Raw genomic sequence first — 247,467 nt, forward strand, 5'->3', positions numbered from 1 at the left:
AGGCTCCGAATCCAATGGCAATATCCGTTTTGCTCTGTGAATTAATGGATAGCTAACCCTAACCCTAATTGGAATTTCCCCAATGGGATTTTCCCATGTATTTTGCCAGGAAACGGACATAAGCCCGGCTCAAAAGGCGTGACCCCTCCTAACCATACCGACAGGCTCCGAATCCAATGACGATGTCCGTTTTGCTCTGTGAATTCATGGATAGCTAACCCTAACCCTAAGTGGAATTTTTCCGATTGGGATTTTCCCATGTATTTTGCCAGGAAACGTACATAAGGCCGGCTCAAAAGGCGTGTCCCCTCCTAACCATACCGACAGGCTCCGAATCCAATGGCAATATCCGTTTTCTTCTGTGAATTCATGGATAGCTAACCCTAACGCTAAGTGAAATTTTTCCAATTGGGATTTTCCCATGTATTTTGCCAGGAAACGTACATAAGGCCATCTCAAAAGGCGTGACCACTCCTAACCATACCGACAGGCTCCGAATCCAATGGCAATATCGGTTTTGCTCTGCGAATTCATGGATAGCTAACCCTAAGTGAAATTTTCCCCAATGGGATTTTCCCATGTATTTTGCCAGGAAATGTACAATATGCCAGCTCAAAAGGTGTGACCCCTCCTAACCATACCGACAGGCTCCGAATCCAATGGCAATATCCGTTTTCTTCTGTGAATTCATGGATAGCTAACCCTAACCCTAAGTGAAATTTTTCCGATTGGGATTTTCCCATGTATTTTGCCAGGAAACGTACATAAGGCCATCTCAAAAGGCGTGACCCCTCCTAACCATACCGACAGGCTCCGAATCCAATGGCAATATCGGTTTTGCTCTGCGAATTCATGGATAGCTAACCCTAACCCTAAGTGGAATTTTTCCTATTTGGATTTTCCCCTTGTATTTTGCCAGGAAACGTACATAAGGCCGGCTCAAAAGGCGTGCCCCCTCCTAACCATACCAACAGGCTCCGAATCCAATGATGATGTCCGTTTTCCTCTGCAAATTCATGGATAGCTAACCCTAACCCTAAGTGAAATTTTTCCGATTGGGAATTTCCCATGTATTTTGCCAGGAAATGTACATAAGGACAGCTCAAAAGGTGTGACCCCTCCTAACCATACCGACAGGCTCCGAATCCAATGGCAATATCCGTTTTGCTCTGTGAATTCATGGATAGCTAACCCTAACCCTAAGTGAAATTTTCCCCAATTGGATTTTCCCATGTATTTTGCCTGGAAATGTACATAAGGCCAGCTCAAAAGGCCTGACCCCTCCTAACCATACCGACAGGCTCCGAATCCAATGACGATGTCCGTTTTGCTCTGTGAATTCATGGATAGCTAACCCTAACCCTAAGTGGAATTTTCCCCAATGGACTTTTCCCATGTATTTTGCCAGGAAACGTACATAAGGCCAGCTCAAAAGGTGTGACCCCTCCTAACCATACCGACAGGCTCCGAATCCAATGGCAATATCCGTTTTGCTCTGTGAATTAATGGATAGCTAACCCTAAACCTAATTGGAATTTCCCCAATGGGATTTTCCCATGTATTTTGCCAGGAAACGGACATAAGCCCGGCTCAAAAGGCGTGCCCCCTCCTAATCATACCAACGGGCTCCGAATCCAATGGCAATATCCATTTTGCTCTCCAAATTCATGGATAGCTAATGCTAACCCTAAGTGGAATTTTTCCTATTGGGATTTTCCCATGCATTCTGCCAGGAAATGTACATAAGGCCGGCTCAAAAGGCGTGTCCCCTCCTAACCATACCGACAGACTCCGAATCCAATGGCAATATCCGTTTTGCTCTGTGAATTCATGGATAGCTAACCCTAACCCTAAGTGGAATTTTTCCAATTGGGATTTTCCCATGTATTTTGCCAGGAAATGTACATATGGCCGGCTCAAAAGGCGTGACCCCTCCTAACCATACCGACAGGCTCCGAATCTAATGGCAATATCCATTTTGCTCTGTGAATTGATGGATAGCTAACCCTAACCCTAAGTGGAATTTTTCCTATTGGGATTTTCCCATGTATTTTGCCAGGAAACGTACATAAGGCCGGCTCAAAAGGCGTGCCCCCTCCTAACCATACCAACGGGCTCCGAATCCAATGACGATGTCCGTTTTGCTCTGCGAATTCATGGATAGCTAACCCTAACCCTAAGTGGAATTTTTCCTATTGGGATTTTCCCATGTATTTTGCCAGACAACGTACATAAGGCCGGCTCAAAAGGCGTGCCCCCTCCTAACCATACCAACAGGCTCCGAATCCAATGATTATGTCCGTTTTCCTCTGCGAATTCATGGATAGCTAACCCTAACCCTAAGTGGAATTTTTCCGATTGGGATTTTCCCATGTATTTTGCCAGGAAACGGACATAAGGCCAGCTCAAAAGGCTTGACCCCTCCTAACCATACCGATAGGCTCCGAATTCAATGGCAATATCCGTTTGGCTCTGTGAATTCATGGATAGTAACCCTAACCCTAAGTGAAATTTTCCCCAATGGGATTTTCCCATGTATTTTGCCAGGAAATGTACAATATGCCAGCTCAAAAGGTGTGACCCCTCCTAACCATACCGACAGGCTCCGAATCCAATGGCAATATCGGTTTTGCTCTGCGAATTCATGGATAGCTAACCCTAACCCTAAGTTAAATTTTCCCCAATGGGATTTTCCCATGTATTTTAACAGGAAATGTACATAAGGCCAGCTCAAATGGCGTGCCCCCTCCTAACCATACCGACAGGCTCCGAATCCAATGACGATGTCCGTTTTGCTCTGCGAATTCATGGATAGCTAACCCTAACCCTAAGTGGAATTTTTCCTATTGGGATTTTCCCATGTATTCTGCCAGGAAATGTACATAAGGCCGGCTCAAAAGGCGTGCCCCCTCCTAACTATACCAACAGGCTCCGAATCCAATGACGATGTCCGTTTTGCTCTGCGAATTCATGGATAGCTAACCCTAACCCTAAGTTAAATTTTCCCCAATGGGATTTTCCCATGTATTTTGCCAGGAAATGTACATAAGGCCAGCTCAAATGGCGTGACCCCTCCTAACCATACCGACAGGCTCCGAATCCAATGGCAATATCCGTTTTGCTCTGTGATTCATGTATAGCTAACCCTAACCCTAAGTGAAATTTTTCCCAATGGGATTTTCCCATGTAGTTTGCCAGGAAATGTACATAAGGCCGGCTCAAAAGGCGTGACCCCTCCTAACCATACCAACGGGCTCCGAATCCAATGGCGATGTCCGTTTTCCTTTGCGAATTCATGGATAGCTAACCCTAACCCTAAGTGGAATTTTTCCGATTGGGATTTTCCCATGTATTTTGCCAGGAAACGTACATAAGGCTGGCTCAAAAGGCGTGCCCCCTCCTAACCATACCAATGGGCTTCGAATCCAATGACGATGTCCGTTTTGCTCTGCGACTTCATGGATAGGTAACCCTAAGCCTAAGTGAAATTTTCCCCAATGGGATTTTCCCATGTATTCTGCCAGGAAATGTACATAAGGCCGGCTCAAAAGGCGTGCCCCCTCCTAACCATACCAATGGGCTTCGAATCCAATGACGATGTCCGTTTTCCTTTGCGAATTCATGGATAGCTAACCCTAACCCTAAGTGGAATTTTTCCGATTGGGATTTTCCCATGTATCCTGCCAGGAAATGTACATAAGCCCGGCTCAAAAGGTGTGACCCCTCCTAACCATACCGGCAGGCTCCGAATCCAATGGCAATATCCGTTTTGCTCTGCGAATTCATGAATAGCTAACCCTAACCCTAATTGGAATTTTTCCGATTGGGATTTTCCCATGTATTTTGCCAGGAAACGTACATAAGGCCGGCTCAAAAGGCGCGATCCCTCCTAACCATACCAACAGGCTCCGAATCCAATGACGATGTCTCTTTTGCTCTGTGAATTCATGGATAGATAACCCTAACCCTAAGTGGAATTTTTCCGATTGGGATTTTCCCATGTATTTTGCCAGGAAACGTACATAAGGCTGGCTCAAAAGGCGTGCCCCCTCCTAACCATACCAATGGGCTTCGAATCCAATGACGATGTCCGTTTTGCTCTGCGAATTCATGGATAGCTAACCCTAACCCTAAGTGAAATTCCTCCGATTGGGATTTTCCCATGTATTTTTCCAGGAAACGTACATAAGGCCAACTCAAAAGGCGTGAGCCCTCCTAAAAATACCGACAGGCTCCGAATCCAATGGCAATATCCGTTTTGCTCTGCGAATTCATGGATAGGTAACCCTAAGCCTAAGTGAAATTTTCCCCAATGGGATTTTCCCATGTATTCTGCCAGGAAATGTACATAAGGCTGGCTCAAAAGGCGTGCCCCCTCCTAACCATACCAACAGGCTCCGAATCCAATGACGGTGTCCGTTTTGCTCTGCGAATTCATGGATAGCTAACCCTAACCCTAAGTTAAATTTTCCCCAATGGGATTTCCCCATGTATTTTGCAAGGAAATGTACATAAGGCCAGCTCAAAAGGCATGACCCCTCCTAACCATACCGACAGGCTCCGAATCCAATGGCAATATCCGTTTTGCTCTGCGAATTCATGAATAGCTAATCCTAACCCTAAGTAGAATTTTTCCTGTTGGGATTTTCCCATGTATTTTGACAGGAAATGTACATAAGGCCAGCTCAAATGGCGTGACCCCTCGTAACCATACCGACAAGCTCCGAATCCAATGGCAATATCCGTTTTGCTCTGTGATTCATGTATAGCTAACCCTAACCCTAAGTGAAATTTTCCCCAATGGGATTTCCCCATGTATTTTGCCAGGAAATGTACATAAGGCTGGGTCAAAAGGCGTGGCCCCTCCTAACCATACCGACAGGCTCGGAATCCAATGGCAATATCCGTTTTGCTCTTCGAATTCATGGATAGCTAACCCTAACCCTAAGTGAAATTTTCCCCAATGGGATTTTCCCATGTATTTTGCCAGGAAACGGACATAAGGCCATCTCAAAAGGCTTGACCGCTCCTAACCATACCGACAGCCTCCGAATCCAATGGCAATATCCGTTTTGCTCAGCTAACCCTAACCCTAAGTGGAATTTTCCCCAATGGGATTTTCACATGTATTTTGCCAGGAAATGTACGTAAGGCCAGCTCAAAAGGCGTGACCCCTCCTAACCATACTGACAGGCTCCGAATCCAATGGCAATATCCGTTTTGCTCTGTGATTCATGGATAGCTAACCCTAACCCTAAGTGGAATTTTCCCCAATGGGATTTTCACATGTATTTTGCCAGGAAATGTACATAAGGCCAGCTCAAAAGGCGTGACCCCTCCTAACCATACCGACAGGCTCCGAATCCAATGGCAATATCCATTTTGTTCTGTGAATTCATGGATACCTAACCCTAACCCTAAGTGGAATTTTTCCGATTGGGATTTTCCCATGTATTTTGCCAGGAAACGTACATAAGGCCGGCTCAAAAGGCGTGCCCCCTCCTAACCATACCAACAGGCTCCGAATCCAATGACGATGTCTGTTTTGCTCTGCGAATTCATGGATAGCTAACCCTAACCCTAAGTGGAATTTTTCCGATTGGGATTTTCCCATGTATTTTGCCAGGAAACGTACATAAGGCTGGCTCAAAAGGCGTGCCCCCTCCTAACCATACCAACGGGCTCCGAATCCAATGGCGATGTCCGTTTTGCTCTGTGAATTCATGGATAGCTAACCCTAACCCTAAGTGGAATTTTTCCGATTGGGATTTTCCCATGTATTCTGCCAGGAAATGTACATAAGCCCGGCTCAAAAGGCGTGACCCCTCCTAACCATACCGGCAGGCTCCGAATCCAATGGCAATATCCGTTTTGCTCTGCGAATTCATGAATAGCTAATCCTAACCCTAAGTAGAATTTTTCCTGTTGGGATTTTCCCATGTATTTTGCCAGGAAACGGAGATAAGGCCGGCTCAAAAGGCGTGACCCCTCCTAACCATACCGACAGGCTCTGAATCCAATGGCAATATCCGTTTTGCTCTGTGATTCCTGTATAGCTAACCCTAACCCTAAGTGAAATTTTCCCCAATGGGATTTTCCCATGTATTTTGCCAGGAAATGTACATAAGGCCGGCTCAAAAGGCGTGGCCCCTCCTAACCATACCGACAGGCTCGGAATCCAATGGCAATATCCGTTTTGCTTTGTGAATTCATGGATAGCTAACCCTAACCCTAAGTGGAATTTTCCCCAATGGGATTTTCCCATGTATTTTGCCAGGAAATGTACATAAGGCCAGCTCAAAAGGCGTGAACCCCTCCTAACCATACCGACAGGCTCGGAATCCAATGGCAATATCCGTTTTGCTCTGTGAATTCATGGATAGCTAACCCTAACCCTAAGTGGAATTTTCCCCAATGGGATTTTCCCATGTATTTTGCCAGGAAATGTACATAAGCCCGGCTCAAAAGGCGTGACCCCTCCTAACCATACCGACAGGCTCCGAATCCAATGGCAATATCCATTTTGCTCTGTGAATTCATGGATAGCTAACCCTAACCCTAATTGGAATTTTTCCGATTGGGATTTTCCCATGTATATTGCCAGGAAACGTACATAAGGCCGGCTCAAAAGGCGCGATCCCTCCTAACCATACCAACAGGCTCCGAATCCAATGACGATGTCTGTTTTGCTCTGTGAATTCATGGATAGCTAACCCTAACCCTAAGTGGAATTTTTCCGATTGGGATTTTCCCATGTATTTTGCCAGGAAACGTACATAAGGCTGGCTCAAAAGGCGTGCCCCCTCCTAACCATACCAATGGGCTTCGAATCCAATGACGATGTCCGTTTTGCTCTGCGAATTCATGGATAGCTAACCCTAACCCTAAGTGAAATTCCTCCGATTGGGATTTTCCCATGTATTTTTCCAGGAAATGTACATAAGGCCAACTCAAAAGGCGTGACCCCTCCTAACCATACCGACAGGCTCCGAATCCAATGGCAATATCCGTTTTGCTCTGCGAATTCATGGATAGGTAACCCTAAGCCTAAGTGAAATTTTCCCCAATGGGATTTTCCCATGTATTCTGCCAGGAAATGTACATAAGGCTGGCTCAAAAGGCGTGCCCCCTCCTAACCATACCAAAAGGCTCCGAATCCAATGACGATGTCCGTTTTGCTCTATGAATTCATGAATAGCTAATCCTAACCCTAAGTAGAATTTTTCCTGTTGGGATTTTCCCATGTATTTTGCCAGGAAACGGAGATAAGGCCGGCTCAAAAGGCGTGACCCCTCCTAACCATACCGACAGGCTCTGAATCCAATGGCAATATCCGTTTTGCTCTGTGCTTCATGTATAGCTAACCCTAACCCTAAGTGAAATTTTCCCCAATGGGATTTTCCCATGTATTTTGCCAGGAAATGTACATAAGGCCGGCTCAAAAGGCGTGACCCCTCCTAACCATACCGACAGGCTCCGAATCCAATGGCAATATCCATTTTGCTCTGTGAATTCATGGATAGCTAACCCTAACACTAATTGGAATTTTTCCGATTGGGATTTTCCCATGTATATTGCCAGGAAACGTACATAAGGCCGGCTCAAAAGGCGCGATCCCTCCTAACCATACCAACAGGCTCCGAATCCAATGACGATGTCTGTTTTGCTCTGTGAATTCATGGATAGCTAACCCTAACCCTAAGTGGAATTTTTCCGATTGGGATTTTCCCATGTATTTTGCCAGGAAACGTACATAAGGCTGGCTCAAAAGGCGTGCCCCCTCCTAACCATACCAATGGGCTTCGAATCCAATGACGATGTCCGTTTTGCTCTGCGAATTCATGGATAGCTAACCCTAACCCTAAGTGAAATTCCTCCGATTGGGATTTTCCCATGTATTTTTCTAGGAAATGTACATAAGGCCAACTCAAAAGGCGTGACCCCTCCTAACCATACCGACAGGATCCGAATCCAATGGCAATATCCGTTTTGCTCTGCGAATTCATGGATAGGTAACCCTAAGCCTAAGTGAAATTTTCCCCAATGGGATTTTCCCATGTATTCTGCCAGGAAATGTACATAAGGCCGGCTCAAAAGGCGTGCCCCCTCCTAACCATACCAAAAGGCTCCGAATCCAATGACGATGTCCGTTTTGCTCTGCGAATTCATGGATAGCTAACCCTAACCCTAAGTTAAATTTTCCCCAATGGGATTTCCCCATGTATTTTGCCAGGAAATGTACATAAGGCCAGCTCAAAAGGCGTGACCCCTCCTAACCATACCGACAGGCTCCGAATCCAATGGCAATATCCGTTTTGCTCTGTGATTCATTTATAGCTAACCCTAACCCTAAGTGGAATTTTTCCTATTGGGATTTTCCCATGTATTTTGCCAGGAAATGTACATAAGGCCAGCTCAAAAGGCGTGACCCCTCCTAACCATACCGACAGGCTCCGAATCCAATAGCAATATCCGTTTTGCTCTGCGAATTCATGAATAGCTAATCCTAACCCTAAGTAGAATTTTCCCCAATGGGATATTCCCATGTATTTTGCCAGGAAACGGACATAAGGCCATCTCAAAAGGCTTGACCCCTCCTAACCATACCGACAGGCTCCGAATCCAATGGCAATATCCGTTTTGCTCTGTGCTTCATGTATAGGTAACCCTAACCCTAAGTGAAATTTTCCCCAATGGGATTTTCCCATGTATTTTGCCAGGAAATGTACATAAGGCCGGCTCAAAAGACGTGACCCCTCCTAACCATACCAACGGGCTCCGAATCCAATGGCGATGTCCGTTTTGCTCTGTGAATTCATGGATAGCTAACCCTAACCCTAAGTGGAATTTTTCCGATTGGGATTTTCCCATGTATTCTGCCAGGAAATGTACATAAGCCCGGCTCAAAAGGCGTGACCCCTCCTAACCATACCGGCAGGCTCCGAATCCAATGGCAATATCCGTTTTGCTCTGCGAATTCATGAATAGCTAATCCTAACCCTAAGTAGAATTTTTCCTGTTGGGATTTTCCCATGTATTTTGCCAGGAAACGGAGATAAGGCCGGCTCAAAAGGCGTGACCCCTCCTAACCATACCGACAGGCTCTGAATCCAATGGCAATATCCGTTTTGCTCTGTGATTCCTGTATAGCTAACCCTAACCCTAAGTGAAATTTTCCCCAATGGGATTTTCCCATGTATTTTGCCAGGAAATGTACATAAGGCCGGCTCAAAAGGCGTGGCCCCTCCTAACCATACCGACAGGCTCGGAATCCAATGGCAATATCCGTTTTGCTTTGTGAATTCATGGATAGCTAACCCTAACCCTAAGTGGAATTTTCCCCAATGGGATTTTCCCATGTATTTTGCCAGGAAATGTACATAAGGCCAGCTCAAAAGGCGTGAACCCCTCCTAACCATACCGACAGGCTCGGAATCCAATGGCAATATCCGTTTTGCTCTGTGAATTCATGGATAGCTAACCCTAACCCTAATTGGAATTTTTCCGATTGGGATTTTCCCATGTATATTGCCAGGAAACGTACATAAGGCCGGCTCAAAAGGCGCGATCCCTCCTAACCATACCAACAGGCTCCGAATCCAATGACGATGTCTGTTTTGCTCTGTGAATTCATGGATAGCTAACCCTAACCCTAAGTGGAATTTTTCCGATTGGGATTTTCCCATGTATTTTGCCAGGAAACGTACATAAGGCTGGCTCAAAAGGCGTGCCCCCTCCTAACCATACCAATGGGCTTCGAATCCAATGACGATGTCCGTTTTGCTCTGCGAATTCATGGATAGCTAACCCTAACCCTAAGTGAAAGTCCTCCGATTGGGATTTTCCCATGTATTTTTCCAGGAAATGTACATAAGGCCAACTCAAAAGGCGTGACCCCTCCTAACCATACCGACAGGCTCCGAATCCAATGGCAATATCCGTTTTGCTCTGCGAATTCATGGATAGGTAACCCTAAGCCTAAGTGAAATTTTCCCCAATGGGATTTTCCCATGTATTCTGCCAGGAAATGTACATAAGGCCGGCTCAAAAGGCGTGCCCCCTCCTAACCATACCAAAAGGCTCCGAATCCAATGACGATGTCCGTTTTGCTCTGCGAATTCATGGATAGCTAACCCTAACCCTAAGTTAAATTTTCCCCAATGGGATTTCCCCATGTATTTTGCCAGGAAATGTACATAAGGCCAGCTCAAAAGGCGTGACCCCTCCTAACCATACCGACAGGCTCCGAATCCAATGGCAATATCCGTTTTGCTCTGTGATTCATTTATAGCTAACCCTAACCCTAAGTGAAATTTTCCCCAATGGGATTTTCCCATGTATTTTGCCAGGAAACGGACATAAGGCCATCTCAAAAGGCTTGACCCCTCCTAACCATACCGACAGGCTCCGAATCCAATGGCAATATCCGTTTTGCTCTGTGCTTCATGTATAGCTAACCCTAACCCTAAGTGAAATTTTCCCCAATGGGATTTTCCCATGTATTTTGCCAGGAAATGTACATAAGCCCGGCTCAAAAGGCGTGACCCCTCCTAACCATACCGGCAGGCTCCGAATCCAATGGCAATATCCATTTTGCTCTGTGAATTCATGGATAGCTAACCCTAACCCTAAGTGGAATTTTTCCTATTGGGATTTTCCCATGTGTTTTGCCAGGAAATGTACATAAGGCCAGCTCAAAAGGCGTGACCCCTCCTAACCATACCGACAGGCTCCGAATCCAATAGCAATATCCGTTTTGCTCTGCGAATTCATGAATAGCTAATCCTAACCCTAAGTAGAATTTTCCCCAATGGGATTTTCCCATGTATTTTGCCAGGAAACGGACATAAGGCCATCTCAAAAGGCTTGACCCCTCCTAACCATACCGACAGGCTCCGAATCCAATGGCAATATCCGTTTTGCTCTGTGCTTCATGTATAGCTAACCCTAACCCTAAGTGAAATTTTCCCCAATGGGATTTTCCCATGTATTTTGCCAGGAAATGTACATAAGGCCGGCTCAAAAGGCGTGGCCCCTCCTAACCATACCGACAGGCTCGGAATCCAATGGCAATATCCGTTTTGCTTTGTGAATTCATGGATAGCTAACCCTAACCCTAAGTGGAATTTTCCCCAATGGGATTTTCCCATGTATTTTGCCAGGAAATGTACATAAGGCCAGCTCAAAAGGCGTGAACCCCTCCTAACCATACCGACAGGCTCGGAATCCAATGGCAATATCCGTTTTGCTCTGTGAATTCATGGATAGCTAACCCTAACCCTAAGTGGAATTTTCCCCAATGGGATTTTCCCATGTATTTTGCCAGGAAATGTACATAAGGCCGGCTCAAAAGGCGTGACCCCTCCTAACCATACCGACAGGCTCCGAATCCAATGGCAATATCCATTTTGCTCTGTGAATTCATGGATAGCTAACCCTAACCCTAATTGGAATTTTTCCGATTGGGATTTTCCCATGTATATTGCCAGGAAATGTACATAAGGCTGGCTCAAAAGGCGTGCCCCCTCCTAACCATACCAAAAGGCTCCGAATCCAATGACGATGTCCGTTTTGCTCTGCGAATTCATGAATAGCTAATCCTAACCCTAAGTAGAATTTTTCCTGTTGGGATTTTCCCATGTATTTTGCCAGGAAACGGAGATAAGGCCGGCTCAAAAGGCGTGACCCCTCCTAACCATACCGACAGGCTCTGAATCCAATGGCAATATCCGTTTTGCTCTGTGCTTCATGTATAGCTAACCCTAACCCTAAGTGAAATTTTCCCCAATGGGATTTTCCCATGTATTTTGCCAGGAAATGTACATAAGGCCGGCTCAAAAGGCGTGACCCCTCCTAACCATACCGACAGGCTCCGAATCCAATAGCAATATCCATTTTGCTCTGTGAATTCATGGATAGCTAACCCTAACCCTAATTGGAATTTTTCCGATTGGGATTTTCCCATGTATATTGCCAGGAAACGTACATAAGGCCGGCTCAAAAGGCGCGATCCCTCCTAACCATACCAACAGGCTCCGAATCCAATGACGATGTCTGTTTTGCTCTGTGAATTCATGGATAGCTAACCCTAACCCTAAGTGGAATTTTTCCGATTGGGATTTTCCCATGTATTTTGCCAGGAAACGTACATAAGGCTGGCTCAAAAGGCGTGCCCCCTCCTAACCATACCAATGGGCTTCGAATCCAATGACGATGTCCGTTTTGCTCTGCGAATTCATGGATAGCTAACCCTAACCCTAAGTGAAATTCCTCCGATTGGGATTTTCCCATGTATTTTTCCAGGAAATGTACATAAGGCCAACTCCAAAGGCGTGACCCCTCCTAACCATACAGACAGGCTCCGAATCCAATGGCAATATCCGTTTTGCTCTGCGAATTCATGGATAGGTAACCCTAAGCCTAAGTGAAATTTTCCCCAATGGGATTTTCCCATGTATTCTGCCAGGAAATGTACATAAGGCCGGCTCAAAAGGCGTGCCCCCTCCTAACCATACCAAAAGGCTCCGAATCCAATGGCAATATCCGTTTTGCTCTGTGCTTCATGTATAGCTAACCCTAACCCTAAGTGAAATTTTCCCCAATGGGATTTTCCCATGTATTTTGCCAGGAAATGTACATAAGCCCGGCTCAAAAGGCGTGACCCCTCCTAACCATACCGGCAGGCTCCGAATCCAATGGCAATATCCATTTTGCTCTGTGAATTCATGGATAGCTAACCCTAACCCTAAGTGGAATTTTTCCTATTGGGATTTTCCCATGTATTTTGCCAGGAAATGTACATAAGGCCAGCTCAAAAGGCGTGACCCCTCCTAACCATACCGACAGGCTCCGAATCCAATAGCAATATCCGTTTTGCTCTGCGAATTCATGAATAGCTAATCCTAACCCTAAGTAGAATTTTCCCCAATGGGATTTTCCCATGTATTTTGCCAGGAAACGGACATAAGGCCATCTCAAAAGGCTTGACCCCTCCTAACCATACCGACAGGCTCCGAATCCAATGGCAATATCCGTTTTGCTCTGTGCTTCATGTATAGCTAACCCTAACCCTAAGTGAAATTTTCCCCAATGGGATTTTCCCATGTATTTTGCCAGGAAATGTACATAAGGCCGGCTCAAAAGGCGTGGCCCCTCCTAACCATACCGACAGGCTCGGAATCCAATGGCAATATCCGTTTTGCTTTGTGAATTCATGGATAGCTAACCCTAACCCTAAGTGGAATTTTCCCCAATGGGATTTTCCCATGTATTTTGCCAGGAAATGTACATAAGGCCAGCTCAAAAGGCGTGAACCCCTCCTAACCATACCGACAGGCTCGGAATCCAATGGCAATATCCGTTTTGCTCTGTGAATTCATGGATAGCTAACCCTAACCCTAAGTGGAATTTTCCCCAATGGGATTTTCCCATGTATTTTGCCAGGAAATGTACATAAGGCCGGCTCAAAAGGCGTGACCCCTCCTAACCATACCGACAGGCTCCGAATCCAATGGCAATATCCATTTTGCTCTGTGAATTCATGGATAGCTAACCCTAACCCTAATTGGAATTTTTCCGATTGGGATTTTCCCATGTATATTGCCAGGAAATGTACATAAGGCTGGCTCAAAAGGCGTGCCCCCTCCTAACCATACCAAAAGGCTCCGAATCCAATGACGATGTCCGTTTTGCTCTGCGAATTCATGAATAGCTAATCCTAACCCTAAGTAGAATTTTTCCTGTTGGGATTTTCCCATGTATTTTGCCAGGAAACGGAGATAAGGCCGGCTCAAAAGGCGTGACCCCTCCTAACCATACCGACAGGCTCTGAATCCAATGGCAATATCCGTTTTGCTCTGTGCTTCATGTATAGCTAACCCTAACCCTAAGTGAAATTTTCCCCAATGGGATTTTCCCATGTATTTTGCCAGAAAATGTACATAAGGCCGGCTCAAAAGGCGTGACCCCTCCTAACCATACCGACAGGCTCCGAATCCAATAGCAATATCCATTTTGCTCTGTGAATTCATGGATAGCTAACCCTAACCCTAATTGGAATTTTTCCGATTGGGATTTTCCCATGTATATTGCCAGGAAACGTACATAAGGCCGGCTCAAAAGGCGCGATCCCTCCTAACCATACCAACAGGCTCCGAATCCAATGACGATGTCTGTTTTCCTCTGTGAATTCATGGATAGCTAACCCTAACCCTAAGTGGAATTTTTCCGATTGGGATTTTCCCATGTATTTTGCCAGGAAACGTACATAAGGCTGGCTCAAAAGGCGTGCCCCCTCCTAACCATACCAATGGGCTTCGAATCCAATGACGATGTCCGTTTTGCTCTGCGAATTCATGGATAGCTAACCCTAACCCTAAGTGAAATTCCTCCGATTGGGATTTTCCCATGTATTTTTCCAGGAAATGTACATAAGGCCAACTCCAAAGGCGTGACCCCTCCTAACCATACAGACAGGCTCCGAATCCAATGGCAATATCCGTTTTGCTCTGCGAATTCATGGATAGGTAACCCTAAGCCTAAGTGAAATTTTCCCCAATGGGATTTTCCCATGTATTCTGCCAGGAAATGTACATAAGGCCGGCTCAAAAGGCGTGCCCCCTCCTAACCATACCAAAAGGCTCCGAATCCAATGGCAATATCCGTTTTGCTCTGTGCTTCATGTATAGCTAACCCTAACCCTAAGTGAAATTTTCCCCAATGGGATTTTCCCATGTATTTTGCCAGGAAATGTACATAAGCCCGGCTCAAAAGGCGTGACCCCTCCTAACCATACCGGCAGGCTCCGAATCCAATGGCAATATCCATTTTGCTCTGTGAATTCATGGATAGCTAACCCTAACCCTAAGTGGAATTTTTCCTATTGGGATTTTCCCATGTATTTTGCCAGGAAATGTACATAAGGCCAGCTCAAAAGGCGTGACCCCTCCTAACCATACCGACAGGCTCCGAATCCAATAGCAATATCCGTTTTGCTCTGCGAATTCATGAATAGCTAATCCTAACCCTAAGTAGAATTTTCCCCAATGGGATTTTCCCATGTATTTTGCCAGGAAACGGACATAAGGCCATCTCAAAAGGCTTGACCCCTCCTAACCATACCGACAGGCTCCGAATCCAATGGCAATATCCGTTTTGCTCTGTGCTTCATGTATAGCTAACCCTAACCCTAAGTGAAATTTTCCCCAATGGGATTTTCCCATGTATTTTGCCAGGAAATGTACATAAGGCCGGCTCAAAAGGCGTGGCCCCTCCTAACCATACCGACAGGCTCGGAATCCAATGGCAATATCCGTTTTGCTTTGTGAATTCATGGATAGCTAACCCTAACCCTAAGTGGAATTTTCCCCAATGGGATTTTCCCATGTATTTTGCCAGGAAATGTACATAAGGCCAGCTCAAAAGGCGTGAACCCCTCCTAACCATACCGACAGGCTCGGAATCCAATGGCAATATCCGTTTTGCTCTGTGAATTCATGGATAGCTAACCCTAACCCTAAGTGGAATTTTCCCCAATGGGATTTTCCCATGTATTTTGCCAGGAAATGTACATAAGGCCGGCTCAAAAGGCGTGACCCCTCCTAACCATACCGACAGGCTCCGAATCCAATGGCAATATCCATTTTGCTCTGTGAATTCATGGATAGCTAACCCTAACCCTAATTGGAATTTTTCCGATTGGGATTTTCCCATGTATATTGCCAGGAAATGTACATAAGGCTGGCTCAAAAGGCGTGCCCCCTCCTAACCATACCAAAAGGCTCCGAATCCAATGACGATGTCCGTTTTGCTCTGCGAATTCATGAATAGCTAATCCTAACCCTAAGTAGAATTTTTCCTGTTGGGATTTTCCCATGTATTTTGCCAGGAAACGGAGATAAGGCCGGCTCAAAAGGCGTGACCCCTCCTAACCATACCGACAGGCTCTGAATCCAATGGCAATATCCGTTTTGCTCTGTGCTTCATGTATAGCTAACCCTAACCCTAAGTGAAATTTTCCCCAATGGGATTTTCCCATGTATTTTGCCAGGAAATGTACATAAGGCCGGCTCAAAAGGCGTGACCCCTCCTAACCATACCGACAGGCTCCGAATCCAATAGCAATATCCATTTTGCTCTGTGAATTCATGGATAGCTAACCCTAACCCTAATTGGAATTTTTCCGATTGGGATTTTCCCATGTATATTGCCAGGAAACGTACATAAGGCCGGCTCAAAAGGCGCGATCCCTCCTAACCATACCAACAGGCTCCGAATCCAATGACGATGTCTGTTTTGCTCTGTGAATTCATGGATAGCTAACCCTAACCCTAAGTGGAATTTTTCCGATTGGGATTTTCCCATGTATTTTGCCAGGAAACGTACATAAGGCTGGCTCAAAAGGCGTGCCCCCTCCTAACCATACCAATGGGCTTCGAATCCAATGACGATGTCCGTTTTGCTCTGCGAATTCATGGATAGCTAACCCTAACCCTAAGTGAAATTCCTCCGATTGGGATTTTCCCATGTATTTTTCCAGGAAATGTACATAAGGCCAACTCCAAAGGCGTGACCCCTCCTAACCATACAGACAGGCTCCGAATCCAATGGCAATATCCGTTTTGCTCTGCGAATTCATGGATAGGTAACCCTAAGCCTAAGTGAAATTTTCCCCAATGGGATTTTCCCATGTATTCTGCCAGGAAATGTACATAAGGCCGGCTCAAAAGGCGTGCCCCCTCCTAACCATACCAAAAGGCTCCGAATCCAATGACGATGTCCGTTTTGCTCTGCGAATTCATGGATAGCTAACCCTAACCCTAAGTTAAATTTTCCCCAATGGGATTTCCCCATGTATTTTGCCAGGAAATGTACATAAGGCCAGCTCAAAAGGCGTGACCCCTCCTAACCATACCGACAGGCTCCGAATCCAATGGCAATATCCGTTTTGCTCTGTGATTCATTTATAGCTAACCCTAACCCTAAGTGGAATTTTTCCTATTGGGATTTTCCCATGTATTTTGCCAGGAAATGTACATAAGGCCAGCTCAAAAGGCGTGACCCCTCCTAACCATACCGACAGGCTCCGAATCCAATAGCAATATCCGTTTTGCTCTGCGAATTCATGAATAGCTAATCCTAACCCTAAGTAGAATTTTCCCCAATGGGATTTTCCCATGTATTTTGCCAGGAAACGGACATAAGGCCATCTCAAAAGGCTTGACCCCTCCTAACCATACCGACAGGCTCCGAATCCAATGGCAATATCCGTTTTGCTCTGTGCTTCATGTATAGGTAACCCTAACCCTAAGTGAAATTTTCCCCAATGGGATTTTCCCATGTATTTTGCCAGGAAATGTACATAAGGCCGGCTCAAAAGGCGTGACCCCTCCTAACCATACCAACGGGCTCCGAATCCAATGGCGATGTCCGTTTTCCTCTGCGAATTCATGGATAGCTAACCCTAACCCTAAGTGGAATTTTTCCGATTGGGATTTTCCCATGAATTTTGCCAGGAAACGGAGATAAGGCCGGCTCAAAAGGCTTGACCCCTCCTAACCATACCGACAGGCTCTGAATCCAATGGCAATATCCGTTTTGCTCTGTGCTTCATGTATAGCTAACCCTAACCCTAAGTGAAATTTTCCCCAATGGGATTTTCCCATGTATTTTGCCAGGAAATGTACATAAGGCCGGCTCAAAAGACGTGACCCCTCCTAACCATACCAACGGGCTCCGAATCCAATGGCGATGTCCGTTTTGCTCTGTGAATTCATGGATAGCTAACCCTAACCCTAAGTGGAATTTTTCCGATTGGGATTTTCCCATGTATTCTGCCAGGAAATGTACATAAGCCCGGCTCAAAAGGCGTGACCCCTCCTAACCATACCGGCAGGCTCCGAATCCAATGGCAATATCCGTTTTGCTCTGCGAATTCATGAATAGCTAATCCTAACCCTAAGTAGAATTTTTCCTGTTGGGATTTTCCCATGTATTTTGCCAGGAAACGGAGATAAGGCCGGCTCAAAAGGCGTGACCCCTCCTAACCATACCGACAGGCTCTGAATCCAATGGCAATATCCGTTTTGCTCTGTGATTCCTGTATAGCTAACCCTAACCCTAAGTGAAATTTTCCCCAATGGGATTTTCCCATGTATTTTGCCAGGAAATGTACATAAGGCCGGCTCAAAAGGCGTGGCCCCTCCTAACCATACCGACAGGCTCGGAATCCAATGGCAATATCCGTTTTGCTTTGTGAATTCATGGATAGCTAACCCTAACCCTAAGTGGAATTTTCCCCAATGGGATTTTCCCATGTATTTTGCCAGGAAATGTACATAAGGCCAGCTCAAAAGGCGTGAACCCCTCCTAACCATACCGACAGGCTCGGAATCCAATGGCAATATCCGTTTTGCTCTGTGAATTCATGGATAGCTAACCCTAACCCTAAGTGGAATTTTCCCCAATGGGATTTTCCCATGTATTTTGCCAGGAAATGTACATAAGCCCGGCTCAAAAGGCGTGACCCCTCCTAACCATACCGACAGGCTCCGAATCCAATGGCAATATCCATTTTGCTCTGTGAATTCATGGATAGCTAACCCTAACCCTAATTGGAATTTTTCCGATTGGGATTTTCCCATGTATATTGCCAGGAAACGTACATAAGGCCGGCTCAAAAGGCGCGACCCCTCCTAACCATACCAATGGGCTTCGAATCCAATGACGATGTCCGTTTTGCTCTGCGAATTCATGGATAGCTAACCCTAACCCTAAGTGAAATTCCTCCGATTGGGATTTTCCCATGTATTTTTCCAGGAAATGTACATAAGGCCAACTCAAAAGGCGTGACCCCTCCTAACCATACCGACAGGCTCCGAATCCAATGGCAATATCCGTTTTGCTCTGCGAATTCATGGATAGGTAACCCTAAGCCTAAGTGAAATTTTCCCCAATGGGATTTTCCCATGTATTCTGCCAGGAAATGTACATAAGGCTGGCTCAAAAGGCGTGCCCCCTCCTAACCATACCAAAAGGCTCCGAATCCAATGACGATGTCCGTTTTGCTCTATGAATTCATGAATAGCTAATCCTAACCCTAAGTAGAATTTTTCCTGTTGGGATTTTCCCATGTATTTTGCCAGGAAACGGAGATAAGGCCGGCTCAAAAGGCGTGACCCCTCCTAACCATACCGACAGGCTCTGAATCCAATGGCAATATCCGTTTTGCTCTGTGCTTCATGTATAGCTAACCCTAACCCTAAGTGAAATTTTCCCCAATGGGATTTTCCCATGTATTTTGCCAGGAAATGTACATAAGGCCGGCTCAAAAGGCGTGACCCCTCCTAACCATACCGACAGGCTCCGAATCCAATGGCAATATCCATTTTGCTCTGTGAATTCATGGATAGCTAACCCTAACCCTAATTGGAATTTTTCCGATTGGGATTTTCCCATGTATATTGCCAGGAAACGTACATAAGGCCAGCTCAAAAGGCGCGATCCCTCCTAACCATACCAACAGGCTCCGAATCCAATGACGATGTCTGTTTTGCTCTGTGAATTCATGGATAGCTAACCCTAACCCTAAGTGGAATTTTTCCGATTGGGATTTTCCCATGTATTTTGCCAGGAAACGTACATAAGGCTGGCTCAAAAGGCGTGCCCCCTCCTAACCATACCAATGGGCTTCGAATCCAATGACGATGTCCGTTTTGCTCTGCGAATTCATGGATAGCTAACCCTAACCCTAAGTGAAATTCCTCCGATTGGGATTTTCCCATGTATTTTTCCAGGAAATGTACATAAGGCCAACTCAAAAGGCGTGACCCCTCCTAACCATACCGACAGGATCCGAATCCAATGGCAATATCCGTTTTGCTCTGCGAATTCATGGATAGGTAACCCTAAGCCTAAGTGAAATTTTCCCCAATGGGATTTTCCCATGTATTCTGCCAGGAAATGTACATAAGGCCGGCTCAAAAGGCGTGCCCCCTCCTAACCATACCAAAAGGCTCCGAATCCAATGACGATGTCCGTTTTGCTCTGCGAATTCATGGATAGCTAACCCTAACCCTAAGTTAAATTTTCCCCAATGGGATTTCCCCATGTATTTTGCCAGGAAATGTACATAAGGCCAGCTCAAAAGGCGTGACCCCTCCTAACCATACCGACAGGCTCCGAATCCAATGGCAATATCCGTTTTGCTCTGTGATTCATTTATAGCTAACCCTAACCCTAAGTGGAATTTTTCCTATTGGGATTTTCCCATGTATTTTGCCAGGAAATGTACATAAGGCCAGCTCAAAAGGCGTGACCCCTCCTAACCATACCGACAGGCTCCGAATCCAATAGCAATATCCGTTTTGCTCTGCGAATTCATGAATAGCTAATCCTAACCCTAAGTAGAATTTTCCCCAATGGGATTTTCCCATGTATTTTGCCAGGAAACGGACATAAGGCCATCTCAAAAGGCTTGACCCCTCCTAACCATACCGACAGGCTCCGAATCCAATGGCAATATCCGTTTTGCTCTGTGCTTCATGTATAGGTAACCCTAACCCTATGTGAAATTTTCCCCAATGGGATTTTCCCATGTATTTTGCCAGGAAATGTACATAAGGCCGGCTCAAAAGACGTGACCCCTCCTAACCATACCAACGGGCTCCGAATCCAATGGCGATGTCCGTTTTGCTCTGTGAATTCATGGATAGCTAACCCTAACCCTAAGTGGAATTTTTCCGATTGGGATTTTCCCATGTATTCTGCCAGGAAATGTACATAAGCCCGGCTCAAAAGGCGTGACCCCTCCTAACCATACCGGCAGGCTCCGAATCCAATGGCAATATCCGTTTTGCTCTGCGAATTCATGAATAGCTAATCCTAACCCTAAGTAGAATTTTTCCTGTTGGGATTTTCCCATGTATTTTGCCAGGAAACGGAGATAAGGCCGGCTCAAAAGGCGTGACCCCTCCTAACCATACCGACAGGCTCTGAATCCAATGGCAATATCCGTTTTGCTCTGTGATTCCTGTATAGCTAACCCTAACCCTAAGTGAAATTTTCCCCAATGGGATTTTCCCATGTATTTTGCCAGGAAATGTACATAAGGCCGGCTCAAAAGGCGTGGCCCCTCCTAACCATACCGACAGGCTCGGAATCCAATGGCAATATCCGTTTTGCTTTGTGAATTCATGGATAGCTAACCCTAACCCTAAGTGGAATTTTCCCCAATGGGATTTTCCCATGTATTTTGCCAGGAAATGTACATAAGGCCAGCTCAAAAGGCGTGAACCCCTCCTAACCATACCGACAGGCTCGGAATCCAATGGCAATATCCGTTTTGCTCTGTGAATTCATGGATAGCTAACCCTAACCCTAATTGGAATTTTTCCGATTGGGATTTTCCCATGTATATTGCCAGGAAACGTACATAAGGCCGGCTCAAAAGGCGCGATCCCTCCTAACCATACCAACAGGCTCCGAATCCAATGACGATGTCTGTTTTGCTCTGTGAATTCATGGATAGCTAACCCTAACCCTAAGTGGAATTTTTCCGATTGGGATTTTCCCATGTATTTTGCCAGGAAACGTACATAAGGCTGGCTCAAAAGGCGTGCCCCCTCCTAACCATACCAATGGGCTTCGAATCCAATGACGATGTCCGTTTTGCTCTGCGAATTCATGGATAGCTAACCCTAACCCTAAGTGAAAGTCCTCCGATTGGGATTTTCCCATGTATTTTTCCAGGAAATGTACATAAGGCCAACTCAAAAGGCGTGACCCCTCCTAACCATACCGACAGGCTCCGAATCCAATGGCAATATCCGTTTTGCTCTGCGAATTCATGGATAGGTAACCCTAAGCCTAAGTGAAATTTTCCCCAATGGGATTTTCCCATGTATTCTGCCAGGAAATGTACATAAGGCCGGCTCAAAAGGCGTGCCCCCTCCTAACCATACCAAAAGGCTCCGAATCCAATGACGATGTCCGTTTTGCTCTGCGAATTCATGGATAGCTAACCCTAACCCTAAGTTAAATTTTCCCCAATGGGATTTCCCCATGTATTTTGCCAGGAAATGTACATAAGGCCAGCTCAAAAGGCGTGACCCCTCCTAACCATACCGACAGGCTCCGAATCCAATGGCAATATCCGTTTTGCTCTGTGATTCATTTATAGCTAACCCTAACCCTAAGTGAAATTTTCCCCAATGGGATTTTCCCATGTATTTTGCCAGGAAACGGACATAAGGCCATCTCAAAAGGCTTGACCCCTCCTAACCATACCGACAGGCTCCGAATCCAATGGCAATATCCGTTTTGCTCTGTGCTTCATGTATAGCTAACCCTAACCCTAAGTGAAATTTTCCCCAATGGGATTTTCCCATGTATTTTGCCAGGAAATGTACATAAGCCCGGCTCAAAAGGCGTGACCCCTCCTAACCATACCGGCAGGCTCCGAATCCAATGGCAATATCCATTTTGCTCTGTGAATTCATGGATAGCTAACCCTAACCCTAAGTGGAATTTTTCCTATTGGGATTTTCCCATGTATTTTGCCAGGAAATGTACATAAGGCCAGCTCAAAAGGCGTGACCCCTCCTAACCATACCGACAGGCTCCGAATCCAATAGCAATATCCGTTTTGCTCTGCGAATTCATGAATAGCTAATCCTAACCCTAAGTAGAATTTTCCCCAATGGGATTTTCCCATGTATTTTGCCAGGAAACGGACATAAGGCCATCTCAAAAGGCTTGACCCCTCCTAACCATACCGACAGGCTCCGAATCCAATGGCAATATCCGTTTTGCTCTGTGCTTCATGTATAGGTAACCCTAACCCTAAGTGAAATTTTCCCCAATGGGATTTTCCCATGTATTTTGCCAGGAAATGTACATAAGGCCGGCTCAAAAGGCGTGACCCCTCCTAACCATACCAACGGGCTCCGAATCCAATGGCGATGTCCGTTTTCCTCTGCGAATTCATGGATAGCTAACCCTAACCCTAAGTGGAATTTTTCCGATTGGGATTTTCCCATGTATTCTGCCAGGAAATGTACATAAGCCCGGCTCAAAAGGGGTGACCCCTCCTAACCATACCGGCAGGCTCCGAATCCAATGGCAATATCCGTTTTGCTCTGCGAATTCATGAATAGCTAATCCTAACCCTAAGTAGAATTTTTCCTGTTGGGATTTTCCCATGTATTTTGCCAGGAAACGGAGATAAGGCCGGCTCAAAAGGCGTGACCCCTCCTAACCATACCGACAGGCTCTGAATCCAATGGCAATATCCGTTTTGCTCTGTGCTTCATGTATAGCTAACCCTAACCCTAAGTGAAATTTTCCCCAATGGGATTTTCCCATGTATTTTTCCAGGAAATGTACATAAGGCCGGCTCAAAAGGCGTGACCCCTCCTAACCATACCAACGGGCTCCGAATCCAATGGCGATGTCCGTTTTCCTCTGCGAATTCATGGATAGCTAACCCTAACCCTAAGTGGAATTTTTCCGATTGGGATTTTCCCATGTATTCTGCCAGGAAATGTACATAAGCCCGGCTCAAAAGGCGTGACCCCTCCTAACCATACCGGCAGGCTCCGAATCCAATGGCAATATCCGTTTTGCTCTGCGAATTCATGAATAGCTAATCCTAACCCTAAGTAGAATTTTTCCTGTTGGGATTTTCCCATGTATTTTGCCAGGAAACGGAGATAAGGCCGGCTCAAAAGGTGTGACCCCTCCTAACCATACCGACAGGCTCTGAATCCAATGGCAATATCCGTTTTGCTCTGTGATTCCTGTATAGCTAACCCTAACCCTAAGTGAAATTTTCCCCAATGGGATTTTCCCATGTATTTTGCCAGGAAATGTACATAAGGCCGGCTCAAAAGGCGTGGCCCCTCCTAACCATACCGACAGGCTCGGAATCCAATGGCAATATCCGTTTTGCTTTGTGAATTCATGGATAGCTAACCCTAACCCTAAGTGGAATTTTCCCCAATGGGATTTTCCCATGTATTTTGCCAGGAAATGTACATAAGGCCAGCTCAGAAGGCGTGAACCCCTCCTAACCATACCGACAGGCTCGGAATCCAATGGCAATATCCGTTTTGCTCTGTGAATTCATGGATAGCTAACCCTAACCCTAAGTGGAATTTTCCCCAATGGGATTTTCCCATGTATTTTGCCAGGAAATGTACATAAGCCCGGCTCAAAAGGCGTGACCCCTCCTAACCATACCGACAGGCTCCGAATCCAATGGCAATATCCATTTTGCTCTGTGAATTCATGGATAGCTAACCCTAACCCTAAGTGGAATTTTTCCTATTGGGATTTTCCCATGTATTTTGCCAGGAAATGTACATAAGGCCAGCTCAAAAGGCGTGACCCCTCCTAACCATACCGACAGGCTCCGAATCCAATAGCAATATCCGTTTTGCTCTGCGAATTCATGAATAGCTAATCCTAACCCTAAGTAGAATTTTCCCCAATGGGATTTTCCCATGTATTTTGCCAGGAAACGGACATAAGGCCATCTCAAAAGGCTTGACCCCTCCTAACCATACCGACAGGCTCCGAATCCAATGGCAATATCCGTTTTGCTCTGTGCTTCATGTATAGGTAACCCTAACCCTAAGTGAAATTTTCCCCAATGGGATTTTCCCATGTATTTTGCCAGGAAATGTACATAAGGCCGGCTCAAAAGGCGTGACCCCTCCTAACCATACCAACGGGCTCCGAATCCAATGGCGATGTCCGTTTTCCTCTGCGAATTCATGGATAGCTAACCCTAACCCTAAGTGGAATTTTTCCGATTGGGATTTTCCCATGTATTCTGCCAGGAAATGTACATAAGCCCGGCTCAAAAGGCGTGACCCCTCCTAACCATACCGGCAGGCTCCGAATCCAATGGCAATATCCGTTTTGCTCTGCGAATTCATGAATAGCTAATCCTAACCCTAAGTAGAATTTTTCCTGTTGGGATTTTCCCATGTATTTTGCCAGGAAACGGAGATAAGGCCGGCTCAAAAGGCGTGACCCCTCCTAACCATACCGACAGGCTCTGAATCCAATGGCAATATCCGTTTTGCTCTGTGCTTCATGTATAGCTAACCCTAACCCTAAGTGAAATTTTCCCCAATGGGATTTTCCCATGTATTTTTCCAGGAAATGTACATAAGGCCTGCTCAAAAGGCGTGACCCCTCCTAACCATACCAACGGGCTCCGAATCCAATGGCGATGTCCGTTTTCCTCTGCGAATTCATGGATAGCTAACCCTAACCCTAAGTGGAATTTTTCCGATTGGGATTTTCCCATGTATTCTGCCAGGAAATGTACATAAGCCCGGCTCAAAAGGCGTGACCCCTCCTAACCATACCGGCAGGCTCCGAATCCAATGGCAATATCCATTTTGCTCTGCGAATTCATGAATAGCTAATCCTAACCCTAAGTAGAATTTTTCCTGTTGGGATTTTCCCATGTATTTTGCCAGGAAACGGAGATAAGGCCGGCTCAAAAGGTGTGACCCCTCCTAACCATACCGACAGGCTCTGAATCCAATGGCAATATCCGTTTTGCTCTGTGATTCCTGTATAGCTAACCCTAACCCTAAGTGAAATTTTCCCCAATGGGATTTTCCCATGTATTTTGCCAGGAAATGTACATAAGGCCGGCTCAAAAGGCGTGGCCCCTCCTAACCATACCGACAGGCTCGGAATCCAATGGCAATATCCGTTTTGCTTTGTGAATTCATGGATAGCTAACCCTAACCCTAAGTGGAATTTTCCCCAATGGGATTTTCCCATGTATTTTGCCAGGAAATGTACATAAGGCCAGCTCAGAAGGCGTGAACCCCTCCTAACCATACCGACAGGCTCGGAATCCAATGGCAATATCCGTTTTGCTCTGTGAATTCATGGATAGCTAACCCTAACCCTAAGTGGAATTTTCCCCAATGGGATTTTCCCATGTATTTTGCCAGGAAATGTACATAAGCCCGGCTCAAAAGGCGTGACCCCTCCTAACCATACCGACAGGCTCCGAATCCAATGGCAATATCCATTTTGCTCTGTGAATTCATGGATAGCTAACCCTAACCCTAAGTGGAATTTTTCCTATTGGGATTTTCCCATGTATTTTGCCAGGAAATGTACATAAGGCCAGCTCAAAAGGCGTGACCCCTCCTAACCATACCGACAGGCTCCGAATCCAATAGCAATATCCGTTTTGCTCTGCGAATTCATGAATAGCTAATCCTAACCCTAAGTAGAATTTTCCCCAATGGGATTTTCCCATGTATTTTTCCAGGAAATGTACATAAGGCCGGCTCAAAAGGCGTGCCCCCTCCTAACCATACCAACAGGCTCCGAATCCAATGGCAATATCCGTTTTGCTCTGTGAATTCATGGATAGCTAACCCTAACCCTAAGTGGATTTTTCCCCAATGGGATTTTCCCATGTATTTTGCCAGGAAATGTACATAAGGCCAGCTCAAAAGGCGTGACCCCTCCTAACCATACCGACAGGCTCCGAATCCAATGGCAATATCCGTTTTGCTCTGTGAATTCATGGATAGCTAACCCTAACCCTAAGTGGAATTTTCCCCAATGGGATTTTCCCATGTATTTTGCCAGGAAATGTACATAAGGCCAGCTCAAAAGGCGTGACCCCTCCTAACCATACCGACAGGCTCGGAATCCAATGGCAATATCCGTTTTGCTCTGTGAATTCATGGATAGCTAACCCTAACCCTAAGTGGAATTTTCCCCAATGGGATTTTCCCATGTATTTTGCCAGGAAATGTTCATAAGGCCAGCTCAGAAGGCGTGAACCCCTCCTAACCATACCGACAGGCTCGGAATCCAATGGCAATATCCGTTTTGCTCTGTGAATTCATGGATAGCTAACCCTAACCCTAAGTTAAATTTTCCCCAATGGGATTTTCCCATGTATTTTTCCAGGAAATGTACATAAGGCCGGCTCAAAAGGCGTGACCCCTCCTAACCATACCAACGGGCTCCGAATCCAATGGCGATGTCCGTTTTCCTCTGCGAATTCATGGATAGCTAACCCTAACCCTAAGTGGAATTTTTCCGATTGGGATTTTCCCATGTATTCTGCCAGGAAATGTACATAAGCCCGGCTCAAAAGGCGTGACCCCTCCTAACCATACCGGCAGGCTCCGAATCCAATGGCAATATCCGTTTTGCTCTGCGAATTCATGAATAGCTAATCCTAACCCTAAGTAGAATTTTTCCTGTTGGGATTTTCCCATGTATTTTGCCAGGAAACGGAGATAAGGCCGGCTCAAAAGGTGTGACCCCTCCTAACCATACCGACAGGCTCTGAATCCAATGGCAATATCCGTTTTGCTCTGTGATTCCTGTATAGCTAACCCTAACCCTAAGTGAAATTTTCCCCAATGGGATTTTCCCATGTATTTTGCCAGGAAATGTACATAAGGCCGGCTCAAAAGGCGTGGCCCCTCCTAACCATACCGACAGGCTCGGAATCCAATGGCAATATCCGTTTTGCTTTGTGAATTCATGGATAGCTAACCCTAACCCTAAGTGGAATTTTCCCCAATGGGATTTTCCCATGTATTTTGCCAGGAAATGTACATAAGGCCAGCTCAGAAGGCGTGAACCCCTCCTAACCATACCGACAGGCTCGGAATCCAATGGCAATATCCGTTTTGCTCTGTGAATTCATGGATAGCTAACCCTAACCCTAAGTGGAATTTTCCCCAATGGGATTTTCCCATGTATTTTGCCAGGAAATGTACATAAGCCCGGCTCAAAAGGCGTGACCCCTCCTAACCATACCGACAGGCTCCGAATCCAATGGCAATATCCATTTTGCTCTGTGAATTCATGGATAGCTAACCCTAACCCTAAGTGGAATTTTTCCTATTGGGATTTTCCCATGTATTTTGCCAGGAAATGTACATAAGGCCAGCTCAAAAGGCGTGACCCCTCCTAACCATACCGACAGGATCCGAATCCAATAGCAATATCCGTTTTGCTCTGCGAATTCATGAATAGCTAATCCTAACCCTAAGTAGAATTTTCCCCAATGGGATTTTCCCATGTATTTTTCCAGGAAATGTACATAAGGCCGGCTCAAAAGGCGTGCCCCCTCCTAACCATACCAACAGGCTCCGAATCCAATGGCAATATCCGTTTTGCTCTGTGAATTCATGGATAGATAACCCTAACCCTAAGTGGATTTTTCCCCAATGGGATTTTCCCATGTATTTTGCCAGGAAATGTACATAAGGCCAGCTCAAAAGGCGTGACCCCTCCTAACCATACCGACAGGCTCCGAATCCAATGGCAATATCCGTTTTGCTCTGTGAATTCATGGATAGCTAACCCTAACCCTAAGTGGAATTTTCCCCAATGGGATTTTCCCATGTATTTTGCCAGGAAATGTACATAAGGCCAGCTCAAAAGGCGTGACCCCTCCTAACCATACCGACAGGCTCGGAATCCAATGGCAATATCCGTTTTGCTCTGTGAATTCATGGATAGCTAACCCTAACCCTAAGTGGAATTTTCCCCAATGGGATTTTCCCATGTATTTTGCCAGGAAATGTTCATAAGGCCAGCTCAGAAGGCGTGAACCCCTCCTAACCATACCGACAGGCTCGGAATCCAATGGCAATATCCGTTTTGCTCTGTGAATTCATGGATAGCTAACCCTAACCCTAAGTTAAATTTTCCCCAATGGGATTTCCCCATGTATTTTGCCAGGAAATGTACATAAGGCCAGCTCAAAAGGCGTGACCCCTCCTAACCATACCGACAGGCTCCGAATCCAATGGCAATATCCGTTTTGCTCTGTGATTCATTTATAGCTAACCCTAACCCTAAGTGGAATTTTTCCTATTGGGATTTTCCCATGTATTTTGCCAGGAAATGTACATAAGGCCAGCTCAAAAGGCGTGACCCCTCCTAACCATACCGACAGGCTCCGAATCCAATAGCAATATCCGTTTTGCTCTGCGAATTCATGAATAGCTAATCCTAACCCTAAGTAGAATTTTCCCCAATGGGATTTTCCCATGTATTTTGCCAGGAAACGGACATAAGGCCATCTCAAAAGGCTTGACCCCTCCTAACCATACCGACAGGCTCCGAATCCAATGGCAATATCCGTTTTGCTCTGTGCTTCATGTATAGGTAACCCTAACCCTAAGTGAAATTTTCCCCAATGGGATTTTCCCATGTATTTTGCCAGGAAATGTACATAAGGCCGGCTCAAAAGACGTGACCCCTCCTAACCATACCAACGGGCTCCGAATCCAATGGCGATGTCCGTTTTGCTCTGTGAATTCATGGATAGCTAACCCTAACCCTAAGTGGAATTTTTCCGATTGGGATTTTCCCATGTATTCTGCCAGGAAATGTACATAAGCCCGGCTCAAAAGGCGTGACCCCTCCTAACCATACCGGCAGGCTCCGAATCCAATGGCAATATCCGTTTTGCTCTGCGAATTCATGAATAGCTAATCCTAACCCTAAGTAGAATTTTTCCTGTTGGGATTTTCCCATGTATTTTGCCAGGAAACGGAGATAAGGCCGGCTCAAAAGGCGTGACCCCTCCTAACCATACCGACAGGCTCTGAATCCAATGGCAATATCCGTTTTGCTCTGTGATTCCTGTATAGCTAACCCTAACCCTAAGTGAAATTTTCCCCAATGGGATTTTCCCATGTATTTTGCCAGGAAATGTACATAAGGCCGGCTCAAAAGGCGTGGCCCCTCCTAACCATACCGACAGGCTCGGAATCCAATGGCAATATCCGTTTTGCTTTGTGAATTCATGGATAGCTAACCCTAACCCTAAGTGGAATTTTCCCCAATGGGATTTTCCCATGTATTTTGCCAGGAAATGTACATAAAGCCAGCTCAAAAGGCGTGAACCCCTCCTAACCATACCGACAGGCTCGGAATCCAATGGCAATATCCGTTTTGCTCTGTGAATTCATGGATAGCTAACCCTAACCCTAATTGGAATTTTTCCGATTGGGATTTTCCCATGTATATTGCCAGGAAACGTACATAAGGCCGGCTCAAAAGGCGCGATCCCTCCTAACCATACCAACAGGCTCCGAATCCAATGACGATGTCTGTTTTGCTCTGTGAATTCATGGATAGCTAACCCTAACCCTAAGTGGAATTTTTCCGATTGGGATTTTCCCATGTATTTTGCCAGAAAACGTACATAAGGCTGGCTCAAAAGGCGTGCCCCCTCCTAACCATACCAATGGGCTTCGAATCCAATGACGATGTCCGTTTTGCTCTGCGAATTCATGGATAGCTAACCCTAACCCTAAGTGAAAGTCCTCCGATTGGGATTTTCCCATGTATTTTTCCAGGAAATGTACATAAGGCCAACTCAAAAGGCGTGACCCCTCCTAACCATACCGACAGGCTCCGAATCCAATGGCAATATCCGTTTTGCTCTGCGAATTCATGGATAGGTAACCCTAAGCCTAAGTGAAATTTTCCCCAATGGGATTTTCCCATGTATTCTGCCAGGAAATGTACATAAGGCCGGCTCAAAAGGCGTGCCCCCTCCTAACCATACCAAAAGGCTCCGAATCCAATGACGATGTCCGTTTTGCTCTGCGAATTCATGGATAGCTAACCCTAACCCTAAGTTAAATTTTCCCCAATGGGATTTCCCCATGTATTTTGCCAGGAAATGTACATAAGGCCAGCTCAAAAGGCGTGACCCCTCCTAACCATACCGACAGGCTCCGAATCCAATGGCAATATCCGTTTTGCTCTGTGATTCATTTATAGCTAACCCTAACCCTAAGTGAAATTTTCCCCAATGGGATTTTCCCATGTATTTTGCCAGGAAACGGACATAAGGCCATCTCAAAAGGCTTGACCCCTCCTAACCATACCGACAGGCTCCGAATCCAATGGCAATATCCGTTTTGCTCTGTGCTTCATGTATAGCTAACCCTAACCCTAAGTGAAATTTTCCCCAATGGGATTTTCCCATGTATTTTGCCAGGAAATGTACATAAGCCCGGCTCAAAAGGCGTGACCCCTCCTAACCATACCGGCAGGCTCCGAATCCAATGGCAATATCCATTTTGCTCTGTGAATTCATGGATAGCTAACCCTAACCCTAAGTGGAATTTTTCCTATTGGGATTTTCCCATGTATTTTGCCAGGAAATGTACATAAGGCCAGCTCAAAAGGCGTGACCCCTCCTAACCATACCGACAGGCTCCGAATCCAATAGCAATATCCGTTTTGCTCTGCGAATTCATGAATAGCTAATCCTAACCCTAAGTAGAATTTTCCCCAATGGGATTTTCCCATGTATTTTGCCAGGAAACGGACATAAGGCCATCTCAAAAGGCTTGACCCCTCCTAACCATACCGACAGGCTCCGAATCCAATGGCAATATCCGTTTTGCTCTGTGCTTCATGTATAGGTAACCCTAACCCTAAGTGAAATTTTCCCCAATGGGATTTTCCCATGTATTTTGCCAGGAAATGTACATAAGGCCGGCTCAAAAGGCGTGACCCCTCCTAACCATACCAACGGGCTCCGAATCCAATGGCGATGTCCGTTTTCCTCTGCGAATTCATGGATAGCTAACCCTAACCCTAAGTGGAATTTTTCCGATTGGGATTTTCCCATGTATTCTGCCAGGAAATGTACATAAGCCCGGCTCAAAAGGGGTGACCCCTCCTAACCATACCGGCAGGCTCCGAATCCAATGGCAATATCCGTTTTGCTCTGCGAATTCATGAATAGCTAATCCTAACCCTAAGTAGAATTTTTCCTGTTGGGATTTTCCCATGTATTTTGCCAGGAAACGGAGATAAGGCCGGCTCAAAAGGCGTGACCCCTCCTAACCATACCGACAGGCTCTGAATCCAATGGCAATATCCGTTTTGCTCTGTGCTTCATGTATAGCTAACCCTAACCCTAAGTGAAATTTTCCCCAATGGGATTTTCCCATGTATTTTTCCAGGAAATGTACATAAGGCCGGCTCAAAAGGCGTGACCCCTCCTAACCATACCAACGGGCTCCGAATCCAATGGCGATGTCCGTTTTCCTCTGCGAATTCATGGATAGCTAACCCTAACCCTAAGTGGAATTTTTCCGATTGGGATTTTCCCATGTATTCTGCCAGGAAATGTACATAAGCCCGGCTCAAAAGGCGTGACCCCTCCTAACCATACCGGCAGGCTCCGAATCCAATGGCAATATCCGTTTTGCTCTGCGAATTCATGAATAGCTAATCCTAACCCTAAGTAGAATTTTTCCTGTTGGGATTTTCCCATGTATTTTGCCAGGAAACGGAGATAAGGCCGGCTCAAAAGGTGTGACCCCTCCTAACCATACCGACAGGCTCTGAATCCAATGGCAATATCCGTTTTGCTCTGTGATTCCTGTATAGCTAACCCTAACCCTAAGTGAAATTTTCCCCAATGGGATTTTCCCATGTATTTTGCCAGGAAATGTACATAAGGCCGGCTCAAAAGGCGTGGCCCCTCCTAACCATACCGACAGGCTCGGAATCCAATGGCAATATCCGTTTTGCTTTGTGAATTCATGGATAGCTAACCCTAACCCTAAGTGGAATTTTCCCCAATGGGATTTTCCCATGTATTTTGCCAGGAAATGTACATAAGGCCAGCTCAGAAGGCGTGAACCCCTCCTAACCATACCGACAGGCTCGGAATCCAATGGCAATATCCGTTTTGCTCTGTGAATTCATGGATAGCTAACCCTAACCCTAAGTGGAATTTTCCCCAATGGGATTTTCCCATGTATTTTGCCAGGAAATGTACATAAGCCCGGCTCAAAAGGCGTGACCCCTCCTAACCATACCGACAGGCTCCGAATCCAATGGCAATATCCATTTTGCTCTGTGAATTCATGGATAGCTAACCCTAACCCTAAGTGGAATTTTTCCTATTGGGATTTTCCCATGTATTTTGCCAGGAAATGTACATAAGGCCAGCTCAAAAGGCGTGACCCCTCCTAACCATACCGACAGGCTCCGAATCCAATAGCAATATCCGTTTTGCTCTGCGAATTCATGAATAGCTAATCCTAACCCTAAGTAGAATTTTCCCCAATGGGATTTTCCCATGTATTTTGCCAGGAAACGGACATAAGGCCATCTCAAAAGGCTTGACCCCTCCTAACCATACCGACAGGCTCCGAATCCAATGGCAATATCCGTTTTGCTCTGTGCTTCATGTATAGGTAACCCTAACCCTAAGTGAAATTTTCCCCAATGGGATTTTCCCATGTATTTTGCCAGGAAATGTACATAAGGCCGGCTCAAAAGGCGTGACCCCTCCTAACCATACCAACGGGCTCCGAATCCAATGGCGATGTCCGTTTTCCTCTGCGAATTCATGGATAGCTAACCCTAACCCTAAGTGGAATTTTTCCGATTGGGATTTTCCCATGTATTCTGCCAGGAAATGTACATAAGCCCGGCTCAAAAGGCGTGACCCCTCCTAACCATACCGGCAGGCTCCGAATCCAATGGCAATATCCGTTTTGCTCTGCGAATTCATGAATAGCTAATCCTAACCCTAAGTAGAATTTTTCCTGTTGGGATTTTCCCATGTATTTTGCCAGGAAACGGAGATAAGGCCGGCTCAAAAGGCGTGACCCCTCCTAACCATACCGACAGGCTCTGAATCCAATGGCAATATCCGTTTTGCTCTGTGCTTCATGTATAGCTAACCCTAACCCTAAGTGAAATTTTCCCCAATGGGATTTTCCCATGTATTTTTCCAGGAAATGTACATAAGGCCGGCTCAAAAGGCGTGACCCCTCCTAACCATACCAACGGGCTCCGAATCCAATGGCGATGTCCGTTTTCCTCTGCGAATTCATGGATAGCTAACCCTAACCCTAAGTGGAATTTTTCCGATTGGGATTTTCCCATGTATTCTGCCAGGAAATGTACATAAGCCCGGCTCAAAAGGCGTGACCCCTCCTAACCATACCGGCAGGCTCCGAATCCAATGGCAATATCCGTTTTGCTCTGCGAATTCATGAATAGCTAATCCTAACCCTAAGTAGAATTTTTCCTGTTGGGATTTTCCCATGTATTTTGCCAGGAAACGGAGATAAGGCCGGCTCAAAAGGTGTGACCCCTCCTAACCATACCGACAGGCTCTGAATCCAATGGCAATATCCGTTTTGCTCTGTGATTCCTGTATAGCTAACCCTAACCCTAAGTGAAATTTTCCCCAATGGGATTTTCCCATGTATTTTGCCAGGAAATGTACATAAGGCCGGCTCAAAAGGCGTGGCCCCTCCTAACCATACCGACAGGCTCGGAATCCAATGGCAATATCCGTTTTGCTTTGTGAATTCATGGATAGCTAACCCTAACCCTAAGTGGAATTTTCCCCAATGGGATTTTCCCATGTATTTTGCCAGGAAATGTACATAAGGCCAGATCAGAAGGCGTGAACCCCTCCTAACCATACCGACAGGCTCGGAATCCAATGGCAATATCCGTTTTGCTCTGTGAATTCATGGATAGCTAACCCTAACCCTAAGTGGAATTTTCCCCAATGGGATTTTCCCATGTATTTTGCCAGGAAATGTACATAAGCCCGGCTCAAAAGGCGTGACCCCTCCTAACCATACCGACAGGCTCCGAATCCAATGGCAATATCCATTTTGCTCTGTGAATTCATGGATAGCTAACCCTAACCCTAAGTGGAATTTTTCCTATTGGGATTTTCCCATGTATTTTGCCAGGAAATGTACATAAGGCCAGCTCAAAAGGCGTGACCCCTCCTAACCATACCGACAGGATCCGAATCCAATAGCAATATCCGTTTTGCTCTGCGAATTCATGAATAGCTAATCCTAACCCTAAGTAGAATTTTCCCCAATGGGATTTTCCCATGTATTTTTCCAGGAAATGTACATAAGGCCGGCTCAAAAGGCGTGCCCCCTCCTAACCATACCAACAGGCTCCGAATCCAATGGCAATATCCGTTTTGCTCTGTGAATTCATGGATAGCTAACCCTAACCCTAAGTGGATTTTTCCCCAATGGGATTTTCCCATGTATTTTGCTAGGAAATGTACATAAGGCCAGCTCAAAAGGCGTGACCCCTCCTAACCATACCGACAGGCTCCGAATCCAATGGCAATATCCGTTTTGCTCTGTGAATTCATGGATAGCTAACCCTAACCCTAAGTGGAATTTTCCCCAATGGGATTTTCCCATGTATTTTGCCAGGAAATGTACATAAGGCCAGCTCAAAAGGCGTGACCCCTCCTAACCATACCGACAGGCTCGGAATCCAATGGCAATATCCGTTTTGCTCTGTGAATTCATGGATAGCTAACCCTAACCCTAAGTGGAATTTTCCCCAATGGGATTTTCCCATGTATTTTGCCAGGAAATGTTCATAAGGCCAGCTCAAAAGGCGTGACCCCTCCTAACCATACCGACAGGCTCCGAATCCAATGGCAATATCCGTTTTGCTCTGTGAATTCATGGATAGCTAACCCTAACCCTAAGTGGAATTTTCCCCAATGGGATTTTCCTATGTATTTTGCCAGGAAATGTACATAAGGCCGGCTCAAAAGGCGTGACCCCTCCTAACCATACCGACAGGCTCCGAATCCAATGGCAATATCCGTTTTGCTCTGTGAATTCATGGATAGCTAACCCTAACCTCCCTAAGGTTCAAGGGAGACTATGTGAGCTAGAAAGAGGAAATGGAACATTTCAGAGAAAACATAAAGGTGTTGATTAGAAATGTCAGGACTGGTATATTTGTAGAACCAATCCTAGAACCAGTTATCATCTTGAGCAGCTTAACTTTATTGAATACAGTACTGTATCACAGAAAAAGAAAGCCTATAATTTAATTTTTGTGGTCTAAGACACCCATAAATTGCATTTAAAAACAACAACCCTGAGCTTAGTTTAAAATGGCCCTCAGGATTACTGTGCCGCTGAAGTTTAGAGTTGTCAGCGTTTCCAGACAATCCTCTAATTTTCAGGTTAGTGATTTAACCAAACTATGTGGTTTGGATAGAAATGTAAATGATAGAAGACCAGCTGCAGGTTTCATGCTTGGGTTCTCTTAAACAATTAACGCCTTATGTAATTCTTCTTTCTTTAATACTGAATTTCAAACATCTTCTTTGTTTTTAGGCATTACCTGAAAACGAGTCTTTTCCATAAGCCACGTACCAAAGGAAGCCCATGCTCCTGGAAGTGTAATTTCTACTTGAGCCCTAGGTACGTTAGAGGAGCTTAAACAAATTGGGGCAGGATTGGTGATAACAGTAAATTATGTTCCACAATAAACTACACTATCAATTAAAACTACTCTTCTGCTGCCAGTGTGAGACATCTGTGATGCCTTCCAAGAATTTAAGAACTGAATTCCTGATGCATAGTTGGATGGGATCCTATATAACCGTAGAACAATTTACAATTACCCAAACCTACTAAAAACATATGAAACCTGAAACAAAACATAAACAAAACGAGGAAGCAAATTCTAAATAAAAACTAGCACTTGAAGATCATGGGCAATTTAGATTTTTATATATAGCTGTTAACATTCAAGATCAGGGGAAAGGTGAAATCTCAAACTTGAAATATTCCTTTTCCTCATGATACTCCTGTTTATCGTGATACAACACTGTTTATCGTGCTGATACCTCTGTTTACCATGATGTGTGTTTATCAGCTACATTTAAGGAGACTGTATCATTCTGATTCAATAGTAATAGCTGCACATAAAAGATCAAAATTTCCCAGATATTTTATCAGGTGGGGAGTTATGAAATGAATTCATGATCTTTATACAGAGTACAATATAGCAAGACATGAGTTGTGGTTTCAAAAGCCCCTCATCTATAGGGGCACAATCTCAGCTCATATGGGACTTTTTTGTATTAGCCCCCCAGAACTGCTGTGGGAAGGGAGTTAGTGCCCTCCAAAGTTTAGAAACCATTACCGTGTTTCCCCGGAAATAAGACAGTGTCTTATTTTCTTTTGACCCCCCCCCCGGAAATAAGCGCTTGGTCTTATTTTTGGGGAGGTCTTATTATTTTTGAGGTGCAGGAGGCGGCGAGCATGGTCACCTCATGGCTGCTGCTGTATTGCAATATTTTCAGGGAGGGTTTAGTTTGGGGGGAGGGCATACTTTAGCGCATGCGCTCAAAAGCCTGATTGGGCTTATTATCTGGGGAGGTCTTATTTTCTGGGAAATAAGCATCTTGCTGGTTTATGGAGGGGGTTATCTATCCAATTCTTGTGACATCCTCATCATCTTATTCTGCCTTCTACCCCTGAGAACAGTGTCACAATTAAAACCAGCCAAATTAACACCTTTACTTTCTAAATAAGATTGAAAACATGCTGTTCCTTGGATATTTGTGTATTTCAGCTTATTAATACAGCTTGCCCAGTATCAGAGGCTTCACTATCGAATTGGAATATAAGTAAAATAATATCAATCACATAGTCAATTTAAAAGTAATGCAAGTATGTAGCCCAGTTCACATCAGAGGTGGTATTCAGCAAGTTCTGACCAGTTCTGGAGAACCGGTAGCGGACATTCTGAGTAGTTTGGAGAACCGGTAAAGACCACCTCTGACTCGCCCCGCCTCCATCTATCTCTGCCTCCCGACTTCCATCTGATTGGGAGGCAATGAGGATTTTGCAGTAACCTTCCCCTGGAATGGGGTGGGAATGGAGATTTTACAGTATCCTTCCCCTGGAGTGGGGGTGGAAATGGAGATGTTACAATAGCCTTCCCCTGTCATGCCCACCAAGCCACACCCACCAACCAATGCCATGCCCACCAAGCCACGCCCACAGAACCAGTAGTAAAAATTTGAATTCCACCACTGGTTCACATCATATATTACATTTTTTTAAAATTCTGGTCTTCCTCCACAAATTTCAGATTAGCATATGCATTCTTTCATCCATTTCCCCTTTTATCCTCATAACAACATAGTGAGCAAGTACTGTAGATTTGAATATGGCTTGGATTAGACCCTAATCATTGAACTTGACTTTGATTGATCTTAACTGAAGAATTAGCCTTTCACAAACTTAAATTGTGCAGATGGATAGGGACTAGAATTCACTGTTCTATCTAGGATTTACAATCCAGGATATTTTTAGGTCCCAGGTAAGTAAGCCTGCTCTGAACACATCATCATAGTAGCTCTCTTGGGAGGCTTGAATGTTTCAGCAATACTTCTTTTCAATTGATCAGAAGTTGCATTTTAATATTTATTTTTCCTCATATACTTTCTGCATTTTAATTTTAGTTTTATTTCAGTTTAAATATTGACTCTTTCTTTTCTGAATGATGACTTAGGTCAAAAAGCCACACAAGAACCAGGCATCCAGTAAATTAATTTTCAACATTACTGCAAGCCCACACTTGGAAAATCTTTATTTGGCCAAGTTAACGATATTTAGCTAATATTTTTTTTAATGCACTTTTCAGAATGAGTTAGAAGAGAGCACAGACAAGAAAAAAAAGTCATGCTGTTTCCTGTTTATCAAATATCTCTTCTAACGATATTTGTATTGGATCAATAAACTGGAACCACCGTTGAAAACAGTACTTATTTTCAGGAACCCCCACAGTATGCTAAGGTAATTTGTCAAAAGAAGCCAATTTTTTTTTCATAACCCATAGCATCTATGAGGCTCTTACAAAATTGTGGATCGTGATGACTGTATTGACGTACAATTTCCTTATTTCAACATCTGTTTCAACATTGTTTCATTTCAGTAATTTGTGTTAATACACAAATTCTTTGTGTGTCCAATCACAATTGGCCAATAAAAATTATCTATTTATATCTATCATCTATCTATCTATCTATCTATCTATCTATCTATCTATCTATCTATCTATCTATCTATCATCTATCATTATCTTTGACAAGGCCCTTCATCAGCGATCCTCCAGAAGCAAGAAACTATATTGGCATCAAAAGAAGTACCCTTTAAGAGATTAGCAGTTGGTTAAGAAATTGGGCAAGGTAAATAGTTAATACAGGAAAAAGTAAATAGTGGAATTCTCTATATTGAGTTTTATTCATTCTTTTTTTTCTTCCATTAATTCATGTCCAATTCTAGGAGTCTGCAATTTTCTTGGCAAGGTATTTCTAAAGTGGTTTGCCATTGTGTCCTTCCTGGGGCTAAGAGAAAGTCCAAAATCATCCAGCTGACTTTGTGCCTAAAATGAGATTAAAACTCACAGTCTTCTAGTCTGATGCTTTACTACTACACCAAATTTGCTTTTTAAAATGTACTACTCAACTAGAAATGAAAGAGAGGGAAGAACATACAGAAATTTGAATTGAATAACTCAGTCTTCCAGTTAACCCAAAGGTGCTTTTTCAAAAGGCCACTGGACTTTGTTTTTTCCTTGAAGACTTTTCACTTCTCATCCAAGATGCTTCTTCAGTTCTTAATATCTATGGAGATTCTCAGTCATCCAGGTCATGGTTGGTCCAAAGGTGCTTTTCCAAGAGGCAAATGGACTTTTTGTTTTTCCTTGAAGACATTTTGCTTCTCATCCAAGCACTGAAGCTTCTTGAATGAGAAGTTAAATGACTTGAATGAGAAGTTAAAAGACAAAGTCCAGTGACCTTTTGAAAAAGCATCTTTGGGACAACCATAACCTGGATGATTGAGAATCTCCATAGATATCTTCCAGTTAACTTTGAAGCAGACCATGGAAACCTTCAGATAGCTCTTATAATGAATAACAACATACGTCATTAAGTAGGCAATTATGAACATTAATTAGAATTGAACCTTATCATGGCTGTAAGCCACAACTGGGCACAATTAAGGTTTAGAAAAATGTTCTTTTGTGCTGTGCGCTACAGTAGCCATTGAATTATGAAGGAGATGCAGCCTTGATTGAAAGAGCTGAAGTAAAGCTGGGATAGTAGATAGTAAAAGTTGTTAAATGAATAAAAGCCAACTGTTTAAAAATGGAGTTGGGTAACATTGTGGGTTATTAATTGGGGAATCAAGAATCACATTTTCTTAAAAGAAGGGCTACAATTGGGTTTTCCAGGGGATCTTACAACTGTAGTTGTTAACATAACACATCTGTGGTTGGGTGGAACTGTCGAGTCAGTCCATTTCCTGGTTCTGATTTTGTGGAAAGATAGTACAGATCGCCCAGGGTGATCACTTGGGCAAGTCTGATCCTGCATGTCATCCTTTCCTTTTAAGATAGTCTCTATATCATTGCCACTAATTGTTTTGGTTTTGTTTAATTTTATCTGGCAACTCTTAATTAGTTCACTCTGTTGAGGTGGTGGTATTCCTGCATCTGCAATACACATCAGTAAAGGTCAGTACAAGCATACAAAGGCATGGAAGGAAGTAGACAGCTTCCAAATGTCAGCCTGGGGCACTGACTTGGTTTGATTTATTCACAATGACCTGCCTTGCTTGAGTGACCAGGTTAATTGCAGCCCAGTGTATTACCCTCCATATTATCCAAGCAGGCCTCATGATATGCAGAGTTTTTATGACTACAGAGCAAAATAAATGGGAAGGGACTTGGCATGGGGTCCTTTTGACACGATGAAAAATTTGAAATAGTGGTCAGATTGTTATATTTCACAGCAAGCCCACAATTTTCTTTGGACTTACATAAAATATGTGCTTTGTGAACTTTGACCTCTTTGCTCAATTTGTAAAGTATTCAATGGGCCTTGTTCCCATCTACTGCTTGTTTACTTTTGTAATTTCTATGTTTTGGAAATAAAGAATGGATCTTGTGTTTTTCCACTGCCAATGGCGGTAGAGTGACCTATGCTACTTAAAACCTTACATGGAACTAATGGTTTAAGTAAAGTTCCATAGCTCAGTATTAAATAAATAAAAATCCTTCACATAGAAAATGCTAAGTCAGGCATAATTGTTTTAGCCAAACTTTCTGCCTGCTAAATTAATAAACTAGTCTATGTAGAAATATTTTTTTAGAATTTAAAATGACATGAATTTTTACCAACAGTGTAAAATGATATGAACAAATCACAGATGCAACCTATTTATTCAGTGGATGGAAGAAAAGAATATTTGAAGCAGAATGTTAGTTTTAATTGTCAAATTAGAAAGAAATATTAATATAAGTGTAGAATAGTGGCTAAGCTGGAGGAATGAATCAAATCTCTATTTAGTCCTGAAACAAAAAGCTGTACAACAGAGGATGTACTACAGCTATTAAATACTCTGCTTTTCTTATTGTTCATAGCTACTAGTCTACAAGTTGGGACATGCCAGAAATTGGGGCCAGGCTTAGTTTTCTGCTGCACACCACTTCCTCTTGGCTGCAGTCTCCCGACCTTCATCTCAATCTTGCACTGCAAACAATATTTCCAGAAACAAATAGAAGTAAATTAAGATACCATTGCATTGGAAAAAGAAATAGAACTGTATTCCACGTGTAGTTTTATATCACATGTCTCAAAAACCCTGAACTTTCTCTCTGTTTGCTTCCTTTACCTCCCAGGGTTTTTATGAAGTTAAGGAGAAGGTCATGGTATTAAATCGTATTTAAGAAGAATGATATTACTAAAACAATGTTCTGAAAAGATAAATACTAGGGCACATGAAGAAAAAAGAATCTTCTTTACAGTTAATAATTGTTGAGAATTGGGGTTCCGTAGTTAGAGATTTTTCTGTAGCTATGGGAGGAACTAGATAGATTCGGAGATAAATAGTCTCTGGGGATAATCACAAGTGGATGATTTACACAGCTGATAACTCAAAATAGAAAATACAGGATGTAAGTGTTTCACTTTTTAGGAGTGACTGGTAAATAATGCCATGGTTTCAAGGAAAATAGAGATGCAGCTTTATTCATGTTAAATTATTAAGACCAAGATGCTAAAACATATGAAGGATGGTTGCAAGAACTGGGCATGGCTAGTCTAATGAAGAGAAGGACCAGGGGTAACATGCTAGCAGTATTCCATTATCTGAGGGACTGTCTCAGAGAGGAGAGGTACAGCCTATTTTCCAAAGCACCGGAAGGCCAGACAAAGAACAATGGATGGAAATTGATCCAGGAGAGATTCAACCTAGAAATAAGGGGAAATTTTATGACAGGGAGAACAATTAACCAGTGGAACCGCTTGCCTTCAGAGGTTGTGGGTGCTTCATCACTGGAGGATTTCAAGAAGAGACTGGGCAGCCACTTTTCAGAAATGGTGTAGGGTCTCCTGCCTGAGCAGGATGTTGGACTAGATCAGTGTTTCCCAACCTTAGCAACTTGAAGATGTCTAGACTTCAACTCCCAGAATTCCCCAGCCAGCGAATGCTGGCTGGGGAATTCTGGGAGTTGAAGTCCAGACATCTTCAAGTTGCCAAGGTTGGGAAACACTGGACTAGATGACCTACAAGATTCCTTCCAACTCTGTTATTCTGTAAGGATTATATAGCATTTTAAACTATGTTTTGCTTAATTAAATCACATTACACGCTAAGCCAAAACAAACAAACAAAAAAGTCTATTATGGCTTAATGTGTTGTATGAACCAATTCTGAAATTAAGGATGGGTTTCTTCTGAAGCATGGAATGCACATTTTGTCTTGAGAAAACACAAGGCTAGTTTAAAACTTGCAAACAAATGTATTTGTGCCCCCACTGATTTGAAATACCACTTTGCCTTCAACTCCAAAGCACTGCACAATCCTATAAATTAATTCTTCTCTATGCTGCTTTGAAAAGATACGTTGCTTTTATTACTTAACTAGGACTTCTCCAAATGTAATGCATCTCCATGTAATACTTCAACTTTTTATTTGCTTTTATGGAAAAGCAAAGCAACCATTGATTCCAGCTCAGAAAAAAGCCAGTTAAATTGATTGATGGTTGGTTTCTTTTTATAAAGTTTGCAAAAATTATCATTAAAGCAGAGCAAAATTTGGAATGAATCCATCCACTCAGATTTTCTTCGAAAGCTAAAAGAAAAGAAATATCTGAGTTAGACTCAAGTTTTTTTCCCCTGACACTGTGACAGTTCTCAGTTCATAATTAGTTCAGAAAAAAATGTACGAATAGTTCAGAGGTGTGAAGATGTTCACCTTTTAAAGCAATAGGAAATTGGAAGATATTATGCATTAAGGCCTGAGAAAGTTTTCAGAGGCCTGGATGTAAACATGGCTTGTTTCATTTATATGTAACTTACCCTCTCCAACTTTTTTGTGAAAACCAGACACAGAAATCTACAAGTGAAGAAAACCAGGTGGGGATTTTTTATTTTATTTTTTGCTTTATGTTCCTTTTCTGTTCAAAACCTTTCTCTTCTAAATGTTTCCAGAAGTTTTCTCTTAACAAAATAAAGCAATTCAGGTTATTTTTCTTTGCATATACAATACAATAGCAGAGTTGGAAGGGACCTTGGAGGTCTTCTAATCCAACCCCCTGCCTAGGCAGGAAACCCTATACCGTTTCAGACAGATGGCTATCCAACATCTTCTTAAAGACTTCCAGTGTTGGGGCATTCACAACTTCTGGAGGCAAGCCGATCCACTGATTAATTGTTCTAACTGTCAGGAAATTTCTCCTCAGTTCTAAGTTGCTTCTCTCCTTGATTCGTTTCCATCCATTGCTTTGAGGAAGAAGTAAATCAATAAATAATGATTAAAAAAAGAATGTCATTCTCTCTTCCAGTACTGTTTTTAAATTTAAATTTCCATATAAATATAGAATGTGCACTGTATGTAATCCATAGTTCGCCTCAGAGGAATTAAACATTGCTGGAGTCCAGTAAACTAAGAATTGTAGGAATCCATCATCTAAGGCTACATTTAAATGTGCTGCTACTGCTAAATATGTATGGACCCTAAGATATGTTTGGTTGGTTGGTTGGCTTGGATGCAGAAACGAGATTAGGTTGTTGGATGGATTGGATTAACCAATCTTTGTTTCTTGACACAAGGCCTTCTCTACAAGAGTTTACCTCTGGGTTCACTAGGTTTTCTGTAGGTTTCCTTAGATTCTCTGCAAATCTTTTTGAGATTTGTATAAAAAAGGGGCTAACCAGTCCAGCTCTGTAATTTGTAAAGGAGAGAATTGCTTCAAGGTTACTTAACAGGGAAGTGAAACATTTTTACAAAGAACATCCAGGTGGAGGGTATTAAAGTAATCTAAATATATTTTAGAAAGTTTTAAATATGTGCATTGAACATACTCATTAATCCATTTTCTGTTGCTTTAGTCTGGCCAGCATAATTCCTAAATTGCTGTTTTTTAAATGGTTGCTTGATTTCTTAAGCCAAGTATTCTTTATCTAAGCCATTGTATCTTTGATCTTTCCAGAGCTGCAAAAGAGTAGGAATTTTTATTACTATTATTATTTGCTATGAATATTCTGCTGTTTGAATTGCCTGAGTTCCACTTGACTTGGGGTGGATATGATGACAGAATGTTTCAGTTTACTCTGGGCTTCATTGATGGAATTGGAATAGAGTTACATTCATGCTTCTCCTCTCCTTTATTTTTCTTCCTAGCTATTCCTACACACCTTTGCCTTCCCTTTTCTCAGTTCCTACATTCTGATTGAAGTCTAAAACACTTACTTGTTCCATCCAAAACAAGGATCTGTGGTTTAATGTTAGTTTACAAGCTAGCAACCTAAGCAACATTATAAGCCACATTAAATAATGATGAAACAGAAAGGTGAAATGGATCAATATTCAGCCTCAGCATATTAGTAATCAGGAATTGAGCATATGAACCATCCTATGGATTACACTGGAAGTATAATTTGACATTTTCACCGTGGAATACAATACAATAGCAGAGTTGGAAGGGACCTTGGAGGTCTTCTAGTCCAACCCCCTGCCTAGGCAGGAAACCCTATACCGTTTCAGACAAATGGCTATCCAACATCTTCTTAAAGACTTCCAGTGTTGGGGTATTCACAACTTCTGGAGGCAAGCCGTTCCACTGATTAATTGTTCTAACTGTCAGGAAATTTCTCTTCAGTTCTAAGTTGCTACTCTCCTTAATTAGTTTTCACCCATTGCTTCTTGTTCTGCCCTCAGATGCTTTGGAGAATAGTTTGACTCCCTCTTCTTTGTGGCAACCCCTGAGATATTGTAACACTGCTATCATGTCTCCCCTAGTCCTTTTTTTCATTAAACTAGACATAACCAGTTCCTGCAACTGTTCCTCATGTTTTAGCCTCCAGTCCCCTAATCATCTTTGTTGCTCTTCTCTGCACTCTTTCTAGAGTCTCCACATCTTTTCTACATCGTGGTGACCAAAACTGAATGCAGTATTCCAAGGGTGGCCTTACCAAGGCCTTATATTAACACTTCACGTGATCTTGATTCTATCCCTCTGTTTATGTAGTCTAGAACTGTGTTAGCTTTTTTGGCAGCTGCTGCACACTGCTGGCTCATATTTAAATGGTTGTCCACTAGGATTCCAAGATCCCTCTCACAGTTACTACTATTGAGCAAGGTACCACCTATACTGTACCTGTGCATTTCGTTTTTCCTGCCTAAATGTAGAAGCTTCTTTAGCCAACCATCGTCCAGTCTCCAACCTTCGCTTTATAGCAAAGGTTGTCGAGAGTGTGATAGCACATCAGCTTCCCCAGTACCTGGATGAAGCTGTCTACCTGGATCCATTTCAGTCGGGTTTCAGGCCCGGGTACAGCACGGAGACGGCATTGTAGTTAAAATCCCCCATTACTATTGTGGTGTGCTTCCTACATACCTTAGTTAGCTGACTAGCAAAAAGTTCATCTACTCCCTCTGCTTGGTTGGGTGGCCTGTAGTATAGACCTATGGCAATGTCGTTTCCCCCCCCCTTAATATTGACCCAAATGCATTCAAGATAGTTCTCATCAATGTTGTGCTCTATTTCTGTAGAGATGTAATTATTTCTTATATATAGTGCAACTCCACCTCCTCTTTTATTTGGTCTATTTCTTTTAAATAATTTAAATCCTTCTAGCTGTATTGTGGGTTTCATCCCATCAAGTTTCTGTAATGGCAACAATATCATATCTGCCCTCTTTTACTTGAATTTCTAATTCACCCTGTTTATTCCTCATTCTTTGTTCATTGGTGTATAGACATTTGAGTTCATTTTGATTGACCCTGTGTTTACTGTCTACATAACCTGTGTTATGGCTGACTGCCCCTATTTTCTTGCCACTTGTATGATTCGTGCACATGGTATGGCACTCACTATTAAATGCTTGGTTTTGCTTGACAGCAGGACTGATAATCTTACCAGCACAAACATCTATGTTACATGCACTGATAACCCTATGAATTTTAGATTGCTGGGGACAGAGATGTTCTGTATCAATTAATTCTCTGTCCCCGCTGTTCAGTTTAAATGTTTATCCAGAAAATCTGTGAATTTAATGCCAAGTAACTTAGTCCCTTTCTTGGATGGGTGCAAACCATCTCTTTTTACAGTTTTTCATTGGACCAGCTGCAGGCATCATGACTAATAAAACCAAAGCCTTCCCTTTTACACCACTTCTTTAGCCACACATTAAAATCTGCTACACACTGGCCTTCCCTTTTTGTTCCTTATATACTGGTATAACCTCTGAGAAGATAAGCCTACAACCTATACTACTAAGTTCATACCCCAAGCTCTGGAAATCATTCTGCACAGAAAGTACATCTTTTTGGGACAGATCATTTGTGCCAAGATGTAAAATAGCATCAACATCACAGTCCTTACTTGCATTCTTGACTATCTTAAGAATACGCCTCTTGTCTCTGCTGGCAGTAGCACGCGGCAGACACCTGACCTCTTTAGAAACCTCCAGATCCTTTCCTAAATTTACATCCATTACAATTGAATTACCAACCAGAAGGTGACTTCTCTTTTTGGATATCTTGCTCTTCTTGTGCGACTGATGTGTGATACCTGATTCACACTTTTGCCTTTCTGAAGTAAGTTCTTCGTTTTGGACCACGGTCCCCTGCTTATTTGAGTCATCATTATCACAACTACCTTGACCTGTCACTTTAGTGTCCCCGTTAAGGTCAGCTAGGGCACTATATCTGTCATGCTGGGAAACAGCAAAGCTTTGTGTTTATGGTTCACAGCTCTCACCATGGCAGATCCCACAGTTGTCCAGACTGCTCTTCTCTTGCGGGATCTTTGCGGTAGAGGGGGCTGGTAGTGTGCCATCTCCATAGAATGGAATGGCCGAATTGGGCACCTAATTTCTGCTTGGAGAGCACAGATTAGAGATTCAAGATAGGTAATGTGTCTGTGTAGTCTAGTAATTTGTTTACAAAGGGTATAGTATCCAAATTTGAAAGGAGTACTGCGAAAGACAGGTGCAAAACAACTATTACATTGAACTAAGCCGGTCATTTTGAAATAAAATAAAATCACAGTCTCAAGCGCACTAACCCAGAATGTATTATTGCTATTTTTGGTTTATAGATATATGATTCTACTAGCCACTACTGTAGTCCTATGGATCTCTTTGTCTCCCCTCTCGCAGCCAGGAGCTCCACTCCCCAGCCTCAGGAGAGTTCAAATGAAACGAGACAATTTTACTCTACTGTAGTCCTATGGATCTCTTTGACTCCCCTCTCGCAGGAGCTCCACCCCAACCCACCCTGCTTCAGGAAAGTTCAAATGAAATGAGGAAAGTATGCAAGCACAGCTGTCTACTGTTTGCACTGCAAGAACAGAACAATGTCATATCTAGCCACCTTTCCTCATCATTTTAAATCCAGACCTTTATAACTGACTGAATCCATGGATATTTCTACTACTAATTGTTTTCCTGCTTTTGAACAAGTGCAGCAAAGGGATATATAACTGTTCAGGACATAATGCCTGAGAAATGTTGTCTTTATGAGAGAAAAAGTCAATTGCAGAAGGCTGCAAGAATGCTATATACAGTGATGGCTAACCTTTTTGTTGTTGCGTGCCAAAAAGGTGAGTGTGCGCATGTGATAGCACGCATGCATGCCGGCACCCATAATGCAAAGTGCCCTCCCACATGCGCATGCACGCACATTTTTCCCCACGCTTCCCCCCTCCCATACATGCCGTACTGCTCGCCTCCAAGCTGACCTTGGTATTTCCTTCAGGGGGCTGGGGGAGGCCACTTTCGCCCTCCCCAGGTTCCAGGAAAGCCTCTGGAACCATGGGAGGGCCAAAAACCGGGCCCAACGGAAGGCCCGTTGTGCTCGTTTTTCGGCCTCCCCAGGCTCCGGAGGCTTTCCTGAAGCCTGGGGAGGGCGAAAATGGTCTCCTCCAGAAGGCTGAAAATGCGTGCTGGAGCTGACGGCTCGTGTGCCCGGCAGATATGGCTCTGTGTGCCACCTGTGGCACGCATGCCATGGGTTCGCCATCATGGCTATATAACAAGGAGGGCATGTGGAAGAGCCTAAGAACCATTTCAGAAATGCTCTCAACACTATCCTTCTTTCTGCTGTTATGTGATTTAAGAAATATATATTTATTTTATTTTATTAATTTTTATCTTCCCCCCTTTATTATTTATTTATAAATAACTCAAGGCAGTGAACATATCTAATATTTCTTCCTCCTCCTGTTTTCCTCCCAACAACACAACGCTGTGAGGTAGGTTGGGGCTCAGACAGAGTGACTGGCCCAAAGTCTCCCAGCCAACTTTCCTGCCTAATGCAGTTCCTAGGTCAGCACCTTAACCATTAGATCAAACTATCTCTTTTAATTGTCTCAGGTATGCTTGAATTTTCTTATTAATCTTATTTGTCACTCAGGTTTGTGGGTTAGTTTGTTTTTTTAACATACTGTGAGCCTAGCAAACACTGCAATTTCCACATGAGATTAATTATCATGGCTAAAGCTGCAGGCCACAAATAGATACTTAACTGATCTCAGTGCTGGATATATAACTGAGAATCGCAGGTGGCAAAATTCCTTTTTCTTGTTACTCATGGAGCCTCCACGTAGACTAGAAAAATGCATGTATTTTTATTTTAATAGAATAACTACTAATATCAACATTAATCATGGATTTATCTAGAATTGTATTGCCCAACTTCTTAAAATCTTCCTCTTTAAAAGTTTTACATTCAAATGCTTGGAAAAGTAAAGAAAAGTTCATAAAAGAAATCTCTTTGGTTCTTCATACCTGAGAATTGCTTAAAATATACAGGTGAAACTCGAAAAATTAGAGTATCGTGCAAAAGTTCATTTATTTCAGTAATGCAACTTAAAAGGTGAAACTAATATATGAGATAAGACTCATTACATGCAAAGCAAGATAGTTCAAGCCTTGATTTGTCATAATTGTGATGATTATGGCTTACAGCTCATGAAAACCCCAAATCCACGAGCTCAGAAAATTAGAATATTACCGTACATGCAATCAATAAAACAAGGATTGTACATAGAACAATATTGGACCTCTGAAAAGTATAAGCATGCATATGTAGTCAGTACTTGGTTTGGGCACCTTTTGCAGCAATTACTGCCTCAATGTGGCGTGGCATGGAAGCTATCAGCCTGTGCCACTGCTGAGGTGTTATGGAAGACCCGGATGTTTCAATAGCGGCCTTCTGTGTTCACTATTTATATAGAGAGAGAATTTAGCCACAACTTAGGATTTTTCCGACTCACTTAAGCACTTCAATTTATTAGATGCAAAGTTGAAGTATTAGCACTCTAGAAATAGAGAAGGTTTTTTTTTACCATATTCTTCATCCAAACTGTATTTTTTTTCTGTATTCTTGTTTCACCCAACTCTCCAACCATAACAGAAATAGACATATCCAGGAAGACATCAGAAGTGGATCTCAACCTAAAGAAGACTTTTGTTTGACGTCTAGGCATATATATGAGCATGAAACTGAAATTATTTTGAAGACCTTTAATAACTTATGAAAATAAGCATTAAAACTGATTGTGAAACTGTAAGCTTAATCACTTCTGTAATGGCTCTTTTCATATTGCATATGCTATATGTAAACAGATAATTATATTGGCATCTTTTGACCCTCACTCAAGATAATACAAAGGCAAGCATATTTCTTAGTTTTATTCAAGGCCAGTCCCATCACATTACAGGAAATGTAGCCCAGATATTTAAACTGTGGGTCAAATAGTTGAACATGCAGTGCATCTTACAGCTCTTCATTTGGGGCTTTAAAATAGAGACATATTTTAGAAGCATTATGGCCAGGATATTTATGGTGAATACATCCTTCCTATTCAAAATTAAGGAAGAACTCAAGGAGTTGAGCAATGGCAAAAACAAACATCAGTTAAATATGAACAAAATCAGCAAAAGAATAGTAAAAAAAAGAGCAAAAGTTAAATTAAAAATCAATGGCATATGAAAATAAGCAAAACCTAAACTGGTTTAGGTAAAATGGGCAACTTTTTCAGGTACTGAATACCATTGGAGGATCTTGCATAAAGGCAATCCTTCTAGTGTACAGAATCTTTCGAAGTCGTCATATCTGAGAAAAATTCAATGTCCTCACCTTTGAGATCTTGTCATTTGCATCTTGAAACTTTGAAAATTTTGGAATTCTTATATAATGATCTTTGAGGTCAATGGCCAGCATTTTGGTTTATAGATTAGATTGATCTCCATTGTCTTTCAGTAAAAAATATATATCAATGTTGTAGGTTGCTTGGTGTTCCAGTGAAGCAACAATGAGCTTCTTAAAGCAACTGCGACTGCAAATAAATCCTCCTTTATCTAACAGACACACCTGAGGTAGGCATTGATATACACAAAACCTGTCCATTGTTTTTGTAGTAACTAACCAGATCCAAAACTAACTGTTGCCTAAGTAGTCAGGGGTACTTTTGTCTACTCAGAATTACATTTGTTAGGCTATTTCCAATTCCAAATATTGAGCAAGATTTTATTCATTCATTGAGTCAGTCAGTCAATTGGCCAATCAACTTAAATGAATGTTCATCTAACCACAATTTTTTTTAAAACAAAAACAACGAAGCATGAAAACAGAAATACAAGTCGAATACTGTTGATGAGTGTTTCTCAACCTTGACAACTTTAAGATGTGTGGACTTCAACTCCCAAAACTCCCCAGCCATCATATGCTGGTTGGAGAATTTTGGGAATTTCACATGTCTTAAAAGTTGCCAAGGTTGAAAAGCACTACTGTAGATAATTGATAGCTAGGATTTTTAAAAAATCCATAGAAAGACAATGCAAATATTTCAAGAAAACTATTTTTCCAGATTCCAATAGACACTTTGATTCCCAAACCCAGTCAAAGAACCACGTCTTCAGAGCCTTCCAAAAAACCAAGAGGATCAGGACCTATCTGATCTACAGAAAGATGAGGTTCCACGGGGAAGATACAGCAACAGGAATCTGAGGAACCTAAGGAAAGAGTAAACCATGTATTTCATAAGCATATTTGGCGTTAGAACTACTTTTGGACATTTTTCTTCTGCGCTATTTGTTGTGGTTTTACTTTTCCATTTGCTATTGTACTTGAGTAATTGAAATAGTAATACTTGTATGCAAAGAAGTAATAATTATAAACCCAATTTTTAAGAATTACAGCAATATATTTTCTTATAGTTTTGTTGGCAATATGTACTCTGGAGTACATGTCTTTGTGTCAAGATATCAGAGTGGTATTCCATAAAGGAGTGATGATCTTCCCATTACAGGGCCTTGTTATCCTGGCTGGTATCCGACAGAACAGACAACAAGACCGTAAGATGTTATCTGCCAACGGAAGTTATATCAGGTTGAAATGAATATGTTGATCTTGGCTGCATCCCTGTTCTTTAATGGTCCCCAAGTTGTCCTTTTACCCTAGCCTTTATTGGCTTTTAGCATCTCTAACGAAACATTTTCTGTTTTTCAAAGTTTTATTAATTTTATTCAAAATTATGTCCAATCTACAACTATCCCATTTTATATCAATCATTTAGGATATTTAAATCCATGGTTCAATAAAAAAGGTGTCCTGATTAAATTCCAGGTAATGCATAGATTTAAGAAGGCATGTTTAACCAATAATTTCTGCTTCCATAAAATACTTTATGAGAAGAAAAGGAGATAAAGAAACCTATTAAAGAAAAAAAAGAACAAATATGCCAAGGAATGCTTGGCAGAGAGTCAACAGACAAACAAAAATCATAGATTATTTTGGCTTCTGATATAAAAAATCTGAAGTTTTCACAAGGACAGAAAAAATATTAATTCAACCCCCTCCCCTAATGCCTGGTATAGGCATTTTCAAAGTGTATTTTGACCCATTTAAGATTATTTCTCAAATATTCTGGTATTAAAGGACCCTATTCTAGAATGGCTAACAGTAACCTATGCAGAAGTACAAAAACTAATTGTTTTTGTACTTCTGCATAATAACAAAATAATAACAATAAAACTCCTAGTGCAGATATAATTCCTCCAGAATTCTTAAAGATAAGTCTTCGCCCCTATAATTAGAATTCTTCCACAATAATTCCTAAAAACTGGGTCAATTCAATTACACTAAAAAAGTACTTCTAGAAATAAAAAAAATGCTAGTTTACAGGAACATATTTTTGTCCTTGTAGCAATTAAATTATTCAAGGCCAAAGCCCTAGGGTTGATGTTTATGAATCTCAGATACCAGAAACCAGAAGAGCAGTTTCCTGGCGCACACATGTGCACCGGAAGCTGAGCTTCCAGTTTCTGGCATATGCATGTGCACCAGTCACCTGGTCTTCCGGTCTCTGGCACATGCACATGCAAAGACCAGCTGCCAGTGCGCATTTATGTGCTGAAAACCAGACGCTTAGTTTCCCGGTGTGCACATGCACACTAGGGAGCTGCTCTTTCTGTTTCCGGCACTGCCACGCACCTGAAAACCAAGTGGCCAGCGCGCATGTATGCGCTGGAACCTGGAAGAATAACAGGCGAAGATGGCGTGCTCTGAGAGCTGGCTCTGCATGCCACTTCCGACACATGTGCCATAGGTTCACCATCACGGATATAGATGGTCAATATCAAACATACTTTCTTTAGACTTTAAAAAAGCTTAGGTAGAACTTAAGTAGAGAAGTCACTGGGCTCGTCAACTGGAAGTTTGGCAATTCAAGACCCAAGCACCTGATGAGGTAAGCTCCCATTCTTGAGAGCATGCAAATGCAACTAGAAAAGTAGGTACCACTTCAGTGGGAATTTAACAGTGTTCCATGTACCTTAGCATATAGTCATGCTGGCCTCATGACCATGGAAGCATCTTTGGACAATGGTGGCTCCCTTGGGTAGGAAACAGAGATGAACACATCCTCCTAGATTCAGACATGACTGGTCAGGAGAAAACTTTCCTTTTTTATATAGGACTTAGACACCCAGGAAGTCAACGCCAAACTCCCTTGGTCGCTCCCCAGGGTATACAGGATCTTTCATAAGATCCTATATACCCTATAGCAAAGAGTCTTCTCAATAGTTCATGTAAGTACTTTTTTACTCGGGTGACAGCTAGTCAATATGTCAGCTTCCATATAAATGTTGAGTGTGAATTTCCTCAAACGTAGAAGTTTGTGTCACACAACCTTTTAGTGGCCTTATATTCTCATTGGTGATCAGAAGTAATGCATCTCTTCCTGGGCCTAACAGACTCCACTCATTATGAGATTATCCGTACTAAACGATAAATACTGGGTCTTTTGAGTGCAGTCACAAAAACTTTATTTATAGCCTTAGCTTGTAGAAATTGTTTGGTGCCTCCAATCAATTGCTAATTTTATAGTGTTTTTCCTCATATATATGTATGTCTTGCTATGTCTGAATGTATTGGTGTGCATTGGTGTGTATTTTAAATTTTGTGACTTTTGGATAGTTAGGATGGATGGATGGATGCCTGTCTGCCTCATTTTGGGCCTTAGATGTTTTTTAAACTTATGTTGATTGAACTGTATTCCACTATTATATATTTTTCTTTTTATTATTGTTGACTAAGCAATATTGAAACATTAGAAGTATGTAGAATTGGGTTTCCTGAAGCAGATGTTCAACACATGCTTCAGTATGCTAAATTTAATCTTTGTAATTTAGAAAAACAGTGGTAAACGGTATTGGAAACATCAAACAGGGAGTCAGATAAATGTGAAAAGATGTTTTACTGAGTTATCCTTCTCGTTCTTGAGCAAGGATTTTCTGTGTCAGTGAAGCTCTATAATTAGCTTGCCAGAGCTGTGTCATCTCTCAACCACAGGGATAGAATCAAATTTCATTTTTACGTCTTATATTTTACTGAAAGGTCATAAAGTAATAACGAGAGATAGATTGCATGATAAGCCAACTTGTTTCTGTTTCTTTCATCTGTGGTGTAATTAACTCTACATAAATGCCTGGGTTTGTATGGTTTTCCTACAAAGGAATGAATATACAGTACATACTCTTTCCCTATTATCTGTGCATAAAAGACACTTACAGGTTTTTCCTTTCCTGCTTGTTAGGTTGACCCTTTTGCATCAAGGGAGGGAGACATCAATGTTTGTTTTCAGTCTTGGTGGGCAGATTGAACCTATCCTCCTCAATGACCATTAAAGTTCCTGGGTTACTAGCAAATTATTATATAGGAAGCATGGAAGTAATGCTTTGTTTATAGAAGTGTTATTACCAATCCAGGCATCCAAGTGTTATTACCAATCCAGGCAAGAAAACCTACCTATTTAAAAATGTTATTTTCTGAGGCTACCATCTAGTCTACATAATAGGAATAAGTTTTCATTACTATTGCTTCAGATAAACATCCTTTTTATATTATAAAAGTGGAAATCTGTATCTAAAAGTTAAATAGAATTTGTTTGGTCTAGTGGTTAAGACACCATGACTTCTTGTACTGCTTTAGGCATGAAAGCTGGATGGGTAACTTTGGGCCACTTACTCTCTCTCAGTCTAACCCACCTCAAAGGGTTGTTGTTACAGGGAAAATAAGAGGTGGAAGGCGTGTTAGGTATGTTTCCTGCCTTGAATTATTTGTAAAAATAATAAAGGTGGGATATAAATAAATAAATCAAATTTTACTTGAGACAGATTAAATGATATTTTGGTAGGATTGTGCATTGAGTGCTCTTGAACAGGGTTACCTGATGGGTAAGGATTGCCTTCCTAAATGATTATTAGCATATTTAATATACAGACTTGTAATCTGCATTGCTCAATGTCATTTTAAGTGAAAATACTGGATTCCAGTTTTTTAGGAAGCTTGAGAGAAACCAAAAAGTGAACATCTCAAATACACCCTATATAATTCTGTAGCTTAATTTCAACTTTCTTTTTTATATTTGGAAGCCGGGTTTTTTTTCCATGAAAGATAACTTTTCATGATAATATCTAATTACCATGATACAGAACAGGCCACTTGGGGGGGGGGGGGAAGAGATGGAGAGGAATCAACAATGTAGCTCACAATTAATAAAACCAAATTACAGGAATATTAGCCCAGTTTTTAATCATTGAACTGAAAGCTCTTTTCACAATTTTCTCAATAAATTGGTGCAAGGAAATAAAATGGGAATAGTTACTGTTTCGGATGAGGGGAGGAGAAAGAGGCCCCGATTTATTGAAAACAGCTGTGCTACTCCCCAAAAAACAGTTTTTCTTAGTGTATGCATATTATTAGATATATTACTAGTAGTAGTATATATTAGAGGGGTTGTATAATTTTGTGTGTGTGTGTGTGTGTTTGTTTTCGTAGATTTTCACGGGTGTAGGTATGCTGGTTTTGTTGTATTCGGGTCTTTTCCCGTGTAGGATTGAGATTGTCTTGGCAACGTTTCGGCAAAATCTCACTTGCCATCTTCAGGCTTGGGCTTAAAAGACCACAGCCTGAAGATGGCGAGTGCGATCTCGCTGAAACGTTGCAAAGACAATCTCAATCCTACATGGGAGAAGACCCGAATACAACAAAACCAGCATATACATATATATATATACACACATACATACATACACATATACATACATACATACTGTGTGTGTGTGTGTGTGTGTCTGTCTGTCTGTCTGTCTGTCTGTCTGTCTATCTATCTATCTATCTATCTATCTATCTATCTATCTATCTATCTATCTATCTATCTATCTATCACCTCTAAGCCTACAGTCCTATCATTCCTTTCCATATGATAATTTAGCATCAATATATTCCCCAAATGAGTGACTTATGAGCCCGGAAAGGTTTTTAAAGTTAGCAGGTGAACCAAAAGAAAGAAAAGAGTAGATAAGAATTATCACCAAAAGGGTGGATGCTTGTTGCTTAAAAGCAAAGTAGCAAGATTCAAATATCTCCAGGATTAGACAAAACCACTAGAGGGTATTGTAGCTTTTTCATTCTTTCCAGCCAAAGAGTTGTCTGATATTGAAGTACACATTCTGAGCATTGCCCAGAGCAGCTGGCAAGAGCGTCTCTCAGCAGAGATAAGCAGACCAAGCAGCTTTTCCCGCAGTTGGGTGACCAGGCCTTGAGCAATATATAATGTGAATATATTGGTAGGCAACATTCAGCACTCCATTTACGGCATGATGTAAAGGGTTACTTCTTTCCTTTTAATTATGTAATAACAAAAATTGTGCCTTTATATATTGTTTATACAAAGCGCGCATCAAATGTACATGAATCAAATGCATTTGCAAAGTTTTGAAATGTGACAACACTTTTCTGTGTTCGATTTTTGATTTTGCACAAAATATGCATACCGGGGGCAATGCAGAAACAAGTATTAAAGGCATGATAAGAACTATGCATTAAATGAACCATTTTAGGAGTAATGTGCCCAAAATGCAACTTCTTGAGACAGAATTTAGAAACTTGGTGTGGATCAGGAAAATGAGTAACTGAGTGAAAATCGATGAATTGAATCTCTATCTAGTTGTAATAGGAAATAGCATGAAGGTAGGTTATCTTCCTTTTACTGCCATACATATTCTTCCCATAATTATTGTTTTAAAGGGAAGGGGAAATATGATGAAACTAATAACTTTGCGGGGGGAATGTTCCAATTACAATAAAGTCTAAAAGGATGGTGTTGGAGCACATGCTTTGCATACATTTGATCCAGATTTAATCCCTGTCATATTTAATTAGCAGTGAGAAAGACCTCTATTCAAAGTCCTAGAGAGTTACTTGGCTGAAATGATTAACAGATGTTTCTGTGGAGATGTCTTGAGCAGTACAAATTGCTCTGGGAAAGGAAAGGCCAGTGATAAAAAAAAAATCCTTCTTAAACCAGACAAGACTATTGATTCATATTCACAAAGAAAATGAACATCGTTTAAGAATTCCATCCATATAATTAACAGTTTTAAGGAATCTGTTGCGCTTCTCCTTTCACATCCCCATCACTGGTTGGGGAGAAGATTTATAAAGAGAAATATGCATGTTCTATATGTATGCGTCTCACCAAGACGCACACACCATAGTTCTGCAGATCAGTTTTGTGTGGTTGTGAGGCTTTGACCTTTATGGGGATGTGGTGATTGGTTTGATTGAGGATGTGATTAGATGACATTTGCAAATTACCACATGTTAAAAAACCATAGCTCACCAGGTTAATTGTGATCACAATATAAGTCTGTGCATTAATGGAAGTAATTACAGGGCTGACAGAGACTCACCTCCTGGAATGGGGGAATTTGTTCCATAAGGCAAAAAGGATTGTGTGAATCTTCCTTGGGAATTATGGAGTAATGATTTTTCTTCCTATGTACCTTTGCATTTTGTAAAATTTGATGTTGTTTGGACTTAGGATAAATGCTAGTAGCATGTGTTATTTTATAGACGTTGAGATTTACTCTTCAAAATAATAAAAATAAACTTTATTTCATCTATGAGAGACACTGAATAGTTTTAGGAGATTTATTCCCTCTTTTGTGTGAATATATATTTACTGTCCTTGGGGGTATATTTAACTGAAATTCTTTGAAGCTGAAGAGTTGAAAGCACCAGCTAAACAGATCTTATTACTATTAAAATTACTGTTTAACTGTAATTATATATTGTTTTGCTCTTACTGTATATCACTGTATTTTGTTGTTGTTATACATTGATTTTGCTGTTGCTTCTGTAAACTATAGAGTTTCTTTGAAGTAGTTTATAAATGCATAGCAAATACCTATTTCTTTTTTTAATATTTTTTTTAATTTTTATTTTCAAAACAAACACAACACAAAGAATCCTCCTTCTTTACATACTGTAGAAAGTGTATCAGTTGGTTACAAAAGACTTTCGTGCATCTCTTCCACAGTCATCAACCATAATTCATATTAACTCAAGTATTTTAACTCAGATATTTATACATATTACCATCATCATACCTCCATTTTCATTTGACTATAATTGTTTAAACGTCCTTCATCATAAAATATACCAAGATTTAAAACATAACCACATACTGGCATTTCATTTGCTATTTCTAAAATCCTCCAATAACACTGAATCCTTATGGCCTATTCTAGCTAAACATCCATAATATTTAGTAGCAAAAATTTTTAATCCTCCTTTCCAAATCACTGTTTACAATTTACATCCAGTTTCCTTATGTTGCACCCATACACATATATACGTTGTTATCATTATCCCTCCTTTATTTGACTGTATCCTGTATCATAGCATTTCCCCCTCTAATAATCTAAATTTAACTAAATGTAACTTAGTTCTTTTTTATTAGTCTTTATATATAACCAAAAAGATTTCTAATCTTCCTTTCATGGGTACCATTCAATATTCATATCCAATTATTACTTATAATAACAATACATATGTATACATTATTATCATTATCAATTATTTATTTAACTATATCTATTGTCACTAAATTTCACTAAGTTTAACTAGTTTTAAATTATACACTTTCATCTATCAACCTTATCTTTTCAGTAGCAAAACAGTCTCATGTCTTCTGCCATTTGTGGTATCAGTCCTCTAATCATCTCCTTAATCAAATTTGTATGGACTTCTCTTTGCAACTCATTGCTTATTAAGTCTCTCATGTAATTTCGATGCCCTTCTTCTGTTTCCTTAATCAAGTCATTTTCCTCTTTGGTTTTTAGGACTCTAACCTCCACTTTTTCCACTTGATAAACCTCTCCAACTTCTTCATCATATTTTACTGTTAGATGCTCTAGGTTTTCCAACTTCTTCTCCGTCCTCTCAAATGTGTTTGATAATTTCTGAATTTCTAACAATATCTTTTGCAGGAAAAAAAACAGTTTTTGTTGCCGGCTTGAAGAACTTCTCTTGGATCGATCAGGGACTTTGCGATGTCCCTGAGATCAGCAAGACGTATTCTTCCTGTTCATTGTCTCTGCGGGACGGTTTAGGTCTGATTGGACCACCCAGCGGCAAAAGTATCGGCTGTGGTCTCGGAGCATCGAGACCGCATGTCTGTATCGTCGCGATGTTGGCTCCTCCTCCAGCAAATACCTATTTCTAAAGAAAAACTTAATTTAATATGATGATAATTAGATTATCATTGTATAATTATTTTTATAAAAGTAAATTTTACAGCATTGATCTTAGTGAAAATTATGGGTATATGGTAGCATATTACCTCAAAGAAGTGGCAAAACTGAAATTTTGCTTCTTAAATTCGTATGTTTGAAGCAGCATGTACTCTGGTATAAGAGGAAGGGAGGGAGGGAGGAATGGAGGGAGTGGGAGAGAGAGAGAGAGAGATATTGACAATATTTCATAATTAGGCTATGACTGTCTAGAATCCTTCTTTCTTACATTTCCAGAAAGTGATGATGGGATATAACCCATGGCAACATAGGCAGCAAACAGATTTGATACATAAATATGTAAAAATATAAATACCAATAACAGAAGCAGTGTGTTCTCAATTGTCATATTCTCCAAAGCTCCTTCCTATTCAGGGATTTGAGTCCGATCCCTAATATCCTGAGAAGAGACTGGAAGCATTTAGCAACTAGTGCAACATACAATTAAAATCAGTAAACAAAGGTTTCTTGATTACATGTTTGACAGTAGATTAGCTAATGCATTGTCTATTTGCTGCCTTCTTATTTCATCTTTGAGAGCCAGAGGTGTTTAGAAAGCAGAGATGCATCAAGAACAGCTATTGTAATGTTTGACAGACATTGATACAATTAAGATGCCTAATGCACATAAGAAGCAGATTAGAGTTGGAAGAACTGCTTAATGTGAAACTTGTTTATACTGGAACGAGGTCTTATTTTCATCAATAATTCTTGCCTGCCAGAAAGCAGACTGCAGTCACTGGGCCAGAAGTGGTTGAGAAAGTAGATTTGTAAAAATATCCCTGGTTTTCAATCAATTGCACAGCCGGTGATCATTTTCACAGTATGAGTTCTTTCAATCTTATTTTCCCTTCCATGGTATTTTTTGTTTTGTTTTATTTATCGTTTCTCTTTCTTAACTGTACACATTTGTCTTTAGAAGTGTATTGTGGAATACACGTAAATGAATGCAATATCTGCATTCTCATTAACAAAACTCCAGCATTCTAATACTAGATTTTACCTTACTCTACAACAATGATTCTCAACCTTGGCAACTTTGAGATGTGTGGACTTCAGCTCCCAGAATTCCCCATCTCAATGCTGGCTAGGAAATTCTGGGAGCTAACTTCATGCCAAGGCTGAGAAACACTGCTATGAAACTTTATTTTAATTAAATCAATGACATTTGCTCTTGGGTGGCAGAGGAAAAGCATAAAAAAACTAGAAACCTAAATACTATCATAAAACAAAAGGCTTCCCACTATTTTTATTCATTTCTATTCAGTATGCGCTCTTATCCTATGAAATTTAATAGGATTTTCATTCTAAATGTGGAGGCATGGACCTGTATCTTTAGTAACAATGCTAAGATGATACAAGAAAAGAGGAACTTGATAAGTTGGCGTTTGCACTATGAAGTTGTATATATTTATTCTGTAGCACATGGGATTGCTTTGGAATAATGGAAAATTGTAGTTGCTGTAGGAAACTGGCTTTGCTCCAGGGCAACAGAATCGCTTTTGAAAAATCATACTATGCTTCCATTTTCTATACACCAAAGTTGAGCAGGAATTCTTCCCTAGTGATCTTTATCTTCACTTTGTTAGCTTTCTTCTCTGTTTATCAGGAATATGATGGAGCCATATTGTTAATTATTTATTCGTATTGTTAATAGTCATCTGACAATTGTGAGCCACAACAAAGGACTTGGATCAAGGTGACAAGTCATTTCTCTCTAATTCTCTCTCTAATGCTTCCTGCCAAATCTTCCCAGCATCCTCAGTTTGCACATGTGGTATTTTACAGTGCCAATCTATGATCTTCAGGCATCAAGGATATTGAAGAGGAGAGAAAAAAAGCATGAGGTTCCTGTATCAAAATGCAAACTTGTGGGTCTCTGAGGTAAATCTCCTTGACCAACTCTTTTACTTTATCAGCATGCAGACTTGCTGGAAAAAAGTAGCAGCAGGAAACACAAGCGCAAGACTGGTGTTTCCTGACATTATTCAATATTTATTTATTTATATCTATTTATTTATGGAAATAATTATTTTACCTTCCTGATTATGTGCAGTCGTCTTCTTCCTAGCGTTATTCCTGCATGCCAGGGTTCACTTATTCCCGCTACGGCTTGGTCCTTTCCTGTGCAGTGAAGAAAAATATAATCTATGGTCAGTTATCTGGTCTGTCTATGATAAATAACATTAATGTGATGAGATTTTACATGGTGAGCTCTAATGTCTTTATTTTACTCCCTCCCTCCTTATTAAACGTGCAGGGAATAATTTCATTAGCTGAATGTAGTTGCCTTTTTAAATATTGTACATTGCACCTCTTCTTTTGATAGTATTTAGAAATTAAAAGAGAGCACACAATTTTTATCACATAAAAGAAATAAATAGCAGATTATGAGCTTTAAATTAAGCTGACATTTAGAGTAAAACAATATCTTCCATTTAAAAGAACTTGGTTCTTGGCCCTGAAGAAATAATACAACCCTAGCCATGGAAAAATGGTGGGTGGGTGCAGCTAATGTCTCTGAAAGTCAAAGAACAAAACTATTGAAACTTTAAAAACAAACCAAACCATGGCTTTGTATAACAGTGTCTTCTGTGCAGGCAACTCCTGAGTCCTATATTTGTACATGAGACTAGATTAAGGTAATCAAGGGCTGATCACTTCTTATTCAGGCTTATTCGGAAATGGAATCAATTAGTCTGCGTGGGTATGGTTGCCACAAGATTTATGGCTTAGCATGAGATGTGAACAAAGTCATTGTCTGAGTTCCCACATCACAGTAAGCCATAGTTCAAAAAGCTCTTAGACCAACGCTGTAGGGGGCTCAGCTCAGTATGTGAATACTGTGTGTGTGTTGTTACAATATATTCCTTTACATCTTTTGGTAATATAGTGTGTATGTGCGTATGCGTATTTATATTCATTTAGATTTTTTTTATCCAATGTACACAAAGAACTGTGAAATATCAGCCCAGCTTAAAATACTGATTGATTAATTCTACATTAGGATATTTGAGAGGAAAGTATGCTTAAATCTTGGCTCCAACGTAGAATATATGATGGAACTTACTTCAGAGAGATACAATAGCATCTGCTTGTACATTTATTGACTCTTATTTAATTAATTTCAAGTATCTTGTCTTTTAAGATACAAATCCTTCTTAAGTAACATCATTAATAATAAATATAATTATATATTATTTTTAAAACAATGACATACTTTTGAAATTCCCTCCCCAAAAGCAGTTTTTGCTAATGTCAAGTGAGAGTTGAGGAAGACAAATTTGCAATAAATTTTTAGGATTATCTTTATTTGTTGCCCTCCATTCTTCCCTTTATATTCTGAATGCAAAGAAACCTGACTGATGCCTCAAGACAAAAGTCTCAATATTTTTATTAATAACTTTTAAATACCCTACCGGTTATCCTTTGGGTGCAATTCAAGATGCTAGTTGTTTCAGGACATAGCACCTGGTTGACTTCAACAAGTGTAGTATAACTATACTCCATCTAGATTTATCCCTCTAAATTTAGGATGGGGGCAACTTCCTCCAATCCACTTGAGTTGGATTTTAGTCTCCACAATTTCAATATAGGCGTTGATCAATCTGGGCAGGATGCACAGGAGTTGGAGCCAACACATCTGGGAAACATCAGATTGGGAAGGGAAAGGTTGGTCTTTGTGTAGAAAAAATATTTCAGAAAATGAATGGCACTACAGGGAGTCCTTGACTTAAGACCACAATTGAACCCAACATTTCTGTTGTTAAGCGAGACATTTCTTAAATGAATTTTGTCCCATTTGATGACCTTTCTTGTTAAGTGAATCCCTGCAGTTGTTAAGTTAGTAACACAGTTGTTAAGTGAATCTGGCTTCCCCATTGACTTTGCTTGTCAGAGGTCGCAAAAGGTGATCACATGATCCTGGGACACTGCAACTGTCATAAATACAAGTCAGTTTCCTAGCATCTGAATTTTGATCACATGACCATGCTGCAACAGTTGTAAGCCTGAAAAATGGTCCTCAGTCACTTTTTTCAGTGCCATTATAATTTTGAATGGTTGTACATTGAAGACTACCCGTGTTCCAGCATTTTAGGTACACAAATCTTGGATGTCATAAACAACAAGGCACAATTCTGCTATTTAAATTAATACTGAGTTGATAAATGTAATTGCCTAGGGATGTTAAAAACAACAGTTATCTTTTTTTCAGCGAACCACAATGTGGACAGATGAGCAAAAGAAGAACCATGCATTGTGATACTTTACACAGTATGGGCTGTTGGCGTGAGCTCCGAGCTTGGCAATTTGTTTGCAAACGTTTCATCGCCATTCGAGGAGACGTTAGTGCGCTTTTAATTGTGCTCATCTGTCAGACCACTGGCCTTTAAATACCTTTTTATGTGATGCAAATTAGTGTGGATGTTGTTTGTTTGGCTACGTCTGAGTCATGGTCTGATTTCGGACCATTTGATTGGCTGGTTGTTGTGCTCTAACAGACAAGCACAACTCAAAGTACACTGACGATGTCTCCTTGAATGGTGACGAAACATTTGCCACCAAATTGCCAAGCTCAGAGCTCAAACCAACAGCCTAACTACCAACCCGAGCCACTTATATTCAAATATATTTCATATTTTACAGTATGTAATGGGCATAATTTGCATTGTAATGTCATGGCACACTTCGTTGTCATTTTGAGAAAATCTTGGCTTGCTGCAGATAGGCCTGGACCACATAAAAGTCACAATATTCCAAAATCATCTAACAGTGAATTAAAGAATTGCCCTTGTCCGCATTAGCCAAATGCATACCATCATGTAACTTTTCATTTTGCAATGGTCGAAATTCTTCACATATTTCCAACCTAAGCATTCCTGCAGAATGCTAAACAATATTTCATTAATTTGGCTTGAAATCTTTCACAGATAGATAGATAGATGATGATAGATAGATAGATAGATAGATAGATAGATAGATAGATAGATAGATAGATAGATAGATAGATAGATAGATAGATAGATGATAGATAGATGATAGATAGATGATAGATAGATAGATAGATAGATAGATAGATAGATAGATAGATAGATAGATAGATGATAGATAGATGATAGATAGATGATAGATAGATAGATAGATAGATAGATAGATAGATAGATAGATAGATAGATAGATAAACAAATAAACAAATAAACAAACAAATAACAACTAATTAATAAATAATAAATAATAATGATAAATAAATATAAATAAATAAATAAATCCTGTCTTATTAATACTCTCTTGAAAGTCCAAATTCCTCTAATACACTTTGATTTAATAGGCAACGTCCTTAACAGCTTATTAAATTGAAATATTATTTTTTCAATTTTTATATTAAACTAGCTGTACCCGGCCACGCGTTGCTGTGGCCCAGTCTGGTTAAATGGAAAAGAAAGAAAAGAGAAAGCGCAAGTCCCCCAGCAGAGGCAGCCCCCGCATGGAAGTGAACCACGGTGGCCCCTGCAAGAGCCGCCACGGAGGATGCTCCCATGGCCCCGGCCTGGCCGAGCTGAGGAGGAGGAGGCCGCCGCCCCCAACCCGGCTTCCCTCAGTGGTGGCGGCGAGAGGAGGTGGCCGGCATCCCCTGAGGAGCAGGAGGAGGAGGAAGGAGCCGCCCCTGGCGATGTGGACGTGAGGCAGCCCCCACTGGCCACGGCCCCATCCAGAGATGCCATCGCCACTGCAGTCACCGCCTCACAGGGCACCCAGCGGCCACTCCAGCCCTGTTGCGCCTCAGGCTGACACCGCCGCCGCCCTGTCGGAGCCGCCTTGGCGACGCCGTAGCTGGCTCCCTGTGAGGGGGGTGGAGAGCACTTGCAGCTGGCTGGGCTGAGGAGACACTCCGCCTCCATCTCCTCTGGAGCTCCACTGGGCTGGGCGGGAGGAGGCTGGCTTAAGGGTGGGAGGAGGCGGCCGAGGGATGGGGCAGGCACCGCCCCGCCGCAGACAGGAAAGGCCTGGCGGGAGGGGAGGAGAGAGAGGGGAGGGGGAGGCCGAAAGTCTTCGGCTCCCCTTGGTGAAAATGGCGAAGCTCGTCGGAGGTGGGGCGGAAAGGGGAAAGGGTGCAGCCGCAGCCCAGCCACACATATAAAGGGACCGTTGGGACGAAGCTGGAAAGAGGCCGAACTGTTCCAAATATACTATACTCAAGAAATGAACGCTATAGTATAGCGTGTGTTGCTTTTACGTCCAGCAGATGGTGCTGGTTTTCAAAAAAGCATGTTTTTACAAAAAAGCATGTTTTTACCTGTCACAGGTGTGACATCTATATAATATACGTATATAAAAACATGCGCGTAGTCGAATGCAACATTGTGTCACAATTTCAAAGCAATCGGTGAAGAACTTTAGGAGATTTGAGATTTTGAACAAACAAACATTACATTTTTATTTATATAGATTTGCTCTTCGGCTAAGTGGCCCTATTGAAAAATGTGTACACCTTACATATGCTCAAAATTAATTGTAAAAAAAATACAATTTGAAAATTGTATTGGGAAAATATGAAATGTTTTCAAAATCAGCATCAAGGGCTTGAATTTATCCTGTGAAATAAAACTTTCCATGTGTCAGCAATAGTTTTCTTGTCTATTAAAAAGTGAAATTCATTACCATAAGAAGCATTTGCTCATAGATTCTGGCATCTCACTAAATACTCATGTGCGAAAAGGAAAGAAAGCACATTCCTTTGAACATTGGACTTTATTTTTGAGCTCTACAAAGGAAACTGCAAAATAAACAGCAGATTACCAGATGGTCTGATGTATCAACAATAATAAAAATTTCTAAGCTCAAGGTTATAAGATATTAGGATGTGATTATCTGCTATAATGGCCTAACTCTGAAGTTACTGCTTTAATAAAGAAAGACAGCACTGTTTATAATTACAGTGTACAAACTCAGAAACTGATGGGCATGTAATGCATACACTGAAAGCTTTAATTTTCTGCATTAAAGGATGCATTTTACACCATTCCTCATCTGAAAATATAGCTTACAAATAACATAAGTGAAACAATCCCTTCTTGCAGAAATTACAGATTTAAAAACATAGAACAAAACAGGATTAGAAAGAATAGGGAAAGTGTCGAATCAGAGCCAAGTGGTTTTCAGTACCACAATCAGCAGATTAAAGAGATGGATCTGCCCCAGAGGTGGGTTGCTCCCGGTTCAGCCCAGATTGGGCGAACCGGAAGTGGCAGCAGTGGGAGGCTCCGCCCATCCACTTGCATATGTGCAGAAGCGTGTGTGCACACGAGAGCACGAATGAACCGGTAGCGCCATAATTTGCAACCCACCTCCGATCTGCCTATGAACAAGCTATTATATTCCATTACTCATGTGGCCTTGGCACAGTGAGTGACGAGAGATTTTACAACTATATATTTCTGTTTACCCAAAGAACAGGAGTAGGTTTGTCAAACTGGACATAGTATAACTGCATCAATTCTATATTGAAAATCTAGCACTAGTTACAAGCTTTTTCGCAGCCTCAATTTTGAGAGGCTTGATTTAAGTTTCAACATCCTAAATCCTTTTAAATTGGTTATCTGCAGAGTAAAGCATTTCTGTTATTATGGATAATAATTTCTCAGGATAATTTTTCAGTTATCAAAGCTACAAAGGGACTGCCCTCCAGAGTTTGGAAGCAACACCAATAGCATTTAAAAAAAAAGACTCTTGCCTTATTTGCGTAGCTGTCATTAGTCTCTGTATTCTTTGTCCATACAAAGAGTATCAAAAAGAGCACTAAGGAGCTGCCCTTGAAGAGCATCCGGAATCTCCAGTTGATACAAAATGCAGCGGCCTGAATGGTTTTGTGCACACCTTGCTGTGCACATGTCTCACCTCGCCTGCAGGAGCTGCATTGGTTGCCAATTGACTTCTGGGTGCCATTCAAGGTGCTGGTTGTCACCTTTAAAGCCCTTCATGACTTAGGGCTAGATTATCTGAGGGACCATCTCTTGCTAGTCACATCTACTTAACCCACCAGAGCGAGGAGTCAAGAATTGTTGTGGGCCCCATCCCTTAGGGCAGTGATGGCTAACCTTTTTCTAAAGGTGTGCCAAAATCGCACATGCGTGCTATTGCATGCACGCGCATTTCTACCCTTGTGCATATACACACAACCGCTACTGCCTGCATGTGCGTGCACGCTCCCCCTGCACATGCGCCCCTATGGGGGGGAGTTTTCACCCTCCCCAGGCTCTGGAGGCTTTCCTGAAGCCTGAGGAGGGTGAAAATGGCCTCCCCCAGAGGGTCGGGGGAGGGTGAAAAGTGGTCAATGGCCCAAACGAAAGTTCGGGAACAAACTTCTGGTTTGCCCATTGGACCTGTTTTTCACCACCACCACCCAGCCTCAGGAAAGCCTCCAGAGCCTGGGGAGGGTGAAAAACAGGTCCAACGGGCCAACTGGAAGTTCGTTCCCAAACTTCTGGTTGGGCCATTGGGCCGCTTTTTGCTCTCCCCAGGCTTCAGGAAAGCCTCCAGCGCCTGGAGAAGGTGAAAAGCGGCCCAACCAGAAGTTCAAGAACGAACTTTGGCTCCCTCTCTCTGCAACATCATTCCCCCAGAGATTAGAATGGCCCCCACTCTGACACTCTTCCAGAAGGCCCTGAAGACCTGGTTCTGCCAGCGGGCCTAGGGAACCCAGAGCGGGAAGGAGCCCTTAAATGGCTTGCGTGATGTGTTGTTGCCTGGGTGGGGGGTTATTTTATTATATATGATTCTCTCTTTTATTAGTTTTATTGTTTCTATATGATGTTTTTATATTCTTATAAGCTGACTTGAGTCACCATGTGTGAATAGGCAGCTAAATAAATAAATAAAAAGCAATCTTATTATAAGTATAACTTAATCTTTTTTTCATGTTTTAAATTATTGCTAATAATTTAAATGTTCACTACTCGAACATTTCATTATCCTATTGATTTCTGGTGGTTGTTTTTTTAATTCTTCTATACTGTTGTGGTTTTCACAAAAGTGAAATTCTCTGAATAAATAGAAGAAAGTTCTAATCTCATACACTGACTGTGTGGCAAATCAGAGATGTTTGATCAGTGGACTACCAGTGAAGAGTGAGTCTAAACAGTATAAATGAGGACTTTTATCCATTTGAGAAACAAAGACAACTTCAGAGCATTATCAAAAGGGAAAACTCCCCGGAAGCCTCACCCCGAATCAAATATATGATTTGTGCTAACAAGTGTGTGTTGAATCCTGAAAATCAATCATTGGTAGCTTTATCTTCACCGGTTGAGAAATAAATAAAACCTTGAGTTTTAAACTGGTTGAATGAAAATAGAACCAATGACTGAAGCTGCACTGACTCTGATTCCTGTCTTTGAAGCCCAGAGAACCAAAATGATTTCTTAAGATGGTCTTAAGATATCTCAAGATATCACCTTCATTCCAAAATATCACTTCAAGATATCACCTTGAATCATTCCAAAAATAAGCTCATTAAAGACAGCAGCTGCAGTCAAATCTGCAATCAAAATATATAAAATGTACCAAAAGTCAGACTCCCTAAGCCAATAGATGATGTAAGGGAGACCTTCCCATTATAATTCACATTAGATGAAATATTACTGTGTATTCATAGGTCATGAGTTAAAGGAATCAGGAAGTATTTAGAACAAACTGGCAGCCAATTTGAACGTTTAAAGTAATGTATTTAATAAATCGTGTGTCAGGCTTGGAAGCCTGAGGGTATAGGGACTTTCAAGCCTGCCACATATTCAAACATAGTAACTATGGGAACGTGGGAGAAGGGATGGTATGAAGCTTGGGAAATGTGTAGCCAAAATAACATTCCTTCTCAGAAAATCAAGGTCGCCTTGTCCCTGTACCTGGACGGATGTGGATGGGAGGAATTTTCATTTATGGCAATGACTGATTGGACCAAGTGATGGACTTGTGGGTGTTGGGGCAGGGTCTTGAACTTACAACTGGGGGGGGGGGAAACCTGGAGGCTTTCAGATTCAGGTTTTCTCAATTGTGCCAACATGGCTCTTCTAATAAATTGGTGTTTTGAGGAATCTCTTGCCTCGCATTCTTACTTTATTGAGGATGCTATTTGAAACCCAGATATCGTGTTATACGGGACTACGGGACTAGCTCTTATTTCAAGATGTTACGAATAAAATATATGTGAAATTGATCACCATTTTGCAGTGCTTAACAAGAAGTGATTTAGTGTAATTACTAAAGGGAGTATTTGGCAAGTTTCTCTGCATGCTAACCATGACCCGTTCAATAATTACAATGTGAGTAGAAGTGGGATCCTCCTTTAATTTCCTAAGTGTTAAGAAGGATGGGTGTTTGTTTTTGTAACTTCATCGCTGGTACTGAACAACATGTTCAAAATCTTAAATTTGCTTTGGTTAAGTGGGTAAATTAACTTACTTAATATAAAATTACATAAATAACAACTTAGTGGATAGGATTAATTAGTGTCTCCTTTGTCATAGACCAGAACAGTCCATTTGTAGATATGGTTCATAGTTTTTTGGTTTTGGTAGGGGAGAAGGAAGGTGACAGTGATGAGTTTGACGACACAAAGGGGGCAGGACTCCTATTTAAGTCCTATTAAGGTGAATGATGGCCTGATTTTGTAGACACTGGGTTTTAGAGTTTAAATGTAAAATATAACATATAGGAATTTCAGGGATTCTTTGAACAATGTTTGTGGTTGACTGTCTCAGAATGGTAGGAAAAGTCCACTACAGATTGTTAGGACTTGCACTGCCAACATGTGGGTGGTGTGTTTGGAAGTGGTTCCAGGGATTGCAAAAGAAAAAAGGGAATTCAGAGCTAGAATTTGCCTAATCCTGCTCAAAACCATGTCCATACAAGCAACCCCTATAATAATCAAGTGCACGGACAAACACATCACAAAGCCAGGGTGGGAGTCGGGAAGAGATAAAGTACAAAATTTGCTGTGGGCCATGTTCATTATATCTTTGTTTAAACATTGACTCACGGCTAAAAGAGACAGAAGGCACCGTGTGAAGTAGCACTGGGAAATTAGACTCCATGGAAAATGAAATTGTGTAACTTGCTATTGTTTACATGCCTCAATTCATCCTCTCGCTGTTTTGTGCTTTTCTCCCCTTTGTAGACCTTGTGATGAACAGCATCCAGAAGTCAAAGCCGACCTTTATGTGAACAATCTGGCAGAAGCCGTTGATATAATTCTCAAGTATTTGCCTAAATAAAAATACTGCAGGAGTCCATTCTAGGCAGATGTTAATGTAAGGTCTTTGGCATAGCTGCACATTTCTAGCAATGTTCAAGCCTTCCTCCATTGTTTATGGACTAATTGGGAAGCTATTTACAGTCCCACATAGATGCCTTCAGCAGTCTAGTTTAATTTGCCATTGTATCCAGTTAAAGTGATATACTGTATTAACCACACACACACAAAAACAAAAGCAAAGTTCAATGCATCCCTGTTACTCTGCTCTAGGAATCATTTGAATCTTGTTTGTTCGATTTGGGGATCCTGTAACACATAACTGAATAAACCTTTGTGCCATGTGGACTGTTTTTTGTGTTGGCCACTTTTTATCATTGTCTTATTTCTTGCAAAAAAGAACCCTACAGCAGGGGTGTCAAACTCAATTTCATTGAGGGCCACATCAAGGTTGTGTTTGATTTCAGAGGGTCAGGGTGCGTGTGGCCAGGGTAAGCATAGCCAGCTCAGCATCACTCATGTCGGGGGCGCCTATGCTGGACCAAACACTCTGCAAGTGAAAACAGGCTCCCGAGTTCCATGTTTGGTTGCCTCCTGTAACCCTCTGCCAGTGAAAACGGAGCTCGGGAGGGCCGCATGTAGCCCTCCCAACCTCCATTTTCACTTGCAGAGGCACCACAAGCCTCCCCCAGGTTGGATGTGGCCCGTGGACCCCTGTGCTACAGAAAGCAATCTCTGCAGATCCTAAAGAGTTTGGTGCAGAATTACCTCAGCAGACACAAGTAAGATCACGTCTTTGGATATTTTTTCATTTTTATTGTCTCCACCCATTCAGTAGGAAAAAGGAAAGGATGATGGTAAGGAATATAGACAGATGTTTATACAACAGTCAGAGTGTTGATCAGCATCCATACTTCAGCTGGCCCAAATGTTTCCTTCTCCTTCCTCTGGGGAGGGACGGATCTTCCAAGTTTTCAATAGAAGCTGGTTTTCCAGTGTTCTGGGGGTGGCATCCTGTAGCATCAAAACAAAACTTTCCACACTCCCAGTCCCTGAAGCAATTTTGCTTTCTTTTAATCTGTTTTAACAAGAAGATGAATGAATTGCATAAACATAATTCAGAACATGTAGCTGGTTTTAAGATGCATGCAGCCTTCCTTCAAATATTAAAAGAGGAACCGCAGATTCTGAACCAGCGTTTGAATCACTGGTAAGCGTACATCTGTTACTTTAATTTCAAAGCTGGATTGAAAGATCCACGTACAGCGGGTGCTATCTTTTTATTACTTTTATACATTACAATTCTCCTTTGAAACTTGAACATTCTTACAGGTAGTCCTTGACTTAACAACTGTTCATTTAGTGACCATTCAAAGTTGCATCGGCACTGAAAAAAATGTCTTACGACTGTTTTTTTTTACAGCAATCTGGACTGCCCCTGGGTAGTTTCAAAAAATACTTGACCTTCAGTTATTGTGACCTCCTGATGAAACCCAAATTAAATAAGAGCTCATCAGTTTGATATTTTGTGTACAGGTAATCCCTGGGTTACGAGCATTCCCTTAGCCGAAGTTACATGATAAGCACCCCCTAGTGTTTGTGAGCAAACCCTTTGCAGCAACATGGCAGTTGTTTGCCCTTACAAACAATCACAGAGGCTCTGCAACATTCACCCTGCATTTTGCCAGCCAAAATGGAGCACCGGAGTGGCGGGCCTACCCCTCTGAAACTCCATTTTAGTAGGCAAATTGCCTGTTGAGGCCTGCGCAGGCCGAAACAGAGCATTGAAGGGGCAGGCCTGCCCCTCTGAAGCTCCGTTTTGGCCAGCAAAGTGTGGGCAAGCCCTGCACAGGCCAAAATGGAGCTATAGAGGGCCACCTGGCTGAGAGGCTGGAGAGGGGACAGCTTGCTAGATCTTCACACGGTAAATGACTTTTGGAGTTGGAGTGAGCAATTGGAGTGAGCAATTGTGGGGAGCATGAGGTATTTCAGCAGGTCGGGGAGACCTTAAGCAGGTGGCCTGTTCCATCACTAGCGCCCCCCCCCCATGCTCTTTCCCACTCTGAACTATCTCATGTGGACTTAACGGACCACGCATTTGATTAGTGAATGCGTAAGCAAAAGGAAGGAGAGATACGAGATTCACTCCCACGAATCCTCAGGTTATGAATGGAATAGGCAGGCTGCACTACATTTGTAACTAGAGGTCTACCTGTATATGCCATTCTGTGGATGCAAGTTCTTTGACTTCCATCCTGAGAAATATGTACCTCTCTGCTCATTTTCATATCTTGCAAGTAACATCGGCTCCCGTGGCTGGGCTGTTTTTGTCTAATCACATCGTTTTACTCATGATTTTTTCTTTAAATAGGCTTGCATAGAGAGAACACCTTTCTGTTAGTCAGCTGCCAAGAAAGAGCTGGTGTTGGGTTTCTTGTGTTTCCAGCCATTGGTATTGCACAAAGTCAGCTTGAAATACAGAATAAAGAATGAAATTGTCTGAGAATTGTTGCATTGAATTAAAAGAATTGTAACTTTTAATTTTTAATCGCCCCCCAAGATGGTGGCGTGCTTAGACGCTGCGGCTTTGAGCTCCTGGTGTCACAGTAGAGAGGCAAAAACTCGTCTATACCCGCAGGGAGTTATTAAAGATTGGATCTTCTAGTCGACTAGATATTACCAGTGACTTCTAGCAGTCTCATAATATACCGAGTGACATAGTAAGACTGCCAGGCTCTCCATAGATCGTTATTGGGCCTAGGAGGCGGCGAAGAGAGCGGAAGCAGAAGTGGGGATGCAGAGCTGGTTTGCTAGTTCGGTTACGGAAGCAGCCTCACAGACCAGCATTACCAAGCATTTTTCTAACCAACTCTAGATCCTTTGTCCACAAAACTGATGAACTAGAGCTATGGATGGCAGCGAATAAGCTCATTCGGGACTGCTGTGTGATGATCATCACAGAGACCTGGCTTCATCCACTTGTACCGGATGCGTCAGTGGAGCTAACTAACCGCACCACACACTGCTTTGACAGAAACAGCAACTCTGGTAAAAGCAAAGGTGGAGGACTTTGTATTTACACACATAATTACTGGTGTATTAACAGTAGAGTTGCTTATATTCACTGTTCTGCAGATGTGGAATTCTTAACTCATTTGTTGGCCATTTTATTTACCTAGAGAGATTTCTGTTATAGTTATCACAGCTGTCTATATTCCACCTGATGCAAATGTTAGCGCAGCACTATCTAAGTTACATGATGCCATCGAGAGGCAACAGCAAACTTACCCTGTGTTGTATTCCTCAACTTACGACCGGGGATTCCCTGTCTGACAGCCAGCAACAGCCAAGCTGCGCCTGATTGGCTAAGACGCGGCTTGGCTGAAGAGCGGGCTGTTTCTCTCTCCTCATTGGTTTCCCTGCTTGACAGCTCCGTATAAATAGCTGTCAAGCAGGGGAATGAGGCTTCTCTCCTGTATGTTGCTTGTTACAAGCCTGTTCAATTAAAGCCTTTTAATTCTCCTCACAGCTTCTGTCTACTTCCTCACCTATTTAACACTGGCGACGAGGATGGGATCAAGCGGCCGCTGACCCACCACACTGACCACCTCATCGATAGGCGAGACTAGACAACAATTTTAATTTTTTTTTCCTCCCCTTGTGTTCCAATCTCTGAGGCGCTGGGATGGCATCAATGCTTCCGTTCGCACCGTTTGGGACTGCCGGAGAGTCCTGGGACGCCTTTCTTGAGAGGTTCGAATGTTTCCTCATTGCGAACGGCAACAGAAACATTCCTGCCGATGAAAAAGGCAGCTTCTTCCTGAGTTGCTGTGGGCCTGCAATGTTCGGTGCCGCCAGAGCCCTGGCGGCCCCTCAGCCGGTACATTCTGACTGGGACATGCTCACCCGCAAGCTTCAGCACCACTACGCTCCGACCCCATCCTGGGCGCTTTTATCGTGGCTGGGGATTTTAATCAAGCCAGTCTATAGTCTGTTCTCCCTAAGTTTGTGCAGTATGTGCAGTGTACCACCAGAGGTAAGAATACTCTAGACCATATGTACTCAAACTTAAGACAGGCATATAGAGCAATCCCCCTTTCCCATCTGGGTACGTCTGACCACATCTCTCTGCTACTGTGCCCAAACTATATCCCCCTTAGGAAAAGGATACGACCAGTCTTGAAAACTGTCAAAATCTGGCTGGGGGGAGCACTCTGCCAGTTGCAGGACTGCTTTGAGACTACTAAGTGGAGTATATTTGAACTGTACTCGCTGTATACATATGACCGCATATCCTCTGATCCATCCAACATCATAATAAAGTTTGCAGATGACACAACAGTGCTGGGTCTCATAACTGGAGGGGACGAATCAGCATACAGGAAAGAAATCCGGAAAGTATCCGCATGGTGCTCAAGAAACAACTTACATCTAAATACTAGTAAGACAAAGGAGATGGTGCTAGATTTCCAGAAGCATAGGAACCTGCCCCACTGTATACCGAAGGGGGCTGTGTGGAGAGGGTTTCCTCTTTTAAATTCTTAGGAGTGCTTATTAGTCAAGATCTCACCTAGAAAAATAATACGTCTCTGGTGATTGGAAAGGCCCAACAGAGACTTCATTTCCTTAGAGTCCTATGAAAAAAATCTGGTGGACCAACGGCTGATGACCTCTTTCTATTGGTCCACCATAGAAAGTGTCATCACATATTGTATTACAGTATGGTATGTTGGTTTAACAGCTGCGGACAGGAAGGCACTACAGAGAGTGATCAATTAGGCACAAGAAACCATTGTTTGCCCTCTGACACCACTGGATGACATCGCCAGATCTCGCTGCTTTAGCAGAGTAAGGAAGATACTCAGAGATGATTCACACCCTGGTCAGTGTCTCTTTGCACTTCTACCATCAGGAATCAAGTATAGCCAGCCGAACAAACAGGTTTAGAGATAGTTTCTATCCTTGGGCTGTGAGACTTTTAAATACAACCACAATCACTCCATGCACATGCTAGGTTCCCCCCCCCCCCGTTTGTTATAATTTTGCACCAGTGAGGTTAAAACCAATTTTGTTGTATTTAAGTACAATGACAATAAAGATTATACTTACTAACTGTATCCTTTCTCTCTCTCTCTTTGAGGGCACTACTTGGCATTGAGCAATTTAAGACTGAAAAGAAAAGTGACTTGAAGTATTCGTATAGACACATTACATAATGTCACACAACACACAAGTGCGTTTTCAGGAAGAACATTCAGATACAGATTAGGATTGGAACACCCATCTTTCCCAATCAGTTTAATTCTAGGATTGCAATTCCAATATGTGATGTTGAAATGGGTTTATGAATGTTTAGCTGTGGATTTTTAATGTATGCCACCCAGAGCGCTGTGTGACAGTTGGGTGGCTATATAAATTTGTGCATAAACAAACTAATTAATAAAATAGTATCTCAAGAAAAGGGAAAAGAAACACTAGTTGTAGTGATATGGCTGGTGTCATACTCATTGGAAATGGCCAAATGTTATTCAGTGGGGTTTAAATCAAGTAATCGAAGTCATGGAGTGTATTTGTAATCATACTCACTTTAGATGCCTAAACTGTAGAAACTACAACCAATTTCTGCAGGTAGTCCTCAACTTATGACTGCAATTGAGCCCAAAATTTATGTTGCTCAGTGTTTTCCTGTTTTACGATTTTTCTTTCCACATTTGTTAAGAGAATCACTGCAGTTGTTAAGTTAGTAACACAGTTAAGTGAAGTGTGGCTTATCCATTGACTTTGCTTGTCAGGTTACAAAAGGTGAACAAATGACCCTTGGATACTGCAACTGTCATAAATGTGAACCACTTGTCAAGCATCAAAATATAAATCACATGACCATGGAGCTGCCGCAGCGGTCATATGTATGAAAAATGGTTATAAGTCACTTTTCAGTGCTGTTGTAACTTTGGGCACTAAATGTCCTTGTAAGTCAAGGACCACCTGTATGTGAGATCACCTGTGCATCCTTTTGTTCAGTTTTGAGACTTCTAAATTTCCCTAAGATATTTCCCCCGACATGGGAGAAAATGAATTTCTTGCCTCAGGGTCAGGCACAAAGGCATATCCATCTACTTAAAGCCACCTCTCCTTCAGATCAAGTCCTTCACAATTAAAAATAAAGCCCCTCTTAACACCATCTAATTACATGAATTGTTCTGTCAAATTTAATTATAACCTGGTTGAGAATCATACCCAATATACAATTGCTTCTCATCAAACTGGCATTCAAGATCCCAGACTTCATGATGGCATGCGTTTTGCAGTGACAATCTTTCTTTGCTGGGTATGGATTGACATTTCCATTTATAATATTCCATAAAGGAAGGAATTAAGACATTAATGAATGTTAATTATTACTTGGAATTGCACTTAAAGGCTTCCAAATTCTTCATCAAAAGTATCTCTGCAAATATAGAAATAATGAGATAGACTTGCAATAGTTGGGGGCTTGAAGAAGAGATGGGCAGAGCAGAGAAAATGTACTTTTGTAGAGTTTTCTATATTGTTATAACTTAACAAAACATCTAAGTCTCATTGATGATGGCTGGCTGGCGAATGCTGGGATTGAAGTCGACAGGTCTTAAAGTTTCCAAGGTCGAGCACCCCTACTCTACACAAATATCTTTGCAAAATTGTTCAGCTTGCGCTATCAATACTAAGCTGTTGCAACCAGATCTCTTTCCTGCATAAATATATTCTTTTTTGGATCTGTTAGCACAGAAACATTTTTGATTTGGTGCCACACCGTAACAGTATTTAGAAGGTTTACCTAGAATTCAAAACTCTCCAGAGTCATAAAAGTTGGAAAAAAGTGGATATGATCAGAGTTGGTTTTATGCTTCATTGATAGATACGACTAGATGTTGGCCAAATTGGAAGAGAAAGCATTAGCCATACATGTGTTACTATAAATGATATACTAATTCCTGTGCGGAAGTGTTTTATAACATTTATCTGTGACTAAGCTGAATCTTAGCTTTAACAGATCTGATGACTACCACATATATTCATATATGTTTATGTGCTATTGAAAGGACATTTTTGATTTGAAACATTGCATTGTATGAAACACGTGGGTACACTGATAGTTAACGCCAAAACAATTTGTAAATATTCACTATTCCTTTCAGCGCACAATGTTAACAGATGCTAATGAAAAAAAAGAATCTGATTAGTCATTATCAAATCCTTTTTTGGCAACTGTTTACTCAATATGAGAGGTCACTCTAACATCTGCATATTTTCATATTTATGTTCCTTAAATTGTTTTCTCATAGGGATTTTCATGGTTCAAGGCTTCTTAAACATGTTTTTTAATCTTATTTTACCAAAAATATTTTTATTCTGTATTTTTTCCTCCAAAACACTCCTTTTTCCAAGGAATAACATTAACTCCGTGGGAGAAAAACATTTATTTTTACATTTATTTTAAAGGCATATGTGGGGTGGCAACAGATTTTCTGAGTCAAAACTCCGCTGAAAGACTTGAGCTGGGGAATCAATTGATGGCTTTGATGCCACACAAAATTGGCTTGGAAAATATTATGTCTGAGATACACACTGTAGGCGATAGTATTTGCTAGCAGCAACTAGAGGTCCTGGGTGCTGCAATATGCTAAGTAAAATAACTGAACTGTTGGTAAGATGGAAATCCTCTGATCCTACCAAAATTTCTTCTAGAGCCCATCCTGTCAGATTTCTGGAGAATCAGACTTAGGAGAACTGTCTCTTTCTATTCTCTTGATAAAGGGATCACCATGATTAAGTGGACTGACAAATCACATAAGCAAGGTTGCATTTAGGAAAAATCCTTCTGAAAAACTTGATGGACAAGTTATATTAACTGAAAGCCCATAGTGAATTCAGAGGTTACCACTGCTTGTGTTGCATAAACTGATAAACTGAGAGGTGTTTGATAAGCTAATTATACAGGCTGTTAGGGATGTAACCCTAGGCTTGGCTTGGCAATGTATATAAGCTATGATTATTTTACTGTTACTTTAAATGTTAGAGAGATGTAATTGGTTTGTTACCTCAAGCAGCTATAAGAGGGAACCAGAATGGCTGTTAGATCTCTGCTTTTTTAAGAAGCTGATCAGGTGTATTTTGAGGTATCGTTTGCTACTGTTTAGTTATACTTTGTGTGTTAGACTCACTATATTGATAACTGAATTACTGAACCGTGTATGACTTGGACTGTTAACCGGACTCTGAATATCTCTATATTTCTACACAGTAAACTACTATATTTTTATACTATTCAGTATCTCTGTATGCTGGTTTGTGCGTGTTATTCCATATCACTCTCAATACGCTTCTCTGCATACTCGCTCTCCTAACGGGGAGCTTAATTACTTAACACAAGCAACTATACTCAACTGTGTTAAAGAAAATATTGCAGATTCAGCTACAGGTAGTCCTCAACTTACAAGAGTTCATTTAGTGACCATTCAAAGTTACAACAGCACTGAAAAAAATGAACATTTTTACACGGGTAACCGTTGCAGCATTTTCGTGGTCACGTAATCAAAATTCACATGCTTGGTAACTGACTTGTATTTATGACGGTTGCCGTGTCCTGGGGCCCTGATTTATTTTGCAACCTTTTGACAGGCAAAGTGAATGGAGGAGACAGATTCACTTAACAACCATTTTACTAACTTCACAACTGTGGCAAGAAAGATCATAAAGTGGGGCAAGATTCACTGAACATGTCTCACTTAGCAACAGAAATTTTGGGCTCAATTGTGGTTGTAAGTCAAGGACCACCGGGTTTTTCCATCTTGCTGGCAACTGCTGTGTAAATCTTTACATTTTCTGGACTTTATCTTAAGTTACTCTTCTCCAACCTTGTGTTCTCCAGCTGAGTTGGATTCAGAATGCAAATGCATCAGGTCATATGATGCTCCCGTACTCTAAAATTACTCTGAGATATAGCTGTCATACACTCTAATGCTGGTAGTATCATGCTAGGAGGAGGAAAATCACCAGCAGTGGTAACTAGATGTGCATCTGAGCCAAGACGGTTTACATGTTTAGAACAGGCATAAACATTTGGGAAAGTTTTCTTCCAAAAATGTGGAGATTCCACATAAATGAAAGCATATTTTATTCTGGTCAGAAGGTAGGGACACTGCAAAAGACATGATTATCCAATTTTTGCTTGGTCTCAAGATCTTTTTGTTCCATCTTTTACTAATTATGTTTCAAGGGAACGTAACTTCTGGGTAACTGAACTTATTGCATTGTCCCATGGTGACTCAACTCCAGTGGACAAGAGGACAACAATTGGATTGATCTACCATGTTTTTGGAGTTTAAGATGCACCTCCCCCCCCCAAGAACATGGAAATGTTGGTGCGTCTTATATACTGAATACAGCCATTTTTGGCCTCCTGAAGCCCCCCTGCATCCCATTTTTGTGAAAAATTGGTGAAAAATGGGCCGTTTTTCACAAAAACTCAGGCATTTCCCCCTTCCTCCAGCCCTGCTGAAGCCTGCAGAGTGCTTCTGAGGGCTGGGGGAAGCGAAAAAGCCTCTATTTTTGCAAAAAAATGGTCCATTTTTTGCAAAAATTGGGGCATTTTCCTCTTCCCCCAGCCCTGCTGAAGTCTGCAGAATGCTCCTGGGGGCGGGGGAGGACAAATTTTTTTTTTCTTACTTACCTTTTTGAAATCTTTGTGCGTCTTATATACCAATGCGTCTTATAGTCTGAAAAATACAGTAATTTGCCTAGGAGAATCTGCTAATAATGGAAGGAATGAAGCAAAAAATGGAGACAACACCCCCCCCCTCCAGTTCCCTTCCACTATTTGATTGGTTGACTGTACCTTTGACTCAATGTTAACTTCTAGTCACTGCCTGGACAAATCCCTGCAATTTTCTGGCCAAGATTTCAAAGGTGATTTGTCATTGCCTGTTTCCTAGGCCCAAGAGAAGGATTGGTCCAGGGTCACCCAGCGGCTTTGTGCCTAAGGCAGGATTAGGACTGGCCTAGCACTTTAACTACTACATGTACTTCTTAACTTAAGACCACAATTGGGACAGGAACATTTGTAACTAATTGATGTGGTTGTTAAGCGAGTCATCTCTTATGACCTTTTCGCTGCAGTTATTAAACAAATCATGGGGTCATTAAGCAAATCCAGCTTCCTCCATAGACTTTGCTTGTTGGAAGCTCCCTGGGATGGTGGCGATCACATGACCTGGAGTGTTGCAACTGCCATGCTACTTGCCAAGCAATCAAATTATGATCATGGACCACAAGCACCCTGCAATAGTGTGAGAACTGGTCATAAGTCACTTTTTTACTGCTGTTATAACTTTAAACTGTTGTTAAATGAATGGTCTATCTGAACTACCAGTACTACTGAACTGGCTTTCTTCCTTACTCATTTTAATGGTTTAAATTGTTACTATATACCAGGGGTGTCAAACTCACATAGTCACATTGTCGTCCTATGACATATCGTGATTTCCCCCCTTTGCTAAAAAGGGTGTGTGCATGACCAGCGTGTGACGCATCCAGCCTGTGGCCACGTGTTTGACACCCCCATTATATACAGCAAATGCTTTACTGTAATTCTAACATTATACTAGTATTCTGCCATCGTGATGCTTCTTTTGGCAGTTCTGAACATTTTTCTGCACAGTAATAGTTAAGTTTAAAAAGAATATGCTTCATTTCATTACAGGTAGTCTTTGACTTACGACCATAATTGAGTCCAAAATTTATGTTGCTGAGAAATTTGTTAAGTGAGTTTTTGGCTCATTTTGCGACTTTTGTTGTCACATTTATTAACTGAATCACAGCAGTTGTGAAATTAGTAACACGGTTGCTAAACAAACCTGATTTCCCCATTAACTTTGCTTGCCAGAAGGTTGCAAAAAGTGATCACAACACTACAACCGTCATAAAAGTGAGTCAAGCATCCGAATGTAAATTATGTGACCATGGAGGTGCTGCAATGGTCATAAGTGTGAAAAATGGTCATAAGTCACTTTTTTCAGTGTCATAACTTCAAACAGTCGCTAAACAAACTGTTGTAAATGTAGGACAACCTGTATAATTTTATGGAGGACTGGCTGGAATCTCCTTGTGTTTTGAGCTAACATGACCAATTTTAAAATATGCTAAATAATGAATATATTCAGAATACAGATATAGTCCTACAACTGGAGGGGCATAATGAAAGTGTTCCTACTTTTTCAGCAGCTGAATATATTTAACAATAACATAATGCAAGAAAAAAAATAGAGCTGAGTAGCAGTTACAGAATCAGAAAGCTTTATTTACACAGAGTAACAAGTAAATTCCTGAGACTGCGCTGCTCTATAGTGCAATAAAGTCATTTGAGAGAGTACAAATCAGCAGTTTTCTTAATTTTTCATGTCAGGGAACAGTCTTCACCAACATTAGATTTTGAACAAACACCAACTACAGAGCTGACTTTGTATATATGTCAATATGTTTGCATCTGTGCAATTACCATGAACAAAAAGACACATGCATACATGTGTACGTGTACACACCCACACACTCTTGGAACTAAACATCGCTAGACTTCATGGATTTTCAAAGGCTTTTTGGCCATCCTCATGTTCTGATTCATTCGTTCTTAGACACTGAAAAAATAAAATGCTGAAAAAGACTGCTATCATTCTAAAAATATTCTCTAGTCCTGTTTCAACAAGGAGTATCTAAAATGTATTTATTATACAATTATTATTGGGCCAAAGAAACTATGCTACTTGTGAAAAGTTACAGGAAGATCCAGAAATACGTTCTATTTCACCTAATTTTTTTTTTCAGTGTGTCGTTAAATATAACGTTTCATGAAAACCAGTTCTTAGTAGCAATGACTGTACATCTACAATACATTCCCTATAAGAACATTCATCAGTGCGAATAGGACAAAACCCTTCCATAAAAGTTGCATTTAAAAACTTTTTTTTTTTAAAGGGAAAATGATTGACATTTATTGCTGTTGTCATTACATTTCCACAGTACAGATTGATCCGTGTGCCAACTAAGATGTTGTCCGTCTCCCTGCTGATTTGAATGTACTGCTTAGCAAATAAAAATATTTGTTGCGATGGTAGTTAAATGTTCACCAAAAAAAAAAAGTCAATATACCTGATCAAAACCTGCTATAGACCTAGTTCCAGTAAACTAAACAATCCGGCAGGAGCATAGGATCCCCAGTAGAGGAATCCAAAGGATTTTTTTTTTCAGTGGATATGACCAAGCATAGCATCATTATTTTTTTTTGAACAGCACCCCTGTATGTTCTCATCAAAAGTATTTCCCGTAAACATAAATTTATATTTCAGATGTCTACATTTTGTGTGAATGTACATATATGCACATACGTCTCCTCTATATATACACCCATACATACCTATACACACATCCTTACATCCCATAACATTTTGTTTCTATTTTAAAAAAAAGTAAGGCTTTAAAAACTCAATTTCAATACATAAATCATACAACACCAAACCCAATGCAATCCAATGAAACGCCACCTGGGATTAATCTTAGGCAAACGCTATATTGTTAAGTATGCAGATGTGTTCACTGTAAGGCCATTTGCTAGTGAAGCATCGTTGCTAAGGCAAAGAAAGTTTGCAGCTATATAAACTAAGCTACAGCTAGGCGAGTTGGGTAGTGATCCTCCGGGGAAGAGGGGGACGGACACTTTCCTACTCTGTGTACTTAGCTTCTCATAGCTTGCAGCCCTTTTTGTTTTTAGAAAGCCCTTATGCATGAAAACCCCAAATAAGAAAAGGCTGCCTCTACAGCACTAAAGGCAAAGCAAACTGTCATTCATCAAGATGTATGTTAAGTAAAAGCTGATACACTATCTCAAAAAGCATAAGGTTAATGGCATAAGATGTACTCTCTGTTGGCAAGCTCACATAAAAATGCTATGATTAGCAATCATTAATTCCAAGTGAAAATGTGATAGCAAAGAACATGCTATATTTGTGCATAGCAGACGGGTAACCATTTCTCTGAGGATAGGACGTGTTTATATATATATATATATATATATATATATATATATATATATATATATATATATATATATATATATATATATATATATATATATATATATATATATATATATATATATATATATATATATATATATATATATGTATGATGTATGATGTATGTATGTATATATATATATATATATATATATATATATATATATATACACAACTACAATCATGATATGGATCTGATCCAAAAATTGCAATTATTTTAACAGTACCACAGCTAAATGCAGCGTGTTGTATTTGCACAGTGCTTTTTCTCCAAAGAAAAAAACAGGAACAGCTATGCTGAAATATGGATCAATGCGCCATAACTGACATTGTTAATAGCCTAAGTAATCATCCATTTGAGTGCCTATTCCAATATGCCATGGTAGGAATTTTCAAGCATTGCTCATTCATTGATCTCTGAATAGCCTGAATATCAAATCTATTATTCAAAATTTGCATTGAGAAAGCTCTTTTGAGTAAGCCATAGCCACCTGATTGGTTGTCCAGATGTTATACAACCAAAGCCTGTATCTAATAACATGGTATGCATACTTGCACATTACCCACTACAGGCTGCACTCTGTTCATATCAATGATTAAAGATGATTCATTTGCCATTGTAATTTTGCTCATAGTGACATCCAGGTGATAAACAGCAAGCTTTGTTTGTCAGCATGAATGTATTTAATTATTGGATATCACTTGAACAAAGGCAAATTTTATAGCACCATTTGACTCGGGTGCTGTCCTCAGCAATAGCAGTAAGCAACTTGTATGGTTAAAAATGATTTTGCATGTCTCACATATATTTTATTATTTCTCCTTTATCACAAAATATTGTATTATCCAACTCCTCTGCCATTCATTTCACCTATTCTTTCTCCAGATCTTCCATGTAGGAAGAAAGCCTCAAGAAGAAAATATGATTTCCTTGGAGTGGTATTGCGAAGGGCAGCAGCAATAGCTTTGTGTTCAGGCTGCAGGAGTTCCTGTCTCTAAAGCAGCACACTAAACTATCTTAATACTTTTGTGGCAGAGCAAAATTCAGGAAAAAGAAAATCTTCTTTTCAGTGTGCGTAATCGCCAAGCATCTTCCCCCAGTGTGCCTTATAAAAGAGGTCTCAAACTTGCGGCTCGCAGGCCAGATGCATCACACGCTGCCCCCCCCCCCCTCATTTTAGCGAAGGGGGTGGAAGTCATGATATGCCACATGACCACAACGTGACCCCGTGAGTTTGACACCCTTGCCGTATAAGCTTTCTTTTGATCAGGAAGGATTAACTTTAGCAGTCCCACTACTAACGGAGCTGAAGTCTGAAAGTGGATAATTTTGCCTTGGGGGGGAAAATGGTAATCTTAACTTTCAGATGATCAATATCAATTCAAAGCTGGGATTTCAGCTAGACACATAAGTACCAACCACTGTTTTATCCTTACACCAAAAACGGATGGAAGGACTGGAATATGGTTTTTGTGGGGGGGAAACAAACCCAAGAGCTACAGGAATTACAGAATGTTGGTATAAGTACAATTTTTAGGAGCTCATTGCCCATGATGAATCCAGACACATTTACGTGAGTGCAATGTACCTGGAGCAGTGGAATTGACACTATTGCCAAGATAAGAGATTTTCTCAGAGCTCCTAACATTCAGTGTTCATAATAACATTGGTACATAATTACAGCCACTACCATTACCTGATAAAATTGATAGGGAAGGGTCAAAAGCAGTAAGAGGTTTTACAAGAGAGAGACAGAAGGAAGACTTCCACATCTGCCGTGATCCTGATAACCCAGTGAGATCTAAAAACAATTAATTCAGACCAAATTATCATAACAAAACAAAACCTAATTCCAACTCAAATCTATGAAAACTTGCCCCTTATAACTTTTCTATGTTAACATGGGTTGCAATCGACAGATTTTGCAAGCATGAAAATGGAGTCTTTTCATAAAGACCAACAAGTTACTCCATGGCACCAAAATGTAAATAGATATTCCAGCGTAATACTATTTTTATTTTCACTTGCATATCTGTATGTGCATCCACACATCCACATATGGCTTATATGTCACATAAGCTTCAGGCAGAAAATAATAAAAATGAACATGTGAAGAAATAAAGCCTACTATGAAAGTTTAAATGAGGAATTGTAAAGCTTTAGCTTAGATGAGATCTTCTGTGATTTTAGGTGCCATTCGGATTAATGCCATTATGGCAAAAGTTAAAAATAGGTACCATTTTAAAGAAATAATCTCTTGTTTTTCCTTTCATAAACTGGATTTCATTCATAACTGAATAACTTGGTTGTGTCATTATGTGCTAAATTATCATGGTTGGATGCCCAACGTAAGGAGTTAAGAGGTGGAAGAGAAACTATTGGAGTGTCAAGTGAATATTAGAATCTCAAAACAGCAATTTGTATTACATTTGTTATAGCAAAACCCCAAGCCTCTGCCATCCACATAACTTAAACTAAGCCTGCTGTGAATTCAGGGAATTATAATCACAACGTATTAGAGGATACTCAAGTGAGAAAGGCTATTTTAAAATATGCATTGAACATCATGGTGGTTAAACACATGGTCCAGCAATATAATGGAAAGTCAAGCACTGAATAGTTGCGGTTTAAAACTCTTCTTATTACCTATTGTGATTCATCTGTCCCTGTTTACATAGCTATATGATCAAGTTTCCTTAGAATGAAATATAAAATGCAACAACCACTCAATTCATAAGGAAAACTGAATTCCATTCTCCTTCATAATATACCATGAAACCATTGTTTCATAATCTGCAAACTATGATTTATGCTTGCCAACCAAATAACAATTGTAAGCGATAGCCTGATAATGGATTATAATCTCATTTTAGAAGAGAAATGCAAACGCTATTTTTGGCAATTTGCATCCTTTGACAATGAGGGCTTGTTTGCCTTTACTAAAGGATGGCTTGGTGTTACAATTGAATAAAATCTTCCGTTATTTTAGATATCTTGACAATCAAGTCAAAACTGCACCAAGTTTAGATGAGTACATTTCTGTCACATTTGTGTGAACATTCAATTAGCCTGGCTGTGGTTTCCTGGGTTTTTATGCTGAGCACAAAGTTTAGCTTCCTGAATATCAAGACTTATTTTACAAAAGACACACACACACACACACACACACACACCTGTGCACAATCATTTGTTTCTAGAAATAAACTAGATGTACTTTGAAAAAACAGAATCCGGAGCTGTGGCTGAGCAGAATTTCCAGTGTTTAGAAGACAGAAGCCTGGTTCTGCTTGATTATTTGCACCATCTTTGGAAGATGTATGTTAAAATGGTTAGTGAATTTGGGGATGCTATTTGTAATACGGTTTAATACATTGCAGAACTGAAAGCCGAGAATGAGACCAGCAAAATCAGTGTGGGCATAAAATGAAAGGGTGAGAAAATCTATAAATAACCACAACAGGAAATGAGTGATGACATCTTTCTCACAGGACTTAATGTAACTATCCTAAGTCAGGCCGTGCAAACTGCTTCTGCAGTGAAACACTAAACCATCATAAAAGCAAAGCAAAGCAAGCCTAAAATAAAACAGAGCTATTGCCCCAGACAAGAATTTCTCAACCTCAGCAATTTGAAGATGCATGGACTTCAATCCCAGCATAGTGGATGGGAAAGTCTGGGAGGTAAAATCCATACTTCTTTAAATTACTGGGGTGAAGAAACATTAATCAAAACTTTTGGGGGCTATTAAAAAGGAAGGGGAATATAAGGAAACTAGTGGAGGTATCTTTTAGAATCTAGAGCTAGGCTTGCCAGTGCTCATATACAGCAGGGTCGGTCTGATGTGGCATAAGTCAATGGAAATGCTGAATGATGCACTCCGATTTTTCTTTTCTTTTTTTGACAATAATACACTTTTCAAGATTTGGTTGCCTCTATTTTGTACTAGGTTTAATTTCTTCTACAGCAAATTAAGGAAACAGGGAAGTGGGTTTCTGTTGGATGTCTTTTATTTTTCTCTTGGTTATATTCATGCTTATCTCCCATGGTAGCAGTGGCAGAAAGTGTCATCTGTTATCTGACCTGTGCCATGTGTGCTCAACTATTGGGCTACTGTTGTTCACCTAAGATAGAAGTAACACATTACTGTATACTCTATATTATTTCTATTTTTTCACTTGATGAAAATACCTAAATACTGAGTAATGACTGAAAAACAAGATTTATCTTTAATTTCTTTTTCTACTGATGAACGTGATAGACTATAAACCAAGGACGACAAATGGTGCAAAACCAGGTTTAAGAGACTTCACCCCAGATAAGAGCCATGATCCCTTTTCAGATGCCAACAACTAAATTATACCTCTCTCCCATATTAAACCATGTACCTGAAATCAGCAGTTCTTTACAGGTTATAGTATCACCAATTTAATTTCATTATTTCAATAAAATATCAAGAGTGCAAAAATGTTCTCAATATTTTACTTTTCTAGACAAAGCCTCTGCCCTCTTCTTGCCGGTAAATTAATAGCAACCATGAACTAGCGGTCATGCATCAAAGTGTGCATCCAACCCATTAAATCTGGTCCAGGTGAAGATGAGTAAGAGTGCATTGCAAATGATACCTGTATGTTTGATTTGTATCAGGAGGCCTCTTAATAAGCACAGATCTCTTTTACTAATACGGATAAAAATCCACTGTGCTTTCTTTTCATAATATTATTGGTGTGTGTGTGTGTGTGTGTGTGTGTCTAGTAGATCATAACAAACTACTGTGATTCTTGGAATTATGACTTTACATATAGTATGCAAAATTTGATTTGTGAGATTCTGTAAGATCTATGAATAGGTGATCTAAAAACAACAACAGAAAATGAATTCAAATCATAATGCTAATCTCCACTTTTTGCTCCTTTGATAAGGATAGCCGAGGTACAATTTATATCAGCCAACAGCAACAAAAAAAAGCTTATTTATATTACCAAATGTCATTCCCATCAAGAGATGGACCTGTTGACTCTCTAGGTGGCAAATTAGCCTAATTTGAAAAAAAAATGACCAGGAGTATTTGGTCTTTCCTTTCAAGTTTTGATACATCCACAGAGCTTTCTTTTTTCTTTTAAATATGTTGATGTTAACATTGGAAGTTTTCCCTATGAAGAGCTACAGTAGTTCTAATAAATCCCCCCAAAAAGCTAAACACATTTTGGCAAAGCTTTTTGTACTGGTTGATCTGCCATGGAGAGAGAAAAATATGGAATTTTCTCCTCTGGTTTGCATTAACATGTGTGAGTTTGCCACTGCTAAAAGCCTTGGTGCAGGCAAATCCTTCCCCCTTAGTGCTCTCAGTTGTTTTCTATTTGCTCAATATCTAATTCACCTCCCAACTGAAAGATGTTATCCCCACCAGTCCCACTGTTCCTCCATGAGGAGTGTTCAACTTCTTTCCTACTATTCTCATCTTCTGTAGCACAGAAATCTGAGTCTTCGTAGGAGAAGTCTTCTTCCTGGCTAGGATGATGTTCTTCTGAATTTGAGTGAGGCTCGGGCACAGGGGTGCAGGCTGGTGTCCTGCCAGGCATGACGTCCACGTTGGTGGCCCATGAGTTATTGCTGCTGGTGCCAAGGGAGAACTGGTTCTGCTGAGGGCAGTCATCGACTGTGGTGCTAAGACTGTTGAAAGTTTGACAGTTCTGCAAAAAGATAAAAGAAAGACGACAACTAAATGTGCAGCAATCAATAAACGAATTAGGATTCCATTATTTCTTCTATTGCATCGTCATCTTATCATTTTAGGATGACTTTCCAAAGCTTAAGTAAGATTTTTTTTATTCACTGCCATAAACAAATATGTACAAAACATGAATGGTGCCAAGAAACCAGCCTTATCCCAAGAATATGAACAGTTAAGAGATGTTAATTACATTTTATTGAAATTTTAGCAGACCTGATTAAAATTGATTGTGCATACTCCCTGCAGGAGTAGTTGAGGCTTTATACCAGTGGTTCTCAACCTGTGGGTCGGGATCCCTTTGGTGGTCGAACGACCCTTTCACAGGGGTCACCTAAGACCATCGGAAAACACATATTTTCAATGGTCTTAGGAACAGAGACACCAATGTTATGGTTGGGGGTCACCACAACATGAGGAACTGTATTAAAGGGTCGCAGCATTGGGAAGATTGAGAACCACTGCTTTATACTATGCTATGCTATTATGTATTATAATATATTAATAATTAATATATTAATATATGTTAATAATAATATACAGTATAATATATTATAGTATATTATATTAGTATATTATTATAGTATAAACTGCCCAAAGAGCTGCTGATTCTGTTCTACAGAGGAATTATTGAATCTGTCATCTGCACCACTATAACTGTCTGGTTTGGCTCTGCAACCAAACAAGACAGACACAGACTTCAACGGATAATTAGAACTGCAGAAAAACCAAATGCTACCAACCTGCCTTCCATCAAAGACCTGTATACTGCATAAGTCAAAAAGAGAGCTGTGAAAATAACTACAGACCCTTCACATCCTGTACATAAATTGTTTCAACTCTTACCCTCAAAACAACACTATACGGCACTGCACACCAGAACAGCTGGACACAAGGACAGTTTTCCCCCCCGAATGCCATCACTCTGCTAAACAACTACCCACAACACTGTGATATTACCTAATAAGACTGTATTACTATTCTTCTTCTTTTTCTTCCTAGTACCTATCTCTTTCCACTTAACCATGTTGCTTGTATCTTTAAAATTTATATTGTTTTATTTCTTTCCTAGTATAATTGGATTGCTTATTAGTTACTTATGACTTTCACTAAATGTTGTATCTTATGATTCTTGATGAATATATTCTATTTTTCTTTATGTACACTGAGAGCATATGCACCAAAGACAAATTACTACTTGTGTGTCCAATCACCCTTGGCCAATAAAGAATTCAATTCTATTCTATTCTATTCTAAGTATAAAACTACTGCAGGGAGTATACACAATCAAAGTATAAAGCCTAATTCTAGACTTCAATGAAAAGATTTTATTGCATGATTCTTAGACTGCAATCTTTAGGTCATAGGAGAGGTCAAGATTTCCCATCTCCCAAACACAGGAACTAGACCTGAACTTCAGAGGAGGAAGAACATGATCAAGTTGCTTGTTCTGCCTTTCTGTCAGCCTCCAGAAATATTCAAGAACTTAAGCAGAGGCCAGGTAGGGGCTGACATGAAATCTTTTAGACCCAAAAGACCGGAGATTTACTCTTCTGTTTGCAAAGAGGTAGGTAATTATTTTTAAAACATGGATTAAAATAAAACCATAGGTCAGCACTGCTTTCTTACTTTCCTTTGTTTTTCCTTTTTGGACCTGCAAGCAGCAAGATAGATGATTTAGCTCAATTTATAGGAAAGGCTTAGAACCACTCCTTAGAAATCATCCAGGGTTATGGATTAAATTCATGCATTGAGAAGATAACAGGGGCACAGATTTCTACTTCTGAATCGCTATCATTCTGGTGTCCCGTCTTGTCCCGTCCCCCACAAAAAAGGCTTGACCTGTTTATAGATTTACAAATCAGAAAGATCTTATTTGCAAGCTTCCTTCCCCATCCTTGAAATCCACAAACCAAGTTTGCCCATTCTGAAAGCTGTCAGATCTGGAAGCCATCTTTTACCTTTTGGATTTCAGGCCTGCCACATTATGTACTGTGGGGAAATTGGAGTGGGGATTATACAGAGCGCGGGTGATACATAGCCATAACAACATTATTTCTCAGAAAGTCAAGGTCATCTGGCCCTGCAGCCATGATGAGGTGACTGGGAGGAATCTCCTGTTTTGGATGGTACCTGATTGGATCATGTGATGGACATGTAGGTGCTGGGAAGGAACCTGAACTTTTTTTGGGGTGGGGAAAACCTGGAAGCTTTCAGATTCGGGTTTTCCCAGATGTGCCAATATGACATCTCTGATAAAATGGAACTGTGAGGAAACTCAAGCCTTGGAGTCTTCTTTTGTTGGGGGTGTTTATTAAAACCCTGACAAAAGGTTTCGTAGAGTTTGGAAGAAAGGATGGTTCTGTTGGGAAGGAGGCGTTATGACTTTGTTGCATGTGTAAGCTTATTAGCAGAGGAAGCATTTGTTAATAATGAGGTCCCAACATCTGACTCGGTACTTTGGTTTCCAGTTATCTGGTAACTACCAAAAAACATTTCGTTTGCAAACAGTGCTGCAAATGAAGTGGTTTAGCTCTCTGAATGACACTTTTCACTCCTCTCTGCTCAGAAGCAATTGTGTCAACACCTGTTCTCTTGTGTGCCAGGATTAAAGGTGTATGCTATCTTGCACTGAAAGGGATCTTTTCAGTTTTTTAATTGCAGAACAAGGGTTCTGTTGATTGGTCCATCATTGGAGGAGCCCTCCAAGATTTTGTAGGGCAGCCAGCCTTCCTTCGTCTCCTCTTATGATAAATAAAATTCAGGAGCACCAAACACCTTCCTAAAACATTCATTGTTTGCAAGGCAGAGAAACCTAACTAATTAATTGGTTAGCCTGAACCATTGTATAATTGCTGTGACTAGATGAGTGGGGAAGCGCAATTCTGCTGGAGCTTTTCGAAATCAAACAGAGCACTGCCTTAAACAGCAATCCACCAGCTTTGCCAGTTTTATCCCGAGAAGCCTGAGGTGATGTTCCAAAGTTCATAGAGACAAAAGATAATATCCTGCTGAATTCTGCACCCGTTTGCAAAATTCAAGTGACAAGCAGATGATTTGCCCATTCCTGGGGTGCTAAGCTCAAGGCCAGTTCCCAGACACAAGTTCGAACAGCTTGTGGTTTTATTGTAATTATCAAATATTAGGAGAGGGCAGGGCAGGTTTACTGATTTTTTTGGGTAGGCCCTGAGTAAACGTGAAGCTATGGGAACAGATCTTCTCCAAAAAAACAAAAACCCACATCTCCAAAGACGAGAGATACCAAGTCAGGTAGCAAATAGTGGTTCCCATTGTAATTCTATTGTTTCAAGGTCATGCAACCTCTGAAAAAAAGTGCTCTGGGAACAGCCTGTGCAGCTGCTACCCACCTCAATCTCACTTTTATAAGCCGCCTTGCAAAATAACTTCCCTGCATTGATGTGAGCCACCATCTAGCTCTTCTCCCTCCATCCATTGTTCCGCACTATAAAAAGTTGGTTGGAAATCTAGCAACAAGATGGAGCAAACGGGGTTCTTGGTTGCACAGAGTGGGAGCATGGCTCACTTTTAATGAATTTATTGCCGCAATAAAATACTGCCTTTAAATAAAGACATTCACATAATGACATGGGGGAGAAGATGGTCTCAGCTTGTGAAAAGGGAATGGAAATGAGGACTGGACTGATCAGAAGCCCAAACTGATGCATACTTTACTAGATCCTGGGTGACTCAGTCAACAAGGATTCCTGCTTCCAAACCGATTAACAATCACAGTGATAACCGGTTTCCACCACAATGTATTTCAGAAACAAGAGAGATCAGGAGTGGAACATTTTGAATTCTGATGCTCCAAAAAGAAAAGAAAAATTCTGAGCTTTAAGATCTTTAGTTCAGCATGCATGTCTTTTGCACATGTTAGATCTTCTAGAATGTATTAAAAATAAAACTATTCCCCAAAAATCTGAAATTTTCCCCTTTCTTGAAATAGGGAATCATCAATAATGTTACAAGGGATTAGAAAAAGATGAAGTGATACTTCCGGCGAGAGAAGGCGAGAGGCATTGTATGCTGATTTAAGATATGGGGATAGTAACATGCAGTCTTTGATTTCCCATACTGTATGGTTCTTCGGTGTAACAAGAAGCAGAAAATAGAGCTTGCTTTATTATGCAGAAAGAAGAACCCAACACAGGGAAATGTATCTGTGCCGAAGCTATTCAACTCCACAGCATCTGGATAAGGCAGGTGCCAAACCTGACCAGGCGCTTGCGGTTTCACCTACTGAAATCATAATGCAATATGCTTTGAATGCTTCTCTCAAATCCACAGAATGGGTACTTGTTAAGATTCCTTAAAATTGGGTTTCACCATTGGGTAGGCACCCTAAAGTAGCTTGTTACAATTCTAGAAATGAAAAATCTAGATACAGGTAGTCCTTGACTTACAACCACAATTGATTCCAACATTTCTATTGCTAAGCGAGACAGTAGTTAAGTGAGTTTTGACCCATTTTATAACCTTTCCTGCCACAATTGTTAAGTGGAACTCTGCAGTTGTTAAGTTAGTAACATGGTCGTTGAGTGAATGAATCTGGCTTCCCCCATTGACTTTGCTTGCCAGAAGGTCGTAAAAGGGGCCCACGTGACCCTGGGACAGTGTAACCGTCATAAATATGAGTTGCCAAGCATCTGAATTTTGATCATGTGTGACCATGGGGATGCTGCAATAGTCATAAGTGTGAAAAATGGTCATGTCACTTTTTACAAGGCCGTTGTAACTCTGAACAGTCACTAAACAAATTGTTGTAAGTTGAGGCTACTTGTATTAGATTTTTGAAGGAATCATGAAGTGACCTGGTTGGATCTGTATGGCTCTTATATGTACTTACCTGAGATAGAAATCACTATATAAGCCACCCGGAGGAGCTTGGTTGAATTGGGCAGCTATAGAAATTGAACGAATGAACAAACAATTTTTTTTTGCAAAAATCTGCAGTATACCAAGATACCAAATGATCAACTTTAAAATGTTTCCGTAGATTTTTAACCAAATTAATTGGATTGGATTTTTGTGGATAACTACTACAAGCTTTGCCCTTGTATAATCTTATGGAGAAAAGCACAAAAATAGCCACAACTGAAACAGTTGAAAGATCAAAGCTAGCAGCATTTTTAGAGCCAGGGCAGAGATCAACATGGCTCAGATAAAAGAGAAGGTGAGAATGAGCTCTGAAGATAAGGTATGATCTTTAATATGTGCAATGTAAGGAAAGAAAACCAAACAGGTAACTCTAACTTGTTTATTTTTAGTTATGGGTAGCAAGCTTTACTCTTATTTGCATTAATGAAGTCCATATACATAATTTACTTATTTTCTGATAGATGAAAAAGCTCCCAATGAGGAGATACAAAAGGCAATAAAAGTAATAAAGACACCCAACAGTCAACATTTTAAAAGAAAGTATATAAATATATTGCTATTAGCATATAAAGGAGTACAAAGTAGAGCTTATTCAATCTGATTTTAAAATAATAACAACGTACATATAGAACTTTCAACCTTACCAAATCTCTAAAGGTGAAGTTGCACGTTCTATGCACAAATGCTTGTACTTAAACATTCTAAATAAGAGCTATCTTATCTAATTATGTAATTCATCCATAATTTCATGACAAGTGTCCTGATAGTATATTCCAAACTGCACCCAATTTTGTCCAATTATGTGCATGCCAACCTCATCTATAGCAACCCCTTAAATCTGTTGCTGCTTTTTCACTGCAACTTTAATGTTCCTCCTTCCCCATGTGCTTATGTTATACTGCCATGGGAAATAGGGAAGCTTCCATTATTACTGATCGTCTCTGGATTCAACACAAATGGAAAATGGGTTATTGGATAGCAAGAACAAAGGCTCCCAAAAGGAAGTTATGGTTACACTTTGATCCTCCTACTATATGAAAACAGGATTATCCTGTAATTATTAAGTTTTATTTCCCATGAAGTAGAAGCAGACACTTTCTGTTCATTAAGTGATCCCAGATATTGGTACTTAAAGGAGTAAAGGACTATCACAATGGGTAACACAGGCAGTCCTCGACTTACAACCGTTCATTTAGTAACGGTTCAAAGTCACAACGGTATTAAAAAAAGTGAATTATGACTGTTTTTCAATCATTTACAACCATTGCAACATCCTCAGGTCATGTGATCAAACTTTGGATGCTTGGCAACTGGTTCATACTTATGACGGTTGCAGTGTCTCGGGGGTCATGTGATTCTCCTTTTGTAACCTCCTGAGAAGCAAAGTCAATGCAGAAACCAGATTCACTTAACAACCATGTTACTGAACAACTCTCTCACTTAACAACAGAAATCGGGAGCTAATTGTAATCATAAGTCGAGGTTTACCTGTAGTTTTCCATACTTTACAATCTGATGTCATGAATTTTCCATATCCATTAGTTGGCACATTGCCAGGGAAACGTAGCAGAATCATTTCATCCAAACACAGGGTACCGTATTTTTCGGAGTATAAGACGCACCCCCCAAAAGAGGGTGAAAAATACAGCATTTTTGGCCTACCGAAACCCCACCCCTTTGCAAAAAATGGATGTGCAGAGGATTTGGGAGGCCTGCAAAGTGCTCCTGGGGGCTGGAGAGGGCAAAAATGAGCAAAAAATGGGCCGTTTTTGCCCCCCAGCCCCCGGGAGCACTCTACAAGCCTCCCGATGTCTCTACATGCCCTCTTGCAAAAAATGGCCCTTTTTTTGTTCCCCCTCCCAGCCCTCAGGAGCACTCTACAAGCCTCCCAAAGCTCTGCATGGCCTGCAGATGATTTGGGAGGCAAGAGTGCAAAAACTTTTTTTAAAAATGTACCTCTTCAAAATCATGGTGCATCTTATAGTCTGAAAAATACGGTAAATGTGACGAAAGGACAGGAAAACTGGGAGACAGATATTCTAGCTGCAGCCTGGTATCTGCCACCATAGGTTAGCTAATCTTGATATAGACAGATGCAGAGAAAAATACCTCAGTGTAAGAGGGGAGAAAAAGTGTTGACACATCATCTATCAAAATGAGTCTCTACACAAAGATCTAGATTCCATGGTCTGTTTGCTTGGTCCAGCATTCCTTAAATTCCGGAGCTGATTTCATTCTCAGCTGACTACTTGTGAATAAGCACTATATGTTGGCCCTGAGAAAAAAAAGGTTTGGTTTATCAGCATACACAGGACTAAGATTCTGCAAACGTGCCTTGTCATGCCAATACAAGTCTTAGCTTGGCATCTCCTTATGTCATTCGTTGGAAAAGGCTGGGAATGTTATTTTTAAAAACCATGGTTTGGGGGAATGGGTTTATGTACATGTTTCAGCATGTATTTTTTTTTTAGCATTCTGAAACCAGGATTTTGAAAGGGCTTTTGACTGAAGGACTAACTCACTAGGAGACTTAAAATGTTGGGTCTACAGCCAAACTTTCAATTGAATGCCCAGATTAAAATCAAATATGCTCAAGAAATTCAACACCAAAATAAACATTGCTTTTCTGATTATAAGGAAGGATATCTTCCCAGGCATACCTTTATACAACATTCAAGAAAAAAGAAGGTAGTGTTACTTGGATTGTTTCATTCAATCTTTAAAAAAGTTAAAATCATCACATTGAATGGACCAACGGATTATGCTATAATGATTAGCCAAACACCTATAAGAAGTTCACAACAAGATCATGGACACAATAGCACTCTCACAATCACTTCACTAAGCAACTGATGTCAAGAGGCATTCTTCCTCCAATGTAAAAAGAAATGCACCATAATTTGGACCCAGTAATTAGTCTTATTTCCATAAAACGGCTTATTCCTCCTTTAATGCTGACCATGACGGCTGTCATTATTAGAACTTTGAAAAAGTAAATGTATTAATATGCCTGCTGCATGAAGAAACACTTCTTTTTAATCTCTGAATTTCTTTTTTCCCCCCTCTTTCCATGCAGTTTCACAACATACGGTAGCCTTTGACTTACAACCATTTGTTTAGTGACCGTTTCAAATTACAAGGCACTGAAAAAAGTGACTTATGACAGTTACACATACAACATGCTTACAATTGTTGCATCTCGGTGGTCAGGTGATCAAAATTCAGATACTTGGCAACTGACATGTCTTTGTGACAGTTGCAGTGTCCTAGGGTCATGTGATCACCCGTTACGACCTTCTGGCAAGCAAAGTCAATATGGAAGACAGATTCACTTAACAACAGTGTTACTAACTTAACAACTGTAGTGATTTACTTAACAAATGTAGCAAGAAAGGTCCTCAAATAGGGCAAAACTCACTTAAGAACTATCTTGCTTAGCAATGGAAATTCTTGGCTCCATTGTGGTTGCAAGTTAAGGACTACCAGTAATTTCAGATTCTAGTAAAAGAGAAGGAAAAATATCTGTAAAAAAATTTCTCTAGAGCAGGGGTGTCAAACTCACGATGACACGCTGTCGTCACTTGATGTATTGCAAATTTTCCCCACTTCTCTAAACAGGAGGTGGGCGTGGCCAGTGCATGATGCCCATGGGCCACACGTTTGACCCCCCCTCCCTTATAGTATGCGCACTATTGCTTGCCTCTTTCTAAGTCATGTAGGCCAGAGAGTTACAGCTTTTCCTGTAGCCCCTTCAACATTTGGATAGCACTCTCCTTTCTGTTCCCCAGTTTTTGTCAGTATCATATGTGAGAGTTTGGGACCAGAAGGTATGGAATACCAAGCTCACACCATTAAATTTCTATAACGGCATTGTGATATTGGCACTTTTATTTTCTAAACTTTTCTTATAGATTCTCAGCTTAAAAATGGCTTTTTCCATGTTACTTCCTCAGTGAGTCATTGTTTTAATTAAGCAAGCTGTCAATGTTAATTAAATTTTAGTGTGATCTTGTAATCTTGTATGTGCTCCGGAATGAAACAAATACTCCAATCAAGAAACTGTTAAGTTATTATTGACAGAAAAGAACTAATTTCTTTTTTGTTGTTGTTTTCTATTGCTGACAGTCAGTGAGAGAAATAAATAATGTATTGCCCGCTTGAAAGAATATCTCCATCAATTGGAAATACAGATTGAGCACTCATCTGGCTTCTAGTATTTCTTCGAGTATTGTCTCCATATTTATAGGCATCGCTTTCCAACCACGAGGAATAAAAAATATTTCTGTTTACTTTTCAAATGAATTCTGTGGGTTTTCTGTAGCACACCACACAATATTGTCCATATAGCTCCATTGATCCCACATCAATCTAGGAAAAAATTGAATATATGCTTGGAAAGAAATGGAATGCTTTGATAGCCAAAGACATTTTTAAAAAATCAGTATTACAAAAATCCAAAATTCTGAGTGTTATCTGTAACTTTGTGATTTAATAGCTTTGCTATTGAAGAGCTCTCAGTCCAATAATTGATCTGCTCCTAAATCAATAGGGTTTTTTTTTTCATTCAAAGGTGAAATCAGCACAGACGCCATTGGTACCAGCCCTAACTGCCTACAACTTGCTTGTAATCGAATTTACAGCTTACTTCATTTAATGCAGAGCAAGTGGCTTCTTGCCATGGGATGGTGTGTGCTCCATTTTCCATAAGTGCCTTCTATCCTCGAACATCCCCAGGCAACTAAGGCCAATTGAGATCATATTTCTTTACAAAGATTGGAACTCCCAAAGAGAATTCCCTAGCTTCCCTAATCACGTAAGTATCTGGGAGAATTCACAGTAGCAATAATAGCGATTAATAACGACAAATAAACAAGGATTGTAAGCAAGGAACATCACAGTGCGAGGGCTTCAACTCATGCAATGAGATTTAACAAAGGACATCTTTTCCCCCAACTCCCAGAGTGCCTAAAGCTGAGGAATTTAGAATTTGGTCTAATAAATCAAGGCACCAGATTAGAGAAAGTTGATACAGCAACCTAGGATAACTATTTTGATACATATGGTGAAAAACCTACAACATAGGCCTGTCAAACTGGCAGCCCATGGGCCGGATACATGACGAACAGGCCATGCCCACCCAAAAAATGTCACCATCTGGCCCATGATGAGATCGAGTTTGACACCCGTACTATAACAGAACTGCATGTAGTGGAATATATGTGAACTGGGACTATGAGGTAGACAGTAAATTATCATGGCTTATCACTGTAACCTTATGAGGTATACATTGCATTTTTTCAGTTAAAGCTATATACAATAAATATCCAGAATATCAGTTTTCAAACTATTTCTCAGGCTCAGCTATCTTTATAAGCTATATAGTCAGAAACCTTCAAATCCTATAAAATTTTTCATTAAAATAAAGAATCCCTAAGCAACTCTTAAGGTCTCAGTGGCTAAGTGGCTAAGACGCTGAGCTTGTCGATCAGAAGGTCGGCAGTTCAGCAGTTGGAATCCCTAGTGCTGCGTAATGGAGTAAGTTCCCATTACTTGTCCCAGCTTCTGCCAACCTAGAGCCAGAAATGACTAGCACATATGTGCGAGGGAACCTTTACCTTTACGCAACTATTCTAGAAGAATTATTAATCGGTTCCCTCCCTCACTAAATATTGAAAAAGTTTCCTTGTTACCAGCTCTAAACAATATCAGTCTTACCTATTCATCTATTACCACCTGTCATTTACTACTTTGCTAAAATGTTTTTTTTTCCATAGAGCTGGGAAAAACCAACCAGCTTCTAAGAATGAAACACAAACATGTTATTGAGTCTCCTTTAACAAGCTGGTTTCTCTATGAAATTGGATCTCCCCCCCCCCTCCCAATGTGCACATAAGGATGTCTTCATTTGCATACGTTGTATAATTATCAACTGGGACCTTATAGATGTTACTCCAAAAACCTTTAAATTGCAGGGAACATCAGCTTTCTTTTCCAAAGTAATTAACAAGACAGGAAATGCTTTGCATAGGCAAATAATCTCTTTGAGATTCTTAGGAAACCTTTTAATAGTCTAAATGACTTCAACATTAAAAGGTTAGAGTTAAAACCACGTATGTGCTCTGCAAGTGGTTTTTATCCTAATGACATGTCTTTCCATCTCAAATTGTTCATCTCCCAAAATGAGGAGTCCTAGTAAGACTTATAAAGGCACTTGAAAGGTGAAAGGAGAAATATGGTCCAATAAATTTGCCAATTGGTTATTTAATTCCTGATTTTCTTGACTTTAAGTACATTTTTATATTCCTGTTAGGAATCTGTCAAACATTCTAACTTTCATAAAAAGTCATTTAAGTGTATTTCCCTTTCTTTTAATGTATACATTCTTGGAAACCAGTACTTAATATTGGGATATTTCTGTAATTTGGGGGAAGGGGTAATTGCATCAAAATATTCTAAAACGTTTTATTTTGGGACATACAAATGCATTCCAATTCAAATCTAGGCAAAAATTGGTTGCACTGTTTCAACAGGGGAATAATTTTTCCAACTCTATATTAAGGAGGCAACTAACACCGTAATAGATTTCTGAAAAAATCAATAATTACTGTTGAGTAGAAACTCTGTGGTCAAATACAAACTTGAGTGCTGCAAAATACTGTAGTAACCAATGTTTTCCCAAATCAATTACAATGAATCCATTGACTGATTTTATGCCATACAACTAACTCTTTATTCTTTATGGAGCTTGGGTTAGGCTGAAATGGTATTTTCATTAACTAACTTCAAACATCACCTGATTTGATAAGGTGAAATGAGTACTGAAATATTCTGTTCAAAATTTGTCCAGTTAATCATTTAAACCAACTCTTGTCAACAAGTTGGAGGCTAAAAGAACAATGTTCCATTGTTATTGTTCATGTGTGCTTTAACAATTCTTAGAATAGTTACTTAGGTACTGAAAGAAAAAGTACGTGTCATCATTATTATTCTTTAGCACCCATTATAAAACATGGTTTTTAAAAAAAGGTTGACTATGGATAGATGTTATTAATGATATAAAGAAGCTTTCCCCCTGGTTCTGTGCTTATGTTATTCCTGGGATACAGCTACAAAGTTAGAAGAATCTTTCATTTTAATCACAGTATAAAAACAATCTAAGACCCAGTTATTGTGTAGTGATTAATGGTTAAAGGTACTGGGTTAGAAAATGGGAGACTGTACATTTGAAGCCAAATACAGGTAGTCATCAACTTACAACACTTCATTTAGTGACTTCAAAGTTACAACAGCATTGAAAAAAGTGACTTATGACCATTTTTCACAATTACATTTGCAGCATCCCCTTCGCCATGTGATCAAAATTTGGATGCTTGGCAACTGGTTCATATTTATGACAGTTGCAGAGTCCAAGGGTCATGTGGTCATGTTTTGTGACCTTCTGACGAGCAAAATCAATGGGGAAGCCATATTCACTTAACCATGCTATTAACTTAACAACTGCAAATGATTCACTTAGCAACTGTGGCAAGAAAGGTCATAAAATGGGACAAAATTCACTTAACCAATCTTTCACTTAGCAACAGACATTTTGGGGCTCAACTGTAGTCATAAGTCAAGGACTACCTGTAGGTGACTCTGGGCCAGTCACTTGCTCTTAGCCCTAGGAAGAAACAAAGGCAAAACACTTCTGAAAATATGAATGAACGAATGAATGAATCTCCTATCAAACAAATCATCTATGAAATTAACTACAGTTCTGAGAAAGTATTTCTAATTCAAAGCAGAAAATAGCATTTCTAAGTTGTTCCTCAAGTTGTTGGAATAAGATGTCCGGATATTTGAGACTGAATTTTTCTGACATTCCATGACATTCAAGCATTAAAATGAAATACATGGAAGGTCTGTCCTAAAGTCAGTGTAGAAACCTAATATTCTATGTTAATTGCTTTGGGTTTTTAATTTGCATCCTGACCTGAGCTTAGCTCCAAAAGATGTTGAAAGATACGGCTGTTTTAATGCCCCCAGCAGCACTTGGTCAACTTTGCCAGTATACACTCAAGCAGTAAAGGAAAACCCAAAGAACTCCAAGATCAACAACTACATAGAGAAAAGGGGCGACTATAACTCTGGCAAATTTTCCCCCTGGCTTGAACTTCTCAAGTGATGAATGAAGTGTCAGGAAAACATATGACAGCAATGCTGAGAGGAAAAAAAACAACACAGAAAGTAGTTATAAGTTGCATGAAAGATAAACAGAATACTGTATGTCTGGCAGAAATTCTGAATTGGGTTATAAACTAAGGAAACAGGTTCTTGCCAATGTTACTGTGCCAGTGAATTCTACCTGACCGGTCTTGTTTTGGCTGCATATGAATAGTTTATGGTATTTAACTAATTATTTCATCAACTATTGCTACATCCGTCACTCTGCTTTCTTTGATCAGAAAAATGTATAAATTGGGGCTCAGCCAGCATAAACACGGAATATCACTATCCTCATAGTTGATATGTTTCTATTTGAGCATTATTTTCTTTCTTGATAAAGATATGGCACAAATTTCAGTCACAAACATTTGAGGAGTCCCGTAAAGAGTTATTTTTGAAGTGCACATGAACATCATCATTCAACATGGATATGGATAAAATTATGACTGTAATTATGGTCATACATTGAGGACTACCTGTATTAATATATCAGCAAACAGATCAGATACTGCCAGAAACAGTTCATGGAAATTCATTATTTTATACCAAGGATTTCTACTGGCAGGTTTGTATAACTGATTTAATCACATTCATGTACACCAAACTTAGCTTTTATCCTAGGCTCAAGTACTCACAAATATTGAGGGCAGGCCTTGGACCAAAAAAAGAATCCTAAACTTGAGCAAAATAAAGATAAAGAGCTGCATTTGTTTTTCAGTAAATTCCTGTGTCTTCATAAAACAAACTCATTTTTAACTCATGTTTTCTGGAATAATTCTTCTTGCATTAATTAAATTTAATATTTATTTAACCAAATTTGTGTGTGTTATATACACATTCACACGATGAAAAGTTCAGTATTTCCATTCATTAATACTGAGAGTTTCTTTTAGCTGTATGTATAGTATAGAACAAGTTTATCTCTAATGAATCAGGTGAATCACCTTCTCTTCTCTGCTGCAGACTGCAAACTCTGTGACCTGTATAAATTGACTAGATTTATACTGATTTAGCAACCTGGTTTAATTTATCTTATTTTGTGTAATGCATCCTGATTGTGAGTCATTGAAGAGGGAGGAATATAGCAATGCAAGGACCCATGGCCCAACCCCATGATTTAACTGTTTCACTTGGTCCTGAAAAATAAGGTAAAGGTTCCCCCGCACATACGTGGTAGTTGTTTCCAGCTCTAGGGGCAGCGCTCATCTCCGTTTCTAAGCCGAAGAGCCAGCGCTGTCCAAAGATGTCTCTATGGTCATGTGGCCGGCATGACTCAATGCCAAAAGCGCACGGAGTGCTATTACCTTCCCACCAAAGTGGTCCCTATTTTTCTACTTGCATTTTTTAATGTGCTTTCAAACTGCTAGGTTGGCAGAAGCTAGGATAAGTAACGGGAGATCACCCCATTATGTGGTGCTAGGGATTCGAACTGCAGATACTGCCGATCTAAACGATCGACAAGCTCAACATCTTCGCCACTGAGTTAGATAATAGACAAGAGTTAAAACCCTCTATTTTAACAGGGAGAGGTCATCAGGACACAAATATCCTATTTGACTCATTCTGAGTGATCCCACAGATACAACCTATTGTTAGTAAAAATATCCAAAGAGTACATATGACTATTAATTCACTGTTGTGCTTTGCCAGTAAGCAAATGTTAGGCCCTTAGAGTCAATGGCAAAACAAGGAAACAATTGTATCACAAATATAAGTGGGGCCAGCCCTAATGAACAAGGAAGGCCTCGTTTTATTTCAACAGCTGCCAATAAATAATTGCTACCCCACATAAAGCTCTCTCGTATGCTACACAAAACCAGCTTTATTTGCAGAGCATGGATAAAGAACAAGCCAGCAGTATGAGACAGAAGTAGTCCCTGGAGGTACCATGTTTCAGCTGTCACTACTGAAATCACACAAACTAAAACATGTTAACTTCAAAGCAAGCTGGTATAAAACGTATACAGCCTTGCTGTTTTATTATAGTTGTGTTTAAACTGCAAGGCAGATGATATCTGCTGTGAAAATGGGACGATCCTGCAAAAAAAACAATGTACAAACTTTTCTTAACACCATCCCTTGAAGAGTTGCAATCTTCCCGAGATGTGAAAAAGATGACATAAACGTGGTGACTGATTTGGGTGTCTAGAACTTTTCAAGATTCATATTTGCTCTTCAAGATAAAATCATATAGATTAAGAAAGCATATGAGCTAATAAAGGTAATTTCTTCCCACCTACCCTTCCACTGCCGAAAAGCTTTATCCGATAGCAGATGCAATTTGCAAGTTGACAATGCAACATGAGGTTTTTAAACAATCACACAAAGCAGCCCACTATTATTTTGTCAGCAGTTCAGTCAGGCTATATATATATCTCTTAGCCTCCCATGCAATGAAAACTGAAACTTAGCATAAGATAGTATTCACGGTGAGAAAGTTACCAGCCTCCTGGCTATTTTTATAGAATGAAAAAAAGATTTCATGATCAGGGACCTTTATCAGGGTCCCAAACCATATTGATCTCTTTCAATTTCAAAGCTGAAAAATGTGACCAACGTATTGGTATGGCACCAGACGGAGGAAACTTGTTTTAAGTAATTTCAGAATATACAACATATAATATGCAACTCTGAATTGCTATGGGTACAAAAATTAGAATGATCTCCTAAGCTGTATAACAGAGGTGTCCAACCTTGGCAACTTTTAAGACTTATGGAATTCAACTCCCATGCTGTCTGGGGAATTCTAGGAGTTGAAGTCCAGAAGTCTTAAAAGTTGCTAAGGTTGGACACCCCTAGTATAGAGTCTCAAAACAAGAACAGAACAATTGGAAGATAAGATACCCCAGGAAGATGATGACTGGATTTGGCCTGGAAGCTAAACCCTTACTACCCCGTCGTCTTCTCCATTAAACTTTGCCCTCAGATCATCATCTGTGCATCAGGGAAGTACAGAGATGACTTGCTTAGGCCAGTTAATGCAGAGAAGCACCCCCAATTTATTCTTAATGTTTGTATAAAATATATAGAAAATGCATTTCTCCAAACAAAAAGGCACAAGGTGATCAAATAAGGGACATGCTCTGTAGCATTCCATTTGAAATTCATTCTGTGACAAAGAAAAGAGGTGATTCTGTGATCCAGGGGGGAGCAGGTGTATTTGGGAAAGTCACACAAATGTCTTTTATTTCAAAAATAGGAAAAAAGAAGAATCAGGGGTCTAAGATTATTTAGTTTTGTATTAATACTTGGAAAGATTCTAGGATAAAATAACAAAGCTGTTGGGTCTGTAAATATCTTGGAAGCATTTGTAGTCACCGGTTTGTCAAAAACGAGTCTTGCCAGATTAACTGTCGTCTTTTTCAACTGTATAACTTCCTTAACAGATGCTGGGAATGCTGTAGTCAGAACATATCTTACATTTGACAAAGTACCTCATGACAGTGATTAGGAAGTCAGTTAAGTATAGCTTGGATAACCTGACAATCAATGGCTACATAACCAGATGAAATAACATTATATCTATACAGCACTGATTATTTTCTCTGTCCATCCCTGTTACAAGCTGCTTTTCTTTGTTGCTTAGTCTTCTTTTATAGTCTATTACCAGTTAGGAGTAGTTTAAATTTATCCAAATCTGATCTAAAATAAGGTAATTTCTTTTATATTTTAAGTCTGTTTAAAGGTTTGCAAAATCATTATATTGGATAATCTGAAACTATCTGCCCACTGGAAAATTATTGGAATGCACTAAGATATATGGACTGATAGAATAGAGTTTGGAAATGATATCTAAGAGTTATTGATAATGATCCATATTGGGAGCAATATGCTAACATGTAAACTGCTTAGAGAGTAGTACAAAGCACTATGAAGCGGTGTATAAGTCTAAGTGCTGGTGCTATTGCTATCTAAGAGTTATTGCAAGAACATATTTTAGTCATAAATGGTTTTATTTTTTTAATAAAAGCCCTTTATTTCTCATTTTTATGACCTTGTAGTCCCAATTCGTGTAGAATCAGGGCGACTGGATGGAGCTGAGCATTTACTTGCCAGAGGCCCTTCCTGATGACCATGTTGAGTTCACAGCAAATATTTTTCTTTGCACCCTCAGGGAGAAACATCTGCTACCTAGGATTGAACTTTCAACCTTCTGAGTGGGAGGCAAGCATCTTCACCACTAGGCCACCACACCACTCATGTCACACTATGTATTCCATTAATCAGTTCTGGAATTATTCTACATTCACTCTTTATTCCATAGATCTAATAATAAACAGTAACATTTGAACATCCACAAACGCCTTAATTTATTTGTCTAAAATTGAATAACGTTATTTGCTTTAATCCAACAATGAGCTACTTTTCTTGGTTCTGCTACAATCATAATACTTAGGAAACGCTGCAGGTTTGGGATCTAGCATCACCATGCAGTAGGAAAGATAATCTAATGGGTAGGTGATCAGTGCTAGGCATGCTCCAGATAAGCATCTACCGTGTTTCCCCGAAAATAAGCCACGCCCTGCTAATAAGCCCAATCGGGCTTTTCAGAGCATGCGCCATAATAAACCCTCCCCTGAAAATAAGCCCACCCCCAGCCCCCGCCATTAACACTGTACCACCTACCGGTACAGCTTCCGGGGCAAAAAGAGGGCTTGCCGCAAAAACAGCGGCAGGCCAGCAATGTGATCACCCCCTCCTGCCTGTTCCTTCTCGTGCAAAAAAACACCGCCCACCCCAATGGCAAAGGCAGCCTGCCTGGTTCCTTTCCTCGCGTTCCTTGCCATTGTGCTCAGGGAAGCGGCTGGTGAAAAAAAAACTTCTCACGAGTTCAATCAAACATCTTGAAATCGCGAGAAGGGTTTTTTTTTTAACCAGGGGCTCCCCTGAATACAATGTCGAGGAATGCAACAAAGCTAGAAAGGTAAGAGGCACGCCCCGTGGCCCAACACCGCCCACTTTGCCCCAATGGTAAAGGCAGCCTGCCTGGTTCCTTTCCCCGCCGTCCCTTTAACGAGGAGCGGCAGGTGGGGTGGGGGAGAGAAGCGAGGCACGCCTCCTACCTTTCCAGCTCCGTCGCGTTCCTCGCCCTTTCGCCGATTGAATCCCCTTGTAAAAAAATCTCATTAGTTCAACTCGCAAGATTTTTTTTACAAGGGGATTCAATGGGCGAAAGGGCAAGGAACGTGACGAAGCTGGAAAGATAAGAGGTGTACCTCACAGCCCAACACCGCCCACCTCGCCCCAATGATAAAGGCAGCCTGGCTGGTTCCCTTCCCCACCATCCCTTTAGTGAGGGGGGAGAAGTGGGGGGGGAGAAGCGCGACGCGTGTCCTAGTGCTACCAGAGACTGACAGCTCCGTCGCGTTCCTCGCCCTTTCGCTCATTGAATCCCCTTGTAAATAAACCTCGCGAGTTGAACTAATGAGATTTTTTTTACAAGGGGATTCAATGAGCGAAAGGGCGAGGAACGCAACAGAGCTGTCAGTCTCTGGTAGCGCTAGGACACGCGTCTCGCTTCTCCCCCCCACACACCTCTCCCCCCTCACTAAAGGGACGGCAGGAGAGGGAACCAGCCAGGCTGCCTTTACTGTTGGGGTGAGGTGGTTGGTGTTGGGCTGCGATGCGCACCTCTTTCCAGCTTCATCGCGTTCCTCGCCCTTTCGCCCATTGAATCCCCTTGTAAAAAAAATCTCATTAGTTCAACTCGCGAGGTTTTCCTACAAGGGGATTCAATGGGCGAAAAGGCGAGGAACGTGACGAAGCTGGAAAGATAAGAGGTGTAGCTCACAGCCCAACACCGCCCACCTCGCCCCAATGATAAAGGCAGCCTGGCTGCTTCCCTTCCCCACCATCCCTTTAGTGAGGGGGGAGAGGTGGGGGGGGGGAGAAGCGCGACGCGTGTCCTAGCGCTACCAGAGACTGACAGCTCCGTCGCGTTCCTCGCCCTTTTGCTCATTGAATCCCCTTGTAAATAAACCTCGCGAGTTGAACTAATGAGATTTTTTTTACAAGGGGATTCAATGAGCGAAAGGGCGAGGAATGCGACGGAGCTGTCAGTCTCTGGTAGCGCTAGGACACGCGTCTCGCTTCTCCCCCCCCACCTCTCCCCCCTCACTAAAGGGACGGCAGGAGAGGGAACCAGGCAGGCTGCCTTTACTGTTGGGGCGAGGTGGGTGATGTTGGGCTGCGATGCACACCTCTTTCCAGCTTCATTGCATTCCTCGCCCTTTCGCTCATTGAATCCCTTTGTAAAAAAAATCTTGCGAGTTGAACTCATGAGGCTTTTTTTACAAGGGGATTCAATCGGCGAAAGGGCGAGGAACGGAACGGAGCTGGAAAGTTAAGAGGCATGCCTCGCTTCTCCCCCCCCCATCTGCCACCCCTCGTTAAAGGGATGGCGGGGAAGGGAACCAGGCAGGCTGCCTTTACCATTGGGGCGAGGTGGGCGGTGTTGGGCTGTTAGGTACACCTCTTATCTTTCCAGCTCCGTCGCGTTCCTCGCCATTGTATTCAGGGAAGCCCCTGGTAAAAAAAAACCTTCTCGCGATTTCAAGATGTTTGATTGAACTCGCAAGAAGTTTTTTTTTCTACCAGCCACTTCCCTGAGCACAATGGCGAGGAACGCGACGGAGCTGGGAAGGTAAAAGGCGCGCCTTGCTTCTCACCTACCCCAGAAATAATAAGCCCTCCCCTATAATAAGCCCAAGGCCATATTTCGTGGGGCAAAAGAAAATAAGCCCCTGTCTTATTTTCGGGGAAACACGGTACTAATGGGTCTAAAAAGCAGCACAATGTGAGTAGTTCAACCTTTATTCAAGCTGAAACAGGAAACAAATTGCTCTTATCAATATTAGCAGGTAAAATGAGAAAATTGCATATTGCATTAGAATCACAAAAATGGGAGATGGGGGAAGGGAAGCATTCAAATTAATATCATATAATATTTTTTCATCTTTCCCCAGACCATAAATTATCCCTATGGTGTAATTCCACATATTGTCTTGTTATTTGTCATAAAAACACTGTTAGAGCTATCAGACTCAGAGATTGAAAAATCTCATACAGAATATGAATACATATAAAGATATGGAAATCTACTTAAAACACAAAACTACCCAGCTGGTTCAAACAAAGCAAATTAAGGACATAAATAACAGCTATACAATTATCTGCAGATTTCTAGCCTGCAAATATTACACTGTCACACCTGCCATTTTCAGAAAAGACCTTATTATTTGAATTTGAGGAGAGAAGAGTTCATTTTAATTTTTTTAGTTATGCCCATTGCACAAAATAGTCATTTTGAAATTAGAACAATTCCTTAAGATCAAACAGAAGCAGGCACCAGATAATTATTACTAATTAGCTTTTTTTCCCCAAAAAATGTTCTTTGTTTTTAGAAACAAAGAAAATTTTGAGTTAAGAATAAAATCACATCATAAAATTAGTCAAAACATTACGCCATCTAGCTCAGGACTACCCTGTTTCCCTGAAAATAAGACCTCCCCCAATAATAAGGCCAATCGGGCTTTTGAGCGCATGCGCTCAAATAAGCCCCCCCCCAAAAAATAAGCCTTCCCTGAAAATATTGCAACACAGCAGCAGCCATGAGGTCACCACGCTCGCTGCCTTCTACACCTCAAAAATAATAAGATCTCTCCAAAAATAAGGCCAAGCGCTTATTTCGGGGGACCCTGTCTTATTTTTGGGGAAACACAGTTCTGGGTATCTACTGCTATCAAGTAGAAACACTCTCCTCTCAATTAATATTGAGACCCTTTACAGCCTCTGTCTGTATCAAGTACTGGTGATTATGCACAACTAATATAAAAATGTTCCTCCTGTGCTAATTTCTGATTACAGAAATGTTTCCCTGTGCTGGCTTTTTTTTGCACAGAAATCAAAGGAATATTGGGTTAATTCACTAATTCCAATTCATTTATACATTAGATTATGCTCTATCTTGCTTCCAGGAAGGATGTATAAATACATCCTCCTCCATCCCCACCCCACACACAGTAACTACCACCCCATTAGGTTTGACGGAGAAACAGAATCTGATCAAAGTTATCTAGTGAGCTTCCACGCCGAAAGTGGATTTGAACCACCTCTCTCTCCAGTCTGGCACCTTAGTGACGACACCAGGCTAGCTCTTCCTGACAAAGGCAAGTCCTGTTAGAATAGCATATTCACCAATATTCTACTAAAATTCTTCTATCTGTTTGCCTGTATGTAACCTTTGATTAGTCCAAAGATGCATCACAGTGCAAAATGTGTTTGAATCAAGGTACCTCAATTTTTTTTAATTTAAAGATTGCATATAAAATCTGGCAGCCTTTCTATCTAACTGAAATTTCAAAGATCTTCACACCAGTTGTATTTGCAAACTTGTGGTCAATACAATATTGTTGTGGTCAGCCCATAGTCACATGATTGTTACTTCCCGCTTCCCTGCCAGCTTCTCACAAGCAAAGTCAATGGAAAAACCAGCATGAAGTCGGAAGTAATTCCCTCTTACACTTCTTTTTTGTTGCCTGCAACCATTCTGTTTCTCTGTTTAGGTAAGGAAAGGTGTTTGAAAGATTGGGTCATGAGTTGTCTAGTTCACTATATAAATATAGTTTGCTCTAGCAAGGATAGCTTCTATTTTAGGCCACACAGATTTCTTACCGACTCTATAAATAAACATGTCTCCCTATAGATTAAAATTAAATTTATTTCTAAGTGATTTTCAGTTCTGAACAGCAATGCATTATAAAACCATTATATAGGCCCTTTGAATGCAAATGCAGCCTGTCAAGTAAAAGCTCTCTACCTATTAGACATTTATTATGTTCCATGAAAAGAAGGACAATTCCAGGAAGACAAATAACAGTTATTTGGAAGAAGGATGTCCTTCAAAATAGATGTTAAAATATCTTGCAAAGAATTAATATATAAGACCAATCATACATTTCGGACACAGAGAAGTAACAAAAAACAAAAATCAGTTTTTCATATAAGCATAGTTTATTTGAGACAGCATTTCAAGATGAAGATAGAAAATACTTAACATCATTATGCATGCTGTATTTTAAGGACATTGACAAACTGAATCAATTCCAAAGGAAAGGCACAGAATCATAAGAAACCTTAATAATACTAATAATGATGAAGATGATAAAAAAGTTGGAAGCACTGCCTTCGTTTAACTAGGAAAAGAGAAATGTAAGGAGAAATATGATGGCTATCTTCAATATGAAATAATGTTGTGTTGAAGATGAAGAACACTTGTTGAAGTATTATTCCAAAATAGTAGATAGAAAACAATGGGTTTAAATTACAAGGAGGGAGATTTTAAGTGGACACATGAATAGCCTGTGAAACATATGTCTCAGGAGGTGGTGGAATCTTCCATAGTACAACAATTTAAATAGAGCCTAGATGGCCACCTGCAGAGTAGTAAATTCCTACACTACGCAGAGGGGTGAATTATATGATCTCCAAAGATTCTTCCTATCATTACAATCTATTAATCTATGAGTTGAATATATTATCTACCATTATTAGAACCACTATTTCAAATACAGCAATAAAAAGAAGCATAATACTTATATGTTTAGAGTAGGCATGTCCAACCCTTGGGCCACAGGCCGGATGTGGCTCTGGAAAATAGTAATGCAGCCCCACAGGTTCGTAAACTTTTAACATTATTATGTACTGTATGTACGTTAACTATGTTATATATTTTATTATGTGGCCCAAGACAATTCCTCTTCACTCAATGGAGACAAGACAAGACTAGCCAAAAGATTGGAAACTCATGCTTTAGAGTTCTTTTACTGAGAGACTTTTTTATTCTAACTCCCCTATCTTAAGTACAAGGAAGGATACAGTCACCATGAGTTCTTGTAACATTTCCCAGCAAATATTTTACAGTAACCATGAGATCTTGCAGGATTTCACACTAGCATAACAACCAGCAGGAATCTGTCAAGAGAAAGCAAAGGGCCAAAGAAGGAAGAGCACAGGAAAAGAGAAAAAAGCATGCAGAGACAGAGGGACAGATAGACAGGCAGACATAAAAAGCATATAAATGCAGAGGAAAAATGCACTCACACAAATATTTATGGCTGGCTAGGCCACGATTCTCACAAACAATGCATCACTTGCAGGTATCTTGATACTTTGATATTATGGCCAAAGTTTGCAATGTTAATTGCTCCAATAGTTTTGAAAAGGTACTGGTAATTAACAATTGCTACAATGTATCATAATAATTGCTACAATTATTAAGAAAAAAATATCTTCAGCAAAAGAAGATGCAATTCACTCCAGGTATTCAGAGTAACATGCCCAAAGAATCTATTCATCACAGCAAAACTGAAATTGGCTATAGATTTTAAATGGCATTGTCCTGTCATGCATCTTATTTGGATGCCGTCTCTGTTTTGTCTGTTTTCCTTTCTTTTAAAGCATTCTTCATCAGCCCCAAACCCAAAACAAAGACACAACTATTAAAAGAGGAAGAGCGGAATGAACTTATTACTGTTTCTACAGTGCGCTGGTTTGGCTTGAAATGAAGACAGATAAAGGTCTCAAGCCAAGGATTTCTAGAAAACTTCTTAAGCTATCACGAACAAATGCTTTTTGGCTGCCACTTTACAGTATGTCAGTATGTCCGGCATCTGGCAGCAGCTATCAAGAATTGGCCAGTCTTCTTCATACCAACTCAGCAAAGAGACTATACAGTATTTGTGCTTAAAATAGAGGCAGCTGGCGGGTACAGTTCACTTTCATTTGTGCATTTCAGCTACCTACTCTAGAATCCTTCCTTCCTTCCTACCATTTTTAGGAAACAACCGCTTGTCTACCACCACCACCCTTTTAAAAAAACCAAAATTTTGATGTTGGCTCCATATGTATCTCTCAAATCAAGAGATCACACAATGGAAACTCATGTGCTATTGTGACCTTTTTTTTTTAATGCAGTCAAATTCATCTGCTACGCTTGATGATTGTCCCAAGACAAGGTCCTTGGAGAATAGCAAAGCTAGCCAAGAAAGAAACAAAGCGAGGCATACAATTGCAGAAAGCAGAGCTTAGCCATGTTTGTCAGAAGAAAAGTTAACCCAGATATCAGACAGAAGTGATCTGAGTAGTCAATTGAACACTTTTGTTTCAGCTGTAGAGGTAGTCCTTGACATATGATCAGTTACATTCAAAGTCACAACACATCCCCAAAAAACCATTTATGACCCAATTATGAAGTGAAGATGGCCACACCCTGTGGTCATGAAATTACATTTTGGGCATTTGGCAATTGTCTCTTCTTTATAGCTGTTTGATGACTGATTTTTGACATCTGATATTTACTTCTAATTTTCAGCAAAAAAAAAAAACAAAAACCTCCCATTGGGTAAAATTGCTTAATGACCTCCATGTTCACTTAATGGCCATGACATTCATTTAATGACTGCCATGAAAAATGTTGTAACTTAAAAATCACAAAATAAGTCAGGGTTTATCATTGTAAGGACTACCTGTATTTTGTATTGAAGAACAATTTTGGGAGTATTGTTTTATTATTAATTTTATTAATAATAAAGCCTGGTCTATTAGGGAATGGAATTCAAAGAGAGTTGTTAGCACATTCTATGCTCATATAAAAATAAATAAAACATAGCCTGAAGTGTATTACATTTATGCAGGCTTTCCTCTTAATTAACAAATACATTATAATTTCACTGTGACCGTTCAGTTCAAAATAGATTCTCCTAAAATTAAAAAAAAAACAATGGTATGTAATTTTAAAGGTAAATTAAAGCTTGATTTAAAACTGGTTTTATAATCTTGGATTCATCAAGGGCCATAAAAATGCTATTAAACTATGTGATTAGAATAAGTCAACTAAGTTAACAATTTCAGATCCATTTACTTTCTGAACCAGAGTGAACAAAAGTTTAATACTGAATAATGAATTGAATATTTAATACTGGCTAGCAAAGCGTCTTAGCTGAATATCAAAATATAATAGCTGAAGTTTATCAGTTTTATCACAGCTGAACAATTTTCAGTTTAGCTAATTAACCATGAAAATCTACAAGAAATCAGAGCAAAATAATTAAAGCATATACTACTGAACAACCTAGCATTTATTTTGTTAGTGGTGACTAATGTATTCTTTAAAAAAAATAACTACTATAAAATCAGTTACAGATCCAGTTGTTTAACAAAATCTTAAGAATCTCAATGTCTGATTATACACAAAATACTTAATTAATGTTGACCACTGATCATGCATAGAAGGGGGGGGGGATAAACAGATAGTCCTTGACTTTCAATGGTTCATATAGTGTGTTCAATTTACAATAACACTGAAAAAAGTGAACTTATGGCAATTTTTCACACTTACGACCATTGCAGAATCCCCTTGGTCACATCCTGGGATGATATAATCTCGTTTTGTGACTTTCTGACAAACAAAATCAATGTGTAAGCCAGATTCATTTAACAACAGCAGTGATTCACGTAACAACTGTGGCAAGAAGGGTCATAAGCTGGGGCAAAATAATTGGGATATTGTTTTAATTTAAAAATGAACACTGGGCAAAAAGACTTGCTCCAATTAATGTCATATAGGTAGTCCTTGTTTAATGACCTTCATTGGGAGCAACACCATCACTAAGTGATGTGGTTATTAAGCAAAACCTCACATGACTGCCCTGCTTAGTAATGGCAGCTCCAGCAATCCAGGTTGCAGTTGTTAAATGAGTCACCTGCAGTCATTAAGCAATGTTACTGTTAATTGTAATCTCCTTCCAGCCTCCCCATTGACTTTGCTCGTTGGAAGCTGGCTGGGAAGGTTGTAATGCCTATCACATGATGCAGGAATGCTATTGGTAGTCATAAATGTGGGCACCAGTCTTAAGTCACTTTTTTTCAGCACTGTTGTAACTTCAAACAGTTTCTAAATGAATGGGCCTTAAGCAAGGACTAGTTAATGCTCCCAAACAATGGTATGAATATTTAATTTCCCATCAATGTCGCTTTCTTTGTACTTTAATGCTGTCAATTGTAAGAATTCTCTGAATGCTGTGCATATGGTACTAATTTATTTTAAATTATAAATCTTTACATATTTGATTATAATCTTATAAAATACAGCAATACTATATTGTTTTAATATAGTTTATGCTCTATAAAAGAGCATAAAATCCAATCCAGAAAACAGCAGAACTAGTAAGAAAAAAACAAGCGATTTCAGCAGAATGATATCTTAAATGCCTTACCTAGGAGAAAGGCTACAAGATTTTGGATACTGCTTAGCAGACAAAATTTCATGCACAAGGTTCGAACTCTCTTAAAGCTCTATAGCTGTGATGGAGAACCTATGGCATGCATGCCAAAGGTGGCATGCAGAGCCCTCTCTGTGGGCACATGCGCCATTGCCAGCTGCTGTTCTGTTTTTGGTGCGCGTGTGGTCTTCATGAGTGCTGAAGTGCCAGAAAACTCCCCCCAAACCGCCCAAAAAACAGGTCATTTTGGGGGGGCATTTTCAGGCCATTTTTTGGACCGAAAAATGCCCCAAAACGGTCCAAAAACTGGCATGTGTGCATCAGCCAGCTGGTCTTCAGATTTCCTGTGTTCCGGCTTATCCCGCGCATTCCGGTTTGGGCACTCTGTGCTGAAAAAGTTCGCCATCCCTGCTCTATAGCCAAGATCATCCAAGGAAGTGAATGCTACTGCACTGTGTCACTGGGAGAAGCAACTAAAGGAGCTGAAGATCTTAGAGACCTATTACATAAACATGGAAAAAGATGTTTCTACAAGTAGCCTAGCCTCAAGCAATCTGAATTGGTCTCAGAAAGAGAGCTAGTAGATGACAAAGATTGGTATATGATTGTATCAGCTGACTCCAATTAACCACCTAATTGGATCTTTCTGAATTCTTTGAAGTTTTAGAACTGTTTCCAAAAGGGAGGTTACCAGCCTCACTAAGGTAAGGCTGTCTTTGTCCACGATATGGCAGATATCTTAACAGGCTTATTTATGATACAGATAGTAACTGTTTGAGAGTTTGCTGTGTACTGTTACACACTGCTCTTACAAAATGAAAAGAGATTATATTGACCATGTGAAGGAGGGTTCACAATAACCAGGCTAGTAAACTGCACCTGTCATGTGAATATCATAGCCACTTCAATCCAGGAAACTGTAGGAGGATGCCAGAAGTATTTCAAGAAACTGAAACCAATATGCCTTATTATCATTATTTTCTTGTGAGTGCAGAATTTAATGATCATACCCCTTTGCCACTGCACAGCATTACACTGCCCACACGAGAGTGGGTTATAACATAATTTATACCTAACACAACCAGAGAATTACTTCTCTTGTTAGGATAAACAAATCGTCAAAACATAGCTTCATCCACAAGCTATTTTATAAAAGGTCATATCCCCAATTACAGAAAATTAAAATATAAACTGGTGCAAATCAGATAGGATAGAATTATTGTCTTAAGAGCCGTGGTGGGTTCCTACTGGTTTAGACCGGTTCGGATGAACTGGCAGTGGTTTGGCAGCCTGGGTTGCTGGAACCTGCAGCGACCCAGGCCTGCCACGCCCCCAAACCGGTTCCCTGGGCGGTGCCGTCATCGCCGCCATCTTGTTTTTCAGTTCTATGCATGGGCAGAACAATTTTAATTGCACTGTGCGTGCAGGTGAAGCATGCACATGCGCGAATTGGCAGTAGTGCCTGCCGGAACCCACCTCTGCATAAGAGGAATGGCAAATAGAGTGGTCATCTGATTGTTCTGGTTGCATGGATTCCAATTTAGTTACAGAATAATATGATAAGAATGTTGAGACTCAGTGTTTACAGAGATTTTAAAGTTAGTAGTAGGATTACAGAGATATTTTAAATTTTATAAATATGTCCCAAGAAACACCTTTATCAACAATTGAGTTTGCAAGCAACACTGCTTTTCATCTGTACCTCAGTTGGGCTATTAAGTAATAATAATCAGAGCTAGAAAAATAAATATTCTTAGGTTTCCTTATATAACAGATCTTTTTTCAAACTGAAAATAAATGGTAACAGTCAAAAATCAATACTAGTTTCTGAGAGTCTGATAGCATATGTTTAATAAACTAATAATGATCAATACACTATTATTTTGTAAATAAAGTGTCATTCTTGGAAAAGATACCTTAGTTTATAACAATATAACATTCAACTGCAAAGTTATTCATTTGCAAAACTTTTCAGACTTGGATTTTGGCATTTCTAGATAAGTTATGAAAAAAAAATCCCCTCATGTATTTGAAGACCCATTGTCAGTCACTGAACAGCTGGAGTAAGTTCTTCCAGATGTTGATTTCCCATTTTCATCACCCCTTACTACTATTCAAGCTGCTAGAGCTCATTAAAAACTTGGAATCCAACCACATTTGAAGGATCTGCTCTTGCTGGAGACAACACTAATCTAGATAGGCCAATGGTAAGCCTCTGGATCAGGAAATTCATTTCTTGGAATATTGTTTAGTCTTCCTCACTGTACAAGTAGTTTATAATAGAGTTATTACTGCTCCAGGAAACAAACTTATTTGTCTCTTTCAGGGAAATGCATGAAATTTTGAAATACACAATAAATGTGATAGCAAACTAAGTTCCTTGTAACAACTGAATGCTTTTCTGCATATTATTTCTATCCCTAAATACATTTTTAAAAATGAATATACCTGATAAAAATGTGGATCTAGAGATAAGAAGTAGAATGCTATTAGATTTCCTTATTTTGCTAGAGAGAGAGTTTCAGCTATTAAATGAGAACATTTAAAACAAGAAAAAAGTCCCAGAAAAAAGGATGGGTGGAAGGAGGTTACAGATCACAGACCGTGACCAAAGTAAATATAAATAGACTTGAATATCACACAAGCCGAAGCTTACAAATATGCACTAGCAGAGGGAGCTCATATGACAGAGTAGGAGGTAAGAGGTGCTGCCAGTACTCCATGGAGAACTTTTACTCACACCAAGGGAGTTTAAGTAACAGGAGAATGGCATGTCTTTCATGAAAAATATTATCCATCACAATGGAATCTTCTCCCAACAAGGATGAGTCTTATGTGCCACCAGGCAACTGACAGAATTAAACCATGCATGTACAATGGAGCACAATGTGGACTGTAATTGTAAAAAAGAACATTTCTTGAGAGTATGAGAAAAAGAGTTCTTTGATTTAAAAATATCTCAAGACTGTCTGTAGAAATTCAAAGCCAGATAAGTATGATTGCCCAAGTTTTTATTTCTAGAAACACTAAAAGTACTGTGTTTCCCCGATAATAAGACAGTGTCTTATTTTCTTTTGACCCCTGAAATAAGCGCTTGGCCTTATTTTCGGGGAGGTCTTATTATTTTTGAGGTGCAGGAGGAGGCGAGCGTGGTCACCTCATGGCTGCTGCTGTGTTGCAATATTTTTGGGGAGGGCTTATTTTCAGGGAAGGGCTTATTTCAGCGAATGCGCTCAAAAGCCCGATTGGGCTTATTATCTGGGGAGGTCTTATTTTCAGGGAAACAGGGTATTATCTGAAAATTACAATTTTATGTGAGTTTTCTTGTTTTGTTAATATTTGCACTTCAGAATATTGAAATATACTGTATATAGTTCTGTTGGCATATTGTTGAATCATAGGAAAAGGACTCTTGTAAAAACTATTATTGGGAAATTCAAAAAGTACCACTCAAATAAGCACAGATAAAATACCTTGACCAAAAGGATAACAATGCATCCCTCTGAAATTTGAAATCACCATGAATCTATGAGAAATGCTAGCGCTTAATGGGATATAATTTCAATTTTTCCATATGACAAGAATGTAATTTACACAATGGTAAAGGAAAATAATTCACAACAAACTTATCTCATTTCAATTTAACATGCACCAGAGGTGGTATGCACACCTCAGATTCTGACCAGTTCTGGAGAGCAGGTAGCGGAAATTTTGAGTAGCGGAAATTTTGACTGACCCCGCCCTCATCTATTCTCTGCCTCCTGAGTCCCAGCTCATTGGGAGGAAATGGTGATTTTGCAGTAACCTTCTGCTAGAGTGGGGTGGGAATGGAGATTTTTACAGTGTCCTTCCCCTGCCACACCCACTAAGCCATGCCCACCAAGCCATGCCCAAAGAACCAGTAGTTAAAAAGTTTGAATCCCAACACTGACGTGCACTAATACCTAGTAAGAAGAAACAAACCAGATTAACTATGTTAGCAGTTTTGCACATACTTGGGAGAATATGGTAGTGTGAGTAGGCCTATATCTTAGACCTTACTATACCTTAATTAGGTTCCCCCCCCCAAAACTATTATATTTCTGACATTTCTTATTTAGAATTTTTGCTCAAAATACATACTTTATATTTCATTCAAGAACTGCAATTCAGAGCATACTACCACTCCCTGTACATTTATACTTACAAGTGAAGCTTGAAATATGGCAAGCCAGAAAGGAGTGAGTTAGTATTTAAAAACAAACTTTGGAAAACTTCTTTTACAAAAAAAAAAAGGTTTTCAGATGAGGCATGTAATGGGTCTCTGGGTCTACTTCTGTTAAAAGTGTGACCTGTGCATTGCTTTAGGTATAATAATTTTCAAATACTGACACGCCCAAAAGAAGCTAAATTTATTTGCTTCCCTTGCAGCTGGAAGTATTCAAGTGACATCATAGTAAAACATACACCATTTTTGAAACTGTTGTGGTTAACGTAGTAGACTGAAAAAGGTGAGTTTAAAAATTAACATAGTACTTGGACTGGGTTCAGTTTAATGAAGAAGTATGAGCCCAAAGGCAAAATGCGCAATAAATGAACTAATCACATTTGGATTAGAAAAGAAGAAAGAATTCAGCTTTCTTTCTTGCCTGAAATGAACTTTAAAGAAAGGGGATCTAGAATATCTTGTGTTGGCTGAATGGTATAAAAATTAGTTACACAACTTACTAAGAGTTTTTTTTTCCTGTTTGCCACCCTGAGATCCTCTGACAAACAGGCAGTTAAACAAATATTAAGGAAGCAAAGAAGGTAGGTAGGTCTTGGTAGCTGGACAGTACCTGACTGGTCTCAAAATCTAAGCCATGTTGGACTTGATACTTAAATAGGAGGCTAGATTGGATAATTATAAAACTTGTCATAGAAAATGGAAATGAAAAACAACTTTTTTACTGTTGCCAAGAATGGATGAATGTATTCATGTCATTATGAGTTGACATCATGAATACATTCACTAAAGATTCAAAGGCATCATTATCTTTTCAAGGACGAGAACATAATTCTCAACCAGGAAGAATTTTTGAGTTGTTCAACAGATTATTCCACCTCAGTCCAATCTTAATAGTAAAGGCACACTGATATCTTCTACCGCCCAAAAAATTCACAAACACTCTTTTTTAACATTTACTAATAACGTCGCCCTGAATATTAATGAATGAAGATTATTGCTTCTGAGTAGTAATAACCTCAATTTCTTTCTTACTTCTATCATGACACTAAGCTTCCATTATAACTACTGTATATGAACAATATTGCGAGGGAGTGTGATAGGAAAAATATTTTCAGAATTTATTAATAAGTAGTTACAACTACAGATTAATTCAATTGAGCATTTAAATGTCTTCAATATAATTTAAGCATTTAGAAGTCTGGTCATTTCACTCCTAAAGAAAAGATTTTTTAAAAAGAATTACTTGCACATGATATATCTACATATCTACATATATCTATCTATCTATCTATCTATCTATCTATCTATCTATCTATCTATCATCTATCTATCTATCTATCTATCTATCTATCTATCTATCTATCTATCTATCTATCTATCTATCTATCCATCATCTATATATATATATATAGAGATGATATAAATATAAATATTATATATATATATATATATATATATATATATATATATATATATATATATACATACATACACACACACACACATACACATATATATACATATACTCTGTGTGTGTGTGTGTGTGTGGTGTGTGTATAGTACCTTACATAATACACTTTTGATTCTGTTTTAGAACTGCTCCGGTTTTGGATGAAAACCACTACAATGTTTATTATAAATAACTACTACAGATACATCTGCTGAATATACATGGCATAAATACCTAAAGTAGAAGTAGGTCTTAATTTGCTGGTTTTCAAAACTATAATTTAAGATTATATGAATTGTAAAATTTTGGACAGAAAGCAGACAGAAAAATGACTATGTGTATACTTCTCTCAGCCGCAGCAAGGCTGTTAAAAAGCTGTGGCGAGGCTTTAAAGTCGCGGCAAGGGTATCCCAGCGGCAGCGCGGTTCACAACTACAGTTTGTAGTCTCTGCAATCGTACCTGAAAAGCTGCTGCCAAATAACTCGCCCTTAAGCCTCTTGGAATATCGGCTGCAGTGGGAGCCCGTCACCCCTGCACACCCAGGGGTTGGGCAAAGCCCCCTCAGGCCCATAGGCAAGGACCAGGCAGCCCTGCCTCCTTATGAGACTGACTAGCAGACTCGATGGCCGACAGTCCGAGAATTTAAGAATATTAGAATACCCAATTAGCCGAATTAAATATAATAACTATCAGTACCTCAAAGAGCCAAAACTAGTGCTTGGACCAGAGACTGAGAGGAAACTGGGAGCCAGTAGGGAAGGATGGTGTCTTTAAGAAAATTCCCTCAGTCTCTGGACCAATCAGGCTGTGACTAAACCCAGCTGTAGCCTCTCCCGCCAATCTGCAGGAAAATCTGATATTCTCCTGATAATTAAGTTTCCTTAACAACTGATTTATTAAGTTATTTAGTTAATGCATAGCAATGACTGGTAGGACATGATCTTGTTAGGTACTATAAGAAGCTACTTTCTGTTGAAATATGGTTGTAATTATAGCAGCCAGTCATACGAAGTAGGCAAGGATCATGAGAAATTCATGGATATGAAAAGCCTTAAATCTTTATTAGAGGATTTCACAGTGTCACTGTTTGAACTACATTGAAAGCCGCAGTTTGCCAAAAACAACACAATAACAAAATAATAAAAATATCAAAACCCACCCAATATTTAACATTGTCTACTTCTAAATTTAATCAGCTACAATGAAAACTCTCATTAGATTTAATTAGGTGCTCATTATATATGTACAGTATACTCCAGTTCACAGAGTTCACTCACAGGCAACAGCCTTGTCAACAAGATCATCTCCTTTCCTTCAATGTTCTTCATGCTGAAGTCACTACAGATCTTAACCATAGGTTGCAGCAATGGACTCAGCAAATATTTGCAGAATATAAAATTTATGGCATAAATGTTTTAATAAATATAAAATGTTTTAATAAAGATGAAAGAAAAACATCATTTAAGATCAGTTGATAACTATATCTTTTAGCTAACAAAACAAAATTAAACAAAACAAGACTACAGTCACAGGAACGGCTAACTAGATTCCTAGCTATTCCATTTATATGTTAAATTTTTCCTATAAAAATACCTGATCAACAAAGGACTCCAATGAATCAATATAAAATCCCTTATGAGTTGAATATGGTTCCAGATGATCTCATGAACATTTTCTGAGTTGTTTTCTTGGCAATCATTTGAAATGGTTTGCCACTATCTTCTTCAAGGATATGGGTTGTTTTTTTAAAATCTCCCTGTCTAGCCTATATTCATATGGCTTTCTATGTTTTTCCTAGATTTTTCCTAGTTTTTCAAGATGAGTGAACAATATATGATTCTGGGGGAAACTTAGGGGAAACAATACAGTGTACATGGGGCTCCCCTTGAGATGCACCCGGGGACTGCAGTTGGTCCAGAACGTGGCCGCGCGGGCAATTTTGGGGAGTACGAGGTACTCCCATGTAACACCTCTCCTGCGCGAGCTGCACTGGCTCCCTGTAGTCTACCGGGTGCGTTTCAAGGTGTTGATTACCATCTTCAAAGCACTCCATGGCACAGGACCTAGTTACCTGCGGGATCGCATCCTGCCCCATACATCCCTGTGACCAATTCGCTCTCACAGAGAGGGACTCCTCCGGGTGCCGTCCACTAAGCAGTGCCAGAGGGCGGCGCCCAGGAGTAGGGCCTTCTCTGTGATGGGCCCAGCCCTCTGGAATGACCTCCCCCCCGACATTAGACAACTACCGATCTCCACTCCTTCCGCAAGAAACTCAAGACCCACCTATTCCAACTAGCCGGCCTGGCTTAAATTAGAACTATATTCTCTAATCCCCCTGGCAATTTTAAATGGTAAATTCCGAATTTTAGGGTATTTTAATTGTTTTAATTTCATTGTCCTGTTTTTAATTTTATGGCTATTTTATTTATGAATTGTAAAAATGTTTTATGTATATACCTCCTCCTTGCCATATGTTTGTATATTTAATTGTACGCCGCCCCGAGTCCCTTTGTGGAGAGGGAGCGACTTATAAATTGAATAAAATATATAAATAAATAAATACTCCACCTTGAGTTTGTTAATGAAACATGATGCATTATGTAGTGGGAGGAGAGCAAATAATATTTATTTTTCCTTATTTCTTCAAGCTTTCTCTTTGTGGTTTGTAGTCTTAGAAATAAAACAATATTACCAATGCTATGAATATTGGAATATCTAAATGATGTAAATGTATTAAGAAGCTTAAAAAAAAGCATTTCATCATAGGTTGGCTAGATAGGATGTGATATAAATCCCAGGATTTTTCTTCAAATTACTGCTGCAGTAGATCTTGGAGTTTTACGTTTTTCGAGTACTGTGTGGTAGAGCAGTGGTCCCCAACCCCCGGACCACGGACCGGTACCGGTCCGTGGATCAAATGGTACCGGGCCACCCAAGGAACATTAAATTATTTCCATTTTATTTACTGTGGTGTATTTCTCTCGAGTTTGTTCGACTTTCCATGGACGAGACGTTAGCCGGGATCTGAGAGACATCACCTAAAGCCGCACCAATACCGTGCATGCACAAAATATCGTGATATCGGGGTGCTCTTCTCTCTTTTCACCAGTACTTTCTCATGTTTAACAGTGCTTGGTGTACATGTATATTGTATTTGCTCAAATTTAACCCACAAATTAGCAAAAATGAGTACGAAACAGACGTCGTTAGAAAGTTTCCTTGGGAAAAAGAAAAGGCCCAGTGAAGAGACAGAAGAAGAGCCTTCAACATCAAAGAAACATAAAACTTTTAACAGACAACACCAAGAGTCCTACTTGAAATATGGATTTATCAGGACAGGTGATTCCCACACACCAACCCTGCTCTGCATAGTATGCGGCGACCAGCTCTCTAATGAGGCAATGAAGCCTTCAAAACTGCTTTGCCACTTGAACGCCAAGCACCCTGGATTAAAAGACACGCCCCTGTAGTATTTTGAATTAAAAAAACAGGAACACGAAGGACAGAAGAAATTTATGAGGGCCACCACCTCAATAAAGGAGAATGCACCGAGAACATCATATTTGGTGGCTAACCGTATTGCTAAGGCTAAAAAGCCATTCACTATCAGTGAAGAATTGATCTTGCCCTCCACTAAAGACATTTGCCGTGAACTTCTAGGAGAGGCTGCTGTGGAAAAGATAGCACATGTGCCTTTGTCGGCTAGCACTGTGACTGCTCGGATTAAGGAGGTTGCACCTGAGAGTCAATCTACGCATTGTATCATTCACAGGGAAATTGACCATTGGCTTACCTGAAGGGTCCTTTTCTGTACACCGCGGGAGAGTCCAAGCAATGGGTTAATTCAGTCTGCTTGCCCTTAGGACTGAGGAACTATTTTTCCTTAAGCCACACCTCCTCCTGGTGTGCTCAATCCCCCAGAATTCTTAGAAAGAGTCAGTTCGTGCGGACGGAGCGAAGCGTCCAAGATGATGTACTGTTGACACGAGGAACCCGAATCCCGGCCTTGAGAGCCAGGGTGGGTTGGACTCTCCCGCGGTGTACAGAAAAGGACCCTTCAGGTAAGCCAATGGTCATTTTCCTGTACACCGCTTGGAGAGTCCAAGCAATGGGACATACCAAAGTTATTGTCCATCTGGGCGGGCAGAAGAAGGCTCCCGGGATTCGGTCTCTGACACAACCGCCTGGAGCACACGCCTGCCGAAAGACGCCTCAGCCGAGGCGAAAATGTCCAATTTATAGTGTCGCACAAATGGAGAAGGAGAGGACCACGTAGCGGCCCTGCAGATGTCCAGAATCGAGGCCTGGGTGGCCCAGGCCGCTGAGGTAGCAGCACTTCGTGTGGAGTGTGCAGTGATGCCGCGCGGAACGGCCTTGGATTGACTTTCATAGGCAGTCGCAATGCAAGCGCGAAGCCACCTGCCAATTGTGGAGGAAGTGACCTTCTTCCCTAGGGAACCGGGCTGGAAGGAGAGGAAAAGAGCCTCTGACTTCCTGAATTCAGCAGTACGAGCGATGTAGACTTTCAGGGCTCTCCTGACATCAAGATTGTGCCAGGATCGCTCTCTGGGATGCGACGGAGGAGGACAAAAATTTGGCAACACAATGTCTTGCGCTCTATGGAACCATGAGTTTACTTTGGGGGTAAAGGTCGGGTCCAGCCTCAAAATGACCCTGTCAGGGTGGATGACGCACAGATCCTGGCGAACAGAAAGAGCCGCCAGCTCCGAAATCCGGCGAGCTGACGTGATGGCAATCAAGAAGGCCGTCTTCAGCGTCAGGAATTGAAGAGAAGTAGTGCGTAGAGGCTCGAATGGAGGGCCAGATAGGGCCCGCAGGACAACGGACAGCTGCCAAGTAGGGTAGCGATGAACGGTGGGAGGGCGAAGGTTAGAGGCGCCCTTGAGGAAAAGACGCACCTTCGGAATTCTGCTGAGAGGCAAAAGGTGGTCGCCCGACCAGACAGTAGACAAAGCCGCCACTTGGCGTCGAAGGGTGTTCGGGGCCAGGCCCTTGTTGAGTCCCGCTTGAAGGAAGTCAAGCACTCTGGGAGCAGGCGCGGTCGTCGGCTCGATGAGCAGCTCCTCACACCACTTGGCGAAGGCGGCCCAGGACGCATCATAAATCCTAGTGGTTGAAGGGCGTCTCGCCGCCTGAATGGTGCTCACTACCTCCTCCGACAGACCTTGGCCTTTCAGTTGGTCCCCCTCAAGTGCCAGACGGCCAACTGGAGCCACTGAGGCTCTGGGTGAATCACGGCCCCCTGGCTGAGGGAGATCTCGTCCGGAGGAATGCGCCACGGAGGAGACACCGACAGGTGGACAAGGTCGGCGAACCACGACCTGCGGGGCCAATGCGGGGCCACGAGAAGGACCTCTGCTCCCTCTGCGATGACTTTGGAGATGAATTGAGGAAGGAGAGGCAGGGGAGGGAAGGCATACAGTAGCTCGCGGGGCCACTTGCAACGCAGAGCGTCTGTCCCCTCCGCCCCCGGGGTGAAGAACCGGGAGTAGAAGCGGTCGAGCTGCTTGTTGTCCCTGGACGCAAACAGGTCTACGGCCGGAGTCCCGAATCTGTCGGACATCTGGTGGAACAGGCGAGGGTCCAGTTTCCACTCCGCAGGGTCTATGGTCGTCCTGCTCAGCCAGTCGGCCTGTGTGTTGTCCACCCCGGAGATATGGTCGGAGCGAAGGGATTCCAGATGGTGCTCCGCCCAGCGTCCCAGGGCCTCCGCCTCCCTCATCAGTGCTCTGGATCTGGTGCCGCCCTGGCGGTTGATGTGGGCCTTGGTGGCCACATTGTCCGTCATCAGAAGCACATGTTGACGATGGATGGACCGGCTGAAATGGCGCAGGGCCAGGCGAGCAGCTCTCAGTTCCAGCAGGTTGATGCTGTAGCTGGTTTCCACTTGGGACCACTTGCCCTGAACAACCAGGGACCCCATGTGGGCTCCCCAGCCGGAGAGGCTGGCGTCTGTGGTGATGATCAACCTCTCGGGCTCCTTGAATAGGAGGCCCTTGAGGATGGCCGGAGACACCCACCAGCGGAGGGACCTCTTTACGTCCGGCGTAACTCGAATCGGCCTGGTAGAGTTGCTCCTGGATGCCCTCTGGTGCGGCAGCAGCAGCCACTGAAGAGCCCTGGAATGCAGTCGGGCCCACGGCACTATGGAAATGCAGGAGATCATTTTTCCCAGTAGCTGCGACAGAAGGACCACTGGAGCCTGCCTCAAGCTCAACACCTTGTGGGTCATGGACCTTAGACCGGCCAACCTGTCTCGGGAGAGGAAAACCCTGCACGAGTTGGTATCTATCACCGCCCCCAGGTGTACAAGTCTGTTTGTTGGAGTGAGATGGCTCTTCTCTATGTTTAGAGAGAAGCCGTGATTTCTGAGGGATCTCATAGTGGTTTGGAGATCCCGTAGGGCCTGCTGCCTGGACGACGACTGGATAAGAATGTCGTCTAGGTAGCACTGGAGCCTTATGGGCCTGCGTCTTAGCTGGGCCGCCACTACCGCCAGCACTTTGGTAAACGTCCGAGGAGCGGACGAGAGGCCGAATGGAAGAGCTTTGTACTGGAAGTGGCGACCCGCATAATAGAAGCGCAGGAACTTCCTGTGCTGAGGACGGATGGGGATGTGGAGGTATGCCTCTTTGAGATCTATAGATGTGAGTAGATCTCCCTGTCGAATCCCCGCCAGAATGGTCTGCAGAGACTGCATCTTGAACCTCCGGTAGGCGATATGCCTGTTGAGGTTTTTGAGGTCCAAGATGGCTCTCCACCCCCCCGAGTTCTTTGGCACCAGGAAGAGGATGGAGTAAAACCCCCTCCCTTCTTCGCCCTGGGGAACTGGTTCCACGGCCCTGATGTCTAGGAGATGATTGACTTCCTGGTCCATACGCTCCCTCTTTTGGGGGCAGGATGGGACAGGGCACCGGATGAAGGTCCGGGGGGGGAGGGACAGGAACTCCAGAGATAGACCTTCCCTGACTGTCTGCAGAACCCAAGCATCCTCGGTGTTCTGGACCCAATGGGAGGCAAACAACTGGAGGCGACCCCCGATGGGCGCCAAGCCCGGACAGTCACTTAGACTTACGGAACGGCCTACTGGAGGCCCCACCGCGATTATACTTGCGGAAGCCGAACTGCTGCCTGCCTCTGTCCCGAAAGGACGCCCTGTCCTGGGATCTGTCGCCCTGCTGGCCGAAGGACCTATTGGAGGGAGAGAAGGAAGAGGCAGAGGTAGAAGGTTCGGGGCCACGAAAGGACTGCCTCCTAGAATAGGGAGCGGCCTTGCGTTCCTGCTTTTTGTTTAGAGAAGGTAGGATCTTCCTCTTGTCCTTGGACTCGATGAGGAGAGGATCCAGGGACTCGCCAAATAATTTGGACCCCTTAAAGGGGGCGGAAGCCAGTTTCCACTTGTTTTTCTGGTCCGCTTGCCAATGCCGGAGCCAGATCAGCCGACGAGAAGTTATATTAGAGCCGAGCGCTCTGGAGGCAAATTTAGTGGCATTAAGGGATGCATCAGCGGCATACTGGGAAGCCGCGATTATTTTTGACACGTCCTGGTGGAGACGGACTTCTCCCGCCGGGAGCTTGGTTAGGAGCTCGCGCAGCCAAATCACAGAGGCCCTATTAAAAAAGGAGGCGGATGAAGAGGCCCTGATGGCCCAGGCAGCCGCCAGGTGGGTTTTGTGGCACGCCTTTTCCGCCTTCTTGTCCTCCGCCTTAAGGCCTTCCAGGAGGTCGGCCGGTAGGGAGGAGTTGGAGGTGAGCGCAGCGATGGGTGGGTCGACCGTGGGCAGGGCCAGAAGGTCCTCCAGCACAGGCTCCATAGTATAAAGCTTCCTATCTACCCCACTGGGAGAGGACTGCGTGGCTGGCTGAGCCCACTGGCGCTGGATTAGGTCGAGAAACAGCCCCGGGACCGGAACCAGCTCTTGTTGGGGCGCTGGGACATCAAACATGACCGCATTGGGATTAGCCGGGGTGGCATCCGCCGCCGGCGCGGTCGGTTTGGGCTTGATCCCCACCCTGGTGGCAGCCTTGACCTTGTGCAGGACAGATTTGAAAAGGCTGGGCTTGAACAGACCCGCAAAGGCGGGCGCTTCAGGGGGAAGGTCCTCGTCGTCCGAGAGACCTAGCACCTCCGGGTCATGGTCCTCAATGGCGGAGGCCTCGCTGACCACCGAGGATTCCAGGGAAGGATGGCGAGCACGCTTGCTTGGAGGGGGAGCTGCCTGATCGGTATTGGGGCCCTTAGGGGCCACTGCAGTGGGACTCTTAAATTTCATGGCCTCCGTGATGCCCTTGGCAATGGCACGGGCCATCAGTTCCTGCATGCGGGGAGATAACTCCTCAGAGTCAGAATCAGGATCCAATTCCTCCTCTAGGGGGGGGTGAAGCCTCACCCTGCATATCGTCTATGCTAGCATCCCCAGGGGGAGGGGCCTGCTCACAGGCCCAAGAGGGCGCCGGGGAGGCCGGCTCTGCAAATGACCTATTTGGGGATAGGTCCTGGGACTCCACCTCCTCGGCGAGGACCATCTGGAGCTCTTCCCGGGAGGAAGGGATCCCTGAGAGGGACTGTTCCCTGTCTGCCTGGCGTCTGGCCTTCTCAAATTGCTTGTCAAGGGCCCGCTGGCGCCTTTCAGCATCCTTGGCCTCAGCCACAGAAGGGGGCCTGGAACGCTGTTTCCCAGAGCTACCCCCACCACTCTTGCCTGCTCCCCCACTCCCCGATGAGGAGGAACCCTTGCTAGGGGCCTGCGAGAGGCTCGGCCTAGTATCCTGGGAATAGGGGGGACTGGGCAGATCCATAGTCAATGACCACACAAGATGGAGCAAGGCTATGATAAGGCAGAAGGATAGAGATAGACTGGATTGCTGCAATGGGAAAACAAAACGAAAGGATTCGTTAAAATTGTCATATGCACAGTAATTAAATCAATACGTAAGACATCATCCCATGCTTAATTCCAGTCGGAGGCCCAGGGGTAGGATTGGGGCCTGCACCGAAGTGCAAGGCTCTGCAGGAGAAGCAGGGAGGAGAATGACTATCAAACTTGGCCTGCGCTTATTTAAGGCCTCCTCCCTGAGCCGGTATGATGACCGTTGGAATGGCACAGGAACCAGCGCCGCTCGCAAAAATAGACAAAAAAACGAAGGTGGCGATCCTAGCCCGAGAAACCCTTGCTAGGCCCTGCCACCTCCAGCGGCCTCCTGAACACGAGGCTGATGCAAAATGGCGGCCATGGCTGGGCGTGCTATTTTCGCGCCTAAAATGGCCGCCGCAACAGCGTGGGGCTAAGGGAGAGCGAGGAGCGAACGCGCCTCGAATGGCGACGATCGCCCACTCCTCCCTGCGGTCGAGGTCTTCTAGCAGGCCGGGAACGAAAAATACTTCGTCTAAAACAACAAACGGGGGGCCTGGGAACATAGGGACCTCGCCGCTGCAGCCGCGCCGTTTTAAACGACAAGCGGCAGGCCTCCGAAGCCGTCCCATGAGGATCGGCTGAGGGGCACCCCCCACCACCTTCCAGCTTACCTCCTGGCCTTCAAATGCAATTTCTACTGGAGAGAGTCGCAGAATTGAAGAGAGAAACGTCTCACAAGGTTGGGGAATATTGGGAAATAGAATTTAAACGCAAATAGAGAGTCCAAGCCAAAAAAGGATTAATTTAGCTCAGAGCTCTAACTAATTACGTCCAAACGGGCTGACTGGGGAAGAATTCTGGGGGATTGAGCACACCAGGAGGAGGTGTGGCTTAAGGAAAAATAGTTCCTCAGTCCTAAGGGCAAGCAGACTGAATTAACCCATTGCTTGGACTCTCCAAGCGGTGTACAGGAAAAGCTGGCAAGTCGAAAAATGTCACCGGAATTTAACAGCGTATTGATTGATGTCGTTAAAGTTATTAACCACATCAAAGCACACGCCCTTAACTTGCGCCTGTTTGAGCAGCTTTGTGAGGAGATGGATGCAGAGCACAGATGCCTTCTCTTATACACAGAAATAAAATGGTTATCCAGATGAAAATCGCTAAGCAGAGTATTTGAATTACGAGAGCCATTGCAAAGATTTCTCTCAGAAAAGAAGTCACCGCTGGCAGCACATTTCAGTGACAAGGTATGGGTCACAAAACTGGCTTACCTGTGTGACATATTCAGCCTGCTCAATGAACTCAATCTGTCCCTTCAGGGGAAAATGACAACTGTTTTCAAGTTAGCAGACAAAGTAGCTGCTTTTAAAGCCAAACTGGAGTTGTGGGGACGGCGCGTGAACAGAGGCATTTTGGACATGTTTCAGACATTAGCGGGGATTTTAGGCGAGACTGAGCCTGAGCATTCATTCTCCCAGTTGGTGCACAATCACCTGTCTTTACTTTTAAAAGAGTTCGAGCGCTACTTCCCATCCACAAAAGACTCACGAACTGGTAAGGAATGAATCCGCGACCCATTTGTCAACAAACCAGGCGAATCTAGCATTTCTGTGCAAGAAGATCAACTGCTGGAGATGCAAATGATGGCGGCCTTCTTACTACGTTCGAGACAACAACTCTGCCGGTGTTCTGAATTAAAGTCATGGCGGATTACCCTGAGATTGCCAATACAGCACTTAAATCCCTATTGCCATTTCCGACATCCTAGCTGTGTGAAGCAGGGTTTTCTGCAATGATAGCAACCAAAACAAAACAACGGAATAAACTGGACATAAGCAACACACTTCGGGTGTCATTGTCTCCTATTACCCCCAGATGGAACCGTCTCGTTGCAAAGAAACAAGCTCAGGGTTCTCATTGATTTAGCGTTCTAGTGAGTTAAAATGTTAAATCACTTTATATTCATTTTTTGGTGTAACTGTATTTTATTTTGAAGACATGTTTAAATACAATTAAATTAAAATTATTAAATCAAAACAATCTAAAATATAAACAATCAACGTCCCCCCCTCAGCGGGCCACGGTAAAATTATCAAACGTTGACCGGTCTGTGGCAATAAAAAGGTTGGGGACCACTGGACCTGAACAACTAAGATTTGATTTATTTTTGTTTAGCTTTGTTTCTACTGATCTCTCATCCTGTACTAGTTAGCAGCCAACATCTCAAATAAGCTTCTCCATAATCTATTTTGGATGTCAGGCAGCTCTTGTTTCTATACAAAGGTCGGCCTTGTTGACTTTCATTCCAATTTTTAGTCACACAACATGGCAAAGCAATTCCATGAAGGCAAGAATATTCCTAGAAAAATTATGCAATATAAATTCCCCTCTTCAAAAATAACTCCCCATCAGGTTTAATGGAGTTAATGCCAAGTAAGGAAAAGTAGGATTGCAAACTAAGAGATTAAAAAGCTAGCACCAAAAAAGGACACTTTTTCAAATCGCAATGGGCATAAAAAGCAGATATTAAATGTACCACTACTTTAGGGAACTGGTTTCAGATTTCCATGATAATCCAATTATGGCACAGGCAGTTCTGTAACATTTTCTAAATGACCTATCACCCCAAACTGTCTAGACAGCTCAAGAGTCCAAGACTAGCTCTGAACTACATTGACATGTGCACTGGGTTGTTGGTTTATGGGATTGAAATAGGTGTCTCAGGTTCAGGAATAAATCAATAAATCAGACTGACAAGTCTACCATTCATTAAGAGAAACACTTCTAAAACAAGAACTATAATGCATTTCCTTTTGAATTAAGTGCATGGCCAGAGACACTGCACAATATTTAGCAATGTAATTCCTTAGGATTACATGGACGATACATTGGGGAGAACAGAATCAGCTATTTCAACAGTCCCTTTTCACTAAATTTTGTCTTGCTCAAATACTCTAAATCATCAAAGTACTATTTATGCATCTATCTCAGTTCAACTTTCATTATCCTATTGTAGAAGTGATACATTTTACTCACATTTTAAAAAGATTCTAATTTTAAAGGACACAAAAGTATTTTTGAAAAATAAATTAAAATCAAAATTTAAAAATGTATGCTATATTTTTTTTAATTTCATATTATACAATACTGTTGAGAACAATGATAAGCAAATGGTTCAGCAAATTTATTTTATAAAATAAAAGTGAAGTTTTTAAAACTCTGAAAGTTATCTAGGAGTAATTTTATATAGATACTACCTTGAGCCTTTCTACTCATATTCTATTGCAAATTGAATGGATAAGATACTGTCTACAATTGTTATTTTTCAAAGTCCCAGCATTACTGCTCAAACAATTGTAATTAAAGTTAAATAATAATAAAACTTCATAGTTTTTTTCCAATAGTATAAGCCTGATGAAAAAATATGAATGTTACTTATAAGCAAATTAGCATTTAAGTAATTTTGGTATATGCATAGCAAATATTGAGTCCAGCCATAGTCATTCATATTCATTTTTCCAACTAAAGATATGTGATAGAACTCATCTATTAATGAACTGGAAAATAAGAAAGCAAAAGGTTTTGCCATTGTTCCTTCTTGTGTACTATTATGGAATGACATGAGTAACAAAGTACAAACTGTACCTTTACTCACAGATCAAATTGCACACTACAATAATCAAAGCTCAGTATACTAGATGGTGATATAAGACTGCATATATTTATTGCCAGATTAATTTAGCCTACATGCCAAACTCCTGCATGAAATAGATGTGACTAGCTTATATATGTCATTAATGCACCCCAACTGGAAAAGGGGAAGAGAAACAAGAACGACACATGAATGATAATGGATAATTTTTACTTATTTTTAGTGCAATTATACACAGTGACAACCACTCTTCTGGCAATTCTTGTTTTTAGCATCATAACTCAAGCAGAACAAGGGCAGGACTCTTCCAACATCCCTTTTGCCTGAAAAATTTGGTCCAGCCTCTTTGTAATATCAAAAGTTTCCCTCTGCTATGAAAATTAGCTCCACCAAAGTCAAGAATGTTGACTCTAACTGGTCAAATCCTGCTGTGTTCTTCTCTGCACGCTAGCATATTATTCCCACATAGATGTAATTTGTCTGCTTTGGCAAAACTGTTTTCTTTGGAATACCAATAATAATTTTAAAACTTCAAGGAAAATATTAAGGTTTAGGGAGGACAGTCCTTCTTTTGTAAGTTCTGTCCTCCCTCGAAAAGTGTCCTCCTACATGTCCTCCTTTTTGATATTTGAAGACTAATCTGTTGCGCGTTATGTGACGTATTTTATTAAACAGTTTTTAATGGTGTTTTTTTTACTTCATCGCAAGTATATTGAACAGATATTGAATCTTGTGTTGAATTTTTATCTAAAGAATTGCTAGACATTAAAATAGACGACAATTGTCTCTTTGAAGAAATTAGAAGACTGAATGTATATTTAAATTCTGAAAAATTAATACAATGGGAAAATCAACATGTTGAAATTGATAAAAGATGGGTGGATATTTTCAGCCATTTCAAAAATGAACATATTCCATGTGAACATTTATTTATACTTGTTCAATTTACGTTGTGCTGCTCTGGAACTAATGCAGCAGTTGAAAGAGTTTTTTTCAATTGCCAATGATTTTTCGACAAGTGAGAAATCAAGATTGAATGTTGATACTCTAGCTGCAGCATTTGCCGTAAAATTCAATATGAAGGATATTTCTTGTTCAGATATTTCCAATATATTGTTAGAAAATGATACATTGACAAAAATATTAATTCAATGGAAAAGTACTCATTTAAATAATAATTAACAGGCATGTAAGCATAATTACAATATAAAATATTGCAAATGTTTTATTATGCATATATCATATTTTAGTGTATTATTGTTGCAATGAATAAAATATTTCTTTTATTTATGATATATTTTTTTTCAATTTATTTGTCCTCCTTTTCATTGTAAAAAAGTTGGTCACCTTAGCATTTTGGACAATAGAACGTGTTTTGTCCTCCTTTTCATTGTAAAAAAGTTGGTCACCTTAAAATATATAATTTTAGTCCTCATCTCAGTCTTACCAATGACAATCCTTCTAATGTCCATGCGGAATGAATTACACTGTGTTGTTCTATTTGCTTTTAAATGCAATCTTCCACTGCGATAATTGAAAAATCTGGATTTATTGTGATGACTACCATCATAATGGATGTGAAACCTACTGTTCTATTTATGGTTTGTGGAAACTGCTCAACACTAGATGCATATGTTGTTCAGGTAATATGGCCAGAAGTGAATCTTGTACCAGAATACTATGGGGCCAGGGACATCAAAGTTCTAGGTGGTATTTCCCTTGGCAGCCAACAAACTGTCCCTTCTATTCAAAAGTAATTTTTAAGAATATTAAAGTAACTAAGTTTGAATCTAGCTTGTTCCAAACCAAGTCATTAATGCCTAATAGACATTACTATCTCTATCTCCATAGGCTGAGAAACTTTCTTGGAACAGTCTAATGTCTGCCTTTATGACAGAAAAAAAGGGAAGGAAGGTTAAAAATAACCACACCAGGTTGCCTTATGGTTGATGGTGTTTTCTGAATAATCCTACCTCCAAAGCAGCTTTTTTTTAACAGCAGTCAACATATTTTCAAAATTCCAAATGGGCCTACTTGTCCAAAGAAATTGCCTATCCCTGGCCTAGCCTTAGCAGTCTATGTTTTGGTAACCTCTAGGTTAGCTCTGCATGGGACGGCCTTTGAAGGCAGTTCGGAATGGCACCAGTTCAGATGTGAACAGCTACATTACTAATGGAAACCAGGTGTTAGGATGGTATTATGCTGATTTCTGCCAGCTGTAGTGCTCTCAAGTCTCTTTGGAAGCACAACTGAGCATGCTGATTTTGACCTCCTGAGCCTTGTATATGAAGTTAGAAATGCAATTTGGACATTGCACATTTGTTGCATCATGGTATGGACAACTCCTTAATCAGAAGTAGTTTGCAAGACGCAGATCTTATAAAACACATTAGGAAAGTCCCAGAAGTAGTAATATTAAAGTTGGAAGGGAGTGATAAGATTTGTTGAGAAAAGCATACAGAAACAAACATATTTCCATAGACTAAAGGAAGAGATGTTTCTGAAACAAATGAGTTATTAAGAGAGTCAAAAGAGAGCCAAATCTTCCTGCATTTTTTTCCAGCAACACATTTCCATCGTTACATATAATGAGAACCATTTTTAGCTAGAATCCTTGGAGAATAATTGTCAAAAATGCAAATAAAATACAATTAACGTTTGCTTTTGCATCCTGTCCCAGAAATAGCTGGGTTTCACGAAAGGTTATTTCCTTTTAAAACAGAAAACGAGGATGATGCTTCAGACCAGCTTTTCCAGGTTTTGTTATCCATGTATTTGCATTCATATAAAAATGCCTTTGTGTTATACTCATGAATTATTTTTTCCTCCAGTACTTTTGCTCTTCTTATGCCTTTCTATTTTGAGAAGTGAGGAAAATGCAAATGTATAGCACACTAGATTCTACAGGCAGCTTGCTCAAGCCTATGTACTTACCAAAGATTATTTCTAAACAACCTTTGCAAGAAACAGAGTCTCAAGATCTTGTTTAGAATAACCGAAGATGTACTTTTAAAATCCAGTTATCGGATCTTAATAAATTTTAGTTGCTATTAGGAGATGGCGATTAGACAAAATAATAGAAAGGGGTCAACAAGGGTGTGCAGTGCTTGCTTCTGTAATTTTTAAACTGAAATATAGACAAGTTAGGTTGGGAAGATTGTCCAATTATCTCTTGAAAGAGCAGAGAAAAAGACTGCTGCTATTTCATATCAGTTCAGATAACAGATGGTAGAGAGAAAAGGCTGTCCATATGGTACCGGTTTTGCTTTTTTTAAAAGCTCACAAAAAGAAATAAAAAAGCTAATGTCAAAATATTAGGAAAAATTGCTATTCAGTTGGATTGCTTTAGCAACATTTATCATAAGAACAATGTTCATTTGTATGGAATGGATCTGGGGGGAAAACTACTAAATGGCATGACACCTACAACAGCAGTTATATTTCAGCTTTATACTACACATATTTTTATATCATATAGTACAAAATACTTCATGATATGCCTCCTTTTTCTGTCCAATGACCATTAATCTTGCTTTGAAAGTTATGAAAAACCAACTTGGATTTCTACAGAGTTTTTCAACCAATTTGTTTAAACTTTTACAGTTTCCAAGTATATTTCTGTTATGCTAGATGGGGTTCTAGATATTGTGGTGCCTGAAATGACGCATGTATTGACATAATAACTCAAATCTTTTCCTTAGATACTTGTATCCCTGTATCTAACACAATATTTTGTCACTTGCCTCCCAATGTCCCCTCTTGTGGTTACATATAGGAATTGGGGTCCAATAAATTGAAGGGAAGCTAACTGAAGCAAACTTATGTATTCCAAATAAATGATTGTGATACCACTACCATCTGATTACACATCTCATTAGGAAGCTATGGAAACTTCTTGTCTTCTTACATTTTGTGGGTGGGAAAGCAAGATGTCACACTGTTGACTTCCTATCACAATATGGGAAGGTCACAGAGATAGCAGTAGTAGCATAGAAGGGGTGGTGGTGGAAATCAAAGAATAATTTCTTGATTAAAAAGGATGATGTATGTGAAAAGACAGGCTACCTACAAAATGGCTGGTATCTGTGCTGCTGTGGTCCTGTCCCTTTAAGGACTTTCTGTTGCCAACATAGCAACTGTAGGCTATAAAAGCTGAGCAGAGAGCTTTTGGTGTTGGTGTCTGTTTGTCTGTAGAAGTCAAGCAGATAGAAAAATATACTGTTCAGCAGTAGGCCTTGCAAGTGGTAGTAGTTAGAGGAGCAGTAGGAGGAGGGGTGATAGAAGTGGGAAAAGGTGAAGTAGTAAATGGTGAGTAGTAGCTTTTCAATGCTTTTGTGTGTGTGTTGGCTAGTGTGGTTGTGTTGACTCTCTTGGGTTTTGGAGACCACTGACTTAGGTATACACAAAAGAATCCATGGCAATGCAGGGGCAAAGATGAGACATACAAAATAAGGTGTGATATCCCTATAAAAAAGTGGGATATTCAATTGAAGGTGGCAATCACACAAATGGAGGTGGCTTAAACTCAAGCAGTTCAGTAAATGCTCCAGAAGAAAACCAGTTTGGGCTGGAAAATGAAGAGTTTGGCCCACGCAGAGGTCAGACTTTGCAGGAATACGCTGTTATCCTGGCTGCATAAACCAGACCTCTTACCAAGAGAACATCAAGCAGACAGGGGAAAAGACAGGGGAAAGAGAGAGAGAGAGAGGTTCTCCTTTAGAAAAAAGTTACTACTTTGGTAGCGACCCTAGGCCTGTGGTTAAGCCAAAGTAAAAGGTAGAGCAGCCAGAAATAGGATAGGCTCAGATATCTGGGCCAATATCACAGAACTGATAAAGCCAACAGAAGCATGAAGAAAGGCTGTAATGAATTTAAAAGGGGGAAGAAGAGTGATTTTGAAGGGAGAAAGAAAACAAATTAGGCTAGAATGTGAAAGGAAGGCAAGAGTATAGGGACTGGTAAATCTACTTCAAGGAATACAGTCACAGGAAGGGGCACATTCAGCTCTAAAGTTTTCAGAATGAATAAGAGTATGGAGGTGTTTCAAAGACAAACATTCCCACATTGTGAAGAAGACATAAACCCATCTTGCCATTTTCAAAAGAGTGGCTACTTCTTGTAAGTGATCTGACATGAATGGGTGGCCCAGTTTAGCCCCATGCTTAATGGGAAGGGCTTTGAGAGGCCATCGTAGTCTTCCAGGAAGAGGTAGTGGATTACTCCATGTGAAAAAGAGAATCCTATATATAGATATATCACTCCCTACACCTAAAGTCAGTAGTTTAGGAGTTACACCTATGACGAACATGAAGGTCTGCTGCCTATTTAGAAGAGGATTTCATCTAAGTAGGTATGAGATGTCTTCTAAAAGGATTTAAAATTTGAATAACATGAGAACTCTACTCTATAGACATTCTAAAGCAAAGAAGAAAAGCAGTTGTATTCTGCAAATGAGTCCTGCTACTGTAATTACTAAATTCAGTTGCTGACCAGAATTATGTTGTTATTTGATATAAAAATTCCCCTCCAGGACCCAAACTGAGTTGAAATTGGCTCCCTTCCATATTTTGGTTCTGCTGCCATATCCTTCTTGAGAGTTCTGCAGCAAAGGCAGAAGCAACTTAATAGGACTCTATTAAATAAAACTTCAGGTTCATTTTGTAAATCTCTTTCATTGTATCCTCTGCATCTACTACAGAATGTAAGGCACAGCCAAAGCTTCTATCTCTGTGCAATGTTGTTAAGTGATTCACACTTAATTATACTGAATTGACTAATGTCCCCAGCCAACGTACATAGGTTACATGTTAAACTTGTTTGCTATAACTATGCCTGGTGATAAAGATAGAAGCCTGCAAGAACTGTAAATCACTGGTTGGGGGGGGGGGGATTGCTTCATTTCCACATTTCTCATTCAGTCGGACTACAAGGGAGTCTAAATTATGAGAGCACACAAAGATCCTTCTACAGCAATGCCTTTCACAAGGACCCTCTATCTTTTGGAAAATGCATAAAATTAGTCAATAAGAATATACATGAGTATAAGCTTTTCAATAGCACTTAAAAAAAGACAGCTGACTCAAATGAAATACAGTATCAGGACAATCTAGGGCAAAACGCAAGTAATAAATAGAATGACATCTAGAGAATATAGAGTTACGGAGGACGATTCAGACTAGCAATGTTTGGAGAGAAACTGTCAGCACTTTCACAAGCATTTAAGTTGTGTCTCTCATTCTCCACTGCATCCCTGACCTCTTTTAAAGAATACAACCTTTTTGCTTAGTATCTTCATATGACACAACCACTTGTTTTCTCTAGCAAATAACACATTTACCTTTCTGTAATGTTTTAGTTCTCAACCCACTCAACCCACATGTCAACAGAAGTTTGAAGAACTATAGTATCCAAGTAACCATTATTTATATACACTGCACCGTGTATATAAAGTCTTACAAAGTCACAGGGCAAATTTGGCGGATGGAGAAAAATATTCAAAGGAAATAGTTGCAGTTATCTACTCCCGAGAGGCCTGGAACCAAGAAGGGAAGAAGCAAAAGAGAAAAACTATGATCTAAGTCTGTTGGCTCATGGCCATATACTGTATTGCAGTTTTGTAGTTATACTGTGTTAGTGATATGATCAGCAATAATTAACTGGGGACTAAATCACTGAAGGCATAGAGCACGAAAAGGGCAAATTTATCCCTTTTCTTAGAGGAGTTGACAAAACTTAGAAAAAAACTTAGTTCCTTTTCCAATCTAGAATTAACCAAAGTAAAATAGGATGGTTGGTGATGATATGAGTATTGTTTAAACTTTGCTTAACACAGTAAATGTTAAGTCACTTGGCTGCCATGCTATGCAAATATAAAACAAGTCAAAGGTCAATGGACATATAATAGCAATACAATAATGCTAAGAATGGACATAGTTTGAAATACAAAGACTTAGTAGTTGAGAAAAACCAAACCTTGTCATGATTGCACTGAATTCTTCTGAATGTAGATAGGTCATGAAATGGGGATTGGCCTCAAAACAATTCCGGGCATTTAGTGATCCTCATTGAGGAAAATGAAATCTTGCTTGACTTATGCATTTCTTGAGCATGCCCATGTAATAATTTTCTACAAATGGCAAGCTTTAAGATCTTTAAGCAAAAATTTTAAGATCATATTTTTTTCAAGACATTTTAGAAATGGATTGTGAGATGAATTATGGAGAATTTATATAACAGTTTGTTAAGAGATCCCAATAATTCAACAACTGGCAATTGTGTAGATGATGGATAAATCATGTCTAATTATTACATTTTATAAATGAAATAATCAAGAGATAATAAAAGAAATACTTTTGGTTTCTTATCAGGAACAATAAGACTGGTTTTCAATGTAACTAAATATACATTGTTGGGAGTAATCATCAGTTATTTATAATCTAGGTAACCTATTGATTCTGTAGTTAAAACATGTAGTTACCAGAAATTTCTTTTATTCCCAAAGGGTGTTTCGGATCTGTCCACAATTCAAACAACCTTTTGTTTCAGGGTTTTTTTTTTTGTAGAATCAACCACCTGCCTTCTTAAGCTGCCACATGATCCCAAGAAAAGATGTAGCTGAGGTATCCCTGGTGCTGCATTAGCACTTTTTAAAAAATAAAATGGGACTACTACACAACTTTAAAGGCTATGACTTCCCTACTTTCTCAATTGCCATTCAGGATCCAAATCTATTTGTAACTATTAGGATGTACCCCCTTTTTTATGGTCAACTGCATTCAAATGGTGGGATAACCAACCACCTGTTGCCCTGCCAACTTCCAATAGCCTCATTCATATTTGACTGGTTTGCAGGGACTCGTGTAGAATGTGAAATCAGCAAGAGAGAAATACTCGGACGTTGGAGAAGCCAAGCAAATGCCTCTTCACTTGGCACCTTAATATCATCTTATTGTACTAGTACAGATGCATCTTTGCTGACAAGAATTAACTTCATACCATTTCTGACTGCAGCTAGCTTTTCTGCCAAACATTTAATGCCACATAATCCACATTGCAGCTGTTGAAATTTTATTACTAAATACATTTTCTACTTTGACACATGGCTGTTTAACTCTCTTTGCTCAGAGCATTGTTGGGGGATTAGTTTTGCTGTTGATGTTCCTTTTGTTGCTTTGCTCCAATTTCCTTTCCATTTTAATCTTCTAATGTGGGTTTCCTTCCTGAAAGTTGCTTATTTATTATTTATTTGTTAATTTTATTTGCCACCTATCTTGCCATGTGGGGCTATTCTAGATGGCTTTCCATTCTTCTCTTATGAAGCTTGATTTTGAATTATGAAACTTGATTTTGTATGGGACGAAGTCTTTTCAGATAATCAAAATTAATTTATTCAGGACAGATATTATCAAACTGGGGAAATATATGGTGGCAGATTGAATAAAAACTATTACATGCCATGTCCATGCACAAATATTCCATATTATGGAAACAGCAATATATACCTGCTAATTATATAATATTTTATCCTGGGTCATTCATCATGCAAAGTCATGATTTGCTTAAAAAATGTTTGTTATCTAGACTGCAGAACAAGCTAAGCTTCAAAGTGAATTCACATTATGAATTGTGATTTGAGAATCCAGCAATTTTATTATCTTGATGTACAAAAATTAAGATCCTAGCCTGAAACCTAAATTATAATATTAATGTTTTCCATTCAATCCAACAGATTTCTTTTCTATTCCTTTTTCATATTTTTCTATGCTTTTATATTACAAAAATATAAGTTTCAGTGTTGGGTATATTGTCTGAAAAATCTACTCTTTACAGTTTAAGAAATTCCATTCACATACTGCTTTGCAAGTTCCCAACATTATAGAACATTTGTTTTTATTCACTTAAAAGTGGTTTTGTCTTCTCATCTTTTTAAAAAAGTGCATATATTCACATATTCTGCTTAGCATTTCAAAGACTACTTTTGATAATGCAAGAATTATGCACAGTACACCATTTTCAGTACTGCTCATTTCATTCCTCACGCAAAGCCATGGCTAACATGCTATTGAGGTCTGAGTTTACTGTTCCAAAAGTTACACAAAGAGGCATTACTTGAGCTTTTCTTTTTTTCCCCTTTGCTGGATTAATATAACTATTTAGGAACCTGGTGCTGTGTTTGGGGCACTTACCATACAGCTGCAGATACAAGATTTTCCCTCCTGTAAATGAAAAATGCAATATGCATAACCCAAATCTTGACCTTAAATTAATCTTTTATAAGCAGCTCCCTTCCTACCTCTTCTGCCCCATTTCTTTGGGGGAATCTGTCCATTTATGAACATTTGACCCATACCATGCCAGGCCTGTTTCTTATTAATGATTAAGCCATAGTATATTTAGCACAAAGAGCAGAATCTTTTTATTTCCTCTTTCCATATGCTCCTACGTTAGCAGGAAAACAAAGGCAGCCGTATATTCAACTGACAAATTGCTGTCTCAATGCATTTGTCTGTCAAGGCTGCCTGAGAAATAAAGAATGAACATTTATGAGTCTGCAGTGCAGCTGTCTGCTAAAGAACTACACCTGCCCATTCTTTACAAGCACCGCTAATAATCCAAAGGAGTCTGGATATCTTGCTTACTACTAGACTCAAGCCTAGAGTTAGAAAAGATCTTGCAGGTCTGATGCCATGACTATACAATTCCCTATATAACTCGTCCCTCCCCCAAATCTAGTTGTCTTAGGGCCCAGACATATTAAATTACTTCATAGCTGTGGACTCTTTGCTTCCTTGCACAAATTCTAAATCCTGTGAATGTTCAGGTTGTCAAGCCCTAAATCTTGATGATTTCAGAGCAAATCTACAGATTTAAGATGATTTAGGGAGGATTCTTTCATATCTCCCAGGAATCTCTAGAGGTATTTAGAATGTATAAAAGATCTGTACAGAAAAAAATACTTTTCCTCAACATGATGCTAGTCATTACGTAGTCTAAAACAACAGCAACTTTGAAAATATGTAATTTGCTTGCTTTTAATTATACAAAGATGTTAGTTGTCAGTATTATACAGAAAAAAAATATTCAAAACAAATCTTCTTAATCATATTGTATTAATACCAGATATGTATTTTAGGAGCTGTAGTTTCTACCCATATGGGAACAAGCTTGAAGAAAGATGCAATATTTGATAGGATTTGTATATATCTTGTTTGTTCGGTAACCACTTGCTAGTATCCTATATTCCACACATCTATAAATATTCAATACTCCATACTCCTTACACATTGAGAAGTAGTTAAAGTTCTGCATTGGGACATGGAACCTCTCTACATTAAAAATCCATACATTCCTTCATGTTTCTGTTTTTTCAGATATATATAAACCATTGTGTATATGTTAATCTATTTAAGATGTGCAGACAAGACAAGCATCATTAAGATAAAGCTTAGTTCTTCCAGAATCTTTTGCATCTCTTCCACAAACTTTAGTTCTATCCTTATGGATATTCAAGGCAATTCTATAGGGCACTTTTGACTTTGCATAATAACTGTGGCTCTGTATGTGATAGTTTTTCTCCATTTGTCAAGCAGAAATATATCATGACATACTGGACAAAGCTATCAAATTCAAAGAAAGTGAAGTGAGGGAAAGTAATAACTATGGCAAGAAACTAACAAGAAAAGCAGGTTTAACCCCATGCTAGGTTTCCCATCTTTGGGTTCTTGTTTTCAGTGTTCTTAATATAGAATACTATTTGTAAGGAGAGTAAACTCGGGCAGAAACTGAGTCCTGGGAAAAGACTCACATCTTATTGGAAAAGACAATACATATATGTTTCAAATAAATATTTGCTGACTCATGCATACTTCCGTTTGTGAGGGGACAATATTGCTAAAATAGCACTTTATTCTCTGGCTGTTCCTCCTCTGTTTCTTTTCACAAAGCGTTTATCAATGTATATAAAATCCTTGTTAAGAGAAAACATTGAATGCATCTACAGAAATCCATGAAACCTTATATTAATTAATGTTAGCTTAGAAAATGTAGTAAGACATTACACTGCAACATATCTATCAAAAAGTTAATTACCCTTATGGAGATGGGATCATAAGCCTAAATCCGGATCTTTCCTTACCCTGAATAAAATTAGACTAATGGGCGCCAGTACATCTAAAAAACATTTATAGCACAATCCTGTGAAAGTTCATGCCTTGACTGTAATTCATGAAGTTGACATTAGATATTTTATTGCCATTATGCCTTTATGCTCCAAATAATTTATATTGGTTATTACTTTTCAGGCAATAAGGTTTATATAGCTGCATTCTAGCAGGATATTTTCCTGTGACTTACTTTATTTATTTTGAAAATCACTTTGTTTAAGGCTGCTGTCCTTCAAAAGCAGTGCTATCTCATGTTTGGTTGAAGTATGGTAATTGACATCTGCTATAAATCCATTTTTTAATTAAAAATGCTTCTTTGAAGGTTTAATCTTACTTTTTTCCATACATTGAAAATACATTACATACTTTTTTTCCCTCATAAGAAAAGGATGAAAGATTCAGGTGTAGCTGAACATTTGGGATGTTTTAAAGCAGCAGTCTCCAACTCTTCTGGCTCCACAGCCCACTCTTGGCGACGGTGGAAAGCGGAGAGGAAGATTGTGTGTGCATGCCCACTGCTTGTACAAATGGAGCTTCATGCACTTGCCTGCTACTTGCGTGGCTCAGTTCCCAAAGGGCATGGCATGGTACTAGGCTGTAGACCTGGGGGCTGGGAAATCCCTGTTTTCAAGTATTCAACCTCTATCTACTATCCTTCATTAAAGCTTCAAAAACCCCTCTTGGCTCAGGATTCACTTTTCATGTTGATAGTAACTGTCACACATTTTAAATAGTAGATGTTAAGAGAACTGGCCACAAATCTCTGGTCTGCTTAATTATGTCACCATCAGTGAAGCCATTAAGAAATAATGTGGATCACATATGGATATTCCATGCAATTGTTTATTTTGAATTTATTGCTTATTGCTATTTATTTTAAATGCATATTTATTGCCTATTTAGGGCGTATCATGAAAGATCACATTCATATAAACATATTTAAAATACATCAAACTAAATCAGTTATAAAACTGAATCAAAAACTGTTAATGGCTCCTTCACCAATCTTGAATGCAATGCAAATGAAAAGCATGTGCCTAAACTATAACAAAGTAGATATATGGTGTGTGTGTTTTGGTGCAGAAAATTCATACTGTAACAGAATATCATAGCAATGAACTTCTATACAATAGAGCAGGAAAGAAAATCCTCTACTTCTCAGGTCATAGTAGTTGATAAAACTGGTTTGGAAGTTATTGCCTCTGTGGTTACTTCCACAAGTAAGGCAAAGTCTGAATGTGATTTCTTTCTGACGTATCTATGACCTGCGGTCCAATAAGCTAAGACTTTAGTATGATAAATGAACATCCTTTGCACATCTGCACATCCTTTCTTTTTACACTTACCATAGTAGCATAACACTTGAACCCTATCTACTTTGCTCACTGTAGCTCTGAACCTTTCTCAGACAGTTGACAACTCTGACATGACTTGCCTGGCTGGTATTTGATACTGCATTGCTCACATCCTACTGGACCAACAAGGACCATGGATTATGGCATCCATACAATGAATTTGAGTGGTTTGATGCTTTCTTGCACAGGCAATTAAATTCATGCAGATAGTTAAATTAAGTCATTTACTATAGATATTTAACAATTCCCTTCAAAGTCTCAGCAGTACCATTCACCACCCTCATTCATCCAACTAAAGGAAGAAATTAATGTAATTCTATTATACAAATCTATCTCCCGCCTTCCCCAATCAGAGAGAAGCATGTCAAGTGCAATACTAGAACAAATTGTGCTTCTGTGACCCTTTTGAGTGTTGTGGTTTGATTGATGTCTGGGATTAAAACAACACTAAAAAACGAAAATGAGGGAAAGGAAGCTCTATAAGCAGCTGTTGGGCTGCTGCATGAACAAAAAGAAACAAACACAAAACCCCACTTAGTGTTCCTCAAATGCTAAAGTGCTATATGCGCTGGAGGTTTTGAATACCTAAACTTGCCTGAATACAATGTTTCTCACACATATATTTTTAAACTGAAAGCTTTTCAGTCTTCAAAGGATGGAGCAGCCTTCTTTTCAATTGCTCTGTAGGGGGCAGCAGGAGAGGCAGTCCCTCCAGAAGCTGTAGATATTTGCACAAATCACTCCAAAGTCACTAACGAAATTCCTTTCAAAGAAGTGACAGCATTAAGGGCCACAATGTTCATTCCCCCCCACCCTCTCTCTCTCTCAAGATATTGTGTGTGTGTGTGTGTGTATCCATGCCTAACTGCCTATCCAAATTCCCACAGGAACCAAAATCCTAGTGAAATTTTAAACTGAGCGCCTACTCCCCCATCGTTGACCCCCCCCTTCACCACAATCACAAGGACCCTGGCAGAATTGCCTGCAAATGGAAACACGAGATCTTTGCTGTGGCATCCAAGCAGATTTTTCTTGCACAAACCAGTTTCCAAGTTGGCTCTCAGCTGTGCACATGCAGGATCAATATAGGTAATTATGAAGAGTGAATGTAAATCCAGGTCTAGGCAGATATGTTATCACTGAGTGGTTACAAACAATAATACTTAGCTTTCTTTCACAAACCTCTGTGAAGGGAAGTATAATAGATAGCATGGCAGTTCCATTTCAGCCTAGATTGTATGTTGCTCATTAAACTACTAGATTTGAGTGTGTTTATTCAGGCTATTTGACAGTGGAAAATTATAATAATAAATTATTATTAAAAGTGGTTTGCCATTGCCTTTTTAGGGCTGAGAAAGTGACTGACCTAAGGAATCCAGTTGACTTTGTGCCTAAGGCAGGACCAGAACTCAAGAGTTTTCTGGTTTCTATCTTAATGCCTTAAGCATTATGTCAAACTGGCTCTCTAATTCAATTATATATTTATAATTTATAATATAAATTATGCCTTTATATAATTTATAAATTTAAATTATGTTTTCTGAAAAACAATAATTTAAAAATTCTATATATGTAATTATATAGGATTTGTAAACTATTTTGTTGAAAACAGTATAAATATATACTACAGGAATAATAAAACTTCACGGTTTGACAGTATGAGAGACATAGGAATTGATTATTTTTAAATGAAACGAAATCTATTTTCCAAGAAGTTGTTCAAATCAGCTTACAAAAATATTTGGAATAAAAGGATTTATTAAAACTTTACCATGGTAATTTCTTTTTTTAAAAGCTAGCAATCAGCAATCAAATTCATCTATAGAATGCTTATTTACAAAGAATGTTCCTCAACTATTGGCAGAGTGCAGATAAAGAGGAATAAGCTCTTACAGAAAGATATGTCCACACATATTGTGACTGCCGAATGCATTCTTGCACATAGCTACTAGCCATACTTTCATGGTTAATAGTATATACAAAAGGAGCACAATAATTACCATATTTTTCGGAGTATAAGACGCACCAGAGTATAAGACGCAGCAAAGTTTTGAAGACGAAAATTTAAAAAAAAAAAATTTTTCGCACTCTGCAAACCTCCCCAAAATAGCCCATTTTTCACAAAAATATGCCCCCCCCTTTTTTTTTTCAAAAAAAGGGCATGGATAGCCTTTAGGAGGCTTGTAGAGTGCTCCTGTGGGTGGGTGGGTGGGCCAAAAATGAGAAAAAAACAGCCCGTTTTTCATGAAAATGGGCTCATTTTTGGTCAAACAAAGGGTATGGATAGCCTTTAGGAAGCTTATAGAATGCTGCTGGGGACGAGGGGAGGGCAAAAAACGGGCCGTTTTTTGCTCATTTCTGCCCTCCACGAGCTTTCTGAAAGCCTTCTAAAAGCTATGCATGGCCATTTTGGTGAAGGGGCAGAGTTTCGGGAGGCAAAAAATGCTGTACTCAGTGTATAAGACGCACCCAGATTTTCAGCCTCTTTTTTGAGGGAAAAAGGTGCGGCTTATAAGTCCAAAAAATACGGCACCTTAAAGAATCAGTGGTAACCATGAGAGGAGCCAGGTTCTCATTATATTGACCTGAGCTGGTGATCAAATGAAGGTGACATTGTATCTATTAATCATCAATTAATCACCTATCTATCTATCTTGCTATTTTAGTAGTTTAATTTTTAACTGGGCAAAACAATGCATCACTGAACAACAGTTTTTGAACCAAGGTGCCTGAAATGGGCTAAATTACAGAATGTGCCCAAAATTGGAGACCCATGACTCCCAAGAGAATGAAATTTTGGGAAGCTGTGGCCTCTTCAGTGCTACTGCCTGCTACTATAGGAACCTACTAGGAGTTTAGGGGGGAGCTTAGGGTGATGAAGCGCCACAGGAGACGTCTAGAGAGCAGGTGGAGGTCCTCACGCTCCGAATCTGACCGAACACAGGTAAGAGCCTATTTGCGGACTTACCTTGTGGCAATAAGAGCGGCCAAACGTAGACATTGTGCTGCTCTTATTGCGTCCGCGGATAACCGCCCTGCCGCCCTGTTTAGGGTGACCCGCTCCCTTTTGTCGCAGGGGGCGCGGGAGACACCCTTACAGGGTAGAGCAGAGGAGTTTGGAGAATATCTTCAGGACAAAATCGATCAGATCCGGAGCGGGTGGGCCTCCGTCAGTGGACCAGACGAGCTGCCAACAGCGAGTCTTGAGAGACCATTCTGGGAGGAGTTTGACTCTGTTGCCCCCGAGGATTTGGACAGGTTGCGTGGACGGCTGCGACCTACTACATGTTTAACGGACCCGTGCCCCTCCTGGCTGGTACTGGCAGCCTGGGAGGTGACACGAGGCTGGCTCCTGGGCCTGGTGAACGCCTCATTGGGTGAGGGATACTTACCTACCGCCTTGAAAGCGGTGGTGGTGAGACCCTTGCTCAAGAGACCTTCGCTCGACCCAATGGAGCTAGCTAATTATCGTCCAGTCTCCAACCTCCCCTTCGTGGCGAAGGTTGTTGAGAATGTGGTGGCGCAGCAATTTCCACGACACCTAGACGAATCCGACTATCTAGACCCACGCCAGTCCGGCTTCCGACCCGGGCACAGCACTGAGACAGCCTTGGTCGCGTTGGTTGATGATCTCTGGAGGGCCAGAGATAGGGGTTGTTCCTCTATCCTGGTCCTATTAGATCTCTCGGCGGCTTTTGATACCATCGACCATGGTATCCTATTGCGCCGGTTGGAGGGGATGGGAGTCGGCGGCACCGTTTTGCGGTGGTTCGGCTCCTACCTCTCCGACCGGAAGCAATGTGTGTTGACAGGGGGGCAGAGGTCGTCCCTGAGGCCACTCACTTGTGGGGTGCCACAGGGGTCGGTCCTCTCGCCTCTCCTGTTCAATGCATATGTGAAGCCGCTGGGCGAGATCATCCGTGGTTTTGGGGTTGAGTACCACCTCTACGCTGATGATACTCAGCTGTATATTTCAACCCCAAACCACCCCAACGAGGCTGTCGAAGTGATGTCCCGGTGTTTGGAAGCCGTCGGGGTCTGGATGGGGGACAACAGACTCAAACTCAACCCCTCCAAGACTGAGTGGCTGTGGGTACCGGCGCCTCGGTTCAGCCAGCTGACCCCATCGCTGGCCATAGGGGGCAAACAGCTGTCCCCTGTGGAGCGGGCGCGCAATTTGGGCGTCCTCGATGCCCGGCTGTCAATGGAGGACCATGTGGCAGCCGTGGCAAGGGGGGCGTTCCACCAGGTTCGCCTGGTGCGCCAATTGCGCCCCCTACTGGACCGGAGTGCCCTGCGCACGGTCACTCATGTGCTGGTGACGTCTCGCCTGGACTACTGCAATGCCCTCTACATGGGGCTTCCCTTGGGACGCATCCGGAGACTGCAGCTAGTTCAGAACGCAGCCGCGCGGGTTATTATGGGAAGTACTCGTTACTCCCACGTAACACCTCTCCTGCACGAGCTGCACTGGCTACCTGTGGCCTTTCGGGTGCGTTTCAAGGTATTGATTACCATCTTTAAAGCGCTCCATGGCATAGGACCTAGGTATCTGCAGGATCGCATCCTACCACACACGTCCCTGCGACCTATCCGCTCACACAGAGAGGGGCTCCTCCTGGTGCCGTCTGCTAGGCAATGCCAGCGGGCGACACCTAGGAGTAGATCCTTCTCTGTGATGGGCCCAACCCTCTGGAATGACCTTCCCCCAGACATTCGAACTACCACCGACCTCCGTTCCTTCCGGCAAAAGTTAAAGACTCACCTATTTCAATCAGCCGGCCTGGCACTTTCTTAGTTTTACCTCCCGGGGATATTTTAATTGGGTTTGGGGTTTTAATAAGCTTTTAATGTACTATATTTATTATTCTATATACAGTCTTGCAACCTCCTCCACCTACGTATTTAATTATTTAACTGTTTTATGTATGTATTTTATAACGCATTTTAGTGACTGTACACCGCCCAGAGTCCCTTTCGGGAGAGGGGGCGGTCTATAAATATGAATAATAAATAAATAAATAAAATAAAATAAATACTACATTTTCAGTGTTCCATGACAGTTTCTTAGCCAGTCTCACAATCCCTCACTCCCTGCCCCCCATCTAGCAGCAGCTAGTTATCTGCCTTCTGGGAAGGGAGGAAAAGTGGAACAGAAAGGAAGTCTCACACAATCTCCTCATCCACTACTGCATGATCCCCTCATCTATGTAACCCCGATCCACAGGTCAGGATCTTTCCTGACCTGTGCTATCTTGCCACATGCCTTCTTCAACCCACACAGCACCTCTTGCACACTTCCCTAACGTAGACTGTGTGGCACTTCTTACACATGTCCATGTACTCTTCCCAACAAGTGCACCATTCCCGATGGGCATGACACCACTCATATGCTCCACATTCTTGCTGACCCCTACTACCCTCCTATGTGCCCTTTGACCTGCATGATACATGTCATGAACTCTTGGACGCCCTTCTTTTGACCTATGCCGCTCACCCACATGCCCTCTCCATCTGCTCATCTCTGGCACACACCAAAAAACGTCTTTCTCAATCACACAGCACCTCTTGTGCTTCCTTATGTACCATTCCTGACCCATACATCTCCTCAAATTCCTCGCCCATCTCCAAGTTTTCCACTAGCAAAGTAAATTCGAGGGAGGGAGGGAGGATTCTGATGCTCCCCGCCAACAGGGCACGGATTACCTAGTATATTATCATATGTGTGGTTTATTATTTTGTTTTTAGTTTGCTGTGAGTCACACTGTTTGAATTGGGGCATCTTATAAATTCAGTAAGTAAGCTAAAATAAAATAAAATGCTTTGGCAATTAATTGGCAAAAGACTGATCATGAATGAGTTAAAGATGGGAGGTTCCCTTTTTTGACCTTGAAGCAACCACAGAATTGCTGCCTGTGGCAGAAAAGAGTACTATCTCCTATGTTTTCTGTTGGGCATCTTTAAAAAAAAAAAGGCACTGTTGGTTTTAAAAACTTTGCTTCCACTCTTTTCTTCAAAGCCTACTTTCTAGGAATCTTTGTAACTTTAAGAACAGCGATCAATTATGACTCACAAAAACTCTTTGAGGAGCAGAAAAAAATACAACCCTGAACAATTTGCTTTGGTCACACAGAAAAAACTAAGGAAAGATTGAGAACAGGGACCCTAGTCTCCTGAATTACTCCAGCGCCTTGGGCAAAGTTCTTTCTTGCCTGTCACAACAAATAACTTCATTGTGTTCCTACCAGAATACATACAAATATCCCAGATTTCTGTTCCATGAATTTTCACTGCATCAATATGTATCTAATATTCTTGTACAATAATGCAATTCTTCATAAAGGCAATTCTATCTGTGTCCAGGCAGTGGGAACAAAAACTGGAGAGGGTAAACATATCTAACCTTTAATATCATTTTTGTGTTTTGGATCACATTTTTGCTGAATGTATATTTTTTTTAAAAGAAAAATCAACTCAATAATCTCTTAATATTTCTAACAATGGATAGATTCTGGTGAACAGATCCAGCAGTCTTAAGTATGCATTAGCATAAAAATATAGATAGCCCTCACAACCTGTAAAACGCAATGTCATGTGACCATACCATTTAGCAACAGCAATCCCAGTAGTCTCAATTGTTAAGTGATGATTGCTAGTTATTCAGAAGGTGAACACTTCATGTGGCTGAATTCCTGCCAACTTCCCACAAGCAAAGTCAATGGGCTTGCAAGTCTTGGTCATGGCAAGCTTTTCCTTAGGCAGCTTGAAATCAAGCCAGTAAGCAGGTGGGTGCTATGGAATGCGGGCCAGGGAGGTGCTGTAGTGTGGTGTGAGTGCAGGCATGTGAGTAGATGCATTGAGGTTGTGTCAAGGAGAAAAACCAGCAACTTATTGGAGTGACATGTGACCTCCTGCTAGCTTCTCCATTGACTTTGCGTGTGGGAAGTCAACAGGGAAGGTTGCAAATTACAATCATGTGACTACAATATGCTGCAACTATTGTAAATGGAAGTGGCCACCAAACTAATTGCTTGCATTGTAATCACATAACCACAGGATTATTGTGATGGCCACATGTTTGAGTTGTAAAACCTGCTTGGTTCAGCACCATTGTGATACTGAAAAGTATCAGTGTTAGCAATTGTAATGTAAGGAGAATCTCTACTAGAAACTCTCTAGTCATCTGGTCATCCATTGGGAAAATGTCCTAACCTGACAATCAGGATTAATAAATTCTGATATTTCTATCTTACTTTTTAAAAACCTATCTATATTATATTTCAGTAGGTGTACATCTACAACCTTTCTTGTCTCTTTACACTTATTAGGCCTAAAACACTCATGGTCAATTAAAGTAAGGGCTGAATGTTAAAAATTGTTATTTGTTTAAGACTATTCACTATTCAATTTATAATTAAAGCTTTCTGATTTTTCAGAGTGCCTGTAACATGTGCTGGAAATGGTTTAGATTTAGCATTTGTGTGAGAAGTTCAAGAACTATTTTCAATTTCAATTTTGCCCCACTCCATTTAAATCCTCACTACAACAGCTTCTGGCCACCCCCTTTTTCAGGGTTAATTGGCTGCAGCCCATTTCTGAGGGAAATGTTTTCTGGTTTCTTGGAAGGTAGATTTATGAAATGGTATTTTGAACAAAGCAACACGAAAACAGCTGGCAAACACTTGTTAATGTGAACTGAAATGATGGCATCTAAGTAACTAATAAATTAGGAGAATTTGTTTTTTGCAGGCGCTGGTTTGATTTTTCTCCCCCTTTTCTTGCATTCATTAAATCCAGCATATGATGAAAAAGACTGATCACAATTACAATTACATGGAAGCTTGCTCTGCCTGAATGCCTTCTTGTAATATTCTATCAAGACCTTTTTAGATCTCTGATTTGCCATTTGGGACTAATTTATTTAGTTCTTTCATCCAGATGGTTAAGATCACACAAGGACCCACACAACAGAAATGGTTAACTTCAATGCTGGATCTTGTATTGTTTTGCACAGTAGGAATCTTGCTGTACAACAGAACATATTGTGTTGCTCTGCATCACTGTCAGATATAGTGAGTACCCCATCAACGTTTGAGGGCACCCTTAACAGAAAATGTACTTAAAGTGTGAAAATGCTACTTTTCTCACTGAGGCATTTATATACTCGATGGCATACAAGATTGTTCTTCTAACTGTCTGCATTTTCAGGATAAAGTAGGAATATTATAAAAATATTTTAGCAATCAAATAAATTATTTATAACAACTATATTAAAAGTATTTTAGACTTTGGTATCCGGGACACTATAATGACTAAAAAACAAACAAAAACAAACAAAAACAAAATTAATTTAGAGAATATCTAAAGTTATAAAACACTCTGAATTTAGTTTAGATTTATTAAAACAACTTAAGCTCAACTACAGTTCTATAATTAAAAGAAAACTTGTATTATATTATCAAATTCTATTTCAAATTATCAATTTTTGGTACAGGAAGTTTAACTGGATCCTCAATAAATTCAGGCAGCAATAATTCTCTGTGTTTAATTCTTTGTGATTTAAAACATACACATAATTTTCCAACAGTAGAAAAGACAATATAGACATTTACATGTGAAAATAAGCTGTACTTACGGAATGAAACCTCCAGTTCATGACAAACTGCAGAAAACAAATTTATTGTTCTGCATCAATTAATGTAGCCTACAATTGGACATTGTAACATTTTAACCTGAAACTAGATCAGGCATGAATAGAAATCAAATTAAGATTAAATTCTTATTTAATCGGGAAGAGTGAGTGAGAGAGAGAGAGAGAGAGAGAGAGAGAGAGAGAGAGAGAGAGAGAGAGAGAGAGAGAGAGAGAGAGAGAGAGAGAGAGAGAGATTGCTGCTAAATTACAAAACAATATTAATACTGTTGATGCAATACATGAAGAGTAAGGTAAGTTTTCTGATTTCTTTAAGGAAACCTACATTAACACTTGAGAAAGTCATTTAAATCATTAATAATTCTGAGAGGCTTAAACAATTTGGATTGGAGTGCTTTTTAAAAAACGCTGTTCTTCCTTTGATACCAACACTGTTTAAATTATTTCGTTTATTTCATTGGGATCGAAGTTCAATTTGCAGATTAGAGCTATACCCTAATATTTACCTTATGGTTCTAGCAATCTTCTTGGGGGTAAATATAACAGCAGATCCAAGTTTATCACTGACCTACCTTTATTCTTCTTTGGTAATACATGGATTTTGTTGTACATTTTCCTATTCCAGAGCAACTCCAAAGGCACACCTTTTCACTACAGTTGCCCTTAATCTTTTTATCCCATTAAAGCAATTGAAAGTCCCCGATGCTCTCCTGAATGTATGCAAGATAAATTTAAAGTCCTGCTGGTTAAAAAAAATTAAGTAACACAAAAATGTGCTTCATTTAGAAATTCCTTTTCTGGCTTCCTTCCTTAATACTCAAATATTCCTGGTTATAGACACAAAGAACTATATATTCTTAAAGATTTCTGAAAGTACAAGAGACTAAAAAACTTCTGGGAAATCCAAGTAGTAGAATTTCAACTTGGGATTCCTAAAGTATAATAATAATATATAAAGTATAACGTATGAAGTATAATTTTTAACGACTTATCTAGTTTATTGGCTAATAAAAGTAGATTAGCATATTACATTTCACACATTTTCAGGCATGAATTCCAAAGCAGTTTAATCAGGGATGGGTTCCTGCCAGTTCTAACCTCTTCTATAGAAGAGGTTGCACAAATCTATAGAAGAGGTTCCACAAATCTACAGTGCCGTTTAGAACCGGTTTCAGCTTCCTCCCCCTGCCTGTCCGCACATCATCAAGATGAAGAGCGAGAGGAGGAATTCTGGGAGTTGAAATCCACAAGTCTTTAAAGCTGTCAAGTTTGAACACCCCTGGGTTTTTTTTCCTAAAGGGTTAGGGGTGCAAGGGTCTTGTAACTTGACAGCTTTAAGACTTGCGTGCTTCAAATGCCAGTTTCTGAGCCAACATTTTGGTTGCTAAGCAAGAGCGTTGTTAAATGAGTTTCACCACATTTTACAAGGTGGCCATGCCCACCCAGTCACATGGCTGGCAAGCCACTCCCACCCGGTCACATGACCAGCAAGCCACTCCCACAAAGCAGCCATACCTACAGAAGAAGTTCTAAAAAAAATTGAAACCCACCACTGAGTTTAATGTATTATTTGCCCCTGAAGTCATCCCTGCATATATCTCCTTACTCAAACTTCATTAGGGAATAAAATGTTTAAACACAAACACATCAACTTTTTCAATCAGCTGAGGGTATACGGTATATAAAATACATCACAGAAAGGAGAGGAGAAAAGTTCCTTCCATCAAGAGATATTTCAATCAGGTCAGTGACGTGCGGTGAGGTTTACGCCTGGTGAGGCTGGTGACGTCATCAGGAAAGCGGGGAATGGGACCACGTGTGCTGGAGGCTCAGGCTGCCTCAGTCTCCAGCACATGTGATCCCATTCCCCGCCTTCCTGAGCATGCTCCGCCGGCTCGCGCTCCCCAACAGCAGCTGCGTTTTAGTGCTTTTCTGTGCGTCTGGCGTTTAGGACATCTGGCTATCTACCTAAACGCCAGACGCACAGAAAAGCAGCTGCTGTTGGGATCGCGGAGTGCGAGCCGGTGGAGCGCGCTCAGGAAGGCGGGGAATGGATCAGCACACGTGATCCCATTCCCCGCCTTCCTGAGCACGCTCCGCCGGCTCACGCTCCCCAACAGCAGCTGCTTTTTAGTGCTTTTCTGTGCGTCTGGCGTTTAGGACATCCGGCTATCTACCTAAACGCCAGATGCACAGAAAAGCAGCTACTGTTGGGGATCGTGGCGCGCGAGCCGTTGGAGCACAGAAAAGCACTGAAAAGCACTTCGCCTCCAAGCCACTTCGTCTTGATGACGTCGCCGACGTCGCTGCTGGGCGCGGCTGGACGGAGGTACCCAGAGTGGCGCCGAGGGGTCCGGGCGGATGAAAGAGCGAGCGAGCGAGCGATGGAGGATCAGGCAGCCTGATCCTTGGTCGCTCATCCACCGGACTGCCTTGGCGCCACTCTGGCTACCTCCGTCCGTCCGCGCATGGCAGCTGCGGTGACGTCATCAAGCCCCTGCCACTTCTGGATGTCGATTGCAGTCGCGAGGAGCGCGCAAAGTACAGCGAAGGCAGGAAGGTTATTGGCGCTTCTGAGAACCCTCCTGCCTCCGCCGGTTGCCCAGCTGGCACCACCCCGCACGCGCTCCTCCTCCTCCCTCCTCTTCCTCTTATATATATGAAACTCCCTCATGGATATTATTATTTTATATATTATTATTTCATGATGAGAGGTGAGGCTCTGCCCCCCTACCTCCAATGACCGCACGTCCCTGAATCAGGTAAAGTAAAAACAAAAACGAAAAATAGCACTTGGTGAAGAAATAGGCTCTTAACAAAAACTATAGGAACATTTACTGCAGCATATTTTATTCGGAAGAAATACCAAAATGATATACAATTCAAGGCAGCTAATACCAAAGCCTCCTCGAGATACACGGCTGTTTTATGTGTCTACAGCCAGTGTTTGCAGTCTTATGACTATGTAGGCCAGAGCATAGACGTGTCATTAGCAAAACTGGAATTCTGATACAAAAGCAAAATTAATGCACAAGTTACTTTTCAAGTCTAATATATCTCTGGATTATACAAAAGTGCTGATATTTTATTAAGTAGCATAAGCTTATAAAATTAATGACAATAGAACTGCTAAATCATAACACTTTAGTTATTAGATACAAGAATGAAAGGGACTTGGCATGCTTTAAGGATTCTTTACTTTAAGAGTTCTTACAGCTCAGTTAGGCAGCGCACACTTTTTAAAACCTTTTTTTTTTCTGAAAGTAAAAATGTATGGGTGTCACATCCTCTGATATATAGTTCAGATCTCTTATCTGTTCAGCTATATGGATTCCTGAGTGAACAGGAAAGTACTGCTGCTTGAGAAGAGCAACAACGAAGTGGAAAATTACAGAAATTACAGACGTTGTGACTCTGAAGTCAAAGCTCATTAGACAATGAACTCCCCAGTTTAGAGAATTCAAAACAAAATAAGTGAGCACCGGTGCCTTTGAGGTTTCCTCCAGTTTCCACGGTATATAAGCCACCTCTTCAACAGTGAATTATATAAGGTCAAAAAATATTACCAATATCTTTCTTCCTAGAGGAAAACAATTCAGTTTAAAATAATGCTGAACTGTAAGAAATGTTAAATTTATTTGAAAGTTACATTATAAGGTGAATTAAGTTTTTAAAAAAAGTTTCAGAAGAACTTTGTGCAGAATGAAAATGAAAATAGTCTTCAAACGCAGGGGAGTTAGAGAAAATATTAATTACAGTAACCATGAATTTTGACCCATGCACAGAAAGAAGATAAGGAATTAGGTAAAGAACTAAAACTAGATAAAGAAACTATTCAGTTTTCTGAATTTTATCTCTGACAGTGTCAAAATAGTGCAGACATCAATGCATAAACAAACTCCTTAGTGTTGTTTTGTAAATGTCAAGTTTGACCATGCTATTCCCAGTGTGAGATAATTGATTCTTACCTGTGTCATCTTGACAAGGTCCAATGAAGGTCTTTGTTCCTTTATCTCTTCAGGTCGTCTTCGCTTAATTCCAACTTTCTTGTCATTAAGGACACATGGTTGAGACCGACTTCGAGAAAGCCCATTGGAGCGCCTTGTCAACTCTGGTGTCGAGGCAGGTGTGCTGTTTGCTGAGGGCAGACAATATTCCGAAAAGGCAATTTGATCATGGGAACAAGAGAGAGATCGCTGGATGTCAATCCTGCCACTCTCAGAAGAGCCATGATCATTACCCCAAATATCACTTGTCTGTCCGTAAGTGGCTGACTTTCGCATTCCTTGGCATGGCTGACAGCCAAATCTATTGCTAAATCCCATCTGGTCATATGATGAGGAAAGAGTACTTGATCTGGAAGGAAGGCTAAAGCTTGAACTTCTCTGCATGGTTGTGAACCCATTGGAGTAACGCTGCACGCTTCCCCCGCTGTAGCAGCGTCTCTTTTCTACAGGAGTCCAGACCTTTGATCCTATGGGCCTCCATGAAGCCCGGCAGCTAGACATCTCATCGGAAAAAGAGAGTGATCGGCACTGGCGTTTGCTGGGAGGTGCTGAAGGGTTGCCATTGCGGTCACTAAGGCTGAGATCCTTGATCAAGTTGGTTACTGAGCATGCGTTAGCTGGCTCTCTCTGCCATAAGGAGCTTTCATCACTTTTGTCAGGCAAGCAGTCCCAAATGTTGGCACTTGGCTGTTCGACCTGAAGGGGATATTTCCTGCTGAGATCTCTCCATCTGTCATTTTCTAGTTTTAAAGGATAAAATATATAATCAATCAGTCAAATATTTATTACAGTCAAAATTCGGTATAACTAAAAATGCTCAAAGAGTATCTAGTCTCAAGTTCTAGAATAAAACAACACACAACAAATAAAATCTATGTTGAAGTCATAATTTAGCAGCCTATCTGTCAGTTGCACATACACAAGAACAAGGCCTAAGCTATAATATAATATAATATTAGGCTTTAAATTGTGAATGCCTATGTTTATTAGGTAATAATAAAAGTATAACGGGTTGATGATATCAAAAGATTTAGTGCATTAATTATATAAAATAGTTATAATGGATTATTCATCAGGTTCTGGCAAATCTTTAGTGCTGCTGCATCTAACTACCTGTGCTGTGACTAACATTCATTCGTCTTTAAGCAACCACTGAAGAGAAATGGTGTCGGAATGGACAGGATATTTATTCATTATCGGAAAAATAAATTTTGTTCAAATGTCACTATAATAAGAGCAGCAAAGATGGGTATATCCAGAGGCTTCCACCTGTCCAGAATCACAGAGACATAGCCTTTCAAAGGTGATATCCCTTTGTATTTGCTGTCTAATAATATACACTCATTAGTGCTATTTATCCCTTATCACCTGTATAATTGAAAAGCACAAGACATTACAAGAAAAGTCTCCAGGGACTCTTTAGGATTAACCCCTAAGATTTGTTTTTGTAGGTTATTGACTTAAAATGGAGCATGATACAAGTTAGTTATCTGACACCAAGAGCGGCAAAGAACAATGAAAAGAAACACCAAAGTGCTGGGTCTGATAGAAGTTGAGCAACTTTTGAATTTCATAAGCTTCATAAGCTCTGAGACCACAGAACAGATTAGAGAAGTTTTATAAGTACATAGGCTAACAATTTGGAGTAAGTGTTTTAAAAGTGAGTTCCATGACAGATACATCCCGTTTACTTTTATTAATTTAATTAGATTTGCTATCAGCACAATTTTGATCAGATTTCACAATGCTTCTAGACATCGGATATACCTTAGTAACTTAATTACCTTTACAAAATGTCAAATTGCTTGGTTTTGCTGGCTACAAGGCCATTTCATACTGCAATTAGGCAGATAAATATATTTATTTAATCACAATGCATAGCTTACCAGGCCAATGTTGGCACATACCATAAGTCTGAACAATTTAAGAAAGGTTGTAGATAAAGTTAATCATTTAAAAAAACAAAACTTTTAAATAACAAATTGTGAAGAACTTAACATTTGGGGATTTAAATTTCTATTTATTTGATTATTTGGTTAAATAGCTTATCTTATTTTAGAATTCAGCAAATGAAACTACAGTATGAGATTTTTCAGAAAGAAAGCATTCTGCTGTTGATTCCCTTTTTTCAGAACTCTGAAGCATGAATCAAAATAGTTTTCACCTGCCTATGAAAAAGCTTGTCAATTGAAATCTAACTAAAATTTATGTTAAGTGGAAGGAAAAAAACCCATTATACCCATGATGGCAAACCTATGGCACGCATGCCACAGGTGGCATGCGGAGCCATTTGTCAGAGCACGCGAGGCGTTGCTCTGTCAGCTGGCCAGCGCCCTGCGGTTTGCTTGTAGGGCCAGTTTTAGCCCTCCGGAGCATTCAGGCGGCTTCAGAGGAGGCTCCCCTGAAGGCTCTGGAGGCCGAAAAATGGCCCTACGGACAAACCAGAAGTCACTTCCGTTTTGCTCGAGGATTGTTTTTTGCCCTCCGGAGCCTTCAGCGAAGCCTCAAGGCCCATGAAGGCTCCGGAGGGCTAAAACCAGCCCTACGAGCAAACCAGTAGTCTGTTCCCGAACTTCCGGTTTGCCCATAGGACCGTTTTTTCACCCTCTGGAGGCTTCAGGGAAGCTCCAGAAACCTTTGGAGGGGGGGCGTTTTCACCCTCCCCAAGATCTGAGCTGTTTGCAGGGAACCAAAAGCAATTAGAAACATGAAGCTTCTGAGCTATCTAGGCCGTAAGAATCGTGGTGGTGCAGTGATTGATTGTTGGGGCAAGAGGCTGACTCTGTAAACCGCTTAGAGAGGGCTGTAAAGCACTATGAAGTGGTATATAAGTCTAAGTGCTATTGCTAAGTGCTATTGCTTTAGAAAAAGTAATGTTTCCTATCATACATAGTAGTCCTTATGAGATCTAACTATATTACTAAAAACCAGAGTCTACATTTGGTTCTTTATGTCTTTCAGAGATCTTTTCATTCACAATATTCTCCTTTCAAAAGACTCTGGTATCTGGATTTAAGCAAGTTTAGTGTCACACAAATCCTAAACAATGGTTAATTTTATGTACAATAAGATTCTTTCAAATAGTCCTGTAAAGTATTGTGTAAAATTGGCTTGATTTCCTCTAATTATAGCTACAGTAAATCTTGGTCATCTGGATTTGGATGATGTTGGTTCTCTAAATTGGAAGGAGGGGGAAGGAGACATGGGGAAAACAGATGACCCTGATGCTTATAGCAATTTATTCCCACAGTGCTCAACAATATGTTAATCATAGATTTAAATATTATGTCCAAACAACCTTCATCTATATTTTATTGTCCTTAAGTTTTGCTCATACTCAGCACTTGAATTTAGGAAAAAATATTTTTTTCCATTGGGAAAAAACCATTCACCTTAAATATGTACTGCCATGGATCAGTTCATGCTATGGCCAATCCAGAAACCTCTTTTAAATGCATTGTGATCTTAAAGATGCATTACTGTGTTGTTGGAATATGGGTCAGAGAGCAGGAAAATCCCGAATACGTGGATTCTTCCCTCCCCCGACTTTTGGATAAAAACGAAACCACCTAGAATTATACCTCCATTGTAAGCTGCCAGGAGCTACTGATTCATTTCAACTTCTCACCTACATCTGCTGCGGTTGACAGTTATTAAAGTTCTGACTTAAATTCAGCTGACAGTAGCTTTGTTAAGAAACAAACCATGAGAATAGCAGCAGAGAAAAGCAACAGATTCTGTACTATTATCAGGAGCAGTGGCTTGTTTCTTCTACTTTGTTCTCTCTTCTAAGAGACAAAGGAAATCAGAAGGTTGGAACTGAAACTGCTTATGCATGAAATATAGTTTTAGCCATATCTGAATGGCCATTTAATATCTTATTCAGCATGAAGCAAAAATACTGGGGATTATAGCACTGAGAACATTTTTTTAAACCCATACATTATTAAGGCTTACAATCAATCTCAAAGTGCTAGAGTGCAAATTTAATTGTGCTCCAAAGCAGCTCAGTATCCTAACAATTTGGATGAATGAAAGGACTATTTAAGCAGAATGACATGGGGGTGTACATAGGGTGGATTCAATTTCAAAGACTTGAGTAATGAAGGTTTTAATAAGAGGAAATTCTGTTCTTAGTGATGTGTATCTATTATGAATATTTATTAGGAGAAAAGCCTGCAAAGAAAATAGATGGCAACAATCCAAAGGCCAAGAAAAAGATTATTCTGTTAGCATTGTATGCAAGAGGAAACAATCTCTCCCCCCACCCTCTTCTTTACCGTTCAGGAACCGTTCACAGTGCATGTGCTATCATACTCAAACCGCACCACTATCTGCAAGCTCTCCATTTTATTTTATAATAATTTCCCCTCATAATTGGGCACCAAAACAGAACTCTGGAGTCCTTCCCTACAATCTTCATGTGCTCATCTCATGCTTTCTTCTTTAACCATTTTCTCAAAGCCAGTGGCCTTGACATCAAATATGGAAAAGGTTTTTATGCTTGATATTGGTTGACTTTTAAAAATCATTGCTTAGATGTTTTGTTCTGAAGCTTTTTGTAGACTACAGTTTCTGGATTTTTGCTCGCATAATTATTTTAACAATTAAGTAGTAGAAACTTGGTAAAATGTGTAGCATAAATGCAGACAGCTAAACAATTTTTATTTTTTTAAATATACCCACAATTAGTTTGAGGTCCTAGGGCCGTGATGCCAAACCTATGGCACATGTGCCCAAAGTGGCACGTGAATCCATGTCGCCCGGCACATGCGACCTTGCCTGTTTGTCTTCCGGGTTTCTGGCACGCATGCGAATGCGATGATCAGCTGTCCTTCACGCATACAGCAGTGCCAAAAACCGGTGTGCGCATGCACGCCAGCCAGCTGATTGTCAGGCCTGCATGCACGCTAGAACCTGGAAATTAGGCTTTTCCAGAGTGTGGCTCTGACGAGCGCGAGCGTGTGACGTTTCCACGTGCCCTTTTTGGCACTTGGTGCCGAAAAAGTTCGCCATCACTGTCCTAGGGCCATAGGGCCAGTACTTGGAGCAAAACAATGACTTATGTCAGCAGTGACCAATCCCATGGCTATATAGACTAATCAAATAATGATTCATGGGAGTATCTTATTCCCACGATGTTTATACTTTTTAATATTTATTAAGTAAGTAAGCTGCACTGAATTGTTTTAAGATGGGCAGCTATATAAATGTGATATATTTATCATGTTAGGGATGTAACCCTAGGCTTGGCTTGGCAATGTATATAAGCCATGATTGTAACAATGGTATCTGTAACTTTAAATGCTTAAGAGATGTAATTGGTTTGTTACCTCAAGCAGCTATAAGAGGGAGCCAGAATGGCTGTTAGTTCTCTGTTTTGTTAGAAGCTGATCGGTGTATTTTGAGGTATTGTGGTTTGCTACTATTAGCTATATTTTGTGTGCTAGACTGACTATTTTGATAACTGAATTACTGAACCGTGTATGACTTGGACTGTTAACCAGACTCTGAATACTGCTATATTTCTACATAGCAAACTACTATATTTTTATACTGTTCAGTGTCTCTGTATGCTGGTTTGTGCGTGTTCTTCCATATCACTCTCATTACGCTTCTCTGCATACTCGCTCTCCTAACGGGGAGCTTAATTACTTAACATATCTCCTTCTTTTCCGAACTAAATCAATCTGTTGCCATGAAATAATATATATGATACACACAATCACAGCTACACATAGTTTAAAAAATTATTTAAAGACTCCCTCAATATGAAAATAAAAAATATGACAAATATATTTAAAGGAACAAAATCAAAACAGCATTCTTTGATCATGAGGTACTTTCTACAGAACTGTCGATACTTTTACAACAATGATACTTCTTGGTGATTGTCAATTGATTCTTGTGTTGGAAGAAAATAATCAGTTATTCTCGGAACATTTTGAAGGAAAAATCAGTGATCAAGAACTAATATCAAACCTTGATTAGAATTAATGACTAAACAGTCAAATGAAAAAAATAATTACAGTGGGCTTAATAATGTAAACCTACTATAAGATTCAGAAATTAAATTCCTACTGGAGGAAAACTGGAAGAGTTTAAAACACGCAGTCAGATGAAGAAAACTATTGGATTGTGTAAACTGTCTAAAACATACAGCGACTGAAAAAATATTTGCAAACAGCAGCGGCATGCAGTTGGAACATTAGCTGAGCAGCTAATGGAGGGTAGGGCAAAATAATTTATAACTTGATTTACCTTACTTCAGGAAGTGACTATATTACTCGGTCCTAACAACTGTCATCTGAAATTAGAACAATGTGGAGCTACAAAACAGCTCTTCAAATACATGAGATCAACAAAATACATGAAAACTTAATCTGAAATACATTTGTTGTGGTTTGCTCTATAAAATGCCAAACCTTCCAATTAGTTCAGAAATCAGCAAATAATGTCTGTAGTTAGACTAAAAGGTTAGGCTAAAAGGTTTTTTTAAAAAAAAAAAATTTTTTACAGACATATATAGCCAGCCTATTTCACATTTCCAAGGAGTCATCAATCACCTCTGTGTGAGTTGGCTAGCTGTATAAATTTGTTTAATAAATAAGTTACAATGTACTGAAAAAAAGTAACTTACAAGTGTTCCTCGCACTTACAATGGTTGCAGAGTCCCTGTGGTGATGTGATTGCAATTTGGCGTCTTGCAACCAGCATGTATTTACATTGGTTGCAGCATCCTAGGGTCATGTGATCGCCATTGGCGACATTCCCAAGGGGTTTCCAACAAAGTCAAGGGGGGGGGGGAAGGGGGTGGATTTGCTTAACGATCACATCGTTCACATAATGGCCCCAGCAAATAAAACTGTAAAATTGGTCATGACTCACTGCATTCTTTAGTGACTGGAGTTTGTGGTTCTAATTGTGGTATATCAAGGACTACTTATAGTGTTCAACAATTAAAATTGCATGTCACCTATAAAAACTATAAAATGTTTATAAAACTACAAAAGATAATGGAAACCATTATATTTAAATTGTTAAAATATACTAATATCTCCCTTCAATATGGGAAACTAGAATGTAATTCATTATTTTAATAATAATAATAATAATAATAATAATAATAATAATAATAATAATAATAATAATAATAATAATAATAATAATAATATTTAATGCTTCTAGACCGCCCCTCTCCCGCAAGGGACTCGGGGCGGTGTACAGTTCATACAAAATATAACAGGATACAATAAAATTAAATTAAATATGTACAGTTGACAATTGACATGGAGGAGGTTAAAATGTAGTTAAAAGAACTGTACAAAGCAGATATAAAATAAATTCAAACCCCTAAAAACAAATACAGTAAATTTAAAAGCCCCTAAAATAACCAGATATAATACATTTGCCAGGAGGGACAGTTGAATTATGCCAGGCCTGCTAATCGGAACAGGTGGGTCTTCAGTTTTTGCCGGAAGGAGCGGAGGTCAGAAGTGGTTCTAATGTCGGGGGGGGGAGGTCATTCCAGAGGGTTGGGCCCATCACAGAGAAGGCCCTACTCCTCGGTGTCGCCCGCTGGCATTGCCTAGTGGACGGCACCAGGAGAAATCCCTCCCTGTGTGAGCGTATTGGCCGCAGGGATGTATGTGGGAGGATGCGATCCCGCAAGTAACTAGGTCCCGTGCCATGGAGCGCTTTAAAGATGGTAATCAGCACCTTGAAACGCACCCGGAAAACCACAGGCAGCCAGTGCAGCTCGCGCAGGAGAGGTGTTACGTGGGAGTACCTCGTACTCCCCATCACAGCCCGCGCAGCTGCGTTCTGAACTAACTGCAGTCTCCGGGCGCGTCCCAAGGGCAGCCCCATGTAGAGAGCGTTGCAGTAATCCAGGCGGGATGTCACCAGCGCATGAGTGACCGTGCGTAGGGCATCCCGGTCCAGTAGGGGGCGCAATTGGCGCACCAGGCGAACCTGGTGGAATGCCCCCCTTGCCACGGCTGCCACATGGTCATCCATTGACAGCCGGGCATCAAGGAGGACGCCCAAATTGCGCGCCCGTTCCACAGGGGGCAATTGTTCGCCCCCTATGGCCAGCGATGGGATCAGCTGGCTGAACCGAGGTGCCGGTAGCCACAGCCACTCAGTCTTGGAGGGGTTGAGTTTAAGTCTGTTGTCCCTCATCCAGACCCCAACGGCCTTCAAACACCGGGACATCATTTCGACAGCCTCGTTGGGGTGGTTTGGAGTTGAAATATACAGCTGAGTATCATCAGCGTAGAGGTGATACTCAACCCCAAAACCACGGATGATCTCATCCAGCGGCTTCACATATGTGTTGAACAGGAGAGGCGAGAGGACCGACCCCTGTGGCACTCCACAAGTGAGTGGCCTCGGGGTCGACCTCTGTCCCCCTGTCAACACACATTGCCTCCGGTCGGAGAGGTAGGAGCCAAACCACCGTAAAACAGTACCTCCGACTCCTATCCCCTCCAACCGGCGCAATAGGATACCATGGTCGATGGTATCAAAAGCCGCCGAGAGGTCTAATAGGACCAGGATAGAGGAACAACCTCTATCTCTGGCCCTCCAGAGATCATCAACCAACGCGACCAAGACTGTCTCTGTGCTGTGCCCGGGTCGGAAGCCGGACTGGCGTGAGTCTAGATACTTGGATTCGTCAAGGTGTCGTGGAAACTGCTGCGCCACCACATTCTCTACAACCTTCGCTAGAAACGGAAGGTTGGAGACTGGACGATAATTAGCTAGCTCCATTGGGTCGAGTGAAGGCCTCTTAAGCAAGGGCCTCACCACCGCCTCTTTCAAGGCGGTTGGTAAGGATCCCTCACCCAATGAGGCATTCACCAGGCCCAGAAGCCAGCCTCGGGTCACCTCCCAAGATGCCAGTACCAACCAGGAGGGACACGGGTCCATTAAACATGTGGTGGGTCGCAGCCGTCCACGTAACCTATCTAAATCCTCGGGGGCAACAGAATCAAACTCCTCCCAGGATGGTCTCACAAGACTCGCTGTTGGCGGCCCGTCTGGTCCACTGAGTGGGGCCCATCCGCTCCGGATCTGAGCGACTTTGTCCTGCAGATATTCCCCAAATTCCTCTGCTCTGCCCTGTAAGGGTGCCCCCTGTGTCCTCTGTGACAAGAGGGAGCGGGTCACCCTAAACAGGGCGGCAGGGCGGTTATCCGCGGACGCAATAAGGGTGGCGCAATATCTACGTTTGGCCACCCTTAATGCCACAAGGTAGGTCCGCAAGTAGGATCTTACCTGTGTTCGATCAGATTCGGAGCGTGAGGACCTCCACCTGCTCTCTAGACGTCTCCTGTGGCGCTTCATCACCCTCAGCTCCTCGGTATACCAAGGAGCCCAGGTGGGTCGCTGCCGCAGGAGAGGTCGCAAAGGCGCAACCCAGTCCAAGGCCCCAGCCGCCGCCCTATTCCAGGCGGCCGCTAGGTCCTCCGACCAAGCGCGGGTCAGGGCTACAGGTAATGGCCCAAGCTCCGTCTGGAACCTATCCGGCTCCATCAGGTGCTTGGGGCGGTACCAGCGTGGACCGTCTGGTCCCGCCTCCTCGCGGTGGGGGGTAGCGCCAGGGAAGTCAAGCCGGAGACATGAGTGATCTGACCATGACAGGGGTGTAACAGTAAAATCCCCTCTACCCAGATCACTCGTCCACTGCTCAGATACAAAAACAAGGTCCAATGTGTGGCCTCCTTCGTGTGTGGGGCCCTGAATTAACTGGGTCAGGCCCATGGCTGTCATGGAAGCCATGAACTCCCGAGCTACCTCAGACGCTGCTCCCGTCGACGGCAGGTTGAAATCCCCCATAACCACAAGCCTGGGGATCTCAACCGCCGTCTCCGAGATCAGCTCGAGGAGCTCGGGCAGGGCTGCTGATGTATAGCGAGGAGCCAAGTATACAATCAGCAAACCCAACTGCCTCCCTGGGCCCCATTTCACACCAAGGGACTCACACCCGGATATCTGAGGAACAGTGAATTCCCTCGGCTCTAGACCTTCCCGTATAACTACCGCCACCCCACCACCCTTACCCAGGGCCCGAGGCTGATGGAGTGCACGGAAACCTGGTGGGCACATTTCCACAAGGGGTAAACCACCCTCGTGGCCCAACCAGGTTTCCATTATCCCTGCAAGGTCTAGCTCCCCCTCAGAGATCAACTCATTAATGAGGGGGGCCTTGTTGGTTACGGACCTTGCATTGCAAAGCATCAGCCGTAGGCCCGGGCTCTGTAGTTCCTGGCCACCTAGGTTGCGGGGGTTGGTGCAAACGACCGGGCATAGCCAACAACCACGGTCTCCCAACCGACCTTGTGATCTTCTCTTGTCCTTGCATCCCCCCCTCCCCGCGACCGTTGTAATCAAACAACCCTCTATTGGAATCACTTGTTCCCTCTCCCCCCCCGCTCCGCTCACTTCCTTCTCGGACTCACCTGTCCGTCTGGCACTGGCACTGGCGCCTCTCCCGGCCTGGTTATCACCCCCCCCTCCCTGGAACCCCTTAATAACAATAAAAAACTTCTGGATAAAAAGCCCCTCAGCCTCCGTTTCTTCGTTTCTTCCACCTCTCGGGGTTCACAAACCCGTCATCAAGGCAGGCCCTTGAGAGAGCCAAGGGCCATACCTGCGAGAGCGGGGCCTCCCGCAGGCGGAGCAGGTCCAACCTCGAATAAATAGTTCGTTAAAAGTCCAATGGAATCAGGATGCTAATAAAGGTTGATAGAAAGTTGGTAAAAGTTCATAAAAGTTGATGGTTAATGAGTCGGGGTCTTAGAGGGAGGAAGGAGATGTTAAAATATTTAGATAGAGAAGAAGGGGGTGGGAATGATCGAATACCCCCAATTACATAAAATTGCATAAAACGACGAAGGTGACCACAAGGTGAGAGATTGTTCAAGGTGTTCAGGATGTTCCATGGCAGAGTGACCCAAACGTGGGAGATTATTCGCGCTGGTTCAGGGTGGTTCCTTCCTAGAGGTCCACAGAGACTTACAGTTAGAGTTTGGTGTCCCCTGCTGGCGTTGACAAGGCCTGGGGGGGGGCATAGGGGCGTTGGGAGCAGCCAGGGTATGATGGAAAAAACAGCAGAAGTCCAGGCAATGGCGGCCTTCCTTTCCCTCACCCACCGCCATAGCCACCTCTAGTTGGTCTCTCCCGGCTAACTCACCAACTCCTAGCCATATCTTGTTCTCCTTATTCTCCCCCCCCCCCCCGGTCTTAGGTTAGTTGCCAGCAGCAATGCAAATCTCTTGCAAATCTCTTGCGCCTCAAGCCTCACACCCATCTGACCTTTTTTGGTTGTTGTTATTTTGTTGTTGTTCTCTCCAGCGCTGTTCATGCCAGTATCTTTCACCTTGCACCATTCGTCCTGGGGCAACCCGCAGTCCGCTCCGTGCTGCTATTCCGCTCCGTGTTACTGTTCTCACTGTAGCCACCATTGCAGCCCCGCCTTCTCCTCGCTCCAAACAGCCTTCCTTCTGTTTCTATTTCAGCGCTCTCCGCGCTCTCCGCCAGACTCCGAACTCCTCCGACCACCCTGGCAGCCCAAAATGGGCTCAAAACAAGCCAGGGTGGACAGGCTATCAAACCCTCGGGCCTCGGATGGCATGAGGCCCGGCAGCAGCCCTAATCCATCGGGGAACTCCGCGGCGTTCTCCGGAGCTCAGGAGGCGACCGCCATCACCGGAAGCTCTCCTCCATGGCTGATTAATAGCAACGCAGCTCTCGTGGAGGGAGACCGCCAGCAGCACCAGGAGCCACAGGAGCGCAGAGCTCATGGCCATCTTAGTCGCCATCCTCAACCAGGCCAATTTTAGTTGGCCTTCTCCTTTGGTATTTTATTTCATTCATTAGTCATGTTGATTTAAACTAGTTCATCCTGCTTACATCAGACCCTCCATCTTCCTCTTTAAATGATAAGCAAAAATCTCATACTAGCTATAGCCAATAATAACAGGACCCTGCAGCCTTATTTATATCTTATTTGTTCACAAAATAATTTCTGAGTCACCTTTCAACCCAGTAGGTACCTGGAAGATGGTTTACAAGTTAAAGCTTGAACAAGGCCATTCTACCCACAGAATGGAAAGCTTTGATAATGCAGTCTCTGAACCATCCCAAGCTCTGCCAGCAGAGAGGAAAAGAGGTTTTTTCATTTGTTTAATTCTCTGTTTTCTTTTTAAGTCATCCCTCTGTACAATAAACTGGCATAACTTCACTACTGAATTGCATTGATTTTATTTCTGAATAGACACATGTTTTGTCAACTTTAGAAAGCCAAGGATATTTTTTAAAAGTACAAACATATAAGATAAAGGAAAACAGTACTTTGAACTGTGTGAAAACAACTGTTAGCCTATAAAACGAAGGCAAGATAGGCTTATAATACAACAAAGCAAGAACTAAAAAGGAAAACCAATGATTGCATTTTGCACTAACCCAAGTTCTAAACATGCTTCAAGAGTGAGTTGCAGCAATTATATATGAAAGCATGGACAACTAATGCTAGATCTAGCTTCTCCAGAAAGGAGGATAACTGGTATATAAGCTGAAGCTGGGCATAAGTGCTATGCAACCATATCTACCATGGACTGAGCCGCCAATTAAAAACAACTTCTTACCAATGGAATACCTGTCTTATTTAGACTGAGCACCAACATTAGTCAACTAACGTAAATATAGATATTAATACACTGATGGGATACTTAAAATTCTACAAGCAGGTTCATATAGAAACTTATAGAAGGTAAGAAAACTGCCGTCTCGGTGACAATAGAAATAATATCCATGCAATTTCTCTGTTATACAAATATTATCTTAAATGGGAGCAAGATTAAAACTAAAACTGAGCAAATTTATTTAAGATGATGACAGCCGAAAAAGAAGAAAAAGAAATAAGGAAATCTTTGAAACATCGTATGTTCTGGAGATGAGGTTTGCTAGTCTTCCAGAATAGTATGAAGACCTGGCTCTGCTAATTGAGATGGAGCTGTACAAGTGCTATGCAGCCATGAGACGGTTGGTGGATTGAGGGTGCTCCCTCCGCCTCTTTAACTTAACATCTTAATTTTTAACTTTGTTCTTGATTTTGTTTTCTAATTTATATTTTTACACAGCTGTTTGTTATGGTAAATTGCCCAGAGTCATTTAGTTAACATGAGTGGTTTAGAAATTTGATAAGTAAAAGCATCCACAATCTTTTGTTTCAGTTATTTCAAGTGCTTCTTTTGTAAATACATTATAAAACTTACGAATTATGTTTGCTAAAGATACAAAAATAAGTTAAATGCATAATGATTTGCCCTTCTGCTCTGTTCTCCACCACGATCTTCTTCTTTATAATAATTTATAAAAGTAATTTACAGCAGTATATCACATAATTATGGGCTTTAAATATTTTGAAATATGGGTTTGCTTTTGAGCATGGCATATAGAATGAGGGTATTTTTAGCCAAGTTTTATCACACATCTGTTGAGTGAAGCACTTGCATCTAATTCATCAAGCATTAATCTACATCATGTAAATAGTATACATGCTGGAAACCAGTGGCCTTCACATTGTTCCTTCTATTTATTTATGACAAGCAGCTTCTCATTAAGGAATATGTTTCGCTGCAACAATAAAAGATGTCTAAGGATTTCTTTCTTCTTTGGTGCATTTAAAAATAAGAAAAGACATCTGAGTAGTGTGTTAGCAAGAAAAATGAATAAGAGCATATTTTTTATCTTTTCAGAATGCAAGTAGTGCTCAACAACGACTAGTCTAATAAAGGAGAATATTTCTGGCTCAGGGTTGAAATGAGGGGTCCTTGATGCTCTCTGAGCTTGGTTACTTTCAGAACTCAATTGTTTTCTTGCAGACATTTCATTACCCAAAGCAGGTAATGATCAGTGCTAGTAAGGAATGAGGTTTGCTCTCAATTTATATTCTAGTGGCTTGCCCTGTCGGTGTTGGTGAGAGTGGTGTGGGAAATTCTTTGCTTGATCTGTTTACTGTTAGCTTGTTTGGCAGTTCCTTGATTGGGGTATTGATTGGACTAGTTGTTTAGCACTTGTCTGAACTTATGACAGACTTTAAAAGAGCTATATACAATGGGTCCTCAAAATTATGATTGCCATACCCCACCCCAGGTCTACGGGTGAGGAGAGGTCGCATAAGTGCAATCCCATCCAGAGCCTCAGTCACCTTCCTATTCCAAACAGTGACTAAGAGCTCGGCTGAACTGCACAGCAGATCTGCATTTATAACCCTTCTTCTGGAACCCATTAGTGTAGAGGGCAGACCAATCTAATAGGTCCTATCTCCCTGCAGGGTGGGGGATGGGGTGGGGTACAGCTCTTGAGAAACTCATTGCCACCAGATTGTGATCTGACCATGACAGGGAGACCAAGGACAAGTCCACCAATTCCAGGTCACATAGGCACTGCTCTGACAAGAACACCAAATCAGATGTGTGACCACTATTCCTAGTCGAGCCCTGGGTGACCTGGGACAGGCCCATGGAAGTTATGGTTTCCATTAAATCTTGCGCTACCTCTGACCCTGTCAGGGGAAATTTCACCCTGAGCTAATGAGGTCTTAGACCGACGGCTTTTCCAAACAGCATATCTTCAAGAAAGCGAAAGTAAGATCCAGTAACAAGTTCTAATTAAAACAAGCTTTAATACAAAAATAAGAAAATAAACAAATCTATCTAACTGTTTCATTTTGGCAAGAGCAGTTTGTCGCCCACCTACTTTGCAGACGAACAAAGATCAAAAGTAAAGAAGCGTCTGGAATGTGTGTGAGCAGGCGCAGTACATCACTTGCTGATAAGGGCCTATGACCTGCCTATGACCTGCGCAGTAAGTCTTCAGCTCGGCTAGCGAACAATTAACGCAGTGACAGACCCTGCCCCCCAGGGATGGCAGGATCAAGTCCCCCAGAACTATAAGCTTCGGGAATTCCACCGCCAACCCCCTGGCGAGGTCCAGGAGCTCGGGAGGGAAGCTGCCACACAGTAGGGAAGCTGGTTCAGCAGTAGCAATCTCACCTGATCCCTTAAGCCCAACCTAAAAAAAAGGATCTCACAGCTGGACACTTGTGGAACAGTGCCCCTGGAGGCTGCTAGAGATTCTCTGATTACAACAGCACACACCCCTTCCTGGCCCTGAGGTCTAGACTGGTTCCATGCTCAATAGCCCACTTAGCACATTTCTAAGAGGGAAACACTTCCCTCTGGGCCCAGCCAGGTCTCGGTTATACAAACCAGATCAGCCTTCTCTTCAAGGATCAAATCAGCAATAAGTCTAGCCTTATTGCAGGCTGATCTGACATTTAAAAGCAGCAGCCTAAGACCAGGGCCACTACAGATCTGCTGACCAGGTAAATGAGGTGAGTGCACGGGGGCAGAACACAACTAAACACTGAGGTTGTATCACCCCTGCCTGCCCCCCCTTTGCCTCCCTATCTCCCATTACCTGACACCACTGAAATAGAATCCCCATCTCTGCTTTCCTTGAAAATCATTCTATTCCCCATCACTAAAACTCTTCCTTAAAAAGAGGGAAACCTCCTCCATCTGACAAACTGTCAGGGGCAAGGTGAGCCTTACAGGCACTATAGCACTTGCTCTCAGTATCCTCAAACTCACACCACTCCTTCCTCACTGCCGCAGAGGGATCACATCCACACACCCTTATCTCCCAACACACTCATAATACATCCACTCAATGCACAAACGGTACCCTGCTCAGTCGCTTTCATCCACCAAGCAGGTAGCCACTCCTCCCTCCCAGTTCTCACCCATGGGAGAGGGACCAACACAGTCACCTCTCACTCAACTTTCCCTTCCAGCCCCAGAATTCCCTGAGCAGCTTTCCCAGGCTTGATTACAGAACATTCAGAAAATTGCAAAAAGTAGTCGGAGAAGAAGCCAAAAGGCCTGCTATGCTGCACTAGATATTGTAGCAGCTGTGTAGTCCTACAATGTCTCCTGAAGTTCACACAGTTCCAAGCTCCCACTCGCCAGTTAAACCTCAAAAAATCCCAACGGCAGTCTGCCAACTTCCACAGCATTGGTGACCACATCAGTAGGCCCAGCTGCTGACAATAGCCAGTGAAGCTTGTTTCTTCTGTCAGCTCTGCCTCTATCAGAAGATCCACGCCATCATTCAGAGCTGCAGCTGCTGGCTCTTGGGCTCTCAGACCAGGGTTTAGCTCCAGCTGATTACTGCACATTGAAGACAGTTCAAAGAGATCCAGGGGAATCCAGGGTGAGTCCAGGGAAGCCACACAGTCATAAATCATCTGCCTCCTCTACTCTGTCTCACTTTCCAACTGCCCCTTTCTGACCTCTCTACTCTTCAAGCTCTTGGCCTTTCTGCTTCTCCACCTCTCCTTCGATGTGCTGGGTCAAAGAATTCTTTGGTCAGGAATTCTAGGAAATGATATTCTATATATCTACAAGAAGACATGCTGGCTAACTAGCACATTCCAGTTGTTGGACTGAAGACCTATAATGGAATTTCCACTTATATTTTCTTGTGTAATCTGATATTTGGACAATAAAACAAGTTACAAAGTCCTCTTTATACCTTCCCAGTCTACTTCTATTGCTACCAATCATCATCATCAACAACAGCATCATCATGTTAGCATTGTCTATCGACTGCAAAATGAAGGCCTCTTCCAAAAGTTTCTAACCAATATGATCCTGGGCTTTCTTTTGCTAATTGGCCCTGCAATACTTGTTGATCCATCTACCTCTATTGCTACCAATAGATAACTTAATGTGGGGAAAACCAAAGTTAAAAGAAGAGAATGTTTCCCCCCTCAAACAACTGGGATCTTTTCAGGAATTTTTAGAAATACAAGTGCTTCGTTGATATAAAACTGAAGAACACTTAAACTATCACATATTCTGTGTAGCTGAGCATAATCTTTGGTTGGCCTTGGTTATTCAACAGCTACCAATGCTGTTTTTCCTGATGAATCTAAATGTTTGGAGAGAATTGCTTTCTTTTTTCCTTTTGTGAAGATCTTTTGCCAACATGTCTACGCGTGGTTGGATAAATGTTCTGGAAAACATCTGCTCACCGCATAAAAACATATTTAAAGGGAAAAAAATAAACCCATCATCACAGGAGAATGATGGATAGATCAATCTATACCCAAGAAGAACAGGTGGCAGTCATGGCTAGGAGGACCTTTGCTCAACTTCATATTGTATGCCAGTTGTGCCTGTTCCTAGACTAAGAAGCATCACTCATGGTCACTCATGCCCCCTAGTCACCTCCTGGTTGGATTATTGTAATGTGCTCCACATGGGCAACAGACTCTACAAGTCCTTGAAATGTATCTGGAACATTCATCTGGTCCAAAATGCAGCAGCACAAGCAGTTATGTTTACAGAAGAGCACATTACACCTCTGCTTCACAAGCTGCATTGGTTTCCAGTCTGTTTCTGGGCCTAAGCGAGGTGCTGTTTTTGACCTTTAAAGTCCTACAAGACACAGGATTAAGTTATCTAAGGGACCTGCCTCTCCTGATTACATCTCTCCATCCTACCAGATACAGCAGAAAGAGCATGCTGTGAGTCCTGTCAGCTAGGGAACTACATTTGGCGGGTCATTGTTGAAGTGTGCTTATAAATGTTAATTTCATTGCGTCATTTATTTGCATCTAGCAACACTTATTTTCTTCTGCCTCTTATAAAACTCATAAAATATAAAATGTAAATATAAAAATCTATGTAATTATACTGTAGTATCTTACCTTTACAAATCCCTTGAGTAAGTAAATATGGGTAAACAGTGATAGGAAAATACCAGCTACATGTCACCAAATATAAACTCATATAAGAAAAACTTCCCTGACTAAATGTGCGTCAAATTATTTTACTTTTTAAATTTCAGTCAGGATTTCATGAAATGATCCATACTAATGTTAGCTCTTTTTTTCAATAAGCAAAGAGATTAAATGCTTTTAAGATCGGCATTAGCTTTATGCAACAGCAAATTAGCAATTATTTAGTTCCACAAGGTATTTTACTTCTATGATAATCTATTTTTCCCTAAATGTTTTTATTCACTTCTTTTCCAGATCTGATCTATTTTAACCCAAACTGAGATGGGGCTGATGAGTTTTCCTGATTACTTCTCACATTCCCTTGAAATCACTCCTTCTTTATGACAAATGCAACAGAACAGATGGATTCAGTTAAACATTTAAGTCAGATATTGGCTGCATTCTAACTAAAGCTAAATAAGCCCATAATTTCCACTTGGAAATGATATCTTGCTTTTTTTTTCATTAGACTAGGCTTCCATCATTCAAGCAAAAAAATGAAACAAGAAATGAGATCTTCTAGTCCTCCTAACGCTGCTTTAAAGAGGTGCTCTTTCAAAAGTTTGTATTTCCCTCAGAAACAGCTCGGTAGCTCCTGCAATTGCTAGTGCAGCCTTTCTTGCTGCAATTGACTGCTGGTTACTCTGAGTATTATATTTGTTGAAAGTTCAGGTTTAATATTTGAGTGAGGATTTATTCAAAGTTTCTAATAACTTTTATTAGATGAACATTAAAAAGGCTAACTGCCAAAGTAAATTAGTTTTCTTCACTGATTCTCTTATTATGTTTGCAACTCTTATGAAGGGTAGGATGAAATACTGGTAGCAGAGAAAGACTTTTTTTTTTAAAGGTGGGGGGGATCTCATGTCCATGACTCAAGAGCTACTAGCCCAAGTCACATAAAATTGTTCTTGCTCAGTTTGCAGCAATACATTTCTTAACCCAGGGGTGTCAAACTCGCGGCCCATGGGCCGGGTGAGTCACGCCCACACCCGTTTTAGAGAAAGGGGGAAAATGTCACGTTACATCTCATGACAACACCGTGACGATGGGAGTTTGACACCCCTATCTTAACCCTTTTCCAGCAAAGCAAAAACTCAGAACAAATTGTACTTTCTTGAAGCAAACAAGTGTTTTACTTCACACATCTAAAAAGTAAAAATATTCTTAATCCTTTTTAAGAATTGTGGGATGTTGTGGCCTATTTAAACATTCATTGAAAATGCAGCACAAAAAAGTGTCAGCAGACATTCTTAGGACCTTTGAGATATTTATGTGAAATATTAAATGTTGCAGCATATGCAAACTGAAAACCAGTCAAGTAAGTTTTCTTTCAAATTAAAGAGAGATACGATTGGACTGAAAGATACCCAGCCATTAGTTCAGCATCTTTTTCTAACTGTTTAACATAATAGCTATGATGATAAGAAAGATAATACAAATGGACCATTTATACTTTTTATATAAAGCAAGTACACAATATGGTATTTGTTCCTTGAGCTCCATGATCATGTTTCAACAACAGTTGCAAGCAATGATTGTGGTGAATGAGAACGAACAGATATTAAAATATTAAAGAAGGAAAAAAAATTGGTCCTGCTGTAAACCTAAAAGGTAAATGATTGCAGAGCAGTATTCACAAGGCATTGACTTGATTATAAATCCTAAAAAGTAGTAGTTTTTGCAAAAAAAATAGAAAATCCCACAGCATTTTATTAATGAGTTAAATGCAAATTTGTTCTGTTAGCTCAGATTTTAGGAAAGCTCACATATTGTAAATAAAGATGGAAAATATGATGCATAGTTTTCCCTAAATTTTGAATAAACCTACAGCATGCAAACATGAAACAGGAATATTATATAAAGGCACCAGTATTCCTAAGACAAAGATTTTTTATAGTGCCAGGCCTGCCTAGCCTTCTCCTTCAGGCAAGTTGGCAAGACTTTCAGAATCAAAAAATAGTTTTTCCATGGCTTATGCAGTAAGAATTCACCCTGAGTCACTATTCTCAATTTGTTTCAGTTTATAACCTAAGAGGCAGAATGATTTAGACAGCAGTCTCTGTCAAAGTTCCTCAGCCCAGTTCCTTTCCAGAACTCTGTGGATGCACTCTAGCACATTGAGAGAGAGAGAGAGAGCTTGGGTTTGAGAAAAGTTGGCCTGTCCAACTACTATTCAATTTACACAATATGGTGTTCAAGACCATCACTATTTATTCAATGGACTAACCAGCTTTGGCAAAGCCTACATTTTTTGCATCTGTTGAAAGCCAAATGGACAATTAGTTCTAAAGACCCCCTACTTCTCTTGACCAAGAAAGGAAGCCAAGTTTCCCCCCCCCTCTTTCAAAGAAGGCCCATAAGGCACTTTATTTCTTCAGTTTCTAATCCAAACCCAAAGTTGAAAGGATGTATTTGTCTCAATCTTCTGTGAAAACAAGAGCATAATTATCTAATCGGAAATACCTAACAATTTGAAATTCACTGTGGCTGTCAGCAATGAACCTATCTGAACAAGTTTCAACAATGACTTGGCTGGTTAATCTGGGCCAGTTAAAAGTCAAAATAAAAAGTACTGGGAAAAATGCCTAAAATTACAAAGAAAAACAAAAATAGAGCCAATTGGATTTGATCATCTTGATTGGGCATAACAAAGACAATTGCACAGGAGGAGCTATGGTCAGCAAGATTAGGTTGTGTTAGAAACAGGTTATTGTAGCAAACAAGATCAGCAATAACATAACTAAGCCTTGCCCAATGGGTGCTCCCTAAAGATGTTGGCTTACAGTTCTAAAGATGATACAGCTTCTTGGTTAAAATGATCTTATCAGCCCTTTTCAAGCTGTTGCTAATATTTGAACTATTGTTCTTTTTAATATATATGAAATTTAAAAAGAACCATTCTTCAATTCAGTTGAATCTGAAGCTTAGGTCTTTAAAGACATGTGCTTATTTACAAACAATATCCCATTCAACCAACACTTACACTATATACGTTTTTTTTTCAAGCTACTTCCATTTCTGGAAATCTTGAAAAACGACTCCCTCCATATAATTCTTCAATCTCATTCATTCTAATCAAGTTATGCCTATGAATGGAGGGAACAGATGCTTTGTTTGGAAAGCACCGGCTTTTGTGATAGCATAGTTAGCTTCAAAGTCTACCTAATATTTAATTGGTACTAGAAGTCATTGTTCAGTCATATAAAAAATAAAAGACTACAATGCAGGACTAATCTTTCAAAGAACATCTAGTCCTTCAAGAGCAATCAGCAACACTTGAAACCATTATAAATTTCAATATATTTCTCTAGTCAAATGGATGGTGGTTTATATGCCAGCACAGTATCTCATTATTGGCAGCAGCACAAGGTTACCAGTTAAACAATGACTGCTCTGCTACTTTTAAAGACTAGGAATTGGTCTTACATTTAACCTAATAAATTATAGTACACATAATTAATGGCAAAGCAGTTTCAGAACAAAGGATACTTTTGAAATACCCCATATTACAAAAAAAATAATCTTGGAGCATGTGAAGAATTATAAGTAATTTTTGAGGAGGAGCCAACGTCACAACAATATGGACGTGCGGTCTCGATGCTCCGAGACCACTGCCGATGCTTTTTGCCGCTGGGTGGTCCAATCGGACCTAAACCGTCCCATAGAGACGGTGAACAGGAAGAATATGTCTTGCTGATCGCAGGGACACTGCAAAGTCCCTGATCGATCCAAGAGAAGTTCTTCAAGCTGGCAACAAAAAGTCCAGCCCCAGGCTGATGAAGTTGAGACAGCTCTGGAACGGAAGCGGAAAGAGAAAGTGTGTCCATCTGGTGAGGAAACTTTATTGTTTTGGAAAAGACTGCCCCCCCAATTTTTTAAAAAAAGTTAAATTAAATCCGAAAGCAGAAGAAAATAAGCGGCGAGATTAACCTATATTGGATTGCTTTGGATAGTGTGTTTAATTTTACTTTGTGGATTGAGGTGCTCACAACTTTTTTTTTAAAAGAGAACGGATCAGTTTTTCTTCTATTTTTATTTTATTTTTTAACCTATGGATTAAAGTTGTCTTCTTTATTTCAACAAGGATTTTTATTACTTGCTATTAATTCCATTTAAGAACTCTGTTTCTTTTAAGTTTGAAATAACATTAGAGAGTGGGAAACAATACTGCCGCTTGGAGGCTGGAGGCTTGAACTTTTGAAACAATGCACTTTCCCTTTTCCTTTTGATCTCACTGACTTTGTATCTCGAGGCTTGGCAACTTTTTTACAGAAAGTGATAAGAAGCAAGGGCACGGATTTTTTTTACAGGTGCACTTTGAGAGTCTTACTGGCAGTGGGAGAGAAAAAGAAACAGAACCTTCTTTTTTCAAGATTATAAATGAACTTGTGTTTAAGCTAATTTAATATAAGAAGCCTTGAAAGCCGGAGTGGCAGTATCTACTAGCTTGTCAAAATGGCACAATATTCAAAAGAAACAATAACTTTGCAAAACATTTTGGCTAGAATTCAATTTTTTTTAGAAATAACAGAGAGAATTGAGAAGAAGATGGAAAAATAGAGTTTATAACAGCAAAGAATGATGGGGTCAGAGTCCCAAAAATTGAAGAGGAAAATGATTATAAAGACAAGAGAACTGATTACTTTACCAGTGGAGTGAACATGGTTGAAAGTGGGAAAAGGAGAGTATGGAAAAGGGAATTAGATCGACAGGAACTATACCCCAGATTTCAAGGCTTGGAAGAAGAAAAAAGAGGAAAAACGGTGGATTTAAGGAGAGAGAACTTCTCAAAAGCAAGATTGACAACCAAAGATAACTTGATTAAAATAATAGATGGAGGGCATCGAGATTACTTAAGTGATGCTACAAGCAACAAGCTGCAGAGACAAGTCCACAAAAATTTTATTAAGGAAATAAATAGAAGATCAATTCCACAAATGACAAAAGAAATAAGACTGTATTATTACTGAAATGATACAGGCTGATATATGAAAGTTGATAATAAAAAAATAGTTAATTTTAGTAATTAGTGATTAGTAATTTAGTAATTTCTAGAGTGCTATGTTAAATAAATAATTGATAAGGATAATAAGGTACATACATGTATTGGTTTGATGAGAGGAAATTTGATATAATTAGTGAATGAATTTTTGTTAATAAATATTATCTATAACAATAACAATGAAATGACAAGGGATATAGTGAACAATATATATGTATACTGGTTTAATAAAAGGAATTGGGATATAAATTGTAAACAGCAATTTGGAAAGGAGGATCAGAAACCTTGTTATCAAACATAATATTTTTTTACTTAGAACATGCTATAAAGGGGTAATGTTATTAGATGATATTAGAAATAATTAATGAAATGATACTAGGTGCTTGTGTTTTTTAATTTTGGACTATTTTATGTAAAAGGATGTTAAAACATCCTTTTAGTCAAATGAGAAGCGTGGTATGTTGATAGTAAGATATATAAAGATTTTTGATTTAAAATATATAATGTGATATGAATTATAAGTAATGACTGTGGAAGAGATGCACGGAAGTTATTTGTAACCAATCAACACACTTCTACAATATGTAATGAAAGATGATTTTATTTTATTTTATTTTGTGTTGTGTTTGTCTGTTTAACCAAAAATAAAAAAATCTTTTTTTAAAAAAAGAATTATATTACATATCCATGAGTAAGTAAAATTGGATTACTAAGAACCAGAAAATCAAAGTTTGAATGTACCAGGTGTGCCAATTAACAGCTTTATATATAGACTATGTTCTCTCTCTATTACCCCAATTAAGTACATCTGGTTTAGACTGGAGAGGATAGATGATTTATCAGATACCACAATACTTGAGATGCGTCAAAGGTCACAAAAGTTTCTGATGTGCAGTACAGCCAGTTGGAAATTTACACACAAAAACGTATCAGCTGAGTGCTGTTTTATGCAATATAAACCAGATCTGAAGTTAACCATATGAAGTTCAAAAAGAAGCATATGTAAAATTAGGAAATGGATTTTTCAGCTTGCAAAAAGAAAGAGCAACGTATTCTTTCGTCAAAACAAGGTAATAAAAATCTATTTCAAAATCCATAGAGTGTTCCTTTGTAATATTCATTCATATCATATGAGAGTTGGGAGGCAAAAGGCAGCAATACTCACCCATCATTCCACATGAGAAGAGTGTGGATCCTTGACTCATCTTCTTTGGAGTGTGCTGAAAAGAAACATGAGGCCCAATCACATATTTTTACAAATTATGCTAAAATCCAGGCCATGCATTGTAACATCTTCACTGTCCTAATGGCAGACTGGCTGTAAATTCAAGAATGCAAGAAAAGCTGAAGTGACAATGACAATGCTGAAAACACCTTGTTCTACTATTTTGTAGATTTCACTCATGGTAATGGTTCTCCCTTGCACAATATTCAAACTGCACAAAGGGCTAATCCAGGGGAAATATTAAGTTGTAAATCCGTCCACATAGAAATAGAAGATATATGATTTGCTCCACTTCATTTTTATAATTCTTTAGAATTATATTGCGTATTTTAAAAAAAAGAAATGATATTTAAAATGGCATTAAAAAAAAAAGTATACTACTTCCAAAACATTTCTAAATTGATTTCATAGGTCTTGTTCTTATTTGAACAAAGTTGAAGCAAAATCAAAATTGCTCCCGTACAGAATGAGAAATAATCTGAACTGTTTTGTTGTAAATCTTTTTAAACTATTCATTTACTATGCCAGCATTGTTGTCGTTGGACTCTTTATTTTAAAAAAGAAAAACAGAGACAGTGTAGGAATCAGTAAGAGAAATTTATCCAATGACTCCAGTAATGGTTCTAAAGTTTAACTAGCTGGCTCGGTTTTTAATAAATCTTGTGCTGTCCCTTCATATTTTGTTCCTCTTTCCCCCTTCTAAATGATTTAGTTTGCAAAAAATATGCAATTTATTATAGAAGAAAAGACACCTAAATGTATATTAACAATGTTGTATTTGGGTACAACATTAATGTTGTTAATAATTTTTATCTTTTCCCCCCTGACTCATGTAACACAATGTATCTATTGAGAAATAAGTTTTATTGAACTAAATAGATTGTGTGCTAAGTAAATTCAAGATTCATACTGTATGCACTAAAAGTTAAACTGGAGTGGTGTCCAGCAAATGTTACACTAAATTAAAAATGTAACATTTCCAGGAATGTTGAAGCACTAGCAAAATACTGTTTTCCAGAGGGAGGGGGGAGTTGGGAGGGGGAAATAAAACCTATATAGTTCTTATTTTAGCATCCTTTATAGATATAAAGTCATTTTAATTTCATAAAATGCATAACATATAACTTGGGATCCTCATAAACATGTTTGTTGTACAAAACGCTAAAGGGGGAGAAGTGGGAAGCAAGGCTCAAAATATATTTATTCCCATATGATATATTATTTAATCAATCTCTGTAGCAACCCCATCCTACATTCACGGACACTCAGCCACATCTGAGTTGCAATTAATGAGACGTGGCTTCAATTACATATGCTGGAACATTATCTAAAACATCTTTCTGCTGGATACAAAAGTTGAAATCCTTTTAGAATAAACTGAGAAGGTTGGCTAGATAAAAGCAGAAGATTCCCAACGTCCACCTGAGCTCTTATTAAAGTTTGGAATCTATGAGAAGATAGGTAAAATCCAGGGAAACAAGCAGGACACTTTTACATCAGGGATACATTTTTCGCTAAGGAATATACTTAGCCATAGAACATAGAATTTTAATTTTAAGTTATTTCTGCCTCTTGCTATTTGAGCTTTATATGAGCTGTGGTGACGCAGTGGTTAGATTGCAGTACTGCAGGCTACTTCTGCTGACTGCCAGCTGCCAGCACTTCAGCACTTCTCAACGGCTCAAGGTTGACTCAACCTTTCATCCTTCCGAGATAGGTAAAATGAGGACCCAGATTGTTGGAGGTAATATATGCTGACTCTGTAAACCTCTTACGGAGGGCTGTAAAGCACTGTGAAGCAGTATATAAGTCTAAACACTATTGCTAAGTGCTATTGTCTTTGGTGTTTATTTTCTCTACACAAGCTCAGTAATGTGTCATGCAACATGGAGCCTTTACAGAAAACTTGCTTTCCAAATACAAGCATACCAATATCATATAGAATTTCCCTTTTTCCCATCCCCTGGGGGGGTCTTCTTAAAGCACAGCTGTGTTTTAAGCAGTTCTATCTTTTTACTTTCTTTACCACTGAATATTTTACATGTGACAAGCATCTAAAAGGAAAATATTTTTATGTTTTTTAAAAATGAAATTTGATTTTATTCATCTCTTGTGAGATTGGTCTTTCTACCAAAGGGAAGTGGAAACAGCTCATTTTTTTAGCTAGATACCTCAGAGACATGGGGCCAGGATGATGCTGCAGCATTTATTTCTCTTTCTCCTTTTCATTTTAAATTTACCAGCAAAGTAACTCAGATAGTAGGAGCTCTATCTCTCACAAAACAGGTTGAGGGAAGGATACCAGATTATTGATTTATTTAGCCTATGACAAATACATGGACTTATAGTAGTTCAGACATTCGGCCGGCCTGTGGTGGGATTCACTTAGGTTTACCACCAGTTCGCAACTGTGAGCACATGTGTATGCTCGTGTCGCTTGTACTGCATGCACACGCCTTCCATGCATACACGCAACCTTCCGCGCATGCACTTTGCTCGCGGTGTGCATGCATGTGCACGGCATCGAAAATGAGGCTACATTGGATGTTTTGGAGCTGTGGCAGGTGGGCAGTTTGGCACTACCGCAGTTCGGCATTACCCGTTCAGGTTCAGATAAACCAGTCTGAACTGGCTGAATACCACCTTTGGGGCCGGTATAAGCTCTTGATGGGCATGTATATTCATACACATACTAGAAGACACACCAACTCAGGAGGTTTATTTACTCATTTGTCTTTAGTTTCTTTCCTGATCTGGTATAAGTATTTTAAAATTCACAAATTTGTTTCATAACTTAATAACCATGCTATTAAGCATTGTTTAAAATTAACATAGTAGGGTATTTTCCATAATCATTTTGCACTACATTGAAAAACTGCAATCCTTTTAATGTTATGGTATATTATAAAGAATAACAACAAAACAACAACACAAACTGGGGTTTTCCTAATTCTTTCACTTTTTCTTTCCCTTACTTTGAAAATCTACATTTATCACTTATTCATAAGGCAAAGCTTAGATCCAAGAACATGTGAAAATGAGGAAATGAGACATTTTAAGGTAGACATTTATGTCTGTCTTAATTGCAATTTCATTTCATAATTAGTAAACCATTTATCAAAATTGGGAAGTAAAGGAGTATGTTATTCATCATTTACAATACTTCTCTTCCAATAAGGAAAAACATTATTTTCTAAATTTCTACTCAGATAACTTGATCCATATACTTTGTGAACAATAAGATGTTTTTCTGTTAATCTACACCTGCTTTGCAAAGGTTTTCTTGGATGTCAGGAAATATTAAATATTACTGTTATGTTAAAACATGCAAGACACTTACTATTCATCAAAATATGGTGTCTACAAAAAAAAGCCAAATGAAAAATTGGCATTAAATCCCTATTTCTATGCTGAGAATAAAATAAGGGGGAATATATGTATACACAACTACATATAAGAGATTAATTATTATGTGAGAACACAAACAATGAAGGAATATACATAGAATTACGAATTTGGAATTATTCAGTGAAAGGTGAAGTGGATGTTCTCTAGAGATCTAATTATTTTGACTGTGATATTTTGAAAACTAATCCATATTAATGAATAGTATGGTAGAAGAGATTTAAATTTAAAATTGGGAGGTATTTTTAAAATAGGCAGATTTTTATCACATCACAGTTTTAGGGAGTCCCCAGTTAACGATGATAATTGGACCAGAATTTCCATCACTAAACAAAGTGGTCATGAAGTGAGTGCAAGACTGCAATCCCAGCAGTCCTCTGCCAGTGTTAAGCAAGGTTTGTGGGTTGTTAAGTGAGGCATTCCTTGAAACTTCCTGACAACTGCTTATAACCAAAGTCATGGAGAAGCAATCAGGAAGTTGACGTTGACTTGCAAGCAGGCCAGCAAGAAGATAAGTGGCTGCTGTTGGGTAGGGGGAGGGTGCACAAAGGGTGTGCAAAGGGACACTGCAGTGTGGCGGAGGGTATGTGAAAGTATGGGGGGAGCCCATGTAACACGAGCATAGTGTTCTTGGAAGTGGCTGTTGAAACTTGTGCAACCTGTGCTCTTCCCTGCTAGATTGTCCTCTGACTTGGCTTGGTTGGCAGAGAAGGTCACAAATGATGAACATGTGACCTTGGGAAACTGTAGCCATCTTGTAAGCTGGTTGCCAAGTGCCCAGAATATGGTTAAATGACTACAGAAATGCTGTGATAGCTGGAAGCTCGAGAACCAATTGTAACTACACATTTGTTATTGAGGTCTACCTGTAACTGTTCTGAAAACCCATCACAGCAGCCTTGACATAAGTCTCTCCTTGCTGCTTTGCACGTGAAGGAATAAATTACAAGGATTTCTTCGAAATTTGCCATAAATTATACTTCCTGCCTCAGTTTAATTTAAAGGAAACATATTAAAGTTTGCACATATCTTCTTAACCACTGTATTAAAATTGTAACATGATCCTAATTAATGTCTTATTTGATAACTGATTATATTTTGCACAACTATGATTTCTGGCATCTTTCATGTGTAATGGAAACTTGAATTTATTACAACATGAAACATTTGAAGATGAAAGGAAAAAGTGGGATGTGGAATGGGTGGCATTTAAGGCAACATGTTTATCTTTTCTCTGTTTTTTATTTTCCTTTAATGCCATAACTCACTGTAGCAAAAATTGCTAGTTTTCTTTTAGGTTTCAATGGTGAAATTGCAGGCAATCCCTTGGGAAGCTTCAGCCACCACAGCTTGTCCCTGCAAGCACCAGCAAGCATTACAAGGCATTCCACTGAAGACAGTGCTGTGTTCAGAAAGAAGGCAAAAAGGAGAAAAGCTTTTCTGGAGAAGCTGGCTCGGAAAAGAAGACAGCAAAAGATGAATGGTTGGTGAAAGGCAGCTAGGCAAACAAATATGAGATGGACAGGGGTGGGTTGGGCAGCAAATGGATGTTTGCTGGCATTTGCTAGCCAATAAGTCACGTGGGACTGGGACAGAACACATCTGGGCGAATGAATGCTTGCTGGGGTGGGCTGGGGTGCTTCCCAGGTTATAGCAAGCAGTCCTACAGCCCACAATTCTGGGGCTGCTTGCTGCCCCACAAGGCCAAATGGACATAGATGGGGAGGAAATAGGAAAATAAAAGGCGGTGCAGGCAGTCCCAACCTTATTGAGGCTCGGTGTTCAGGGACCAAATCTACAATGGCTTGGAGGTAGTTGCTTAACGACCCATGATTGTTGGTTAATTACCCAACAGGGAATGCTGGGAGTGTTGCTGTAAATTGGTGCAGTCACATAATGTCTCACTTTATGACCACATCAATTTATGGCAGCAATCCCAGTCCGTGTTATGGTTGCAAGTTGAGGGCTCTCTATATGGGCAAGGCAATATCGTTTTCTAAATGTGATATTGGGCATACAAAACTCTTCTTGTCCGCTCATTGTTATGCTCACGTTGGTTTACAGCCACACAATCACTATAGTTCCACATGTTGCAGTCTAAAATGGGAGCAGAGCTCTGTAATCTGAAAGACATAAGTGCTAGTCTATAAACTAAGCCATCAGGGTGACATGAACTCTTACCAGTTCAGTCCTGCATGATAGAGAATCAACACCTTTGTTTTCCAGAGTTGTAGTAGTTAGGATCATCACCATGGTAACAAAGTCATGAACTCGGGTCCATTCCAGTAGAGGTAAAGGTCACAATTGGCCATATTGGGCAGAATCTCCCATTCAGTGCATTTTTCCAGATGAAAGGATCAAAAGCACCAACTCCCATTTGTTTTGTCGACTGGACAGCTTGACAAAAAGTAGTCCAAAATATTCACTTTCTGGAAGGAGAGGGGAGGGAGAGATAAAATACAAATGCTCTGTAGTTATTCTTCAATTCCACAAATCATTGCACGAACTTTATATCTTTTGTGGAAAATTTGCCTTTGCTCTTGCAATAAATCTGACAAGTACTTGCATTTCTCATGTGTACCAGAGAAGAACACAGTGACCATAGGATTAAATTATACCTGCAGGAAGAACAGACAAACCCTTTCCTTCCTACTTGAATTCTGCAGTTGCAAGAGACAGACTGTTAATTAAAGAGGACAGTGAGTAAATGGGGAGCAGTACAGTCCTGGCAGCAATCAGCAAAGCAATCAGTGAAGTAAGAAGAAAAGAAAGCTGTATATGCTGGCAACCCAGAAAGAAGTCACAGGCAGGGACTAAATAATTCCAAGTTACCTCTAAATTCCAACTTTTGAGGAGCTGTAAACGTGTGTGTGTGTGTGTGCCTGCGAGCGCGCGCATACACACACACTTTAGAAATCAGACTCTATTGAAACATGAAATGCAGTCATTACAAATGGCTCCAGCTATAGGAAATGATCACACACACACGCGCCGAAATAGACTAAGGGCCCTGCTAGAAAAGACACCTGTATGAAGGTGTGCTTCCACAGATAAGCAGGTATTTGTGCCCCAATTCAAGCCACCTCAAGGGTAATGAAAAATTTTTGTGTGGTAGTATATACTAAACAGGAGAATATATTTTACTTGATATGTCTTGGATCATTAGTTGATAGTGAGTTGAGGGAAAAATAGGGATTCCTCATTGTGTAGAACAGCTTATTGGTTTTTCAATTTGCACACTGATTTGCATAATAAAGGTACATGTGCTATATTCTGAGTCTATGGAATTAGATAAGATAGAATAGAATTCTTTATTGGCGAAATGTGATTAGACACACAAGGAATTTGTCTCCGAAGCTCTCAGTACACATACAACAATAGTGATGGATCATTATCATAGTCATTGTAAAAATACATTTATCATAAAACATTAGCTACAACGCCTAGTGATAGTCATGGATACTAAATAAGCAATCAACATAAATCATACTAGGATACTAAATAAACAATATAAATCGTAAAATAAAAGTAACAAAGTTATAAGAAGAAGATAAGGAGAAAAATAATAAGGAAGATGAGAATAATGATGGTAATACTGCCTTTCTAGATAGTTTGACAGTGTTGTGGGAATTAGTTGTTTAGCAGAGTGGTGGCATGGGGGAAACTGTCCTTATATCTAGTTGTTCTGACATGCAGTGCCCTATAACGTCGTTTTTGAGCGTAAAAGTTGAAACAGTAACAACAAAACTATCAGTGGATTTCACTGAGACTGTCTTTGGCGGTGCCATCTTGAAGTGAAGAGCTATCTTATCTTATCTTCAGAAAAGATAAATAATCTTTATTGTCATCTTTTTCAGTGGGACTCTGGCACACATTAAAAATGAAATTTCGTTGCTTACTCTAAAGTGTACACATACCTAACACACATATAGCATTTGCTATAAACATACATATGTATATACCTACACATTAACATATAAATACACATAAATATTAATCACTATCCATCTTGAATACATAGCGGAAAGAGGAAGCTTGAGAGTTCACGAGGTTGATACTGTATACAATTACAATTGGCTTTAGCAAACAACAGTACTGATATGCATTAGGGAGTTTTCTGCAGTACTGATTTATGGGTAGCGGTTTTACAGTGAGAAATAAGATACACAGAGAGAGAGATAGCTGGGATAAGAAGAAATTTCCTGACTCTGGGAGCCATTAAGCAGTGAAACATCCTGCCTCCTGAGGTAGTGTGTGCTCCATCATCAGAGCTTTTGATAAAAGTTTGGATTGCATCTGAATTCAAAATTTTGAGCTTTTGTTTAGTGCGCATCCATTCCTTTTGGGTCTTCTTAGCAGAACAAATGAAAATTGGCGAAACAAGCTGTGATTACTTAGCTAACTGGCTTGCTTAAAAAGCGGGAGTTAAAATATACACATATCCTGACAATATTATACTTTAACCCTATCACACATATCAAAATATTTAATCGAGGTCCAGCAGGATGATTCTCCTTTGGAATGAAATTAAAAGTTGAATAACTATTTTGTAATTCATAAATTTGTTTACACATGATTCAATTTACTCTTTCTTTTTTCAATTTATGTAATGTTCTAGATGCCTTCAAATCCTTTCAAACTGAAATTCAAGCAGCTAAAATACATTTATATGAGCTACGAGTAGAATAGGAAAGCAGTCAGATATCCAAGAAAATATTTTTTTCAGCTTGTGGTAAACCCAGCAGCTAAATACTTAAATACAAAAATGAACAGATTACAAATAAGATTAATTTGAAAATAATTTTCCAACATAATTTCATAATCCTGTTTAAAATGCTGCTTTTTGCCAATATAAAGAAAAGGGGGAAAGTCATTACCTAAAACACACTAAACATTTATTCCCTAAAATGCAATTAAATTCAAGCCAAAATTAATTCTTCTCTCAGCTTATAAATCATATTCTTCTTGTTTATTTGTCTTTCATTGCACAAGTAAGTACCATTATGAATATTCACTTAAAGATCAGCTGGATAGTAAAGAAAAATTGTCTACTCTGTTTGATCAGAACTAGGTTCCCTTAGAGTGCAGAACTATGAAAGGAATAAAATGAATATATTTTCTCAATATTTACTACAGAAAAAAATGAAATATGGAGTTTGATCTTTATGAGTGTAATCAAATACAGTTTGCTGCTTGTTTCATCATTAATCAGTGAACAACCTAATGACTTTAAGGAATAATGAAAACAACAATGTGTAAAACATTCTCTTTGCTATGAAAGATACTCTTCACTATGTTTTATTAATGGCTCAAATGCCCAACACATAAAATGTTCATTGTACAGCTCACCTTCCCCTTTTTATTTATTCTAGCCTAAAAATAATGATTTCTAATCTAGACTGAGACTACCACTCTTGGGAAGGGGAGGCCTAATTCTTCCGCCCAACCTTTGATTGAAAACATTTCATATATTTATAATTCATATATGGGTGCTGGGATTCTTTTTTTTTTTAAGTACTTTAAAATTGACTCTGAAATCTTATGATTCATGCATTTTGACATTCTCATACAAATAACCCTTTGTTCATATTATTATTTCTTTTATTCACTAAGCATGAAACTCGGTCAACTGAACATTTAAAAATGTATCACAAATATCACTGTCTGACGCTGATGATTGATATGGGTTGCTGCCAGCATCCTAGGTATCAACCAAGTATCTTGGTTCCGAGTAGCACAGTTTTTTCAGTTCCGCTGGTGTTATTGCAGGAAGCTGCAATTTCTTGATGTATTTTGTAAAATTGTTGGACATGGTACCAAGTGCCCCAATGACAATGGATATCACTGTTACACATGTTTCATCCATTATTGTGTAGTTTCGATGGCCAGGTCGCAATAGTTTGTGATTATTTTCCAGTTTTTCTTTGACTCTGGCATCTCCTGTACAATTATATGTATCAATAAATTGTACACTTCGGTTTACGACAACTGTAATATCTGGTATGTTGTGTTCCAAATGACAATCCGTCTGTATTCGAAAGTCCACAAGATCTTCACCACCTCATTTTTTCCCACTTTATGTTCCCATAACTATTCGGATACAGGTAAGTCGTATTTTTTACATAATGACCAGTGGATTAATTTAGCAACTCAGTCATGTCTAGCTTTGTAATCAGTTTGCACAATTTTCCCGCACTCGCATATTAAATGTGAAACAGTTTCAACTTTGTCATTGCAACATCAGCAGTTGTTGTCATCATTATTATTGGCTATTATGGTCTCATATATATACAGCATGAAATATTATTGTGAGGTATTATTGTGCAAGGTTTTAAGAGCCAGTGTGATGTAGAAGTTAAGATGATGAATTGGGTGCAGGGAGACTCTGGTTCTAGTTTTCCATTATGCATGGAAGCCAGTTAGCAGTCTTTGATCCAGTACATTCTTTCTCAATTCTAGACTGGGAATCAATCAAACTTATCTATCAACTTGCATGGGATCAATATTATAGATTGCACTCTATATCCTACAGTGGAGACCTTGTTTCTCCAGTGGGCTGATTTGATCTGATATAAACATAGAGTTATATTCCACTCATACTCTTTCTTTTTTTCAATTTAAATACCTCCTTCCATTGCAATGCTGCATCATATAGAAGCTATTCTACTCATTGTCTGCAGCTTTACCAGCTCTATCAATTTTTTTGTTGAAGTGTAATTATCATCATTGCAAGGCTAAGAGGAAAGTAATGAGTTGAGAATGAGTTGAAATGGCTAACAGCAATTTCTGGGAAATTCAATCTCTGAGAACTGGACAGGCCTAAGTATATTTTCAGACTGCCTACTTGCTCTTAAAAGAATAAGCACCTTTCATATCTTACATGTCTCAGAGCATTAACACAAAGAACAAGGGTTAGAGGCCATCTTTTTTCAAGCAGAAACACTTCAGATTGATTAAGAATTCCTTTGAATGTTACAAGAAACAGTAATTAGCTATGCTCCTTTTGTGTGTGTCTTAGTATCTCGCTATACAATCAATTCTTGATTATAATCTGAATTGGACCAAATAATGAATGTTGAATTGGACTTTAAAATCTTACAAAATTTCCTTGAACTTCCATACGTGGAGTGATAGGAAGAAAGGTTTGACTGGTAGCAAGTACTTCAATGGTATTGCAGAATAGACGAAAAGGAATATCTAGTTAATGGGGGGGGGGGGCAAACTACTAATTTTTATTTAAATAGAAATAAATAGCTAGAGATACTGTACATATGCAAGGCCTTAAAAGCCCCAAAAGTGCAAATATTACTGCCTGGTAAGACAAAGACAGAAGAAAGAATGGAAAGAGAGAAAAAACATATAAAAGTAGAAACAGAAAAAAGTATGAGAAATTAGAACTAAACAAAGGGAAAAATAGAATTATTAACAGCAAGCAGATTTAGCCAAATAAAATGATCTTATAACACTTACTGAAGATAAAAATCTGTATCTATAATTTATTAAAAAAAACTACCAGTTCTAAAGGGGCCTGAGAGGTGGCCGTGCTCCTAGTGGAATGGGCCATGATGTCAGCCGGAATCGACAAGGTTTGCGCCTCGTAGGTGAGGGCAATGGCCAGACGGATCGACCAGCTAATGGTGGATGGGGAAATCCTCTTCCCTAGCGATGAGGGTTAGAACGATACAAACAGAGCCTCAGACCTACGGAACTCCGCTGTCCGCCTTAGGTAGATCCGTAAGGCCCTTCTTACAAGTAGGCGGTGCCAACTGTGCTCACGCTCCCTGGCCGGGTCTGGGCAGAAGTCTGGGAGAACCATCTCCTGGGCTCGGTGGAAGACCGTGTTTACCTTGGGCAGGAATTCCGGGTCCAGGCGTAGCACTACCCTGTTGTTGTGAAACATGAATAGATCCTCCCTGGAGGAGATAGCCCCCAGCTCCAAGACTCGCCTAGCCGAGGTGATAGCCACCCAGGAACACAACCTTACAAGTGAGTAGCTTCCAGAAGACCATCCGGAGCGGTTCAAAAGGCTCAGCCATAAGGGCCCATAGCACTGTGGGAAGGTGCCACATAGGAAACCTGTGGACTGGCAGTGGACGAAGGTGGGCTGCCCCCTTGAGGAACCTCTTAACTAAGGGCAAACGAGGTAGCGGAGTGGGCCTCTCCCCAGGTAGCACCGTGGCCAGTGCTGCCAACTGTCTCCTAACCATGGCTAGGGACAGGTCCTTGTCCAGGCCCTCCTGGAGGAATTCCAAGACCTGAGGGACCGTGGCCCTGGAAGGGGACACGTGGGCGGCTGGCACCAGGAAACAAACGTTGCTCAGGTGGAATTGTAAATCCTGTTGGTTGACTGTCTGTGGGAGAGCACTTTTCTCGACAGGAGGGCGGCTCTCAGGCGCTCCCGTTCAATCTCCACACGGCCAGTTGGAGCCACTGTGGATCTGGATGGACCAACTTCCCCTGTAGCAATCTTACCTCCCCCCAGGGAATCCTCCACGGTCTCCCTGCCAACAGGCTCAGCAGGTACGCGAACCAGGCCCTCCTGGGCCAGTAGGGGGCGACTAGGATTACTTCAGCCTGCTCTCTGACTACCTTCTGGATGACCCTGGGAAGGAGAGGTAGGGGGGAAAAGCGTAAAACAGCCTGACCGGCCACTTGGAGCAAAGGGCGTTGACCCCCTCCATTCCCTGAGCTGGGAACCGAGAGAAGAACCGTGGCAGCCGAGCATTGGACGGAGGTCCACCACCGGTCTCCCAAACCTCTGGCAGAACCTTTGGAAGAGCTCCTTGGACACACTCCACTCTCCATTGTCTACCATCTCCCGGCTCAGCCAGTCCACCTGATGGTTGTCAACGCCGGTGATGTGTTCCGCTCAGATGGAGCGCAAGTGTTTCTCTGCTCAGTATCTCAGCAACATCGCCTCAGTGTGCAACACTCTGGATTGTGTGCCCCCCTGTCGATTGATGTGCAGCTTTGCTGCAACGTTGTCTGTTAAGACGAGGACGTGATGACCTTCTACTGAGGTTTAGAACCGTCATAGGGTGAGGTGGACTGCCTGAAGCTCCAGCCAATTTATGTTGTGTTGAAGGTCGTTCTTTGACCACCAGCCCTGTGCCAGCTGGGAGCCTAGGGTCGCCCCCCAACCGAACAGGCTGGTGTCCATTGTCAATATGAGACACTCTTGTTCTCTGAATTCGCAGCCCTTGAGCAATGCCGGGGACATCCACCACTTGAGAGATATCAGCACTGCGGCGTTGCTGGTACCTTGAGTGTCAAGTTGCTGGAATCGGCCCTGGCATGTAGTGGCACCCACGGGACCACTTCAATACATAAGATGAACTTTCCCAGCAAGCTGGAAAGAAGGGCTACGGGGGCACAACAATCCTTCCAGATCGGGTTAATTAACTTCAACAAGCTGGACCTGCGATCCACGGAAAGAAACACTCGACCCAACTGGGAATCAATCACCGCCCCTGTTAGGGTGTAACCAACAAGTTGGGTAGACAATATATTGCACAAGGCATGTTATGTATCTTTAAGAGAGGAGCTCTGCTAATTAGTAGATTACAGCCTTTAAATTGCAGCTGATGTTGTTGCTCTCTCTCTCTCTCTCTCTTGATTGCTGTATGATAACTGCTGCCTAACTGTTACTACTGTTGCTACTACTTACTGTGTGTAAGTTATTTGCTACTTGTATCCAAGTTATCTTGGTAGTATTGGACTGCTTTTTCTGTGTATGACTTTTTGGCTGTGTTTATGGATTTTGCTATATTCTTCAAAAAGTAAAGATTTATTTTGTTACTTTACTATCCATTATTCAGTGTGGTTGCTTTATCTATCGCACGCTGCGTATACTTTACAGGGTTGCTCTGTTATAACCTCGACCTGGGGTTCATTGTTAGTGCTTAATCGCACCAGTTCCTAACAGCCCCCAGGTGTAGAATTCGGGTGGATGGGGAGAGAGTACTCTTCTCGAAGTTAATCGAGAACCCTAAGTCCTGGAGGATGTCAATGATCTGCTGAAGGTCTGACCTAGTCTGAGCAGGTGATGCCCCTGGACGAGGATGTCATCCAGGTAGCAAAAGAGCCTGATGGGAATCTCCCTCAGATGGGCGGCCACTATCGCTAACACCTTGGTAAAGGTCCTGGGGGCCGAAGCCAACCCAAACAGTAGAGCCCTGTACTGGTAGTGAAGCCCTAAGTAGGAAAAGCGTAGAAAACGCCTATGCTCGGGGAGGATGGAGATGTGCAGGTAAGCCTCCGTGAGATCAATGGATGCTATGTAGTCCCCCTCCCAAATCCTTGCCAGGATGGACTTTAGGAATGCCATCTTAAAACGTCTATATACTAAGAATTGGTTTAGGAGCTTTAGGTCTAAAATGGCTCTCCATCCCACCGATGACTTTGGCACTAGGAACAGGTTTGAATAGAACCCCTTGCCTGCCTGGTCCGCAGGGACTCTCTCTATGGCTGCAATGTCGAGCAGGTGCTGGATGGCCTGCCGCATCTGCTGGCGCTTGTCAATGTTCTTGGTCGGGGGGAACACCTGGAAACAATTGGGGGGAAGGGAAACAATTTTCAGACGGAGACCATGGATCACTGTACTGAGGACCCAGGCAACTGTGGATATCTCCGCCCAGGCATCTGCGAACAGAGCTAGACGGCCAATGGGTGGGGTTGCGGGCGACCTACTTGCCCCTGGCAGAAGGTGACCACCACCCCCTCGAAAGGGCCGTTTGCCCTGAGGCTGGAAGCGGGGTCTGTCCCGATTGAATCCCCTGTCAGATGGCCTATCCATCCTGCCCACCGGGTACCTGCTCTGGTGGGTGTCCTGTTCCTGTGATCGCTGTGCTGACCTGTGATAATAGGGCATGGTCCTCTGCTCCTCCTTCGTGGTCGATGTTGGAAGCGCCTTCTTCTTGTTCTTATCCTCCACCAGGATGGGATCAAGGGAAGTCCCGAAGAGGGATCCTCCCCATGTAGGCTGCTGTCGCTAATTGCCACTTTGCCTTGTTGTCCGCCTGCCAGCCACAGGAGGCAACGCGATGGACGATGCCATAGCCCTGGAAGCAAACTTCATGGCGTTTAAGGTAGCGTCAGCTGAGAACTGAGCGACCGCTACTAACTTGTTGATATCCTGGTGTAGGCGGACGTCCTCCAGTGGAATGCGCACCTGAATCTGCTCCATCCAAAGGATGGCCATATGTTTGAAAACCGAGGTGGAGGCCGCCGCCTTAATGGACCAAGCCGATGACTGGAAGGTCTTCCTAAGGATCATCTCTGCCTTCCTGTTCTCTGCCTTCAGGTTGTCTGCCACATCCTTCGGTACCAGCGAGGCTGGGGCAGCCAAGGCCACCACAGGCGGATCTACAGAGGGCATCTGCAATGCTTGGGAGAAATCTGGTTCGATGTTATAGAACCGTCTGTCATTGCTGCCTGGGGTGGGGAAGGCTCCAGGTGTCTCCCACTGCCTCTTAACTACTTCCAGGAAAAGGTCGGGAGCAGGGATCTCCTCCTTAACCGTTTTGAGCTCGGAATAAAACATGCCCTGGAGCTTCCTTGCTGGCTCCCCTTCCTTTGCCACCTCCCACACCCCAGCTGAGCAGTGGCATGCGCTTTGCGTAGGAGGGACCAGAAGAAGGTAGGAGGGAACAAGCCTGTGAAGGCAGGGGGGTTCAGGTTCCAGTTCCTCCTCATCCTCAGAGAGATCTGGGTCATGCTGCACCTTGTCCTCCAGGACAGACCCCACACTTGCCAAGGACGGGGACCCAGGGGGACAGACTGGCTGTGAAGGGTCCCATGGCTGGGTTGATGAAGAGCTGGGGACCGTGACCTTGCCCTGAGGGGCAGAGCGAGGCACCTGGCCCTGCATGCCTGCAGCCACACCAGATGCAATGGCTCTTTCAATGAGGTTCTGAAGACCCACAGGCAGGTACTCCATATCTAAGGAATCCCAGCTGGATCCCACTGGCACCTGACTATGGCTGGGGATAGGTGCCAGGGTTGGCCTGGACGGATCTCTACCTCCCAGCTGTGTCTCTAGGGATATAAACCCAGGCTGGTTATCTACTTGGTCAAGATCCTCCATGGAGAAGGGAGGGGAATGGGCAGCCCCCCCACTGCACCCCCTCAGGGAATCAGGGAACCTGGGGGGAGATTCCTGCTAAGAAGGGCACCCCAGGGGTGACATGGACCTGGATCTGGAAGGGGAAGGGCTGATCCCACCCTGCAGGGCCTGCAACCTCTCTGCCCTGGAAAAGGTCTTTAATAGAGCCCTGTGCCTCCTATCCTTGTCCTTCTGGCAGGCACAGGAGGGGCAAGGGTCGGCTGAGGCCTTAAGCCTCCTGGAGGAGGCAGTGGGCCGCTGCCTGGAAGAAATACCCTCCCCCGGGGACATAGGAGGTGAAGGGGCCCTGTCCGCCATTGCGCTCTAATTACGGCCACTCCTCGCACTTCCGCCCGATCCGTCCCTCACCTCCTCTACAGTTGCAGCAGCCGGTCTCTCTCCCCTTTGAATTTGCTGCGTTTGTGCCCTCCGAGGCTTCCGGGGGGGATTGTGCTGCTGCTGCGCTCCTTCCCAGCCGCTTCCGTGGCTTTCCTTGGTGCCGAGGGCTTCATGATCTTCTCCGTGCTCCCTCTGCTTGCTGGTGCTTTTCTCAGGCTTTAGAGGCTGTCGGGCTGGATTAGCCCACTAGCCTGTCGATCATGAGGCCTTCAGGCTCCACATGGTCGCCGGGTAAAATGGCCACCGGAGCAGCGACCCAGCCACCGCAGCCTCCCAAGCTCAAAAAAAATCAAGCCCCAGGCAGCTGGAAAACCACAGGCACCAACAGGGAACTTACGAAAAGGAGGAGGTAAGGTCCATGGAAAGCAGGAAGCCATGCTGGTTTGAAGAGGGTCCAGTAATGGATTTTTCTTTCAGGAGTCAATCTTTTTTCAGTCTCCATGCTGGCCAGACTGGATTGAAACTGGAGTCAGAGGAGAGGAGCCCAGAGGCGTGGCTTCAGATTCAACCCAGTCTCAAGGCCAATTGGCTGTGACAATATCATCACTGGACCATCCTGCAAACCCACTCTGGAAAATATTCTGAAAAAGAATTACTGATATACAGTATCTTATTCTGTATTAATTATTTAGGAATATCACCACTGCCTGTTTATTTTCTTTGAAAGTTTTTTTTTGAAGGCTAATTCAAGCTGTTCAGTTTTTCTTTTAAAATTGCCCTTCTTTGGAAAAAAAAAAGTGTACAATGTAAATGTTGACTACTACACTTAACATATAATCAAGACACTTTATTCATATTTTGAAGAACTTTTGAGTATAAGAATTATGCTATAGTTAAAGACAATCCATAGTTGTTGTTGAAAACAAATGTGGAAAATTGTATCTGGTCTTAGTACCTCATGCCAGAAAAACCACTAGGGAGGATGCTGTGAGCTATAGTGGCATCAGGACATTTCTTCTATTCTATCCGTGCCCTGCACGAACCAAATAAAATAAACTAGTAAACTATAAAAATAGTCGATTTTTCTACTGTTTTCCTCGAATTGTCACTCCTGCAGTTATAAATATAAATGCTACATGCAGACATAAAGCTTGGTACTGCCAAAAGCCTATTTAACATAAACATTTATACTACCATTATGCCAATATTAAAATTTCTTTTCCACTGAGCACTTTTATTTTTGAAATAATAGTGCAGCTTCAGTGCATAGTCAGTGCTGCATAACTTGATATTTGTACACATCATAAATGTTCACCATTAGGCAGCTCCACATGCTTGGTAGCCAATATCTCCTGCAACAAGGTAGAGGCGATGAGAAAGTGACCTCTGTAAGACCTCTTGCTCGACCTCATTCCTACAGGCTAAAGCTACCAAGCTAGTGACCCCAAAGAGTCCTGAACCTTGACACAAAACCAAGAAAGTTGAGTTTCTGATTGGTTAAACTTACAAAAGCAGAAACATACACAAACTAGTGTTACTAAGCCAGCGACCTTCCAGTGCCCTCTCCCATGACATTTTATTGACAAGCAAAGGATCCTGAATCATTCACCTCCCAGAGCATCCAGAACATTAATTTAGCCAGCCAGTGGAACTGACTTAGTTATGTCACACAAGTCCGTGACTTCACCTCAGAACTGTTAGCTAGCAAAGCAAAAGAGAAGTCCTTGAAAGTACAGCAGCTAATAATTGATAGCCTACCAGCAGAATTTGAAACAAATCATGTACCAATGTCAAGTAATGAAAAAAGATCTGAGCAAATGAATCTCATAAACCGATATTATGGAAGCTTCCTGGGGGGGGGGGAGAATGAAAGGGGAGGAGGAAGAAAAACAGGAGCTTCTGCTCATCTGGCAGACATAAAAATGAGCCCCTCACTCTTCTTTTCACTTGTCATTCTCACAATAAAGCAAGAGGCAAAACTAAAACAAAGATGGGAAGAATGTCTGAGTAAGGAGCAGTTTTATAGAATCACCATCCTGACCCTGGTCCAGTCTAGATGTACTGGATTGTAACTCCCATCATTATCAGCTACTGTTAGCTTTCTGTACCATTCCATTTCAGGAATACTGAAAATGTAGCCCTCCAGATGTTGATGAAATAGAGCAGGAGTGTCAAACTGGCAGCCCATAGGCGGGATGCGTTAGGTGCAGGCCATGCCCACCTCAGCTCCGCGAATAGGGAAAACATCACAAAACATCACGTGACGCCAAAAGCTTGACACCCATTATTAAATAGAGCTTCTAGAGCTTTTCATTGTTGACATTCCAGTTTGACTTACTGGAAACTGTAACTTCTCTAGGTGGCCATGCATTAGGGACCACATGTTAGTTGAAGTACCATAGCAGCAGCAGTAGCTGATTTAGTTTGGAATTTAATTTTGTTCAAAATTCTTATTTTTATTAAAAAGCCTGACAATTAGTTAAAGCCATCTTTCAAGGCAGCTGTTTTCTGCAAACTGAATTGTTTTTATCAGCACTTGGCTTGCACTGGGAGTAGAGAAGCAATTAAGTTCTGAAAAGGGCACAGAGCTGTTTTTTTACACTGATAAAAACAGTAAGTACTCTAGGGAGTTTTCTTGACGTTGTTAATAATTAATGAAATATCATAAGCAAGAAACTTATTAAAAAGGAATGTTAGATAAATATATTCACCAAAGAGTCAAGAGTTATGTACTCATCTCTATGCAGCAGGATATATACCAGTGCATTTTTCATTTCTGCCCCCTTCAAATGAGAGCAAAACAGGCAAACTTTTTTAAAAAAAAAACCTCTTATTTTGCTGTTATCTCATGGCATTAATTTCATCTCAGCTGCAAACATTTATATTACTGTGGCATTTAAATAGTCAGTGGGAACAAGTCAATGTAAGTGCTATACGCACTTTAGAATATAGCAGACCACATGGAAGTCTACAAGTTATTTGAATTATGTCTTATCAACCTAGATAAGGATTCCAAGACAAAAGGATTCCAGTTCTAAAAATCTGAAAGATACCACTTAACCAATCACTGATATATAAGAATATATGAATTTGCATATTATTGTGTGAGTGATACACCTGCTCGATCTCCAGTTAAGTCCTGTCATAAAAAAACCAATGATTTAAGACACAGAAATCATGCATTCTTCTACCACAGTAGAAAAAGAATGCTTAAAAGACACTTGGAAATATTTATCACTAAATATAAGCTATTTGTATTCATTAAATTTATATGCTGTCTAGAGTCACTTTTGATGAGATTGGCAGTTATATACATTTGACAAATAAAATAACTTTGCACTAAACCACCATATCAATAAGCAGTATGGTGTTTTAAAACCCATCCCTACTCTAGGGCAGCAGTTAAATGTTGTTGTTGTTTTTTGAATAATTTTTTATTGTTTTTGTCTTTTTATCACATATTACACTCTTTATATCAACAGTTTGTACAATGTTACATCATCGTATCTATGTATGTTTTCCTCTCTTTACCATATATTACAATCCTTATATCATTTTATCTATACATTTTTATGATATTTAACATATTTACCTATACAGTTCTATGTTTATTTATGTATATTGTTTTCGGCTTAAATGTTTTTCTTATTATCCAACCATTCATACCACTTATTCCAAATTTCGTAGTATTCCGATTCTTCTTTGTCCTGTAATTTTTGAGTTAGTTTGTCCATCTCTGCGCACTCCAAAGTTTTTTTTATCACTAATTCGTCTGGCGGTGTATTGTTTTGCTTCCAGCATTGGGCGAAGGCAATTCTAGCTATAGTTAATATATGTGTTAGTAAATATTTAATTTTTTTTGTATAGTTCCCTTTAATTATTCCTAATAAAAAGGTTTCAGGTTTATACTTTACTTGTTCCCCCGTAATTTCTTGTGCCCACTTCCAGATTCTTTTCCAGTATTTTTGCGATTCCGGGCATGTCCACCACATGTGGTAGTAGGTCCCTTCTTCTTTTTTACATTTCCAGCATATCGATTTCAGTGTTGGGTACATTTTTGCTAATCTTGTTGGTGGTAGGTGCCAACGATAAAACATTTTATATATATTATCTTTCAGTGTCGCTGATCTCGTTAATTTATAATTTATATTCCAAATTTTTTCCCAATCCGCTAGATCTATGTTATAACCAAAATTTTTGGCTCATGCTATCATACATCCTTTAACTATTTCTTCTTCTAAGTTTATTTCTAACAAATATTTATACATTTTCGTTATAAATTTGTTTTCTTGGCCAGTTAAGATTTTGTCTATTTGTTGCAATTCCGTATATATTCCATATTCTTTTATATCTTTTTTATATCTTGATTGTATTTGGAGGTATGGCCACCAATCTATATTGATATTATTCTCTTTTAGTTCTTGGTTCGTTTTCAAATTCCCCTGGTTATCTAATATTTCACTATATCTAACCATTTTTGATAAATCTAGCGTATTGGGGTGTATCATGGCTTCCATGGTGGAAAGCCATGCCGGTATTTTCATATAGTGTTTTGCTTTAATTTTATTCCAGACTTGAATTAATGCTTCTCTAATGTAATGTCTATGGAAATATTTTTGCTTCTTTTTACTCTCTTCCCATAAGAAAAAGTGCCATCCTGTTTGTAGGTCGTGGCCTTCTATTGCTAATATTCTTTTGTTTTTTAGCTTTATCCAATCTTTAATCCAAATTAGTGCTGCTGCATTGTAGTAGAGTTCCCAGTCAGGTAGTCCCATACCACCTCTGCTTCTATCGTCCTGTAATGCTTTCAGTTTTATCCTAGCTTTTTTCCCTTGCCAGATGAATTTTAGTATTATTTTATTCAATTCAGTAAAAAAAGTTTTCTCTAGTTTTATGGGAATCGTTTGAAATAGATATAGGACTCTTGGTAGTATGTTCATTTTTATAGTTGCTATTTTCCCTAATAGCGATAGTTGTAGTTTCCCCCATAATTCTAGGTCTTTTTTTATTTGTTGCACTAATTTTGTGTAATTATTTTCTTTTATGGTTGAGCACTTTGCAGTTAGCCATATTCCTAAATATTTGACTTTCTTTACTACCTGGAGTCCTATTGTTTTTTCTAATTCTTTGTTCTGTTTTTCCTTCAAATTTTTGGTTATTATTTTAGTCTTTTCTCTATTAATTTTTAGTCCTGCCACATCTCCATATTTTTCTAGTTCTTGCATTAACCTGTTCCCTGTTTCTAATGGATCTTCTATGATAAATACTAGGTCATCCGCAAAGGCCTGTATTTTGTATTCTTCCTTTTTAGTTTTGGTTCCTCTTATTTCCTGGTTTTTTCTAATTCGTATCAGAAGGCTTTCTAGCGTCAGAATAAAAAGCAGAGGTGATAGTGGGCAGCCTTGTCTCACTCCTTTCGTTATTTCAAAAGACTCTGTCTTCTCCCCATTCAATAGTATGCTTGCCTTTTGGGTGGAGTATATTGTTTCTATTAATTTTTCAAATTTATTTCCTAGATTCATATTTTTAATTTGTTGTTTCATGTATTGCCAATTTAAATTATCGAATGCCTTCTGTGCATCCAGGAATACAAGTGCCACTTGTTTCTCTGTATGCACCTCATAGTACTCCAAGATATTAGCAATTATTCTGGTATTATTTCTAATTTGTCTTGTTGGGAGAAATCCATTTTGATCTGGGTGTATGTAATCATTTAGTAGTCTTTTTAGTCTCTCCGCTATTATTGTTGCAAATATTTTGTAGTCCACATTCAGCAACGAGATTGGCCTGTAATTTTGAATTTGGTTGTGGTCTGTACCTTCTTTATATATTAACGTAATGTATGCTTCCCTCCATGTGTTTGGTATTTTTGCTTTCGTCAATGTTTCGTTGTACATCTCCAACATTAGGGGTTCTATTGATTCATTCAGATCGTTTATCGTTTTGTACCATTCTGCTGGGAATCCATCTGGACCTGGTGTTTTATTATTTTTCTGTTTTTGAATTGCCTGTTTCAGTTCAATATTTGTTATTTGTTTCGTTAGCATTTCTTTCATCTCTTCCGGTATTACTGGGGGTTCTTCTTTGTTCAAATATTCTTGTATTTGTTTGTCATCTACTTGTTCCCCCTTGTATAACTTCTCGAAATATTTATGTGAAATCTTTTTTTTCCCTTCCATTGTGTGTTGTAATTCACCCGTTTCCTCTTGGAGTTGATATATTAGTCTTCAAATAAAAAGCTAGAGGAATCACTTATTCACATGGAGATGGACCGTGCAGCTTTCTACCTCCGCTTTCAGAATGTGACAGAGGTAAAAGGTGAAGATCTAACTACGATAATGTCTGGCTTAATTGCAAAAACTTTAAACACAGACAAGCAAGAGATCATAAATGAACTCGACGACATTTATAGAGTTACCACCAATTATGCGAGGAAACATCGACTACCCAGAGAAGTGCACATCAGGTTCGCAAGGAAAAAAGTAAGAGACATACTATATAAAATAACAAGAGAAGAACCGATGATGTACGAGGGGAAGGAGATACTAATATTAAAACAAATCCCACGAAGAGTGAGGGAACAGAGAAGAGACTACCAATTTTTGGCCACGCAATTAATTAAGAGGGAGATACTATTTAGATGGTTAATACCAGAAGGGATGTTAGTAACATGGCAGGAGAAGAGAATTAAAATTGACAACCTTGAAAAAGCACAGGAATTATACGAGCAATTAATGTATCCAGAAGAGAAACAAAACACAGAAGAGGAAATAGAATATAGAAGGGAAGAAAGACAACAAAAGGCAAGGGAGGGAAGACAGGGAGGACGTAGCAGGGAAGAGGAAGAACAACAGAAAGAAGAAGAAGTAAGACCAAAAACAAGAAGTCAAAAAGAAACTAGAGACAAATAAAAATAAGGACAAGTAGAGATCTAGGAAAATGGAGGAAGAAATCCAACTACTATCTGTAAATGTCAATGGTTTAAATTCACTAACAAAAAGAAAACACATCTGGGCAAAATTAATAAAACAAAAAGCAGACATAATATGTCTACAGGAAACACATATCAAACAACAAGACATAAAATACTTAGAATGTCCGAAATTGGGGAAATTATATACAGCATCGGCAGAAGAAAAAAGAAAAGGATTAGCAATTTATGTTAAAGAGAGAATAAAGACAAGCTTAATCTATGCAGATCCAAGGGGAAGAATATTAATTTTAGAGATATGGATAAACCAAAAACCAATATTGCTGGTAGCAATTTATGCCCCAAACGAAGACCAGAAAAATTTCTATAAAAAACTACATGAAAAAATCAGAGAAATTGGAGGGGAAAACATCTGTATAATAGGAGACTATAATGCCATAGTAGATAGCAAAATAGACTATGTAAGTGACAAAAAAACCAAAAACAAAAAAAAAGTATTACCAACAACATGTATGGAGATGATGGAAGAGCTAAATCTAATAGACATCTGGAGAAAAATGGAACCAAATAAAAAACAATTTACCTTTTACTCAAATCCACACCAATCTTGGTCACGGATCGACATGGCATGGATGAATAAGGAAATCGGGGCAGAAATATATAAAATTGAAATACTACCAAACACCTGGGCAGACCATAACCCCATTAAAATAATCTGGAAAGGGGAAAAAAAACTAGACGAAGATGGACATTAAACCTGCAAATATTAAAAGAAAAAGAATTTATCCAAAAGTGTAAGAGTGAGTTGGGACTATTTCTCAAAGAAAACACAAAAGAACAGACATCAATACAAAATCTATGGGATACCATGAAAGCCTACATACGAGGAATCATTATAGCTTATGCAGCAAAAAGAAATAAAGAAAAATGGGCACAACAGAAAGCATTAGAGAAGGAAATTGAGAACCTAGAAAAAGAACTCCAAAACAAACCACAAAGTGACAAAATTAGAAAAGATTGGATGCTAGCGAAACACAAATTAAACATACTAGTCCAGGAAGAAATAGTAAAATACTTAAAACTAACGAAACAAAATTTTTTTGAACAAGCAAATAAACCAGGAAGGTGGTTATCTTATAGATTGAGAAAAGAAAGAGAAAAAAGGCAGCAGTTAAATGTTACTTTGGATCAAAACAAATTTTCTCCAAGGATAATTATATTTTCCTTAAAGTAATGATTAATGCTTTTGCAGAAACTCAAAAGATTTACAATGATAATGCAAGTACAGGCAAAATACATCTTAAAAGGACATCCTGTTACATAGGTGAACCTATATAAACATGTGGGAAGAGTGTAAAGAAATAATATATTTGTTTTCCTCACCCTAAATTGAAGTTTTACTTAAATGCACATTTGACTTTTCAGAGAAACAACTGCAGGCCTAGTTCTTCAGTTTTCAGATGCTTGGGGAAAGAGAATTTAATCTCTTTGTGCCTGGGAAAAAGTGATGTTGATGCCCTTCCAAAAACTTTTTCAAGAACAGCATTAGCCTTCCCTTTTCCACACAGCAATCCAGGGATTTGATATTACATGAGTCCAAAACTATGCCAAGTTCTGCCATAGTTTAAGTAATTAAACTAGGAACTGGCAATGTAAAATATACATGCTGTTATGCTTGAAGAATGGGCTCATGTTTACTTCGATTATATCAATATGCCACAAAAGCTCAGATTTATAAACATTTTATTACTTATTTGATTTATATGCTGCTTTTTTTCAATGGTTCAATGCTACATATATAGTAATCCTCCAATTTATACTAACACTCCAGCAAATTCACCCCAATGATCTTCCATGCCTGATTGAAGCAGATTTTAACTAGGTCCCTGTCCATAGTTTAACTACTATACCACTTGGTGTCCCTCTTCATCAAAAAGCTAGACAAAGAAACAAGCAGCTGTCACAATTAAAAGTTTGTCTGTTTACAAAATATTTTTGTCCCTTGAAGGGAACAAGAGGACATTTTAGAGAAAAACCTGTTAATTTTGTAATACCACCAGATAAAAAACTTCTATTTGATAATCTACAACAGGGGTGTCAAACTCGAAGCCCATGGGCCAGCTGCATCACATGCTGGCCCCACCCCCGCTGGGTTTAGCGAAGGGAGTCCCAATATATCACATGATGCCGTGACGACACGAGTTTGACACCCCTGATCTACAATATCCATACAGTCACTCATATAGACAAGCACATATATACACCACCTCTTTTGCTTTTATAGATGGCAGATCGCTATTTATTTAATATTGGTAATAAGAGTGCCATTAATAGACAAAACTTCCTTCTGAAAAAAGAATGGCTGTAGAAACATAATATGTCTCCTAAAGTGGACCTAAAATAAACTGCAAGTGAATAAATTATCGAAAATGAATCATTCCTGTGAATTGTCAGGCAGCCACATTTTGAATATCTTAAAATATTCCAGATATCTCATCTTATGCACATTGTTGCAATCCAACTTAGCAGTGGAATGTGGTCAGAAGGCATACATAACTTCAGAAAGAAAGTTCTAATTAATTTGGAATCATGAATCTCCTTCCATAGACTCTATACCAGGGGTGTCAAACTCAATTTAATTAAGGGTCGCATCAGGGTTGTGGTTGACCTCAGGGGACCGAGTGGGCATGGACAACTGGGTGGGTGTGGCTGACTGGGTGGACATGGCCAGCTTGACGCCACTCCCTAAACTGTTGGCATGTTTCGTCTTTGCATTGGGTAGAATGGGCCGAAGCCACACTGGCCCGATGTTTCCTCTTTGTATTGGGTAGACCGGGCTGAAGCAATGCAGGACAGCCTCCTAAATTTTCCAGGACGGCCCCACAGGTCGGATCCAATCACATTACAGGCCAGTTGTGGCCCGCGGATCTTGTGTTTGACACCCCTGTTCTAGACCCATGTATGCAGAACTTATATTACAGGTTACTCTCTTTTCCCTAAGCATAACTTTCCTTCAGCATAAAGCTTCTCAGATACATTACCTTTCACTTCCTCTCTGGCTTTAATTGATAAATGTTATGACTGTAGTGTAAGCTCCAATGCTTAAGGAATGGCAAGTGCCTCCAAGTCACTAAGGCATTATGATGTAATGGGATGTACCATTCACTTCTTTTTTCTTGCCTGGTAAGCTAATTTTTCAACCATTTTATTCAAGCTGCATTTTATTGATCTTTCTTTGGTCGTTCTACTAAGTCATGGGGTTTATTGAGTTTGGCTTCTGTGCCAGGGTGCTATCCAGATACTGCAGTTTATAAATCATATTTACGCTCAAGATATATTGCTGATCCAAACTAATTGTGGCTTATGCAACGAATAGCTAAACAAATGATATATCAACATCCTCATCCTTTTCTTTTTCCAAGATACTCCTGAGTTACACAAAGAAAAAGACAATAAAGACTGGGATTGAATTCCCACAGTTCAGGAAAAACAGTCAAATATTATTGATGTATTGATTAAAATTATAGGTTCTATCTAAATTTTTTATTTATTCAATGTATGTACCTGTCCATCTCATGTGTGACTCTGGGTCAGTTTTAAAACCTCAAGATTAAACAAAATATAAATACAAATAAAAAGCAACATAAAAAACATAAAAAATTAACTAAACTGTAAATTAACTTTAAAAAAAATCCAATTTTATATTATGTGGAATTAGTACCTTTGAAAAAACATTAAATATTTCAAGTAGTTCACTACTTATATAATTTGGGCTAGCGACTAAAAAGGCACCAGGATAAAAAGAAAGAGACAGTGAGTTTTAGTCATGCCTTAGCCACGAAAGTCAGCTGGGTGACATTGGGCCAAGCATTTTCTCTCAGCTTTCCTCATCTCACTGGATTGTTGTGGGGAAAATAACAGCAGGAAAATATGTTGGATATGTTCGTCACCTTGGCTGTTTGTAAAAATAATAAAAACAGGATACAAAGAGGTAAATTTGCCACATCCATTTTTTGAGGGGTGGGAGAGATTGTTCCTAGGACATAGTTTCATCTGAGTTGAAAGCAAGTTACATAACCCAACATCGTCAAAATCCTTCCCTCAGAAAATTCTCATGCATTCCATCTATTTTCCTTCCTTTTAACTACATCTTCTCAACCTATTCCTACACAATGTTTAAAAAACATTATAATTTCTTTCCATGCATAGTAATAGCACTTTTGAGATGACAATCACAAACACTGGCAAGAATAATCATAAATACTCAATAGGTGGAAATTGGAAACTTTGAGCTAATAATTGTTTTTCCATACTCATGAAAAAATCCCAAATAGCAAAATAAAATAGAAAGAACCAAAGTTTATCATGCTCTCTACAATTATTAAATACAAATGTTGCTATAGGTTTTCTTCATAATGTAAAATAAAACAATGACCCATTTTTTCTTATTGAGTATCACTAAAATAACTAGTGTTATGTGTGGAATTTAAGATAATTGTCAGAATATAACAGCAACTATTTATCTTCTAATATACTAATCTATTTTGTAGTGCTAGACTCAGTGTAATGCTTAGCACGTCTTTATAATAAACACACACTCGGATTATAATGGGAGTAATCCAGTATTAATTCATATTTTATTAGAAACAAATTTAACAATTAGATGAGTATAAAATCAAGCAACTAACTCAAACAAACAATGCAATTACCAAATGATCTGCAGACAAGCAGTAGAGCATGATGTCATATGTATTATGGGACCTATTTTATTTGAACCAATAAAATAAAGGCACAAAATCATGCATCTTGATGTCCTTAAACCACAATGTCAATTCCCTCTTCCATGATTTCCGTTAACTAATCTAAAATTATCTGTTTTATAAAGAAAAATGTACTTTGTGGGCATTGTTTAAGAGTCCCAATGTGTCTAAAAACATGTTCCTTCTCAACCAGTGGCTAAGTTTACTCACTATGCTATACCAAACCTTGCTTTAATGATAGTTTGCTGAACGAACCATAGTTAAGTGGTTCTCAATGCAGGACTATGGCTTTTATTATTCAGCACTACCTTCTATAGTCTGAAATAAAATAGATACCATTATACCATTATGATACTGCAAGTTACTGCTTGTCTGGAGGCAGCTACTGAGATAGTTTGATTAATATAAACTGATAAGCTTCCTTAAAAAAAAGCTTTGTGAACAAAGTAGAGACAACGGAAGACAAACATCTAGTATCATTCTCACTGTGAAGCAAATCCCTTTAAACAACTGCTTGTTCAACAGCATGTCTTCAAATTAAATTAATTATTTCACAACTACCATTAAGTTGGCAGAAGAAGTTCCTTCTAGCAGGTCATGAAGGACATCAATTGCAACTCTCCAAAGAAAACTATAATATTAGTTATAATATTAGTCATAATAGCCATGCCAAAGAGAGAGCTCTGCAGATATGTCTGTCTACATTACCATAATCCTAGGCATTATGTTTGTTGGCTTGCTGACGAGGGATGATGGGTGTTAGTGTCCAACAGTAACCGTTTGACTAAAGCTGATCTATGTATTTGGCTTCTTTAAGAAGACAAGTACTGACTAGCCAGTAATAAGATATTTTTACCCACTTGTGAAGAACAGCTGTTCAGTCTTCTCTCCTCAATCCTATTTGTTACTGTGAGTCCCATTACTTTGTCTACATTTTATTTAAAATGAATTGTTGTCATACCCTGTATAAATCTGGCTGGAGGGTGGGAAAAGTAAGTTTGAACACTATTTTTAATATAATTTATGTGAATTTCTTATCCATTAATTGAGCATAATCACAATCTTGTGATGGAGTTTTACTACTATCTATGAATGATACAATTTCCCTATGTCATTCTGTAAGCAGCTGAACATTAATCTAATTTATTAATTAAATTTATCTGCCACCCAACGACTGAAGTTTTCTTTTTAAAAAATATTTTTTTGAAATTTTAATGTATAGAATGATCTCAGCAGTTCAGTACTCCCCTGCTTGAGGGCATATATAATGGCCAGAGGGTGCATGACTCTAAAGACATGCAAAGAAGCAACACATACCCAATCTCTTCATTTGTTTTTCCATGACTTTATGTGGGGCAGGCAGAATGCAAACAATAACAATACCCAATGCTCAAGCCTAAGAGGTAAACAAGAAAGAAAAAACAAGAAAATGGTTCACAGTTGTTATCAAGTAGGCCTTAGCCTGGCTAGAAGCGTTAGTTCAAGAGGAAAATTGAGTGCAACTCTATTATTTATTCCTCTGATAGAAATTCTCAGTGAATACATATTTAATCAAAAATATACATCTTGTATAAGCAGATGTCTATTCTTCTATGGTGATTTTTTTTTCAAGTGATGCATGGGTGCGTATTCTGACAAAACAAATGTTACCCAAGAGTTGCTCCAAAACATACAAGCAACTTGATTAAGATTTAGAAGGATTCTGAACATGGATAATGGCAGGTAGAAATTCATCAATTTATCAGGGTTTTCTAATAATGTATGTGTATGTCATATGATATAAATACAAAATATAATAAGCCACTGTAACATTGCTTAACGAAGTCATTCTACTTCACATATCAGCTACATAAGGTTGTTATATGAATTGCAGAGAGTAGGGGAAAATCATGCATTTGATACTTACAGCAATAGCACTTAAGACTTATATATCGCTTCATAGTGCTTTTACAGCCCTCTCTAAGCAGTCTACAGATTCAGCATATTGTCCCCAACAATCTGGGCCCTCATTTATCCACCTCGAAAGATTGGAAGACTGAGTCAACCTTGAACTGGTGAGATTTGAACTGCCAAAGTGCAGCTAGCAGTCAGTTAAAGTAGCCTGCAGTACTGCACTCTAACCACTATGCCACTTCGGTTCTTCTCTTATTCTTCTGAAGAAAGGTGGGATAAAAATATTATCAGGCATCCAAGAATGTGAGACAGTTAAAGAAAGGGAAGGTTGGGGGGGGGGGGGAATCAACCTTGGCATCCTGCAAAAGATTTCCAAACCAGACTCGAGACAGGAATTGCCAGGCTGATACAGCTGTAACAGTGCAAAACTATCACGTACTGTTATATATTTTTTTGCATAGAAAATATCCTCTGTTGTTTTTGCACATTCATGATCCTGAAATTTTGTGATTCTGCTATTATAGGCCAAACATATTTAAATCAATTAATACATTTAATGTTACAATCTATGGAGGCTCTGCTTCCATTTCTAGCTAATATACAAAACTGCAACTATGAACACTATTAACCACCCTATAGTTTGGACCAACATCAAGCACCAGTCTTCTAAAGTACTCATCCCGAGCCCTGGCCACCTCGGTGACTTCTAGGCGGCTGTTATGGTTGCGCAATTGGCAGATGGACAATAAGTCCAAGTGGGCCTGGCGGCTGCGCCCTACTCTAAACCCAATCTTTTTGGTGAATGTTTGGATCCCCTTCTCATAGAGAATAGGGACAAGAAGAAGGTCTTGCCAACCAACGCCAAGAAGACAGACAATCGTCCGTCCTCGTACCGTAGGCAGTCTTTCAGGGCCCTTGAACCAGAGAATCAACATCAAAGGTATGCCCCTTATAGATTGGATAGATTTTTCCAGAGGCCCTATTACCAGGACAGAGGCAGATTCCAGGGCCAGTCCAGATGGCCCGTTTGGGGGGAAATGACTCCAATCCAAGCATTCCCATAGGAGACCGCCTGGAACTGTTTGCGGATCTGTGGGATCGCGTGACTTCAGATGCCTGGGTTCGGTCCACTATCCAGAACGGACTCCGCCTGGAGTTCCTTACCATGCCCCCGACCTTCTTCAGAACCTTTCCACCACCCTGGGATCCGGAATGGCGTTGTCAGATGTCCTTAGCCATCCAACATCTGCTGGACATCCGGGCAGTGGAACCGGTCCCAGTAGGGGAACACAGGCGGGGTCACTATTCCAACCTTTTCCTTGTTCTGAAGAGCTCGGGAGGATGGAGAGCGATACTGAACCTCAAGCGTCTCAACCGTTTTCTGGTGTACAGGAGCTTCAAGATGTCCTCCCTCAGGTCCATTCTGTAGGGCATCAGGCGCGGGGACTTCCTAGTGTCAGTGGACCTGAAAGAAGCCTATCTCCATGTCCCTATCCTTCCCGCTCATCGCAGGTTCCTTCGCTTCTCCCACAACGGGCTCCACTTCCAATACAGGGCCCTCCCCTTTGGGTTGTCCTCGGCCCCACGCACGTTCACGAAGGTCCTGGCGGCATTGGCGGCTCACCTGCACTCGGTTCCAGTGAGACTACAATGTTACCTCGACGTGCTTGTGCAAGCCCCCTCTTATGCTCAGGCTGTTCTAGACCTAAAGATAACCATCCAAACCCTGAAGACCCTGGGGTTTTCTGTCAACTTTCCCAAAAGCCATCTCTCACCCACAACAAAGATCTTACATCTGAGGGCGGTGATAGATTCCATAGGGGGTACAGTTCGTCTATCCTCAGACCAGCTGGTCAACCTCCAGGCGCTGGCAAGACAGGTTCGTGCAAGGTGGTCAGTTTCCATCCTGACCTTGTCCCGCCTTTTGGACAAGATGGTGTCGTGCATAGGGATTGTCCCCTGGGGATGGCTTCATTCACGGACTCTGCAATGGGCCCTCATCCCATTCTAGCGAAAACGCCTGAGCAACTCCCTGCGCCTCATCCACCTGCCAGCGGATGTCCAGCTATCTCTGCGCTGGTGGCTGTCCCCGGCCCTTCAACGCTGATCAGAGTTCTGGGAGCCAGATCGAGTGTCCATCACTACAGACGCAAGCCTGTTCGGTTGGGGAGCGCTCATGGACTCCGACATGGCGCAGGGTTGTTGGACCCGGTCAGACCTTCGCCACAATATAAACTGGCTGGAGCTGAAGGCCGCCAGACTGGCTCTCCACCAGTTCAGAGACACGATAGAGGGCCGTCACGTTCTTCTGTTGACAGACAATGTGGCCACAAAGGCCCACATAAACCGCCAAGGTGGGACTCACTCCAGAGCTCTGAAACTAGGCACCTGGGCAGAGAGAAATCTGGCGTCAGTGGTGTCGGAGCACATTTCGCGCACAGCCAATCAACAGGCCGATTGGTTGAGCCGCGCAACTGTTTACCACGGGGCTTCTACCAGACCTCTTCCAGAACATTTGCCAGAGGTTCAGCAATCCATTGGTGGACTTGTTCGTGATTCTTCACCCATTTTCCAGCCCGGGCTGCAGAAGGGACGGACGCTCTCCAGAGCAGATGGCCTCCAGGCCTGTTGTATAAGGAAGGTAGTGGTAGAGAGGGAAGACATCATTCTGATCGACCCTTACTGGCCCAGACGGCCTTGGTTTGCGGACCTCATCCAGCTCTCCAGCTCTCCCCCGTGGAGGATTCCCCGGGAGGAGCTTTCCCTATGCCAGGGGGTCTTAATCCATCCGGAGCCCCAGTGGCTCCACTTGACTGTCTGGCGCTTGAGCGGGGCCTCCTGAGAAGTGCCAACTTGTCCTCCCGAGTTATAGCAACTATGGAGGCGTCAAGACGCCCCTCCACCACTCGGATATACAACGCCATGTGGGCTGCATTTGTTAAGTGGTGCGGCCCATTCAGCATTTGTCCGACGGAGGCCTCAGTCGCTCAAATGCTGGATTTCCTACAAAAAGGCCTGGATGGGGGGGCTCTCCCATAACACCCTACGGAGGCAGCTAGCGGCCCTGGCCTCGATCCTGCCGGGGGAAGGTCGCTCGTCTTTGCCTCAACACCCCTTTGTCAAGAGGTTCCTAAGGGGGGGGCGCTAATTTACAGCCTCCCCCTGTTCATAGGTTCCCAACCTGGGATCTGCCTCTTGTATCTAGGGCCCTGATGGGGACTCCCTTTGAGCCCTTGCACACAGTTCACCTTAGGTTTCTATCTCTCAAGGTGGCGTTCCTGGTCGCTGTGACCTCAGACAGATGCATCTCCGAGTTAATGGCCCTGTCATCTAAGGACAACCTCTGCCAGTTCCACCAACCTAGTTCTGAGGTTGGATTCTACTTTTCTCCCTAAGGTCAATTCGCTCTTCCATCGAGCGCAGGAGGTCATCCTACCCAATTTTTGCCCGACTCCCTCCCATGAGAGGGAGCGACTTTGGCACAGGCTGGACGTGTGTTGCACCTTGCGCATTTATCTCCAACGAATGTCTTCCTTCCGTAGATCTGAGGCTCTCTTCATTTCATTCCAACCGGGCTCCTTGGGTGCCAGGGTTTCTTCAGCCACCACTGGCAGGTGGTTACGACAGGCCATCTCCACAGCCTACAAGTCCTCAGGCCGGCCTCCCCCCTGGGGGATCATGGCCCACTCCACATGGAGTGCCGCTACTACAGCAGCGTGGGCCATGAGGGTTCCATTCAAGGCATTTGTTGGGCGGCCACTTGGGCCTCCCCGACTCTGTTTATCCGCCACTACCGGCTGGATGCCTTTGCATCGGCTGAGGCATCCTTCAAGTGTAGGGTCCTACAACAGGTAGCGGCAGCCCCTTCCCCCGAGTCTTAGTTTCCCTCCCAGGGACTGAGCTTGGGTACATCCCAGGAGTCGCCCCTCCCTCGAGTCTACCAGAAAAAGAATGTTGGTCCTTACCTGAACGTTTCTTTCCGTAGATGAGAGGGAGGGACAATATCCCACCCCTATTAAGACATAGTTGATAGTCAGTCGGGGGGAAGGGCTGGGGGGAGGTTGTCCCCTGTCTGTTGTCTGTTTGTTTGACAGTATGCTTCTACTCATGCGGCTTCGAGGAACTGGGAACCACAGGGAAAGAAGGAGGTTAAAAGAGATTTCCCTCAGTCTTCTGGACCAATCAGGCTGTGAGAATATCCCAGGAGTCAGCCCTCACTCTCGTCTACCGAAAAGAAATGTTCAGGTAAGGACCAATGTTCTTTTTATCCAGTTCCTTTAGCAAAAGGATTGCCAAACTCTTTCTTAAGAGTATGCTAAATTTCCGTTGAATGTTACCCAAAAATGAACTTTCGAAGTCTAGTCAGATGATGAAAGAAATATGTTAATCTAAAACCAACCAGAGACAGAGGAAGAGGGGTAAGCTGCTTTAGGCTGTGGCTCTTGAAAATAAATAGAAAGCAAATGATCCTTCTGTACAACAACAAATAGAGGCATTTCTCCAAGAGAAATTTCGCAGTCATATTTTCAGCTGACATAACAATACCGACCATCATAACACATTTAAAACTTAACTATGTGAGCTCTATTGCTGAGTCATGGAGAGCATACAGAATTAGATATTCTAGGATTTCTAACAGCCTCAGATACTGCCTTACATGGAATTCTAGAATAGGGTTGGGCTGGATCTCCTTTTTATGTTTTCTTTCCACATTGTTAAAACTCAGCAGCTACGCAAATACCTAAATCTGCCTATTTCTGTGCTGCTTCAAGTCTATGTTATAAGAGAAAGGCATTGCCACATATAGTGGCACAATTGAATTATGACCTCCCACTATTCCAGTAGATTTAAAAGGTTTTTTTTAAATCAGCATCATTAAGCAAGGTATCTGAATAGCACCAGATAAAAAGTGTGCCTGAAAGAGCAGATGAAAGGTAGAATAAAAGTTATAAATAGCATGTGGTATTCTGTGTTCTTTGAGTAACTGTTCCCACACATTATACAGATCACAGAATATCCTTGGAATTCTGATTAAACAGGCATTAAAAAAGTATCTGACAAGACTATAGATTAAAGGGAGGTTACTAAAATAACTCCTCAATCTAACTAAAACAACAATGTAGGAATTTTAGAATCTTTACTGTAAATAATCTGATTCATACTGGTGACTAAATTAAAGTTTTGAACAATAGTGTATTCATTTTAATATTTTAAGGTCTTTCTCTTCAATTTTGATATTAAAAATGAAATGATGTTAAGTCTTATGCATGTAACATAAAATTTGAAGTTTCTTTGCAAAATCATATGGGCTGAAAATGCAGTCTGCTTCCCTCTCCAGTAATGTTATGGCATAACCAAGTCATCCCTGTAGCAATCTAAAAATGACAAGACATGGACAAAAAAAGAATTGGGAGGAAGGACAGAAGATGTAAGAATTGGGTAGCAGTTCCTTCAAATCAACCCATATTTCATACATAATGTGAGCCGGATAATTCAAGGACAAGAGCAGACTCATGGAATTTGTCTTTCATCAAGGATGATATTCTGGCCTTTCTTATCTACCTCTATAGCTGACTGATGAAATGCCTTTTGTCTCATAACCAAGAAGAGAGAGATATCTTCAAAGTTAGTACTCCATGGAGACAATCTGATATAATGAAGAAATGTTGTCCTCCAGTGACCATAAAAGGATAAACTTCCTATCTCTGATTATAGGCTTACTCACCTGGCTACATATACACTGAAAAATTATAGTTTGTATAATAAATAAGGAATTAATTTACACAACACACTAAGGCCCAGCTCTTAGTGCCTCTTAGTGGGCAATATGCCTATTTTAGAAATGATACTACCACCTTCATCTATTATTTACCTCAAAATGAGGGGACAGTGTGCTATCAATTTTCAGGTAAGATGATTGAGGAAGAGGAAGACATTGAAGGCTACAAGTTTATTAACTGTAAGGATTATATTCGTGTCACATTTTAATAATCCAAAACAAATAAATTACTTCATGGTTTAGTATAGTGAGTGAACCAAGTTATCCCATTGATAATATACACAGGTGTTACAATATAAACAAATTTGCCAATTCTGGTGCCCCTCAAAAACTGCCTAAAATTCCAACCACCATGGCCAAAGGGAATTAAGGGAACCATAATCAGGTTTGGAGGCACCTTCTTGGAGAACCACAGATTCAGAGTTGTTTAGAAGTATCTGAGTAGATATTTTATTAAGCTGATCTGATTGTATATTTTTACTAGGCTACATGCAGCCCAAGTAGAAATAGAAAAACTTCAATAGGTGTGTACAAGTTCAATGTCAATAACAAATACAATTGTAGCAATTCAGCATCCAAACAAGTGTCATCCAAGAAAATCCTATTTAATAATATTGACAAGGCACTACACAAACTGAAGCCTAGAAGTGATCCATCATGCACATATTTTGGCTCTAATGTGTAAGCACAAGCAGATGCGAACAGATCTCAAATTCTATGCCAAATATTATTACATTTGACTTGTGGAAAACCCATCACAAACAACTTCACAATTTTTTTCATATTTCTTTGAATATGCCCAGTAGAGTTTGCAATGAATTTCCACACTTGCCAATTTAGAAGAAAGTCACATTGTGTTCAGTTTGACTGAGTCCCAGATAAGGGAGTTATAACAACCTGAATTTGATGAGAATTTATCAAATAATTCATTCAGCAAAGACTGTATTTCTTCTGAATACATAAATGAGCAAACTATCTAAAAGGTAACGGTTAAAATTATATTTGTACCCATCTTTTCAACAAATGAATAGCACTACTGCATTCTTTGTTTACAATATGGGTAGTATCACCAAAGGGTTTTCAATGTATCAGGTACAAAGCTCTCCTAATGAAGGAGAAGCTAAACAGCTGCAGTTGTTCTAATTAGTGCAAATTTAGCAGATTGAACAGTGAGTCTATATTGCCCTGCAGCCTTTAAAATGTCTTACTTTCCTCAGATTCATTAAATACATTATGGTCTGTTTCCTGAAGATGGCCCCTATGTGCGTTGGCTGCAAAGGAATCAGAGCTGCCATTTCTAATTGAGGTATGAATATGTAGGAGGATTTGAACGCTCTTTCCATTTCACATACTTTCTTAGAGTGCAAGAGAAACCATCTGCAGCCACTCTCTTCAACCATGCAAACTGCACTGAAGGTTTCTGTGACATCATTTAACCAGTGCTAAAAGGGCTGTGTATCTCTCTTGTATCACCATAATCTAAATCCTTTAATTTGTATAATGTATTCTGCAAATGATGAAAAGGGAGAAACAGTATTTATAGTTTTTCCTCTCATTCATAAGAGTTACTAGTGCTGTTAATGCTACTAATATGTCAATTAGGATTCTGATTTTAAGAACTGGAATGATATTATGGAGAAATAACTCAAATCTAGGGCCAGGTGCAATTCATAGTTAGATAAATTTGGCCGAGTCGCTCTTTCTCAACCCAGCCTATTTATTTAGAGCATTATGGAAAAACAAAACAAAAGAGAGTGGAGAAGCTGGGAAGAAAAGGCAAAGTGTAACTCTAATGAATAAGCCTAATAGATATGGTAAAATTACCTTTTTTTAAAGTCTTTATTACATATTGATCTGTAAATGGTGTTCTAAATTTCTTGCAGACTTTAGCTAAGAAAAAAAGAATACTTACATTGAGAGCCTGACATGCCAGGTTTCATCTCTGCGAAGGATGAGTCAATCTTTGGTGTTTTATGTGTCAAAAATAGGAAGCTCCTTAATGACCAACTCATAGAAGCAAGAGAGAATGCATCTTTATAGTTAAAATTAATTTAAGAATTAAATATTTAAGGTGGCTACAACTCTTTAAAATAAATGAAGCTGGCAGAATAATTTTATAAGATTGCTAACAGAAAGTTCAATCCACTAGAAAGTGTTTGTAAGATTTTATTTTATAATAAGAGCAGTTTGTACCAAATCCAATTCAAATTTCTACAGAATCATGCAGATAATATGGTCATGCTCAGTGCAATCATCTTTCCTGAGATAGATTCCTAATTGTCAATTGCCTGTAATTAAATATAATCCTTACTGCAACATTAGACGGCAGAAATAAAAAGAAACCAAGACATCCCATTAAAGTAATGCAAATGTAATTCAAATTCTAAGAAGGCTGATCAGACTTGAATGCCAATGTATGTGCTTCATACACCGATGGAAGAAACCTTTCCATCCAGACTTTTTAATTTGGTGATCGATTAGCTCATCTAAATACAAAATCACTCAACCTGGTGATTCAAATTTGGTTGTGATTATCTCTGTTATCTTATAGCAGTGTTTCTCAACCTCAACAACTCTAAGATGCAACTCCCAGAATTCCCCAGCGAGCATGAGGAATTCTGGGAGTTGAAGTCCACACATCTGAAAGTTGCTAAGGTTGAGAAACACTTACAGGAAAGCTTTACAGGAAAAAGAAAAGATATATTGGCAGGATTAAAGCACTCTTTCCACATTATGCTATTCGACATGGCTGCATATTTTCTCTCTCCATTCCATTATTTCCTGCTTCTCAAAACAAAGAACCATATTTATCATCCACAAAATGGAGCCGCCCCACCTAGTGAAGGCCTGCCAAAGTTTTAACAACAGGCCTTCACATAAATATCCCCCGTGGCCTACAATACATACAGCTGTATTTTTTAAAAAAACAGTTGCCTTATGGGCTTTTCTGCCTGGGAGAATTTCTAAATCATTTTATAGTTTGGGATATTGCCACTCCTACTCATTTCTGCAGTAATATATTACCAAAACACTTGTAGCTATTATTGTCTGCCATTCTTCCCTCCTCTCCCTGACTTCAAACTCTGTGACTTTTATCACTAGGTAGCTTATCTTCTTTGCTGTTTCGCTGACATGTGTGTGTTTATCTCTTTGCAAGTGACTGATAGGGTTTTTTCCCCAGTGAGTTGCTGCTCCCCCCCACACACACACATCTGCTGTTTCCGTGTTTCTTACAGAAACCAAGAAAAATTCTTTTACCCTCAGATCAAATATTCTACCTCAGAGATAGCTTTCTTTTTTTTACAAACCTTCTGCACTCATGAGCACTCAGTGCACTTTTTACTACAGGGGCAGTTTAATAAAGCATTGGATACAACAGATACATTTGTCCTTCCACATTTAGTTCACGTACAATAGCAAAAAGGAAAACTAGTGGCACTTATGTAAATAAAACCATGTTAAAGAAGAGGGTGAAGAGAGTGGTATTTCAAGATTTGGAATTATTTTTTTTCTGTCCACTCTTTGACATCAGTGTAGTCTTTTTGCCCAGAAGCATTCTTAAAACAATGCCTTAAAATCAAATTCCAAGATTTTGAAAACTTTTGCAGTATCACGTTTGCTTTGAATACAGTATTTGTCAGTGCAAGATGCTTTAACCTAATGAAAACCATTATGAAAACAAAATAAAAAGACATACTGTAATATACCAAAAATGAATTGCATATAAGGGAAAGATCACCATACAATTAATACTAATTAATATTTTTAAAATCATGTTATTTTAATGTTATTTTTTTCAAAAAGCTTCACTTTTTCCCTCCAAAATATATCCTATGTGGTTGTATAAAGAATGGCCAAAACAAATAAAAACCTGGGAGATTAGAAAGGTCAGACTATTTATTATTCTCTGGAATTATTTCCCATCACTAACTGTATAATAGGCCCAATGAGTCAATCACTTTTTAATAACTTTATTATGAAATAAAAGTAGCACTAAATCCACTGTGTGTCCAAACTTCTGCACCAACCACATTTTTTAAAATTTAAAATATCTAAACAAACAACTGCATACGAATAGTGTATAAGCTAATTTCCAGAAATACATTATGCTTAATTACGTATCTTGAAGAAGCTTCATCAATTACTGTTTGTATGGAGACTCATTGAAATGTATAATTCAACCCCAATTTGCATGCACTGCAGCTGTTCTGATATAAAGATATAAGATCAGGTTTGTACAATTTGATTTGCAACCTATCCTATTAAAAAAATAAAAATGCACAAATTGTGCAAGCAGGATACATACAAGTATACAATCATGCACAGTAGTCTGAGTGAGGGACTTTGGACATGCACAGACCCGTGAGACCTCCAGATGGCTTTCTGTATCAGTTGTGGAAAGCTGTAAATAGCAAATGATGCTGAGAAAACCCTTCTTCTTAGTTGTGGATGCAAAGAATGACCAGGAATGCCCCAACCAAGTGACCCTTTAATAGAATAACTCTGTTGATTCCAGACTTTGCAAAACCTTAATTGTGAAAGAATCAGTAGAGAAACAGACAGCTGAAGAACAAGTCTGGTGTGAATAGATAGGAGGAAAAGAAGGAAACCTCAAACCTTAGTGGGCAGTATACAGAATATCAAGATTATTAAGTCTCCACACTTAATATAAGTAACGCTATTTTATTTCTTTAACAATCTCTGTCTAAAGCCAACTTTCTTCTAACAATTTTCTTATCACAAAGGACAAAAAATGGTACAACAAATTTCATTAAATTGTAATAACAGATCCATTTACAGAAATAATTCTGTAATATTAGAGACAGGGCTACAAAGTAAAGCAACTGAATATACTTGAAACAATTATTTGTTGTAATGTTGTGCATTTCCATTTAACAAATGAGCTGGTTTCTCAATTTTTTTCTTTTTCTGCCTACACTTGAGTTTGATAAAAGTTATTGTGAGTTTAAAGCTCATATATCTAAGTGTATGATAGTATTTAAAATGAAGGACAGAATCCAACACTGAATACCCATGCATTAGTACAAGTGATAGCAAAAGTTATAAGGCAATTATTTTTATGTATAAGTAATCAATTATAAATAGAGTTTGTTATGGCTGTGGATGATGGGAATTCATAGAGCAGCAAATCGGTATGAAATAGTTATAAAACAGTACTGGACTCATAGAAAATTTACTATGGCTTCAATCCCCCATCATCCCATCCTATCCCATCTACAAGCTGATTACAATAAAAATTTGTTAACAGATGGCTTTGGAAGTTCAACCTTCTCTTATTACTGTTCACAATTTTTATTACTTTTATACATTTACATAATGTTCATTATTATTGTTTTCCTATTAACAATTTTTTTACCAGTATTAATAAAGTTTATAAATAACAGGCTAACAATTTGTAAATGGTTTTAGAAATTCAAGAGTTTAAAATTGTTTTTGCCTGTTTTGCAAGGGGTGGAAAACCAACATTGCTGTATTATATTAACTAGAATTCAACTAGGGAGGATGTTATGTTTTAAATACAGTATTTTAATTGTTTTTATTAATCGATCTCCTCCTTATATATATGTATGTATGTTTTAGTGTACCTTGTTATATGTTTGTTTTGTTTGCATATTTATTTCGAATGTTTTGTTGTACGCCGCCCCGAGTCCTTCGGGAGAGGGTGCGGCTAAGAAATAAATATATTATTATTATTATTATGTGTATATGTGTTAGTTGTTTTCCTTTTGAAAAGAGTTTTTCTTGTTAATTTTTTGTTATGTTTTTTCTTTTGTTCTTTTAAAAAATATTTTAGCATTTTCTATTTTAACCTTCTTTGAATAAACTAATATTTTCCATTAAAAAAACCCAGTACTGGACATTTTTGAATTGTGAATTAAGCAATATTTTATCCATAAGCAGAAAGGAATCACTGTTTTTAAATATATGTATATTTTCCCCCTGAAAAGAAGATAACATGAAAGTTCTTACAATTTTGGATATGTGTCCTTGCTCTGTTTCTTGACCAGCTCTATTTCTGGAACCAGTAAGCAATTGAAGATTAGAGTGAAAGTCCTAACATAAAAGGCTACAGTTATATCTTTGCTTATCAATTGTAACATTAATTATTTTCTTTTTCTTTTTGGGGAACCTCATATTACTTTAGTTGTCTTGCTTTGCAGTTTATTCCATAAATCTAAATGCAATTCATATGATTTTTTTCTACTAGAAATATAAAACTAAGAGTGATTGTTGAATGTAGCAATTGCCTATTTTATGTACAACTATATAGACCTCTCAAAATCCAGATATACATAAATCTTTCTACAGTAAGGTAAAAAAGCTGAACTAATTTTGTAATAGCTGTTCCACCTGGATGACAGCCATGAGCAATGTTATGTTGGCTTGCAACGTGGTACCTGAATTTCAAATTCTAGCTTGCATAGAATACCAAGACAATGCTTCAAGTAAAACTTCCATTGGTATGACATACATAAGCCAAAATTTATGAGTTTTATCCTTATAGTTAGCAGGACAGTGTGTGGTACAAGAGTGAGTAAAACTGATATCCTACTTTATTCCTGCTCCATATTACTAAAAAGGCTTGATTTAACAAAAACATCATAGATAGTAGAGGTCAATATCTAAGGCCTAAATGGTGTTAGAGACTGAAACTTTGCAAATCAGAACAGTAAATGGTAAAAAGCATGAGTGAAAGAAAAACAAGTATATTTTGTACCTATGAAATTAAGAGAATGATACAGAAGACATGAATGAAAATAAGCAGATTGTATAGGATGGAGTTGATGAATACAAGCAGTGAACTAAAAGTGTAAGCTTCATTATGCAAGAAAGAGGTAAAATAACAGATGTATGAGTACATGAATATATGAGTACAATAAAGTATGTTATCAGTTCCATGAAACTATGAAACCATAGGTTGATGATAATAGCATGACCGACTCTAGTCAATAGTAATAATAAAAGAATCTGAGATGTGTTCCGGGAGAAATTGTGCAACATTCTAAATGCATGTAATCCAAGGAGGGGGGGGCGGAATTCTGTTGGGTAAAATGAATAAATGAGTGGGAGTGAGACAGGAAAATATGAAGAAGAATATGAATTATGATGGTTCTATGATCATCTACTTAGGAAAAAATCAGTTACCATAAATCATTTTTATGTACACATGGTTAATAGAATGAATTAAAAAGTATAAATAATTTGTTTAGTAAAAGATTTAAAGAATTAGCCAAGGATACAAGAGATTCTGAATATGCTATGTATCATTAATTGTAGCATCAAGAAAGGGAAGAAATAATAATAAAGAATAAGATAAAATGATTACTGGAACAGAACATCTTATACTTATATACTTACATGAAAAAGTACCAGAAGATAGATTAATATCTCAAATAAATGAATGGAAAACAGACCTAAGAAAAGGTAAGTATAAAAATTACTTGAAACAGTTTGAAAATAATTATATTATAGAATAACCCGGAAGTTGTGACATTATGCTAATGGATGTTTCCAGTTCGTTGCTCACTTCCTCAGTGGCAGTTCTAGGAAGTAAACATAATTCTAAAAAAACAAAATGAAATCACTCAAAAGTAACTTTGCCACCAATCCTTGTATTTATGACCTTTACAGGTCTGTAAAACAAAGGAGAGCTGAAATAAGATTATAAATCATGGTGTTACTTAGTGACTTCACTTAATGACCAATTTGCCAACCCAGTTGTTGCTAAATGAATACCACCTGTATATAATGCATTTCTGTTGTTCAATGCTATGGTTTTATGATTATGTTAAAATTGTTGCATTTTATTGTCATTGATATAATTGGGGGATCGCGATGTTACCTCTGAATGGTATAGTAGAGTATAGCTTTACTGAGATTGACTAATCATTAAAACTGTAATGTACGGTATACTACATCATCCTACATTCAGTAACCTACCTATTGTGAAATGACTAAAGTGGCATAAAGCACAAGGAAGGGAAGAGATTATGCAAAAGGATAGTTGGTGGGCTGAGGCAGTGAATGAAGAAAATGAATATAAGAAAATCATGACTGCAAAACAAGGAAGTCCAATGTTAGCAAAACTGAAACTTTACCTACCCCCACAGAGAAAAGAAAGCTGACAGAATCTACTCAAGATCTTGTTAACATATATCCTTCTGCCCCAAAGAACAACTGAAGGGAAACAGAGATAGGCCTTGCCATCAAGAAGAATGCGGATATCAACTTGCAGAAGTAGTACTGATATCAACCTGTTTTCCTTTGTAGCTGCATAAATTCAAACCTTTTTCTCTCCTGTGAAAGCTTTATAAGCATACTCACCCACATGAGTATTGAACTTTGTTCACTTCATTCGTTATAATCTTGCATTTTCTAACATCATAATTTGTATATTTGGGAAGCTCTCGTTAATGTTTATGGAAACACAAGAGAAGTAAGCTATTCAACTCCTGTATGCATTTCAAAATGAGCTTGCATTGAAGAAACTAATTTTGGTTTATTGCTTCAAGTTATTCCATTCTCAAAGTTCATCCTGTGAGTGATATTTCAGATGCTTTTTTAAAAAAGTAAAAGGTGTTTCAGAAGGACCACCCAGATTCAGGAACTGAGGTCTGATCTAGTAATGCCTCAAAGGCAATAGAACACTACCTAAGAATGACATGGGGGTAATTCAACTTTATTTATTGTACACTTAAATAGAAAGGTGGTGTATAAATGCAATATTAAAAGAGTGAAACTTAAGAAATGCAATCTCACTAAGAGCAATTAAAATGGTTACATTTAATGAAGTTCTCAAGGAAGAAAAACCTCTGAAGTGTTTTACAAACTGGCAGACTGGATTAATCATTAAAATCTAAGAAATAATTATAAATTTGCACGTAGTTATACTATGTTCCATAATATAATCCATTGAATTAAGTGGAATTTATTTCCAAGAAAACGTTAACAGCAATATTAGAGAAGTAGATTTCAATGTGTGTTAATTTCTGTATTGATAGTACTTTTATCTGGGAATACAAGGCATAATTTCCACATTATTTCTTACATTTCATTATAAACACCCCAATAATGTATGGACTTTTCAATATCCATCTTTCAAATAGCTGAGCTAGATTAAGACAAGCAGAATGGGCCATGCTACATAATGTTTTCTACCTTTAAAATGCAGATCCTCCCATTTTGTGTGACTTTTTGTGTTGTCAGGAAGCAAGTATGACTGCCATCATGATCTTCTCTTACCTGTTAGGAAAATTTTGAAATAAAGTAGAAACTATGAATTTAACATTAAAAATGTTAACTGTATCTGTAAATAAAGCTAAGTAATATTTAAATATTCTGACATGTTCCATCCTTGGGGCTGAATAGACTAACTCGGAGGGTCGTTTTAAGCATTCCGAAGGTGTCAGGGAAGCCTCCCGACGGTCCCTGAAGCCTTCGGAATGCTTAAAACGACCCTCTGAGCAACCCGGAAGTCACTTCCGGTTTGCTCGGAGGGTGGCTTTAAGCGCTCCGAAGGCGTCCGGGAAGCCTCCAGACGGTCCCTGAGGCCTCCGGAGGGCCTCAGGGGGGAGGCGCTTTTCGCCGGGATCGCACTTTGCATTATGGGTGCAGCAAGCCCACACACGACCCCCCCGCACTCCCCCCACTTGTGGCACGCGAGCCAAAAAAGGTTCGCCATCGCTGCAATAGGGTCTACATGGGGCTGTCCATCAAAACTACTTTAAAGCTAGTCTGGTCTAGAATAATAGGGCATGAACAGTGATGGGGGGGCTCATTATACCTATATAACATCTCTATTTCATAAGCCATATTGGTTAGCAGGAAGCTTCTGGGCATTTACATTATCAACATTTACTCATTCCTCAGTGTTGACCTATGTCATTTATATCCAATACAGAAAATGATCCTCCCATAGCAATAAAGAAACAATTTATTAACTAATGCATGATTATTAGTTTTTCATTAATATCCCAAATCTGCTAATGGAAGAACTTCATCTGATCACACTGTACCAAGTCATTTTAACAAACCACAACTGGCTTGCTTTATTCAGTCTGATAAACCAACTTCATACCTCTTGGAAAAGTGACTTAATACTACAGATGAAGTCAACCTCTAAGACAGAGCCTATTTTTCTCTGACATTCTAAAACTATTCATATTTTCAATCCATATTAACACAGTAACTTCAAAACTAGGATGGCTTTGAGTTTGATAGTATATCCAGAACATTTCCCAATCAAATATTTTTGAAGTGCCAGCAGTGATTTCACTTGGTTAGTATAATGTCTGTTGTACTCCTCCCTGGTTCTTGCTCCAGTAAACATAATTCTGTTATGAGACTCTTACATCCTTCAGTTTCAGAAACGGAAGAAAAGAATAGGCTAAGTTAACATATTTTCTGCTTTGCAGGAGCATTGAACATCACAACAACACTGAATAGCTTTTGCTTTCCAGATATTGATTCTCCTCCTTTCTTCACCTTACAGTTGTCATTCTGTTTACAACAATGAGCTAGTCACCTAGACTTCTTGCAAGTTACAGTAGGCTCCAAAACTGACATCAATACTTTTTTAGAACAAATTATTAGTAAACATTTGCAGCTTTTAAAAATCATTAAAACTTGATAGGCTGCTTCCAAAATCATCACCAGTAAAATAGGAACAATCCATTCCATCCTATAAAAGTGCTATTTAGGGCTATATTTAGAACTTTCCTAGTGAGAACCAATCAAAAATTCTAGTTTACACAGTTTTGCCATTCATGCATAAGAAAGCCAAAATTTTCCAACCCCTTCTACTAAGTGAACTGAAAAATTGCTCCTTGCATGTATTCTTGATAAATACAAGAGTGGCAGCTTGATTTATCTTGGGCAGTTTCACTGAACTAAACAACAGCCAAAGGCATAATCATGCTAGTCTGTTGTACCAAATTTAAATCAAGGTCTTGAGGCTCCTTAAAGGATAACATATGTATAACAGCATTAGCTTATGTGGACCAGATGAAATAGAGTATTCCTTGAAAGCCTACACTGAAATTGATTTGTTAATCTTCAAGAAGCCACAAAAGTCTTTGATGTTTGAACACTTAATTTTTTTTATTCAATGGAACAGCTTGCTGAAGGCATAATGAGTAAAAAGCTACTGGAGGGAGAAGAAATATATATCGCATTCTTTTGTAAAAAGAGGCAGAGAAATCTTAAAAGAAAACAAGCTAAACTTAAATAATTATTCATCTATATTAAAATAGCATTTACATACAGCATGTTAAGACTGGGTTGGAAACAAGGGGAGCCAAATACAAATCTCCATTAAGCTCTCCCTGGACAATTTGGCCTGATTACTATCTCTCCAGCCATTCAACTCATTTTTTCCCCCAAGGACAAAATAAATATCTTTTCAGTATGCATCACCTTGAACTCCTACAGAGAGGTGGAAAGTCTGCCTTCAGCTGCTGGGCCCACAAATCAAACCACTAAAATAGGCTGATATACTGTGTGATTTTTAGCAGTCCTTCACTAGAAGGATGAATTCCACAATTTAATATTACCTATTAACAACCACCCCAAAAAAACTGATCATTTTTTAACCTTCTCTTCCTGTGCCATTAGCAGATCACCAAAAACATTACTGTGCAACTCTCAGAGAAGTATATATGTGTTAGAGCCATATAAATATGAAGGGAACTCCAATTACATTTTATTGTTCTTCCTTTATGTATATACTTACTATTCCACAGTATACTAAAAATAGAACAGCTGCACATAATTTGTTAAACTGGATCAAGATATACTTCCTGCCTACCCCCAAAATATCAAAAACAATGACAAAATCATTTTTTCAAGGCAAATCTAAGTGATCAGGGCATGTGAGTAAACATGAAGAAAAGCAAGAATCTAAGTCTGCTCCTAAAACTGAGAGGTTTTAGAAGTCTAATTCCTGCAAGTCAGTTTTACTTTATGAAACATAGAAACCACTTTCTAGTGTGGGTTACATTCGCTATGTTTTTTGAGAATTCAGTAAGAAAGCATTAACATCTGGGTTAAATCTAAAACCAACACTTCTTCTATCAATGTACTATACAATAAATTGTGATTTTATTAAATATAAAAAAACACTATACATCTTCATTATCTCATGTTAACTGAGAAGAAATAATTATGAGAAGTTTTTTTAATGACCGACTGAAACTTATATCCAGATAAAGAAGGTATGATAAAACTATAAAACTAAATATGGTTTTTTTAATTAGATTTTTCTATTTGCAACCTTATCTGTCCATCCCATCCCTCCCTCCCTCTCTCCATCCATCCATCTATCCATCCATCCATCCCTCCATCCCTCCATCCCTCCATCCAAACAATTCCTAGTATCTCTTAATTGTGGGGGGAAATGGGGATGGAAAAGCCTACCCTACAGATGCAACAATAGGATTTTTCCATATGATCAACGATTCCTAAAAAAATGGATTACTATGAAGCTATATAGTTGGAGGAGAGGTACATGAAAGCACCCCAAGCATGCCTCCAGTACTATATCGAGAATTAAAATGAAAGTATGCCATTTAGAGGGGGTGCGATAGTTCAGCGGTTAAAGATGCTGAGCTTGTCAAAAGGAAAAGCTGACAGCCCAGATTCAAGACCTGAGCGCCATGCAACGGAGCTCCCGTTCCTACCCCAACATGACTGGATATGGAAACCTTTACCTTATCCCAATTATCAAGGAGTTCTAGCCATTAAATATCTTCATCAATTTTCAAGCCTCACCTGAACTTTCATATAGCATTTCATCAATCAAGAGTGAAACTTACAGATGATTAAACTTATTGGAGTCTGTAATTATAATCAGTTCTCTGCCTATATGACATCAACTTTATTTACTTCACTAGTATACAGCTCTATCTTTAAACACAGGTTTTGTTATGATATTTTTAGGTTTTCCATTGTGCCGCAAGAACTCCACAGAAGAGTTTGAACTAAAGGAATCATTATCATTATCCAGGAATTGTAGTTGTAATTCTCACAATTTCAAGCCAACTTGAACTTTGATTGCGATACCTGAAATTCTGGAATTTATAATCTCAATAACAATTGGGAGGTGTTTTGTGGGGAAATACTTAAGTATAGCTTTACTCTTAAAAGAAAATGTGGTTATGGACCTAATTCTTAAGTCATGTGCAACCCTAACCTGTTTCTCCAGTGAGCTTTCCATAACTATTTCAATTCAATCCCATCATCCCCACCCGGAATGGTCAATGTTGGACCCTAGCACATCTAGAGGGTACCCGGCTACTATATATGTTCCTTTAAAATAAGTTGCATTGAGCTTCAATTGGACTTACTGAAGGGGTTCTCAGAATTTCCAGGGTTCATGAGAGGGGGATCAGCAATTAGTTTTAAAAGCAGTTGGGCTTGTCCAGGCAAGCAAAGCTGGAGCAAAAATACTAAGAACACTGCAGCTTTGCCAGGGCCAGCCTGGTGCCTATTTATTTTCGGGCCAAAGCCTAACCTAAATAAAAATATTTTTATTTCTGTGGAGCTCTCCCACAAATTTATTTTTATTTTACTTATTTGTATTTCGCCTTTATTATTTCTATAAATAACTCAAAGGCAGCGAACATATTCAACACACCTTCCTACTCCTATTTTACCCACAACTCTGTGAGATGGGCTGGGCTGAAAGAGAATGACCAGCCCAAAGTCACTCAGCTGGCTTTCATGGCTAATGTGGGACTTTAACTCATGGTTTATCACATTCTAGCCTAGTGCCTCACTGCTAGATCAAACTGAAAATTTATCATTTGCATTTGCAAAGTTTTAAGAATTCCTATTTACTGTTTAATAAGTGACTTTAGAACTGCAGCCTAAATATTCATTCAAAAAATATTTAAATGCAGATTGTAATAGCTGCTGGTAGCATTACCTTTCTTATTCAAGTTGCAACAAGCATTTGTTTTCAATATAGGCAGAGCACACAGAATTAATCAATATTGTATACCCAAGTGCAAGAAATCCTGCAAACTGAAACTTAGCCCAGTAGTGAAATAACTATACATCAAAGCAAATAATTAACCTTTTCACATCTGTATTGTATGGTTCCTAACAGTATTTTACATGGTCTTGCATTCTTCCCTATAACAAAGCAATGCATTCCTATCATCGGAATATAACTTATATACTGATTGAGTACAAGCCTTATACCATGGCGTCAAACTAGCACTCTTAAATCTTCTCAACCAATAATTCATTTCCCCTTAAACCAAAAAGGGGGGAATAAGTTCTACCTCAATTTTTTTTAACTTCCACAGATTTATTTCCAAAACTAAAATATCTGCAAACAGTTAACTTACATAATATCAAATGCAGAGTTTGTGATAAGTTGCTCCAGAAAGCAAATGACATTTAAAGACAAACACAAAAACAAATAAATGATCGTATCAGATAAGCTATTTATTGTCATGACTATTTTATGAGTATGGAATACAAATGAATGCTATTGCATTTGAAGATTTTAAATTTGGTTTGTGCAAGAAACAAAATGTGATCTTATTTTAATAAGATCACATTTCATCTTGGCCTAACTGTAAAATATAAATTACTGTTTGTCTGTACTGGCCATACTTCATCCTCCTTTCATAAAAAGAAGGGAGTGGAAAAGTCCATGCAAGTATTAATAGAAGGTTAAGCTACTTAAATGTATGAGTAACCTACTCCCAGAGACCTAAAGCTGAAAGGGCAACACGCAGACTTCTTAGCAGTATGTCTACCATTCAACTGTAGCAAAACCATTATAAAGTTCATACAATGCATATTGAAATCTATATTATCAAACCAACTCGGAAAACATATGTAGATAGGAGCGGATTTAAATTAAAAGAGATAAATTTGTAGAGCAAATATGGCAGAGCGATCCAAACACTGCTGGCAAGTCCTGCGATGAATAGAGCAGTTAAAAAAAAGATTTGCATACAATAAGTACCCGCTGCCAGCCCGATTTTCATTTTCACAAGAAATAAAGGCTGGGAGGAACCGCTCATACAGCTGATAAATCAATGATGTATCGGAATATACATACATACATACATACATACATACATACATACATACATACATATATATATATACTTTAACAGCCGTTCAAGGACAGAGCCATGTGCAAGTGGGAAACACGCAGTTAACTGTGGTGATCCTAGAAAGAGAAAAGGGGAAATGGGAAAAAGAAAAATCTACTTTGGGGACGGCCGAGTAGAGAAAGAAAATGTTAACTCAAGGATTGATCCGCATCTGCAGTCAGTCAATAAACCCACCGATGCAGTGACATGCCACGTGCATTAAACTGAGAGGCAACTCTTCAACACACACACCCCAAAAGCCCCCAACCCCTATACCTCTTCTGTCCTCCTCCAGCCTTTCTCTAAAACCTCTCCAGCCCCTTAGCAACCCCGAGCGAGGAAATCAGAAAAGCCGAAGGGAATCGAGTCATCTCCTTCCTACTCACTACTACGGTGGACTTCGAGATGCTAATAAGCATAGCAGACCCTGGAAGAAGCAGCAAGGAGGCACCGGGTCGCTCAGGAGGGATCGCCCCATGAAATCCCCAGTGCCTTCTCCCCCCCCTCACTTTCTTTTTTCACGTGCAGGCAAGTTAGAAAACGCAAAAGTGCAAATTACCAGGAGAAGGGAAGAGAAAGCAGGGAAGAAGCGACAAGAAAAAGGAAAAGGAAAAAGAAAAGAAAAAGAAAAAGAAAAGAGCTTCCACCTCAATACAGCTTGGCTTCCTCTCTCTGCCTCTCCAAGAAGGGAATGAAAGTGCCGGAGTTGTCCCAGGCTACACATTGTAACAGTATCTGCCCCCCCCAGGACGAAACCAACGGCAAAGGACCGGGAAACGGGGGGGGAACCTTGAGGTTACAAAAAAAAGGCTGGCAAGCGATTGCTAAAGTCGGTGCCATTTCTTGTTATGACTTCGGGCTTGGAATCCAGTTTCGAAGTCGACCTTTGCGAGATCCCCCATGGAAACCCCGCTTTGGATCGTTTTGAAGGACTCGACGAAACCGTCCTCCCCCCCTCCTTTCCCGGTTGAAGCGCCGATGCTGTGAAATCGACCATCCCGGAAAAAGGAAACAAGGCCGTCGCTTCCGGGTTTGAAGCTCTCCGCGAGACCTTTAAAAAAAAAGAAACGACGGAGGGGACGGTGCGAAACCGCGTCGCGGAAGTTTCGGTTTCGATGTTCTGGTGCGAATCGCGCGACTGTAGGCTGTAGGAAGGCGAAAATGCTGTCTCTCTTTTTTGCGCGGCCTCCAACAATAGCTATTGCATTCGTAACGGAGGGGAAAGAGGGGGGGGGGAGCGCACCAGCGTATTGTGCCAAAGGTGCTTTTTTCAGGAGGCAACTGGACTTCGTTTGTTTTTTCTTTTGAAGACATTTCACTTCTCATCCAAGAAGCTTCTTCAGCTCTAACAAGATAGTGGAGAATGGAAGGATTTATCTTCCTTGCAGATAGCTGGTCATTTATATTACCATTTTATGGTAATTTTATCCTCCATTCCTACTTGGTGTGGATTAATGGATTTCCAGAAAAAGGGGGGGGGGGTATTGCAGACTACAGGAACCAGAAGCACTTACTCAGGGGACCCTGAGGACACAGATAAACCTCCAAGTGCTTCAAGGAGTCTCTAAAAGGATGCAAATGACCAGTTGTCTGCAAGGAAGATAAATCTTGAAGAAGCTTCTTGGATGAGAAGCAAAATATATTCAAGGAAAAAACAAGAAAGTCCATTTGCCTCCTGAAAAATCACCTTCGGGACAACCAGGACCTGGATGACTGAGAATCTCTACAGACACCAGTGTGTGTGTGCAGACCCGCCTGTTTAGCTTTACTTGAAAGAAGGCTGCGTGGTAGCTTGGCGAAAGAGATGGCACCTCTTGGGATTGAGCCAGAATTCCAATTTGAAAAGACAGGTAGTCCTCGACTTACATCAGTTCATTTAGTGACTGTTTGAAGTTACAGTGGTACTGAAAAAAAGTGACATGACCACACTTGTGATCATTGAACTTGATTTACATTTAGATGCTTGACAACTGGTTCATATTTATGACGGTTGCAGTGTCCTGAGGTCATGTGATTCCCTTTTGTGACCTGACAAGGTTAATGAGGTAGACAGATCCACTTAACAACCGTGTAACAACTGCGTGTATTCATTTAACAAATGTGGCAAGGTAAAATGGGGCAAAACTTGCTTAACAAATTTCTTACTTAACAATATAAATTCTGGGCTCAATTGTGGTTGTAAGTCAAGGACTATCTGTACAGTAATTGTACACATTGAAAAATATATATACTTAAGGTTTAGTTCTCTATATTAAATCTGCACCCCCACTCTTGGATCGCAAATAAATTTTGATCGAGTCAAAGGTCAATGCATGATCATATACATCCCATCTTTCCTTCAGAAACTCAAAGCGCATTTCATTGGGATGCAACTTCCAGTAGCAAGCCTTGAGCTTAGAAAGTAGTGTTGAGGCATCTAGTAAATTTCCATTACTGAGAATGGACTTGAACCAGGATTTATTTAATCCGCTACCTTGGCTTTAAACCACCACATTGCTGCCTCAAAGTTGGCCAAATATTTGTATCTATTTCCTTGGAGAGACTAAAAAGATATGAACTTCTGGCCGCCTTATGTCCTAGAAGATATTCAGCAGAATTCTGAGGCAAATGAAAAATGTATATAATCTAAATTGCGTGTCACTTCAGACTGCTGTGGTAAACCGAGTCTATCTGCACTATGTTTAAATCATTTTGGTGAGAGGTGTGTGGTGTGTGTTGTGGCTTAAATTTGACTTTCAGTTTAGTTCAACAAATCTATGTAATATCCCTATGACTAAATGTTTTGTAATTTCAGAACTTAAGGGAACTTTTAATAAATGAATTAGCTTACAATAATAATAATAATAATAATAATAATAATAATAATAATAATAATAATAATAATAATAATAATAATAATAATAATAATAATAATAATAATAATAATAATATTTAATGCTTCTAGACCGCCCCCTCTCCCGCAAGGGACTCAGGGCGGTGTACAGTTCATACAAAATATAACAGGATACAATAAAATTAAATTAAATATGTACAGTTGACAATTGACATGGAGGAGGTTAAAATGTAGTTAAAAGAACTGTACAAAGCAGATATAAAATAAATTCAAACCCCTAAAAACAAATACAGTAAATTTAAAAGGCCCTAAAATAACCAGATATAATACATTTGCCAGGAGGGACAGTTGAATTATGCCAGGCCTGCTAATCGGAACAGGTGGGTCTTCAGTTTTTGCCGGAAGGAGCGGAGGTCAGAAGTGGTTCTAATGTCGGGGGGGAGGTCATTCCAGAGGGTTGGGCCCATCACAGAGAAGGCCCTACTCCTCGGTGTCGCCCGCTGGCATTGCCTAGTGGAGGGCACCAGGAGAAGTCCCTCCCTGTGTGAGCGTATTGGCCGCAGGGATGTATGTGGGAGGATGCGATCCCGCAAGTAACTAGGTCCCGTGCCATGGAGCGCTTTAAAGATGGTAATCAGCACCTTGAAACGCACCCGGAAAACCACAGGCAGCCAGTGCAGCTCGCGCAGGAGAGGTGTTACGTGGGAGTACCTTGTACTCCCCATCACAGCCCGCGCGGCTGCGTTCTGAACTAACTGCAGTCTCCGGGCGCGTCCCAAGGGCAGCCCCATGTAGAGAGCGTTGCAGTAATCCAGGTGGGACGTCACCAGCGCATGAGTGACCGTGCGTAGGGCATCCCGGTCCAGTAGGGGGCGCAATTGGCGCACCAGGCGAACCTGGTGGAACACCCCCCTTGCCACGGCTGCCACATGGTCATCCATTGACAGCCGGGCATCAAGGAGGACGCCCAAATTGCGCGCCCGTTCCACAGGGGGCAATTGTTCGCCCCCTATGGCCAGCGATGGGATCAGCTGGCTGAACCGAGGTGCCGGTAGCCACAGCCACTCAGTCTTGGAGGGGTTGAGTTTAAGTCTGTTGTCCCCCATCCAGACCCCGACGGCCTCCAAACACCGGGACATCACTTCGACAGCCTCGTTGGGGTGGTTTGGAGTTGAAATATACAGCTGAGTATCATCAGCGTAGAGGTGATACTCAACCCCAAAACCACGGATGATCTCACCCAGCGGCTTCACATGTGTTGAACAGGAGAGGTGAGAGGACCGACCCCTGTGGCACTCCACAAGTGAGTGGCCTCAGGGTCGACCTCTGTCCCCCTGTCAACACACATTGCCTCCGGTCGGAGAGGTAGGAGCCAAACCACCACAAAACGGTACCTCCGACTCCTATCCCCTCCAACCGGCGCAATAGGATACCATGGTTGATGGTATCAAAAGCCGCCGAGAGATCTAATAGGACCAGGATAGAGGAACAACCTCTATCTCTGGCCCTCCAGAGATCATCAACCAACGCGACCAAGGCTGTCTCTGTGCTGTGCCCGGGTCGGAAGCCAGACTGGCGTGAGTCTAGATACTCGGATTCTTCAAGGTGTCGTGGAAACTGCTGCGCCACCACATTCTCTACAACCTTCGCTAGAAACGGAAGGTTGTAATAATTCTATTGTGGGGTAGTTATCTAGAAAGCAGCTATGTTTTAAGAAGCATGAGTGCTGGTGCTCTTTAAGCAGGAAAACTATTTTATTAAAATTAATGCATTGGATGCAAATATGCCATATTTTAATTTCTTAATTTTTCTGTTAAGCTTAGAGTGACTCCTACTGGCATGTACTGATGCCTTAATAAACTGTTAGCTTGCAAAAAAGAAGGTCCCAGATGCTTATGCTCCTTTTATTACTACAATAAATGTTTCTTACTTTGTGAATCTGAAGATGACTACACAGTGCTAGCATATGTTTAAATATTTCTTTTCCATGAGGCTTCTATAACACCATTAAATTAAAGGGATTTATTTTGGGGTCAGTATTTATAGTTTTTGTAATCAAACTCTATAGGTTTTAACAAAAGCAGAAGCATTAGATAAATTGAAGTTAATGATACAGTGAGCATTTTTAATAAGTAGAACTACTATCGTTAACTCTCCACTTACTTATTTGCAGTCTGTATGTGTCCTGTTGTGTGAATTCATAAGAAAAGGCATCCTGCATAGCAAAATTATCCCTTCTACATCTATTATGTTTGATTTAATATAGTAAAGAACATATGTAGTAACTTCAGTGTTTAAAGCACTTGAAATTATAGCTTTGGAGTCCTTGCACATAAAGTATACCTCAATTTGTTGTCCAGACTGAACAGTCTGAGAAATAAAATCCACATGGTTACTGATTTGGAGTAAATTCAAAACTTAGTTTGCCTGAGGTTTTTTATGCACTTTTAATAGTTGCTAAAACAATTGTTCCTTAGTTAAAGTTAACCTAAGATATAATAGCTGTGTTGGTAATGATAGCTGAAGCTGCTTTACAAATTTCAAATATACTTAATCCTCTCATCCATTTTTATCTAGCAGTCTGTAATTTAAAATTATTTAAAAATATTTGTAATATGTAAAAATTCAGAAGAGTCCTAGTAAAATAAGAGATGGGGGGGAGATAGAACTTTTTGGGGGTTTTGTGGATCCATTTTATATAAGGAAGCAAGATTTAGGCCAGAGAGCGGACAGATACATACTTTAATGGTTGTAAAAATCTTGCATTTCAGGTTTAAAGTAATGAAGGCGACATCTATAATTAGCATTTTTCATAATCCATATGTTTGGAAGTGCATAGCATTACAGGATAATAAACTGTTAATTTTTATGAATTGTATAGTTGCTTTTGTCAAGTTATATTTTAAATGATTTATTTAAGGTACCCCGAATAACTCCAAAAAGTCAACTTTTCACAACGAGAATGTCATTCATTTATTTGTTATGTATACCACTCTCTTCAAAGAATCTCTCTTCTTGACAAGTATATATTAAAACAAAACCTAACCATAAACCCAAAACAGTCACCATATTGAAACTATATCTTAAATAGAAATACAAACGAAGGCACAAAACCAATTTTGGAGAAAAAAAATGAAAAAGACCTGGAAAATTTGAATTATTTTCATCTGATAATATAAGACTTGAATATGTTGTCTGGGAATAGCATTCTGTACTCAGAATGTCACTATTGATACTATCTGCTTTACCTTGGATGGCAGGAATAAAAATATGATCTTAATGTATAGAAAAGTAAATCTCTCTCTCTGCTAATATACCTATAGATGATCCTTCAAATATTCTAAATTGCAAACAACTTTTAAAAGAAGCACCATTATATTGAATTATAGGCAAGAAATTAACTGGAAGCCATTTCAATTGCTTAATCTTAAACACTGACAAGAAGTGGTATCCCAGCATGTTAGTCACAGCAGGCCAATATCTATATTTCAAATTGCAATTTCTTAAAAGATAACTTCATGTTTAAAATGTTCCAGCTGTAGCCTAGAGATTACAGGATGGATAATTAGAACTAGGCAATCTATCCAAAAAATGTTGCCTGGTGAATTAATCTCAGCTGATAGCCAGTATGACATGAAGGCCATGTATATTGTCACTCACAGATAGCTCTGCAGTGCACGGTAATTATTATTCTTTGCTTTTCTGAAGTACATTGCATTCCAGATGATGCGGGCCAAGCTGCATAGATTTAGAACATTCAATAGCTAACACGATTCTCCTCAAATCTGTACTCTAGCATTGGTGATTATCACGACGACCATGATTAATGCTAAATCAAAAGCAGGCTTGAAACTGATTCTCTGGAATGACTGAATTTTATTTGCAGCTATATCTGGCAAAGCACCTTGCCCAGGAAAAGAGTATTTTCTGTAAGCCCACAGCTAGTACAATTATCTATGTCAAGGCAAGGTTAACTTTTAAAGACCTGTCATAATTCCTCTTTACAGTTACGACACCCTTCTCTTATGGAGGCATTTATCATTTCCATGATATACCTGAAGGAATTGGCTAGCTGTTATCTGTTGAGTTTATCCACTCGGGTTTCAATAATGAGGGCCCTGTATGACTACGATTAAACCTAGAATGAGAAATATTTTTGAATACTGTGTAAATCCAAATGAAAACAGGCATACATTCGATTTCCTTTATTTTTCCAAATGCTTCCATTTGGATTTCTATATATGTCTTCATCTTTTTTTTGTAGAACATGCATTCCTGCATCTAACGAGTCTAGTTCTTTCTCTGACAGCCTCACTGTCACATCTCAAAATACACTATATTGCCAAAAGTATTCACTCACCCATCCACATAATCAGACTCAGTTGTCAGCGAATACTTTTGGCAATGTAGTGTATGTATAATGGTCTGTAGGGCTGTCTAAAAATCAGTTTAAAAGAAGCTGATTATATATATATATATATATATATATATATATATATATATATATATATATATATATATATATATATATATATACATACATACATACATACATATATATATATATGTATATATATATATTCTATGTCTAAAACAAGTATGCTCACATATATTCACAACAATCTGCAGTTAAAGGGAACATAGCATGAATTATTGATAATGGTTAGAAACTCCTATCTAAGTCACAATGTGGTTTTGGCTTCACATTGTATAAACTACTAGACAATTCAGGTTTAAGACATAAATCAGTTAAATTGTTAAATGATCAAATTCATTCCAATGTTAATGGTTTGTCAGTAACACAGATCTAAAACAACAGAAATACTAGGAATCAGGGTTAAACAGAATAGAACATAGAATAGAATAAGAGCTGGAAAGGACCTTGGAAGTCTTCTAGTCCAGCCCCTTGCTCAAGCAGGAGAAAGAGATTTAGAGTTTGTGGAAAGAATTTTATATGTCAAATTTATCTGTTCTTTATCAATCTCAATGCAGTTAAAACTATAGCTAAAGAAATTTAATTGTCTTAAATTGGAACTGGTAACTTACTGTTCATAACATACACTACAGGGATATTTGCATTTGGGACATTTGCATTCATAAAATGTGCAAGTGCTTCAAATGTGACCTCACGACGTCTGTTGTGGCTTCATCACTGGCAGGAGGACGTGAAGTCGAAATGGAAGCTTACTTCCGCTCCCTTCAAGGGAGGACAGTTGTTTGATGACACATTAGACAAATTCCTAATCGAGACCAAGGATAAACAGAAGGTGCTTTTGTCTACTGCATAGAAGGCTGAAAGGAAGAACAATTCTTTTTTTCAGAAGCAGTCCTTTAGGGGGAATGACAACTCAGGTGCGGGTCCCTCCTATCTTACTCCCAGGACAATGAGCGTAGCCAGGACAGGTCATCTTTCAAAGATAAGGGTCGACAGCAACAGTCTTTCCGACGCCCCTTTCGTGGCAGTTCAAACAACTGCTCCTACCGTAGGTCCAAGTGACCAACGGTATCCTCCCATAGGCGTCCGCCTCCAACTTTATGCCATCCAATAGGAGTTGATCACAACGGACGCTTGGGTTCTCAACACGATCAGGCAGGGCCTTACCTTGGAATTCCTATCCCTTCCCCCGCAAACCTTCATCCGCTGTCCAGTTCCCACCTCCATCCCCAAAAGACAACGCAGGCAGGCAGAAATCTTGCATCTCCTCCAGATAAATGCCATAGAACCAGTTCCCGTAGAGCAGAAAAAAAGGGATTCTACTCCATTCTTTTCCTTGTCCCCAAAAGCTCTGGGGGGTGGAGGGCCATTTTGGACCTCAAAAAACTAAATCGGCATCTGGCCTACAAGCGTTTCAAGATGCAATCCCTACAGACCATCCTGGGTTGCATCAGGCAAGGGGACAGGTTGACCTCCATCGACCTGAAGAAGGCTTATCTGCACATTCTGATACGCAGATCCCACAGGAAGTTCCTCAGGTTCCATTACGACGGCAAGCACTACCAATACAGAGCTCTGCCGTTTGGACTTTTATCAGCACCGAGGACTTTCATGAAGATACTGGCGGTTGTAGCGGCCCATCTGCGCTCACGCCCAATACGCCTCCTCTGTTACCTGGATGGCATCTTGATTCAATCAGCGTCCACCAACCAAGCGCTCAGAGATGTTCAAATCACCATCTCCACCTTGCAGAAACACGGGTTCTTGGTGAACCGAGAAAAGAGTCAGTTGACTCCTACGCTCTGCATCCTACATCTAAGAGCATTCATAGACTCCGACCGTTGTCAAGTGTTCCTGTCACTAGACCGCAGACGCAACCTCATCAGCCATGCAGGGGAGGCGAGAGTGAACCAGTTCACATCCATTGTGTCCATATCACAACTCCTGGGACTCATGATCTTGTGCATAAACATAGTTCCCTAGGCACGGCTTCACACGAGGGAACTGCAATGGTTCCTCCTGCCCATCCAGCGAGCAAATGACAGCAACTCTCCCAGACGGGTCAGACTGCCTCCAAAGGTCAGACAATCCCTCCGGTGGTGGGAATCCAGTGCAGTGATGAGAGATTGCCTCTTCCAGGAGCCGAACCGTCACAACAGACGCAAGCCTACAGAGATGGGACACCCACTTCCAGGAGCAAGTGACTCATGGCAAGTGGTCAGGCAGAGAGACAGCCCACAACATAAACTGGCTAGAATTAAGGGCTGCCAGACTAGCCTTATGCCACCTTCGATGGGACATTGTGGGTTTCCATATCTTAGTACTCACGGACAATGTAGCGACAAAGGCCCACATCAACTGCCAGGAGGGCACCAAGTCCAGGGCCCTGATGGCGGAGCTGGAGGCCTTGGGACGGTGGGCAGAGCACCATCTGACCTCCTTGTGGGCAGACCACATCTCGGGAGTGGACAATGTGAGAGCAGACTGGCTAAGTCGGGCGACCATCGACAATGCAGAGTGGCGTCTTCACCTGGCGACCTTCCATCAATTGACCATCAAGTTCAGACTGCCGGTGGTCAATCTGTTTGCCAATCCAGCCAGCTCGCAACTCCCGAGGTTTTTCTCGAGATACGTCACACCGCAAGCAGAGGGAACAGACTTCTAAGATGCAAACTGTTGTGAGTTACCTAGAGTTGTGTTTTAAAATAAGCTGCCATACAAATCTTTTAAATAAAATGGAAGTTATCTGAGTATTTTCTAAGGAAGAATTCATATATGCAATATGAAAGTCATCAATTATTCTCCTTACAGTAGTGTAGTAAATATTTTATATTAAGCAAAACTAAAGAACTTATTTGAGAGCAAACTTTGGCCTGCAAACCATTTCTAATATATGGTAGGTTATTTAAGCAAACTGGGATAGTAGTTCCCCTCTAGATTTTGCAAAGTGATTTTAGGATATTAGTACAGGGGAATTATAAAATAAATTATAGGCTATTCCTACACTTCTCATACTTCAGATGAAATTAAAATAAGTCAGTGCTATGGCTTTCCAGTAATAATGTATGACCATGAGAGTACCTCAAAAGGAAAGCTGAGCAATGAAGAATTGATAATTTTGAATTGTGTTAGAGAAGATTCTTGAGTGTCCCTTGGACTGCAAGGAGATTAAATCACTCAGTCCTAAAGGAAATCAACCCTGATTATTTTTTGGAAGACAGATACTGAAGCTGAAGCTCAGATACTTTGGCCACCAAATGAGAAGAGAAGACTCATTGGAAAAGACCCTGATGTTGGAAAAGAGGCAAAAGGAGAAGGGGGACAGCAGAGGATGAGATGGTTAGATACTGCCATCAATGCAATAAACATGAATTTGGGCAAACTCCGGGAGACAGTGGAGGACAGTGGAGAATGGTTGGTGGAGTCGCAGAGACACGAATTAGCAACTGAACAGTAACATTAAGTAGATAAAATACACGTGTGTTCTATTTTAATACAAAACTATCCTGCATAACTCATGTACCTTATTGAAAACAATTTAAAAATATGTGATTGTCAGCCTCACTGGCATGAAATCCGTTCCATAGAATGGCTGAAACTTGCAGAGATTGGCAAATCCAAATGTGCTGTACCTGCTCTTCCTTTTTTATAGTTTCGTTTACGGAAATGTCTCTGAGCTGCTTTCAAATGTTATCTGGATGTTTTGAACTTTAAAAAATGCTTCAGCCCCCTTTTCCCTTACTGTCTACAATGTTTGCTTAGGCCAGGGGGGAAACAGGGTTTATCCCCTCATACTATTTATATCATCTCAAAAACTTAAAATGCTTGTGAGAAATTAATAAAATAGTTCCAGGAATATCAGACTTTGATAATGTATTCTTTGTTGGTTTTCTACAATTAAAATTGGTTATCTCATAAATTTCCAAAGAAGCATTTTTTTAGTACTGGTCCTTCATTCCACAATTATGTCCTTGCTAACAGATATGAAACAATTCAAATGCTGCTGGAAACGCTGCCTTGAAGCATCACTTATTCATACTTCTAATGCTAGAAGCAAACCAATGAAGACACAAAGTGTTGAAAAGAAAGCAATTTAACATCTATGGTAGAACTGAAATGTCTATAAATTTTAATTTACAGATATGGCACAAACATGTTTAAACTTCAATTTCTGATTTCTCTGAATTGATAACTAGTATTCATGTAATACTATGTGGTGATAATCAGTCATCCATCTAGTGAAACTGTGAATCACTTAATGACTTGTGTCATGCAACCCTTCCAGCTGGCTGCCCCAGAAGCAAACACCAGTGTTTTCTTAACTAGGATCAATTAATTTTTGGCTTCTTTGTCTTTTAGAATGATATTGAATTGAATACTTTGTGTGATTAGACACACAAGGAATTTGCCTTGAGTACGGGAATGTTATTTAGGTATGCTTAATATACAATCAATTGTATAGAGTTTTTCTCAGTTTGGTCTTCTTATTCGTCCTTTATTTCTAATATATTACTATGGTAGGAATATGTTAATGTTTTAATGTTTTATAGACACTTATTTTATCCCTCAGGGAATAGAACCATTTTTGCATTCTTTAGGTAACAAGGTAAACCCACAGGTTGAATTCATTAAAAAAAATTATCAAATAAGTTATCTCAAGCAATCTATCACATTTCTAAATAAACTGTGAAAAGGAATTGCATCATCAACCACAATGATTAATGAATTTCTTCACAGTATGCATGTGTTCTGTCCCGTGATTCTAATAAATATGCAGACACAGGCTTGGCTGTCTGCCACGACTAATTACAGAGATAAAACCGACCCTTGGCTAGGAGCCTAGAACGCTATCTTCAAGAAACCAAGATTAGACTTACGGAATGCTTTCTCAACGGCTAGTAAAATGGGCTGTTGTTTCCTGCAAAGATTCCCCTCCCGTCACTCCACCTATAAACTCTTTGGGAGGAGCCACAACCTTAGCCAGCTGTCCCTACTTCCTTCTATGATGCCTTCTCCACAGCTGTTCCTTTCTCCTCCCAGCTCTACACACACGCACATCAGGGACACCTCCCTCTGTTGCTCTTCACTGCTCCCTGACTCAGATGCCACCTGATGTCCAACAGGCCTCTCTAGTTCCTGCTCTGACTCCAAATACCCTCCAGAGTCTTCCTCATCCTCCAGAGCAGTCCCACAATGGTTTGAGCTGTCGGAGTCCACCAACAGCTCAGCCAGCTGCTGCTGGGCCACAACAGTGTGTGTGTGTGTGTGTGTGTGTGTGTGTGTGTGTATGTTCGTAGATTTTCACAGATGTAGGTATGCTGGTCTTGTATTCGGGTCTTTTCCCATGTAAGATTGAGATTGTCTTGGCAACGTTTCAGCGAGGTCTCATTTGCCATCTTCAGGCCGGGTTATGGGCTTAAAGTGTGATCGGAGCTGCCGTCTTTCTATAAATCTTGGTGGGTGGGTGTGGAGTGCTGGCTTTGTTTCAGTAAGTGGAATGATTGGTTGTGTGGTTGTATCATGATTGGTAGGTTGGTGCTGATTGGTGCTGGCTGTGGGTCTATTGTTGTTATAACATGCCCAAAACTTGGGCTTATAGATTTTCATTGCCTCATATTCCAACCTCTGGAGGACCGCTTCTGCGATCACTCCCGAGATTGGGGATCCCATAGGTGTACTCTTTATCTGTTCATATCTTTGGCCATCAAATGTAAAATAGATCCTAAGGCAGAAATTCAACAAGTGGAGGAGATCATCTGTGTTAGGGGATTTGAAGTTTCGTGTTTCATTTCCCAATAGTAGCTCCCTTATAGTTAGGGACGCTAACTCCTGGGGGATGGATGTAAATAATGACACATCATTAAATGACACCATCATCTCATTCTCCCCAATCTCCACTCCCTCCAACCGTTGTAGAAAGTCAGTAGGTGATCTCATTATGGTAATGGCACATTCGACCAGTTGTTGCAGTTGCCCATGTAACCACTTGGCTAAGCCGAATGTGGGGGTGCCACGAAGGGAGACGATGGGTGCAGGGGTATCTCTGCCTTGTGGATCTTTGGTAACCCATAGATCCATGCAATGACTGAGTCCCTTGGTTGAATCATTCTTAGATCCTCCTCATCAACTTTTCCTAGCCTCTTAAGTTTATCTGCTGCCTTATTAATTTGGTTCTTAAATGATATCATGGGATCCTTATCCAGGAGTCGATAGGAGCTCCTGTCACTGAGGAGGTCATAGACCTTCCTATTGTAATCCGTTCTGTCCATGACTACTGTTGCCCTGCCCTTGTCTGCTGGCAGTGATGATGATGGAATTATCCTTTCTAAATTCCTGGAGGGCCAACATTTCAGATTTTGATAGAGTAACACTCTGCTTATGGTTGGTGAGCCCTATCAGCTGTTGTCTGATGGA

General features: G+C 40.4%; 2 protein-coding genes across 9 annotated transcripts in view; one reads left to right on the plus strand and one right to left on the minus strand.

Annotated features, from left to right (window-relative positions):
- The window catches only part of LHPP (phospholysine phosphohistidine inorganic pyrophosphate phosphatase), a 190,875-nt gene extending 119,761 nt beyond the window's left edge, over positions 1-71,114 (plus strand). The window contains exons 7-8 of one of the 4 annotated variants that reach the window (XM_081955457.1): positions 36,192-36,278; positions 70,698-71,114. In XM_081955457.1, the coding sequence (XP_081811583.1) occupies positions 36,192-36,278; positions 70,698-70,794 (184 nt within the window). In that variant the 3' untranslated portion in view covers positions 70,795-71,114. Of the gene's footprint in view, positions 1-36,191; positions 36,279-38,514; positions 38,540-70,697 lie in introns of those variants that run through there. The other 3 variants (XM_081955459.1, XM_081955458.1, XM_081955461.1) reach the window with 3 other exon arrangements.
- Positions 71,115-84,024: 12,910 nt separating this feature from the next.
- FAM53B (family with sequence similarity 53 member B) lies at positions 84,025-234,724 on the minus strand. Of its 5 annotated transcripts, XM_081954494.1 has the most exons (8): positions 234,433-234,720; positions 227,832-227,915; positions 226,032-226,087; positions 189,028-189,275; positions 183,382-183,436; positions 159,313-160,091; positions 155,330-155,356; positions 84,025-89,566 (listed from the first exon to the last, which is right to left on the minus strand). In XM_081954494.1, the coding sequence occupies exons 4-8, from the start codon at positions 189,097-189,099 to the stop codon at positions 89,219-89,221; spliced, it is 1,281 nt and encodes a 426-aa protein (XP_081810620.1). In that variant the 5' UTR covers positions 189,100-189,275; positions 226,032-226,087; positions 227,832-227,915; positions 234,433-234,720; the 3' UTR covers positions 84,025-89,218. The 5 variants fall into 5 exon arrangements, with proteins under 5 accessions (XP_081810620.1, XP_081810619.1, XP_081810623.1 ...); XM_081954493.1 differs by lacking the exon at positions 226,032-226,087; XM_081954497.1 differs by lacking the exons at positions 189,028-189,275; positions 226,032-226,087 and having other exon boundaries at positions 234,433-234,724.
- Between the last annotated feature and the right edge of the window lie 12,743 nt (positions 234,725-247,467).

Source organism: Natrix helvetica, assembly GCF_964273705.1.
Source record: "Natrix helvetica genome assembly, chromosome: 5".
Taxonomy (NCBI): domain Eukaryota; kingdom Metazoa; phylum Chordata; class Lepidosauria; order Squamata; family Natricidae; genus Natrix; species Natrix helvetica.

What these genes read in the sequence shown, in the direction of transcription:
- FAM53B (XM_081954495.1), bottom strand. Translation starts at nt 189,099, where the DNA reads ATGGTGATGATCCTAACTACTACAACTCTGGAAAACAAAGGTGTTGAT. An exon ending in TATCATGCAGGACTGAACTG is followed by an intron (nt 183,437 to 189,027) that starts GTAAGAGTTCAT and finishes GTTTCTTTTCAG; the next exon opens with CACACTCCAAAGAAGATGAG. An exon ending in CTTCTCATGTGGAATGATGG is followed by an intron (nt 160,092 to 183,381) that starts GTGAGTATTGCT and finishes CTTTAAAACTAG; the next exon opens with AAAATGACAGATGGAGAGAT.